This window comes from Mchenga conophoros, linkage group LG20 (assembly GCF_057382185.1).
Source record: "Mchenga conophoros isolate Kocher_MC1m ecotype Shallow Benthic linkage group LG20, M_conophoros_male_GT1.1, whole genome shotgun sequence".
Classification (NCBI taxonomy): Eukaryota; Metazoa; Chordata; class Actinopteri; order Cichliformes; family Cichlidae; genus Mchenga; species Mchenga conophoros.
This window is the reverse complement of record NC_140545.1, coordinates 9982672-10271029: the sequence shown is the minus strand read 5'-3', so window position 1 is coordinate 10271029 and position 288358 is coordinate 9982672. Positions and strand designations below refer to the sequence as shown.

The window sequence follows — 288358 nt, the reverse complement described above, 5'->3', positions numbered from 1 at the left end:
CGATTATCGTTGCACCCCTAATATATATATATATATATATATATATATATATATATATATGTATATGTGTGTGTGTGTGTGTGTGTGCCAGAAAATGCCAGAAATTACTACTAGTGCACAAACAACAACAACAGTTAATATATGACTTTTGTTAACACTGCTTTAAATAAAAGACCTAATATCCAAAGACATGGTTCTGTCTAAACTGAAGGGAACTGCAAAATTACCAAGGTTAAACATTGCCTTTTCAAAACTATGCATAATTTATCTCCACATTTCAGATTAAATATTGTATATACAGATTTTCATTCTGGAAAAAAGAGCATATGATGCATTGTGAACGTGTCCTTCCACTGTTTAAAAAAATGCAATGGCTCCCAAATGATGAGAAAAAACACGCCCCTCTCCTCCCAGTTTCACATTTAGATGCTGCATCGAGTTATGAGTACAAAAACATTTGTACATGAGTCGCAAAATTCATGGCTGCCTCATCCACCTTTTATTTCAAATGATTCCCATGTCTGTCTCAGCTTTCTAGGCCCTCTGCTGTTTGTTTCCTTCTCACTTTCTCCTCCTGTGCTCAGACACTCCCGGAAGAGCTGCTGACGGAGCCTGGCCTGTGGGAGTGGGCAGGCAGCCAGCATTGGCCAGAAATTTCCAGTTCCAACTGGATCTCACGGAGGGGGGGAGCCATTACCCATACACAGAGGTAGGCAGTGAGAAAAATATAGCAGCCGTCTCCTGAAATTTCCCCATAGCACTTCCTCATCAAACCACATGTGTCGCTACATGTCGTTAAAAGCTGTGGACTCTGCTGTGTCCAAAGGTGATGCCGTTAACCCCTCTCCAGTATGTTTATTTATGCGGTGGAGTAAATCCTCTTGGGCAGACATGCTTAAAACGGCAGGATTCTTCTCCATTTGATTTACTTGTAAATTTATAGAAACTTGGATGAAAATACAGTTACCACAAATAAAGCCACATACGGCAATGCACAAAAATGAAACTGACATCACAATCACAAAAATGCACACACAGCATACCATGAAACATCGAAAGTCCACATATCCTGTGCCATTATGGTATGAGTCTAAGCTTTTGTATGCAAATAATTCGACCTGTGGTTAGGTTGTGTGAGAGGGTGTGTGAGATCAAACTACCTAAACCTTACTTTATTTTTAAACTTGTGTTTTGGTTTTATTTTGGACAAAATGAGTACTATATTTTACCAAATGTATCTTTAAAAAAAGACTTAGGATAAGTTTAGCATGTAAAGTATAAAGGACCTGAATAACACATGGATCCATACTGAAACCAGACTCTATCGAAGGCAAGCTAGCTGTAAACGTAAAGCCTTCCTAGCAGAAATAAAATGCGTCTCAACTTAATCCAGTTTATGTAAAGCAGTTCAGGTCAAATCTTAACTACGTAACAATTGTGTCACTAAAGGTATCAAAGGTCATTCTCCAAGTTTCTTTGGCTCCTATCAGCAAATAAAACACGGGCAAAGTTTTAAAAACCAATGAGGGAGGGGGACAATCAAGTGTGGAGTAATATTCCCCGTCATGCCGTGTTTGTGAAATGTATTTTTTTTCTATCGTGCAGACACTTCTCTGCAATTGTCACCTTCCACCCATTGTATCTCCTGCTGGGCGGAGCCTCTAGATATGACACAGTCTCTAAAACAGAAACAACGAGCCTAACTTTACAGGTTTGGCCACAACACTGTGTCTGTCTGTCCACACATACACATGCTAGAGAAGAAAGCGACATAAAGGCAAAGTAAACACAGCTTCCACATAAATAGGTGCCACCTGTTCTATAAAGAGCCTATGCTAACGAATGACAGAAGTTAAATGCACACATCTTGCACAAGTCCGAGTTTGTTTGGTGTGGGTGTGAAAAATATTGCGCAATCCATAGTTACAGATGATAAAAACATAAGCTGAAGAAACCGCTTTTTTATTGAACACAGATAATGACGGAAATATGAGTTCATTTCCAAGTGCAGAGGCCAGTTTGGATCCAGAAGGCCACAGACTGGGATGCACAAAGGTAAACAACAGCACATAAGTAGAAATATTGACAGAAAGATTAAGCTTCACTCACCTGCCACTCGTACTGCTGCTGGTACTGCTGACTGAGTCTGAACTGGAGGAACGGCTGTGAGAGCCTGACCCACTGTGGGAGCGTGGAGGACGAGTGGCCTGACTCGCCAGTCTCTGAGGAGAGGGATTTCGTGAATGAGTCGAATGTGGAGACCGGCTACGACTGTGGCGGTAGGAACGTTCCCCACGCCGACCCCTGTCCTCCCGATACAGGTCCCTGTGAACCACACTGGCCAAAGTAAAGGGTTCCCGGGCTCGAGACTCGTAGCGAGGCTCGGGTGTCTCAAATCGACAAGGGCTCCTGCTGTGGGAGCGGTAGAAGCCAACCCCGCTGGAAGTAGACCCTCCGCTTCCTCCCGTTGTGGCCCCTGAAGATCCACTTGTTCCGGTGTTCCCAGAAACGGCACTAACTATAGTTCCACCGACTCCTGACGGCACAGTTGTACCACTTCCGCTGGAGGTACCAGACCCGCTCCCAGCTGTGCTTAGAGTTCTCTCCCTCGCGTCACGGTAATAGTCTGTTTCATAATGCCGCTGACGGTCAAAACTGCTACCAGTACGCTCGTGAAGTCCATAGGCACTGTGATCGTACCCCCGATCCCGACTTTCAGCGGTCCTAACAAACATGAAGAAACAACAAGTTATATTACAGTTACACTTTGGGCATAAAAAGATAGCTGCTAGCATCAGACAGTGGACAAACAAAAATTAACAGGTGTGTCTGGTGCGTTTGTCAATAATTGGACACATGGAAAGATTGGGCAAAGTGTTTTGAGAAGGGCCAAGTTAGTTTTTCCCCCCATCTTAAAGAAAGCACTATACCAAGGGGATTAAAGTAACAGCTTGAGGAAACTGAGCATCAAGTCTGACATGTTTTCATGGCCAAACCATTTATGGCTTTCAGATGGACTGTATCAGATTCTTCTGCGACCAAAGCTACACTAGAAATCCTCTTTCTAGAACAAGAATGCTGCTATCGGACTGTTTTTCGTGCATTTCTGTCAACTCCAAGGTGTTAATATAAGCTTTATGTTCATTCTTTTTTAGATATATCAGTAAATCAACATAGCACACTAACATTTTCAGCAAAAGGCATGCATCTGGTTTATAACAGAACAGAAATCTATATTATATATCAGAGCTACCTTAATAACAGGAATGGCAGATTATGTCATTATAGGCTGTAAAGTCCTACTGGTCTGCACACTATAACAGAAGCCACTTCTAAAGGCGTTTTATTAGTCAAGCCTGGATAAAGGTTTTCGAGGTAACTTTCGAAGAGCCTTTTGTTTATATCGTTACACAATTTGACACCACTTGTTCCTCTGAAAACTGAATCTCCTCAGTAGCATCTTTTGTGAAGACGTACATTAGAAACGACCCTGAAAGGACATTCTGTTCAGACCCGAACACTCGCTTTCTGAATAAAGCAATCAGAAATTAATTTGGTAATACGACCGCTGTGTCATTACAGCAGTCGTATTACCAAACTCGCCATAATGAGCGGGACAGGGCGGCAATTACCACCGTTTGAATTCAGATCAAATTATAATCAGCAAATTAGCCATGATGTTCCGACACAGGGCAGAATATGGTTTAATATGACAACAGTTACAAAACTTCATTATAGTGCTTCTGTAGATAAAAAAAAAAACACGGCGTTTATTCTTCTAGCAAGTTAAAATCAGAGGATGGAAAAATAGTTAGATTATAGAGTCAGACTTTAGAAAGGAAAAAACTGCGAAGTCTTATTTAATTTACTGCAAAAACATTATATTCATATCTGTGTAACAAAGGTATAACTAATCAAATAACTAATCAAATATATGTCTAGTCAAAGCTTCATAAAGCTAGTGTACTAGTAACTAAATAATACTAGTAACTGTATTTGCTGTATGTGTGCACAGTCTGTTCATAAGGCTGAAAAAAAGAGAGAGGAGAAAAAAACAACAAACATCCATATCATAAAACTGAAACATCTTGAGGTTGATTTTGTGCATTGACAAAGGTCCCATAGTTCTGGTGCTTTCCAGAACCTGCACTACCTTCTTCTCTCCTCCCCTAACATTTCCTGCCAATCTCCACACTGCACAACTCACTGTCTGAAAGAAAGAAAGCCTCATGTGCAAACTATACAAATGTTAACAAGACTTGAAAAAAAAACAACATTATCTCATTTTATTCCACAGACTGACTTTTTAAATTTCCTAAATGCAAATCTTTTGAAAGGTTTGGCCCAGCAGAATTTTTTTATGCTTTCATCTATTTGTCTAAAAATGTGTTTATGTAAACATTTCCTTGCTTTTTTATTTGCCCGTAGTTGAACTGCATGGTCAAAAAAAAAAAAAAGCTTCATATTAAAGGTAATTAAGCAGTGTCAGGGTTATGAAACGGTCATGAATGAGTTTTGCTTCGCAACTGGTTCCTTATGTGTCATCACACGTTTAATGGTTTTACATTTACAGTTTTTCAGTGTTCGTGCTCTAGAGCTTTAAAGTGGGGATTCCACTGCAAGTCTTCTATCACTTGATTTGGATCATTTAATTAGTGGAAATTCTTGCACAAATAAAAAATGTCAGTTTAATGAAATCTGGTGATTCAAACCAAACAGCTGACCTAACGATCTGGATTTCTTTATCCACAACTGTAGTGAAATCGGCTGCCTGCATCTCAATCAGATGCTGCCTGCATCTCACTGAGACGGCAAATGGATTAGACCTGGCGTTACAGAAGGCGTCTGCAATTCCTCTTAAAACATATGACACAAGCATCTTTCCTCCTCACTGTCATTTGGTAAATGATGCTGAAGATTAGATTAGGTTTTTCTTTTTTGGCTTTGTTCCCAAATCTGGCCATTACACCTGTGTTCAAAATATTTATGCTCATACTTTATTGCTATATTTAAGGTGACCCCCAAACATCCACTTAAACCTAACCCTTTGTATTAAATTCATAACCCATTTTAACATCTTCTGTGCACCATAAAGTGGCAAACCTGGAAATATTCATCAGTGTTAAACCTTTGACATAACCAGGTAGTAACCAGGAAGTCATCCATGAAGTCTTTTTGCTAAGGGTCGTAAGACTCAAGAAAAGACTGTATGCAGCGTTCACAGTGCTGAAAATTCTTGAGGGTAATTTAAGTTTAGGAGACTGACACCACGTCTGTATTTTGTTGCATATACATAAGAGTAGAGCAGGTTAGGAGAAAATACTCTTTCAGCTTATTTGATTTAATCATCTGTGTGCTGGATTCATGAATAACATCTATGCTATAACGATGTCGGCTGTGAAAATGACGGATTACCTTGACCCCTAGGTGCTCTCGAAAATGCTAATTTGCTGGCGCAAGGCTCACTGCTCAACAGATACCTTTCAATTTATCTTCAATTTCACTCTACACAAATCGGCTTTTACATTATTCATCGAGCTTAAAAATAATTCTGTTAGACTTTCTTGACAGAATTTCCATCAGTGTTTGATTATTATCTACTGCAGAGCATGCTAAGCACCTGTTTTGGGACACGTGAATAGCATAATTATGAGGAGACATGCCAGCAGCATGACAAAACGCTGCCTTGTATGGAGGCTCCGTCATATGGGAGCAACGCATGCACATCCATTTAAAATCAGTATAAGAGGTTAATTGTTAAATATCCACTTTGCAGTACAAACAACAAATTGAATCTAATTGTTGAGAATCTCTTTGTCTTGCAAGCTAGAACACAAACTACAGAGCTAGGGTTTAGCGATATCTAAATGTTTAATTTAATTAAAAAGAAAATTTTGAAAACAACAAAATAGGAATATTTCTTCTGTTAATCTAATAACTGGAGGTCACTTCACCACTCAGTGAGTTGCACGATTACATAGAAACATTACATACATCTCTTTTGTTAAATTGTAAAGCTTCTATAGTATAAGTGGCAGAGAAAAGCCAGAAAATCTAACAAACATTACAAAAGGAATATCCTACATAAAAATAATATTCAATGTGCAGCGTGTGTTTCAGGAAGGATTGTAGGTCATTTTTGTAAAACAGTTACTTAAAATATTGTTGCCACTGTACTGTTTCTAGAGTTTAAAATGATATTTAGGATTTCGATTCTTGTTTTAAAGCTGACAAAAATTCAGATATTCATTTAAAATGATCCAGAGCTGACAAATGACTACAATTTTCTTTCGCTTGTCACTCTACCAACATTTCAATAAGAACCAAAATTAAATCAGCAGAATTGTAATATGTAAATATGTTGTTTTGGTTTTTTTTAAGTAAAATTGATTTTATATTAACTAATATTTACTAGCAACTGGTCAGAAATGAAAACTAAAAAGATTTCTGACAAACAAGGTAATATAAGCATCATGGTTCATGGACCGAACATGCTTACGTGCACATTCAGGGCCCAGGCAAATAATTAAATCAAATTAATCAAAGCAAAATTAATTAAGCAATAAATATATAAACAAACTAAAATCTTAAAGTGTGACTGTAACAAAACTTGAATTAGTGAAAAACACAAAAAATTTATTTGATCTGCATCACTTTTTATTTCTTTTCCTTCTATTTTACTGCATTTAGCCATTAGGAGAATCCCACCCCCACACTTCACTGCATATTTCTTTAATCATAGGTATGTGACAAATACTTGAATTTTGAGCATTTTAAAAGATTCTGTAGTTTTTCTTATGTTAAAATATTAATAGTTTATATTAAAAAACATCTTTACAATGATCATTCGTTATAAATATCAGCTGCGTTGTGAATTCTAAAGAGGAGAGAGGGCTGGGGGAAGGAGTTGAAGGTGGGGTCAGATCAGGTGAGAGGCAGAGCAAAGAAAGCAATACAGGTAAGGTTCAAACTCACAGGCAGTAATAATGCACCAGCTATTTTGGTTAGTGTGGAAAATGGAGAGAGACAGGGGTTCAAACTAGGGGGTTAGAGAGGACAGCTAAAATGCACAGGGCAGGACATACCAACCTTTTGAGAGAGTGGTAACTTGACCTATTATTCCAAATACAATTTTGGGAGATAGAACTTTGTGAGCAAAAACTGGGCAAAAATGTTGAGTGGAGAAGGGAAAAAAATGAAGAAAACTAGTTCACAACAGAATACGTAATCCTCGTCTTCAGCACACGGGACCTCATGAGCACAAATGAGTGGTAGTGTCTGTTTAGTTAAAACAATGAGGACAACTTTGGCCTTGTAGAGATCCATGTTAGGATGCTTTGTGTGCTGGAAAATGTCCGAGTCTAAATATCCATCCAAACAGGAGTGAAAAAAACAAAACCTGTGTTGTATTTCAGTCCGATGCAATAAATACATGATATCCAGGAATCCACCTTTAGTTGACCAGTGATTCCCCAACAGCAATGGTTGATGTGAAAAATTAAGTCTTGCGTCTTTTGCATTAAGTCCTGCACATTCCACTTTGGCCAACACCGTTCACAGCAACAAAGTAGTCAAATTCCTTTTGTAGAGGGAAGGAAATATGGCCACAAAAAAGTTAGGAATGAGGAAGATGTCACATGAGTAATCCAAGTTCTTGTTCATAGTAGCACCATACTCATCCCAACGGTGAACAACATGCATAACAGTTCAAAACACTGTTGGATGTTTATGTCTGCCTTTTCGCTTTCAAGCAGAAGAGAGTGCATGCTGTCCCAGCCTGGACAGAGTCAATATCAAACACTGTTCATAGGTGCAACGCGCTGCTGACACGGTGTAATTGTATCCAAAGTTTAATTATAGTTCCACATTTAGGAAAGAAGGAGGTAATCCAGAAATTTGACGTAGGTTATCTCCAATAGCATGGATGGTAGCAATTTTCCAGTCACAATTTCCAGCAGTCCTCTTTGCATTGTATGATCCAAATGTTCGCTTTGCTCATCGAGTCTGCAAGTCTCAGTTGTTGGAAAGTTTAAAAAGAAAAAAAAATCATCTCCACAAAAATAAGGCGGGAATAAAAGTCTTTTGCTCACTTGTTTCTGTTGATTCTACTGAGTCGGATCACCAGTAGAGGTCTCCCAGCACTCAATTTGTAATGCCCTGATTTTAGACATAATCCCAAACAAAATGAAAAAAAAGAACCAAGAAAGCAACCCATACCTTTAGAATGACCGCATATCCTTTAAGTACTGGGCCAGAGTTAATCCAACAGTGGGGAATAAATATCCTCTGTAGATCCTCCACATGACTCCAGCCCGCGACAGAAGTGCACACCTCAGTGAGGTGGGCATTATAACTTAAAGCCAAATTAGACTAATCCAAACAATGGTGTTCTATACATGTAATGTGTGCTCTTGGTTGTTTGGTTACATGATGAAAAAGGGGTGATATTAATCCTCCGACAAGGGCACGTAACTCCAGATTAGGGGAATCCCGGGGATGGCTGCTGGACCACTCTCTCTTTTTCTCTCTTTCCCCCACTCTGTATTCTCTATCTTTCTCTCTCTCTCTCTCTCTCTCTCTTTCCAGAAATCGCCAATAATCCTGGGAAATTTTACGATATCCAATCTTTGCCCCGTATTTTCCTCAAATGATATTTCCACCTCACAGAGATGCTTAAAGGTCACAAAGATAATCCCCAACAGCCATTTAAACTACTGACTATCATTCAACTATCAGATACACTTGCAAACGTGCCCTCGTTTTAACAAAAATATCTTAAGTGTCTACCTGTAAGTAGGAATCCAGGAGCGCTGGCTGCGCTCTGAGGAACTTAGAAGGGATTCCTATTAGATTTCATTGTCGAACACAAGCTCATTTTCTCCTCTTTAACCCCCAAACAGGTAAATGAACAGATGGTGAAAGATGGTTGGAGGTAAGGTGTTTACCAGAAACTACGGTTCCCCCTGCCTTCAGAGAAACTTTGTCCACTTACCCGTCTAGTCTGCGTTCATAGCGTCCATCTCTGCTGTGAAGCGACGTGGGGGGCCCATACACGGCCCCCCCTGCCGCCCTTGTGAATCCTGATACATCCCGGCCGCGAGAGCTTAAGGACAGACTATCGTCCAGCCCCCTCGCCGCACTAGGAATTGTTCCTGGTTCATTGTAATCAGTGCGCAGGTCTCTGTCCCCCATCTTGTTGACAGCATTGTGAGCCTTCTGAGCACTTTTAATGTCCACAAAATCCACAAAGGCCGCGACTCCACCTTCTGATCCCCGCTTGGGCAGGACCTTGACACTCTCCACTCGTCCATATCTAAAGTCAGAATAGATTAAAAGCATGGTTACCACCAGGTTTGCAGCTGCAAATGTGTTGCATAACTTTTTAGGAATGTTGAAAAACACACAGGGTTCTGCACAGTCCTGAAATTGACTGTGCGTACATGTGCACAAATGTCTGTGGCAGCGAGGGAGATGAGGCAATTTTGCTACTCTTACTTTCCCTACTGTGATACTTTCTAACACGGCAACAGTAACCCAGCAACTGGACTTGAAACCCTGCCACATTGCGTGTTAATAAATGCATAGATTTTCTAAAATTAGCATGTTTTCCGAGCAAAAGGTGCTGCCACGAAGACACAGCTACTGAAAAACACACAGATGAGGTTTGAGCAGTTTATACAGCGATGGGGTTTCTTTAAGAAATTCCTCATTAATTTACTGATTTATTTATATATATATATATATGTGTGTGTGTGTGTGTGTGTGTGTGTGTGTGTGTGTGTGTGTGTGTGTATACAAGACACACATGCAGAGTATATTTATATTATATATTATAGCCTATATTTATTTTTAAGGTGTAAAGGGAGTTATAATTGCTGAATACACCCTTTTCAGTCTTGAAAATGACAAAACACCTGATGAACTGAGGATTCAATTTTGGGATGAGGAGGCTGTTACAGAAAATTTCTCCCACTTGAGAGTTAATAAGCTGTTATCATCTTCTATAGCCCCCCCGCACCACCACCAAAAAAATGGGTCTTTTAGCAGTGTGATTTTTTTTGCTGTCCAAGACAGACAGTAGGGTGATCACAAAATTTATTGGCATGCCAGTTCCCAACACCGAACAGCCCCCGACGCCATTTTAGAAAAGCTGTTCACACTGCTTACTCATTCTGTCGTCCCCCATCTTCAATGACTTCTATCACACATTGGGCTGTCATGCACCTGCATACCCTCGCTACCTCTGGGTTAACGCTGGAGCTGAGGTAGCGAGCTGAAAAAAAGGGGGGAAAGGGCTCGCCAGCACCGTTCCCCCTACTGCACAAAAAAGAAAGAGATGCTGCCAGTCGCCATCCCCCCCAAACATAACGTTACGTTGTACTTCAAACAGGGGGTTATGTAAATAAAACGGTGTATATAGGTAGCTCATTTTTACTGCTGCTCTCGGAGGCTGCACGTATTAGATACGAGCCATATTTGTAGCTGAGTCTCTGCATCAACCCACTGCAAATAATAAGACCGCGAGAGGGCAAAGCACCAAATGCACATCATCTGTTTTTATATTTCATCCAGCTGTAGGTTTGGATGAGGGTGGGGGAGGTGGGGGGTGCTGTGGGACGAGTATGGCTTTCGGTTACACTGTGGTTATTAAGGATTAATGTTGCCATTTAGCAGCTTTCATCCGATATGGCGACGCCCACACAGTGATAATAATTAAAAATCCAAAACAACAACAATAAAAAAAAAGGTCTCATATGGGCAAACTGGTGTTTTTGGGGCTGTCTGGTTTCCAGCATATGAACGGAGACGCGGGCTGCTATTTCCTTGACAGCCGAGAGAGGAGAGAGGCGAGAGCGCGCAGACAACCGTGAAAGCCACACGCAGGGAAAAAAAATAGAAAGAAAACGTATTTAAATCATTGTTCAGCCCGAGGAAGATAACAAAGAGCTAAAGGCACACAGTCTCCAGCGGCTCGCTCTTAACCAAAAGTAGCAATGGAGCTCAGTGCGATTATGGCAGGCTGCATTACAAATATACATGTGTGTGCGTGTGTATACATGGATATGCTGTCTGATCTTCCCTGAAATCAGATCACGCTGCAGGCTGTGCGAGTCAGCGCCGTTTTAACAACCATTTTCTGTAAACACTACAGCGTTACAGCACTGCACATCTGCTCCGCGGCACAGCCGAGCCCGGTCAATCACAGCCAGTTTGCCGCGGCGATGTTGCAGCGTGGACGGCGGCGTGACGGCGTCACCTTTCGGCTTCTACAGACTTGTGTTAAGATGTAGGAACGGAGCAAACGGCACGCTCTCATAGATGGGTGCACAGCGTGCTAATACACCGCGGTGTGTGTGTGTGTGTGTCTGTGTGTGCAGGTCTGACTGGAAGCAGTGACCTGACAAACTCACAGAGTCGAGTCAGACAGCAGAAGCAAACACAGAGACTTTATGGTGTCTGCCGGAGATGCGGGCACGTATAAAAGCACGGGGCTCTCCGGGTAGACTGAACTTTGTTTACACTGACTGTGCACCACAAAAACAATAAACAATAAACAAGAAAAAGCCCCTTCTTTACGGTCACCCGGTGGAAAGGTACGCTGCTTAAAAGTCAGCCTGCTTAAAAATCAGCCTGCTGGCAATGCGCACCAGGAAGACGTAAGAGGGGTGAGTAAAGTTATCACCTAGCTCGACAAGTTAATAAGCGTGTCAAAATGGCAAAACCATATGTCCGCTGGCTGCTTGGCTTGGGCTGGCTGAGGCGTGCTAGCAGATTTTGCTTTTTCGTCTCAGCTCAAACGCAGGAGCACCGTGTGTTGTTGTTGCTGCTCGGATTGTGTGTATGGAGAGAGAGAGGGGGGACTGACAGCACAGTTGCCAAATGGGACTTTGCTACAGGGAAACCTCCTGCTTCATCCCGACTTCTCTAAAATGTGACACAACAGAGAGAGAGATGCTGGACGTGCACCGCTCTTAACATTACAAAACGCGCACAAACACACACACACATACACACACGCCGCTCATTTGTGTTTCTACTCACCGCTTGAAGTGCTCAATAATTTTCTCCTCTCGTACATTTTCGGGTAAATTTCCCACCCATAAATGTCTGGTTTCCCGGACCATACTGTGTGCTCCTGCTCCCCGATCATACAGATGAGTTTGCTATGTCCGTTTCTCCCCGTGCAAAATACAAAAGCTCTGCAAAATAAACGGCGGACAAGAAAAAAGATGCTTGGCGCAAATCATTGACTGCTCGTTGTGGCCCAATGTAAACCATTAGGCTGTATCCCCGCACGCTGTTTGATACTCTTCAGTGTTAAAGCGCGATCTTGCACCTCATGAACGCGCTCCGGTCTGTTCCCGTGACTAGGCGCGTCCCTGACACCATGCGACCTTTGGGTGTCGAAAGAAAGCATGTAGCTTCCTAAAAAGATGCAGCAACTTCGCTTGTAATGAGAGGCACACCGCGCAGGCGTGGCTTTGTGTGTGAACTTCTTTTTTCCCCCCCGATGAGACGGTCTTTCACCCCTGCGCATGCGTGAGAAAACCCCTGGTTGAATGGTGGTGCTTTGACATCTGCAGCTTCACAAGAGGATCCCATCAGTGGCAGTTAAGTGTGGCAAGGTGAATCATCCTGCGCACAGCACACAGTGAGCCCAAGTTTGGTATTTTTATGTTTCAACGTTGTAATAGTTCAGTTGTTATCAAAGCACAGGCAAAAAAATGTCACCCCATAATTGTAAAGTGAGCCATCAGCTCACATGTTAAAAAGTTACAAAAGCCTTCAGTGTTGTTCCCTGTCACTTAGCTGGTTGGCACTCATTTACCATATCCAACTGCTGGGACTTCAGATCACTGCTCTGTTTGTCTGCACAACAAATCAGCAGAAACAGCAGTAGCTGCAGTCCAGTCATTCATAAGAATCAGGAGACTAGATGCACTCTCATTCTAATCACAGGTTGTGTTGAAGTTTTTGACACTTGAAGCGGAAACTTGCACACAGGAAACAGGAAACTGAAGGACAGCTGTGGGCTACTCTGCATGCTAATAATGTAACATGAATGTGCTGCAAGTTAATCTGTGACCAACTTATTATAATAAGTTATAATAAGTTTAAGAGATTTTTTTTTCTCCTTAACTTGAATTAGTGTGAATAATATGCTATGTCTTCCCAACACTGGTGGGATGTTTTAGAGTAGACTGCTATCTGGAACAGAACAAAACACCACAGGAGGGCCTTTTTGTCTCGTTCAGTTGGGTTCAATACACTTTCTGTTTATCCCTTTAGTTTTGCACTTAAGTGTGTGAAAACTGAAACAAAAATGTTTCCACATAAGCTGATATAAGGCACTGTTGCAGGGAAATAGGGGAAACCACATAATTCATAACTTATGTATGACAGAAAATAGTTTGCTTGTCAGTGTGTCAAGTGAAATTACAGGAAGTTTAGGTGGATTTTCATGAGTTTCATATTTTGACAGATATGAAACTTATGTGGGAAACTGTTCTTTTGTATGGAAAAGATCAACGTACTGCTAGATCAGTTTAAAAAAAAAAGAAAGAAAAGCTGAGGCAGTGACACAATAAATAAAATCCCCAAAATTCAGAATCCCCAAGCCGGATCGTCCAGAAAAGCAATCCAGCAAACTCGAGACAACACGGCTAAGTTTACAGTAAGAAACTTTACCACACTGAGGTAGTTTGAATGTGTTTGAAACCTTTAAACTTTGAATTGATACATATGCCTTCTGCATGTTGCACCTGCAGTCTGTCAGAGCAACAAAAAAAAAAGATGCTTTGACATATTTAACAGCTTCTACTACTGGGTTACAAAAGGCACCGGGAGCTGTTAAGTCAAGTACTTTGACCTGGTCTGAGCTCTACTTTAAGCTAATAAGTAACACAAAACAATCAGGCCCCTGTCCAAAAGTCCAAGAGTACAGTGGCGATAAGCCCTCTTGTAAGGGAAAATACAAACTGTATGTGTGTGTGTATTTTTCTTTGACCGACTATCCCCATTATAAAACATGCACACTTTCTCTGAATGACCACCATGACTGATAAATAACGAACCAAAGAATGATGTCCACATAATCAAGAGGGGCGTCAACATTTAAGTAAAATGGTAGATGAACAACTATTTTCTCCACATTGTGTTGTGCCCAAATCCTCCTTGGAGCTGAATTGTTTTATTTTATTTTTTTTTATTTGTAATTTTTTTTGCCTGTGGAAAATGATCACTGGCTTGTTTGGTTTGAAAATAAAGCTGCAACTACAGCGGGGCATTATTCTGCTTTTGTTACTATATTAAGAATACTTAAAGGGAGAAGTGCGCCTGCGTTAAAATGCAGTAACAGGGGACACGCGAAACTGCTTTGCGCATGCGTCCACTGTGCCTATCAGATGAAGACAGAACAATCTGGAAATCTCCAGAGGAGGTTACAACGGCGCTCAGTCAGTTCTATGGGCATTTTCACCGTACTCGGGTGCTCAGAGCGTCCTCCCTATGTCTACTGAAAGCGTCCTGATGTGGAACTTTACTCCATTAAAAGTCTAATAAACCTCTGGGAGTACAATTTCTCATTTTGGTGGATCGACTAGACACCAAAAACTAAATTTCATCTTCAGTGATTTTCAGACGTGGATTATCGTGGAAACTGGACCGTCAGGCTAATGTTTCCCCCTGTAATTTTTTTTGACACGGGATGACGGGACTGACATAACAAAAACCCTCTCATGGAATATGTTTCTGTCTGTCCACAGCTCTCAATAAAGACAGATCTAATGGGCATAACACCGGCGACACATTGTGGATTTAATTCGATATGGGTGTTAAATTGTCACACGAAGTCAGGCTTTAACCTTGGCTACTGTTATTGAGACAATGTAGCACAGGCTGGAAGGGCGGTATCTCAAACTTCCTCATAAAAAGCCCCTTTGAGTGTAGCCTAATAAAGCGAATTTGCTGCCATTACAACAACAGTGTGAATTAATACGGCTTGCTAGCTGTTTAACAGCGTGTTTGTCCAACAAAATGGAGCTAAGGTCGACGCATAATCAAGTAAACTAGCCTTTTCTTTGTCTAACGCCATTTTGTGTGTCTTTGGAGCACTAACGTTGTCGTCAGCCATTTTGCCTTTTCTTTTCAAGCACACAGCCTTTGAACACTAGCAGAGCACAATGGTGTTTGCGGGCCTGTCGCGGGGAAATAAGTGAACAAACAACAAAACAATAAACGAATAAGCTTACCCACTGCCCAGGCTGTGTGGTATGCAGTTATTGGATGTTTGCAGTCATGTCAGTACTACACTTAGTAATGTTAGCTCCTCTGTAGAGTGCATTTACCTGCTGTAACAGCGACTGCTTTAATGGTTAAAAACGACGACGTGATATGGGAGTCTAAATTTACATTTTCTGTCGGTTTTTTTTTTTTCCAATAAATGGAATAATTTCCTATTTTGTGCAGCTTTATTATTCTGTTTCTGTTGAATGCCTACCTTATACTGCAAGAATAAAAGAAAGGGGTTCAGCGTTGGTGAAATATAAAAAATGGGTTTTGTATTGCTTCTCAACTGAAAATGCTGGGAAATGCGAAATCTACTGAATAAAAAAAAAAAATACTTTGACCTTAATCTGCTCTACTGGAAATGATCTCAAACGGTAAATCTTCCCAAGAGGTCACACAGACCCAGATAACCATTATTGTTGAAACAGTATGACTAACCAGCAGGAAGAAAACAAGCTTAAAAACACATCCTTAGCATCCTAAGAAGTAAAATGAACTCCAGGACTTGTTGAAAGGCTGCCTATTGAATAGTTGTTGATAACCATGAAATTGTTCTTTTAGAAAATGTGAAAAGACTGTAAACATTCCTTACATGATGAGTTGTGTCAAATATTTAATACAAAATGTATACTACATTGTAGGTAGAAAGCAACGTTGCCTTGATATGATTTCCACTAAATAGTGCCATTAAAGAGACGTGCAGGCTTTAAAATCCCAGAGTGCCTATCTCTGATGCTCCTTCTTGAAGGCTCGTGGTGTTTGCTGACGCTCCCTCCTTCTGTACTCTGTATAATCCTCTTCATCCTGTGTGAACACAGCAAAATATGATGCTAGAAACATGGGTGACTGAAGACATGCCTGCTGTTAAGCTACAGCCAGACATATAGCTTAGTGAATGTAGCCATGATTTCTTGATATGCATGATTCTCAATCACCACATGAGCTACATTTTAATAGCAAAACAGACCCGACTCACCTTAAAAGTCTATTCAGATGCAAGGTTTTTTATATTTGTTTTATTTTGCATTATACTTTGTTTAAACCCCGCAACTTTAAATAGGTCAGCTCAGTGAAAGGAAAAGTAGACTCAGTATTCTGAGTCAGAGATCACGTTGACCTGAATCTGTCTTGGGGGTCTTAAACCTTCTCCACCCGGGATACAAGTTGGAAAAATCGAGTGTCATCTTGAGACTCATCTAATGAACATATTGATATTCTACTCCAGTTTTGGGAGGCCTCGGTGGGAACGAAGTGCTTTTGGCCCCGTGTGCCGCTCCCAGGGAGACTCACTGACCTGTGAGGATGCTGCATCCAGCAGATCCTTGGTGGGGAGTAGACAGCTAGCCTCTCCGAGGAAACATATTAGGATGTGGAACACGTCTGCCCAGCGTCCAACAGTCAGCATCAGGACCATCAAACCCCCGAGACGCACCACCACTGCGTTGAGGACGGCCTGGCTGCTAGGCAGACGGTGTTGCTCTTCTACAGAACCATGACATTAGAGGACTATTAGGGAGAAGTATTTCATTTGCATTTAAACAAACTAAAAAAAATGTCTTAGATCAGCCACAGATGCTGTAGTGATTAGTCAGGGGAATTGAGAAGCAAGTGATGCTACTGGCATATTGCTTTGTAAGGGCTTATGTCTTTAAATGTTTCTCACCCTGCATGTACACCACCAACAGCGTATAGCAGATAGTAAGTGGTGTCCAAAACCTAAGGGCTTCTGTTGCAGAGAGGAAATGTTGGTTGATGGTTGAAACAGCAGCCAGCACAGCCACAGAGAAGGTAATGATGATGGTCCTGCACAGCATGGGCAGCAGGGAGCTGCCCGATGTGAGGAGGCTGATGCAAATGCCGCAGTAGCCCTGTGAGCTGTGGAGTTTATACAGAGCTATGACATGGTGCAGCAGGTTTGTGGCCTGCCTAGCCAGAAACCAGCTGAGTGCTGCTGCCAGGAGTAAGCATAGCCAGCGCTGCGCCGCCCCCTCGTGTAGAAAGTGCAAACTGCAGGTTAGGGCGCAACCCAGAGAGAACTGGCTTTGAACTAACAGCTGCTGCAGAAATTTCCCCGACTCCTGGGAAAAAAGAGGAGCACGAGTGATGAATGAATCAAAGCAGACGACGATGGCTGTCGCGACTCATCCTGACACCAACTCAGCAGAGTAAGCCACAGAAAAATCACCTTATACAGCTGAGGCATATTCATATATATTTTTATCACATAATTGGTTTCTTACTGGTCCAGCTGTAACCAATCCAGAGACAGCTCGAAGACAGAATTCTAGTACCACCAGTGAGGCCACACGGGAGCCCACTACACACAGTATCCCAGTTACAAAGAGAAACTGAAGCAGCCCAGTAAGTCCAGGTTTTGTCCTTATCGGATGACCGGATGTCTTCCGAGTTGATGTGTCTTCACCATTTTTTTTACTCCAGCTCCAAGTTGTAGGGAGGAGGGAAAAAAAAAGTCACATCAAAGACATAAAAATAAACTGTGTGGATGATGAAATCCCTCTAAAATCAATTATTTTTAAAAGTGAAAATGGGAAATTCTTCAGCAAAACACCACATAAGTCTGTACACAAGAGGAGACCTCTCTCACCTCTCCTCCAAGAATAAATGCACTCTCAACAGGGAGCACAGCACAGAGATCCCACATGCAGCTACCAGCCCTGCAGGTCAGATAGCCGTGAATTTCGAGCACAAGTAATAACAAACCTCAGACATTTACTCTTTTAATAAATGGCCCGCAGCCGTGCTGAAGGATGAGGAACTCACCTTGGAGTAAACTTTCCAGTGGATTTATATCTAGAGTCAGCCACCCTGGTAAGAAGTAGGAAGTTGGAAGAAGCCATGTGATGAAAGAGAACATAGTACTACCTCAAGGGAGGAAAAATCACCTTGAATGTCTATAAAAGTAAGCTACTTTAAGCATCTGCACTCTCAAGATTCATCTTTTATGGTTCATAGATCGCGTTACAGTGTTGTGAAGTATCAGCTCAGCGCTTCCGTTTTCTTTCTGTTGCCCCAGCGTTGTGCTTTGCTCACCCAGAAGCCTGTTCTGTGTCCTGTACCAAAGTTCAACTGAGTGTCAGTGGAGCAGAGGCACCCTCAGGCCTGAGTCATGGCAAGATAGTGGAGGTTATTGCACCATGGGAAAGACTTTACACTCTCGCTGAAATATAGTCGCAAGCATTCGCTGAGTTCTGTGGTGATCTGCACGTAACAGCGTGGGATTATTCTGATGGCATTAAACACAAGAAACAGTTGTAGACTTGCAATATTATTAAACAGCAATATTGTAATAATAATACGTGAAAAGAAATTAGAGTGTGCACAGTAATTACCTAAAGAGTTATGGGTAGGCAACTCCAGGCCTCGAGTGCCGGTATCCTGGAGGTTTTAGATGTGTCCATGATCCATCACAGCTGATTTAAAGGGCTAAATGACTCCTCAGCATTTCTTGAAGTTCTCCAGAGGCCTGGTAATGAACTAATCATTTGATTCAGGTGTGTTAACCCAGGGTGCGATCTAAAACCTGCAGGATACCAGCACTCGAGGCCTGGAGTTGCCTACCCCTGAGTTATACCAAGTGTGTGGGATGAGGTGTGTAATGGTAGATTTAAAGTTGGGAGAAGATGGAGCTCAAATATAGCTGCAAGCACAAGTTCAAGTGTCATGTTTCTACAAATATTTTATTATCTCATCAAGAAACAGTTGTTTGAAGCAAAATATACAGCAGTGTGCAAAAGTCACCTCATGTGTTATTGGAAAAATGCAACGGTACAAAGAAATCGTCAGGTGTCAGCTGTGTGCAGGCAGGAGTTGGACCCAAAATGCAGGCTCTCAGACACGAGGGATGAACAAAATCACAGCTTTATTGGCTGGAAAGGAAAATGCATGCAACACAAAAACGAAACTGGGAAAGAATAAGGTAAACTCACGGGGAAACCACACAGAGAAACACAGCCATGAGGGACGACGGGACACCGACACAGAGAAACACAAGGCTGAATGAGACACAGAAGGAGAGCACAGCTGGGAGAAATCAGAACTGACGAGACAAGGAAGCAAAGCAGGATACACTCACATGAGACGCAGACCTTCAAAGTAAAACAGGAAGTATAACACTGAGACACAGTGGAGACAGAGCAACTAAGAAACACAGAGACATAAACCATAAGGCAGAGAACTCTAAGAACCAAAAGGCTAGAGATGAAAAATAATACACAGAGGGAAACACAAAGCACGGAACACAAGAAACTACACTCAAGGGAGTAACTAAAGACCAACAATGAGAATACAAAGTGACAAAAAACACAGGAAACTCAAAACACTCAGTCAAAAACCCAGGACCCTAACAGAAATACAGTATAACAGTTTGTACAGTACAGACTTGACAGCCAGTGTTTGGTATGAACACCGTTATTTTTGAACACACTCTGATCTCTCTTCGGCAGCTTTCTTGTCATGTCTTTAAGTAGTTTTCAGGAATAGTTTTCCAGGCTTCTTTAAGGACATCCAGCTCTTCTTTGGATGTTGGCTGGCTTTTGTTCTGTTCTCTGTCAACATGATCCCACTCTGCTCGATTAATGCTGGGGGCCAACCCATGACTGTCAGTGTTCCACTGTTTGTGTGTTATTCAGTGTGTTTATTCAGTTATGCTTTTACTGCATTGGCAGTGTGTTTGGCAATGACTTTATGGCAATGATCCAAATCACACTCTTTCCAAATGGTCGTGTATGGTGGCTCAAAATCAAAATCTGTGTTTCTGTGTTCATAATTTCATCAGTTTTGACAAGACTGGCTAAAAGGTGTCCCTAAACCAGCCTCCACAGTGTTATACATATGGCTGTTGACATTCACTTGTTGCACCTCTTTTCTGACCTCCTCCTTCTATAATGAGAGTGATTCCTTAAGAATGGCTTCCTGACAGCCACCCTTCCACTGACACCATTTCCTTTGAAGCTTCAGTGAACAGTGGATAGATCAGCTGAAGGACCAGATCCGTCCCTCAGGTCTTATGTCAGGTCTTTTTTAAGGACACACTACTAACCATGAATCACCTTGTTGTTGCAAAAATTACTTTGTATCCCTGCTAAACTGTGTCATCTTTGATATTTAGACTCAGTGAAAGAAACTGGAACAAATTGCGTGTTTTCGTCACATTCTTGTAGTAACCAAGTGCCATAAGATACAATGTCTTGATCAGTGTTGGGACTAACTCGTTATTAAGTAACGCGTTACAGTAACTACGTTATTATTGTGGTAACGAGCACGGTAACTAGTTATTATGCCAAAACCGGGAACGCGTTACTCGTTACTGGGATTTAGATAGGCTCGTTATTCGTTACTTCGTGTGGTGGCTATCGCAGAGCTAGCTCTCACAGATTCAATAACATTAGCAAGTGGTGGAAACCAGCAGGTGGATGAAGGAAAAGGGAGGCAAGAGGAGAGACCCGAAGCGGCCGCTGGTCCGAGAGTGTCAGGTGAACTGAACTTCAGGTAAGAAGTTACGACCTGCAGTCCATCTGGGTCAGATATGAACCAAGTTTAGTTGGAGTTTATTTTTGTTGTGCTGACTTTTTCGTACTGCGTGCTAGCTAGCATGACGGAGTTTCTATACAGCTGGGTGGTGCTATGTTACTGATGTTGAACTTTATTTTGTTCATAAGGTTAATTATTAGAGTTGCCAACCGTCTAGTAAAAAACGGAATCGTCTCGTATTCAGAGAAATTATTACGCGTTTCGTATTGAGGTGAAAAGGAACACAGTTTATGTTTCAGCTACAATGAAAAAGACACAAAACTGGAGTTACTCTGTGTCTTTGCTGCACAGTTGCCTCTTCTTCTCTCATCCTCTCACCATCTCTCTCCTGTTTCTACTTCAATCATGAAACTGATCAATGATCAGCTGATCGGCTTTTCTCTCTTGTTTGTTTATCGCCCACTTTGCGCCAGAAAGAGGAAACCAGCGGATGTCGCAGTAAACAACAGCAGCACGTTTAAGCTTGATCAGCTGTTGTTAGAATTTATTTAATATTAATTTCTAGTATCAGCTGATGTTGGCTGGAGCCACAGCTGTAAAGCTGCTGGTCATGATATCGGTTTGGATATGTGGTGAGAGGGAAACATGAAGATGAAACCAGGAGATGTCCTTACTGAATCATCAGAGCTGTGATGGAGAAACAGGTTTACCTTTTAGGTGACATGAATGAGTTGAAGAGAAGTTATGAACTGTTTCTGAGAGACAAATAACACCAGGATCCTTTTCTAAGTAGCTGACAGCTGGTAACTGTGCAGGGGCGGGTCTAGCAAAGTGTTGCCAGAGGTCCATGTAGGGAATTAAAAGGGAAAGGGGGGCACAAGGAAATACTTTCTTATTCTCATTTAAAATGTCTCACTTTTAAAAAAAATAATTATCTGAGTCTTACAACAAACAATTGATAGATTGATACATATATACCATCAGAACAGTGAACATCACTGTCACAACAGTGCTTATTTTCATTCAAAGGCTTTATGATTTTTCCTATAATGGTGGCCGGTCTCTAGTCAAAATGCCTGGGACGATTTTTTTGTCCCAGTCCAGCTCTGTATGCAGCTCATCTGCAGTCTGGTGTTACCTACATCTTCCTATTCAGAAGGCAGAATTTCCGAGTTCTGAGTACAATCAAAAGCACCACGACTGCAGTTTTTGTGTTGGATGTAAAAAGCGAGGATAGAATGGCTAGGATAGAATCAGGCGTGGGATTTCTCTCGTGGAAATGTGCACATTATTTTTTCCTTTCTATTGGTAGGTGGCACAGTGCACTTGTGGCAAGTAAGCAAGCTAGAAGACTGGCAATCTTGCTGGGTATCCAGTTACTGAGGCAACACATTAACAAGAGAATTCTGAGTTAAACCAAAGTTACTTTCCCTAGTAACTAGTTACTCTGAAAGTAACGAGTAACTTGAAGTAACTGGGTTACTTTTAATAGAAGTAACTAGTAATGTAACTAAGTTACTAATTTAAAGTAACTTACCCAACACTGGTCTTGATGCATGCTCAATCATCCAGGTAAGGAAATCGCAAAAAGTTGATTCTGTTCATCTGGACGTAGCATTTTGTGGGAGAAACGTTTCGTCGCTCATCCAAGTGACTTCTTCAGTCTCAGCTGACTGCAGGTTTCCCCAAATCTTATCAACAGTACATTTGCACAATAACTAAAACTAGCCCACTGAATCAACAGTGGACTGTGAGGTCAATTCCTTGATCATTAATATGCAAATTCTCATGACCATTGACCAACAACCACTGATCAATGGCCATGAGCACCATTCACAGAGAGTTGGGGAATGGCTGCAATCACAGCATTGTAAGATGGTGAAAGATGTACACTTAGGCCCCCTCCTCGATTCAGAGATGGTCTTTCCCTTTTCACATAAAGAGCCTACCTGACTCCCCCCTCATACCACTTAGCCGCTAAGCGGATGGCACAAGACAGAAGAGCTAACTCGTCGGGCCAGGACTGCAGTCTGTTCATACCTACAAGCCAGGTGACACTCTTTCAGTGATGAGGATGGACACATCCTGGACAGGGAGGATCACTGGTTTGAGTGGTTGTTGGTGGTCATGACAATTTTCATATTAATGATCAAGGAACTGACCTCACAGCCCACTGTTCATTCAGTAGGCTGGTTTCAGTCATTATGCAAATGTACTGTTTATAAGGCTGGGGAAACCTGCAGTCAGCTGAGACTGAAGAAGACACTTGGATGAGCGACGAAACGTTTCTCCCACTGAAAACGCCACGTCCAGATGAACAGAATCAACCTTTTGGGGGCCTAAGATACAATGTAACATTGTTCCTTGCTAAGTTGTCTGTTATGTCCCTTGAGTTAGGTGTCTTTTTGGTGCCTTTTTTTAAAATTTCAATGTCAGTGTTAACAAAAACAAATATTTCTCTTAAAATGTTGAGCTACAAGGACTGGACTGAAAAACGAGTGAAAACACAGTCAATATTTAAAGAAAGACTTTGAAAGACCGTCAGAAACCCTGGAGAACTGTTGCTCAAGACCAGTTAAAATATCTGAAAGTCTGGCTCCTTAGAAAGAAAATCTAAAGAAGTACAATATTGCTTATTATTTTTAGGTTTGTGGGAGATGTATCACATAGGGAAAGGAGAAATAGGCTGCAGGCAAGCTCAGTGCGTGTCCATAAGTGGGCAGCAGTGTACAGCATTCAAGTTAATGATGAATGAGTCTCTACCTCTACCTGCAGAATGTCTAAAGCAGAGTGAAACAACACTGGTGCAAGCTGTAGTCTTATTAGGATCCACTATATCCTTGCAGATTGTCAATCCAAAGTGCTGAAGTCTTCTACCGCGATTCTTCTTCCTTCCGATTTCAAGGATCAAATGATTTGAATGTTTGTTAACCAGACTGGTTAAATCAACTTAACGACTTCGTTCACACGCAGGATTCTCATTAACTCAACTTCTCAGCTTAAAATATGACACTTCAAGGTAAGTAAAAACAAAATCCCTTTGCTTCTTTTGAGGTATTACCTTGTATGCACTGTAATTAAAGTAAGTCGCAGGGATCATTGAATTATGTGTCTGAAACAGTACACGGACTGTACTACAGTACTGCATTTTGCCTTTTCAGTAAACCTGCATGCTGTTGTGTTTAGCCCAAACCATTAAACTCTACAAAATCAACTATCTTTGCTAAGCAGTGCACTATCTGCACAGGCTCTGCTGAAACAGGAGACTAACAAACCACATCGAGCTGGCCTTTATCACTGAGAAAGAGTCATTTAACAGGGTCAAAAACAACAGATGGATTAGGAGCAAAGGACTTATGACAGGCTGAGGCACAGCCCTTCGTCTCAGTCGCTGATTTACAAGTGCCGGAGAGCAGAGATTCCTAAGCAGGCTGGTGAGTGTTTGTGACTCCTACAGGTGAGCAAGACTTTTGTAAGACTGTGAGGATATAAAGGGAATTTGTAATCCTTCAGTCACTGCTTTTTGAACTGGTTTATTTCAGTCATGAGCTATGGTTTAGCCCCAAGATATTTGATTGACTTTAAGATACCCTAAAAGTGTTAGTATTTTGTTACGAAGACACAACTGTCCAAACTCGCTGTTTCAGAGCGCAGTGAAGCTCAACACTGAAGCAGTGAGTGAGCGGTGATTCCAGCAGATCAGCCCCTGAGACGAAGGAAAACTGTCCTCATGGACTCCAACGGTTCCGGCAGCGTGCAGTACGACCGCTGGAATGAGGACAACATCAACATGAATGTAGAGGCTTCACAGTCCTCACTGAGGAGGTGAGACTTAGAGGATAGCAGCTGGGCTTGACACCACATGAGGACTAAGTTAAACTGACAAAGGTTAAATGTGTTTAATAAAAAGAATCCAGGTTTTATGAGTTTGACATTGACCATACAGTTTAAATCAAGTGTAGGAGAAAGGTTGTAATAGGTTTTATCCATGTATCCATCTCACTTAAACTTCCTGCAACCTATTTTTTATAGTTTAAATGATATGTAGTTACTTCCTCCAGGGAACTTGTGTTTTTGACAGTGTTTGTGTGTCTGTGAATGGGATCGCTCAAAGTTCTGAATGAACTGTGGTATAACTTTGTTTTAAAGGTGTAGAGTGGGGTCATGTTATTAATCCATTAAAATTAAGCTTACATCCACCATAGGTACCAAACCACAGGTACCAAATAAACCCGCCCCCTTTCTTTCCCATTCACAGGATCTGCAACAGCATGTGTGTCGGCAGGACTGGAATAGTAGTAAAAGCAGCAGGAGCCGTAGCTGCACTGGTGGCAGTTTACATCATAGGATATGTGATGGGGTACTACATCCATCGATGCCCGTAGGGGAACCAGGAGGTCAGGAGAGAAAAGAGATTTAAAACACACCAAAAAAGCACAAGCTTCATATGCAGAATGAGCTGTGACTGAATCGGATTTATTGTGATCAGAAAATATACAAATTCATGGTTCATACTGATACTACGGCACATGAAAATGGAGTTATATCATTATATGATGTTCTATGAAGTGTAAAATATTAATTCATATCCTTCTCCAAAAATATCAGGCTGTTTTTTTGTCCAAACTGATAACTAGAGATAAACTCCTTTGGGCAGGAGATACCTTTGGATCTACTGACTGTGGTATTTCTGTGGACTGCAGGAGTCTTAGATCACCTTGGTTTAGACTGAGGGTGAGCAATAGTTTAGACAAACATTTGTGAGTCATTTGAAGATCAGCCACTGTGGAAGTTGACTGAGTAAGTTTAATGTTTGCTACTGCTGGTCTTTTAGTGACACTCAAACTCATCCAGACCTTCTGCTTTTGTTCGATTTCTTCCCAATTGTTCTGAACAACTGCAGCTTCAACAGTTTTGGATCTCAGCTTCCTTTAATACATTTGTATTTAACACATCTACTCCACACACATACTCCAGTACATCACTACGCAGTAAAGACAAAATGGATGTTTAAAAACCTACTTTTTTACTTTTATGCTAAAAAGTGATCTATTTTTAAACCTCAACTCAATCTAAGTTATCTCTGTTTTTCATAAAAGAACACAACCTCTGTGTTTTCTTAATGAACTGAACTTTAGAGAGCCTGTCGTGTTCGTGTGGTATCAGATCATTTTAATATTTTAAATCTATGAAGTGTCTTTTGGTTTCATATGACACAATCCTGCAAACAATACAAATTAAATTTAAGCTTTAAGTTTATTAAGGGCTAAACTGACGTGAAAGTTAATGCCTATGAATCATTGTGCAAACAATACCAACCATTTACATTTAAAAGCACTGTAAACAGTTCAGTTGCATGCAAGGCTGAAGATCTTGTGTTAATGTGGTATTCTAGCTATTGTTATGCAGACCATAAATGATCTGCTGTCAGACAGGAAAACTCATATTCTTGTGCCAGAACTACTTTGTGAGACACTTCATGTAGCTAATCAGTCTCCGTGGTATTTAGACCTCCTGTGCATCATTTCCCAAACGGCAGATTGAAAGCCGACAGCTCGGTTGTACAAAGACAAACTGTTTTCCCCATTTTCCCTGTGTTAGTTTATTTCTCGCACATTATTGGTTTTTGTTAGATTTCCTCCTGTAGCACTTGGTTTGTTTTTTGCCCCTTGGTGGAATTAACCACCTGTTTGTATGACTTCAACTTGTTAAAAGATTCAGATTTCAGATGTTACTCTTCCTCCTGTCATGTGTTTGGGTCCTTGAATTCTTATACCAAGACCTTTATTTACATTACAGTTCGTTTTTTGGTTTGTTTGTTTTTTTTTTGAGTTTAATAAACTTTCACATATTAAAACAAACTTCTGTGAACGGAAAAAAAAATCAAATGCTCCATTAGAACTTTCTATTTGCCATCCAACAATAGAAGAGAATGCTACCCCTGGTTGCAAATGCACACAACGAAATCCTTTAACTTCACAGAAACTCCAGGAAGGCTTTCCTGATAGATGCTGCTGTGGACACCATGCAAGAAACTGCTCGGCAGGACATTACAGAGAGTTAAGACACCGTACAATAAACAGAGTGAGACAGACTGACAGACGACCTCCATGTGGAGTTATAAGGACAGGCTGTCTGTGGGAGTTTCAGCAAATAAATCTGCCTACAAAGAAACAGAGTAATATTATTGCACTAACAATACAACTGTCATCTCAGTTTACAGACTGGTGTTAATGGTACATACTACACTGTTTTCCTGATTTCCATATGCTTTGAATTTCATAGAGTTACAAGGACATTTCCATCCGGTTACCCTAAAAATCTCCATTCAAAAAACAACAAAATACATTACGTATCAGCACGGATGCACAGCTACACTGACCACATTCATGACAATATCAGACTTGACTGCTATCAGCAAAAAGGATGATATTTAGCAGTGGAGTGTGATGAAGAGCTGAAAGACTTTCCTGGCACATAACGGGAAATAAATAAAAAATATATACATTTTAACCAACGGCCCAGAATTTCACAAACAGAACCATAATCACGCATTTATGTGGAATGAGAAAATGGCCCACGCTGATGATAAAGGACTTCTATCAACCCAGTGTGCGAGTCCAACCTTTAACGCCGCCAGAAGCAAAGTTAATGGACCTCATAAAAATACATTTCACAGGGAACATCACTCTCTCCCCATGTGTTCCTCAACAACTCATCAATTCAGCACTGATAGGCTGTGTTGAAGATTCTGCCTGGGATTCCCTGGTGTCACAGATTATCTCCTGCAGCATGGTTTCTGCTAAGAAAGCATCTATGTTTTCTGGGCTCTCTCTTCCACATACAGCTGCATCTGTTAAAGGCAAACAACCAAACAATGTGGACATGCAGATGACAATAATTCACCATTAAATGAATCAGTGAATGGGATGCTTCTGCTTACCTTTACTATATCAGAAGTCATAGTCTTTAGTGGAATGAGTCTAGGCTCCTGCATGTGGACTTCTTGCTCATCAGCGACTATCCATGGAAAATCCTGCAGAGGCAAACACATTAATGTGACCAACACATGTAAATAACAATTCTGTGTTTCTGAGTAAGTGCATTTAAACACCTCACCTTAATTACTTGAACCTTCTCCATATTGCGAGTAGCAGCATCTCTGGTATGTACTAGTACTGTAAACGAACACCCTGTGACAAAAAAAGAAAAGTAAAACAGTTCAATCAGTCAAATCTATGAGCCCATACCACCTTATGTGCACTATAATGTCACCTTTCTCTGGACTTCAGTTTAATTGGCATAGATTTCTGACAAAGGCTTGATTATTCCATCAATTAATCTGATAAGAAATACTTTTGTCTTATTAATTAGCAATAATAAATATAGAAAACTCTACAGGTATTTCAAAATGAAACCCCAATTGGTTTCCATTTTAGAAATTGTAATGTTTTAAATTTTAACTGCATACAACACCTGTCAAAAAACAAACAAAAAAACTAAACCTTTGACTGTATTTCCGTGTCACGTTTTAATGGAATTTTTTTTAAAGAAAATGTTATCTAAAATCCAAAAATATATAAATAATCTCAAGTACAGTCAAAGGGCAAAGTCAAATAAAATAAGGTATATATATACACAATCAAAATTGACCTTTACTCTGTCTTCTTGGAAGGCTTTCTGACATTAAGAGTTCTGACAGTTTTCTGAGGTAGATTTGGTGTGTTCTCATGTTTATGTGTGCCAAGTGAATGAGTTAGTTTGTGTCTGTAAGCCTTTAAAGGAGTATGTGGTGTTTGCAATGAAGAAAAGTGAGCACAGACTTAAATGAATGTAAATCATTTGCTAATGGGTAAATCAATTTATGCACCTCCTATCTTCCAAAGGTGAACACAAATATTTACCCCAGTAATGAAGAGAATCCTCTTAAGCTGCTTAGGCAAGACTTTGTGCTGAATCATGTGACTTAAAGGATATCATTTAAAAATCTTTCCAAAACTTTTGCAGAGTATATGAGTATATAAGCATGTATGTAATTGTCTTCTCTTCCGGTGAGCCACGATGACATTACCTGGTGGATTACTATTTAAAACAGCATCACACACGCTGATCTTCAGGATGAATGCCCTCAGCAGCTGCTCCACGTGTGACAGCAACGTGTCTGAGCTGTGAAAACACAAATAGCAGTCAGTGACCAGTGTCACAGTAAAAATGTATTTCAACGGAAAGATGCTTCTTTTTAGTAAACATTAAAATGTGGAGGGCAACCTGATGGAGAGCAGTGGTGGCTGGGAAATCTCGAAAACAAATCTCTCTACTGGATGATGCTCTTTGTCCATGATGACCACAACCACCTTCTCTGCATCGTTCTAAGAGGCGAATGGAGGATATCAGAGCAGTAAGAGGAGAAATGAGAGTACACTTTGTGTGACATTGACCCGTCACTTTCAGGACATAGCTTACCTTTTCAATGAGTGGCTTTATACAGTGTAGTGTATCTTGGATATACTGATTCAGCTCTGGGTGACATGACATCTGGAATAAAACACACCAACAGAAGTCCTGTATTAGAGAAGCTAATATGCACACACCTAACAGCTGCAAACAAATAGTAATAACACATAAAACAGTACCTGCACAGGTACGTTGTACTTCTTTCGCTTCTGAAATATCCCAGAGGGATAAACCTCACGGACATACAGGATGAGATGAATAGCGACCTCCAGGAATTCACACAGAATGTCAGCAACCACTGGAAAACATGCGAACAATAAAACCTCTCGTGTTCTTGCTAATGTGACAAAGTCCCGCCAAACCCAATGCAAACATTCAGCAATATAGCGTCGCCTACTTAGCTCACTTTAATTCATAGTAAAACCCAGGCAGACAGTGACAGCATGGTTTATGTAGGTTCCATATGCCCATGACTTTGCAAGGGGGACAACTACCTATTGGAAAATTAACAGTAGTCTCGCCGAGCTGACCAGACCTGGTATATATATATTCCTTTAATGGCCTTACCTTGCCCAAAATTGAGATCTTGCCTCGTTAGAGTTGTCATGTTTTACTCCCCTGGTTCAGCAAAATTAAATTTAAATGCTTAATTTTCTGTACGACTTGCTAACTTGTGTAAAGCAGCAGTCTTACCGGTCCTCGTATTGATTTTAATGGTTCAATATCTCGTTTTTTGTTGCTGCTGTACCTGACAACCGAAGCGATAAGAAGTTCAGTTTTTACAGAATTTTACACGTGTTTAAAAAAAACCCGCAACGGTCCACATGAAGACACCCGGAGACATTAGCAACCTGCCGACCCGAACCGCGGCATTTCTTTTTTTTTGTACGCGAAGCTTCGTCGCCCGCCGAGGTGACGTCACTCGTTGTTTACAATTGCGTACTCTGCCGTCCACTTGTGATGACGTGATATGGACCGTTTGTTTTATTTTTAGTTTCCACCTTTTTTTTCCGCAACAGTTATTACATAATAATAATAATAATAATAATAATAATACCGCGAGGTGATTGGCAAAAAGCACTGAAACATTTATTTTTGTCTTATATTATATTATATTTTATTATATTATAATTGATAATAGGCTTTATTTCACTAATTAATTGAGTTCACAATTTTGTTTTGATAATTACCAATTATTAGATAATTATCAGATTTTTTAAAAGTTGGTTTTAATTTTTTAGTTATGGTTTTATACTTGCTATGACAGCTTCATGAATGAAAATATCCTTAATTATCAGTCTTGCCGAATGCAGGTATTCTGTCTCCTCGGCAAGGTTATGCCATCCCGAGGTGTCCCATTGCTCATAAATATGAAAACATACCAATTACGCATGAAACATATTGAATTAAAACAGTAAATCATATGCAGCCTAACTAAGGGTGACTAATGTTATACCTGGTTATTTAGACAATCACAACAATCTGTTTATTACGCTTATTCTTTTTCTTTTTACATTTTTTGGTTGTTTGAATTCAAATGCTAACTTACATCAAAAGTCCTCTTCACTCTCTCTTTTTTTTTTTTTGCCTGTCCCGTTTGGCTCTTTTGCCATCAGAATTATTGTCTAAAGGCGAAGAAAGATGCCCAACGGATTTACTTTACCAAATGGACGATCCCAGCCTTGCCGTAATGGTCTATTTGATTCACCTTTTATTGTTTATTTTATTTTTTATTTTCACTTGCTAGATACGGGACAGACTTGAATGAGGAAAAGAAAAGGGAGAAAGAAAGAGGAAAAAACAGCGGAGAAGAGGGACGGGGATAAAGGGCAAAAAACAAAAACCAACAAAATAAGCAGACAAAAATACATATATCAATCACCTGGATCACCTGTTGAGAAAGAAAAAAGAAAACAAGCATTTAACAAGGGATAAACAACATCATGATGATCTATGGGAACATAACAGTAAATACTAAGTGTTAAACATTATTGCGCAACACGTAAGATGGACAGTGCAGTTTGCTTTGAGGCAGGGCCGTGCAGAGAGGTTTAAAGGGGCGGGTGCTCAAAGTTAAAAAGGGGCACATTGAACCAGGTTGAATAACAACAACACACATTCATCAAGAATCTAATATGGGAAGGTCAGGGCTGTGTTGATCTGAGACTGTAGACATTAAAAAGTCCATAGGAGAGATGGTAGCTGATTAAACAAGTGTCATGAGATAATAACAAAATACAAAGATTGGTGACAGCGCTTGGAACCATAAGGCAACAAAAAACTGTGAGAAATAATTTAGGCTCTGCCTGTGAATCACTCTTTGCTTCTCTTCTTCCTTCCATCCCATTATTTCATATATCACTCTCCACTTGCTGTCTATCTGAGAACAAGGCACAACTTGTTATTGCAATAAACTATAATCTAATTATCCACACCTAACAACTCTTGCACTTAATCTATAATAAAATGATGACAGAAAAATGTTATAGCACTGCCTTTAGCAGCCTCACACAGCTCCTACTGTTTCCTCCTCATGTCCTTACCAGCCATGTCTGGACAATGTTATATCATGAGTAATAATTTAAAAAAATCCATATACATAAAACACACACATGCACACACACACAGTGACATTTTAGACCTTCTTCAGAATACTGTATATACTATGAGCTACAATAATAAAGCAATGAGGAGGGGGAAGTAATAAATATGAAATAATGGCAAGGCAAGGCAAGGCAAGTTTATTTGTATAGCACAATTCAACAACAAGGTGATTCAAAGTGCTTTACAGAGACATTAGAAACAAGAACAAATAAAAAGCATGATTTAAAATTGAATAAAACAAGCAAATAAACTAACTAACTAATTAACAAACAAACAAACAAACAACAGTATATAAAATCAAAACAGATAAAATCAGAACAGTAGATAAAATCAGTAGTTAAATGTAAGTTTTGAAATTTAAGCTTAAAGTGTGGATTTGGTGCTTTATTCAAATGCAGCTGAGAACAGGTGAGTCTTCAACCTGGATTTAAATAAACTGAGTGTTTCAGCTGATCTGAGGCTTTCTGGGAGTTTGTTCCAGATATAAGGAGCATAAAAGCTGAATGCAGCTTCTCCGTGTCTGGTTCTGACTCTGGGAACTGATAAAAGACCGGATCCAGATGACCTGAGGGATCTGGATGGTTCATACTGGGTCAGGAGGTCACTGATGTATTTTGGTCCTAAACCATTCAGAGCTTTATAGACCAGCATCAGAACTTTAAAGTCTATCCTCTGACGGACAGGCAGCCAGTGTAAGGACCTCAGAGCTGGACTGATGTGGTCCACTTTTTTGGTCTTAGTGAGGACTCGAGCAGCAGAGTTCTGAATGAGCTGTAGTTGTCTGACTGATTTTTTAGGTAGACCTGTAAAGATGCTGTTACAGTAATCAAGCCTACTAAAGATGAATGCATGGACTAGTTTTTCCAGGTCCTGTTGAGACATCAGATCTTTTATCCTTGATATATTCGTAAGGTGATAGTAAGCTGATTTTGTTATTGTCTTAATGTGTTTTTCTAAGTTTAGGGCCCTGTTTCAGGAAGCCGGTTTAGTGGAAAAACTGAGTAAGTATACCCTGAGTTAACGAAAACTCTGGGTTTTCGGTTTCACAAAGCGAGTTCAGCTGAAGCCTGAGTGAGTCACTATGACGACACACTCCGTGAAGCTAACCTGCCCCCTAGCAGGTTTACTACAACTAACCCTGACTGTCTCCGCCCCTTTGTCGGAAACCTGACAGTAGGAAGTGTCGGACATGGCGTGCCACTTCCTTGAAGAGCCAGTAGATCGTGAAGCCCAAATTCTCCGCAGAGCTCTCCGCTGGGAGAGAGTGATTAGAGCGCGTTTGGACATTTTATCATTTCCTGATGATTTTCTGTGCGAACGTTACCGTTTCTCAGCACAATCTATAATTTATTTGGATAACATCCTCAGGCCATATATTACGCATGTGACACATCGCGGACATGCTCTCAGTTCATTGCATATTATTTGTATTGCACTTCGGTTTCTTGCAAACGGGAGCTTTCTGTATAATATTGGTGACGCTGAGCACGTTTCCAAGGCTACCGTCTGTCGGGCAGTCAGGAATGTTACAGTTGCACTGAAACGTCTCCTGTACTCGTTTGTGGTGTTCCCCGGTCACAGACCCACAAGATTTATCAAAGAGGGATGCCACAAAATTGCAGGTATCAGGATGACCAAAACTTAATGTATGATGTGGTGATACTTGAACTACTACTTAAATTGCACATTTATTCTCACGGTTCCCAGGCGTGATTGGCTGTATAGATGGCACTCACATTCCAATCATTGCTCCTTCAGTAAATGAAGGAGACTATGTGAACAGGAAGTCTTTCCACAGCATTAATGTACAGGTACATAGTTCCCTGTAGCATGTCAAACTAACAAATTATTTCATTATAGTAATGGATGCTAATTTGTGTTCTCTGCACTGTGAAGATCATATGTGATGCTGCCAACATTATCACAAATGTGGAAGCCAAGTGGCCAGGCTCTGTCCATGACTCACAAATATTCCGTGAATGTACACTGAGCACAAAATTTGGACATGGTGAGTTGAGAATACTTTAAAATATATAAAGACCAATTGCTTCAGGGACATTTGAACTGAAGTGTACCCTTCTGTCTTAGGAGAGTTCACTGGCTACTTGCTTGGTGATAGGGGGTATCCATGTTTACCCTATTTGCTTACCCCTTACCCTGACCCTGAACCGGGCCCACAGCAGCGATATAATCTGGCTAATTGCAGGACAAGAGCCAGAATTGAAATGACTATCGGAATGCTTAAGGCCCGGTTCCAGTGCCTGCAAAGACTCAGGGTCACCCCAGAAAGGGCATGTGACATTATTGTGGCATGTGTGATTCTTCACAACATTGCCACAATTAGAGGAGAACACTGTCCTTCTGAACCAAACATCAGCAGTGATCCAAACCATGAACATCCTGACCCTCCCACGGACATACAAGATGGAAGAGCAGTCAGAGACACCATATGTCACAATCATTTCTTTTGACCCATCACCTCAACATGTTGAAAGAAGAATAAACAGATTTTTTGTTCAACTGGCTTTATTGGTCGCCTGTATTTCCTGTACACAAAGTATTAAAAGATGTAAACCTCATAAAGTGTCTCTGTTGCTTCCTCCTCTGTAACAGCTGTCAATGTTTCTTCATTATTTTCCTGTAGTAAAGAAATAGACAACATTGCTGTTCTACTGTAAACTCATATAATCTGTGGAGTATTACTCACAACTGCATGTTGGTCTGGCTCAACAGGAGGCTGCACCAGATGCAGTACACCATCACCATCAACTGATAGAATATGAGGTTTATACAGGTCACTTATAACTTACAAGGGACCAAATGGCAATTAACAAACATACCAATCACCTTACACTTCATTGTCATTATGCTCTCAAAGACAACCAAGACTGAGGGAAGGCAAAATCAGTCGGAAAATAACTTCACTACAAAATAATTCATTATGGTAAAGAGTTTATCAAATGAATGTGTCGCACTGCAAAGGTGACTGTGAAGAAAGGATGTATGCACATCATGTATTATTTTGAATTTACCCCTTATGTAGGCACTTGTGTCTTGCGGGGTTATTGCCTCAGAGGATGTCCCCGCAGAGATGCCTTCGGCCACAGGGCGCCCACTGTTTTGGCTGAGGGCCAACTGCTCAGCCTCTGTGAGTGGTGGTGGTGGAGGACCCCCACCTGTTTTTCGGGCCTCCGCTTTTTTTCTGTTGGCTATAACGGGCCACATTTGAGCATACAGAGTAAGCAAATATGTACTTGTAATGTGCTCAGATAATTTCAATAAGTGCTTACAGAAAGAAAATTAATGTAGCCTCTAACTGCAATTGATTTACATGGGACAAACAGACCAAGCACTATGGCTCATAATACAATTACACCTCACCTGTTTGGACTATATTTTTATATTTCATTTTTACTTGCTGCCAGGCACGTTTGGGGCCTGTTGGGTTGCACCTGCGCTCACATCACATCACAAAATAAAATGTATAAAATAACAAATAAAATAACTTATGATAAAATAACGTGTTAAATGGGTGGAAATCCCTCGATCAATGTTTAAATTAACACTCACGCATTGACTCTGTCGGCTATGTTTTGCCATGCATGCTTTTGCAGCTGTGGCTGTGTTACTTTTTTCCGCGGAATTTGCATGTTATCGGCATATGCTGCCATCAGAATTTCGGCCTCAAGCGCTGTGAAATACATTGACCGCGCCTTCTTTCCCTCCGTCTCCATGGTGACTCGCTTAATCTGTGCTCCGCTTATCAGGGCTTTATGTATCCTCGTCCGCGCGCTTCACTTGGGGTTAAAGCAACTCCGCGTTGACTGAACTAATTGTTATCAGCCTTTCTGAAACGGAATATTCCGAGTTGGACAGTTCGGGGTTACTCAACCGTGAGTGTCGTTTTTCACTCTGAGTTTTCCAAACCGGCTTCCTGAAACAGGGCCCTGGTCTGCATCCATCACTACACCCAAATTTCTCGCCTGGTTTGTGGTTTTTAGGTGTATAGATTGAAGTTCTCTGGTGACCTGTAATCGTTTTTCTTTGGCACCAAAGACTATTACCTCAGTTTTGTTTTTGTTTAGCTGGAGAAAATTGTGGCACAACCAGTCATTGATTTCCTCAATGCATTTACCAAGAGCCTGTACAGGGCCTCGGTCTCCTGGTGACATTGTGATATATATTTGTGTGTCATCTGCATAGCTGTGATAGTTTATTTTGTTGTTGTTTATAATCTGTGCCAGTGGGAGCATGTAGATGTTAAACAGAAGGGGTCCCAAGATGGAACCTTGGGGAACTCCACATGTGATACTTGTCTGCTCAGATGTGAAGTTACCTATTGATACAAAGTATTTCCTGTTTTCTACGTATGTTTTGAACCAGTTTAGTACAGTTCCTGAAAGACCTGTCCAGTTCTCCAGTCGTTTGAGTAATATGTTGTGGTCAACTGTATCAAATGCTGCACTGAGATCCAGTAAAACTAGGACTGACATTTTTCCACTGTCTGTATTCAGACATATGTCATTAAACACTTTGGTCAGAGCGGTTTCAGTGCTGTGGTTCTGTCTAAAACCTGACTGGAAGGCATCGTAGCAATTATTCTGTTTTAAGAAGTAACTGAGCTGTTGAGAAACTGCTTTTTCAATGATCTTACTTAAAAACGGGAGATTTGAGATCGGCCTGTAGTTGTTCATTTGTGTCTTGTCAAGATTGTCCTTTTTCAGTATAGGTTTGATTACAGCAGTTTTTAGTGATTCTGGAAACACACCTGATAATAAAGAAAAGTTGACGATCTGTAACAGGTCTGACTCTAAAGTGTATTTATGATGATTCCATTTGTTTCAATATCCACTCTGTGCAGGGCAAAGCTTATTACATTTTTAAACTGTAGAGATACAATAATTTTACTGCTGTAAAATCCAAATTTTGTCTTATGTCTTACTTCTGTCGGTGCTGTGCTTTTTGGAAATCGAATTTCCCAGAGGAACCCACCCGAGGGATTAATAAAGTTCTATCTTATCTTATCTTATCTTATCTTATTTAAAATATAAATCTAATATAATCTGCTTCTTAATGTATGTTCTTTAAAATACAGCGTGTGTTTTTTAATATATTATAATTATAATAATGCATAATTATGTGGACATGCATATTAGATCGTTTTTAGTGAAAAATAATCCCTCCAGAAAGGCAGGAAAAGCCCGGAAACTTACTTTAAAACTAAATATGTTTCTAAATACTTTAAAACTAAATATGTTCCCTAAAACGGTGACAGAGCTACAGACCCATGACAGCCTTACACAGGTAGCCAGCAGCTATGACCAGCACTACTTGTGCAGTTAATAAAAGGACAGGTAATGTTTGTCGCGCTGTTGCACACACAGCACGCTCGTTTGTTTCAATTCATCAGTTGCAACAAGACAGCTTACCAACGTGTACGTAATAAGCTAATACTCCTGGGTGCTATACACTACAGTTTACGCTGTACACCTACTTACTGGTTTTGTCGCATCAGTCTGTCTCTGAGTTAACTTGTGTTTCTCCTACAGCTCCGGACCGCTAAAAATGCGCGTGCTCTTTGTGAGCTCGTTCCCGTCTCGTAACTAGCGCGTTCTGCCGTCAAGGGCGATCATTGGTTAAATGTGATCATGTGACTGATGCAAGCCAGATCCTTTTATTTAGCAAAACTGTGATTAATAGTTAAATATTATTGTTGAGGGGCACAGACAGGACTCCGCACGCACACACACATAAAAAAAATAATAATTTTTTTTAAAAAGTTGCCCTATCAAAAGGGCACCTTGGGCACCCATCAGGAAAGGGGCGGGTGCTCAAGCCTCTCTAGCCCCCCCCCCCTTCCCTGCACGTGCCTGCTTTGAGGTAGGAGCCAAAAAGGGTGTAGTTTGTGTGTGTGAGCACCCGTATCCATGGGATACTCTGACCGCAGAGCGAAGAATGACATGAGTTGTGAACAAATTTATTCGTAGGATGTTACAGCTCTAAAGGTAGGCAAGGTGCTGTTATTTTTTTTTTCTAGAACTGGATATTAAAAAACACCATGCAAAAGAAGAAGAAGAAAGAACTGGAAAGCGAACTGTCCTCCTGAACACGCTATTGTATTTTAACCATTCCACAAAGATTAAACCTGGCTAAATTATAAGGTTTGGTTACCATTTACTGTTTTGGCAACCCTAAAAACCATCTTTTATGTTCATTTACTGAAGCATAATAAATGTTTTTGTTTGTCAGATGATCGTAAATAATAATAGATTGTGAGGAATGTGTGTGAAATGCCATACTGCCTTAACTCAGGCCAGAATCCATATGTTTGTGTTCTCAATCACTCCTGAAAATTCCATTTTCTGAGCCATGAAAAAAAATTGTTGTGGGATTTTCACCTTGGACTTTGATTTTGATGCAACCCCCATAGAGTACCATTTCTAAAATAAGTCACACATTAACCTCCTTGACTGCCAGACCAATCAGCTTCAGTTATGACAGCTGTAAAGCTGCATCTTTAGGTTTTATCTTTATGAGTTTTGAAACACTGTGGCTTTCTTGCAGATTTGAAACTGTAAAAGTCATGCCTCTCTTGGAATTTTTAGCTGGGAGCATTTCAGGTAGGAAAATCCTGTTTTTAAGAGAACAACAGAAAATGTAACACAGAGCAGTAATTGTCTGATTGTGGAGAAATAAAATGTTGTTGTTGGTTGTTGTAGGTGCACTGGGAATTGCAGTAGGACATCCGTTAGACACTGTGAAGGTTGCATGACACTTTGAAACCAATAAATATGACTTAATGCACAAATTGTTTCTTATTTTTTATTTTACATCTCTTCTTACATTTGTAGGTACGTCTCCAAGCCCAGTCAGTGTATAAAGGGATATTTCACTGTGTGATTAAAACATACTCTCATGAAGGGGTGGGTACCACATTTTTCCTACATTGTTTTGCAAGAAATACTGACGTGAAGTAGTGTAATGCTCCACTGGGATAAGACAGCACTGATCCTTTATGCTTTAATCACATCAGCTCCATGGATTCTTTAAGGGCATGGCATTTCCTGTGCTGACCACTGGCATCACCAACTCCGTTGTCTTTGGCTGTTACAGTAATGCTTTAGGTTACCTCACTAAGTCTCAGCGCAGTCGAGGCAAACCGGCCTCTGCTGCACAGGTCTTCACTGCTGGCTGCTTCTCAGGCCTGGTGCAGGTAAGATCACCTGATGTTCTGTGGTTGCACATGTCACTGCCATGCAACTGTGTATGCACAAAGCTTCATCTGTTAGAGCTGCAGGAGACCACACACGTTGCAAAAATCACTGCTCACACCAACATTCTAGCTGCAAGCCACGAGATACAAACATACCTACAGAAGAATCTCAACCAAGTCCGTTTGAAGTACTTTATCAGCCATTACTGCATCAGTGTGACTGCATTAGGACAGACTTTGGCGCTCACAAGCACCTACCACCAGCTTGGGAGTATTTTCCTTTGCTGAGGCATGCGCTGTGCAGCAATTTGAAACAGTTGCAGTTGCGGTATTTGTCCACCAGGTGGCTCCAACTATTCACAAAGCACATCAATTTTGTGGAAATTCATTAAGCTATTTTCTAACTCTGTTACACAGAGAACAAAAGAAAAAACAAACAAATAGACAAAAACTGTATTAAACAATTAAAGCTGGTGCTCTTGCCAAAGTAAATGCTGAAACAACAGGATTATCACTGCTTTCACAGAAATTCAGGTTTTCTTCATGCAATGTTACATCTGACCACAAGGGGGCCTCCGAGTGTTCACTGACTGCAGCTCAGAACCAGATAAGAGATTTAAGGAAATTAAAAACCAGCTCATGTTTCATAACTGAGATTTATTTACACTGCAGATCATGACTCGGCTTTACGCTACTTTAATCTTTGGGGCAATCTGTTTTCAGGTGTCGGTTTCTGCACCCATTGACCTGGTCAAGGTGCGTCTTCAGGGTCAATCGACGTCAACACGATATCGCGGACCCGTGCACTGCGTCGCTGTCATCGTGAGGGAGGAGGGGCTCAGGGGTCTGTACAGAGGAGGCCTGGCCCTCACTCTGAGGGACGTCCCCTGCTATGGGCTCTACTTCTTACCTTACGAGGTCACTCGTAAGGTTCTCACTCAAGATGGCAAAGAGCCAGGTCACAATCATAACATAATACTGGATATCATAGTGGGATAGTTTCTTGTATTCTGACAGATTTTAAAAGGACTTCATCTCACAAAAGCTGCTCAACTGGAATTAGTCATTTAAATCTTTAAGGCTTTCAGTTTGTAGCGCATGAATCCAGTAATGAGGTGAACACACATGATGAAGCTGAATATAAATATCTAGTTACTCATGAAAATTCATCTTTATTTCTTAAGTTACTTTTATGTTCAGGGATCCTGATTTTAAGGTCTCATTAAAATCTTCCCTGCACACATTAACCCACATGGATATTTTACTATATCAACCTCATATTTGGCTCTACGAGAGAGTCTGCTTTGAAAACCGTTGGCACATTTTTTGGCAAATAGTTTAATGAAAACTATTCGTTTAGAAAACTCCTCAGTATTGTCTTAGTTCTGCCTCTCTGTCCTCAGGCACCTTTGTGATATTGGTGGCAGGTGGATTCGCAGGTGTGGTGACCTGGTCCTTCGCCACGCCCATGGACGTCGTGAAAGCTCGGCTCCAGATGTCGGGGGCCGGCGGGCGGGAGTACGGCGGCGTCCTGCACTGCATGAGAGTGAGCGTGAGGGAAGAAGGAGTGAGGGTGTTTTTCAAAGGCCTCCTGCTGAACAGCCTGAGAGCATTTCCGGTCAACGCTGTCACATTCCTCAGCTACGAGAGCCTGATGAAGATTTTTTATCCACCACGAGCCAGTCACTCTTCACAGTAAAGGGATGGAGACACTGACTTCAAGGATAAAATATCTTTGAGACGATTTCAGTATAAAGAGTGTTCTCAGTTACTAAATGCTGTTTTTAAACTGCCTGTAGAATAAGTCAAAGCATCAGAAACCTGGGAACACTTTAAATTCAACCTACTGGTGAGGAAAGATTAGCTGCTGCCAGTGAGCCTCCTGCTACACGAGTATACACACTTTAGATCAAAACTGCTACAGTCAACATTTCTGCATTAACAGCATATCACAATAAAAGTGATGACTTGAAATGACTCCATAAAAAAGACCTTTTGAGTTTGTTTTTTGGGTGAGTGACAGATGTTGTATAAAACGTTGAGTCCACAAGTACAGTGCTTCAAGGATTGGCCCGAGAGCAGAAAAGGCTATGGCAAGAAAAGTAAATATTGGCGAGGAAAGATTTAATTATTACTTTAGGAGACGATGCTTTAGTGCTCTGTCAACATATTTCTCAGTGTTAAAATAACTATCAAGAAGAAATCTTGTGCACACGTGCAAAAAGTGGATACACTTTACATACCGGAAACATATCGATTGGGCAACGACCTGGAAACTCTAAGGGATTTTGTTCCAGATTGATGTGATAGCATCACGCACCTGCACATCCCTGATTTCAATCTCCCGTTTCCCCACATCTCAAAGGTGCTCTGTTGGATTGAGATCTGGTAACTATGGAGACCATTTAAGTGCAGTGAACTCATCATTGTGTTTAAGAAACCAGTTTGAGACTGTGATATTGCTTTATCCTGCTGGAAGCAACCATCAAAAGAAGGGTACGCTGTGGTCATAAAGGGATGGACATGGTCAGCAATACTCAAGCTTCTGTGTTCATGCCTAATTCTGGATCTGTCATCCGAATGTTGCAGTAATCTCAGCAATGTTTTTCCAGTTTTCTAACGTCCAGATTTGGTGAGCAAGTGCAAATTGTAGCCAGGAGTGGCCCCAACTATGGTCTTCTGCTTCTGTAGCCCATCTACTTCAACGTTAGACCTCTTGTGCATTCAAAGATGCTCTTCTGCATACATTGGTTTTAAATTATTAGAGTTACTGCAGCCTGCCTATCCACTCAAAGTAGTTGGGCGTTCCTAATAAAGTGGCTGGTGAGTGCATTACCATAATCAGGATACGTGTACACTGTGTGTAAATTAACAGCACATGATACTATTAAACAGGCGGCATAGTGAAAGAAAATACTTTAATCTTCTGCACAGTGTCCATCAAACATTTTTACATCCTCTGCAAAATATTTTACACCTTTGATTTGCACAGTTCCAAACACAGCTCATCATTACCTCAACACTTTGAACCTGGTCAACAGCCTGAAAAAAAAGCATCTGCATGTTGAAAATTGCCTCCTGAAGCAGCATTTCAAAGACTCAAAGTGGAAGGTTAGTATAAAAAGATCAATTCTTAACGTCTGAATGTTCAATCAGAGCCCACACGGGAGAAAAAAAAAATGTTTTCAATGTAAAGACAAAAAGTTCAAGTCAGTTAGCTCTTGTGGTTAAACTGTGGCCACAAACATGTAAGAGAAGAAGAAAAGCTGCTTCTCGAGGCACAGCAAGAACGGTCAAACTGGAACTGAATAAGACAGACATGTCCTGGGTACGGTCAGAACGACTTTCTACATACGGGTGGAGGAACTTCCACTTTCAGGTCGGATGCTGAAATTAGAAGTAGCGAGGACAGAAGGAGGAACTGAGATTGTGTAAATTTGTAGTGACAAGCACAGGATGACTTTTGTTTTTACTGCAACTTGGGTTTTATTTTTGTTGTTTGTGGGGTTTTTAAATGCTAGAAATGCAAAATGTGGAGTAAGTTCTACAGGAAAAGATCCACAAAGAAAAACAGAACGCCTGGAAAGCATCAGCTGTTTTCCACATATGGTAAATAATTCCTTTAGTTTGAGGAACAATCAAAAGTGAGCATTTACAAGTTTCTGTCACCACATAAGAGAACCGAGTGTTTACAACTGCAGCAAGCAGAGCCGAACCAGGAAGTTTGCCATGTTTACGGCAGATGATTAGCAGGCACACAAAATATGGTGCCCACCGAAGAGGTTCCGGAAAACTACCGCAGCTGTGGTTCTTTTATTAAGTAGTGTTTCATTTATTTCAGTTTAAAATTCATTTCTGTTTAACAACTCACCAAAAATAACAAGATGCATAAACATCTGTTAACCAAGTGATCAAAGGAACATAGTTACACTCACAGTAACGCCTCAAGTGCTGATTTTACAGTTTATTTAAAAAAAAATTAAATAAAAATACAGCTGGCGCACTGCTAGACACAAAGCTTGATAGCCACTGGCAAGAACTACAGAAATAAAACTCAAGTTGTAATAAACTGTTTTTTAAAAAGGTTATAAATGTATAAAAACAGCAGCTTGTCCATTTATTCCTTCTTTCAGTCCTCTTTTCCTGATTAGATTAACAGGGCTGCCGTCCCAGCGTGGATCAGTGGTCATGTCAGCTTTATGTGTACACAAAACAAAAAAAGTGAAAAAAGCTATAACGTTATAGAGGATGAGCATTCTCAGAATGCAATAATGTGGCATCCAAGTGTTTACACATGGATTACTAACGTGTAAAGCAGTCTTAAGCTTTGGCTGGACAAGCCTCAAAAAAGGCCTCCTACCTCGGGCACTGGAGCCCTACACTCAGACGCTATTAAGATACATTTTACACTGGATTATACAATGAAGATTAACATTACTACAAAATTTTTAATCTTACAGTGTCCGAGCTTTGCAGTTCCCATGCGTTTAGTAGCTGCTATACCACAGATGAGAGATAAACTAGCCTGTAATGGAATGCAAATGTAGGAAAAACACCCTGAGCTTCCTTTTACTGACCAATAAAAGACAAAGAAAGGATCAAAAAGGCTTAAAGTGGTAATCCGGTCAGGTACAAAGAAATACTGGTGAGAATGTTCCACAGGATGACTGATGGCTGACTGCTCGGTCACACACCCACAGCTCATCAAGCCATCAAATGGTTTACTTTAACAGTGACACTGAAGGAACCCTGAAAGACAGAAGCTCTTGAACGGGAGTGAACTATTGATGCTTCCAGTTCATTTCAGGCAGCACTACAGCTTTAAGAGCGGGCTACTCAGTGAGACTGAGAGGCTTTGAAGTCCTGGTCGTGGAGAAGGGGTTTGTGGTTCTGCTCAGCAGCCATGGCCTGTAAGGTTGCTCTTTGGAACTGCCTGGCTTTGTTGTACAAGAAGACCCCGATGAACACGAGGACGGTCCCGGTGGCGCTGAGGATGGTTACCTGGTTGCTGAACACAATGATGCTCAGCCACACAGACAGGGCGTGCTTAACAGTACTGGCAACACTGAGGAAGAATGAGGATGATTATTACTGGGGCTAACAACAAATTCATCCAGTTTAAACTTCTTAATATGACTTTTATATGTTCATCCTTATGATCTGCATATAAATGTTAGAACGGTGAATTCTCAGATTAAACAGTCTCCAATCTTAATTTCAGCGTACATATAAGTTATCTTCATGACATATCAGACTGCTTTAAAAGCTCCTTCTCTCATTTTTTTTTCTTCTTTCGGCTCTGTGTGATGTCAAAGAAAGGAGCGATCCCTAACATGTTCTCCAAGCCTCACCAAGCTGCTGTTAGTGGGGCACAACCAATCAAAAGAAAAGGGCTAAATCAGGGGACGCCTTAGAGAGATGGAACTAAAATACCTGCACAAAGACCCGCTATAAACAGTGAAGCATATACAAAATAATCAACTCAAGCCCAAGGAAAAATATATGGAGCTGGAAATGGGCATAGTAGGCCCCCTTTAATAACTTCCACCTATAGAATCTAAAAGGTCTATATTGGGAAATATACAGTGATATGTGCACGAGCTCATTAAGAGCATTCCCATACTGGGCACGCTCCGCCTCAGCATCTCTGCTGCTGTCTCTAGTGTTCTTGTGCAGAGCACGGTAAAGTTTAAGCATTTTGTGGTTTCACTGAAGCTATTTTGGAATCTGCAGCACACATCCCATCTGTCAGGTGGGATAGGGAGCCAAACACGCTGGACTTTGTGGATTCAGATACGCTCACTAATGGATTGGTTTGTCTATTGTAAATAGACAGCACTGAGGTGCAAATCGATGCTGTGCTGTACTGTACTAGTACAGCAGAGAACAGACTTTAGTCAGTGCCGGTGAGATGATAAGATAAGATGATACTGGTGTAACTTGGTTATCTACTAAGCTAAGCGTGGGCGGTTCAAATACATCAATTAATTAACTGTAGCAGGAACTATGGCCTCCAAGAAACTCATGGCATGCAGGATAAAGTGCTTCTGACTTTGTGTCCTACCTGAAAGTAACAGGAGAAATCCTTCCCATGAGCGCATAGGCAGTGACGCTCTGCAGGTGGAACAGGCAACCATCGAAAAGCAGCAACAGGATGATGTCCTGACTAAAGATCAAGCTCTGTCCGCTCTTCCCAACCGTGGGGATATCCTGGAAATTAAACAGAACCATCAAGAAAGTTACCCGCTTGTTTTCTTAAGCATTGTAGGGCCTAACAAGTCTGGAAATTAAGAACTTCTGTTTTGCCTCACCAAAAGGAACAGCCAGGCAGGTATGAGCATGATGACTGCTGCCGCACTGGTGTAGAACTGCAGCTCGGGAGGGCTGAAATAACACAACCAAGTTTAAAAAAAAAAAAAAAAAAAAAAAAAAAAGAGCTGTGTGTTTACCCCATCAGCCTTTTACAGCTTAGAGTCAAAAAGCTGCATTAAATGCTTTCACTGAAGTCTTTTAAAGGGTTTAATTATCCATTTTGCACTTGTTTTTCTTCAGTTATGATCATGTACAATGTGCCGTTTGTCTCTATTTGTATGTATGTGCTTTTTGTACACAGGTCTCTCTTGAAAGGCAGACCTCGCTCTCAGTGAGACTACCCGTTTAAATTAAAGCATGATTTTACCTGAATTTGTATGTGTCTCCACTTAGCAGTTTTTTGGAGAATACATTCTGTAAGCTGAGATCAGAGAGACAAGAGTTAGGGCAAAGTAGGGAATACACCGCTGGTGGAAAAGCTGTGCTGTGTGCTCCAGTACCAGTCCATGATGTTGGTGGAGAGAGCAGCGGAGAAGCCGAGCATGTTGAAGCTGATCTCGGTGGCTGTGCAGAGGCCCAGGCCGGCCATGACTGGGAACAGGGACAGATTCACCCACAGCCCTGCACACAAAAGGGATAGGTGAAATGAATCCCCGTGTTTATCTAAACTAAACCAGCAACCAGAGCTGCGGCTGCCTAACTGGTCTGACTACACCCAGGCACGCCAACACCAATAAGGCGTTCACTGTTCCTTCGCATATGAAAGACACGCCCTGAAGCCAGCACAGCAACGTGAACTTTACCCGTGTACTCCCCGAGGATCAGTCTTGACATGATGACTGTGAAAATGGGCGCCGAGCTCTTCACTGTTTCAGCGAATGACACGGCAACATTCTTCAGGCTCACCAAGCCCAGAACCACTGTGGTGAACCTGCAAGTGGAGACAATGATGGCGTCTGTGCTGAACTTGCAACAACAGTCAAGAGTAATTTCTTATCAAGCTGCACTTATAAAAAAAACAAAACACAAAATTCTCAATGAGGTCTATTTTCCTTTCAAATGCATGCATTCAATCTGTTATTAATCTGCATATTTACAGGATAGCAAACAATCTCACCTCATAAGTCCAACAAACAGCATAATCATGATGAAGTTGGAGGGGTACTCGTTTCTGGACTTGTGCTGGTACAGACAGCAGGGAACAAACATCTTTAAGCAGCCTATGACTGTGGTGGAGAGCATCTGAACAGCACCTAGCAAGAAAATGGCAGTTAAAAAACACAAAAAAATACAAAGGCAGACATTAATTTTCATGAGGGAGAAAACACTTCAAAATACTGCTGTAATGAATGTTTCCTGTCTGACTATGAGGGTCCATTCATGCCAAAAATGCTGACATCAGACTGATGTGGGATAAACAGTTGTCTATTTAAACTGAACTTCAGATCACCTGATCATTTGTGTCACTGCAATTTCACTTCTGTCATCTTGTCACACTACCTTTCACTTGGCTGTGCTGTTCTGCACGTTGCTTTGGCATGTTGTAACGGCCTGTATAACAGCTCAGGCGCGGTTCATAGTTGAACAAACAAAAATGGTATGCACATGAACATACAGTTAGCACACACAGGCAGTAGCGGCTTTTGATACGGGCGACACGGGCGGTTGCCCGGGGCGGCATCGTGGTGGGGGTGGCATCACGGGCATCGGCAAAAAAAATAAATAAATTGACATCAGCCAGCGCATAGTGGGAATGGCATAGGCACCGATCGGTTTTCTACCGCCCATTTGCTGGGAGTAAGGGCGCCCTCCGTTTGCGAGGTGCGCCTGCTGCTTGCGGCACAGGGAGGAGAGGGCGGGGCGGCGGGGGATTCTCTGGCTGGCTGGAGCAGCATCTAATAACCAACTCGCAAAGTAAAACAAAATAAAAACAAACCAACAAACACGAAAACACCAGACATCATGATACAGACTTGTAATTTGCACCGATGTTTTTTCAAAATTCTATACGCGAAAAGTGAGCGCGAGAGCCCTCGGTGCGCCTGCTCGCTGCTGAAGTCAAAGTAAACTTTGTCATCTCCGCTACATACAGTCCAGTATATAGAGAGACGATACGACGAGGCTCCTGTTACAGCAGTGCAAGTAAACAAACAATATATATATATAAGAAGAGTAAAAAAATAAATATACACTTTAGGACCAGGGGTAAAGGGATCAATAACAATTTAACATTTAGAATTTAGAGTTTGATGATTTAAAGTCTCACACACAACCCCTCGAAAGGGGAGGGGCCCGGCTGCTTCCAAATAGAGCACATTTCATTCATAACGTTGTAAATCCAAGTCCATCATGTATTCATGATTTGAATCCTGGGTTGTGTGAAATGCCAGAAATAAACCCTAGACAAAGCGAATCTGTGAACTAAGGTGTAGGTTAGGTTATTAGGTTATGTTGTGGTGATTCTCGGGTTGGGGGATGGGTGTTCATACTGGAGTGCAAAATTAGGGAGTGCTCGCCCAGGGCGCCAAACAGGCTAGGACCGCCACTGCACACAGGTCCTCATTACTGGTAAATTAAAATCTCCTTGAATGCACCAAACCACCTACCCACAGCTGCACTGGTAGTTTTACAATCTAAAACAATAAGTATTGTCTCAGCAAGCCGTTCTTGAGTTTTATGTGAAAGTTGCCCTTCATCAATCTGAATCACAATGGCTTTTCATTAATCTTAAGATTCATGACTGAGGTGCACTTTTCTTATCTTGTGATTATTGCAGTTAATCAGTGTTAGAAGCAGCAGAATGATTTTACTACTTCTTACCGAGCATGCTGGGCTCTCCTTCCAGCAGCGACAGTATATATTTGTTCAGAAACAGGGTGCAGAAGCTGAAGAAGTACCAGAGACCCAGATAGGTCATGGAGCGCCAGTTGGACACCCCGGACTCTGCCTCGATCACCGTAGTCTCCGTTACCGTGATCTTCAGCACCTGCTCCCCCGGGAGGCTCTCACTGCGGGTCAGCACCACTCGCTCCTGGCGGCTACGTAACTGCGACAAGAGGCACCAGAGTGGCTGCTTGCTGCCCGGCATTATTCCTGCTGCCTGAGGGCCCCCCGCGGGCCCCACCAAAAGGGGGACTCTTAATGTGGCTCAGTTTTTTAGGGTTTGTTTGCTTGTTTGTTTTTTGGTTCTTAGTCCATCCTCTGAAATGTCCAGCAAGCTACCTCTCAGTCTTGCTGTGACTATTGGAAATCACTTCCTGTTTTGGTGTTTCCTTACTAGTCCTCTGCTGCAGATACTGGGGGGGAAAAAAAGGAAAGATCACAGGGAAGGGAAAAAATCTTTAAATAAATCACCCTGCTCTGTAATGCTGTGCCCTACTTTAAAAACCAAACAAAGCACATTTATCCCACACTGCTCCAATAGTTTACATAGAAACACAAGTGCACAGTGAAATTACTTCATAAACTGTTCAACACGGTAAGCTGTGTTATGTTATATAAAGGCAATTCACTGCATATAACGCGTATCTACTGTATCCTCCGTTGATGAAAACATGAATATAATCAGCTTGTTATGTTATTAATTTTTGCACGACTAACCTTCAGCGTTAAAGTCCTGCAAGTGAAAGGAGCAGCTGTACATGTGGCTAGGACTAGGACGGAGGACAGACGGTGAATGAAACCAGATCAAAGTTCACTTAAACCGATGATAACACTGACTTACAGCGAGGCTTCAAGGACCGCCAACGACACACAAACAAGGTTGACACGTACAAGGTTGGGGGTGGCTACTAGCTTCTTCCCGCAGAAACTCGCAGTGACGAGATAAAACTACTCAAAAATATCACGTCACGAGGAAGACCCAGCTCTTACCTCTCTCTGTAACCTGACTGCCTAGGCTTGTACAGACAAATACTGAGAAGACTGGTTCAGCGAGGCAACGGACTTATCACAGGAGGAAGTTTAGGTTAGCTAGCAGCCGTTGCTGGTTGTTGTTGCTGCTGCACTGAATATAACAAGGCGGGCGTCACCCACAGAGCACGCTGCGCTCTCATCCACACCGGACAACACCCACATCGCAACACCCTTCCCGCTGTTAAAGAGAATTTACCTTTGTTTCTAGGTTACATACAGTTGTGCACCTGGCTTCGAAACATGGTTGCTAACAATGCGCATGCGTCAAGTAACATCGAAAGAGCCACAGATCAGAAGTTTCAAAATAAAATCTCCAGCGGCGAATGCAGCGGTCTTCCAGAGGGTCAGGAGTTCAAGTTTGTCTCATTATAAATATCTCTCTAAACGTCTTTTTCAAACTTATTTATAGTCTTTAAAAAATCCTGGCTTTTTCTGGAGAAAAAATTAATTAATTAATTAAATTGTGCTTTTAATTTCATACTGCCATCAGCGTGTTTCCGGTGGGGCTCACGTCACACTTGACACTTGTCAAAACATTATACATTCTCTCAGCTTTCCGTCGGCACAAGAGGAATGACTTCTGCAACAGCACACGTGGTGAAGTTTGTAAAATGTTGAGAACAACATATTTTTTAATCTAATTTCATTGGTGACTATTAATACAGACGTATTAATAACCAAATAAACAATAAGCAAATAACGCCTAGCACTGTTACCAAGATGGCTCGGGATGGACAATAAAGACAGAGAAATCGGCATATTTAGAAATAAACAGTGTGTAGGAAACAAATGTGTGGTGTCAACATAAAGAAATTTCCATATAAAGAGGTAAAATATCAAGTCACATTTGACCCTGACCTCTCATTCAAGCTCAAATAAGGTCAAACATTCATAAAATGCCTTTTATCTTTAAAACTGTACTTGAAATTCTGCTGCCTTTGATTTTAATGACAACATTATATTTGACATCCAAATATCATGTTACATTTGACCGCTCACCTTTATATTACACATCTGCCTTTCTTTCAAGTTCAAACCAAAATGTGTTTTACCTTTGAAGGAATTATTCCCAAGAAAAATAATGAGCTGCCCAGTTAGTTAAAAATATACTGTAGTATAACATTACACAATAAGATATTTATTTCCATTTATTTACAAATCAATATCTATTGCCCATTACCTACTCCTCCATAATGTCTGTAATCAAAGTAAACATCTGTCATGCTACTGTAAAGTAAATACTGCACAGAGAGTGAGCTCCATTAGCGGATGTTTGTGCTCTCAAAGTGCTTTTTGTCATGAATGGATTCTTATATATGGTGTTTACAGCTTTAATATCAGACCTGGAGATGACTTCAACTACTTACCGTAATTAATGGATATCAGCATATCACATAAGTAGATTTATATTTTAACACACGTGGCTGTGGTAAGATCAGTAGTACTCTAGCCCAGTGGCATGTGTAGTTTTCATAGTTTTTGTGGTTTTGGTGGTTTTTAGCTTAGAACTGAATGAGCTGATGGGTTGGAGCTGACAAACAGGATATGGTAACCAACATGAAACCATGAACCCCACCTTGTTCATTCAAACAGTCCAGGTTGTTGGTGATGTAAAAGTGAGGGAAACCTTTTCTTGCACACACTAGGCCACTCCAGTGAATCATGAGTTAGAGGTCGTAGTATCTTGCTGGATGTGCTTACCAGTTCATCATTACTTTAAGAACTGACGATCAGTCAGTCCAGAAAATTACTAAAACTTTGAATGTGTCCCCAAGTGCAGTCAACCATCAAGCCCTACAATGAAACTGGCTCACATGAGGACTGCCCCAGGAAAGGAAGACCAAGAGTCACCTCCGCTGCTGAGGATAAATTCATCTGAGTCACCAGCCTTAGAAAAATCGCATGTTAACAGCACCTCAGATTTAGAGCCCAGATAAATGCCACACATAGTCAGAGTAGAGACACATCTCTACATCCACTGTTCAGAGGAGACTGCACGAATCAGGCCTTTATGGTCAAATAGCTGCTAAGAAACCACTACTAATTCCCTTTCATGCTCCTGCACTAATTGAAGGGTGTTTCTCACAAAGTGCAAGGCAATATGTCTGTGAAGGTCCTCAGTCATTCAGGTCACTGTAGTCTAAGGAGCTTGGAAAGAAAAGTGTCTGGACTTCTTTGAGTTTCCTTGAAGACGTTTCACCTCTCATACGAGAAACGTCTTCAGTTCTAAGAGCAATTGATGGAGAGTCCAAGATTTTTAAATCCTATTGGGAGTGTCCCTAAGAAGGTCATGGACCCCTGATTAATCCTATGCCTAATCACATGAGCGAAGGTGTGAAAATGGGTGTGGGTCACAATCAGCCAAGGTTTTGGGTGAAACCTAGCCCCACCCTATCATATTATTTACTTAGGTCAAATGGCCCAGGATGTGAGTGGGTGTTAAAGCGTCTGGCGAGGGATCTCAAATCTGGATTATAGATGGCAGACAGTTGGTGCCGTAAGCCACCCCCTCTGTTCAAAGATGGTCGCTCACAATGGCCATTCACACCTGTGTTCTCTGTCCAAAATGTGAACATTGGCATCTTGACAGGGCAAGACTTAGACTAAGTCTTAGAAAACCACTTCTAATTAAAAGCAACAAGCAGAATAGATTTGTGTGGGCTGAAAAACACAAGGAATAGACATTAGACCAGTGGAAATCTGTGCTTTGGTCTGATGAGTCCAAATTTGATATCTCTGGTTCCACCTGCCATGTCAAAAAAGGTGAACAGTTGGTCTCTACATGCATGGTTCCCTCCGTGAAGCATGGAGGAGGAGGTGTGGGGGTGCTTTGTTGGTGGCACTGTTGTGGATTTATTCAAAATCGAAGGCACACTGCAGCGGTATGCCACCCCATCACATTTTGTGTTTAGTTGGACCATCATTTATTTTTCAACAGGACAATGACCCCAAACACACCTCCAGGTTCTGTAAGGGCTATTTGACCAAGAATGAGAGTGATGGAGTGCTGTGCCAGATCTCCTGGCCTCCTCAGTCACCTGATCTAAACCCTGTCGAGATGGTTTGGGATGAGAAGAACCGCAGAGTGAAGGCAAAAGGGCCAACAGGTGCCCAGCATCTCTGGGAACTCCTCCAAGACTGTTGGAAAACCATTTCAGGTGACAACCTCATGAGGCTCATCGAGAGAATGGCAAAGCAGTAATCAAAGCAAAGGGTGGCTATTTTGAAGAATCTAAAATATAAAACATGTTTTGAGTTATTTTGCACTTTTTTGTTTACTACATAATTCTAAATATGTTCATTCATAGTTTTGATGCCTTCAATAAGAATCTGCAATGTAAAAATAAAGAAAAAGCATTTAATGAGAAGATGTGTCCAAGCTTTTGACAAGCAGAGTATATAAATTATTAAAATATATATTTAATTCATAAAATATGAAAATGTGAATATCAATCTGTGCAAGCCTCTTTGTGGTCCACGAGGGGGCAGCAGCACCTTCGCGCTGCAACAAATGAAGCAGTAGAAGAAGAATTTAGCCAGGCTACTGTTCCCGTTGTTTACATTGCAAAATGTGAAACTGAAGTTGTGTGGGCTGGAGGTGGAGACGAACTGAAAAGGTTTCGGGAATGTAAGCTGCTGCGCTGTAGTCCGCCAGGAAATGGACGAGATAAGGTGAGCAGCTTAATTCGTGCATTTAACTGTAAAAGTTACTTTTTATTTCTCTCTCTGTTAGTCACCGAGCTTTTGTGTCGTGATAAAATGTAATCAGACAGCTGGTACATGTACACCTTATTATCTCGTTATAACCGGACACACCCATTAACATCAATAAACGGGTTATTTATTGTTATTTATAACTGTGAGTCTTCATCTGACAAGCTTTATATGGAGTCTGAGCTAATGTAGAGGCTTTATGGTTCAACAAGTCTTCTGTATGTGGAGGACTGAACCTGGCACGGACGACTGTAACCTCTGTAGAAATATGAATAAAGTCATATTTATGCAAGCCAAATAAAACAAAGACAAACGACCAGAGGAACAAAACAGGAAAGACACATTAATGCTTAAAACGTATTTTGCATTCAGTCTTTTTAGTTGCCCCAACTAAGGGGCACGATTCATTCAACTGTAGAAATTCTTGGTAAGTCACGTGGTTATGATCAACTGTCTACAAGATGGTGTTTCTAGACAGTTTCCCAACCAATGGAGTAATTTCACCTGGCTGGGAAATATCTGTCTTTGTATTAACTGTTTAAGAACCTATATAAGCAGTAATAATAAGGACTTCTGCATTTTTATCTGTATATTTTTAATTGGGACAATGTAAGTACTTAAATATAAAATATTTCTTCAGCACCTTTCAAGATAAAACCAAATGCAAATCTAAAAATTTTTTCGCTGCATTTTGTAAGCGACCCTTGAGTTTACAGATCTGAAGCTCAGAGGGAGAGACTTCCAGAGTCTGGGGGCCACTGCTGCAAAAGCTCTGCCTCGTATAGTTTTCAGCCTGGTATGATGCACAACCAGTTGGCCCTGATGACATGACCTCAAGGCCCTGCTGGGGATGCATGAATGTAAACTGAAATGTAAAAGGAGAAAAGTTAGACAGATGTATTAAAGAGAAACAAGATAAAACCACCTCAGTGCTGGCAATTCTGGTTATCGATTGGCCATCTTTTTAACTGATATTTAAAAATATTGTATGTATTCTGTGTAGTTTGGTTTTCTATTTACCCTAATAGTATGGTAATGACTAAAAGGTGGAGGATCCAAATTATGTGAAAATTTATAACACATGTTTAACACATGAATATTTGTCTTATTTATAAATTTTCACATAATTTGGATACTTGGATTTTCAAAGCCACGTAAGCTGTGCTTCTGTAAAATTAAACAGTAGTGATAACAATAATGCTATTCTATTAAATATTTCCAATCTTCTGTTATATAAAGACTGTAATAGTTTTAAAGTATTAAAGCCAGACTGTGACCGTGTAGTAATACAATAATTAATATCAATTAAGAAATCACGGATGTTTGGTAGAACATTTCAGTTTCATTATTACTGTATGCATATATAACAACATCATCAGCAAAGAGTATTAGCTCCAGAACAAGCCAATCAATATCACGACAAAGCATGTTATAGACACGCCGGTCCACTGTGTCCATTTCAAATTTTCTTCTTCAAAATGTGAAAAGCACATGCATGCACAAGTTGCAGTGGGAGATAATACATTTAAATCCAAGGGGTGTGTTTGTCGTCTCCTGGGGTCCCTTTTTATAGACCTCAGCATTTGCTGAAGTAAGGTGCTGCAAACATATTTATTTTATGATCCGGTCCTCTGATAAGAAAACCTTTGATATTTTGTAGGAGGAAATGCACAAGTAGACACAGCTTTCACTGTGACACCGAGCAATCATTAATGTTGTTATCGAAACCAGTGACACATTCAAATGTTTGCTGTGATAAATATCTGTTATGTTTGTCCTCCTCTGTGGGATGTTTTCTGTATTTGAATGTGCAGCATGTAACAGGAAGAAGGATCCCGGCTTATTTAGAGTTTCTCTTTTTATCAGTGAGCAGTGCTTTTTTTAAGTTTAGTGACCTGAATGAATATCATCTTCTGCAGTTATGTAAAATTTGTTTACTTTCTCAGTCCTCTGTTGGGCAACCAGCCACATGGCTCGGACCTTCCGTCTCCGAACCTGAGGCCGAGACACCAGGAACTGATCCTGACACCATGTGGCCCGGTGAGATACTGGTGCTGCCGTGCCGGGAAGCGAAGCACATGTTTTCATTCCTGTCGTGCTTTGATTGTGATTTTTTTTGTTGTTGTTGTGGCTATCACAGGTTGTCTCACATTCTTTGTCCTTTCCATGCTGTTGCAGATAAAGCGCTGGTCGGAGCTGCCGCGCCTGCTGCAGGTCTATTTCTGCTTCGCCATACTGTCTCTGCTGGCGCTGCTCGGCCTCACCGTGTCCAGCCTCTACAAGCAGCACACGGACACGGACGTGTCCGATGAGGACAACTTCACTGTGTCGCTGATCCAGCTAGTTGGAATAGGTGAGTTTGTTGAGGGCAAGAAAAAAAAAGACATTTGCAGCATTCATCATCACCCCCACTGCCTCCTTTTAAAAAGCAGAAGTTCTTCTGTTGCAATCATATGATGAAAACTTCAGTGGAAGGAGCCAGTTCCAGTGGCTTATGTGTTCAGTGAGGATTTATGTCAACTGAGCTAGCTTTATTTCCTCATAGCTCAGGTTTACAGCTCGCTGAAGCATTTCCCATAAAAATGACTTGAGCTGCACTCTCTACCTGCCCTGTAGAGATTTGAGGAAATGGTGACTTTTGCTTAACCTCCTATGACCTTTCATCCACATATGTGGACATCACATTTTGGGTTATTTAGACCACAATACTCAATTTTGCTCTACAAGGGCCTGATATCCACTTACAAGGACATTATACTGCTACTGGTCTATCAAAATTTTAAACGAATATCCTCATATGTGGCTCTCATTTTTCTTAGAAACAAAAATCAGGTTAAAAAACATCAGGTAATTCTTTGTTTTTACTTTCATCAGGTCCGAATCAGCACAAATATCAAAGAGAAATTAAAAATACATGCTGTGGAAGAGTTTGGGTCTTAGGAGGTTAAAGTCGCTTTCGAAGCGTCATTTCCAACAAACACTGGGATGCTGTGAAAAACCGAAATAAAAGCAAAATGCAATGATTAGCAAATAAATTGTGGAGCTTAGTGCAGAGTAAACGTTACCTCTGAGGAGATGTTTGATGAACAGAGTAGCAAAGTAACTGATTTTGTTCATGATCATTAACATTTTTTACACAGAGCTTCATTAAAAGCTTTGTATCGTATACTTATATCCTTAAGCTATATGATTGAGAAACGGTGTGCACACACAGTACAAATACTTCATCTTTATTCAAAGTGCTTGTCCTGCATGTGAGCTCTGCCTGTTGTCTGGCCCCTGCAGTGTTCTGCATCTACTACATCATCCGCGGCGTGCTGCAGGAAAACCGACAGGAGCTGGTGGCGTTCGTGCTCAGCGTGCTGGTAGTGATGATTCGGTCGGTGGTCAACTTCTCCGTGCTGGGTACGAAAGGCCAACAGGAGCTGCTGGTGAGGAGTTTGGAGGGAATCGTGAATATTTCTCGTGCAAAAAGCAAATAGAACTTTGACTGATTTGGATTTGCAGAACAAAACCAGAAAAGATACTAATGTTAATATGAGCAATGTGAGAAAATGTAAAAAAAAACAACACGGTAAAACATCTTTAGCACGACAGAAGTATATTAAACTTCAAGATATTCCATAAGTCCTGCGTGACTGACCGATGGCTGCAAAAATGAGACAGTTGTTGTAGTTTTCGCTCTGTACACCACCACAGTGGATTTTAAATCAAACAGTTAACATGCCTGTGATTGAAGTGCAGACTTCATTCAGCTTTCTTTTCACAAAATATTTAATTAACTGTAAGAAATTACAGCCAGTTTTATACAGTTTTCTATTTTAAGAGGCCCAGCAGTGATTGGACAAACAAACATAATTTGAGATATATATGTTTTATGTCTTTTGACTTCCTGAAGTCTGAACCCACGAGCATCACCAAATGCAGATGTTCTTCCCAGTCTTCACTGCAGCTCCCTCCCATTGCTAGTTGCTGTGAGTCTCTTTGCCTTCAGTTTTGTTTTCAGTAACCGAAAACGTGCTCGGAGAGAGCTGTTCCAGCCAAGCACGCTGGGTTGAGATCAGGTGACTGACTTGTTCATTCAATAATGTCTCGTTTCTTTTCCTTGAGAAACTCTTGGGTTGATTTAGCAGTTTTGCAGCATTTGGTTGAATCTCAGCAGAGAGCACAGCCCTGTACACTTTTCCATTAATCGTACTCCTTGTGTCAGTAGTCATCAATAAACAGAAATACATGCCCACACTATGTTTGACAGGTAATTTGGTACGCTTCAGATCATAAGTGGTTTCTCTCCTTCTCCACACTTTTCTCTTCCCATCATATTTTCATCTGTCCAAAGTGTCTTTTAGATGTTTTCTTGCAACGTCTAATCTCACTTTCTTATTCTAGAGTGTAACCAGTGGTTTGCACTCTCTTATATTTCTCTTATATTTTATATAACCGCACTAAGGATGGACGGACAAGCACCTGTTTTTATGCGTTGTGGTTAGCAACAACGTAAAACTATCGCGTGTCCGCTTGTTTATGTTCCATATAAACCTTTTACAATAAAGCTCAAGATCCTGTTGAGACTTTTCAAAATAAACTGAATCACGTGAAAGAGCAGGTTATTTACGGATGAGAAGTAAAAAAAGAGCCGCCAGGTGCTAAAATATAAACCTTAGACTCAAACGTTAGAACAGGCTTTTCCCCGCAGCACGCCGTGTAATAAATACTCACAAAGAAAACAGCGGCCGTTACAACTCATGTCTAAAAATGTATCGTTTCATGCATCGGTTAAAACACTCGACTCCAGCTACATGACTCGCAGCTGTAAACACTGCCCACAAGACGAGCTGCCCGAGATTCACAGAATTTACAGAACATGTTACATTTTTGTGATTTATATCGTTATCGGGACGATAGAATTCTTATATCGGGATATGAGATTTTGGTCATATCGCACAGCCCTAGTATAGCCAGTAAAAATGAGGCAGAATACGTTAGCTCCAAACAGAAGGACTGTTCAAAACAAATCGAGGACCTTATTCCTAAATGAGGGGCTACCCCTGTAGCACGGACATGGTTTGGTTATGAAACTGTACTATGCAAATTCTGCCGCAAACCAGTCCCCAGCACAGACTCAACCACGACAAACCTCGACTACTACGCAAGAATCACGAGAAAGAGTGTGAAGAGAGCTTATGGATGAGAAGCAAAAAATAGCCGTCAGCTGCTCTAAATAAACCTTAGACTCAAACGTTAGAACAGGCTTTTCCTCGCAGCAGTTTCATGCATCGGTCAAAACACTCGACTCCAGGTACACCACTCCCAGCTGAAAACACTTGACACAAGTGGGGTTGCCAGAGATTCACAGAATATACAGAAAAAGCCCTATTTTGTGATATATATGTATATATGTTCTAAGGATGAGAAATGTCTTTTATCGGGATATGAGATTTTGGTCATATCAACATGCTTTCAGGCCTCATATTGAGAGATTTCCACAGGGAAATTCACCAAACACAAGTTAAACACTTGGAATGAACTCCTGGGCCCTATTTCAGGAAGCCGGTTTAGTGCAAACTCTGAGTAAGTATACCCTGAGTTAACGAAAACTCTGGGTTTTCGGTTTCACAAAGCGAGTTTAGATTAATTCTGAGTGAGTTACTATGACAACACACTCCGTGAAGCTAACCTGCCCCCTAGCAGGTTAGCTTCAACTAACCTTGACTTTCTCCGCCTCTTTGTCAGAAACCTGACTGTAGGAAGTGTCAGACATGGCGTGCTCCTTCCTTGAAGAGCCAGTAGATGTTGAAGCCCAAATTCTCCGCAGAGCTCTCCGCCGGGAGAGAGTGATTAGAGCGCGTTTGGACATTTTATCATTTCCTGATGATTTCCTGTGTGAACGTTACCGTTTTTCAGCACAATCTATAATTCATTTGAATAACATCCTCAGGCCTAATATTGCTCATGTGACACATCGCGGACATCCTCTCAGTTCTGTACATATTACTTGTATTGCACTTCGGTTTTTTGCAAACGGGAGCTTTCTGTATAATATTGGTGACGCTGAGCACGTTTCCAAGGCTACCGTCTGTCGGGCAGTCAGGAATGTTACAGTTGCACTGAAACGTCTCCTGTACTCGTCTGTGGTGTTCCCCGGTCATAGACCCACAAGATTTATCAAAGAGGGATTCCACAAAATTGCAGGTATCAGGATGAACGAAACTTAATTCATGATGTGGTGATACTTGAACTACTACTTAAATTTTACATTTATTCTCACGGTTCCCAGGCGTGATTGGCTGTACAGATGGCACTCACATTCCAATCATTGCTCCTTCAGTAAATGAAGGAGACTATGTGAACAGGAAGTCTTTCCACAGCATTAATGTACAGGTACATAGCTCCCTGTAGCATTTCAAACTAACAAATCATTTCATTATCGTAATGGATGCTAATTTGTGTTCTCTGCACTGTGAAGATCATATGTGATGCTGCCAACATTATCACAAATGTGGAAGCCAACTGCTCAGCCTCTGTGAGTGGTGGTGGTGGAGGACCCCCACCTGTTTTTCGGGCCTCCGCTTTTTTTCTGTTGGCTATAACGGGTCACATTTGAGCATACAGAGTAAGCAAATATGTACTTGTAATGTGCTCAGATAATTTCAATAAGTGCTTACAGAAAGAAAATTAATGTAGCCTCTAACTGCAATTGATTTACATCGGACAAACAGACCAAGCACTATGGCTCATAATACAATTACACCTTACCTGTTTAGACTATATTTTTATATTTCATTTTTACTTGCTGCCAGGCACGTTTGGGGCCTGTTGGGTTGCACCTGCGCTCACATCACGTCACAAAATAAAATGTATAAAATAACAAATAAAATAACATATGATAAAATAACGTGTTAAATGGGTGGAAATCCCTAGATCAATGTTTAAATTAACACTCACGCATTGACTCTGTCGGCTATGTTTTGCCATGCATGCTCCCTTTCTTTTGCAGCTGAGGCTGTGTTACTTTTTTTCCGCAAAATTTGCATGTTATCGGCATATGCTGCCATCAGAATTTCGGCCTCAAGCGCTGTAAGATACATTGACCGCGCCTTCTTTCCCTCCGTCTCCATGGTGACTCGCTTAATCTGTGCTCCACTAATCAGGGCTTTATGTATCCTCGTGCGCGCCCTTAACTCGGGGTTAAAGCAACTCCGCGTTGATTGAACTACTTGTTATCAGCCTTTCTGAAACCGAATATTCCGAGTTGGACAGTTCGGGGTTACTCAACCCTGAGTATCGTTTTTCACTCTGAGTTTTCTAAACCGGCTTCCTGAAATAGGGCCCAGAGCTTTTATCTGCTCAGTTTAATTTTCCAGGTAGTTTTGACTCCTTCAATTAAAGCTGAAAGTCTGCTCTTCAAACATGCTTGATTGGACGATTTAAAATCCACTGCCATGGTGTACAAAAGAAAAAGGAAATCAAATTTGTGCCGTCATCCAAAATCCTTCTGGACCCGACTGTGTATACGTCAGCTCTGAATAGTGTCATCGTTGCTTCCTGCTGCTGCTGTTAAGACACGAAAGGAAACAAAATAAACAAAACAGGTGTCAGCAGGCATCGTGAACGATTACTTCCCGTTTAGATGATTCTCAGTTCCACCACTTGATGTCACTGTGACTGTATGTGTGAATGAGTGATCCAACGAGTGAATGTTGAGACTACATGTTGATGGTTATTGCTGTGTGTTGGTGTTTGCTGAACATACATAAAAGCTAAGGTGGTAAACCTGTTACAGCTCCACCAGTGTTCTGTTTAAAAGCATGCAAAGCCCCAGGAAGAGCAGTTCATATCACAGACAGTCTACATGCAGCTGAGTGTTGAGTTACTGAATAATGCCACATTTCTGCAAACTGAACCATCTTTTTTACTGGCGGGTGACTGATATGAATGATAGAGAATAATTTGATGTAATAACTGCCTTTAATTTTTCACCGTGCACAAACCTGAAGCACAAACTGAGTGAACAGCGGCGATCTGTTTGTGTGGCAGGTGCGTTTCGTGTGCATCGTCACCCTGGGCGTCGTGCACATCTTTTGCACCACGCTGCTCATCCGGAGACCGAACATGATGGCGTTCCGTGTGGGCGGAGCCTTGGAGTGCCTTCAAGAGCAGTATTTCCTGCTAAACCTGTGTTTCTCCATGGTGACCTTTGACCTGCAGGCTCAGGTACACGCACGTTCTCCTTTTGTTTTTTACAGTGGAAATTTTTGGCATTTCACGCGCGCAGCATGTCGCCCTGCACGTCGCCCTGCACGTCGCCCTGCACGTCGCCCTGCACGTGCTCCTCGTCATATGCTTTTTTTCCTTGGTGTTCAGCGTCCAACAGTGAGGTGAGTTTGTTTTTAACAGAGCTGATGAGCGGCTTCGTGACGTTGTGCTGTTGGTGTGACCTTTTCAGTTGTGCCTGTGTGCCCTGATCTTAACAACGAGCCTGGCGGCGACTGGTGCCAACAACATAATCGTGGGTGTCGGAGTGTTCTGGGCCATCCTGACTACAGTTGTGGGCGCTGTTGCGGTGAGACCTTTTTATACATCCTCTGGTCACACCAGAGAGTCACAAGCGACAATAAACCAAAAAGGACAAGAAACATAGATGCACTTTAAACAGTCACAAGCTGAAGAGCAGCCAATTGTAACCACTTGTTTTTGTTTTTTAGGTTTTAAAGGAAAAGAAAGTTTTGGTTTGGATCTTTATGGCGCAGAACGTTCCTCAGGTGGCATTCTTTGTGTATCTGATGTACACGGTAGGCTGAGATTTCCCTCATTTATTCAGATATTTTATTTAACTACACATTTTGTTGTTCCGTTTGTGTGAGTGTGCTTTATGAAGTGAGTCTTCCTAATAATAATCCTGCTTAGGAATGACTGTCCCAAAGTACGTCACACAACTCGCACTTCAAATATGACCGACCGGTGCCTTTGTTGGGGGCTATCTTTCTATTGAGGATCAATACACATTTTATCATATCTGTGAGAATTTATAATTTGAAAATTGTGCCAGTGTGACTCAGTGATGAGTTTTTTGGGACAATGTGGAAAATGTAAATAAAAACCAAATCCAATGACTTGCAAATCTCATGAACTTTATTTACAATAAAACAGGAAAGTTTGGACCTGGACAGCAAAAGTCTGTAAAAGTAAGTGGCACTAAAAAGAAACAGCTGGAGGAACATTTTGAAACTAATTAGGTTAATTTTCAACAGGTCAGTAACTTGATTGGGTATAAAAAGATATTCTTAGCGAGGCAGCGTTTCTCAGGAGTAAAGATGTGCAAAGAAATTGTATCTACAAGTTATTAAACAATTTCAGAATAATTTTCTGCTATGTAAAATTGTAAAGATTTGGAACATCTCACATCTACGGAACATAAAATCATCAAAATATTCAAAGAATTTGGAGAAATCTCTGTGCGCAAGGGACAAGGACTAAATCTTCGTCCGTCAGGCAGCACTGCATTAGAAACAGGTGCGATGCTAGCATGGAAATCACTGCAGGGGCTCAGGAGCAATTACAGAAAACTGTGAACACGTCCACAAATGTGAACTTGATCCAGAAGGGCCACTATCTTCTCCTCGCCAAAGCTCATTTAAAATGGACTTATGCTCCCATCAAGGCAAGAGATTTTTCAGGGAAGGCCTTGGATATTTCAGCATAGTAGAAGAGTCTGGGTGCGGTAGTGACTTTCCTGCAGTCCAGGTTGTTCCCCAGTTTGGTACACGATGAAATAAAAAAATACAACTAAAAAGACCCACAACTGTGGAGGTGTTGTTAAAAGAAGAGGGGATGCTGGGCTCTGTCCCAGCGATTTTAAGACGTGTCGCTGCTGTCAAATTCAAAATGATTTCATTTTCTCAGTTCATACATCAAATATGATTTTTCTATTATGGGATTACGAGATTTGCAAATCACTGGATGTTTTTTAATTTACATTTTACACACTATCCAAAATTTGTTGGTGCTGGGCTGTAAAAGTCCTTGTAGTTTCATAGACTGTATATATCAGATGGCAGAGCCACTGATGTCACCTGTTAGTTTGCTGGCTACCTTTTTGAAGCCTCAAGGTTCAAATCTGGACATGACAATCAATGGATGATAGTAGATGTAAAGCTTGGGTAGCGGAGTGCACTGTATTATTAAATGGGATGCTAACATGGCTAGCATAACAGGTGACATCTTATACAGTCTTTCTGTCACTACGAAAGTCACTCAAAGCAGAGATTTCCTTTCACAGTGAGTCCTGCACAGCAACACAGTGGAAACAGCTATAAACCTTTTTTATTCCAAGACTTCAAATCCGTTTATTTGTGCTGTGAAGTTGGGCATTTGCTCATCAGGGAGTGATGTAGGTGCAGTAATAAATGCAGTTAGCGTAGCACTTGAATAGTTACTTTCCAGTGTTTTTCAGTATTTCCAGTAGACCCCCCAAAAAGCACTTTCTGACACGATTGCTGCTCACATCACAGAGGACAGCGCCTCTGTGATGTGAGGATGACGCCGCATGTTGTCGTTCCCTTCTTTGGCTGAGCCGTGCGCTCAGATACAGGCGCCTGCGGGGAAACAATGATTTTGCTTTAATCGCAGGTGGCAGAGAAATGGTTCCAGGACACTACGTACACAGTGGAGGCAGCTGCTATAACCGGGGCTTTGATTTCACTGGTGATCAAAGTGGTTTTATTCTGGGGCCTCATCAGACTGGTACACAGCTTTGGACAAGGCCTGAGAGAGAGAAGTGAGTTTACTGCTTCAGTCCCTTAAGAGTTACTTTGAGCACAACACTAAACACACACTGCATCTGCAGAACACCGAGTTAGCAGTTTCTGTTTCTTCCTAAATACCCTGAATTTGTTTGTTCGAGATGTTGATTGTAAGAAAACCAGAGTTTTCCTGAATCTGCCAAACTTGAGCATCAGAATACTGAAACCCTTGTTTTTTATTGCTCTTCACAGTGTTTGCACATAACAGGTGATAAAACATCAGGACCAAGGAAACAGCTGCACGCTGTGGGCTTAAAGCACCGTGCTGCTGACCGCGAAGCTCACATTTGTATTCAGCATCAAGTGTGCCAAAATCATCACTCAGCATTGTTTTATTTTTCCATGTTCTGTATACTGTAAGAATGTTAATGTGTTTCTGGCTTCAGCGGCGTCCCTGTTTACAGAATTTAAATGAATTCTCAGGGGTTTTTTTTTTTAATTTTTTATTTCAGTCAACAACAACAACACCAACAGATTATAATTTTACATAAAAGTACTCAAACAGTAACCGAAAAAGGAATCTGATCATATCAGATGTTTGCATCTGATATGATCAGTCTGTACCTGAATACGTGCATGCATCATGACGTGCGATGCAGCTCTCTGTATTTAAGTCCTCACTATCCAGGTTGTGCCAACACTTTTATATTAGTGCATTACGTGTATTAGCTAAGCATGGCTCACTGAGTCTATGAGCTCCATTGTTTTTACCCCTGCTGAGCGTACGCTCTGTCGCTCTCTGTGGCACGACTAAAATATTTCCTTTGAATGTCGCCACGCAGGTAGATTGTTCTGGTATCCTGTCAACATGCGTTTGTAAACCAGCTTCATATAATCGTTTTTACACCAATATGCATTTTAACACCTAAATCGAGTTTTGTAGCGTTGCCAACATCCTCCACTTTTTAAAAAATGTGATTTCTTCCTGTAAATTGTATTCACAGTTATGACTGATTTAAGTTTGCTTTTTAAAATTAGAAATGTGTAAATTAACTCGTGCAGTCGACCACCACGACTAGCCGTGTTTTTATTGACATATTTTTTAAACTGTCTGCTGCACTTTCATGCGCTCCTGTTTTTTTCATCCAAAGTTCTTAATAAAGTATTTTAACAAAAACTTTGACATTTTGATTTACTGATCTTTTTGGGACATGCAGCTCTGTGCAAGTCTCGATCCACTCCTCATATTTTGCTTTCAGTGAGCCAGACGTTGTTGTACTTCTCCAAAGGGAGGGAGTGTGTAATCCTTCTGTTTGTCCGTCTGTTCGTTAGCAGTGTATCGCCCAGTTTTCAATATATCATTTTCAAATTTTGTGTGATGGTACATACCAATAACAGCTCGAGCTGATTTAATTTAGGGTCAAGTTCAAGGTCAGACCAAAAGTGAAAATCACTAATAACTTTATATTACCCACAATTCTTAGTGGATTGTTTTCAAACTTCACAACAATATACCAGGCCTTGTATTTGACCTTGACCATAATTGTCACTGCCCAAGAAACCATGTATCATATGAAAGGGCATGGAGAGAAGTACAACAACATTTGACGTCACAATAACAGGCTGACGTCAACGTAACTTTTTAAAGTGGTCTTTTCAGTCACCTTTTACACGAGGATTTTCAGAGGAATGTTTTTGTGTATGTTAAGCCACTTAAAACTGAATCATGATGAATCATTCAAGCATAAAAAACACCTTATCAAAGGATGAACCGGTGTTGTGTCTCTATAACAGGCAACTGGGCAAAGTAGCTATTTTAAATGGTTTCTTTAGGCTCCTTGTTGCTGGAAACGTCACAAAACAGAGCTATCGGGTGAAAACTTATAACTTGGCGTGATGTACTTGTGTACGTGTGTACTTAAACATTTTGGGGAAACTGGACAGGACGAAGGACAAAAAAGTGGCAGGACTTTAAAAATAAAATACTGATCTACAGCAGGTGAACATTATCTGAAAGTTACGTCCTTAAGAAAGAGGGGGGGGAAAGTCAGCAAAGACCTGACACGGGACCAGCTGATCCATCTACTTCTCACTGAAGCCTGCACTTCACTCCATGGCGTTGGGGGATCTCGAGTACCATGCGACTCAGGACTGTACTTAAAGTAACTCTGTGCAAATGCCCGTGATTTTATCATATAACTGGTTTCATTTGTCGAAGCACATGATCAGACGGTTGTTGGTTAACCCTGTTTATTAAATGTTTTGGGAAAAATATCAGACTCCATATTAGAAACATTAACAAGTGTACTCATACAAAATTCCCATTTACAAAAGTGAAAAGCACTTTGAGAGTTGACAATGCTTCACAGAAGGGTCGTCAAAGCCTGGTTATCTTACTGAACTTCGCGTGTGTGTTTTTAAACTGAGATTAAACAGTTCAGACCAACATTTGAAATAATTCTGCCACCGTCCACGTCAGAAATGACATTTTTCACTTTGTCCTGGAATGCATTTCAAGAGATATTTAACTCAGTTTGTACTTCTGTCCAATGACACCGTGCTAGAAATTCAGTTGGATGAGCAGAACTACTAAAAGCAGATTGGTCTTCATCAGTGAAACAGAATTTACAACCAAAGAATGTAAAAGAAAAAGTACTAAATAGATTTATTATCCATTAGTAATACATTAGAAACTGTTAATAAACACATGAACTTTACAAAATACATCTTATTCAAACATTACATTTATATACATACTCAAAGGTTTAAGGAATAATTAGCTGTTAGTGCTCGGGTGGTTTTTGTTTAGCGTTACAGATGAAAGCTATTCATCTTTTCACCCTGACACAGTTTGTTGAGCCAATTCACAACACATATATATTAACTTCCGGGCACTAAGCCCGAACAGACATGTAAGGCAGGCCACCTCAAAGTAATCACGAAAGGCAGCACAGGGGTAAACTGATAAGAACAGATCCAAAGTCTCACACACAGACCATTAAACCACCCACAGCCCACAGACATTGGTCTATAAAATATACTATGGCTTAAAGCACATTTTAAAAAGCAGACTTTAAAAATACAAAGTATGAAATACGAAGACTTCCAATCTGTGTTCTCTTAGCCTGGAATGGATACCGCCTCCTAGTGTTCACCCCGTGGTTGATAGTAGAGATATTACACAATGTAATAAATGACACAAACGAGTGACAATCAAGTGCTGTGAACAGCGCAGACAAACAGTCACAATGTGGTAACAATGAGAATGCACAAAAACACAAATCTGTGATTTTTGTTTTTGTTTTTAAAGTGTGGTGTAAACCTTGAAAAATATTACTTCTTTACATGAATGATACCAGTGTTTAAGGCACAGTCTGTAATGTTGTGTTGCTAGGTAGATGTACTTTAAATCTGCTCCTCCATGAGACGCAGCTAAAAAAAAAAAAAAACCTCTAAAAACAACATTTGCCTTTCATTGATAGCATTACATCCATATTTTTTTTTTTTACCAGAGTTGGATCTTTCCTGGAAGGTGCAACTCTGCCGTCACCCCCACAGAGAGCTAGTTTTTACCCTGCCATCTGATTAAAAAGTGCTACGACACATCTGATAACCACCATCTGATAACCACAACTGACCTTTAAGTTTCAGTACAAGATCACTTCAAGTGTTGCATTTCCTTTTCATTTTTAGTCAAAACACTTTGTTAACAAGCTGAAGTTTCAACTTCAAGAAAGGAGAGGTTTTCACAGCATTCAGATCCTGGAGTAATAGTGGAACCAAACTCCATTCAAAAATCCATCGTTTTAAAAGTCTTACACACCGAACGTCCAGTGGGAACATTTGGGAAATTGTATTAATGCTTCAAAGTTCACAAAGAAAAAAAAAATTTGGTTTAATTTTCTTTAACTAATGCTTTTAAAAATGCTCATTTGTTTTTATTTATTAAAGTCATATTTTGAATTTTAAGGGCATGTCGCAGCGTCCACATTTCAGCCAATTGCAGTCGTTACAGGAGCTTAGCTTTTTACTGTCGTGAAAGAAATGTTTACCAAAAAACAAGAATGATGAAACAGTATTTTAGAAAGTAGGACTTAGTATTAGTTGTTTGTTTGTTTTTTTAATTAAAAGGACCTTGAATGCTTGTCCTTATTTTCTATCATATATGCACAGTGGTACACTGGTAGAGCTTCAAACTGCTCAGTCATTTTTTTCCTTCTAGTTTTGGGTATTTATGATGTCAGTGAGAACAGACAATCCCTAACCTTCTGTTTACAAAGCTCAGCCAATCAAAAGAAAGCTGTCTTCATGAGGGGGTGGGGGAACTAAAACTGTTGCCATGAAGGTGGATGAAATGAGGGGCTGTAGCAACCTCGTTTTACTGAAAACTATCATAACAGATTTTTTTATTTTTTTGAAGAGAGTTTGGTGAGACCTATCCGTAAAAGATGGAAAAAAAAGAAAAAAAAAATGGCACAGAGAACGGTCAAGCTAAAACCAAGACTTTAAGGAGACCCCGAAGAAGGCCTCAGAATTCCTCATCCTCTGAGCTGAGGTAGTTCTGCTTCTTCCTCACGTTCCAGTGTAAGCACTGGGCCAGGCTCTCGAACCAGTCATTAACCGGGTCCCGGAAGCAGATCGATGGAACGGGGAAGCAGGAAGTGGTGATGGTAATACTGGAGCAAGAATTGAAATGGGAAAAAAATAAATAAATAAATGAAAGGAGTTGTACTTTTTAAGGACTGAACAAGGAAAGAAAATGTTCATTGTTTGCAGTCTCAACAAAAGAGGTGTTGTCTTCAAACTTCCTTATAAAAATAAAAAAAAGAAGAAGAAAACAGCAGGCATTTACTGAGGAATCCTGGCAGCTCTCTTCCAATAACCAGAAAGCTGATTATGTTTTTGCTGAGTTACATAAAGGAAGAAGCTGGATCGGACTCAGGAGACACTCATGGACTCAAGCCCATTAAGGCAGGTTGATAAGGTTACATAACAAAGCCTTTAAGTGTTGAGGCAGCTGCAGGGGCGTTAAACTTATCAAGTGTGTGTCTATGTCTATATCATGGCCTCGGCATCCAGACTAACCTGTCCCCGTGGCAGATCTCTTGTCTCTTTCGTCCATCAAACGACACCCATGCTGTGTTTCTGGCGTCACATGAGAGCATTATCTGAGAGGCAACGCAGAAAAAAAATGCAGAAGTCACAGAAAGAACATGCTTCATCTTTTGTGTGTGTGGCGTTACCGCTCAGATTCAAACGAGATCTACTTGTAAGACTTGCCTGTTTCTTGTTAAAACAAATAAATAATAGCAAATGCACGTGATGAATGAGCTTTTTTGGCAAGTTCGCCAGTACCTTGAGCTCCACCCCGGCCGGCACCACGATTGGTCTGAAGGAGAGAGAGTGCGGGCAGATGGGGGTGATCATGATGGCTGGGACGTTGGGATGGATCATGGAAGCTCCTGCTGCCACTGCGTACGCTGTGCTGCCTGTGGGTGTGGAGACTATCACACCTGAGTGGACAGAGATGCAAAAGCACATTTTCACTGAAGCCCAGGTACTTAATGCACTGAGCCATCAAAAGAGTGTAACGAAGGGCAAAGTTCAGCCTGCATCTCTGACTGACCGTCACCCCTTAGTAATTCTTGTGCAGAAGAAGAACTTTGTGCAGAAGCTTCTAGACATTTTTCTTCCTAAAATAAAAAAGCCAAACCTTTGCAGTGACTCATGGATATCCTGAACACTTAAGAGTCCCAGAGAGCAGCCATTTGGCTTTTCTACCTTTAAAACCCACCATTTCTAATTCCATTGTTTTCATTCAAATTCCATTGTTTTCATTCAAATTCCATTGTTTTCATTCAAATTCCGTTGTTTTCATTCAAATTCTGTTGTTTTCATTCAAATTCTGTTGTTTTCATTCAAATTCTGTTGTTTTCATTCAAATTCCATTGTTTTCATTCAAATTCTGTTGTTTTGATTCAAATTCTGTTGTTTTGATTCAAATTCTGTTGTTTTCATTCAAATTCTGTTGTTTTGATTCAAATTCCATTGTTTTCATTCAAATTCCATTGTTTTCATTCAAATTCTGTTGTTTTCATTCAAATTCTGTTGTTTTCATTCAAATTCTGTTGTTTTCATTCAAATTCTGTTGTTTTCATTCAAATTCTGTTGTTTTCATTCAAATTCCATTGTTTTCATTCAAATTCTGTTGTTTTCATTCAAATTCTGTTGTTTTCATTCAAATTCCATTGTTTTCATTCAAATTCCATTGTTTTCATTCAAATTCCATTGTTTTCATTCAAATTCCGTTGTTTTCATTCAAATTCCATTGTTTTCATTCAAATTCCATTGTTTTCATTCAAATTCCGTTGTTTTCATTCTAATAAGCACATAGTGAAGCAAAACTGTTGTTAGCCTTATCAGCACGCAGCACTGATCTGATTTCACTGTCAGCACGCCCTGATTCTGGACAGCCTCGAAGTCTCCGCGCTCTCATGCCACTCACCATCTCCCTGCACCGTAGTAATGAGGTGTCCATCCAAGAACAGGTCTACGTTAGAGAGATAGGAGGAGGGTCCTCGGTCCACCACCACCTCATTCAGTACCTGCAGATTTGTGGGAGGGAGGAGAAAAAAAAAAACAAAACAAAAAAAAAAAAAAACAAACAAAAAAAAAAAAAACACAATTCACACATCAAACAATTTTCAATTTGCCACAACCCCCATGTCTGCTGATATGATGTCACCCACTCGCACCACATTGTTGGATTTGTGCCAGTACAAATATTTGTCAGAAGCCATTAACCTCATACGTGCGGTCAGAGCTACATTTCGCTAATGACTCAGTTTGCTCCTGCCGCTCTTTAAACAGCAGGTTAACAGCCTGCAGGCGCCTTCTTTGAAGACGGCCGAGTCAGGACGAGCAAACTGCATTAGCGAGCCGTTTTGACCTATTTTTAGCGCGGGCTGAGGCTGCGAGGGGAGCTGGACCCTGCAGTTATGTGACAAAAACTTTTATCGGAGAACCAGAAGCTCTAACCTACAGGGGACAATCGTCTGTGAATCTGCATTCTGCAGCAGGAACAGTTTGAATGTCTATGTCCCAATGCGAGGTGGACACATTACCTGATACTGCATGGCTTTGCGGCTACTTTCAATGTCCCCGTTGGTCAAAATGATCCCCTTTTCGTCCACCCTGGACTTCTTTTCCCAGTTCTCTTTGAGCACCCGCACTTTCAAGCGACTTCTTAAGACAATGGCAGCGTTACCTGCAATCAGTACAAATGCTTTAAGCTTCCTTTACGGAAAATAACACACAAAAACTTTCAGCTACGCAAAAAGAATGGAAAGATTTGTACAAGTAGGTCATACAAACATGGAGGCTGAAAGACCAGTTAGAAAACATTCATTACCTTCAATAATTTGGTTGACCTGAGACTGGTAGTTTTCAAATTTGAATGGGGTCAGAAAGCCCAGGGAACCCAGGTGGAAGGACATGACTGGTGGAACGCTCTCCTACGATGGGAGGAGACGGTTATGTTTACAGCAGCAAAAGCAAAAACGCACAGAGTGCGGCGTGGGCAACCGGCTGAATACCTGGAAGAGCGAAGATGCGTACAGCAAAGTTCCATCTCCACCGAGACAGATTATAAAGTCTACACGGTTGGAGATGTCGTCGAGATCTAAGAGATATGTAGACAACAGCTCATTTAAATCTCTTATTTTAAAAAAAGAAAAGTTATAAACACTTCATGTAACTGGATCAGAGATGACTGGTGTCCCTACCTTCTCTGAAAGTGCAGAATTTCTTTGTAACGGCCGCAAAGTTTTCATCGCCTGAAATGGCTGGGTCCTCCAGGACTTTCTTTTCCACGTAAACAATCATGCTTTTCACCTAAATGACACACGACAATCGAGAGCCTGTTATTTTTACTGGACATGCGGTATAACATTAACACTCAGCAGCTTCCCACCAACAAACGCTGCCCCCCGCCCTTCGGTTTGTGGTTACCTCGGTGAGGAACCTGCAGAGCTCTTTGAAAGGCTGTAGCAGACTGGCATCTCGGATCTTCTTGATGACAAGGACACTTTTTGGTGGTTTGTTCCACGTCAGCCTCTGGCTGGCGGGATCCTGAATGTGCCTGAACAAAGAAACAGGTCCGAACAAAGACATCGTCACTTGGTGCAAAACGGCACCGAGCTGCATCACCGGCTTACGTAAAGGGCCTGGGACGTGAGCACCGAGATCTTAGTCAACACATCTTGTATCAGCTAACTGAAAATTCCTCTTGTTCATCGCCACCAAGGCTGCTCAGAACCTATCCAATTAGACATGTCGGCTTACTGTCTAGCTCTGCTGCCACACACTTGTGAATCTGTCTGCAGGGTTCTGACTCAACCCCATGATCATCTCGGTTATTAAAATCCTTACAAAACTTCAAAATATGCAAGAAAAAACAAACAAACATCTGATTAAAACGTTGAAGTAGAAACTAACAGGACGGATGAAACTCTCACAGGTTAAAAAGAGATAAGTCTGCTGACCTGAGTTAGTTACAGCTCTGCCATACATATTAGGAACTTAATGACTCTAGAATCAGCTGATTCTAGTTTCTGTACAAGCAGTTCCTATGCAAGAAGCTGGTTTTACAGCCCTGGAAATATATGCAATTAAAGTTACAGGAGTGAAAAGTCAGAAATTATTCAGGCTCCGTCACCAGTAGCATAACTGCACAGTCAAACATACTCATTATTTTTTATTTATTTATTTATTTTAAAAACACACTTTCATATAAGAGCTTTTTAAAATCCTTCCTTATTGATTTTAATCAAACCGCATCTACACATTTCAGTAAATCCTTTAATAAACGTTTGGATCAAACCACTAAAGCCACTTAAAATGCATGATACAATAGGAGTATTATGCACCGACCCAGCATTAGCTTTGAAACAAAATGAACATTAATTAGCTTAGCATCAGCATGACTTTTTGTGGGGTGTTGAGCCTCGTTACAGTCAGGTGGCTAAATTACCGAGAGGAATAGATTTTCACAGAACAACTTCTCCCTTATCTGTTATCAATAAAACTTCAACATTTCAATTTCAGCTGTAGAACGAGCATAGACCTCAGGAATGAAATAAAATCATGTGGCTATCCTGGTGCAAAAACTTCCAAAACTACTCATGACAAGACTTCAGCGCATTCATGGATACAGTTGGACATGCAAACACATACAAAAATGAATAATTATTAAGTAATGCATTAACCTACATGAGTATTTCTGTGAAATCAGCACTGAATGTGTGGGTGACCACAGGAATCAGACAAAGTACCAAATCATATCTGTGGTGCTGAAGTTGTTCCATCAGCCTGTAACGGTTCTTCCGTCCGTGAGTGTGTTGAGACCTTACATCTCTACATATAGTTTACAGCTTTCTGTCAACAGCAAATGCACATGACCTGCTATTTTTTTTTTAATGCTAAAAATTTGGAAGTTGCAGCAACAACCACACTGACCCGCTTTTTCACTTCTTCTGAATCAATGTCACAGGAATCAACGCAATAGATTGACTCAACATCCTTAAAGCTTTAATCCTCACCCGAGGACATATTACATGCTTCTAAAACAGCTGCCACACTGTTAAAGCAACACACTCCTACTAACCCCATATGATAAAACAGTGACCAGTGTTTAAAACCCCCCCCCAAAAAACCCCCCACAGCAAACACACCTACGAAACTCCCACCATAACAGATGAAAAAGCAATGACACATTCAGTTCCCCTTTCTTTAAAAAACAAAAAAACCCTAAAATGACGTAAAGACAAAATACCCCCAAACTCAAAATTAGAACAATCACAGATTACTTACAAAGGCTGTGAGGGCTGGTACATTCTTTAAAACAAGAGGACTAGTTACATGTAGTAAAACATTTCGAATGATTTGGCTCTGACTGACCTGAACACACACACACACGTGTCCAAACATCTAAAACTGAGCAGTGCAGGCCTGCTTTCAAACACAATCACATGAGACAAAAGCAAAACTTCATTAGCATTTGAAGCAGCGACAAGCTGTGATCCATTCATGGACAGTTTCTCCTCTGACCACCTCAAAGCATGCTCAGCCTGACCTTCCCCTTTCAATCAGTAAGCCCGGCACACATAAACAACAACTTTTAAATGTTTATTTTTGTTACCGAGCCGCAAAAATAAAGTGGAATTCTCTGTCTAAACTTAAGAAGCAGTTTAATATTACCTACACTGCAGGTCACTGGAGTGCAACTCTCTGAACATCTGTCTGGCAGCGGTGGCATGCCAGTTAATATTTCACCTATTGAACATGTTCTCTCTGTTGAGAAAGACAGAAGATGCTAGAAAGCCTTCTCACCATTTCCAGACCCTGTTCTCGCTGTGGCTCGCAGGAGCGTCCTGCAGTACACACTGGTTGAACTTCATAACTGTACACATGTAACGGAGATGCTGCTTCAGGATGACTCAGCTGGAGAACGGGGCTCTGTCGTCGTGGCCCTTTCTGACAAAACAGTTCATTCCGCTTCTAACTACTTCCTTGAAAGCTGCACATTATAGCAGCTGAATCAGTTTGCTTCCTGAAGTCCAGTCGCGAGTCAGCCACCGGCAGTCTGAGAGGCTGGAAGTGTCTCCATGCGCTGAAAACAACTAACAACAACAAGCAGCAACGCCACCCCTGCTGATGGATCGTCCGTGGCTATATTTGGCCCAGCGAGGACTTAACACTAAACCTTCCTGTTGCATTCTGCTGCTGAATCAGACCTCTCACTCAATCTTAAAGTTGACTTCATCGCAGACTCCGCCCACTCTGCTGTACTGAACCCGCCCATTTCTGGGAAGGACCTTCCTTGTCAGACAGGTGTGATTATCTCAAACACTGAAACCACGCCGGTACAACTCGGAGCTCATAGACCTGGTACAATGCAATGAAAGGCCTCTTAGACCAATGGGCATGACAGATGACTAATGTGATCTGTCAGCTTAAGAAAGGAAACAATCAAACACATCAACAGAGCTTTTGTTAGGAAATTATGCAATTCTGGGTTATGGTATTACACCAGGATCTATTTGAACTTCCTCATGCTCTACGGTAAGCAGAGAGAGACTTAAACAATATGGACTTTATTGAGAGGATAAACATTATAGCATAAAAATCACATTTCACACATGATATAATGGGAACCTACAGTGTGACTGTAACAGGAAACACAAATAAGTCACAAACCAAATAAGAAGTTGCCTTCAGACATTAGCTGTCCTTAGTCTCCCCGCTGACATTTTCACATCAGTGTACATTTATATAATTAGAAAAAACTGAGCTGAGTCAAAGTTTATGAATAGTACCTGCTGTAAAATATTTTTGGGGCATTTCTGGGAGTCCTTTAGAAAGTGATCATCCTCAATCTTCCACTAAAACCTAACATTACAGTAAATTTCTATGAAGCAAACAAACAAAAAACCCAACTAATTTGAACTCTTCTTATTCTCTGCACGCTTAATTTAGCCTGTTTTTGCACCAGATGCCCTTCCTGACAATCCTAAATGGATTTGTGTCTCCTCCCAAAATCACAAATGTGTAAATCACTACACCTGTTCACTGGTATGCTAGTAATGCACACTCTGTTTCTTATCTCTGCTTGTGTGAACTGCTCACGCTTGGTGCATCTCATTGGGCTTTACCTCAAAATAATATATTAAACATATTGTCACTACCATTGGGCCACTCTGGATAATTAAGTCGTTTTGATCACAAGGAATTAAACGTACTTGTAGATTTAATAAAAGGCCAGGTTTAATTTGGTTCAATTAAATCTCTACTTAGTGGGAAAAAAATTAACATAAGTTCTGATTATGTTTTAGCACATGTAGGCATGACATAAGCACTCTGTGTGCATTCAGCGGTACTTCGGATTTGACTACAGTTGCCTCAGCTCTCGTCTTTCAAGTGGAAGTCAGCAAAGCAATGAGGCACAACACAGAACAAAGGGAGTAGCATGGCTGGTCTTCAGAACAATGCACTGTGAAGTTTTCAGGGTGTATTTAGGGTGTCGGGTATCAATGTGGCCACATGTGTCTGCAGTTCCCCGAAACAAGCCGACAATGAGTGAAACAAGGCTGCATCCATCTGCTTTGAGCACTCACAGCCTCACCCTTCCACAGAGTGTGATGTAAGAGGCGAGTTTCCAGTTAGGAAGGTCTAAACTGGTGCTGCTTTACCTTTAATCACATTTCCTTCTTCCTACTGCCCTAAAGCATAGCACCTACTGGTCACAGCAGCTGAGGGTCCACAGTAGGTGCAAACATTACACTTGTAAACACTGAATATGTGAAACCAGGTTATCCTGAAAAGAACTACAGTGCAGCCTTTGGAATAAAGATAGTCTGGTTTTGCTACTTTTAACCTGTCGAGCAGCTTTAAGGGAGCTAATCTGCCTGAACAAACGCAGACACTTATGTGATTGATCGAGTCAAGAGATCAACAGTTTGAATGTCAAGACTTTCCTAACTGCAGCACGATGAGTGATCTAGGGCACAATCAAATAAGGTGACTCGTGTATATGACAGTGATGCCACAGTGACTGTAAGAAACAAGTAGTGCTGACGCCTTGAACAACATTATCAAAATATGTTGGATTGCATGCAATCTTTTATGCAGAGAAACTACTGGATTCCTGTACATGAAAGTTGAAAAGGTGATTCCTTTGCAAATTGGTGAGCATCCAAGATTTGAGGAAACTTTGGCTTTTTAAAAAAAATGTATCAACAAAAAAAATGACCAAGAGACTGACAGCAGAAAAGATGGACGTAACCACGGCGACATCACCCAATCTGAAGCCGTGACATGATCGGTCCTGCCGCCTTCATCTTTGGTTGCAAACAACAGGATGTGACAAAAAGGGGCAGGAATGACCACAAAGCTCCTACGCTTATTCGCTAATGGTTTGTGAGTGATCACCTTTTGGCCAGTGAGTGTGTAGATAACACTATTTTGAAACATAATGACAAGGATTTACAACAAACAGACTTCCTCTCTTTTTTTTTTTCTTTTTTTTTTGTAAATTGAGTGGGACGTTAAACAAGTGACCGAGCCCATAAACTCGCTAGGAAAGCGTTATGTTTTCCCACAGACGTCTATAGGACCACAAAGGTTTTTGCAGCCACAGCTATGACCATTTTTTGACCTTCAGGTAGAATGCAGGTTTAAGACATTTACACTCTGGCTGCTTTTTTTTTTTTTTTTTAAATTACGGTTTATGCTTGTGTCCATGAAACCAGCCATTACCACAGGAACATAAGAAGGAAAAAAAGAAAAGCATGCTGTTGCAAGTTGTGTTACTAAATAGTCAATTAAAATAATTTTTAATGTTTATGGAGGCTCAGAAAGACACAACGGTCAAACGGTAACAGCTTAAACATAGTGAAAGTGTCACATAGCCAAGTAATTATAAAGTTCAGCAATGTGAAAGGGACCCATAACGCTTCTCTTATTCTGGGTATTTTGCTCAACACACAGGACACAAAGAACAGTGAGGCTGTTTTCAGCCACACGAGAAGAACTGAACAGAAATCGTTGTTGATATGCTCAATCTAAACAGTTGTAAAAGTCATTATTCGAACCTTCACGTTCCCTTCTTTCTATTTGACAACGCAACACAGCGTTCTTCGATGCTACACGTTATGTTTAAAGGTAGATGCGCAGCAGGACACTCACTTATCATCCAGACACGGCAACCAAGAAATTTATGAGGCCAAACAATCAAACACTCTTAAGTAGTCAAGGCACATGACCTTAAACCTCAAATAAAGCATGGAGTGATCTGAGGTTAAAATTAAGATAAAATAAAAGAATTTAAAAAAAAGAATTTCTCAAACCTGCAGCTAGTCTGCACTTTTTGCTTTTCTAAATTTGCATTTCACAGCACACTAAACCCAGCGTGCCTCTGACAGATTTGTCAGACAGATTCAAAAAAAGGAAAGCAGATGCGCTGATGTGATCCAATGTGTGATTATCACGAAGCACCCAACAGACTCATAAACACTAATAACCAAGCTCTGTTTAGAATGAAATCACTGATGACAAATTAATAAATGCCAACACAACAATGAAGAATGATGTTAGTGTAATGCTAAAGCTCATTTTGGATTCAAGGTTCCACTTTAAGCACTGAAACCGGCTGATAAAGACTAGACGTGAAGTACCAAACGATGTGCAACATGCTGCGTTTACACTTGGAAGTTACAAAAGAGGAAATTGGCACATTTACATGGAAGACTTGTTCTCATAAACTGATTATTTTAAAGAAGTGAATGATAATGATTTTTAAGCTGTGTTAACTAGTTTTACAGCAAAATTGCACTGGAGTTCAGAAACAATGGAGCATGTCAGTCATGACACCGACACATGCTTAACAGTATTTTTTCTACACTTGTTTCCTCATACTGGCGTGTCCTGCACAATGTGGACGGCTGATCAAGTTACTGATTAGTTAGTGTGCACATGGTCTTCAATCTTGTGCAGAACATTTAGCTAATCATTGTTAAAGGCGTTGGCTAAAAAATAAATATATATATATATATATATATATATATATATATATATATATATATATATATATTCGGCACGTTGGAGTATGTGCTGCATGTGCACGCGTTCAACGACCTGAGCTCTGAGGAATTTACCTGCTTTTGAAGATCAGCATGAAAACAGCCTCAGAGCATCAAACTCAGCTCAGGCTTTATTCTAGATTTAAAGTAAAACCTGACTCGAAACATGGAAACCTAAAGTGACTGTGTATTAGCAGTCAGCTGTATTAGCCCTGCTTTGCTTGTGTTAAATCTGTCTTAAAGGATTAAAAACAGTTCTACTCTTTCATTTATTTTATTTTTTTTATTTTTTTAACTGAACAGAAATGCATTTCTGTTTTTTGTTTAAAAAACAAAAACAGAAAAAAAAATTGCTTTTTTAAGTGTAGAGTAGATCTATATGGGTCATTTAAAAAAAAGAAAAGAGATCCAACAATAACTGAAATGAATGTGTACTTTATGACACTATTGTGTTGCTTTTATTATCAATACTGAGCCCACAGCACTTCCTTAGTGACAATCACTTATTTCAGATTATTTTTCTTTGTGCCTCTCCAAAAAAGGCCAGAAAAACAGACTCTGCTGCTAGCTTTAACTAGGCCTTAAAATCATCCAGATCTGAAAGGACTTGCAAAAGTTCAGATGGCACAAGTCTCACCGTGATGCTAAAAAGCTCCTTTATAGCCTTTAACGCTAATTTGACTGCAGCATTTAGACCCATTGTGCTACGAAAACTACACAAGACTGACATGCTAGATTAGCGTCAAAGTTAACTACAGGATTGCATAACTGAAGGTAAAAGAACTGGTCCAAAAGTTGACCACTCATGTCCTTATTGGCTATTGCAAATAAGGACATTAGCAACACTGCTCTTTTCTCTGCTCCAAAACCCTTTACAGGCCCAACCGGATTTCAAAGCAATGACACGATGCTTTGTTGTACAGGTGGGTTTTAGTGATGCAAAGACACACTAAACTCACTACTGTTCACTGTACAATGACTCACACTGAAACTAAAGCTTAGGAATGACTTCCAAAGGTGGACAACAATAAAAAAAATAAATAAAAAAAACCTCTCCCTGTTTGACTTACATTACTGCATGTGGGTTCTGGAGCATGCATGCCTTGGGGCCGAATGTCGTCACAGGGCTCGGTCCATGAAGTGATTGAGTCCTCCTAAAAGACAGGATAAAAAAAAAAAAAAAAAAAACATTCACATGTAAACACAGCAAGTAGTTGGGCAAGAACGCAAATGAAGACTCCAAGGCATTTTAAAATGATCTCATCTTACTCGAACTGCGCATAAGTTGACCCCACAACCTCTTCTACTGTCATCTGTTCGTTTACAGGAAACTGGAAGCTGAGCTCAAGACCAGACGATGTCACTCACCCTTTGATGCCGATGCTAGTCTCTAGAAATTCCCAAGTTACCAACTCTTTTTGTCAAAGTTTTCACCAAACAAATTACACTTTTAATTTCAGTTTTCAAGACAAAAAAAGAAGAAAAAAAAAAGGGGAAGCGAAACAAAGGCTGTTGGAGACGTCTACAAAACAGAAGCGGAAGTTCAGAATTTACAGAATTCACAAATCAGCCGATATTTGCTTATTTTGTGTCTACTTAGCTTCGACACACCACTAGAGTCTCTATTTGTGTCACTGCGTCGATCTGGAAACCTTTCATTTGATAGGTGAAAGTGTAAACTGTGGCGCTACAGCCCAGTGCTTGAAATGTTCTTTGTTCAGATTTAGACTTTTTTGGGGCGTCTGTTTGTCGTAGGTGCAGCGTTAACAGTGCATCGGTGAAATTAAGCCCGACAAGCTGTTTTATAAGCCTTACTTATCCACTTACTTACTCTGGAGCTCACAGAAATCTGCTTTCTGCGCAGTGGAAAAAATGAAAATCTTAAGCACCTGTCTGTATTAGGCTTTGTTAACGCATTGTGACTGGAGTGTGGGGTCAAAAGGTCAGCGGTGGCATTCACTGACGGCGCAAACGCAGCCTTCATGCTGAATCACTCAATCAAATCCTCTTAGCCGTCTCACTCTGCGAATGCACCATCTGCCGTTTACGCGCTCTTAAAGCTGCACTGAACGATATTTTCATACAAACATGTAAAGAAACTAACGCGCAACGCCAGAGCCGCTGCTCACACTCACAAAAGCACTGACAGTTATCACCAAGTCTGCAACTCTACAGAGTCTGTTGCTGCTCTTGTTTCGCTCACTGCTTTGGTATTTGTCAGAACGCCAAAAAACTGGAGTCCAATGGGATGATGTGGAGAAAAGGCAAATGTTTTAAAGTGACAGCAGTTCGATCAACGATAAGCAGTCGTGAGCTTGTTTTAGGGTCATTTTTCCCCTCCAGTGGAGAAAAAACAAAAAGTAATGCAACTTTAAGACTTTTACATTCACCAAATGGGCAAAGGAAAAAAGAGAAGAGAAATAAAAAGATGAAGCTCTGACACTAAAGTACAAAAACAGAGTAAAGCTGTGTGTACTTTGGATTTGTGGTGGTAGCAACCAGAGAGCATAAAAGTAAATGGCATTTAGTGACTTCAAGCAACTATGGGCAAAAAGACTGCTCAGGTCAGTCTCAGGTGAGAGACTGACGAGACTACCAATGAGACTTAAGTATATCGTTGATTGACATGTGACCAAACATAAGGCCAGGGGGACAGAATTGGCCTGGAAGGCTTTGGAAGATGCTTTACAGCTTTTCCTACTGACAAAGACCTCCACATGACCACTCATACCACACCAAACTAGTTAAGTGTTAGATAAACAATTAAATAATAGAAAGGTTCTCTATTATAGAAATCTATTTTTTTTTATAGTGGGTCCAAAAAAAATTCTGTGAATTAACCAAACCCGAGACTTGCTGCTAAAACTGTACTTGACCTCTGACTAAATGTTTAGTTAAAGGGCAGTTTCACTGGTCCGGCCCACTTGAGATCTAAATGAGCTGTATCTGACCCACGATGTAAAATGAGTTTGACATCCTTGCATTAGACGGTCACCTAGGTTACCAGAGCCTACAACGTCCCCAAGCAACCAGCTGTGTACGTAAGCTTTACTTCTGCGTAACTTCTCGAGCAATCTGAGAATGTATCAATATTTCAGTCCAGCACTGGATCACAGTGCAGGTGGAGTCACAACATTTTTTTAAAACTACTCCAACAGAAGATATTGTATTGCGTTGTATTAGTAAAATAATACACAGATATCAAACTGTGATCCGCTTATCGTAAGCTCTGGTCTTATTGTAAGCTTTTAACTAAACTCACGTTAGTTACTTTTCAGCCAAGGAGGTCCACTTCACTTTTTGCTTTGCTACAATGAAAAGGGTCCTTTCCCAATTAGGATAAATTCCTCCTAAATCTTAATGCTTCTGAAAAAACAAACAAACCTTGCAACATGAACAGTTAGCAAACCAAAGAGGTGAAGTCAGATACCCACACAAATCCATTTCACAAAAGTCTCAGCTGCTGCAACTGTGATTGTGTCTCAACATTTTCCAATCTGCTTACAAGGTGGTAGCGCAGTAATGCAATCAGGTTAACCGATTGCATTACTGGACTATAGTCATGGCAACATGGACCATTTTAAAAAAAAGAAAAAAACATCTGGATGTTTCAGGCTGAACACTTGGCATCGTTACATGTAGCGGGCCTCTTCGTGGCTGTTTGTATCTGTGTATGTGTGTGACAGAGTTACTGCAAATTTAGTGAGAAGTAATGAATTAATATCTTGACCTTTATAGCAACGCTCTGTATGAAAGTGAGCTGACCAACTGGACAACAACTTAAAGCATATTGTAAATCCAGCAAGCCCTGGTTTGTTTGCTTAAAGGTTAGTCTGCACCAGGGTCACGTCTCTGATAAGCAGGAGGTTTTGACCAGTGAATCAGCAATTTTTCACTCACACTCACACGACCATAACCCTAAGGAAAGATAAAAACGAGGGGTTGAAGTTATAAGTAATACTGTTCTTCTGACTTTGCACTTTAAACATGGCTCATTACCACCTTAAAAAAAAAAGATAAAATCAAGTTTCATGTGTGGACAACTGCTTTACCTGTATTCAAAGGAGGTGCTGGCTGAGGAAGTGCTCAAGCTGCGGACTTTTCTGTTTCTTCGAGTCAGGTTGCGGGCAGGCACCTCCCCTCCATCACAGGTGGAGCAGGAGTATGGGGCAGATTCCACTCGCACGTCCTTTCCGCCCTCCATCTCACACAGCCAGGCTGGAGGTAAACTGACATGACACAGCAATCTTTCATGAGTAGAGCGATCAGGTGTCACGCAAAGTGTGACACCTGATCTGTATCTGTATAATATACAGGATATAAACTGCGACAAAGGAATGAAAACTAAGTGACAATAAATGCTGGGCGATGACGCACAACTGTGTGAGGCTGGTCGAAGATGATTTTCAAAGCCTTTTGTTCAAGTTATTTTGAATGTGGGAAAAATACAACAGTATGTATGTTTCTCACAATCGGCTCAGAATCAAAAGAAATGTGCCAATTTATGTATTCATCCCCACTGACACCCAAAGAAAATGATCACACAAAAGAGCTGCTGAAATAACATTTAATCGCAGCCTTAACAGATACAGGGACTATAGCATAAGAACTTAAAAATAGACTATAGCTAGTAATATTTACCTAGTGAAAGAGCTGGCAAAGTTGCACACATAAAATATATTTGTTCTTCAATTGCTAAATGCCAATTTTTTTAATTTGCGCCCTCTCCCCTCAATCACACTCCTCCCATGAGGTGCATCAACAGCAATGAGTTTGTCCTGATCTGCTCACTCTGTTCATTAACACCCTAGCAACCATTAATCAGCTCAGCTGACAGAAACAACCCCGGCTCAGTGTATTGGCTGCATGCGCCAAACTTCATGTAATAAAACCAGCTTTTGTACTGATGGTCCAAAAGAGGCAAAAACTTACAGAACATCATTCCAACTATTATATACATAAAGAAAACACGAGCGAGTCTACAGCTCGGGTCACATAAAATCTACTGACGCGCTCAAATATTTCTATTCATTTTATTTTATTTTACTTCTATCGATCTTACAGATTACATCTCCCAGTAACCGGCGTTCACCAAATTACATAAGGGTTAATATGCACTCTTTTCTAAGTCGATATTAAATTGAAATAAAAGTTTTTGTCCAAACAGTAAAAACTTCAAGTTAAGCCAAAATTAAGCTTCAACTAAATTATATTGGCTAAAGTTTTTTCCTTACCGTCAGCCAGCTAGAGAAAAAGATGCAACCTAGCTTACACAGGTTAATGTTTATTTTGCGCTTAACAGCCTCGTCTTTGCGATTTATCACTTTTCTAATGGTCGAACTGTCCCGTGTGGTCTACAACAGGACCTCCACCGACTTGCCTGACTATATAAACGGATGAATGGTGGCGACCACAGATATATCACCGGTTAGGCAACTGAGCTAGTTCCCAAGCTAAGCTAGCAGTTAGCCGTCCTGATCACAGAGCGTCACATCATCCAGCTGCACGGCTACCTATTTACTCACAACGTCACGGGAGACGACGCAAATCTGGCGCGCGGCAAAATCCCGCAGGATCAGAACTTCACCATTATTATTCGCTTTGATAATAATATAGTTACACCATCTCACTACTCAGGAATCAACAATCGCCTCGCAACTTCCTCATACTGACCAGCCAATCACGGGCTCCCTCTGCGCCGACGTCATATTGGACTACCACTCCAGGCTACAGCACCACAGGTTATATATACAGCATTCAGATTATATCACAGGACCAAACTACATTGTAGGTAAAAAAATTATACGGCAAAGACATAAAGTTATAGCTGCTGCATGAATTAAGGGATTATTTTGGATTAATGATTCCACTATAGCCTCCAGGTTTAAATTTCTATCACCCCTCTTAATGATTAAACCGCAAAATAACCTTTATTCCGCTTTATTCTGTTTCTTTCCATTAAACAGTACTGTGCGGGAAAAAACATCCCTCATTTCTTTTATATTTTCCTTACAAGGGACTAGACTCTCCTTGTCATTTTTGAAAATGATCTTTAGCAATGGTTCTGGTCTTTCATGGTTTTTCTTTGGGCATTGCTTTTTTACTCATTTTCCAGTCCGAGTACCTCACCATTTTGACAGATGCTGATTTTTTGTTTTGTTTTTTAGCCATTTAACATTCATATAGTCATTCAGCAATAAAAAAAAGCTACCTTACTTGAGGGATGTACCAGGTGATTCTCAATTAGCTATTATATGAAAAGTTAACATGCAGCATGGTGTGCATGGTGTCTTTAAAAGAACATAGGAAAGTGGACAAGTGGGAGAGAAATGATAATCCTTCAGCAAATGAACAGTGTCTAAAAGTTGTCTTTAACAAATAGAAAAATCCAATCTGGCAAAGGAGAAATGGTCTCGGTGGAAGGGTGGCTGTTATGAATCCATTATTAAGGAAGTGAAACTGGGAGAAAAGACTTGATACAGAACAGAACAAAAGCCAGCCAACATCCAAACCAAAGCTTTGAATGTGCGTCAAGAATCCCATAGAATTCAGCCTATTCCTGAAGATTACTTAAAGAAATTACAAAAACGTATAAGCTCATTAGAATTGTACAAACTCCGGTTTTGCCTTATTTCCGTGTATGTTTGAAACATGTTTCAAAAATCGCTGCACCCATTTCCCATTTTCTTAGAAAAATATGAAGAAATGAGGTGTGGCTCAAGACTTTTGCACAAAAACAAAAAATAAAGAATACTGTGGCAATTGTTACACACTTCAGTGTGCTTCAGTCAATCAGTACAACTTTACAGAGGTGGGAAATAACGGAGTACAAATACTAGAATTCACATTACTTTACCTAACTTTATGTTACTTAGGTTTAACATGTTTGAGGGAAGTTTTTATTTCCATCAAACATCATTGAGCCTAAATGGAGGGAACAATAACACAGAAAAGACAATGCTGTTGGTGTAGCCATCACCGGAGCTTATCACATATGCAGAGATAAAATACAAAAAACAACAACATATTATTTATGCATCATTCACAGCACTATACTTACCAGTGGCTAAAGTGGAGCCTGTGTTGTACTTCAGGATCTAGTTCGCACTACAGAGACACATGCTGCAGCAGGTCATTTCAAATGCAACATTTCTAACAGCTGGACAGATATCAGCACACACACAAGCCGTTTGTATGCAGTTTGACTCACGGTGTGTTGCCAGCTAAAGGTTCAGCTGCTGCATTTACCAGGGAGCGAAAAGAAAGAAGCAAAGAAACCTCAGAGATGGAGAAAGATAAGAAAGACAGGATGGGAGGCAGAAGAAACGTTCGATTTAAAGGTAAGAACTGCTCAGTGACACCAGATTTAAAGATCATCATTTTAATCACATATTGGGTCCGTATATGATGGTAAGTTATGGTGTATAGCCTACTGTGTGTTATTCGAAGACTGAGCAGCTTAGTGCATATAAAGAGGTTGGCTCGCTGTACTGTGGTGAATTTAAAGTAAAGCACTGCTTTGGACTTAACACCACAGTGACTGTAGTGTTCATGGTCAGAGATTACATCAAGGGTACATCAAGTGTAGCAGAGATGAATTTAGATGTAAGCGATTAAGCTTCGATTCATTTACTGAATCTTTATACCAACTGTGTGCTGTGTAGTAAAAAGACAGTATAAACAGTATACCATGGAAATCAGCCAAGACAGCTTGTGAAACATTTGCTTTAATTCAGCTGTGTAAATCCACAAAGAGCAGTAAACCTCAGCAGCAACACACTTCAGCTGATCACAGCCTGTACACAAAGAAAATGCTGGAGATTCCAACAGAAATTATTGTGGGGTGTGATTTTTTCCCCCCACCCTGAGCCACTACTTCCGATTTTAGATCCCCCCCTCCTCCCACGACTCTAGTAACAGGAAATACAGCGAATTTGAAAAAACAAAGCTCTTAAAAAAAAGTGATTTTACCCAAGAGGCTGAATCAGTACATTTTGATGTAGTGGTTTTTTTATCTTTATTTTTGCCACTTGTTTATCAAGTTCTACATGTCATCAGAAAGACCAGACTTGGTAATTTCTTTGGAGTTGTTACAGATGTGCTGACCATCTAGAAGGAAAGCTACTTGCTCATGGTCATGCATTCTCTGCCACATCCACACAAAATAATCTGTATTTGTATTTCAGATGTCTGCCCAGTAGAGGGCAGTAAACATCAAGGATTATTACCAAAGCATGTACATCATTAGAAAGGACTCTGATCATCCATCGGTGAAGCAGGGATCAGCAAGTGTGAGAATATACCGAGTAAGCAATATGCAAACTGCTAACACTGAGGGAAATGCTCTTTAGCAAGGCACGCCAGTTAAGATCGGCGTGTATAATTACGCTGATGTTTTCAGCAAGCGTGGACACGTATGCTGCTGTTACTCAAGCTGGGAAGTCAGTCTGCAATTTCATTTTTAGTCTTCACACTCAGAGTGGCACTACAAGAAGGTGCCTTTACACTCATTGTAAGTGCTGATGAACAAAAAGAGTTAAGTGAGTGCGTTAATGACTGTACAGAAGAGGCAGGCTGATTCAACAGTGGATAAGAAATTGTTTATTGACTTGAACATAATTACAAGGAAACCAAACAGTCTGCAACATTCTAGCTTCAGTGGGAAATGCTCTAAGTGAATCACACTCAACACAGTAGGTCATCTCAAACTGCTTTTTATTACATCTTAAATAACAGTACATTTTAATATAGTTTCTATCTTGCATCCAGCTTTCGGTTGTACACTGACTGACTTTAAAATTAAATACAAAAGGTGAAAAGGGAACAGTGGGGGTGCAGAGCTCTACAGTTATTTGATAGAGAAAGAGAGAAAAAGGAAAGGGAATTTAATTAATTTGTAATATTTTTTTTATTTTGTTTTATTTTTTGCCAACTCCAGGCCTAACGCACAATTACAGCACATTTTTTTTGTACAGAATGTCGCAGAGAAAAAAAACAGAATGGAAAAAATGTCACTACTGCTAAAGAAAGAGCGTTTGTTTACAAGAAGGGAACAACAGAAACTTCTGCCATTCAGATGCTGCAAGATTTTTTTTTCCCGTTTTTTTTTTTATTAAAGGACAGAAAAAACCTGTTATAAAATGTTTTCCTTTGTAAATGGAATTTCGTTTGCTACAGAAGGAATGAAAATTTTATTTTGTTCCATTGGAGATTGTGTATGTTTACGTGAATGAATGTACGTATGCATGTGTGTACAATTTAAACACTTACATTACTTTAATTTTTGTGGAATCCCTCCCAAGTATGGACCAAGTAACCGTTAATGTCGCAGGGTTTGCTTCTCGAGTGCATAGCTTTGACATTTTAGTTGAATCGTGTATGCACGGAGTAGCCAAAAACAAAGAGGAAAAAAAAAAAAAAAAGGAAAAAAGGAAAAAGAAAAATATAAATACCATCGTATTGATATATTCAACAGGTTATTTTCTCAAAGAAAAACATCAAAAGGACTTAATTTCATATGCACCTTTTAAGCAATTCTACAGCATGCGATTCTAAGAGATAACCCACCCATGGCAGACAACCAAAAAAATTTTTTTTTCGTTTTTAACTTAAAAAGTTTCAATATCATTATTTTCAAACATTGATTTATACAACATGTCATTCACAGAGTAGTAACTGCATTTCCAAGCACGGAATGGGCACCTCTGTTAAAAGAGAAAACGTCCGGATTGCAACCGGGCTAAAGTGGAGGTACTCTCTACCTGACCAAATCACATCACCGGTCCCAACCACGGGCAACAGAAACCAGGGGAAAAACAAAGGATAAGGAGGGGAGGGCATGAACAGAAAACAAACCAAAACAAAACGAGGGGCAGGGTGGATTATGATCTGATGGGTTAATCTTTATTCTACATTGTTGCCAGACAAAAAGGTGTAAGAATGGTTAAAATGTTTGGGTTTCTTTTTTTGTTGTTGTTGTTGTTTTCCGTTTTAAAAACGAGCATTCGTCATCATAAACAGCATGTGCTTGGTTAATTAACTTTTTTTCCTTTAGACAGTATATATGCAAAGTTTAATTTTTGTGCAAACAGATTTGTGGACTACACTGGGGTGTGGTGTGGGACAAACAAACAAACAAACAAAAAAAAAACCCAAACAAAAGACAGTAAAAGTATTACGGGGCTAAATATACAGAAGGGCCAGAAGTGGCTTTGAGGACTCCCTGTTGAAGCTGAATTCTCTCGCTTTGTTCTCCGGTGGGATAAAGCTGGATTTAAAATGACGCGATCTGGAGATTCTTTTATTTTTCCCAACTTAAAAACATTCTCTAAAAATGTGTAAAGACTAGGAAATAAAAGCTTTGATCCTCATTTTAAACATTAACTGACAGTTCACTGATCTACCTCTTCAACTAAACAGAAAAACAAAACAAAGAAACAAAAATAAACATGGTCAAAAAGCTATCAAAAGTTAGATCACTGCCATGTAATAACCTTCACTCAGACCTGTGCATAATGAGGACGCAGGACACATTTCGCTTGGTGATGGTGGTGGTGGCAGCGGTGGTAGGGTTTTTGTATTTTCAGTTATAACAATACCAGACCATGGTCGTAGGAGGAATGCACAATTTTCCCCTCAGTTCCACTCTGAAAGCACTAAATTCCCCAAGCTTTTTTTTTTTTCCTTTCTTTTTTTGTAGCTTAATGAGTGACAGACAATTGTGCTCTTTTAAATGAGAAGGAGACAGAGAGAGAGAGAGAGAGAATTTTTGCCCTTGATAGTTTTTTGGAGGGGGTGTTTGGAGTCAGTATCATGGTGTGTTTTCGAAAAGATTGGATATGCAATAAAATTGAACATCGTGATGTTGGAATGGTCTTCCACTCAACTTTGGAGTCCGGATGCCATCTGGAAAAAACAAACATTTTATCGTTATTATTCTGCAAAGTTACTGACTGTGCACAAAACTAAAATCATTTAAGCCGGTGCCTGCAGTTTCAATCTAAACCCCCAGATGGCAGTAAAGATGAACTCTGAGGCGCTGGTGCTAACACCTACCTTCAGACTCTAGTTCCAGATCTTGAGGAAGCTGTCCCAGGACCCTGTTGCCACTGCCATGCCATCGTCAGTCACACCCAAGCAGCTCACCCGGTTATCATGACCGGCCAGGACACCTGCCAAGACAGCAGAGGATGAGACAAGGCACCAAACCTGCTCTGTCTGACGGGTACTGCAGGCTAACATAGACTCGAGAATAAAGATGCAGGTTTGGAAACTGATTACATGATGAAAAGGTGAAAGAGGGCAAGATGAAACTTGTTTTAAACCATAAAGTGCAGAGTAGGCTATAAACCAGTTAGTAAAGGCTGATGCTGACCCAATATACTGATAATCAATACTCCATACACCAGTGGATCGATATATTTAAAAAAAGAAAAATTGTCTGCTAAGATGTTGGCTCACTCAATAGATCCCACTATGCAGTCAATAGATCAAGTATGCAGTCAATAGATCAAGTATTCATGCCTCCATGGGGGCTCTTCACTACTCGAACAGGGGATGATTCTCCTCTCTCAGCTGCTTACTATTGGCCTTGGGCTACAGTTTGGCTTCAGATCTTTAATGGGGAAATATTACTCCACAAAGTATTCACATAAAGCCAAACATGCTTAACCAAGACTGCAGATACACATCGATACAGACATATGATACACTAATAACAAACATGTTACACGTTGCACATTTGGCTACAAAATATTTATTCCCACTCTGCTTAAACTCGTCAGGTTTCACAGGGACAATGTGCAAGTGCAATTAGACCAGATTAGCATCTACCTTCACAAGTAAAGCATTGCGCAGGAGTAGTGCATTTATGCTGGTTTGCACCAATAGTGTTAGGTTTAATAGTCAAAGTAATTTCTAATAGGCATTTTAATACACTCTCTTCCTAGTTTCCCCAGAACGGCCTTAAGATAGTGTCTCCCTTTATAGCAGCTCCTCAACAGTGTCTGCAGGCTATAAGGTTATTTGGTAGCTTGAACATATCCATCATTCCCTGACAACTACCACACAGTGAACGCTTCACCGCCATGTTGACAGAACTAAAACCCTCAGAATAGATGCAGCTGTATAAGCTGTAAGACAAATGCTACTTTTAATGCAACACAACAAAAGAACAAACATACTCCTATCAGTGTTTTCACTAACAGTTGCAGTAACTTCAACAAACTACAAAAATTTATGACGCCAAGACAAATCTGTTTGCCACACAGCCTGATCTAGTGATAATAACAACTTAAAACTATTTAAATCACTTTATTGCTACACACGGTGAATATGTCAATACAATGGTGATTACTGACTCTTCAACAAGAACTAACTGTAAAAGACCAACTGACAAGTTTGTGCAGGTACTGGCCACACCAGCAAAGTTGCAAAAGTGCTGTTAGCATGCCGGCTACTTTCATAGAATAATGCTCGACATCAGAAAATTTTAATTGCAAATATTTCTGAAACTGAAGCAATGCCACAACAGGTACCTCCATATTGTGAATGAGGAGTCCTGACCTTACCCTTTTAAGTGCTGCCACTCTAATGCAGCACATGTGGAAATATTGACTTCATGGCATATTGGCAACTCGGCATCAGCAGTGAATCAAATCATCAGCAATAATAATTTTAGGTTTTGTTTTTTCCTTAAAGGCTTCATAATGTGAATATTTCAAATTATAGTGAAGTATAATCACATTCACACAGCTCCAGTCTTTTGCTCCGTATGGTGCCTACCTGCACGGTCGGCCTTCAAAGTGTCCCAGACGTTGCAGTTGAAATCGTCATAGCCAGCCAGCAGTAGGCGGCCACTCTTAGAGAATGCGACAGAGGTGATGCCGCAGATGATATTATCATGTGAGTAAACCATCAGCTCCTGGTCAGCACGCAGGTCAAACAGCCGGCAGGTAGCATCATCTGAGCCCGTGGCAAATGCGTTGCCATTAGGGAAGAACTGTAACAAAGGGCAGGGGAATCTAAAGTATTCTTACTTTTGTGCGATTTTTCAGAGTGAAGCTAATTATTTACACTTAAGGGCAGATATCACATACCAAATCTGTTTTTAGTCCGTCTAGTCATCACTTTTAGAGCAAAGCATACTGAATACTACTTGCAGTACTACTATGTACTATGAAATCAAGATCGTTCATTTAAAACAAAGTCTCAACAGTTAGCGTTAATTGTTTTTTCAAATTGCTCTGTCTCAGCCTTTTTAGAAAGAGCTTTAAAGTTAAACGTAGCAAAAAGGTCAACACAAACAGAGCCAAGTCATCCAGTCATTTTAATCGACTTGCTCAAGAACCCCAGACTTGCTGACAGATCTGACTGTAATCTGCTGAGTGGCTTTAAGACTTGACACCCTGACATGACTAGTATATAAGGTTTCTGTTTGTATCCTTACGCAGATGGCATTGATGTCCGACTCGTGGCCAGTGAAGGTCTGTCGGCACATTCCTTCTCTGATATCCCAGAGCTTGGCCGAGGCATCACAGGCTCCAGACACAAACAGCCTGGTGTCGGGCGCCAGCGAGAGACTCATGACATCGCCGGTGTGACCAGCAAAAGTAGTTGTCTGCTGGCCAGTCTCAATGTCCCACAGAGCACTGCAAGAAAACGCAAAGATGATTTACTGTCATTTACTCTGCAGAGTGACTGTTGACCTATGAGCAGAATCTAGCCCAGAAAGATGTATTAATTAGCCACCTTGTATTTAAACAGTAGCTCTCTAGCAGAAAGCACTACACGAGTGTATGAAATTAGGAACACTTGTATTTCCATAAATATTGTAGACAACCTAAAGAACTTACAGGCCAATGTGATGGCCCTGAAACCAGTAAAATATTGAAGCTCTTGACAGGTTGAAATTCTGACCCAACTGTTTAAAAGAAAAAAGAAAAAAAAAAAGTGTACTTGATTGAACTGATTGCAGTGGGTGCAATATCCCAACTCACCAGGAGGTGTCTCCAGAGCTGGTGACAATCTGGTTGTCATCCAGGAAGCGACAGCAAGACAGGTAACCTGAGAGGAGTGAAAGAAACTGAATCAAAAACTATAATATGATATATTATTTTGCAGAGCTATAAGACAAGTTTCCTCCCCTTATACTATGCACAGAGAAAGAAATCTCATCCCAAATCATCATCCCACCCTCAGAGAATGTTATGTGAGCTGGATGTGGGGGAGATGAATTGACTAATTCACAACCAGATAAAAAAAGAAAAGAAAAAGCTGTAGGGCATCTCCTGGTTCATGACTTGCTTCCATAATTCTTCCTTTACTAGTTGGCAGAGTTTATAAACCCCTCCCAATAGCGAAGGAACTGGAACTAAAATGCTGACACACTTCCTGCATCATGTGACACTGATCAGATGAATGCTCCGCGCCCAAGAGCTCAACACTTTCATTAGCTTGAGCTGGTATATGACACAATGAAGACAGATGCACAATATGACTAGTATCTTTTGGATCTGAAAAAAATAACTGGGCTTCCACAATTATATAAGGGCTACCGTAGCAACATAATGGCTTATAACCGACTGATTGTTTATAGAAGGACTTGTATGTATGTATAAATATATGCATACATACACACACTTGTATGGCTACATCCTATATGGCTGCAAAGTCTTGCTTTGACAAAAGACTTGCCAAATATTCAAAAGCATGTTACCATGACCACACACCGACAGAATCAGACTCACAAGATGAAACTACCAGTCTCACAACCATATTTAAGCCCAAGCAACAAAAAGTAAAAAAAAAGAAAAAAAAAGAAAAAAAAAGTGAGAAATATGAACTTCCATCTACTCAAACGGAGGGCCAAATTGAAACCTAAATGAGGAATGCAGTCTTAAAAATCAAGTGACTTGAGTCCTGCCATGACCTATACTGCCCTTGTCAGAGATTGCAGAACGCTGACAAATCAAAGCTACTTTGGGCTGCACTCTTTCACAAGGGGTTGCTGCAGCAGGTACGGCCACATGTTTCACTTGTCAGATTTTTACGCCAGATGCCCTTTCTGACATAACCCTTGAGGGATTTGTGTCTCTGAACGGGAGACTTTTCCCAACATCCTGGGACTGACGGGTAAATGGGTACAAGCTAATGGAAGCATCCTGCCTACCTGTGTGTCCGGCCAGCTCGCGGCTTACGCGCACATTTCCTTCACGGGTCTTCAGGTTGTAGATTGAGCAGATGTTGTCCAGGCCACCACAGGCAACATAGTTCCCAGAAGGGGCATAGGCGCACGTCATCACCCAGGAGGAGCGCAACGGGATGGCATGGACCTGAAGGAGAGGAGCAAGATTTAATATTAGATAGTATGCAGTGACAGATGGAAGAGAGGGAGAAGGGGCAGGCATGTGACAAAGTCTGTCTGCAGTATTAACTTAACATTTCAAGGGCACAGTATTCACTATAAATAGCATTACTTGACACAAAACACTTGTGAATTGTATTACAATGAACTTAACCTTTTGCAAATGGAAGTCTGGGAATTATCATTATTTCTATTCTGACTTGATCTTGGATGAAAGGGAAAAGACAACAGTTCATTTGGAAATTTGGTGAAGGATGACTGTACACATCTTATGTTTAGACTACCCCGACCTCATCAGATCTCCTGGCCCCACTTTATTGTGTTTTTCTGGGTTTTATATGTCCTGGTGACATCTAAAATCTTCTGCCCGTCTGTGTTTACAGCTCAAGATTAAAGGATGGTTAGCTCTGGGTCAACAGAAGTTTTGTTTTAGCTTTCTGGTTTTTGAACAAGCTAACCAACTACGTGACATTTTATGACATCATGTCATCATTTCACAGTGTTTTGGTGTTATCAGTTTTAAAATATTATTAGAATGTATTGCTCACTGATCAAACCACAAGGAAAAAAAAAACCTCCCATACCAACGTAAGAGAGGATGTGTGTCTTTCTTTGTACATTTCACTGGTTAAACACCAGGAACTTAAAAAAGCACCCCAAATTACTGACCATTTAAATTGTTTCAGTTACCTTGTTTGTGGTGTAGCTGTCCCAAATAATGAGTTTGCCATCCTGGGAAGCACTGACCAAAAGCCTGGTGAAAAGAAAGAAGAGATTAATAAAGGGAAAGACTGTCATCAATTTGAACTAGCAGAGTGTGATGCATATGTGTATATATAGTACAGTTTTACCCAGAAAATGTTTATCCGTGACCTTCACAATACAAAAACACTGCTTAACACACAGTACGCGAGGATGTGGCTTGTCTTACTTGAACATTTTTATTCTATTTTAAGGGGTTTGAAGTGATAGAACGGAACATTTCAGATGGTATTTAGACAGTTTAGATTTACTTTTTGAAGGCGTTTCCAATTTATTGCATCCATATTTTTGTTGCGCTTTAGGAATTAGGGGTAACAATGAGCCATCATTTCAGAGCCAACACAATAGGAAAGATATCACTTAACCATGTTTAGTAGTGTTGCCAGTGCTGTCACTTTCCTGTGAGCAAACAGGACAAAAGATAGGAACCAATGCAGGTCACATGATTCAATTTACTGTGTAAATTATGTGGGTGGTGAGATTCGGGGGGGCTTGTTCAAGAACCATCATGGAAGCTAAGTGTTGCACTGTTGAGCAAGTGAATAGACATTTTCTAGACAGATAAAAATAGATCCATAAGCAACCAAACAAATGAAAAAGCTTGTGATACCCGTCTTAAATACATTTACATAATTTTACATGCAGAATGGATGGTGCTAATCCCAACTGGACTGATCTAGCAGCTGAATTACACCAATACTTTCAAGTATGTTTAGAAGAGCATCTTTAAAACAAACAAAAACCCCACTGAGATATATTCCAGTTTTTGCTTTCAAGAGAAAGCTCCTCAGTACCTCTGTGACTGCTCTGCTATCTGGGTGAACCCAACAGGAGTAACCACAGTGATGGTCCCAATGCACACAGGACCAGGAAAAAGAGTGAACACACCAATGACTGCTGGGAATATGGAAATCTTAACTACTGTGCTGGCAGGAATATGCTCACATACGCACACCAGCAGATAATAAGTCGGGGACCGAAAGGTTTGTGCTGGGAATTCTAGTCTAGGAAAAAAATAATTACCAGCTTCTTGGTCTTAAAAATGACCACATTTGATCTGGGAAAAAAATGTTAGCTTCAGATCAGGCTGTGACACTGAGTGTGTTAGCAGACTGCAACACAAGACTTTGCCCTAACTTGAAAGGAGCTCAGAGTTCTGAGGGTTGAGAAGAAGCCACCAATATTTTCAAAGGCAAAAACGTGGTTTTTAAAGAAAACACTGAAACTATTTAAAAGTTACCAATTGTGAAACTCGTAGTTCTTCGGGTCAGAGTACATGTCAACTGGCAGACAAGCGCATGCAGCAAAGTGCACGTGTTTGGCAATTTTTTAGTACTCTTTATGAACAACTTCGTTTTCATGGCTTCCCAGTCATGTACCCACACCTCATTCTCATAAGATACACTTTTGTGGTTGTCTGATATGATACAATAGGAGGTCTGAAAATGCAATGAGCAGCAATAAGAAAGAGCCTAATATAGATGGGTAATACAGATGTTTTACATAAAACAACAAAATGATCCAACATGTGTTTAGGTAATGTGTTTGAGGATCGTCTTGTGGGACGAGTTAGTCACATTTGAGTACTCAGGATATTTCATAAAAAAAACGCAAATTGCTTTGTTGAAGTCAGTACAAACTTCTACTTTAAAGTTGTTTAACAAATTACTTTATTTTCAACATGAAACCAGTGCTTTGTGTTCTCACATGCACTGACAAAAAGAAAGAAAATATACGGGGATGAATTAGCTCTAAATTAATAACTGAGGTGTTATTCTAAGAACGTCTAATGCCTTAATATTTTGAAGAAAAAAAAAACTTACATTTTTGAGATGCATTTAGGCTTTTGAAAAAAAATATTCATGCTATTTCTGGGATTTAGCATCATATTCCTTATATTAAACTTTGTCTTACAGACTGTTGGTGTTTTATAACAGATTCATAATATACTGAGGACTGCATGCTGAAAAATTACACATTATTGGCTGGTAAATGAAAGTAAGGGAAGGCTTTCTTTCTCAAAGTGTAGAAAATTCACCCTAGTCTGGCACGTGAAGAACCAACTCTAGCCTAGACTGCAGCTCAAAACATCTTTTTGATTGGGTAAAATCCCACAAACACCTCTTGAGGATAAAACATTGAGATTCAACAAATAGTAAGCTCTTACAGTGAAAACACTGTGTTAGATTTTTTTTTTTCTTACTTATACGACGACCAGCAGGGTGATGAGATGAATGAGCACTTTGCAGTGGTCTCTCTGTGGACTGACGCACGGCAGCGCCACAGTGATTAACTTGTTGATTGCTGAGGTGAGAGGTGTGTACAGCTCTGGGGAATACACTTTCTGAAGTGAGGACTATTGCTTCATCTGCCATGGCTATGAGGCTCAACACTTGTTTTTAACAAAGACTGACTCCATTTTGAGTATTTTCCCTACCCACATACCACACCCCCAGTGCACACAAACACAGGCACAGCACAGTAGAAGCACTCCAAGATACAGTGATGCACCTGAAATAACCATTCATGGCAATGAGTGTGTTAATATTGTGCATGTGCACCAGTACAGTACACCACTGTTAAAATTTTACAACCGTGAGTACATGGTAATATAACAGACTGCAAAAGACTTGCTTTGGGATTCAGAGTGGGGTGAGTTACTGTGGAATGCCACGGTTTGAAGAGGACCCTCAGGAGGAAGTAAGCAGCACAAAGACAGCCAAGCAAGCTTTTATATCCATTTCCTGCATTTAGGCAGTGGGGGTTGGGGCTGATGGGATAAAATATTTAGTTAATGGACAGAATGGAGTTGAATGAGATTACCTCGAGTCAGAGCCCCAGTGCATGGCATAGATTTTAGCCAGATGCCCCCTCAGTGTCCGTCTAGTGCGCATCTGAATTCGGCCAACAGGGTCAATGTTAGCTGTGATCTAAAAAAGGATCAAGATGAGAGAGAAAGTCACCTTGAGACCATCATGTATTAGTCAAAGTATTAAAACCTTCCAACCAAACATCAAGCCGATTGTCTTCATTTAAGTTTCAAAATAATAAATTATGTCAAGTCAACATCATAACAACTATAGCGCTTACCTGAGACAGGGTAGCATCTGCACACGCTTTCCTGGCATCCTGAAAAAAGCAGCCAGTAAAATTAGAACGTCATATTTTATGTGCAAATGGCATGCTTTCATGTTTGGGGGTTCCTTACTTTTAAAGCACTCTGTAAAAAAAATTAACTACACTATAAATGTCTGACATCTTAAATGCACTGGAATGACGACATCCATTTAATAATAGTAAATAATAAGAAACTATGGTGCAATACAAGTGAGATTAATGTAAATCAAGTTTGATTCCTGCTCAGTGGCATCCCACTGCAATGATGCTACTGAGGAACCTGAGCAAGCGTTGGCAGGCAGCTTTAACTTCTTGCCCACAGCAGTCATGTAAAATGTAGTAGAGGCTCAATGCAGAAATACTGTCATCCCACAGCTATTTTTGTTTGCTAGTGTTAGTGGTGCTTACGGTACATTGATTTTGATCATGTGACAATATGCATTACAGTACTGCTACAGGTGATAAAGCCTGTAAAAATGTATTGAAGCACTTTAATAGGACAAACCAAGAAGTACATAACCCCTATTATCACTACTAGTGTAAAACCTGGAGGTCACTGACAAATGTTATTTGGATTTATAAATCTACTTAAAGAAAACAAATGCAGGTTACTTCGGGGACTGAAGGACTTACTCTGATCTGGTTCTTGAGCTGCTCAGCCTCCTGGCGTAACTGATCCAGTTCACTCATTTTCCTCAGCTAATGGTGCGCTTCGCTCCGCCGCCTAGACTCTTGCTGATCTGAAGGAGACAAGCAACGAGATGCTCAACATACATTTCGCATGCTGCTTTTAAAAAAAAAACAAAAAAAAAAAAAACATTATTAACGCAGTCAGTTGTAATACAGTACATGTGAATTAAACATATGGTGCTGACAAATTACTTTGGCTAGTACACAAAATTTACATGTGATTCTGGCCAAAATGGAATTACGTTTTGTCTTCTCTAATGTATTTATGGACATGTTATCATTTTGTTAGTTACAGAAAAGCCGGGGATCACACAGTATCTTTTAAATCCAATCTGTGAGGCCCAGACAAAGTCTCAGGGAATCGCTTTCTAGACAGCTCAAGACTTGTCCTCGCCAGCTTGAAACTGTTACCTAGCAACAAGCACTAGGCAGCTACTTTAGGCTTAAGATAACAATTTTGAGGATGATGCTGAATTTGTTCTCTCTCCCCTCCCAAACGACAGCAAACCCTTGGGCAAACATCTGGCCACAATGAGCAGCTGATAACCATTTCTTCAGAATCAAGGCAAAAATACATTAAAACAAACAAAACAAAAAACAAAAAAAAAAAAAACACTAGGCCATGCAGGCCAAACACATACCCCCTACTGACTGACAAAACGGAGCAAGGATCAAAAGTCCAGATATCAAGAAAGGAACAAGACAGACCAAGAAAGCAGCAGTTTCACTGCACTACTGAAACCCCAAGGTGCTGAGATGATGGGCTGGGACTGACAAAGCTGTCAACGTTCTGGCCTCGGGACTCTAAACTCTCCTCCAATGTCATCCCTGTAATCCTGGGACACAGTTGATTCAGCTCCTCAGCCAAATCCGGTTAAGACAAAACCTGCTGATGATCCTAAAAGCAGTGGCTATCTTGCTGACCCCAATCCTCTGGTTAACACAGACACTTTCACTATCCACAGAAAGATGACAAATTCGACTTCAAAGAAAAATACTATAACAACAATGAACCCTAGCTCAGAAATTCTACACTGACAGAAGATTAACTGAAGTGATACAATCATTGCTACTTTCAGCACCAATAAAAATTTAGGTGCCAACACAAATCAGCAGACCAATTCACCTGCTTAGTGGGGAGGAAAACAAACAAAAAAAAGACCCCATTTCATTGAAATGTGTTATATTTCAATATGAAGTGATTGTCTTCATTAGGGTTTCTCCTATCTTCACTTCAAAAATACAAACTCAAGATTTTATAAAAATTAAATATTTAAAGACAACAACGTAAGCATCATTACTCCCTGGTGTGTCAAACAAGCTAACGAACACTACCATCTGCACTGCAAACACATCTTACCTTCCTGTTTATCTGGGTTTCAGTCCTTTGTCCTAAAGAGTGTCGAGACCTGAATGAACACTTTACCCTTCAGGCGCCTGACATCTTAGTAGCTACCTGTCACCTGATTGGCTAGTGCTGTAAATGGGTCTGCATCTAAGCAAGTCCTCTTAGCCCCCTAATCTTGATAAAAAGGTCTCATGGTAATATCACAGGCTAATTCTTGTCTTCTCTGCACTAACTCTTTAAGTAATCACAGGTAAAGAAACTAAAACTACCAGTGGACTTTTTGCAAAGATATTGCAAGTTCAGATTTTGCAACCTGAGCATAACTAAACTGTAAGACAAGCATTTGAAAAGCGTGAGGGAGACAAAGGATGCATCCCACTGGTTGATAAAGTCTAGGTTATGGTTAGTGGATGCACAACTGGCAACACAGCTGAAGAAAAATCAGTCCAGCTGCGATTAACCTTCCTATAAAGCCTATGAATTATTTAAAAAAAAATTCCCTCCATTTACTTATTCTCATTTTAGTCATTTCTATAAAACCTCATGAAAGATCCAATTCCCTTTAACAGCTATTGCAGTAAAACATGGTGGGCACTGAGTTTAAAAGAAAGGTTTTTAGATTCAATCACTGCTGTTGGATCGTCCTTTTCTGACCCTTAATGTTCTATTTTTTTTGTGTGTGCGTACAAAAGTGTTCTTCCTTTGTTCCTTTACAACAGTCAAACACCATTGTTGTAAATCAATACAATGAGGCACAGATCCTGCCCCCCCCCCAAAGAACAACAAACAAAAAAAACCAAAAAACCCCCCCAAAAAACATACTAGCTCCACTGCTTTCCCATGGCCTAGGAACTTTTGGGGTGAGTCTGCTGTGTGAAACATTGTTGGCTGTTCACACGAGCCTTCTTGCTTCCAAATCATTCACAACATCTATTCTAGCTACAATAATTGTCCAGATTTTAAATGAGCGTAAGACAGAGGACAATCCAGGGGGGAACTCTGGAGCTCTTTGTCAATCTTTAACACATATTCTTAAGCAGTTTCTGAATTAACTTAACTTTGTTCCTGCACATTTTTAGATGGGAACACAGACGATGTAAACATATTAGCCTTTTTTCATAATCATTACAGTGATATTAAATTTCTGCAATCTAAAAAAGGAACCTACAGGTTCAGATTTAAATACATCCATGTAATCTACACAGTATACCGTTTTAGACTACAGATAACATATTACATAAATAATATGCCTGTATGTGTAAAATATAGAGCTGTACAAATATGCTAGAACCATTCAAATGTGCAAAAGCTTGAGTTTAGTCCTGATGTTGCTCTCATGTGAGGCCTACAGCTATTGTCATTTCTTTCTTTGTTTTTAGGGGCTTTCTGTCTTTAGCAAGTGAAACACGTGGAGTTGCCAGAGGTCAGGGGATCAATGTAGCGTGTCATGAACATTTCACGGTTTGATCCTTGAAAATTTTGTGCATGAATGAATTAAAATTTTGGTGTCTGAGCTCCAAAATAACAGCCTCTGAAATGCTAAATTTATTCAAATGGTAGAAATTTATAGAAGTCTATTGGCAAAAACGTAATATCAAGCACTAGTTGAGATTAGAATTAGCATAAAAAAGGTGTGATTCAGAGGACTCTTTTCCCTTTTGCTGGTGGTGGGAGTGTTGAAACCACTGGCAGCCCAACAGATAGAGCCTCGACTTCACTGCCTTCTCTTTCTGCCAGCTATTTTTAGAGAGGTGGTGGGGGAGGAGGAGTAGAAAGAGGAGGAGAGAAGCAGACTTCACATTTTCCAGCCACTCCTATCAGCTCCGACATCTCGAGCACAACACATTGACAAGGAGAGAGGAAGTGTAATTTGACTCCATACACAGAGACTTCATTGGTATTTCTTCTTCCCATACACAATGATCACAAATACAGCATCCATTTTCACAGCATACACATTTATAGGTCTGTATCAGATGTCATCTCTGCTGGCGTTTCATTAAACAGTATAATATCCGATTCCCCCCCCTTTTTAGTTGGTAAGCCTATATCTCAAAACATTTCAAAAATATTTCTTGAGAAGGAACGAATTTGTGGATTTCAGAGAGCAAATTTGAGTTTGCTCAAATTTTGAGTCCGAGTTAAATTTTAAATACAAGAGTTACCTCATTAAAAAGGCCATCATCTTTTTACTCTTGAACATTTTTCCCTTTGTGATTTTTTTGGAAGTGACTATGGCAATATTAAGGAAAAAAAATTTAAAAAAGTTGCTAGTATAATTTATGCCAATGACACTTAACACTAAATACAGAGAAAACTAATCAAAACATCTGATAAATTATCAAGTGTATATCTTAATTAAGACATAACAAAAAAAGTAAGGCATCACAGGTGAAGGGACATGCACAAAATGGTCTAGTGTGAGGTGAGGCAGCAGATTTTGGGGTAGACAAGATAACTCCGTGTGATGACAGTGTCCTCGTGCACAAGGGGATATAGACAAGAGAGGCAAACAGGAGGACAGAGCCAGATTAAACTAATGAGAGTGAACAAGCAGAGGACAATTGGGAGGGTAGCTGCTAATTAACCGCTTGGTAAAGGGGAGCAAGGCCCAATATGCTTCATGGCATCCAGGACTAACAAAGAAAGATTATACCTATCCAGCACTAGGGCTGCACGATTAATCGTTAGAAAATCGCGATCTCGATTCATACTTATGTGCGATCTCATTTCCAAATGACAACGATTTTAAAAAAAACAAACAAAAAACAAAAACACAACAACAACAAAAAAAAACAAACAAAAAACAAAACGACGACTATACCGCATTTTGATCCGGGACGTACTCTGCATGAAAACAAGCGCTCACTCTTCCTGCTCAACAAATGACAAGGGCGGAGCCTTATACCACGTGATACAGAAGCTGTGCCGTGTGATGCTAAAATTAGCAGGGAAAAAACAACGGAGAGCACGTCAGGGATGACGAGAAAGTGACAGGAGAAAATCCGTTCCGGTCAACCACCCAAACATCAATAACGGGAACCTTATACACCGCTTCCCTATACCCGTCGAACTCAAAGAAATTACGGAGGCTATCACTTATCACCTGACCAAAGATTATGGCTCCCATCAACACTGTGCAAAACGAGGGATTTAGGAAAATGATCAACACCCTAGACAAACGCTACACAGTGCCGTCCCGCAACTATTTTTCTATTGTTGCACTACCTGTTCTATACACGCAGTGTCGAGCAACGGTGGAGACGGAATTTCAAGCAGTACATTTTGCGGCAACAACAAAACGTGAGACATTTGTTGTTTTTATGTTTATTTATTGTTTTTATGTTCAGTCTCAACTGTTACGAAGTTGATGTGCAGTTAATAAGTGCAATAAATATTTATACTGGAAAAGAAAATCGTGAGAGAATCGTGATCTCAATTCTAAGCCAAAAAAATCGTGATTCTCATTTTATGCAAAATCGTGCAGCCCTATCCAGCACTGGGTTGGTTTTTTTTAATCTTTCCAAAAGCCAGATATATTCCTATAGACCTCATATTTTCATTCACAAATAAAATGCCAAAAAAGACAAGTGAATCTTATAAATAAAAGACTAATGCACATATAAACAAATAAATAGAAACAATGTGGAAAGCCTGTACACTGGTGCAACAACAAAATACCTCTTCTAATTTCTTAAAAATGAATAAACAGGTATTCCAAATATTTTAAAAAAAAAAAAAAAAAATTATTTTTTACATTTCTAACTCTTGCCCAGCTCGGAGACCAAGACAAAAAGCCATGTATTAGGCACAAAGGCAGGGTGGTGGGCTAAATAATTTACACCCTCCTGCCTCGATACCAGCTGCCCCACCCTTTTATTCCTTCGGGGCTGCTCCCATCTCACTTGTCTGATTGTTCCTGCCAACTTGTCTCAAGGTTTTTTGTTTTTAAATTCTTGACCTTTAATGTGCCTCTTAGGTTGAGGCAGATTTGCTGCTAGTAGAAACAAACCGTATGAGCTGCAGCACGGTATGGATGGGGGCTGCTCTTGCTCGCAAGCCAGTTGGTAGCTGTCTAGCTGTTGCAGTGCCTTAGCTACTGATCATCTGTGTCAGCATGCAGCCTCCACCTTGATACAAATGCATAGATTCTCTAAGCAGGCGTTTCCTTTTTAAGGGTGTTTCCCTAGCTGTGCTCGTCTCTCTCTTCCCTTTGTCAAAACATTTAGCGGATGTGGCGACAGCACACACACACACTTACAAATACACTTGCTCGGTGGTTTCTTCTATTACAATCGTGTTTGCCATTGTCCATTTATGTTTTTGAACCAGGCTATGGAAACAGGTTACTCTGGAAATAATAACTGGCAGCATTATGCTAAAGGTGAATATAAAATCGAAGAAGAAAAAGAAGCAGATCAAAGAGACCGAGGGGAGGGTGGAGATCCAGCAGGAGGCAGTGTGTTGAGAGTTACAACACCAGAGGATAGGCTAGCACTTCACACAGAATTAGGTCAGTCTGACTTAGATTAGACCTGGCCCATGCTCGTAAACAAATAATCAAGACCGAGGATGCAGTGGGACAGGTCACTTGTAACCATCATGTCAGTTTCTGTATTTACTCTTAGCTTGGCAGCCCATGGACCCTTCCATGTGATGTCACAGAGTTATTATTGTAACAGCCATTACATTTAATGTTATGTTAACTGGCACTATAAGACCTACTAGTTTAGAATAGTGTAACCTGGATATGTTTTGTAACTATAATTTACAAATGGCCATTAAACATCCCACATGCAGGACTAAACAAACAGATACAAATTAATATGTGTTATAAAGACTTCTAAAAAAGAAAGAAAAGACCTAAGATTGGGCTAGATTATTTTAGCATCCGCTGAGTCTAATGCTTAAAATCGCAAAGGAAATGTGCCAACCAAGGACTGAATTGTGTGTGGTCCATTTATTTTTCCCTTTTTAAATAATTATGTCTGAATTTTAGTACGTTTCCTACAAAAAGAGAATTTAGTAATGGTGGTGCATGCTGCAGCTATAATTCACACATTTTGCAAACACTTCCCATGCAGGTATGGTAGTTGTGAATAAGGAGGTCACCATTCAATACAAAAATTCTCTAAACGTGTTGTACTCATTTCCTTTGGTACTGTAGGTAGCATATAGGCAACAAGTCTACCAGAACTGAAGACATTTGGCTACAAGTGTTCTAAGTCTGTCCTTAGCTGTTGGAGGAGAAACCACACAGGCAAAAACTATACATGGAAGAATGCAGCTGCCAAGATAGCTCTACTCATTGATAAGTCAGAGTCTATGGAGGGACTTTGCTTTGGAGGGGGGTGGTGGGGTGATGAAAGTATGACAACCGATTCAAAAAGGCAATATACAAACGATATTATCCAGTACTTCAGATGAGGAAAGGAAATATTTTTAGCAAGCATTTAAAAGACTGGCTCCCAAACCTGTTCAAAGAATTTAAGCCGAGTGAACTTCAATTCACAGTAACAACGCCCAAATCCTCAAATCCAACGCCCCAAATCCAACGCCAGGTCCTCAGCACAATATCCAACATGTTTAGTGTGAACTGGACAGAAAGATTAATTAGTCCGATACTCAATATATGTAAGTGGTATTTGACAAATACTAATGAACGTTGTAATTTTACAACATTTGTGTTCACAGTAGAATGTGTAGCTGAGAGCATTAAGACATTTCTTTGCTGCAGTTTTATTCTTACTGGGTGACAATGTTACACTACAGTCAAACAGACTGAAGTGTTTGCATGAAAACACATGCAACATTACGCCAACAACCCATTTCCAGTTATGTGCTTTGCATCATTGTGTTTGCGGATAGTTTTACATTGCTAAAAAAATCACACCTGGTTTAAAAACGCAGGCTGTGTAAAAGAATGTCACCGTTGCTTCTGCACAAGTGTGTGAAACTAAAAATCTGAAAGTTAAAAAAAAAAGGAATATTTTTCCCCCTGAAAATACACACTAAATATGCATATCATACCAAACCTACTCCCCCCGAAAATGTGATTAGATCCCTCTCTGATTTCGACATTTATATCTGGAAGAAAGAAAAAAAAGGTTGTGGTATTTTATCTGGGTTCAAGTCAGAAAACGAAAATGGCAGATGGTTTCCCTAAAACCTGGGGAATGCACTTCTAGGAACAGCAACGGCTTTTAGAAAACTATGTGGAGAGGAGCTACCTTATTTCTTCCTGTCTATTCTTTAAACTTTACAGCATTTAAAACATCCTAAACCTTTGCTGTTTGACATCAAGTTAAGCCATGACAACTGGTTACACTGTAGGAGATGAGCATAATAATTGAGACATGCTTCAAGACTAATGTTAAAGGCTTTGGGCCATATCAGAATGAAAGTAAAAGCAAAACTGAGAATTTTAACGTTCCACAACAGTCAAACATTTGTGTGACTGGTATGTCTACTGAAAAATATTTGAGGATTGTCGCAACTGACTACCATCACAGTACATCTTGATTATTTCTAGAACATTTGTTTCATTTGGATAACCAAAAAACAAAACTTTATGAATACCAATTCAAATACGTATATAACTGTAAAACTTTCTATATTTAAATATGTTATAGTTCAATTTGTTCGAGTATAAAAACAGGCAAAAGATACAGTAAGTGCATGATTTCTAAGTCTTACTGGTGGGCGAGTGCTGTGAGGTAGTGATCCATTGTAAATGTAACTGAAACACAACCAGGTCACAAAGGAAGAAAGGACAAAGGGGGTGATGATGCAGTAACACAAGACATAAGGGAATCGCTCCTGGACATTTTTTAAAAGCTCCACCAATCTCATCCACTTTGTCATTTTCCAACACACCATTCAGCTCTGAGCGGCTTGTTTACAAGGCAGCTACAGCACTGTGGAGCAGGAAGTGATTCCTTCCCCTTCCCTGACTAGCTAGCATCAGTATGAATGAATGCACTATGAAATGGTTTTCACACCGTTGACACGAAATACCAGAGTTTCAATACCATATTATTATTTTTAAGACCATTTCTGTTATTACTGCACTGTTGTAATTTATATGCCACATTCAACTTTCAAGGATTTAATAAAATATATATAACTGTACTGACATCACATTTGATAATTTGACTTGGGAAAAACTAAAGTGAGATTTTTGCATTTTTATGACCATTCATTTTACTTTTACCAATATAGCCCACTGTTTTGTAACAGTAAAGGGACACTCCTTGGTTAACACAAACTGTTAAGCACCTTAAGTGCCTTAGTTTTTAAGTTGTTAATGTTTTCTTTGCCATTACCATTTTTTGAACATACTAGAAAATAAGTCAGAAGGTCATGTAGCATGTTTGAAGTTGAATACAAACATAAACCGCTGAAACATCAGCAGAGTCACTAGGGGAAAGAGGAGAAAACCCCAAAATAAAGTCAAGTGAATAAAATGCTTAAGCAGTTATAGTGAAACCCACGACCAACACAGGACTTGGTACTAGAAAAAAGAAGGGGGAGCATAACCACTTTTTATGTTTACGCAACTAAAATTAACATGAAAGATTAACTGTGGATATTTCTGCACTTTCACTTTATACTGTGCCACTAATGATATAAATTAGATGACGGGGAAAGGTTGACAAGATGGGGATTAGTACTTAAATCACTGTTTGAGAAGGTGGGTTGCAAATCTTTCTGAGTCTCAAGAATGGCTGAACTAAATATGAATAGCCTTGGGCCTCATAACCCATTTTGCTCCAATGAATGTAGAGTAAAGTCCTGAGGCTACAAATGAGTATGCATAAGATGGCACAGTTCTGATTAAGTGAGCAAGTGGAGGTGCAAAAATCAACTGTAAGATTTATTGAAAAGAAAAGAAGTACAGTACACAGACTTCAGTTACCCCAACAGTTTTGGAAATGTACCACAAATTCAACTATTCACTATTATCCATACTTTTTCGCCTCTGAAACACTCATACTGGACGTTAGGGCTGCCACGATTTGTCGACTAGTCACGATTACGTCGACTATCAAAATCGTCGACGACTGATTTAATAGTCGACGCGTCGTTTGAAGCTTTGTAAGATCCCAAAAGACGCAGGAATAAGTAGCAGGATTTAAGAGTGTAATAACGGACTGAAACAGAAGATGGCAGCACTGCATGTACAAGGATGCCAGCTGCCGTTAAACCCTGAAGAAGAAGAAGAAGAAGCAGCTGTGTCCCAGAATTCATAGCGCGGCCCAGCTCAGTTTCCAACAATGGCGGCAGCTAGTTAGTTTTAATATTACTCTTATTATTCTTTCTGGGTCACAAAATAAACGTTTAACATATTTTCAGGCGAGAATGTAGCTATGTAAACCTCAAATGTCGGCTCAGTTTATCAGGACACCACATATTTTCAAAAGCGCTCCGACGTTTTCGGAGACGTCTGTTACCCACTAGCTCGATAGCTAGCCGGGGGCTAGGTCACTAGCGCGGTGAGAACACCGGACTCCCGGCAAATTGTTTTCAAACCCACCGCCGTCTTTCGCTACTCAGGTTAAATATATATGAGTCAGTTAGATAAATTAAAAATGTTGTTGTTTGGCTTTTTTTTTTTTTTTAGTATTTTATTTGTTCCTGAGTAAATCGGTTTGTCTGAGATTAAAGTTATAGTTTTTACACAGCTGAATAAACGTCAAGCAGACAGCTGATTATCAGAAGTGTGAGATGCTGGAGAATATACTCCGTTGTCCTGTTGTATTTTAGATAGCAAGGAGTTTATTAAACTTCACCGAAACAATCTGTAAATTTCATTAAAATTGAATAAACTATCATCTTGTCTTTATTTTTAGTTAGCACCTTAAAAGCTTAAAGCTGTAAGCTAATGATAGTTATATAAGAGCAGATGCTGCTGGTGCAATAAGCTGTAGTTTTACGTCCAGTGGATGATGATCTGATTAGTCGACTAATCGCATAAATAATCGGTGACTAGTCGACTATCAAAATAATCGTTTGTGGCAGCCCTACTGGACGTACACAGACTGATATCCCCACAAACAAGATATTTCTCTATGTATGCTTTAGAATTATAATATGTACCAAGTCCACTAAAGCCAATTTTAGATATCAATTATTTTAAGAAACCCTCCCCCACCAATACTGTCAATGGCACAATGCACCATTTCCTTGCTTCTGTTACTCAAAGTATACTAATCAATGCAATCAAAAAACCAACACTTTATGGAATTTATGTTCTGCATGAGCATTACACTGTGACCAATCTGGAGAAGTGAAGGCTCTGGTAGTGTGAACAAACATCTTACAGACAAATTTTCTATCCAGCTTAATCTCTATAAGATAAAAATGACCACTGCACTACCAACCCATTTTGGGTGGAACTCAAGTTTCTATATCCTGGATTTCTGGCATGTAGACATAAGAATACCATCAATCACAGGGGGATGAACATGTGTGACTCTGCACAGCTGCCAAAAACAGATGGCTTTATGATACATTTCTATGACATGAGATGGAAATCCATAAGCACTCCATGTCTCAGGATGCTATGTCCAACAACATAATTAATTACTAGGTAAGCTATGTTATTTTAAAGCACCCCCCCCCCAACAACAACAAAACACAGTTAAGTTAGTTGAAACTAAATACTAGCCCCATCTACTGCTTTCTTTCAGCCTGAATGCAGCAGTCAAAGTGTTAATCCTCAAGAGCACTTGGAGATTTTTTAAGCTAATTTGGATATGAATGAAATTTTATAAACACACCTTTTTGCATTGTAATAGTTTAGACTAATGTTCGATTATTGGCTCCAACTCCAGCATGATCAGCAATGTCTGAACTGGAAGAAAAAGCTCATCACCACATAACAACCCCACAGCAAACAAACGCTGTGGAGGTGTAATTACAGAGTGATGTTGAATAAAATGCCTAACCTTATTTCATTTGTAGAAAAAAGGTTTGTCTAATATCCTACACTTTGTTTTTTTTAGATCTTGGACAAAATCTAATTGAAATTTCACAAAATAAAAGTCTGAAAACCCCCCCCAAAAAACCCAACAACAGCAACTATGACGTCTGTAATAATTTGTAAAAAATTGTAAAGGAACTATTTTTATTATTATTTTTAATTTGAATCAGCTGAGAAAACTTTAGCATAATTGGCTAGCTGCCAATGTCTGTTGGTAAAGTTACTATTGCAAAAAAAGAAAAAACATCAGTGGGGTAACCCTAACCTTACTGAGTGAACAATCCACTGTTTACTGGAGGTTTGTGGTTTTAGGGTGCAGTGCTGAAAAGGGAAGGGGAAGCCTAAATTTAAAAAAGAAAAGAAAAATCGCAAGGCATAAGAAAACATATTTCCTTTTACAATGATTCATCTTATTTGCACAATCATTACAATGAAAAATTTACAACAATACAACTCAACCAATTACCCAGCCCTACATTTGAGTGTTCTTTATATATGCTGTGTGAACCATCCCTTTTACTGGACACGATTTTGTATGCATGCACCGTCAGTGTGGTTGGCCTGTGCTGGTAATGTCTGATGATAGGGGACATAACATCAATGCGACTGACAGTAGTGTTTAATTGATTGATTAGTGAAACATTCCATGATGCTGTGTGCTCTTTTGCTAGACAGAAAACATTGTTGGTAGAAATAGCAGGCATTTTTCAGACCACATTTCAGAACAAGATGCTCTCAAAAGGCAAACCTAGCCAAAAACAAAACAAAAACTTAATGCACATAAGCTGCTCTGCAATATAACTGATCATTACTAACAAGAAAACAGAATTCTAACATGAGGCTCAACCTTTAAAAAAAAGAAAAAAAAAAAAAAGAAGAAAAAAAAAAGCTATTCCTAATGCTCAGAATTTTTTCTGACAATAGCATCGAGAGGAAAAAAAAATATGCCTGTTAAAAAGATAAGATTGTATATGTCAAGAAAGTTCATGCATTTTAACATTTACTTGCTACAAAGCTGCACAACCATCTTTTCATACTTGGATATAAATGAGTTAATAGTTAATTAAAACTGTAAGGGGGGGGGGAAGGAAAGGGAGGGAAGGTCAGGCTAGCCCAAAGCCAAAAGCATGACTTTATTTAAAGCATAAAATACACTCCTTTGATTGCATTAATAATCACACCCCTCCCCCTGTGTTTTCTCCCCAAGCTTCCAAGAGAGGAACAAGTGTGTGAAGAGTCACATGACAGCTACCCCACTCTTGCTCAAGTGACTGTGGCCTTTCTTGCTTTGAAGAGGAAGAACACTCACTAATAGTAGCTGTCTTTCCCAGTCATCTCGGGATTCAGGTTTAGTCACATTTTCCCTTTGCAGTCAAATATAAGGGCGAGAATGTAAATAGACACAGAGATGGTCTCTATTCAAACCAGATCAGGCGGTGAAATCCACATGCAAAAGACGGCCAGAGTTTGTTATGGGCTTGTGGGAGGGTTACGGTGTAAGTGATGACAGTGATGGCCAGTGTGTGGGTCACCAAGCGGCTCTGGTGCCACTTACTTTGAATATTCAAAACAGTGGCTAAGACCTTTGGGCCAGCGGTGACAAGTTATGTAAGCATAACAGCACCTACAGTCAAACTATACACAAATCTAAACAGTGGGAAAGGCTTAGGAAGAATTTTCGCTGTAATATTGACACTTGGGAGTGCCTGGAGCTATAAAAAAAGACTAAGAATGTTTGCCAAGACACAGATTGAGAAACAAATCTTTATTTGTTACTGCACACCTTTCATAAGTAATCTGTTCTTGCCACTACTTAAAACAATCTTTACTGATAAATCAATTACAGTACCAAATAAACTTTAAATGTTCTTTTATCCAATTGGTGAATGTTATATAACGGATCATGTTCAATATAACTTAAATAATAATAAATTTGTTATGTTTAAAATTTTACAGTTCTGTTAGTGAGGTTAGCAGATGGCAACCTATGTCAATGATTCTGTTAACAAAAATGTATGAGACTTCTGAGAGGAAGATCTGAACTGAATAGAATACTTTGAATTGTATAACCTATAACAATGTAAGGCATTAAAACCAACTCCAATATGCCTTTGATTTATTTATTTATTTTTAAACCATGACTCAAGAAAAGCAAATCATTTTGCGTTTAAGTTGTGATTGTGTTCAGGAAATGTAACATCCTGGTGTAAACCACTGTAGCTGCCACTTTAGGGTAGTGACACTTTTGAGAGAGCTGGCCTGCATTGCCACTAAAGGTAGCAGAACACACACACAAACAAACACAAAAATGTTCAGTTTGCAGTCTTAAAATTCATTTTTTAAATTGCCTTTTAAATTATAACTGAGTGTCCAGTAGTGTGTTTCCAATGATGGGCAAAAAAAAACAAACAAGAAAAAACAAAAAAACAAAACAGATGTTTGATATAAGTTACAAGTGCTACATTAGATAAGGCACTGGATTACCTGTGACCTGTTTCTGTACATAAAACAGGAAACTGGACTCTGGATGACATGGAATTTGCTTCATGTTGCCATCGCAGTTCTTAACGCAAACATTTTCTACATGTTGACAGTTTTCTCTGCTATGCATCAGTCACATTAATTATGGCAATACATTTAGATGCATAGCTCACTGAAAATACCTGGCAAGCAGCTGTACTAGCAGGGCGAGTAGCACAGAACAGATCTGGGTTTTGTGTATAAACAATCAACGACTACCGTACTTACTTCCTGGGCCATTACCAAGTACTACAACTTGAGCAGGGACTTTTTAGACAGGAAAATTGGCTCAGAAACTGAATATAAACCTAGGTTCCTCCAGATGACATGCGGGTAAAAGGCCCAAGTTTCAAAAAGGCTTTAATGGCTGATGAAAAATTCCTGCAACTAGAAAAGGCTAAAATTTTCCTCTTTGAACTATTCGAGGAACTTTTAATGCAGATGTTTTTGATTCTACTGTTGGGCTCCCTCACTATAAACCTTGCTGTGGTAAAGAGGGAAAGCCCTGCTGTTGTTGTGGGTGTGCTGGCATTTGCACTCAGTGCCAAGTTTCATAATCTTTGTGAATAGCTCTAAAATTTGAATTTGGAAGTTGTACATTGTAGCCTTGAGACTTCTATTAACACTTAGTGTTAATGTATGCCTGCATCTGTGCTCATATGTATATGGCTGAAACACATGTGTGGTGTGCATGCAATTAATAGTTAGATAACTTGCACCAGTGGATGCTAAGAAACTTATTATCTTCTGAAAGATATTGTTAGAACAAAGCTGTACTAGCACAGCGATCCCATCACAGTCTTTAGCTGCACATTTGCTTATGGATGATCAACACACCCTGATGAAACTGCGCTTGTGCTGCTTTCAGGAGCTGTATTACACAAAGAAGAAGAAAGGATTTAGATTGCTCAACCAACAAGACCTATGAGTATAGTAATGAAGGCATACTGCAGAGGCTGCGACTAATGGTCTTTTAAAATTAATATTCACAAATAATGTCGCTGATAAAGTCACTATTGTGGATGAAGAGAAATACTTATTCAAGAGCTTGGCATAGTACAATGGATAACTCAAGTTCCACGCCCATACTGTTGAGTATTTTTCCATCAACTCTTACATGAAACTGTCTGTGTTAGAAACCAGAACCCCAAAATGCTTCGCAGAAAACTGATTTGTTGTGGCTTGTAACCAACAGTTAAATGGCATGCTACCAATTTTCCTTAAAGGAAACATTTTACACAGACCCCGTTAAATGTGTCATGATTCCTTTTTATTTTGAAGAAACTGAGATGAATATACAGGCACAGTGAAGTTTTAAGTCAGATATAGGTAGATAGAAATGTAGGGTTGTTATGCAACAGGAAATAATTATTTACCCAAAAATTGCATCTTCAATTAAGTGCAAATAATGCATTATTTCGTTCTTATCTTGAATCTGAAACTCAAACTTTACATAATGTATCCTACGCTTTCTATCAAGCATTGTAGTATACCTGAATTTGCATTTGCACAACTAAGCCTTTTTGTAGTAATACTTGTGTGGCTGTTGGAAAACATCTGAAGTTGGATCAGGCTACAGTAGTTGTATACTTATAACTCCATAACTATATAAAAAAAAAAAAAAAGGGGGGGCAGTTTTTCTCACTTTTTTTATTTTAAAAAACTATCATAAATTTGTACAGAATTTAGGAAACAAAATTTCAGTTTTGCAGCAGTACTGTGACTACTTGAATAACACTTGCAATGGCCATGCTAAACAGGACCAGTCCACTGGAAAACAGTGAAAAAGCCATTACAAAGTCGGAAGAGTTCCCCACTCAATAAAACCAAAACTCCTGAACATTCAGCCATTACCCATCAGCTACAACAATCAGGGAATTGCTCAAAAGCATTATATATCCTATATTAACAGGATATAAAATTATCTTGTTTATTAACATGCAAAAAACTTGGGGCTGATATGCATAACTCTAACTACTGAACCAAGGCAATTTCATTTCAATGCAGGCCTTTTATTTCAGTCTAGATGTGATAGGGCTTTACTGACTAAATGTATTGATTACCAACCATAAATGTTATTAAAGAACCATTATTAAACATGTTCTGTGGCACTGAATTGGGACTGGTATATATTCATACTACAGATCTATTAGGAACCTCAATAGAAAAGTTATGTTGTCATGGTGTTCACACTCACTGCTACAATTCTGGATTGAACCAGCTTGTCTGAAGCAGGTTTAAGTTTGCATGTTCTCCCTGGTCTTGTGTGGGTTTACTCCAGGGGCTCTGGGTTCTTCCCACAGTCCAGCACCATTAATGCTATACTAATCTGTGAGTGCATGCGTCTTTTCATTGAGTAAAAGAAAACAAAAACTAACAACAACAAAAAAAACAAAAACAAAACCTGAACCTACCAGATGCAAACCAAAGATGTGGAGACTGTCACTAACTAAGAAATCATAATATACCATAATGGTCAATGAGACAAAACCACCACCACGTTGGATCCAACCACTCTTGCTTTTTGGTCTCTTGGAGCCACAAGTATATAAAATTTGCATCATTTTGGTCTGGTCAGAAGTTACGTTACAGCCAAGGCTGTCACAAACATACAACACATCTTGCGAGTTCAGGTATCCAACACTTGAATGAAAAAGGTATTTTATCAAAGAGAGGGTAGAGGGGTAATCCTGTGAAGGTATCAATCACTTGTATGTACTTATATGTACGCCCATATTTATTTGGCCCCTCAGCACATCTGCTTTTTACAGTGGACAGTGAAAAGCAGGATCATGCCTGATGTGAAAAAAATAAAAATAAATAAGCACTATCACTAACCAAAGCCACATAATCCCAAAGACTGAAATCCACATATCTAAGAATTTAATCCCATTCATATACAGTACTCCCAGATTAAATGAGGGAAAAAATAAACTGGATGACAATCCCCCCCCACCCACCCACCCAAATCCCAGGCCAACAGGATAATTATTCAGGTTTTAAACACATGGTCATTATCTTGTGGTGCTACTCACTCACAGCTAAGCTACTGACAAGCTACACTGTGCACAAACTCAGTCTCAAACAGACAATTCTGCAATTAATGCTTTTAGGCAGACCTGTCGTATATGACTTGTTTCAAGGCAAAGTCATCAATAAAATGCTGGAGAAATTCATGCAGCTTTTTCTATTGCTTTCCAACAGGGCCAAAGAAAAACAGTGTTGGATATATTCAGGGTGCCAATATAGAGTGGGTCACATCCAGGTCATGTGAGCTGATTAACAATAAATAGAACAATGTTTTATGCTTGGTTTGATAACTGGATGCTTTTGGGCGTGCATACAGGTTGCGCTTAACCCAAAAGTGCTACAGATAAAACCTTAACTATTCACAGTATACTGTTCTGCATAAACTTCCTCTTTTATTTGTAGTTTATTACAGGTCTGGCCACAAGCCTAGAAAACCAGACCACTTCATACAAAAACAAATGCCATAGATTTCTCCCAAACTTAACTTCCATCAAATCAGTTGTGAGGTATGATGTGATTAGTATGAAGAGATTAGAACTGGAAGTTTTGGATCAGTGTTAAAATAAATCTAATTGTGACTAAGAAATGAATAGGCATGATTAAAAACAAATAGACAAAATGTGTCTGATATACAGGCACACAGAAACAGAATAAGTTTTGGAAATAAGCAGAATACCTGTTACTGCAACAATAACAAAATGTGAAAGAAATAACTTAAAAATCTAAAGAAGCCATTACATCTTTCTCTCTTTAAATTATGTAATCTGTTCTATCACATCCCTAAGCAGCTGTGAGGATTGAGAAGAAACATCCCATTCCCTAAGGTGTGGTTAAAAAATTCTAAAAAGGAAAATAAGTATAATATTAAAATCTAAATAAAAAATACATTTCATATACAGTATTTAAAGATATAATGTAATTTTCAGATCCCCTGATGTTCAGGTTCACAGTCAAGATGTACAACACCCCTTCCCCACCATGTTGTCCTGTAAGTGAGGTGCACATACTGGATTAATCTGACCAGGAATGCTATGAGAATGAAAACGTTTTTAATGAAAATACATTCTGCACATTTTTAGAATGAGGATAATCAATGAGATCTAGCTTGCCAAGCCTAAACCCATCCGATGCTCGGCAGCTGCCTCTCTCTGTCTGAGAAAAAGCGGTGATGAAAAAGGCTTTGAACGCCATCTTGTTCATTGCAGCTGCTTGGGCCCTGAATACAGGAACCCATTCATTCGAGGAGGCGGAGGGAGGGGGCACACTGGCAAAATGAATTCATCTTTGTGAGCCATTAAAAACGGCTAGCTCTCTTAAGAAACACCACCAATTTTCCTAAAACGGTTGAAAATAGTCTACGTGCGGTCACGGATTTTTCTAATGCAGTATCTCAATACTGCTGGCCTCAAAAGTCCGTATAAGCGCCAGGCTTCATATAGCTCGTCTCGGTGCTGTCGGAGGCGCACAGCACAGCTTCCTGCGACAGCACGTCCAACCTCGCCGCTGAACCCACTTACGAAACATTTCCCGCCGCTAAATACAACTGTTCCAATTCATTTATATCTTAACCCTCTACGACAGTGTGCCGACTGGGATATGCTGCTTCACCTTTGAGGAAGCATGCCCGTTTTCCGGGCTAGAGCTTGAGATACTATGGAGCGGCGCGGCCCGGCTGGGCACGGTTACTGTAGCTGCTAACAACTTGCACTGCAACGGAGCCGTGATTGAGATAAACAGATTGTCTAATTGGATCTCGTCAATCTTGTTTCCACGCCGTTAAAAGAAGAAGTCTAAAATCAACCTAACTGTGTTCAACCTAACTGACGCTGGGTTAACTCTCATGAAACTAAAATGGCTATGGCCACAATCAGATCCACAGCCGTGCCTGCCCTTTTCCTCGCGATCATACAGCGGCCCTACGGCTTGGTAATCGATGCAAATTCATATTACTTTAACGCGCTGAGCATTATAACGAAAGGCCAAGCTGAAGAACTGGGTGGCTGACTGTTGATTAAACGTGGAATTTGTTAACATATCTGTGCCATACAGTTGCCATCATCTCCGGCGGTTTAGTTTCGATTCACTCACATAAATGCTTTTAGTTCAACTACCCCGTTTTAACATAGCTTTGCAAGTAACTGTGTTTAATTTTTGTTACATTATGTAAATAACAGTAAATGTTGCCTCTAAAATACAACCAACGTGCTTAAAAATCATAAATCAGCAACAGCACCAGTGTTCAAATTCATTATGGATACAGGCATGTTGTCGTCGCTGCCATATTCGTAATTCACACACCCAGATGATCCATACCAGGCTGCAAACGTAGGCTGTGGCCACTGCTGGCTTACTTGTATGGACTGGCTAGGGAATAGTGGGGGTGGTAGTGATTCTGTTGGTGAAGTAGCCATTTTTAGACTCCCTTCGTTGTCAGTTTCATGATGCTACGAATTTGCAGTATGTGTAGTGGTAAATCCAAAATCTGCTCACGCCCGTTTCAGTTGTGTAAGTTTGAGAAGTAGCATTGTGTTTCTTCTTAAACAGCTGGCCAAGGGTTCATCAACAATAAACTGATAGTAGCAAGTGTGCCACCAATTAGCCTATCAGGTAATCCCAGGCTACCCTATAGAGGAAATATGTGGGGGGAAAGGGCCCTTTAAGAGCTTAAAAATGCTGGTAACAACTGATAAATTTTACATCCCGATTGCTGAGGGAAAAATTGCTACTTAAGTAAAGTTGAAGCAGGTTAACGCAGGTAGCTAATTTCTTCAACGAGAGCGAAAGATACCCGGACGTTGGAGAGGGGGTGCGGGCTAACTTAACGAGCTGTCACAATTCACCCTGCTAATTAAGGTTAGCATTGGCCATTAACTCCAACATTGCCGGACAAAGCCATTAGATATATATTATTTGGTTAAACGACACTTTGTTTGAGAAACTTAACCAGTGACCCCCACTCACCGTCTTGGCAGAAACGTCTAGCTAGCTGCAGCTAACTCTAACGAAGGAGCCACTCAACCCAGTTTAACCCTTTTCGTTCCCCGTCCCTGCTTGGCAGCTAGTGAACTGCAGACTTACTGTATTTCCTGAAGCGCATTTTCAAATATCAATACATTTCCTTACCCGCTTTCAATCAAGGGTATCCGTTGTTTATATCACATTGACTGGAAACAGCAAACTCTTGCCTCTCCTCTCTCCGCCCAGGCGCTCAGATTTAGCTTGTTTAGCCACCGAGGAGCGGCACTCCCCGAACCCAGTTTTTGACCCGCCGAGGGGGGAGACACACCGGCACAGAGGCGCAGAGACAAGACTGTGTTCACCCAGACAAGGCGTGTCAGAGTCCCGGTTTAACGTTCCTCCGTCTCAACACAAATTCCAACTCAAAGCAAAAAAAATCCCTTCTCGTCTTTCCCACCGTCGTCGTCCCTCTTTTTCTTCCTTCACGCCAGGATCTCAGTCGCTTCTTCCTCCGGCCATCAAACAGCAGAGATGGGCGCGGTAACCCTGCATTCAGGTCTGGGAAACCCCACGTTACGGCAGCGTCACAACGCACGGCGGAGGGGTCGGCGACCACTTCAGATCAGGAAATGCTGCCATCTTTGGTATCTCCAACGTACCTAGAGGGAAGTTTACCTGCTAAAACACTGCTTTTAATTCTAAAACTCGATTAATGTGAAAACTTAAGATAAAATTGGAAAAGCGAATGAGAGTTTTCGAAACCAAGGCAAGGCTGAATAGTGATTTTCACCCTAAGAGAATGCAGCTGCTGAAAGGTACATGGAAAGTTGTGGGGCAACTAAAGAGTGTACATAAAGAGAAACGAAAGTACTTTGGAAAAAAGTAACATTTGAAAATGTCATAAAACAACAACAACATACATTTCGAGTGAATTTAAAACACTACAGTTGGAAGCAAAAGAGAAAGTTAACTAAAAGAAATGACTGAAAGATTAACCAGGCTTCAGATGATGTCTAAAGGGATTATTTTCTAAAAGCTATAAACAATACAAATAATCTTAGATTTATTGGCGAAAAAATGATGATTGAAAATTTATGTAATTACATATACCTTTCATAATAACTGATGTGTTGTTGAAGTAGAAAACAAAATATAGCATGATGGATATATAATGGCTAAAAGACCAGTTACACTTATAATAATAATGGATTGCATTTATACTTACTGGTCTTACTGGTAATAACGTAAATGCTAACTTAAGGCGATTAGGCATTAACAGCAATACAGCAGTGTTTATCTGGCAGGGCGAACAACCAACTACACGCCAGGCCATGCTTGTACCAGAGGATCTGTCACTTTGGAATACAAACTTGTACAGATTATTAGTTGCTTTATACTGAAAACTGACCACAAATTAATGGATACATTTTAGCAATAACATAAGTGACTATTGTATTCACTGCTATGTTGTTATACACAATGAGCAATGTAAAAAGTTCAAATAAATGTGCCCCTGGCATTTTATTAGACCGGATGCATATCCAAAAGTGTCATGTATTTGCAATATGAAAATGTTATCAAATTCCATTGAAATCTGACCTTCATGCCAGTAAAGCAGCTAGTGTTTCGAATGAACAACACGCTTTCATTTGCAATCCAAAACAGGCAAATGTTATGTTTACTTTCCTGCTAGCGTGCGTGACTAAGTACATATCACGATTTTGCTACACCAACATCTGATGTTTATATATGTTTAACATGTACATTTGACCCTGTATTTTTTTGTGTGTTTAACAAAAACTAAGTATCAAGTAATATGTTCTCTTCTGCTGATCTATCAGTAATGTCTTATGGTTAGTATAAGCTGGTCCTGGAAAAAATCTTGTTGACAAATTATATTCTCTGGGTATTAACTTCACCACAATTATATAAACTGAAATCATTGGGGGTTTGCTTTCTGCTCAGTGCTTATGGGTGGGCCATCACTGCAGCACAGAGATGACTTGATCGTTATCACCAGTAGTCTAGGTAGAGTGCTCAGAAGAGGGGGTTAATGCTCAGCGGGTTAAGGCGTTACTTGGAGACGTGGAACACTTTGTCGTCCTCTGAGACAACAAAGTGTGCACGGGCTCGGTCCGACAGGGGAAGACAACAGCTACTGTTACTTGGCTTGTAAGAGAAATGTTCCCTAGAGAGAGCTACTCTCTCTGTTTGTGCCAGATCTGTTTAGTGCTGTCTTTTCAAATGCACATTAAGTTCAGTTTAAATTCAGTTTAATTAAAATGTGAGCTGGACAAATGTGTGCATGTGTCACATTCATTCTGAAACACTGATGTATACTTTTACATAAAAACAGACTCTTTTGTATGAATGAGCTGATGGAGTTAGAAATGTTATAAGAGTAGTTGTGTCTATTAAAAAAATCAGTAAATATGCTCTTTAAAAATGTGAATTTCCACTAGTGTGTGTATTTGATTCCATCTCACTTTTGTAAACCCTAAAACCTGTGGTGGCGGGACAGGCCTGCTGTTCTGTGTGTACACTTTCTGCTCTCTGAGCACACATTAATTTCACAATTTCACCAAAGTAACCATGCAGTATTGTATAGAGATGTGATTTAAAACCCACCAAAAGCTTTCCTTCAAGTTCATAGGTGTACAAAAGGGCGATATTGGTATTAATTGTTATCTTAAGGTTATGGATTTGATATCTTCATTTAGATTTCTTTTTATGTAATAAAACGCATTGGCAAAGAGGACTGTCTGTCAGGTAGTGTTCAGGGTGTGGGATTCCACTGGGACTCATCTACCCAAGTTAATGCTGCTGAGATTTAGTTGCCCCTGGATACACCCCTGCCTGTCTCTGCATATATGTGTTGTGAAGCTTCTTTAGTAGTGCTTCAGAGCACCCAGGGGAGAAAGCTTATTGTCTGCATTCAGCCTTTTGATGAGGCGAACAGTCCAAAGCTGGATGTGCTTTCTGTTTCAAAACTAATTCTAATTTAATTGGGATAAATTGGACATGGTAAACAGTGCTGATAAGTGCAAGGATTGACAAATAATAGACATTTTAGTGTATTATGAAGGCATGAATTTGCCTTTAAAGCCCATTAGAAACACCTGTTAAAGTGGTTACAAATAACTTCTGTGGTGTTTTAATGTAGTCTAAATTGTAATTAAGGACAGAGTGATCTGTCCTGCTTCTGATTTGATTAAAAACAAAAAGTCACATTCATTAACAGACAAAGAGGGACACATGAACTCCACCCGTTAGCAGAGCAGGGACTGTAAGTAGCACTATCCCACAGTATTAACAAGAGATCATAGGAGAAATCAGATTAGAAAAAGAGGCAAAATAACAACACAAATATTGCCTAATATGATCTCATGCATTTCATAAAACGGGTGACATTACATGAGGCTAAGCTCATAATGACCTTGCTTTTTATAGGCAGGTTGGGGTACAGTAATCTGATTTAGCATAATCTCTTACAATCTCTGATAAATGCTTACAGCATGTATCTCTCAGAGAGGGCAAATCCTATTGGTCCACTGTGAGGCATTACTGACATCTGCTGTTCACATACAAAGGGCCTGCACTTCACACTGTACAACATCCTGTGTAGTTTATCAAGAGAGAGCTTGACTTGACTGTAACAGAGCAACTGACCGATGTGAGTGTTGATTATTCATACTGCACTGAGCCCGTTTACCTGCGTCTCAACTAGCACTGATTTTGAAATCCCGTGGATGCATATAGTAAGTGTTCGTGTATATTTCACAAATGAAGTCTGTGAAGTCTAAAGTGGAGAAAATGTTTGCAGGGTTTGTGCGATCTACTAGCCTAGCCGCAGGACAAACCAGGCACCTGCTATGGATTAGGTCTGAAATATACACAGCATTTAATAATTAAAGAATCAGTGAGCAAATCATAGCTAGTGCACTAATATCAACACTGATATTATTACTTGTGTGCTCAGGCACGGCATTCACCCGCACAAAGACACATATTACTATTAAGATGGATAATTACTTGGACAATTTCCAAAAAATAATGAATGAACGGTTAAAATATCTGGCTACAAGTATTTGATACACTGTTGGTGGATAAATGTTTAAAACACATTGCCAAAGAGCCGACTTAAACATTGACAATTTAACTGCATGAAGATGTTATTGTATTAGAAGAGCTGGTGGGAGTTGGTGCTCTGCAGTAAATCAAACCTGTAATCTGATCGTCTTTGACTGACCAGCCATCCTGATGCAAAATGAGTTTACTTGCTCTTCCTCTTCCAGAAAATAGAACCGCCTGTCATTAAGTTTAAAGTTGGTCGAAGATTCAGGTTTTCTTCGGTCTACATTCTTTTTTATCATGACATGTTTTAATTTTGTGCCTCAAAATTGACAAAACCCACCATCTAATATATTTATATTTGATATTCTGTTGCATATATAAATATCTGCGCCCTTTGCAGCTATTACAGCTTCAATTTTTTGGGAAGGCTTTCCACAAGGTTTAATTGATCCTAAAGGTGATCTGTGGGGTTGGGTGAAGGCCAGTCAAGTACTTCCACACCAAACTCGCTCATCCATGTCTTCATGGACCATGCTTTTGTGCACTGGTGCACAGCCATGTTGGAACAGGAAGGGCCATCCCCAAACTGTTACCGCAAAGTTGTGCGGTAACAGTAGCAACAAATGTCTTGGTGTGGTGATATAAGGCAGGAGCTGATCAGTCATGAAATCACATTCTGTGTGTACTGCTTTTGAGCTACTCTGAAGGCCACATTAAGTTTGGAGGTCTGTACTGACTGACTGCAGAAAGCTGACGATCTTTGCACACTATGAGCCTCAGTATCCACTGACCCCACTACCAATTCATGGCTGAGATGGTGTTCTCAATCACTTCCACGTTGTTATGATACCACTAAAAGTTGATTGTGGAATATTTAATATCGAGGAAATTTCATGACTGGATAGGATGCAGCACAGGCAGCATCCTATCAGTGTCATCATGCTGGAGTTCACTGAGCTCCTGAGAGTGACTGATTCTTTCACCAATGTTTGTAGAAGCAGTCTGCATGTCTGGGTGCTTGATTTTATACACCTGTGACCATAGAGCACCTGAACTCAATGATTTGGATGATTGAGAGAACACTTTTCATCATATCGTGTATTTTTGGATTGATGCCTCTATATACACTTGGCAAATAATAGCAATGCTACATTCACTTTTATTGTTACAACCACTGTTAATCAGTTAACTCTTCAAGTACTGTTCACATGCCCAGTTCTTAGTATCATTTTCATCCTATTTTATCATTCATATGTATTAATGTGTGCCCATTTAGATCCACTTTCCCTAATATGCTCCTTGTGTGACCTCGGTGTGAACTTGGCCTCCTTTCACTTCATGGGTGTAATACCAGCAGTGTTACTGAACATCTGCTGGCTTACATCTGCTGACACACCCTTTACCATGTTGGTTTTAACACAGCTGCTTACTTCGTGTTACATACACCCCCTAGTGGTGAAAACAGGTGTACACTCAGGTGTAAAGCAATCGTTTAGATACAGTATATCTCTGCAACATTTTATGCTCTATTGCACTTTGTTTTTGATAGGTTTGCTTCCATGTTATATTAAGGAGAATTTCAGTTGTAGCTGTCCAGGACAAAGATACACGGGGCTGTAACTTGTAATGTTGTTGCTGTGGTACTCTACACAGGAAAATATACACATAACAGAAAAAGCAAAAGCAAGTGGACAAAAAAACTTTCCCTCATACAGATATTATTCTCTCAAATATATACTGTACATCTGGAATGTCCATATTTACATTGATGTAGTATAATCAGACGAAAAAGTTAAAGTTTTCAAAACAACTCCTGTTCCTTTTTTGATTGTTAGCTTGTCTGTCAAAATTAGTCATGAAATGTGAGTAAAAAATACAACCTTAAATATTATATTAGATATTCTGTAATTTTCTGTATAGACAGGAGTTTACGACTGAAAGGTGCCAAGGGTCACAAGTCTTGTGGTTGTTCAGATGTAGTTTTGCAAAGCTAAGCTGTGCTAATAAATAATGAATATGTGTGAAGTACAATGTGTCATCTGCTGTTTGTATTTACCCCATTTTAAGACCTACTAAGAAACAGATGATTATTAATATGCTCTAATATGTAAAACCTTGGAAGAGGGCGGTGTACCTTCTTTTTTATGTCTATATTTTATTAGACGTTCTATTTTTGGAAGTTATATGAGATTCTTAACACAAAAACTTAACAAAAAACTGAGAACTGTGTTTTTATTTTCTAATATGACAACATTTGAAAGTGGAAATTGCAATAATCTAGTCAATACTGGTTCAGTCCTCTACATCCATTTCAACGCAAAATGAAATCGCTCAAGTTAATGTTCAAACAAAACCTTTAATGATCTCATTATTTGTTAATGCTGGCTCTGCACACACACAGAATATGTGTATTTGTGGTTAGTCAGAGTATGTGTGAGCAGAATTCCTGCTGGCCATCATCCAAGTCCTTTAGAGGTCAATCGGCGGTCGTGGAGACCAAAGCCATCAGGGTGACTCTGTAAACATTCATCCTGTCGGCCTTTAAAGTGAGAGGCACGCACATCTGCACCACCTCATAAGGCTGAAACACACAGACGTAAACATGTTGTCAGACAGTATATACATACAAGTATATACACGTGTTTCACACAGGAAGACATTTTAAACCTAATTCTGCTGAAAGTCTTAAATAACACTTTTTTCTCGTGCTGAAATCAACAATATTCCCTCCACATTTTGGAACCCATTTTTCACAACCATGCTTTAACTTTGCTGTACTATTCAACTACATATTGAGTTCCTTGGAAGTGAACTTTTATGACTTTTTTTTGTGATCAACAGCAACACAGATCACCAAAGACAACCAAAGACCAAAATCAGCACTTCCTTACATTGTATCCAGTGTGGGGTGTCCATGTGATCCTGATGGCGCGTCGCTGGCCTGTGTCCACATTGCCTTTGCTCGGCTCCACATTAAAGCCCTGCTGCTGCAGGGATGCCACATTATCCCAGTAAAACTCACCACCCTGGTAAAAACAGAAATGTCTCTTTAAACCATGATAGTGAATGCTGTGCTAATGTAAATTCAATCCCCGTGTTAAACAATGAAACCTGTGGCAGCAGTCGGTTTTGTTTCTGAAAGCTTCAGGATGCTTGAACATCAGCACGTTACCTTCTTACTGGTTTGTGTGGAGCGGATACAGCCCACTTGCAGCTCCCTGACTGCAGGCGTGATGGCACCCGAGCTACACCTGGCCTTCAGGGTCACCAACACAGGAATGGTGGGGCTCTCCGTCACCTCTGACTCTGCTAAAGAGAGGCATTTTGGAGGCTTTAGTTCTTTAACTACAAGTCATGGATTTTCTTACATCTCTTTAATGATCATACAACCATCAGGGAGAATTAACTCATAAACTTTTCTGTCTTGAATCACCTCTGTGTGGTTAAAAAAAACTAAACAAAATTAAAGTTTTGCATATCTGGACTTAAATCAGGTTGAGGTTGAGATCCTTTGGTATGAACTTAAACAAGCCGCTCATGCTGAAAAACCCTCCAATAAAAGTTCCTCCACAGCGATGTATAAGATACACTATCAGTTGTCACAAACACTTGATTGGAGTTCTTGCTGCTAAAGGTGGCACAACCAATTATAAGGTTTAGGGGGCAATTACTTTTTTTTTTTTACACAAGGCCAGGTATGATTGGATAAAATGTTTCCCTAAATCATTGTTTAAAAACTGCATTTTGTATTTACTCAGGTTATCTTTGACTGATGCTGAAATCAATCTGTGACATTTAAGTGTGACAAATATGCAAAAAGCGAAGAAACCACACTGCAAGTTCACACACTTTTGGCACATACTGTATTTCTGCTGCACAGAAAGATGACAAAATGTAAAATATAAAACCTCTTGCACTCTTTAAAAAGTAAAAACATGCTGTGTGAGCGTGCTCGCATTATTCCCATTTTATATTCTTTACATTGGCTCCCAATAGATTTTAGAATTCGCTTTAAAATTCTTGTTTCAACATATAGAGCACTAAATGGCCAGGCCCCAGATTATTTATCCAAGCTTCTTATAAAATACACAGCTGCTCGTTGTCTTCGCTCACAGGCTCAGAGTTTGTTCGTTGTTCCCCGTACAGGACTGAAGACGAGAGGGGACAGAGCCTTTCAGTCTGTGGCACCACGGCTGTGGAACAGTTTACCTCCACAACTACATTTGGTTGACTCTGTGGAATCCTTTAAAAAGCAGTTAAAAACTTTATTGTTTAAACTGGCCTTCTGTTAATCAACACTTTTGAATTGCTTTGAATTTGCATTGTTTATATTGTCTATTTTATTACTTAATGTTTTCTTTATTTTAATCTTTGTGTACAGCACTTTGTGACTGCCTGTCTACGAAAAGTGCTTAACAAATAAACCTTACTTACTTACTTGAAAAGAAGAAAAAAAAGAAAGAAAACAAATAGCATATGTGTGAAAATTATTTAAACACATAGCTGGAAACGATGAAACTGTATAAATTACACCATGGCAAATTGCTACTTCCTTATTCAAGACATTTAGAATATGCACATTTCATCAAGTCAATTTTTGCTCAGTGTCAGTGAGAGGCGTTCAGAATGCACCAACACCTCTTGGACTCAGTACAGTTTACTACTACCTCACTGAGGAGGTGCAACTATTTCACACGTGGATTCGGTGGTAAAATATGATCTGACTGCTGGTGACAAGCGCACGGGCTGTCAGCAAGCTATGATTAGCATAAATTACTTCATCACATACGCTGGCCTTGCTCGCGTAAATCATAAAAAGTGTATGCAAGATATTAGTCATCTTTACAGTGTCAGTGTAAGATTTTCCCAGTATTTAAGAGCATATTGGAGAGAAAACAGTGAAATTGAATCATGCCACCTGTGAGCTGAGGTTCACTGGTTATGACTGGAGGGAGCAGGGATTCAACAGGCACTGTCAGCGGATCTCCGCCACACAGATACATGCTATGTGAAGAGGCTGCACCCTTCAGCTCCATCACACACACTTTACTCTGAGAGACAGAAAATGGCACAGGGTTAAGGTTGTTATATCATCAAGACCAGAGAGGACGTCCAGGCTGCAGTAAGGACATCTAAATAACATGAATGCATTAGGAACAGTGTTTTAACCTTGGCCATGCGATCAGTTTTTATAAGCAGTGATTGAGGACAAGGACAGGGTGAGAGCACGCATGCATTCACAGCTGAAAGAGCGTGTAAATCTGTACACGTGTGCGCCCCTCTGACCTTATTCATGAGCTCTATGGTGAGTTTGTCAGAGTAGTTGACAGACGGGTGGTCAGGCTGAAAGGTGACCGTGAATTCTTGGCTCTGCCCTGGAGGAATGCTGCCCTCTACTGGCACCACACTGAACACACTCAACCCACTGTAGTTCTGAGTCCCTGCACAAGCCAGAAAACACGTTGCTAGGTCAGTATGAAAGAATTGAACTGTTGGAGCACATTACCCTCCTGTTTTTTTTAAGCAAATATTCTGACATTTACAGCATTATTACAGTTTCAGATGTGTTTGTCTGTCAGTGGGATTATGCAAAAACTGCTAGTTTTAATTTATGAAACTGTGGAAATTTAAACTATTGGGCTATTTGGTGCACATTTGTGCTCTCTTATACAATATTTCTAGTAGGTAATACTGTATTAAAGTCAAGTTAAGGTCAAGTTTAGTAGTATGTGTAGTCAAATACTACAAAAACGTCTACATGAGCAGTGAAATACGGACAAAGTGTTAAAAATACAAGCTGCAATCTGTTTTCCCTTCTGGAGCTCCAAACAAATCTTACCCACAGCAGGGTGGACATGGGAGTTTGCATATTCTTCTAGCAGAAAGGCCACCCGGTCAGCTCCACCCTGAGGTCTGAAGGGAGAGAGACTAGCAAGCATCACCCTGAAGCTCACTGCCACCGCTGAGCTGTTCTGCAACTGCAGGGAGAACGAGATTTAATGCCAGTGACCGAGGCTGTTTTTCCCTCATTACTCTGTAGTCTAAAAATATCTTGCATGGTGCTGCCTTTGTTTTTCTTAATGGTGACGTGATGATGAAAATGAAATAGTCCAACAAATACGGGAACAATCTGAGAGGAAGTGAAGTGCAAAGAAGGGATGGGAGACCAGGAGAAAAAGGAGGTAGAGGAGGGTTAAGGAGAGATCTATATGGAACGACCCATTTGAAAGAGAAATAGAAAACACCCAACACGTTTTTAGCATCAGCTTTAGCTGTGAGTGTTTTCATATGGCTCAGAGTTATACTAACGCATCCATGACTATAACCATAAAACCTGTGAGTCTCCTCACTATGATTAACACATGAAAATGGCCCCTTTTACCATTTTTACTCGTTCCACTTAGTGTTTACATGAATCATAAAATATGTTTAAGTTAATGTACTTAAATAAAATTACATCAAAGTTAACCAAGTGAGTTTTTTTCAGTCCACTAAGAAATTAGTTTTCAAAAGTAACTAGCGACAGTTTTTTTGTTTTTTTTTTGTTCGTATTAACTTTCACACACCTTCACGACTTGTGAGGCAGTCTCCTTCTCCAGCACATAGCCAAAGTCAAGAACATCTCCATTGTGGGAGGAGGTGACAGCAGGGACTATTCCCTCCCCGAGAAGAGTCATTTCCAGGGTCATTTTCTGGCACCGCACCTCCAGCATGTCACAGCACTGGAACAGTACAGGTTAGATGAGTGTGTTCATCATTATACTTGATTAATTTTACATAAACAGGTACAAAGAAGACTCAGTGTATTAACACAGATGGTCGGCTTGTCACTCAAAGCTAAATTATAATATTTACATAGTTAACCCACCTTTTTTTCCAAAGTTGGACTGAAGGCGAGAATCAGAGTGTGTTTTTCTCCAGGTCTTATGGATCTAAGAGCATTGAGCAGGGAAAAGGGACTGTACATGTCCAACACCGACGAGCTCAGCTTATAAAGGGTTAAAGAAAAGCTACGGTGAATATTATAGTAGTAGAAGCAGTGCATTGATTTTGTTTTTTGTAATCTTTGATTTGTGGACATGAAAGTAAAACATGTAAAGAGCTGCCATTCATAAGGTGAAGTGGATTAAATGTCCAGGTACATCTGAAATGATGGAATAATCTCAGGTTTCACTGTAGAGTGTTGGTGGTGAAGTATTTACATACAGTGGGGCAAAAAAGTATTTAGTCAGCCACCGATTGTGCAAGTTCCCCCACCTAAAATGATGACAGAGGTCAGTAATTTGCACCAGAGGTACACTTCAACTGTGAGAGACAGAATGTGAAAAAAAAAAATCCATGAATCCACATGGTAGGATTTGTAAAGAATTTATTCGTAAATCAGGGTGGAAAATAAGTATTTGGTCAATAACAAAAATACAACTCAATACTTTGTAACATAACCTTTGTTGGCAATAACAGAGGTCAAACGTTTACTATAGGTCTTTACCAGGTTTGCACACACAGTAGCTGGTATTTTGGCCCATTCCTCCATGCAGATCTTCTCGAGAGCAGTGATGTTTTGGGGCTGTCGCCGAGCAACACGGACTTTCAACTCCCGCCACAGATTTTCTATGGGGTTGAGGTCTGGAGACTGGCTAGGCCACTCCAGGACTTTCAAATGCTTCTTACGGAGCCACTCCTTTGTTGCCCGGGCGGTGTGTTTTGGATCATTGTCATGTTGGAAGACCCAGCCTCGTTTCATCTTCAAAGTTCTCACTGATGGAAGGAGGTTTTGGCTCAAAATCTCACGATACATGGCCCCATTCATTCTGTCCTTAACACGGATCAGTCGTCCTGTCCCCTTGGCAGAAAAACAGCCCCATAGCATGATGTTTCCACCCCCATGCTTCACAGTAGGTATGGTGTTCTTGGGATGCAACTCAGTATTCTTCTTCCTCCAAACACGACGAGTTGAGTTTATACCAAAAAGTTCTACTTTGGTTTCATCTGACCACATGACATTCTCCCAATCCTCTGCTGTATCATCCATGTGCTCTCTGGCAAACTTCAGACGGGCCTGGACATGCACTGGCTTCAGCAGCGGAACACGTCTGGCACTTCGGGATTTGATTCCCTGCCGTTGTAGTGTGTTACTGATGGTGACCTTTGTTACTTTGGTCCCAGCTCTCTGCAGGTCATTCACCAGGTCCCCCCGTGTGGTTCTGGGATCTTTGCTCACCGTTCTCATGATCATTTTGACCCCACGGGATGAGATCTTGCGTGGAGCCCCAGATTGAGGGAGATTATCAGTGGTCTTGTATGTCTTCCATTTTCTGATGATTGCTCCCACAGTTGATTTTTTCACACCAAGCTGCTTGCCTATTGTAGATTCACTCTTCCCAGTCTGGTGCAGGTCTACAATACTTTTCCTGGTGTCCTTCAAAAGCTCTTTGGTCTTGGCCATGGCGGCGTTTGGAGTCTGACTGTTTGAGGCTGTGGACAGGTGTCTTTTATACAGATGATGAGTTCAAACAGGTGCCATTCATACAGGTAACGAGTGGGGGACAGAAAAGCTTCTTACAGAAGACGTTACAGGTCTGTGAGAGCCAGAGATTTTCCTTGTTTGAGGTGACCAAATACTCATTTTCCACCCTGATTTACGAATAAATTCTTTACAAATCCTACCATGTGAATTCATGGATTTTTTTTTCACATTCTGTCTCTCACAGTTGAAGTGTACCTCTGGTGCAAATTACTGACCTCTGTCATCATTTTAAGTGGGGGAACTTGCACAATCGGTGGCTGACTAAATACTTTTTTGCCCCACTGTAATCTGTGCTATCGGTGGTGATCCATTTGAACACATAACATCTTTTTCTTCAACTTGTTGTTGTTCACATGTCATCCCTGATAGGACTTTTCCAGATTTTTGCAATTTCTTTTTTATTTAGCATGAGCTAAATAAGATCTGTTTGTCTCTGGCAGAAAGTAGAGACAAACAGAAATTATGGTGAAACTAAGACAGGAAATGAAGTGAAACAAAAGCCCCAAAGCCAGACTAGAAATGTGGATGTTGAGATTAATAGTTAGCATCTTCAACCCCAGAGACACACCAACAGCCTGCTTCCATCCTAATGCAATGATGGTGAACAGAATTTCATTTATGATGCTGCTGGCAAATGTCACAGTGCGCACTATAAATAGTTTTCTCCAAACCACAGTCTATAAACCTTGTAATCAGTGCGATACCATGGTGTCTGAGAGTTTGAGAGATGGGCCATGAAATGCACCTTTCTCCAGATTTTGATATCCTCAAATCACCACCTGTCTGTGATGATAAATTCTTCTGGAGATAACAAAGAAAATGTGCTTTATTTGTCTAATTTGGGTGACCTGACTCTTTCATGCACAATTATTTAGTTCTGAAAGTCAAAATGGAACTTTAACACCAAATATCTGAATTCTGCTGTGTATAAAGCAACACAGTGTGCACATAATACACATTACTGAAAAATCCTTCACACAGATAAATTCAGAAAAGGGAAAAAAACCACATACATATGTATTATGAATATCATGAGTATCACAAATGTTTAAAGCTGTCAGCAAGGTAATTAATAGTTTTGTAAAAAACAAAAAGAAAAAGAAAGGATACATCCAAAGATTCCTGTGAAATGTTCTGAACTGTAAACCTTTTAATCACTCTTTCTCCTACAAATGGAAGACACAAATACAACAAGGTAGATAAGAATAAAAATCCAGCATTATTTAAGCGTTTTTAATGTAACTATACATTTTTTTTATAAACGACTCACCCACTGTCACCTGATGGAAGTTTATGATATTGCAGCCATTGTTGGATATCACCACTAGAGGGGGTTGTACAGCAGGACACTGAAGCTTCAAGTAGAGCGTATTGAAGGGACTGAGGAGGTAAAGGACATCTGATGAATGCAGATCCATATATGTTGTTGTTTTTTTTTTTTTTTTATTAAAATGAAGCTTAAATGACATAAGAGATGTAGAAGTGTAATATGATCTTCACCATAGAAGCTGAATACCTTCTTGTAATATAATTATTCTAGCACAAAACCAACCTAGAAAACTGAGATGGGGCCATTAACAAACTTTTTTTTAGTGGAGTATTAACTTTTTTGAAATGCACCTTTTTTGAACTATTTCTGAGATTTATACCAGCTAAAGAAATCTTCTATTTCTTGGACATACATGCTCCCTTAATAGACTATTAAAACTCTAGAGGCATTTAGTTACGCACACTTATTTGTATAAAAAGAAAAGTGGTAAATGCTCCACAGGTCAACAACCACATTTTGTCAGGTCTTGTGCTTGAAGTCAGATGTCAAATAATTTTGGTTATTCAACTTATCAAAAACTCCACATGGAAACACAGTTATCTCAAGGTAATGTCACCGTCACAGAAATAGGAAGAAACAGAGGTAAACTGGGAGCCTAACTGTTGTTATGGTTGTCATTTTAAGCAGTCAGGTGGGGGGAGCAGAATCAAACCCCTCACAACACAAAAAATAAGTGACAACAAACTTGACAAATATTAAATCAGAGACACTACGAAACGAGGGCTGGTGTTGACGTTTAATATTGTGGGTAGCTTAAAAAGTGTTCCTTATATGCAATAGCCAGTTGTATATAGAAGGTTTGTTGATAATACAAAATAAGGTATGAATCTAATACCAAGTAAAATACCGGGGTCAGGATTGCTGATACCAACACAGATACTGATACTTTTAACCTATAAAGGCAAATTATATAGTGGAGACCAGTGTGTGATGATGTATGAGACCAATCATCATCAATCTGCAAATTTTTTAATGACCACTAAATAATTTTTTCTTTCCACAATAAATGGTTAATACAAATAAACACAACTTTAAACATTTTCATGCATTTTGAAACTAAGTTTTTGAAGAGGTGGTATGTCATTTAATTAGAAAAAAACAACACATAAGACATTTCAGTGGGCTACATACTGAACTTACAGGATAAAAACAAAGAATCGATCCTATTGCACTAGTATTAATCTGATATCTATATTTGGATGGATCTGCCCACCTCTACATGACAAAAACCTAACATGACGGGGCCTACAGTGTGCTGTACACGTGTATATGGAAGCTGATTATTGACCTCCATGCTGGCTGGACTAGTTTGTCGTCCTCTGGAGGGTCTCCATCTGACACAAAGCAGGGAATGGTGTACTCTCTATAACGTTTCCTGAAGGAGTATAGTAGAGAGGCCTTGGCCTCCTCGTACCAACTTGACCTTAAAAGGAAAAGAGTAACAATTAAACATATAAAAAGACTCCTTGTTGCGAGCACTTTTTTTGTACAATTCCAACAAACCTTAAAGTCAATAGTTGGTATGCCCTCGTTTATTCTTGAACACAGCCTGAACTCTCTTAGAAAACCTTGTAGTTTATTTAAGTATCTTCAGGAATAGTTCTCCAGGCTTGAAGGAGATTCAACATCAGTGACACTAACTCAATATTTTCCATCTGGTCAAAAACTCGTCGTCCTCCCTGCAAGACTGACCGGGCTGTTGACCACAGTGTGCTGGCCCACCTGGCTAGATCAACTAAGCCTACTGTCAGGCATGGTAACTCCAGCATCAAGTTTGGTCTATTAAACATCCGCTCTCTCCCTGGTAAGGGACATCTGGTCCATGATCTCCTCTGTGATCGTAAGTTGGACTTTCTTTGCTTGACTGAAACATGGCAACAGCCCAATGACTTTGTTTCTCTCAATGACTCCACTCCGTCTGAGTTTGTTTACACCTGTCAACCTCGCATCTCGGGGAGGGGCGGAGGTCTCGCGATAATTCACCGGAAGCACTGGGAATTACTCCCTGTCTCTGCCCCTCCCTCCCATTCATTTGAATACATTGCACTACAGCTCCCTGGATCTACCCCCACCATCATATGTACTGTTTATCGGCCACCTAAGCCAAATAAGGAGTTTTTAAATGAATTTTCTGCTCTTCTCACTCATTTCTCTGTACTTTCTCCAAATCTGATCATTGCTGGTGACTTCAATATTCATGTGGACAATGATAAAATCCCTCTTTTCAGAGATTTTACCTCCTGCCTGGAAAGTTTTGGGCTTCTACAGTACATAGAATTTCCTACCCATTCTAAAGGTCATATCCTGGATTTGGTCTGTTGTTCTGGCATTACCCCCACCCATTGTAAAGCCACATTGTTTCCCCAGTCTGATCATATGTTTATTTCTTTTGATGCAAACATAACCGCTTCCAAAACCTGTATCTCTCGTAATATCACTTTTAGGAAAATTAGTAATATCAACCCAGCTGTTTTTTCATCTGCCGTCCATGACCACCTTCCATCTATCCACAGCTCCTCAACCCCTCTGAAAGGTGCCCTCAAATAAATTGCATTATTATTATTATTATTATTATTATTATTATTATTATTATTATTATTCAAAGCTCTTCTTTGGATGTTGGCTGCTTTTTGTTCTGTTCTCTGTCAAGATCATTTCACACTGCTTGAGGTCTGGGCTCTGGGGAGACCAATCCATGACTGATAATGTTATATTGTGTGTTTTTCTATCTGTGTATCCTTTTACTCCATTGGCAGCGTGTTTTTGACAAGAGCTCAAACATCACAGACTAAAATGCAGCCCCAAACCATGACGGAGCCTCCACCATGTTTTACAGATGGCTGTAGACACTTACTGTTGTACTGCTCTCCTGTTGTCCTTCATATATACTGATGAATATTTGGACTAAAAATTTAAAATTTGGATTTATCACTCCATATGATCTGTTGCCCCTGATTCTCAGTGCAGTTCTTGTGCAACCTATTCCCCCTGTTTCCCTCCCTTAAGAATGACATCTTGACAGCGGACCTTCCACTGAGACCATTTTTGATGAGGTTTGGGTGAACAATAGATGAATCAGCTGAAGGGCCAGATGCATCTCTCAAAGTGCCTAAAGATAGAATTTAAAACTAATCCTTTGTGTAGACACAACAATGGTTCAGTGGCTTTTTTATCCTTGAATGATTCATAAGTCAGTGTTAAGTGGCTTAACAAACACAAGTGCATTCCTTTGGACTGGACAGAAAATGAGTGAATAACCAACCAAAGTCTGTAGACAACCTTTGAAAGACCTTCATAAAGCCTGGAGAACTACTGCTCAAGTCCACTTTAAAAAATTACAAGAAATTCTGACTCCTTGTAAGGAAATGATGGGTGGTTCATGAATTTTGTAAATGAATATATTTTGTGATCACCGTGAATGAAAAGAAATGGGAATGCTGCTGAAATCAATTAGTCACTGGAATAAGAAGAAAAAACCAACAACAACAAAAAGAAAAAGAAAAAGAAAAGCTTTGTTAGTAGTTGATATTCTAGTGTTGTTGGGTCTCAGAAGGTATTAATTAGATTTAGCCTTTTGAAAGGAAGTGCAATTAGAGAAACATTTTTTATTTGCAGTCCAGCAAACTGGATCTGTTTGATTAGATTGAGTAAATAATCTGTAGAAACCTACCCTGGTACTATGTTGCCAGGATCTGGTGATTCACTTTGCTTTCCTTTCTCTGCTTCATTGGACACCTTGCTGTTTTTTGGATTCACTGACGCCTTTTTCCCCTTACTAGGTTCCAGTGGGATCTCCAGTTTTGCCTTACAATGCACATGAACATGAGTGATGGGTTCATACTAAGGTAGATGACTGAAGGGACTACATCTTGCAAAAAAAATGTTCTGTGTGATTATGAAAGTAAAAAAAAAAACATTTAGTCACTTAAGATGTGTTCACATTTAAAAACCCTGGCACAAGCGGACAGTGGCTGGAGTGGGAAGGTGGGTGTGAAGCTGTACCTCCTGTTCAGCGAGTCTGTTTCCCTCGAGCTCACTCTCATAGAGCAACTTGGCTCGATGAAGACGACGGAGCGCCTCTTCTTTGATCTCCTGGTCCAACAGTCTGGGTTTGAACGTTACCTGGACAAGACATCTCTGGGGTAGAGGAGAGACGGTAATATGTCTCAAATTGCTCAGATTTAGAGGATAACACGGGATATTTCTGTGTGTTTCTTTCACGCTACAGTGTTCCTACACCATATCACTTTGTAACTTCAAACCTCTGCTTCATATTAAGGTTGAAATTAGCTTTCAGCAGTGTCCTGTTTTGGGGTTACTGGTTTGTAACAATTCAAGCGGACTGATATATTACCCTGGATCTCTGTGCCTTCTAGCACTTGTGAAGTTGTCACTGTAAATATATTATTCTTAATATCTTGCTTGGAAAATAAAGTTTAAATAAAAAAAATACTGGAGTCTGGAGGTAAGTGGTCATCTGGAAAATAAGACTTAAAATTAGACTGTCAGAACCAATAGAAGTGATTTTCATTGAGCTTTTTTCCCCCATTTATATCTATAAATAGTGCTTGTTCACTTCCATCAGGTGTCCAGCAGAGAGCATCATTACACTTATAATTCCCTCTGAGCACAGATGGTTTGGTTCCTTAGCTCTGTGCTTATTAAGATCATTTTTAACCAAGATGTAGTAAATAAAAACTAACCGCTTTCTCTAATGTTTAATTTCTTTATAGAAACAAAAGGTCACACTATCTTGTCCATTCAGGTTTATAAATGCATTCAGAAGGAGATTAATCTGTTTTTGGGGCTGATGTGAGATTTTGGATGGATGGAGCTGGATGATGTGTACTCTTAAGTGGTAAGGACAAAAAAAACAGATGGCCCACATTGTATTATTTTACAGATATTATAACATGAAATTATTCAGTTAATAATTACTTTCAGCTAACTCTAGAATAAGCTACTAAGTAGATTTAAATAGACTGTCTAACTGTTATAAATCTGAAGTCTTCTTCACACTAGCAACCTTCTATGTATAAAACCGGTGGTGTGTTCCTTTAACATAAGTGTAAGCTTAATAAGACGTGTTATACCGCACCTCTCCAGGAAGAAGGCGTCCTGCAGACGGACTGATGTCGATGTCTGAGTCCTCTGGCAGGGCGAAGGAGAACAAACGGGGCATTACAGGCGCCTTGACCCCTGGAGAGACTGGTTGTCTATTTTGGTCACGGCCCGTTTGACGGTTGCTCAGGAACAGCATGGCAGTGGACTGGTCACCTACTGCTGTGGCTCCAAACTGAACCAGAAAATGGGAGAGCTCCAGTGGTGGGTGGACACCCACTGCTCGGCAAGACAGCAGAAAATCTCTGATGACAAAATGAATGTTTTTGCTATGGATCAGTAGGTATTGGATTTAATTGAATAAACGGGATCACAACATTCAGTAAAGGCAGTGATTGTCCTATCAACAGATAAGTACAAAAGACTGAATGTTTAAGCAGACACAATGATGCCATAAAGAGTAAATGTCCTTCATTTACACACAGTGTAGGATTTAAAACTAACCTGTTAATTCCAGACTTGCAGCTGAGCTGAAAGACGTACTCTTTGGCAGTTTGGGCACTAAAAATCAGATCAACCTCCAGGGTTTCTTGTGGGAGCAGAGTACCAAATCCATCATTGGGCTGAACCTCAATAAACTTGATTTAGAGAAAAAACAAAAGCTTTAAAGTTATAACTCAGGATGTTTTCATGAAATCTAACTTAGACTCTGATGCTGGTTGCTGTAGCCATTTAAAGCATTTACATTAAGTAATTATCCCTCCGTCTGTTGTTGCTTTTATTGGTGGCAGCAGAATCTGCCAATCCAAACACAGGATGCACATTGTCTTCTTAAGCACGGGGGATTACGAGGAAACAATGTAGGATAACAGCCTCTCTGTTTACTGTTCACTCTCTTTACACTATAAGAGCTATATAAAGTTACTGTTTATGCAAACCTAACAAATTTTAATAATAGGAGGAACCCTGTGGAATGGAACAAACAGTGAAAGTGGGATGTGGACTAAATATGATTCTTCCATAAACATAACATTATCTGCAAAGATAGCAATGCTTGTATCTGGATCCACGCAACTCTACCTCACTAACACATTAACACTTAATAGAAGAAAAGGTTTTCACATCATTCATGCAGTACCTCAGGCACACCCAAGAAGCCAAAGTCTTGGGGTAGGAGGGACAGATTGGTGAGGCGAATGCTGCTCTTGACTGACTGGTAAATGGAACAGTAGCCAAAGTCCACCTCGCTGTGGTCAAACTGCAGGTCTGAGGAGGTCACAATGGCGTGGACGGTGAAATGGGCAGGCTGCACCTGCACAAACATGAAGCATCTTTACATCTTTGTTCTCCAGACAAACATCTTTATATCAGTGAAGGTAAATCTGTCTGTCTTTTTTAAGTACAACATGGAATTTCTTTTAATTTCACTTTATCATAATATTGCTAACCTGCCCCAGAAAAAGTTTGGCTTATATAATACAACTCCACGGGCTGTCCTGAAAACTGTTCTGGTATCACTTTTTAAATCTTAATTATACATTATCATATTCTGAGTCAAAAACATGGGCATATTACAGACTGATGTTGCTTTAATTTACAGAGACTTCTCAAGTCTGTGAATTAACAGACAGATGCAGTTGAATTATCGAAAGAATCAAATTGATGTTTAACATCAGTCATGGCTAAAATCGAGCAATTTTTGTGCATTCGGTCATTTTTCATTACCCTGCACTGATAGAAATGCGTCTATGTTTGTGTGTGTGCGCGCGTGTGTGTGTGTGCAAGCCAAAACAGGGCTGTGGCTCAGAGTCGGCTTTACAAAGCACCGACCTAAGTACATTTTTTACAATTAGTTAGTCCTAGTCTATAATTTTTGAGGTCTGGTCATGTCTTTATTTCTCTTTCATGAACAGCTGAGCTCTCTAGCTTTTACAGGAAATGTTTCTCAGGCAGGAGTAAAACAGAACATTTGTTCGAGACTATTTTAAGCAGTGGATTAATACACATTTCATGCTCCAATGAGTATTCATGGAGGCAGGGTGATGTGTTTGAGATCCACTCAAAATAAAATTTGGTGTCACGTTTTTGTGAACAAATCAATGTGTATGAATTTGGAGCTCCTCGATGCAGAAAACTAAGTTTTGGAGCTCATTAGCCTCGTTAGCCTTATTCTCTGACAGCATTTAATTCATGTGAATTGTACTAGACAAGAGGCAATTTTGTTAAATTTTGTCAGGTTTTGTGAATTTTTCCCCCCAGCAGTATAAAGCAGATGAGCTTGTTTACTGCACCATTGATTTCCAGGCTGCTGTGATGTCTGGTGACCAGTTGGTGTATGTATGAATGTGTGTGTGTTTTCATGGTGTAATGCCAGGAGCTCATGACTAGGGGCTGGGGGCAACAGCTTTGGTGCATCACAGGAACATCCTGGCCCGCTCTTTGGCTTCTCGTCAGAGCTACACCCCTTCCATGCCCCAGCCCTCTCCTCTCCACGTCCCAGTAAAGTCAGTGAATAGTCGCTGGCTGGGGAGGTAGAGGAAGGTGACAATTTGGCAAGTAGACTGTCCAGATTTAGATTTACTGAAAAAAAGCTGGCAAAAGCACAGCACGAATGTCTAAGCAGCTGCTCTGTGTTTTTAATAAACACTGTCTGATGATATGAAGGAATTCAGCTGCAGTTTCATTTCCTCTTGAGAGGAATGGTCCAGAATTTCCACTTATATCCTTGTAAACAGTAGCTGCATTAATGTGAATATATAATGATACATTTATGAACTAATGTCTTAGTACAATCCCCCAAAAGAGTGACAAAACAGGCCAAGAGATCCAGTCAAATACTGCCAGATAAGTGATTTTAAAATCAAAATCACAGACACCTGAGTCTCATTTATGCATCACACTAAGTTACAAAAAACAAGCAATAGATAAGATGCTGGCATCTTGTCTGTAGCGAGCATCACTGAGGCTCATGAATATCTTAGTACGTCACCCCTACTTGCGGCCCATATATTGATGTAAAAAAATCGAATTCAATTTGGCCCATGAAGTTACTTTTTTTTTTTAGGGTGGATTTGTTTGTTGTTGAAGTTCTTACAAATAAGTTCTTTAAAAAGCAAAAACTTATTTAACATGAAGGAAATATGAGCAGAGAGTACAAACATGTTGAGGGATTGGCTGTGTTAGCGTTTTTATTTTGTTAAATACGAACAAAGTTATAGCAGAAGTGCTGCCACGTGTCTGGCCAGAAAGAGAGTACCAATGTGTTTATTTGGTAGTTCAATGAAAGGCTTCAGTTGATTAAGAGTGAGAAAAAAAATGTGTTCACATTTGCAGTTTTGTCTTATTATACAATATTTGAAATGAAAAAACAAACAAAACACTATATGTTCGGAAATATTTGTGGGTATTTTCTTGTTTGTTTTGTACTACTTGGACACTAAAGTGGCCCTTCAGTGAGATGACAGGGCCAGCAGTGGCCCACAGCTCATTTAAGTTTGAGATCCCCGTCTTAGTATGTAGAATCATTTACTAAACCAACTATATTTCCCAGCAAACAACATTCATTTATTCAAACACGCTGCCAGAGCAGAACCTGAAGCAGAAATGTTAAACTCATTTTACACTGAGGGCCACATACAGCTTGCTTTGGTCTTAAGTGGGTTGGACCAACTTTTTTTCTGTAAGTTGAAAGATGTTTAACTACGTGTTTAATCGGTGAGATATTTAATATAAGAAAAAGAAGTGTAATTTCAATGGTATGTCTTAGTTTTTGTAGATGATGTAGTCAGTAAAAGAAATCTGTCAGCATGACTTAAACTGCAAGAAATAAATGTTTAAAATGACAGAAAAAGCACTGGCATGTTTTTGCCTAAGTTAATTAACAAAAAGCTTTCTTTTTAATTTACTCTGAAATCACTGTAAATATATACAGAAATTTCTCTTTTAGATAATGAAAAAGTTTTCTGTCATTTGCTTATTTGCTTTTACTTAATTACAATGTTTTTGTATCAATTACCATATGGGAGGTCTCCCCTCCTTCACATTTCCCAAAGCACTGCAATGGGCTGGATTGGATTCTTTGCTGGGCCAGTTCTAGCTGCCGGGCCTTATGTTTGACACCCCTGACCTAAAGCATCAGAGTACTACATCAACATGTGTACTGCTCTATATGTATGTGATGAAATCAAGAAAGATGACAACTGCCTTGGCTGCTGGGCAAGAGGTTTTAAGGTAGTCAAATTTTGCGCACAACAGGTACTCCATAATAAAAGAAGGGGATAACAAATACATCTGAAACCTACTTTACCATTTTTGTGCTACTGCAGACAGTTTCAGCAAAACTATATGGGATAACCTTTATGCTTGGCTTATTAGTGTCCATGGAATAACTGGGCCTTGGGGGTGGGAGATAATTTTAGCTTGTTACAAGCAAAATAGGTTACAACCTTCGCTAGCTGCGCTTCTGTTTAGGACAAAGTAGGACACTAGCACTGCACTACACGTTCAAGCCCACTGCTTTCAGGATCACATTGCTCTTATCTGCAGTATACGTGTATAGTACGTAACATGACACAAACCTGGCCTGCTACTTGCACTGTCATTGGAACCTCCAGGACTCCTGTGTCACTGTCAAAAAACTTTGCATCTTTGGACAGGGAGCGTCTGTGAGAAAGCAAAAAGGAAGGCGTGAGGAAGTCGCCATTTGTCATAAAAACAGCTTTATCTTCATGTTCACAAGCAGAAAAGAGCAAAGACATCAAGTAGAGGCTGAAAACAAACACGTAATCGCAACAGTGATTTTGATGCGTTTTTATTTGTTTTGTTAAAATACAAAAAATGCCATCTGTCAAAAGCCACAAGCCAGTGAAGAAAGAAAGAGAAAGATTCAGACCCTGAAGACCCATTACTTTACTTTAACCCACGACTGTAGGATCGGCACGCCGGGGAAAGCAGGAGAGAGATGCAGAGCGCGCCTCCACACTACTGTAGGTTGTAGCCATGGTGATGGGAGACGTAAGTATGATTCAAAGAGGACCAGTAGTCATGCACAGGCTTATGTAAAACTCCAGTCCCTCAATATCCCTCAGTGTCAAGAGCTGCTCTCGTGCTAGCACCAGTAAAAAACTGCATATATGCACGTATGCAGAATTCATTAGCATGTAAAAAAAAGAAAAGTGGTCAAATGTCAAATGCTGTTTGTGTCTTAGATCCACCCACCACCTCCTCTCTCCTTCTCCTAACATCCTTCAATTTTCTTCTCTGCTATTCCTCGCTTTCCCTCGCTTTCTCTCCTTTCAACTGCCTCCCTCTGTCTTTTCCTCTTTACACTCTTAATGCCGGTTGAAGGCTTGAGAGCTAATGCTGTAAATGTCATTGGTTTTAAGGCTCCCCAGATGCTAGTGTGTCTTTTCAAAGCGCTACAACCACCCTCGCCTTCAGCAAATCTGTCAGCTTCAAGTTCGAGGAAAGGTTTGTATTTCGTACGTCCCAGAAACTGCTCTACGACAACCCCATTCATGACTCAAAACCCACAAAGGTCACCTCCTCACCCATCAAAATTAAATCTCTGCAATTACAAAGTCCTTTTTTTCCCCCTGTATAGGTTGACCAATGAGTGCAGAGGGAGTATTTAAGGAAGCACTCTTGTTCTGCCTGCTAATAGAATCGCTGCTGGAGAGTCACTCTTGAATTAGCTTGGCAGGGCAGAGTGGAAAAGCCTGGTGGGGCGTCGCCAGGCCCATATGCTCGGGAGAATTTTGTCGATGGATAGGCTTTCAGATTTGTCAGTGTCCTAAACAGATTTGCTTGTGTGCTCTTCCTCTCTGCAGCCAGATTATCCACAGTCCAAAAGCAATTCTCCTCTATAGCCTTTATGGTACTTCAGAGATTAGTAGATGCAGTAAAACTCAAATGGTTGTTCTAACTTCCGAGCCGCAATGCAAATAACCAGAGTATTTCAAGTGAAACTACTGATATAACCTGTTCAATCCAGCAGGTGGTTTTTCTAATGACCAGCTTTAATCTATAACAGTGAGGAGGAAAAAACCAGAAGGAAGCCTGTTTTTCAGGGGACTTTATGAGCTTACAACACAGCGCTTCCTTTCGCTTGAGTAAGATAGAAAATATATACATTCCTCTTCAGTCTGCACTCGTATTTAGACTTCTCTTCACCATTAAAAAAAGTGATTATGAAAGGGATTACAGATTAAGAGGCTTAAGGATTTTTCACTGTGCAAAAACGGGCGGACGAGAATTACAGTAAATGACCATTAAGTAAAAAAACATAATGATGGGAAAGAAATAAGTTACGGAAGTTATTATGTTTGCTTGTTATCTTGAAACCCACTGCAGTGTGAACGTTTCTGATGAGAGTCGTGCGTTAGCAGTTAAAGTGCTGGCAGAACCATTCAGTCTAATCTGCAGTAATCTATCCTTGTAATCTCCCTTTTATCAGCTGGAACTGCCAGGGTTGGAGACATTGCCTGCTTTTCAGAGATTACACCTAAAACCACTAATTCGAGTAGTCCTGTTCAAATGATCCTGTCATCAGCAAAAACAGGGAAACAAATTTCCATGAGTTAGATTGAAATTCTCCACAGGCACAACCTAAGAATGTGCTTTCCTTTTCTGTGGGACAGATTTTAGAAGAAGCCAAAATTTAGGACCAAAAGAGCCAGCTCACATGGCATGGTAATGCATCTATAACGGTGCGGCGTGTAACGTTTCAAGACATATTTAGTATGTTACAATAAAGTACAATATGTAAAAGAAAGGGAAACTCTCAAATTCAAAGCAATTTTGATTGTAGCTTTTGTGCTGGCAGTAAATGACAAAGTAAAAAGACTAAACAACCCTCCGCCGAACAGAAATGAGCTAACACGAACCGAATATCGGGCGGCACAAATGTCACGAAACAAAATGGCAATCACTCTGATTCCGTCAGCGTCCATCTGAATTCAAACGAGCAGCATTCCTCTTCATCGAGCGGGATCACAAACATGTGAACCATTAGATTTAGTACAGTACAGAGGGGATTATGCTGCACATGGAAGAATGTGAGGCAAAAGAGTGAGTGGGCTAGATGTGACAAATAAAGGTGGAGGAAGACAGGCAGCGAGGGCTGAAGCAAGAAGAGATGCTGAATGATGTGGGCAGGCTAAGCACAATCCCTCGGAGCAGGAAGCAAGAATGTGCTCACCCTCTCCCAAAAGCCTGAGGAGGGGAGGCAAGAAGGAAACACCTGTATAAAGAATGAAAGCTATGAGTCATTTGTGAATCCAGATTTAACAGTGTGTGAGTGTGTGCGCGGATTAGACAGTGAGTGAAAGCAGTGCTTCTAATGAGGATTTGGAAATCCAATGATAATCCCTGGCTGAAGGAATTGGCAATGCCATCTTAAATGACACACCGCCACTGCATAACACAAAAGCAAACCTACCAAAAATCAACAGATTGGGAGGCGAGATCCAACCATGACAGAGATGACACATACAGGGACACAGCTTGATGACATGCTGGAAACATACTTGTTTTCCAATCCCAGTGAGAATCATGTGAGTTTCTGCTGTGGATGAAGGACACTGTTTGGGTCCTTGGGGTATCTTAAAGGAGAATTAAAATCTTATTTTGTAAAGCTTTAGCCACCTTTTGAGACCATACTTACCTACAGAACGGGTTTATGTCTTTGAGAGACATAAACCCCTGATAATCTTTTAAAAACCCAGATCATCGTTTAATAAAACTCACTGGTGTTTTGAAGATACATACAAAACCCTTAAACACTCAGTTTAAAATTGTATTTCATGCATTTAGCTCACAAGTGGAAGTGAGACATATCTCTGTTTCCACCTGTGTCTATCACGTGTGTCCAAGGTGTCCAACTGACTACTCGTGTTCAGTCTGTCTACGTCACTTCCAGTGAAAGGGCCTCCACGCACAGCCCTTTGTCCATCTGTCACTGGTCAAGCTCCAGATTTGTTTAGTAAGGGCTAAGCACTAATAAACATATATTCCAACTGCTGAGATTGTCAGGACTTTTTGTGACACATACCAAAACAAAAAAACAAGATATTTTCCTGATATGTCCTTGTTGGCAACACATCATAGCACAGTACAGTTCACACTACAAAAAGAGATGTGTCCAAATATGTCTCACAACACCTCATTAAGTTTTTTGATTGATCTGATCATAAGTAGGGTTCCTACATATTAGATTTAAGACTTTTTAAGGCACTTTTTTTGCCACTTCGAATGAAACTTACTGTCACGGACCCGGCTCTGGAGGACTCGGGGGTCCGTGAGCAGTTTGTTGTTATTATTATTATTATTTGGGGATGTGTGTTTTTCTGCACTATGCTGTGTTATTCTGTGTTCCACTCATTATATGTATAGGCAGGGTGTGGGTGTGTACATGTATTACTGGGGGTGTGGCCACATGCAGGCCTGATGGGTGTGGCCCTGCAGGAGGACTGGCCACACCTGAAGTTCCTGCCACACACCTGTTGTTGATCAGGGCTCGTCAGGGGGGAGCTACTTAGGAGAGTGTTGGAGCTCCCACTGGTGTGGGGTTGTCTTCTCAAGTTTGTGTGTGTGTGTGTGTGTGTGTGTGTGTGTGTGTGTGTGTGTGTGTGTGTGTGTGTGTGTGTGTGTGTGTGTGTGTGTGTGTGTGTGTGTGTGTGTGTGTGTGTGTGTCAGTGTATGACGGTGCAGTTCGTGTATGCCTGCCAGGGTTGGTGTTAATGGCTGTTTCTGTGGTTTTTCCGCAGGTGGAAGAGTGGATCAGAACGGCGGCACGCACGGGGTGTGCGAGAACACAACAGCAGGGAGCACGAGCACAGACGGGAGTCAAGGGAGCAACTGGGATTTAATGTCTTAGGTTATATAAGCAGATTCAGGACCATCATATAAGCAGTGGTGAATCGTGAATGCATTGAGGGATGAGAGGAGCTTGATACTAACAAAAAGAGGCAGAATAAATGCAGAGTTAGAGCTGGAGAAGTGAAAGAGCACAGAAACACAGAGGACTGCAGAGAGAGAGAAAAACCCAAAGAGAAAGAAGTATAATCTGCCAGCCAGACCGTGACACTTAGGGTTAGAGCCACAAATTGTTTTTGTACTTCACTCAACTTGCAATCTACTTGCACATTATACCAAACATGTCCTTGTTAGATCTGTAAAAAAACAACTAATTGAGGCCACTTGGTTGAAACTGCCGCTTCCAATTGCACCACACTCTTGCTACAAAAAACAATACAACATGCCTTGTATACAGCTGGCAGTCAGGTTTTGGCTATGCAGCAAAATCTTAAAAAATGCACATACCATCTGCTACCTATCAATGACATAATACAAGTGTACATTCAGTAAAAGGTGTATTCATTTTGTCTTGATCTGTGATCATATACCTTTTTCCTTGACAAAAATAATAAATAAACACATTTAGAACTGATTCTAAACAGGATATTATCTTGTTAATATACAGTCTGTGTATCAGACTGTGACATAATTACCTGAGAGAAAATAAGGATAATAAACACAGGATGTTAGACTGAAAAATGAAGCAACACAGCAAAACAATTTAATGCCAGACTTACACTTAGTGATATTCTGTTCTCAGAATTTACCGTGCTGAGCTTAATGTTCTAATATTGGATGTACAATCTACAAATAAACAAGATTTACCACTATGAGAACAGTGAAAACAGTGTTGGCCACTCAGAGCACACGGATCTATGTCTGGTGTCTTAGGTTATATAAGCAGATTCAGGACCATCATATAAGCAGTGGTGAATCGTGAATGCATTGAGGGATGAGAGGAGCTTGATACTAACAAAAAGAGGCAGAATAAATGCAGAGTTAGAGCTGGAGAAGTGAAAGAGCACAGAAACACAGAGGACTGCAGAGAGAGAGAAAAACCCAAAGAGAAAGAAGTATAATTAAGCACAGAGGTGATAGGCCAGGAAAAAGAGAAGTATGTGTGAGCGAGTGGGAGAAGACGCCACAGAAGCAGGAGAGAGAGACAGAGAGAGAGATGGAGTGATGAAGTGTGATACAGAGCGAGTAGGGAGGGGGTGAAGCTGTAGTTGTGTTAGTGCTCATGAAGGATGCACCATCTCAGCAGCAGCACAAGTAAAGCTGGACTCTAATCCTCGCATTAAAAACCTTTGCTGATTCGCTAAGCCAGATTACTGACATTTTCCCACTTTCCTCTACTGCCACCCTACTGTACGATGACCACTGCATGCCCTTAACTTTTGTCATTTGCAACGAAAATGACCTCCTGTTATTTATTTATTTATTTATGCATACACAAATGTCTTTTCAGTTATCAATACGCAAGGCTGTTGAACTGTGAAACGAGAAAAAAAAGGAGTGTGGGCAGAAGAATACTGACACCCACACAGAGTTTTTACCGCACGCCTCTCATATTTGCCCTGGGGGTCCCCTTGTCCGCTCTCCTGGCATTCAAACCACAGTTCAGCTCCTGGCTCTCCATCTAAATTTAGAGCCTGTATTGTTCTTGAAAGAATTACCACATCCTTCAAAGTCATTAGAAACCATTATCACAAGCCTTCATGCCCCTGCGATTAGAGGGCAGGTGTGTTGTACAAACTCTTTTATACCTGCTGGCTGCTGACAGGCTTCAGATTGTTGCCTTTTGTAACTCTGTAAGACTCCTCCGTTTACTTGCTTTGGAAAAGGGAATTGTGTCAAAAAAGCGTTGTAGTAAACTAGTAACAATATCACAACAGATTTCTGTAGCCAGCCACAACACAGGGAAACATGATTTATAGACAAAAAGTAAGCTAGCATAAATTGTTGTGTAAAATCGACGCAGTGAGTGCTCATTTAACTATTTTGCTCATTGTTTTCCGCCACAAAAGCTATTAAACCAGGCGGCTTAAACTGGCAAATGAGGGTTGAGATGGTGGGCTGTGTTATACTTAATAATTGTAGTGCACATTAATCCACTATAGCACTGACTGTGAGGCACAGATGGAAGCTAAGTTGCCCAGGGTACATGGATAGTAGTTGATAAAACAGAGTGAGAGAAAACCGGTAGTTTATTTCCCACTTTGCAGCCTGGAGAGCAAGAGAGCACTGTTAACATTGTTCACTTCAACAACCTGTGATCTAGCTTTCTATAATCCCTAGTCAGTGGGCATAAGTGGAAGGATATCAGCTAAACAGGTAAAGCAGTATTAAGTAATAAGATTTATCTGGTTCACAGAAATTGATATGCATGTTGACTTTTGTTGAACTGTTTTCGTATGTGCAAAATGGCTAACACCAACAGTAGGCTAATATGATAAGTTAGCTAAGTTAACAGTTGTAGTTTTTGTTCTTAGAAGCTTTTAAAATGAACATGAACTGTCCCGTCATAACAGTGTATCGATTTCTTCTTTACTATAATCACCTGCTTTTTTAAAACATTAAGTGTGCAGCGTACATAATCTACAGCAGCTTTTCCACAGAAAAACTGTTTACCCTTTTTAAGAAGCAGATTACACAAAACTGTAAGCCAGGATCAAAATATATTACAACTTCTCTTTGGGGTGAAACAGTTTGCACTTTCATAGAAGGCTGAGTGTCAGGGTCCTGGGTCTGAGCAACCCAGGATCCCTGAGCAGTTATGAATTATATGATTATTATTATATGTATTTTGGTGTTGCTGCTGCTCTTCTCCATGCTTGTAGATGTGAGTGTGTGTGTGTGTGTGTGTGTGTCTGCGGGTATGCTTGGAGGATGGAGCTCAGCCACCTGCAGGCCTGAGGGGTGTGGCCCTGCGGAAGGACTGGCCACACCCGAAGTCACACACCTGCTGCTGATCAGGCCTCGTCGGGGGAGCTACTTAGGAGAGAGTTGGAGCTCCCACCGACGCGGGATCATTTCCTTGAGACTCCACGTTAGTCGTCCCATTGAATTGAGTTAATGTGTGTAAGTGTATGCCCGCGGTTATTTGTGTCCTGACGGCTGCGTCTATTGTTTCCACGCAGGAGGAGCGTCTATTGTTTCCACGCAGGAGGAGCGTGGAAGGCACGAAGAGCAGCGAGCACCGGGGGGTGCTGACACGGGAGCGGAGAGCACAGAGACACGAACTATTCACGCAGAGACACGACACGGGAGTCTGGGAGAACACGGGGATTTATTGTTGTTTTTGTTCCACTCTGTAAATAAACACACTGTTTATACATAGAGCACCGCGCCTGGGTCCTCCTTTCCCCACATCCCCACGGTGTGCCATGCCGCACCGTGACAGAATGATCCCGCCACTTATGGACCCAGTGGTCTCCGAGGAGAGGCTCAGGAGGGAAATTATGGACAAAGTGTACCGCATGTGTGAATTATGGTGGGAGAAGCCTGCGGAAGGTTTGCGTCACGCCGTGGAGAGGCGGCTGCAGGAGACGCTTCTTAGATTTCCCTGGCTGGTTGACGACCTTAATCCTGTCGTCTTGGACTTCTTACTTTCCACCCTCCACCTCCACTCTCCTCCTCAGGCTGCTCACCGGCCCGGACAGCTGGTGGATTCACAGCCTGAGACGCCGGCCCCGACGTCTACACGGAAACGACGTTCGCGCCGCCAGCGTTCCTCACCGCAGCCACATCCACGGTCATCTCAAGAGCCGGCTGTGGTGAGTAGTACGGACAATTTTCCATTTCCCTCACCATCTGTGTTTGTGTCTGCAGTGGACGAGCTGACAGCGCAGGTAACATCACCTCGGTCAGAGGTCTTCACACCACTCGCTGCTTCACCATCTGCGGTTGTGGCGCTGTCGTCATCTCATCCGCATGCGGTCATCCCTCAGCCATCTTCTCCACCAGCAGCAGCCTCCATTCCACTGCCCACTCCAGCGGCCTTGTCCGGAGAGAGCGACCTCACCCGCGTCCAATGCCTGATGGACTGGGTAACTCACACCACCAACACAAGGGCAAGAGTGGTGGGGTTAAACGCCATCGAGGCAATCCTGGAGGGAGACCCCTACCTCGGCCAGCTCAAGGGAGTTTCCGCCTGCCTTTGCACCCTGCGTAAAGCCCGGGGGGTAGTGCAAGCTCGGGAAACCTCAGACTTCGTCCAGCTGCAGCAGGAGCTCAGCATGCCCAAGCAGGAGCTCAGCGAGCCGGAGGAGCCCGCACCGCCAGCTGAGGAGCTCAGCGAGCCGGAGGAGCTCCGCATGCCCGAGCAGGAGCTCAGTGAGCCGGAGGAGCCCGCACCGCCAGCTGAGGAGCTCAGCGAGCCGGAGGAGCTCAGCATGCCCGAGCAGGAGCTCAGCGAGCCGGAGGAGCCCGCACCGCCAGCTGAGGAGCTCAGCGAGCCGGAGGAGCTCGGCATGCCCAAGCAGGAGCTCAGTGAGCCGGAGGAGCCCGCATCGCCAGCTGTGGAGCTCAGCATGCCCGAGCAGGAGCTCAGCGAGCCGGAGGAGCCCGCACCGCCAGCTGAGGAGCTCAGCGAGCCGGAGGAGCTCGGCATGCCCGAGCAGGAGCTCAGTGAGCCGGAGGAGCCCGCATCGCCAGCTGTGGAGCTCAGCATGCCCGAGCAGGAGCTCAGCGAGCCGGAGGAGCCCGCACCGCCAGCTGAGGAGCTCAGCGAGCCGGAGGAGCTCGGCATGCCCGAGCAGGAGCTCAGTGAGTCGGAGGAGCCCGCATCGCCAGCTGTGGAGCTCAGCATGCCCGAGCAGGAGCTCAGCGAGCCGGAGGAGCCCGCACCGCCAGCTGTGGAGCTCAGCATGCCCGAGCAGGAGCTCGGCGAGCCGGAGGAGCCCGCTCTGCCAGCCGAGGAGCTCAGCGAGCCGGAGGAGGAGCTCTCGCTGCCGGCCGAGGAGGAGCTCTCGCTGCCGGCCGAGGAGGTCAGCGGACCGGAGGGACCTCCACGTCTAGCGCGGCCTCCTCGCCGTCCACGTCCGGTGCGTCCACGTCAGCGATCGGCGCGTCATGGACCTGTTGCCACGCCTCGCTGTTGCTCACCGGAGCAGCGACGTTGCCATCGGACCCGTGGCAGGCCGCCGGAGGAGCAGCGCCGCCGCCACCGGACCCGTGGCAGGCCGCCGGAGGAGCAGCGCCGCCGCCACCGGACCCGTGGCAGGCCACCAGAACCGTTCTGCCGCCACCGGACCCGTGGCAGGCCACCAGAACCGTTCTGCCGCCACCGGACCCGTGGCTGGCCGCCGGAGGAGCAGCGCCGCCGCCACCGGACCCGTGGCAGGCCCCCTGAACTGTTTTGCTGCTGCCGCCGGACCCGGGGCCATCCGCCGGAGCTGCTACGTCGCCGCCGTTGGGCTCGAGGTAGGCCCCCTGAACTCTCTTGTTGTGTTGATGGGCCGCCTGTGACTGTTTGTGGCGTCTTTTCGTTTTCTTTTTGCACCGCTGCGGGATGCGCGGTCTGACTCTGAGACTGTGGACTGGGTCGGTTTGTTGTTTTGTTGTTTTTGCTTGTTTTGGTTCTGGCCCTCCATCCTGGTTCCCCCAGCCGCCCGCCCTGGGTTGGTTGTGCTGTTTTTTGTTTTGGTTTTGGGGTCGTCGGGAGCCGACCCTTAGAGGGGGGGTACTGTCAGGGTCCTGGGTCTGAGCAACCCAGGATCCCTGAGCAGTTATGAATTATATGATTATTATTATATGTATTTTGGTGTTGCTGCTGCTCTTCTCCATGCTTGTAGATGTGAGTGTGTGTGTGTGTGTGTGTGTGTGTGTGTCTGCGGGTATGCTTGGAGGATGGAGCTCAGCCACCTGCAGGCCTGAGGGGTGTGGCCCTGCGGAAGGACTGGCCACACCCGAAGTCACACACCTGCTGCTGATCAGGACTCGTCGGGGGAGCTACTTAGGAGAGAGTTGGAGCTCCCACCGACGTGGGATCATTTCCTTGAGACTCCACGTTAGTCGTCCCATTGAATTGAGTTAATGTGTGTAAGTGTATGCCCGCGGTTATTTGTGTCCTGACGGCTGCGTCTATTGTTTCCCGCAGGAGGAGCGTGGAAGGCACGAAGAGCAGCGAGCACCGGGGGGTGCTGACACGGGAGCGGAGAGCACAGAGACACGAACTATTCACGCAGAGACACGACACGGGAGTCTGGGAGAACACGGGGATTTATTGTTGTTTTTGTTCCACTCTGTAAATAAACACACTGTTTATACATAGAGCACCGCGCCTGGGTCCTCCTTTCCCCACACCTTCCACGGTGTGCCATGCCGCACCGTGACACTGAGAGAATCTTAACAAGGTTATTCTAAAATAAGATTATCACTGCTCCAGTGGTTCCATTATCATTGCATCCTCTGTGTGTCCTTCCTTACCTCGGGATGAACTTCAGTTGGGCACTAAAGCTTGATTGAGCCTGGATGAAGCCGGTCTTTGGTAGGATCTCCATGTGCTTCCTCATGTCCTTACATACCTCAAAGGTCAGTTTCAAAGCTGTGCTGGCTCTGCCATGCAAAAAATATACATATAAATACATAATCCATGATATATAAAACACAGGCAACAATATACAAGAATACTTTATTTTACTGACATAAAGGTAAAGATGGCAGTTCCACATTATCTGAAGCGGATCTCAGATGTTAAATACTCAGAATGGACAATTAACTGTTTGAGCATCCACATAAGAAGCAGGGGCTGTTGTGGAGGACCACATTAAAAAGCTTATAATGAGGTAAAATTAATAATGAGCAGAAGTGAGTTGAGCTTATTGGTTCAGTCCTCCCCAACACTCCCTGTTTCTCATTAACTTTCTCAAGTTAATTGTTAAATGAAGGGTAGCTTACTTATTGTATGGCAAAGAAATGTACATATATTTTACATTTCGCCCTAAAACTTCTTCTGTTTGAGGTTAATTGAGTTTTTAGTTAAAAGCTAGATTCTTTTTGTTTTCACACTGTCACCAAGTGGTTGCTCAAAGGGGAATTGTTGGGTTTCTCTCTAAAAAATGGAGTGAATTGCACTGAGATATCCTGTATGATTTGGTGTCAGATGAACTAAAACTGAAGTTAAAGACTAGGCTGGGCTGATCATAGTAAGGAATCCAGATTGTATTGTATAGTCTGTTAATGTAAAGTTTGTCAGGTAATTTTATAACTTCTAGTTTTTGGATTCCTCAGACAAACATGCCTCCGAATGAGTCCCTTTTTTTAGCTCTTTCAAGTGTAATAACCAAAAGTATGATGAAACCCTGTTTAAACCTGCTATCCTTCGAGGACTCAGCAGGTACTGAAAGAATTTGGTCTCAGTGACACCCACAGAAAATGTCTTTTATGGAGAAATCTACCCCAAATCAGTATAATTTAAGTGACCTAATTTCCACAAGCTTCAACAGATGGTTGTGCCCGTGGCTGCAAGCCTCAGTTATAGCTGAGGCTTGTGATATAAATGGCTCGTCACCTTGGGAATTTCTCCAACACATCCAATACAGCCCACACCTTCAAAAAACAATGACAGTACAGACAAGCTGAAAACACAGTTTGCTGGAGGTGACACGTGTATACATAATATTTTGTTGTGCTTGCTTTCATCTTCAAAAGACACAAAGGTGAGCCTTTAGCGAGCTGTGGCCAAATAGACTGAGGGACCCGTCATTATTTGATTCTCCTCTCAAAAGAACTGGCCCACTTTGAACAGGGAGGTCAGCCAGATGGTTGTTTCCCCGAGGCAAGGACTCACAGGGACACTTGGGGGATATTAAGTTGCTATCTTTATGCCAGCTAAATGACAGCCTTCAAATTGCTGGCAGAGGCATAATCATGGCTACATAACAATTTAGGGTAATTAGGGATTTTAATTAACATGGGCATTTAACTCAACCTGTCTTGATTTTACTGGCAGGCAGTGACCAGTTTATTTTTGAAGCAATGCTTAGTGGAAATCCACAGAAGTATTAATACTGTGTAATGCAGTGATATTTTAGGCAAAAAAGAAGTAAAGGTTTGCATGTTATTGCATAACAGCAACTTTAAGATGCACATGATCAATTTTAAATATGTACAACAGTTTGAAGAAGTGAAGGAAGGTCCATAACAAAACGGCATTCCCATTTTGCGTGAAAGAACTTGACGCACAGACCTAACCTCCACACTATCAAACAACATCAAACAACAGAGTGAAGACAAAGTGAAAATAGTGTTGAATATATGACTATAGATATGATATTTCCTCTGGGTTTGGTTTAGTTTATGCAGGTGGTCTCATGCATGTGCTGTGGGTTTAACAATAATGCATTCTTTATAACAAGTTAAATAAAAATCACTGGAACTACTTGCAGTTGGATGCCTGCCTGGGCTAGTTTTAGGCAGTTACTATATAAATTAATCTAGCTAGTAACTTTTTTCACGTTCTTTCACTATATTTAACATCAGTTTCTACTCTTCAGTGCCAAAAACTTTAAGCAAATGCTAGGTTAGGCGAATGGACAAAAGAGCTCATGTCTCTTATCAAGAATAATGCAGCAAAGAGAGGCAACATAAAAACACAACCTTTTACTGCCTTAGTGATTCACAGAAGCTCCAGCAGGCTATGAAACGTCTGTAAAAAACTCCCACTGTGACCCTTTGGGGGCTCCGTAAAAATAGTCCGTAAAAGTTAAACTTTCTTTTATTAGAGCCACATAATAATGCTACTCATTACAATCATCAAGGTTTAGTGGGAATGATATCAGGTCATGTTGCAGAGAGGTTACTCATGCTGAGTCTACATAGAGTGCTGAATAACCAAGTGCCTGGACTCCGAGTGCCCACGGCTGCAGCAGTGGCTCTGCCTTTTCTTAAAAGAGACAGGTGGCTGTGCTTGCATACTCCACATGTACTCCAAAGCCCCATGGGAGACCAAGCCTTCATGGCAAGCGCTCTAGGCAACTGTCCCCATAATGCAGCACTGTCTCCTTTTATCCCACATATTATATATAAATAAAACTAACCTGCCAGAAGAACTGTTTTCTTTATAAGTATTTACTGTATGTTGCTATTTTCACATAAAAAGTAAAGAAAAAAGGTTAACTTGATCTCATTCCTCAGGCCAAACTAAACAGGTCTCAGACTGAGACTAAGATAAGGTACAGTTGGCGCATTAGAAATATAGAAAAGGGAGAAAAATCAAGGACAGAAGGCTTTGTGAAATAAAGAAGCAGGGTGGTTGTGTTTTTGTGGCTGGGTTTGGGCAGGAGCGCTCAACTCCCCATCTGGTGCCAGCAAAGGAGTATTTGAAAGTCGGGGCTGAGTGTTTGAAATATTAAAAAAGAAAACACCCTGCCAACTGTGTTCAGAGTATTCCAATCACCGGCTCACAAGCCAAAGTCAAACACTGCACATTTTAAAGCTTCCTAAAAAAATACTTTCAATTAGTAGGAGTGATATTCCAATCACTGGCTCACAGACAAGATGGACATATTCAATTATGCTTTGTGCTTTTCTCTTAAAAAATCTGTCACAAACTTGGGAGGACTTGTGGGATATCTACTAACTACTTAAAGAAAAAAAAAAGTGACAAATTCCATGATGAAAGCAGCAGCTCTCCTATTGTTTTCCCCCCAAAAGCCTGCCAAGCTATTTTGTGTTCAAATTATTGTCTTGGAGGCAGAGTGACATATTGCACGGTTTGCTGGTGCAAGCATTAGCATTTTTTTTTTAACTTTAAAAGCTGCACTTCACACTGACACTGTCATCGTCATGTTGTCACATGTGCTGGTGTGCCAGCGGACCAGATGGCATTTGTCACAAATCCCCTACCCCCACACATGCACTACCTCCCCCACATGATGTGACACAATGACTGGCTAGGTGATGGACCTCACTGCTGCAAATGCTACTGCCCCTGGTGTATTCCTAACCTCATGTGCTCATCATAATGCATCACATCCATAATCAAAGAGGATTTACTTCTGTTCTGTGCTACAGTATCGGTCAAAGAGGACTGTGGCGATGCCATGCTTTGTTTAGGAACATTTATCCGTTAATTCATCTCTATTATATTTCATCCACGCGTTGAATTGTTAAATGTCTCAAAGCGCTACTTGGCTGTAAGCGTAGTTAGGCGGAGAGTTTGATGTTGGACTGAAAAGTAAGCGGGCCCTGTCAATTTTAAGGGATTTCCTTGAGCCGTTTTGCTGTGAAAATGTCTGTTTTGGCAGAGACTGAGTATATGAGGGAGTTTTAGTAGTGCATTCAGCAGATAAGCCAGCATGCTACATCAGCAGTCCACGCCACTTTCCAAACTCTATTTCAAGGATGTTTCTGAGCATAGCAACAAATAAAATGGGAATATGACATGCACCACTCATTTCTAGGTTGAGGGTTTCGTATATCTTGTTAAAAATATAAACTTTAAGATGCATTTCATTCCTTCAGTTAAAATAATATTCTAACAATATAGGCAACAGTTAAGAGACTTATATGGGCTGGGTGGATGAAAGGGCTATTTAGTAAAAATCATTACCCTGCTGGCCTCACTCTTGTATGTATTTTGTAAAACACTGAGGGGACAACCACTTTTTAGGATTTGGTGTTCATGAATTTACTGAAGTTATGTTGTTTTTGTAAACCCGGGCAGTGTACTTCTTTTTGCATGACTTGTTTCCTAGAAACACATGTCTACTGGCTGTGCATTAGGCAATTTTCACAGTAATACGCTGCAGTACAGAGAAAAGCATTGGTTCACATCACACTGACTTTGCACAGCTCTTACAAAGACAGCTATGTGCTTATATGTTCTCATATGCTTTTAGTGCATCCACTGACTTTCAAAAAGATAAATTCCACGTGCTTTTTTTTTTTATCAGTCTGGGCATATATTTGAAAAACGTCTAAAGAAAGAAACACAGATCTTTCCCTCTATGTATTAAATGCCACCATAATGTTAAACAAGCCTTAAGCAGTATTCTTGCATCACATACTGGAACAGAGCATAATCTGTTTCTCTGCCATATGCTGTCATGGCTATCTATATAGTCTTTCTACCAAATTAGACATTTTATTGTGATGAAGACGCTTTAACAGGCCACCTGTTGCATAATGTTGCGTTGGTTAAATGTCTACAAAAGTGGCTATTATAATAACACTCTTAACTGACATGCATATAAACATGGTACTAAATTGTTTCATATTGCACTTTACCCAGAGACAGGTACCTTATATTGTCATATTACTATTGTATGTCTAAATCTGTCATATTATTGTTATACACTGTTCACACAGTGTTTAGGCTTTAGTCTCATGTAATTAAAATGACTTAAACTAGTATTACACACACACACACACACACACACACACACACACACACCAGCCTTTTATGACTGAAGGGTAAAAGCCATTGTTTATCCCACGCTGAGGTCAGCTTCACAACTCTTACACTTAACTTTTCTTGAGACTCTAGTTGTCATTGGTCATGCAGAATAGCATGCCTTGTTAGCAATACAACACATAACGCTGATGATTATTACAAAGATATGGATACAAGTAGAGCTGGGCGATAGAACGATAACGATATGTATCGTGATATAACTTTTTCTCGATAGAAAAATTAAACTATCGCGATAGACATCGCCGCTCTTGTCCTCTTAAAAAAAAAGAGCAGCCAATCCAAATTACGTACCGCAGAGCCGAACCAATCACAGCCGCAGCGTCACGTCACGTGACTTGTTACGTACAGCACAAGTGCCAAGCTGCACATGTGTATTTGTTTGGGAAGCAGCCAGCCACCATACCGCCCGGGTAATGGAGGGAATGAGTGTGCCGACTAGAAAAATCAACCGAGCGTGACCGAAGGTTACCGAAGAGAAAACAGATGATGGTTCCAATGCCGGAGAGATTGTCGAACGGAAGAGCCATAGAAGTTCCGTAGTGTGAAGGTATTTCGGCTATTTCAAGTCTGACAAAAAACAGAGTAGCGTGCACTGTAAATTGTGCCGAAAGCAAGTCTGGAAATACAATAAACTGGTGCATGCGCTACGTCCACACGTACCCGGGTATTTTTGAAAACGCAGATTTTTCTATGCGTTTGCACCTTTCGTCCACACGTAAACGGCGTTTTTGGTCACTGAAAACGAAGATTTTTGAAAACTCAGTTTTTGCATTTACGTGTGGACTAGAAAAACGGAGAAAACGCAGCGTCAAAGGTGTGCGCATTTTTTGACGTCACACTGTGCGCCACGTTATTGTTTCGGTGAAATGAATTTCTACAATACTGTTACTGTTAATTCTACTCTCTGCAGTGTTTAAATGCTTACATATACACACAGTTACTGTCCCTCCACACATACGACTCAGTTCTGCTTCTATGCCCCAGCTTTGTTTACTTTTTCCCACCGAGGCTTCTAGACTTCTGATTGGCCAACATTTCTGCACGGTTAGGAATCTAGCTCCACCTGCTGCTTTGGCATGTTCATAGCAGCGTTTTCCTTCATTTCTGCCTTTATGTGTGGACGGGATTATTTTTTAAAACGAAAACGGAAAATCTCCGTTTTCAAAAATACCCGTGTACGTGTGGACGTAGCCTCAGTCTCTGACTGGAAGCGCTAATTCGTCATTCGGCTTTTGTCAGACTAAAATAACTGTTAAAACTGTTTGAAAAGCTCAGCTATACAACAAGGAGAGATTGAGAATTTCCTTTTAGTTCTCAGTTTATTTGATATTGACAAAAGTTAGTCAATTTTGTCTGTTCTTCTGTAAAACAAACTAAGATTTATTTTTAGAATTAATATTTTGTTTCTAAGTGGAATTGACAATTTAGTAGTCTGTTTCGTTTGTTCTATTTTGAAACTTAAACGCTTTAGCGGCTGCCTTTTGTGTAGTTTGCAATATTTGCCTTTATTTATCTGAAAAAGTCTCATGTTCCTTAAGTACATCTACCCTGTTGAACTTATTATGGGAAATAAATATTTAAATAAAAACAAGCTGCTGATTATTTCACATTTTACTTGTGAGCAACGGCACATTTAAATCTTACAAATATAGTTATTTGGCTTATATCGTGATAGATATCGTTATCGCCTGAAATGAAAAAAACATATCGTGATATGAAAAAATCTTATATCGCCCAGCTCTAGATACAAGGGTGCTTTAGTTTTCTATAAACATTAAATGTCTCAGATACAAAACTATTTGAGATGTCCTGTACTTAACTGAACATTATTATCCTTTAAAAAAATGTATTCAGTTATGAAACTACTCTATAACATTTCCTTGTTAATTCTTACAAACTCTAAAGAGAGTGGGGAAAGTTGTAGCTAAGTTATTTTTTTTGCAAACAAAAAACAAAAAATGTGTTGTTTTTTTTGTGCTTTTTTTTAAATACACGTAGAACTAAGATATAATGTAAATCTAATGAATTCTGAATTGGTCACTGTTTTAACTTCAGATGCAAATCACCTTGGAAACTAGTGATAACGAATGGTTTTATACATTTTGTTCCAATACTTAGCATTAAAGACCACTACATTGTGTAAGCATTCAACAAATTGTAATAAACTGTCACTTGTGCATAAGAGGTTGATGTGTAGACCTTCTGAATCAAAGTAATGAGCTCCTTCTAAATGTGAAACAGCTGGACATCAGCTTGACCAGATGAGAAGGTTTACAACCATCTCAGGCTCTGGGACTTACCTGCTTTGGACAATGATGGTGTCTTGATAAAGGCGGTCAAACATGCAGATCTTTAGGTCAATGTTGGGCTGAAGTACCCATACAGGCATGCTGACTGCCACACCTCTCACATGGATGGGTATCTGTTTGAATGAGTCCTCAGTCACATGCACTAAACATATCATTTGATTCATTTACTCTATGGCTTTGTAAACTATAAATGTGTCTGCTTCCTAAGTAATTCACAAGACTAAAAAACAAGCTGTTTCTTACTGGTTTGCTGGTTTTATCAGAGAATTTAAAGGAGAAGTCCAGTCTGGTCTCTCCTGGAATGGTTGGAGTGAAAATAATTTCCAGTTTGACACTTTCAAATGACCCGATCTCTCCCCCGCGTACCTGAACATGGACAGACATACTGTTGATACTGCACTTCTCTTACATTAAATGTGTAGTTACACATCTTTATACTGACAAAAGTTTAGTTTTACCTGATGACACAAAGGTATTCCTATACATGAAGGAGAAAGTGAAAGCTGTGGTGCAGTTATGTAACATTAAAAGGTATGCAGGCATACACTCGTGTACATACAGTGAAGGCAAACTGTCAAGGTGGTGAGAGCGTAATAAACGAAAATGAGTAATAAACCAATGATGCAGCAAGTGCCTCAGTACTGTGGCATCATGATAGTTTGATGGATAATCTGCCATTTAAGACACCAGCCTTCAACCACACAATGTGAAAATATCAGTCAAAATGACAACGATCGAGCCGAGGGCATGCAGGCGCACGCAACACACACAGTCGCAATAATAGCAGAGGGAGAGGTGATGCACCATTAGCCCCCCACCAGAGAGACGTAATGAACCCTGAAAAGTCTAGAATTTCACATGGGCCACAAGGCACACACAGCATCATTGCTAAAAACAAAACAGAGAAGCAGAGTCTTTCAACGACACACAATAGTGACAAAATGTCGACTTTCCACTCAAAATTTTTCAGAATCTGGGCAGATTTCTGGCACCTCAGCTATAAAAATGCAGTCCCTTTATGATTTGACAAGAAGAAGATTCATGCTCCAAAGAAGATGGACCATTTTTGACTGACTCACAGCCCTCACCCTTGACTCAATACTTTAATTTAATTCAGCCTGTCGCTATTAGAACAGACATGCTGACTTTCTTCCTACAAGACTATCCTCAAGTCTTGTTCTATCTTCCTAAGAGCAGTCAAATATACAATATGTTGTTTACTGAATCTCAAAAAACAACATATTGAAAAACTACCAGTATATCATAGTCATGAGGGTTTTTTCTATGAAACCACAGAAACACCAAAGCTAGATTACATAACAGTACTACTACTAGCAACAATTGTATACCAGACTATAAATATTAATGTATAGCTGTAACTAGCCCAGGCAAAATGTGTTTCAGCACATTTTGCCTGGGCTTCTTGCGACCTCGTAATGAGCTTTTGGGGTATGACTTTGCAAAACTCTGTATAGTTACCTTACTTAACAGAAGTCTATGCATTTTCCAGTCTATGCTATTTCTGGATATTTAATAGATAAAAGAATACTTTAGAACAGCGGTCCCCAATCCCAGTCCATGAGGGCCGGTGTCCTTTTTGAAGTAGGACTGAAAACTTACATCTCTTAGTTTTATGTCACTGGAGTCTGAGGGGGTCTGGTCTGTCTGAGTGTCCAAATCAGATGAAAGACAAGCTCCAGGAACAGTTTTCACACCCTCTGACACTGCCATACACACAGATAAAAGTCACAAATGCAAGTCATCTCAAAGTTTTATTGTTGAGCAGTTACTCTAAGTGGGCACCTTGTACGGACTAACACTAAAACAATAATGGTGAACCTGTAATTGGTTGATGGAAGAGCAGAGTAATAAGTGATAAGTAAGAAGAAGTAATACTTGGCCTCATTGTAGCAGTATTTTTAGTGTACGCTGGAGGAAAATTAGAAATATCATTTAAATCCAGACAAATAGGCCCTCTGACAAATAACACTGTTTTTCCTCTTGGACACGTGTGGAACATTTTTATGCCAATCTGCAATCTGACCTTTATTTACTAATCTGTGACACAGAAAACATATTGGACAAAATGTACTACAGTCAGCTTCAGAAAGGAACATCAACAGCCTCAAAATTGGTCCAACATCCAAGAGCCTTTCTCGACAATAGAGATAAAATAAAGAAACAGAGTCGGAGCCACTTCAACACAGAATTTCCAAAGCCAGCAGAGCAGAGGCAAAAGACTGAGCAGCTTATCAAAGCATCAGCAGCAGGAAGTGCTGAGTGCAGTGATGTAGACTTCAGATCCGCGAGAACACGAAAGAGAAGATGCCTTGTTGCCACCAGCTGTAAGAGCAAGGTGAACCCTCCGCTTTGTGTGTGTGTGTTCTTTTATTTTCGTTCTTACAAGGACTCAATGTCCTAACAGGAATAGAGAGACAGAGGAAAAAAGAAATCATCTACCACGAGGAGATGTTGTCAGTCCTCATTTTCCTTCCAGAGACTGTTTCAGGGTAACACTGTCTCTCTGTCTCCCACATATTATAATCACTCACCAAGGTGGTGCTGTGTTTGCACAGCATGCTAATGACAGAATACAATATACTGATTTAACCTTGTTCACCATCTTAGTTTAGCGCGTTAGCATGCTAATACCTGGCGAAAACAGTACTAAATACAAATTAGCCTAACTCTGTGGCTAATAATCAGAGTCAGAATACTTTGCATGTAAGGACATAATAATAATAATAAGATCATAAACAAATGCATTAGACAAAAAAAATGAGCTGATTATAACACTAGGGGAAGTTTTATCACCAAAAAGCAGGACTAGAGCACAAATTAACCAAATTAACTAAAATCATTACAGTCTCTCCAGTCAACATTGGGGCACTTTTTACTCAAAGAATCAAAAACTGCTATTCTGGTATTTTAGCATGTCCTGTGCTTATCATGAGTAAAACACACTGACAATCATTTGGGAAAAGAAAGACAGAGTGCCCAGTTTTGAATTCATGCTATTATGTATTGTAGTTTAGATTTCAGTTTTTCTAGTTCAGGACACAAACTGTGATGGATAATCATGTCATGTGTGTGTCCATATTTTACCTGATTGTTCTTGCTGTTCTCCTGCAGAGAGCTCCCGACTCTGTAGCTTTGATTGGACATCTTCAGCATCAATGGATTCAGGGCTGTTCTGGTTGTTAGTTGCTGTGTTTTGACTGGATGCCTTATTCAGATAAACAAACAGGCAAATATATTCATTTATTTTTACCCATAATATCTGGTATGGGCATCCTGAGACAGAAGCTTTGGAATTCTCTCATGTGAAAATAATGAATGCCAATTTTTTTCAGTGGTTTCAAAATCTTTTGCTTGTTCAATCTACAGACAAAATAGCAGTATAATGTATATGGAAAAAAAGCAGGAACAATTGACTTTTTTATTAGCTATATTGGAGTTTCTCCTTTAATGTATCCAAGAAACATTAACTCTTACAGTCCACATAAACAGCTGACCTCATATGTGTTGGTAGAGACCTGTGGTGGCATCTGGACGTAGCTCGTTTCTGGACTGAGACATGTGGAGCTGTCCAGGCTGAAATGCGTGGCCAGTGCACCCTTGTTGGTCAGTGTGATGGTCCGTGAAATAGTCTGGCCCACAACGTGCGAACCAAAGTCAATAAACTGGCTGTCAACCTTCAGCTAGAGAAAGAGTATAGTCACATCCTGTAATTAGCAATGTCAGTGAACAGCTGCCAGGCAAAGTACATAGTTTTACATACATTAATTCACAGAAAGCTGATTAAATAAGACAGTGAGCAAAAATAAAAAGGCAGTCAGTGTTTTTTTCTGTGGTGTGACCATGCAGTGTGATTGGTTTAGCCACAAATTCATTTCCCTAAATAATTATTAGAGCTAAATTTATAAGGGTAAAAAGCTACAGCAAGACTGGACAAGAAATTCACATCACAAAATACACACAAGACGCAAGCTTATGAAATCAGAATTAGCAGTTATCTGTAATTACCAAAAACTTTGGCTATAGCTCACTACTCACAATACATTTCTTTACAGTGCATCTGATGGGCACAAAGAAGGGACCCAGAGCTGATGCAAACTGGAGCTCTCCTTCCAAGTCCTCGTTGATCTGCAGAGATTAGATAATGATTTTGTGGTAAGCAAAAACAAAGGCTTCATGTTTGATCAAGCGGCAGAAAATTTGATGCTAAAACAAAGAGTGGGGCAGTGGAGGAGTTGTATGAGTTGTTTGCTGCAAAGGATGTGGAACCAAATCTTAAATAAGATGACTCATCTTGAAGGAAGAACACAACATTTTAAGAAAGACACTTACAGAGAACACTTTTGCAGGAAAGATGATAGGATAATTAACAACCTCACGCCATTACGTGTATGGCAAATCGGGAAGAAGCTACTTTGGCCAGCAAAAAATATCCACCTGCTGTAAAAGACTCATTATTTAGCATGTTGTGTTTAAGTTATTCCATGTGATAAAACAGGGAAGATACCACACAATTAATCTTCAGAGAAATACTTAATTTCATCCCTATTATTGAGTATTTGTACAGTAAGTATGATTTCAAAAGTTAAAAACAAACAACAGGTGATAACCACTGAAATAGTTTTTGATGAAAATAAAGATTAAAGAAAAAAATAAGTATAGATGTTTATAGGCAGTGGTGATGCTACAAACCATTGGCTGGAAAATAGCCTGCATGTCAAATGACATCCCGGTGGATAACAAAGTAGGAGGCTGGAAGCTGAAACACAAATGCCAGAAAGTTGAAGATTATTTTCATTTCTTGATCACAGCTTAAAAAGTGAGTCACATTACAACATGATATTGGATATTACTGTTTAATGCAAAGCTCTGGTAGAGGTATAAAGAAGTGTATGATTAGCAACAAAATTTAAAGTATAACAGCATTTGCCTTGAAGGTAAAAACCCTACAATGATACAGAGGATACCCCAACAATCAAATGACTCCCTTTGAGCAAGGACTTGGCAACAGTGAGAGAGAAAAACTCTCTTTTAACAGGAAGAAACCTCCAGCAGAACAAGGCTCAGGTAGGGGCAGCCATCTGTTGTGACTGGCTGAGTATGACAGCAATAATATAGTACAGCAAATTTGCTGTTTTCAACAAACAATTAGCAGCTCTAAATAAAATACTAAACTATAATGAATAAGCTAATGTCAAAAGTAAACCTGATGCTCACTTGACAAGCCAAAGAAAACAAAGTGAAACAAAAATCTACTATTCTATATGAAAGCCATGTAAAGTGGAATCCATAGTTAGACAAAATATAGCAGTTAATCCTTATTATATTGCAGGGGAAATCATACAAGTAAGTAAAAATTCTATTTCCAAATAAGAAAACAAACATGAGGACTGTGAGCTATTTCAAACCAACATGTGTATCTCACAGCACATGTTCGCACAAACCCTAATGCTGCCCCGAGGAGCTTGATAACTTGCTGCCCTTTGAGAGACACGAGAAGAGGCCCGATCAATATAAATATAGCAGGCAGGCGGCCAGGGAAGCAAGGCGAATTCTCAAAATTCAATAAATAAACAAGAAGTTGGAACCGCGCAACTATGAGCATAATTAGGAGTCAGCTACAGTTACAGAATATATACCAGATCCTAAACGAACTGTTGTTGGGCTTGAAAAATACTATGATCCTGTTGCTGTGATAGTAAACTTTAATCTACATTTAAAGACGTAACTGGATTTTTGTTTGTAGATGAGAGCACCTTGGTGCCAAGTTAACGTCTTTGTCTGAAAAGAGAAGAGCTGATTCTCTGAAGAGATTCATACAAGTTTTTCTCGCTCTGCCTCACATCCATTTTTTTAAGCTCTGTTAAAAAGCAGAATGAACATTACAGCTTTATTTCTGTTGACACGAGGAATACAGACCCAAAACAATAAGAAAAGAATATGGAAATAAGCTTATGTTGAGCTTCTAGTTTTTATAGCAAGTTTCATGTGCCGTTACTGTTTTGTTTTTGTAGAATATGTTCATGTTGTTTTGGTTGTTGCATTGCTTCGTGAATAAGAAACATAAGCATTCAAGCCCTTCAGCTTCTATTTGATGAACTAAAAAGAGAACATCTGTGTTTTTTGTTTGTAGGATTGACTGTCTCACACGCACACACGTCAAAAATACTACACACAAAAAAACACAGTTAAACGGCAAACAACCTATAACCACAGTATAATAATGTGCACTATCATCAACTCCAGTGAGCAAAGGGACATTCAGTTTAGCTTAAGGCAGTTGTTTGAAGTTGTTGGTCCAGTTGCCAGGTAAAAAACTTGGAGCAGCCTGGCTGAAGCTGCCATCCAGCTCACCACTGTGATCTGGAAATCTATGAAAGAACTCCACCTGAGTAAATCTGGTAGTAAATGTCACATTGCACATTCATCTTTTTTTCCCTGGTCAGATTTCCTACTTTATTGGTGCTATTCTTCCTAGCTTCAAGACAGCTGGTATGAAGGGATATGAAGGAAAATAGAACAGTTCACTTGGGATTAAATTCTGAATGAGGCAGTCTTTGAAAAAGCCTGCTACAGCCCTATATAAATCGCTTCAAATGAGGCCATACTGTACAGTTTTTATCCTTTAATGTCTACTGAAGAGGACTGAGGTGGTGAAGCTTTGTTATACAGTAGTACTGACTATACTCTCGGTTAAATTATACATTCTTGTCCTCATTGGCTTCTACTATAGTAAATCAATAAGGAGTCTCTGTCCATAATTCAGTTCAGCATAGCTAAAACACCCTCATAGTCACACTCAACCACTTCTGAAAGCAATTTACTGAGAAGCATGAAAACTCTGTCTCATGTGTGTCAATAGTACTTGAATAATCTTTCTCTCGTGCTAATTGTTCTGAAGTGAGATCTGGTTCTCTTTATATCAGGTGGCTACAAAGTACAATAATGCACAAATCTTTTCACAGTTTTAGACAACATATAAAAGCTGCAACTTTTTAAGGCTGACTAAATCTTTAGATTAGATTAGATTAGATAGAACTTTATTAATCCCTCGGGTGGGTTCCTCTGGGAAATTCGAGGCAGGTTATACTTTTTTAATCTATCAAAAACCAAAGTGAAGCTGCTTGAAAAGACACTCAGGCAGATGGCTGAAATAAATATGGGCCTGTCACAGAACTTAAGTCTAACTGCAGCGCTGACTGGTGCTCATATTTGGATGTTTTTAAATGGACAGACACAGACAGACTACCAAGAGGGCGATTAATAAAACAACAGACTCAGTTAAGTGCAGTGTGGTTTTCTCATGTCAGTCACTGAAATGAACTTTGACAGTTTTCAGGCAGTTGAGAAGACGAAACTAACTTTGTCAACTTGATGGTTTCAATTGGATACAAGCATAATACATAAGGCTGTCTAAGGATCTTCAATTATACAGTGTGAAAAAATCTTTTACAGAAATCAAACGCGTGATAGAGCCCTTTAGAAGAGCAGGTGAAACTCGAAGTTTGAGTTTAAATATAAGAAAGACTCCACGTTAATGTTCGACTGACACTGACGGCATTCTATAAACGTTGTTCTGGCATACAAACGTTTAAGCGTCCTTGGAAGATAAAACCTACTGACTTTTGTGACTTTTCACACCCATTGTCACCATACATTTGGCATTCATGGGTGACAGTGGGTGTAGGACTAGTTTTTGCTTCCGAGTCTGGATAAACTGTCCCCAGAACCATTGGATGATTTTCCATTAAGTCCACAGACATTTTTTGTCACAGCAGGATGTCTCTAATGAGTTGGCTCTCCGATTCAGTAACTTTTCCAGTGCCATCCCCAGGCCACAATTAAATACTATGACCAAAAAAAACCTTAACTTCTGCAAATTAGACATTTCTACTACTTGCTTGCTTACCATCAGCAGGTTAGTTTAGACCTTATTAGTATTTGCTCAAAGATAAGTACTGCTGACTATGCACAGGTCTTAGAACCGCAGCTGCTCCTATACATGCATATACTGTGTGTGTAAAAGACAGAAAACTAGGCTAAAGTAAAAATATGCTTTCGGTAGCCTGCGTTGACAGCAGGACTGATTAAATCAAATCAAATCAAATCACTTTTTATTGTCACATCACATGTGCAGGCACACTGGCACAGCACATGCGAGTGAAATTCTTGTGTGCGAGCCCCACAAGCAACAGAGATGTGCAAACACAACAACACAAACGAGCAAAATACAAGAATGGCCAACCTGAAACTAATAAATATATGTACAATATATAATAGTGTATGCATTTCTGGATGTGTATACTAAATACTTTCCTACGTGTGTGTGTGTGTGTGTGTGTGTGTGTGTGTGTGTGTGTGTGTGTGTGTGTGTATATGTATACACATTTTTACAAATTAAATAGTAAAAAAATAAAATAAAATAATAATAATAATAATAATAAAGTATATAAAATATACAGAGTTGAATATGTGCAAAACAAGTGGCATTTATATACAGTGTGGAGTGCATAATGTTGAAGTTCCAGTAGTGAAGCTGAGGTGTCTATGACGTGTTCAGCAGTCTGATGGCCTGATGGAAAAAGCTGTCTCTCAGTCTGCTGGTACGGGACCGGATGCTGCAGATGCTTAATTACTTGTTAACAGGATTCTATGTTAGTCTTGCTGTGTTGTGTCTCAGGCTGCAGCCTGTTAGCGAGTGTTACCCATATGGAAAAGATATATATAAATCTTATAAAGTTTGCATCTGTCTTGTGTGAAACTTGTATGAAAAGCATACAAGAGTGAAAACAGATATAAGATCCCTTGAAAAATTATATAAATGAAATTCTTATGTTTTGGATACTTACTAAAACAATATATGAAAGTAATGAGAAAGTGGCCACTTTCATGAGAAAATCATATAAGCCTTACATGATTCACTATATGAAGTAGGCCACATCTTATGCAAGTCTTTTATAAGTTTCTTTTCCATATGGGTAATGTCAGTCATATGCGTTATGTTGAGAGCTACTGTTAAATGCAAATATAGTAACAAAAAACAAATGAAATCAAACCGAAGCCACAAAGGACCATATTTTATAGAAACAAAATGCAAGAGAATAACACTGAATACACCAAAGTGAACATATCACATCTATTAGGTAAAGTTCATTTATTAAGGTCTTTTCTCAGACAGCCAGGATTTTATTTTCTTGGATCATCTTTTTTTTGTTTCTTAGAAAATGTGAATAAAATTTAAGCCTGGATGGACCAGGACTGCGCTGAATTTGATCTTACTGCGGTAGGATCCTATTTTTCCTGTGTAATAACTTTCCCTCTCACTCTGAATGATAGCTCTGATTGTATGCTGCTGTATGATAATAGGCACAAGAGAAAAATTAAGGCTAATGTTTCAATGCATGGGAAAGCCCAATTTGGCTCATCTGGACTTTCTCATATTTTGGGTTTTTTTTTTTGGTTTTTCCACAGAAGATAGAAGACAAAGATGCACATGTGCCTCCTAAACAGCATGAAAGCAAACTTTGCTTCAGAAAAAAGGAGAGAACAAGACAACAAGCAAACAAGACAAAAGCATAATATACAGTTAAACAACAGTACAGTTAAATCCATTACAATGCAGTGTAAATGAGACTTCAGGTTTTTAAAAACAAGGTCAAATGACATATAAAGCAGTACTTTTTGATCTGGTTATTAATTAGCAGTGCAAGTGATAATGTTGTCTCTGTATTTATGGCAGTTCTTGATTTAAATAGACCAAATTTCAGTTTAGGTTTGATATGGTTTTCAGTGTTTTCATCAGATTGGGTTTATCAGGATTGAGGAAATCTCGACATTAAATGTAATTGCAGTTGGGCTTAAAGGGTCCTCTTTTACTTTGTCACCACTGTGAATAGTTTTGTCAGTAACAAACTTCCAAACGACTGAACCAAATGAAACAAACCGTCCGTGTGATCACACCCTCAGTATCTGCCGAGTACCACCATTTCTACGACAGTCCACGGCTTTCTCTCACAACTGATCTCAGGAACATACACGCCACAGAGGGGTGTCTTCCTCTAAGCCAGTCATTTGCAGTAACATGCTAGGATGTGGCACTAACTGCAAAAACACAACTTCTATGCACTGGCTTTTCACCAAATGTGGCAAGCCCAGGCTGTTGTGGTTTTTGCACCAGTAGTGAAAAGATACAGCAGAGCCCATTGTGGCACAAATGCACCTACGCTGGGCAGGGGGTGTCGGGGGAAACGAAGCCAATTTTAGAAATTCAGGGGGCGTACAGGGAACCATGGGCTGGTGTGAAAAAGTCTAGTGTGTTCCTGGTTCCTGGTTCTCTCTCTAGCTGTGCTAATGTTTTTAGCTGGGTGAGCCATGATGATTTTTCAGTTGTCACGACTGATCTCAATACTGTGTGGTTTCATGTGTGAATAATTACACACAACAGGCACTGAAAAATACAGGGAAGGTGTATAACAGGTGCATTCATTCGTCAGGATGTATGAGCGTGACTCAGTTTGTAAAACCGAGGATTTCTGACACCACTTAGCATTTTTTTTCTAGGCTGTTTTGCTTATGATCCTGGTGCAGTTTGTGATTCTGATAAATACAGTGACAGGGTGCTTACAATTTACAGTAGTACCATGTAAACTTGATATTAAATTTAACGATCATTCCAACCATTTGATATCACTACTGTGACTGCAGTATGATGTAACCAACAGTGCTGTAGTAAAATTTTTATTATAATGTCATAAAAACTAAGACAAGAACATTTTTTTGTTGGTGCCGCTTTAAGCAGTAGACGGGGGTCAGCACGGACACCTTGACTGCTCCGTAGCTATACAGCCCATAGACAACAAATTGTGATGCACTGTCTATTCTGACACTTCTCTATCAGAACCACCGTGAACTTCAGTAGCTTGTCTGTTAGATCGGACCACACGAGCCCACTCCCCTCTCATGACCCTGTCACTGACTCACCACTGTTTCTTCCTTGGACCACTTTTGTTAGATACTGAGCACTGCAGTGCAGAAACACCCCACAAGAGTAGTTTTAGAGATGCTCTGACCCAGTCATTTATCCAGTACAATTCCTGCTTCTAACACATCAACTTTGAGGACAAAGTGTTCATTTGCTGGACAAAATATATTTCACCAAATAATAGGTGCCATGATGAAGAGATGATCAGTGTTACTTACGTTACCTGTCAGTGGTGATAATGTTACGGATGATCAGTGTATGATAACATTTATGTCTTCACAGGTAAGGTACCTTTTGAGCATGTATCATTAAATTGCCAGAGAGAAAGTAATCTAATAATAATAATAATGCATTTTATTCCTGAATTGTAGGTTTAGGGTTAACATTTGAATGAATGAATTCGTACAGAGCCTCACTCCAAGTATTTTTATTGTTTTGCTGAAACTCTGGCCATGATATACTTTTACTCACCTTCTACAAATCCCAAATATAATGTAAACTTATTTTATTTAGTTGAATTTTTTAAATATACACTCAACAAAAATATAAACGCAACACCTTTGTTACTGCTCCCATTCCCCATGGGATGGACGTAGAGACCTATAATTCATTCCAGATACACAATATAACCATCCCTCCCAAACAGTGGTCACAAATCAGTCCAAATGTGTGGTAGTGGGCACATCTGCCATATTGAGATAATCCATCCCACCTCACAGGTGTGCCACATCAGGATGCTGATCTGACATCATGAGTAGTGCACAGGTGTACCTCAGACTGCCCACAACAAAAGGCCACCCTGGAATGTGCAGTTTTGTCTCACAGGAAAATGCCACAGATGCCACAAGCAATGAGGGAGCGTGCAATTGGCATGCTGACAGCAGGAATGTCAACCAGATCTGTCGCCCGTGCATTGAATGTTCATTTCTCAACCATAAGCCATCTCCACAGGCGTTTCAGAGAATATGGCAGCACATCCAACCGGCCTCACAACCGCAGACCTCGTGTAACCACACCAGCCCAGGACCTCCACATCCAGCAGGTTCACCTCCAAGATCGTCTGAGACCAGCCACCCAGACAGCTGCTGGAACAATTGGTTTGCACAACCAAACAATTTCTGCACAAACTGTCAGAAACCGTCTCAGGGACGCTCAACTGCATGCCCGTCGTCCTCATCGGGGTCTTGACCTGACTCCAGCTCGTCGCCGTAACAGACTTGTGTGGGCAAATGCTCACATTCGATGGCATCTGGCACGTTGGAGAGGTGTGCGCTTCACAGATGAATCATGGTTCACATTGTTCAGGGCAGATGGCAGCTGAGAATGTCCCAGTTCTTGCATGGCCAGCATACTCACCGGACATGTCACCCATTGAGCATGTTCGGGATGTGCTTGACCGGCGTATACGACAGCGTGTACCAGTTCCCACGAATATCCAACAACCTTGCACAGCCATTGAAGTGGAGTGGACCAACATTCCACAGGCCACAATTGACAATCTGATAGACTCCATGCGACGATGTGTTGCACTGCATGAGGCAAATGGTGGTCACACCAGATACTGACCGGTTCTGGGTCCCCAGACCCCCAATAGCGCAAAAAACTGCACATTCCAGGGTGGCCTTTTGTTGTGGGCAGTCTGAGGTACACCTGTGCACTACTCATGATGTCAGATCAGCATCCTGATGTGGCACACCTGTGAGGTGGGATGGATTATCTCAATATAGCAGATGTGCCCACTACCACACATTTGGACTGATTTGTGACCACTGTTTGGGAGGGATGGTTATATTGTGTATCTGGAATGAATTTTAGGTCTCTACGTCCATCCCATGGGGAATGGGAGCAGTAACAAAGGTGTTGCGTTTATATTTTTGTTGAGTGTAGTTTTGTAAAGAGCATTTACATTTTTCTAATTCAAAGATTCAAAGATTATTTTGCAAACACCAACCAGCAACTCCTGATCCAGGGCTTTCCGAGTATGTAACACAGGTTTGGACCTTATAACCACATAGCATTCTTCTATTTGTAAAACCACAAAAACAACACCAAACAGCTGTGAAGTAACTGCTATTTTTTAAACCTTGAGAGCTCATATTATTATTGCTCTGCATATGCCTGAATACATTTTCCTCACTTTATACAATAGGTTGCTATGCGGATTGCCTACCATCTGGTTATTTCAGATTTTCAGCTGTCTTCCTGTAACAAATTTAATGAGGCATCAAGTGATTAAAATGTCCAGGATTTGGGGGATGGTCATCCAACAGCATGACATGTAGTATCATGATGGTTAATGGGAGGTTAGCCACAATGAGTAATAGAGCATATCAGACCTTGTAAGGCTGTATTAACAGAAAGCCTGAATGTACTGAATTGACTAGAGCTTTGTGTTACAATTTATGAATTCAAAATTTTCACACATTCTTATTTTTATTTTGTTGTGATTAAAATGAACGAAAAGCAGGTGCAGCATTTATTATTTTAGTGCTGTAGAACTAATCTGATGTCTGCAAATGTGAAGCTAATGTGAAACTATAATATGTGCACCTACAAGTAAAATCAATAAAATCAAAGAGACGACCAACTTTACTTCTCTCAAATAAAAGGAAGATACTAGAAAAACAGTGAGTGTTATGCTTTGTATACAGTATGCGTGCATTTACCCATTTGGTATTTAAGTGCATTTTGTACATGTGAGTTTGCAATTGAGAACTCGCATGTAGAAGGTGATACGTTCAGACAAGTGGTCCTGCACTAAAGCTCAAGAACGGCATCAGTAGTGTTCAAGCTGACCCTGCTGTAGCCTGCGAGATTCTTCAACTCAGTCAGGCAGAAAGAAAAGAGATGAAGAAACCACATCAAGCCATGGGAGAGCTGATGGGAAAGTGATACACAGTGAGTGACCTGGACAACAATGCATCTCTGCTCGGCCTGTGGGCTGCTGGCATGCTGATAGAGAGGAGATAGAAGAGACATGGACTGACTCATGTAGCTGAGCCTCGTAAGAGGAGCTGTGAGCGTGGTGATCCAAGCTGGCATCCATATGTGGGAGGATAGGCTTTTCTTTCACGACCACTCCACATCATATTTTAAAAAATGACAAGAAGTGGTTGCTAAATGGTGATGCACGACCAGATGTTTCAATGTGACAACTGAAGCGGTTTAATACATATGGGAGTTTATCACAACAGACCTTTAATGTTTGATTTCTGGAATTTTATCCGTTTCTGGTGCCACACTATCAGATGTCTGAAACCAGATTTCCCGACCACTTCAATACTTTAACCCGCAAACGAGCACAACCATGAAGCAACACCGCTGCGTTAATGCAGTCCCCCCCCCCGGTGTCTCTCTCATCTCTATGAGATAAATATATCTATTTTGTCCTCAGCTGGGATTCAGTAGGGGTTCTAGTGGGCTGCGTGATGCTATGCTATGTTGGTTTTCCCTTCAGAGATATTTACTTTGTCTGTCATGATTCGTAGAACTGGAGTAATTGGCTCTTCCTGAATCAACTTCAATATGGTAATATTGCCTATTGAGAATTTTAGAAAGATTTTCCTAAAATTGTTGCCTAAAACAAATACTTTAGGTCTTTGTTTACTGTTATAGCTGTTATAATTAATAAAACACAAAACTTACTTGATGGTGAAAAAGTTCTTCAAGTGAGGGGAGACCCCGAGAAACTTGCAGTTAATAACTGCGTAGCTGATATTAGTCAGGACAATTTTCTTCTTGTACATTTTTCCCACATCAAAGTCCTAAAATAGACCAAAACATTTAATATAATAATTCAGTTCAGTTCAGTTTTACTTATATAGTGCCAAATCACAACAGCAGTTACCTTATAGCACTTTATATTTTAAGGTAAAGATTCTACAATAAAATAAAGACATACATTTTTGTGTTTTGGGACTGAAAAAAACCCTCATACCTTGAAGAGGATGACCTCTGGTTTACTAATGAATGGAGGCCCTTTTAACTCTTTTCCACGATTTCTTTTAGCAGTCATATTGAGCTTTCCACTCGCTATTGGAGGTTTTTCTTGCCTCAGTTGTGTTTGCACCAGTGTAGTATTCTCATTGGGCATTTTCTGTAACCACACAAGCAAAGCAACAACTGCTAATTAGTAATAATCTACTATAAGATACTCAAAGATTGCAGCCAAATGGATCCACAGTACAAAAAAAAAAGAAAAAAAAAGAAAAGGGAGATCATTTTTCTGGATCATAATTTCTTATAATTTAAACCCAGAGTCGTCCTTCATTTCTCTGCCATGTAGAAAAACTGGGAAACTACTGTTGAAATTGCTCTTCTTTTTCTTATTTTAAATTATCTGAAGGATTAAATGTGGAGTTAAACTCATTTACACCAACAGATAGAGGAGTTTCATGGTCCCGTCCACTTGTAATATGTAAAATGAGTTTGACATTCCTGGAATAGAACATGTAGGAGTTTGTATGGTGATAAAACAACAGGTAACTTCATCATCCAAAAAGTTTTCTTAAGGTGCTTTTCTTATTCAATAGTTGGAAGTTTAAATCATTTTTAGGCTTGGTCTAACACATCCAACATACTGTATAGCGAACAGGTTTTTCTAGTGTCAGAAATTAACTTGGGCACAAGGTTATTTTAAAATACCTTCACCTTAGGGCACAGGCATGTACACAGCACTCTGGCTCCAGTTTCTCTCGCCATCAAAAACATGCTAAGTTAATTCTCCTGTCACTGTGCCCTTGACCATATGCTTACAGCTGGAGCACTGGCTGCAGAGGCACTGCCCACTGCTCCTAGTAAGGATGGATTAAATGGAGGGAATGAGTTGCTCTGTCAGGATTAATAAAGGATATCTAACCAAAACTTGATTTTCAAGAGTCATACTTACTACATGTTATCACAGTTGTCTAAAAATAGTGTGTGAGCTTTATGTCATAAATAATACCCTTCTCCCCCAACCCCCTGACACTGAATTAGATAATTGGTAGAAAACGGATAGATACTGTATCATTATGGATCAAGATAGTGGATTTGATACTAGTGGTATTGGTGTGGTTTACAAGGCTGCCTTATTCAGCGTTTTGTATTTTTATTCCGTCCATGCTTTATTCTGCACTGTAGAGCGCTTTTATAACTTTGTTACAAAGTGACGTGTTGACATTTAATCACTGTTCTCCCCCTCATGAATCATCTCATTAGCTTTATTGTATCGCTCTGCTCTGCTGTTGTGCTGGCTGTGTTGAAAAGTACCCTTTGATGACAGAGCTCTACCTTGTTCCCTCAGCACTGAGGCCTGACTGCTGACTTTTTGTACAGAGTTTATGTGTATGTGTATGGCGTCTCTTTTCACCTGCCTGAAACAAGCTTCACTGTGACCATGCTGAGTTATTCCCATTCCAGTCTAATGCATATGCTCCAACCAGCAGGAGTCTCGAGTGCAATCTTTAGGATATTAATGTGCCTGCTGAATGGTACGTGATTTATGGCCATTTAAATTTAGCAGGTTGCATAGGTTTGCTTTCGGTCGGCTGTTGTTTTAGTCAACCTTGATGTGTTGGTCCCACAGTCCGGAGAATTCAGGCTCAGCCAGGCTGTCAGTAGGGATCTGGTGATTCACTTTCTCCTCGTTATCCTCAGTCCCCTCCAGGTCCTCAACATCAGAGCAAGCTGACGATGACGAGGAGCTGCTGGTGTCACTGAAATCTCTGAACTGTTGGACAAATACAAACACACACGAACGATTCATTATAAATTGCTCAAAATGCCCTCCAAGCAATCATTTCATAGTAGGCATCTCAGATCTTAGATTCCCCCTCACGATTGTGGCTTTCTCCTCAGCAGCTGATGGGGGAACAGAATCCAGGTAGTACGGGAGCTTCTCACTTGCCCTCCTCAGAGATAGGAACTTCTCAGTGGCTGAGGGTTTGGGCAGTAGCAGTGCCGGCTTCCTCTGCCTCCTATTCGTCAGCTGTTCTTCCTGAAGGATTTTTGAAACAATCTCCACTCTTTTTGACTTCTGGCTCTCCTGAAATTCCCTGAGAAGGGTAAATCGACAACACTGCATTATCCTGAAATGGGGTCATGCATTCCTCAGCACACAGTGAGAGAAAACACCCACACGTTGCTGCATGGAGTGGGAGTGGAGGACATGCGTGTGGGAGAGGAGAGGATAGGAGAGGAGAGTAGAGGAGAGGACATACCCTTCTTTACGTTTTGTTTCCTGCTGTTGTTTCTGCTGGTACATATGTTTCATACTGTTGATTCCTTGGGCCTGCAGGGATTCTCTCAGTTGTCTTTGTAGCTGCTCCTTCTTCTGGGCATTAGCTCTGGCTCTGCTTTGCTGGACCTGTAAATTCTCCTAAGGAAACAACGGCAGATTAATAAAGCTATACTCGACCACATGCAGCTTTAAGACTGAACTGACTGTTTGAAGGCAGAGACATCAGACAAAGAGACATTTTCTCTTTAGACACACAATTTGCCTTGAATCATATGTTTAATCAGAAAATACAGCAATAAACAGAAACAAAGCATTGTCAACAGTACATATCCACACACAACTCAAAGTGAGCCTAGTTGGATCACTATGACTTCATAGCTTCATTGCTAAATAATTCATAATGCAAATGTTAATTTAGGCACTTAAAATGATGTTATAGTAACCAAAAAGCACAGTAGTGATATAAAAAAATAATAACATATAGGCTTTTTTTTTTATCTCATCATTAATGAAACAACCACAATGTTATGCTGTTCTTTTGCTTACTTGGGTTGCTTCTATGTTAGTTTTCAATGACTTTACAGCCTGTAACCTCTTTTCCAGTAACTCTTGGTTCTGCCGCTCCCTCTCAGCCTCCTGCTGATTCATCCTGAATGAAATGGGGACACCAACTAAGCACGCAAAATGTCAAATACAGCACAGAGAGAAAACAGCAAATGTGCTATTATTGCCTGGCATTAAAAACCCAAGGTTGAGCCAAATTTACACTGGTGACATCGTAAGTAGTACAAAAGGACAGAATTCAAGTCAACTTATAGGTGGAATAAACTTGGAAGTAACAGCAAATATTTTCAGATTATCTTCAGCCACAGACAAATACATATTTGGTAAGCATACATACAATTGTATGTGTAGTTTTTACAACCTTTAATAAAATTGTGTGTTCATAATGTATAAATGGGATTTCCACAAGGTCAACTATTGGCTTATTGGAGTTTTTATAGTTTTTGGCTTTCTAGGCACCAGCTATTTCTGTGTAGAATTTGTTTCCATTAACAAATAAAAAAATATATACAATAGGACCTATGATGGTCTCACTACATTTCCACAATGGGTTCAATTGAAGTGTAGATTGTGCTAAAATTTACATTTGTGAAATATCATGCAAAATTATTATACACCAGAACAGACTCTAATGGCTTGAGTAATTAGTGATTTTTAGAAAAATCAAGATTTGAATAGATTTTTTGTCTTCTCAGATCACTTTCAGCTAGATCAATGATGTATAAATCTGAGCTCTTTCAAGTGTCATGTCTACTCTGCTTGTAATGCAATTTGCCAGGATGTGCGAATGATCAATAGGACGTGCCAGCTCTCCAATGAGTCCTCTGAGATAATTCACATCTTTGTTTTACCCCTCTGACACTGTTTATTGGTTTGAAAGCTGATTACCTTTTTACAGTCTGTTTCAAGTACTTGGCAGCTATTTTGCGGCTCTCTCGGCCCTCTTCGATTTTCCTCTGACATTCAGTCTTCTCTTTCTTTAGCATGGCTGCCTGTTTACTATCAGAAGAGAATCACAGACACTTACACACAGAGTGTTATCATCACATGGCTATTTTTGGCTTGTGATAGAGGCTTCTCACGAAAATAATCACATGCTTTAAATATAATGGATACACAGGAACAAAATGTGCCTACAAGAGTCATTTCACTCAGGTTATGTGCAACACATCACTCTTAGTTATTCACATAATGACAAATCGCTTTGAATTGTCTATGCATAATAAGGACAACAAATCAGGGGAAAAAGCAAAGCTTTTAGGAGGGTAAATATGGCTGTTTTCCATACTCCCTCAGATTCTTCATCTTGAGTTGCAGGTTTTGGCTGGCTTCCCTCTCCTGCTGCAGCCTCGTTGCTGCCTTCTGGGCTTTAAGAACCTGGAAGAGCTGCTCCTCTTCCTGCACCTCCTGCCGGAGCAAGGAGCATCTGCCAAGCTCAACTTCCACCTCACTCAGCTCCAGTCTGAGGAGCAAGGACAAATGCATGCAGATGGAATAAAATGAATGGGAGAACTCTAAAAACACTAAGTATCTGTAGAGTCAATACGATGAATATTACCACCTCAATATCAGCCAGCTGTCAGCCCTGAAAACACATGCAATTAAAAATCCCCGATCCCTCTACTTTAAACTATAAACACGCCCTTTTCTTTCAATGGCAGTTTCACCAAGAGGTGACACTTTTCATACAAAGTTTTGACTTTAACAGTTTCACACTGTTCTGAGACATTTCATACTGACATTTTTTAACTGACTGAAATACTCTCATTACAAGCTGTAAGCTTATAGTCAGCTTGACCACGCAGAGATTTGCACTGCACTGTGAAACACCCAAAGTATTCCTATTCTATCCTATTTCTAAACTGTTATTTTTTTTTATCTTATAAATGTTGTTCAAATAAGAGGCCAGCTTAAACCTGGCTGTATGATTGTTTAAAAAGCTTCTAAACCTGCACTGAAACCATTACAGTATTTTATTTCCCTCTAGAAAAACCCACACTTCCTAACAGCAGAATGAGAAAGGATTCCTTACAGATTTTTTACACAGCAAAATTGTTTACAGCCTTTATTACTGTATTGAGTAACCAGGCTTTATGACTAAAAAGTGCACAAAAAAACCCACAAGGGGCTGCAGAGCTGTGGGTGTGTTTTCTAGGATACCACTGAAGTGCTGAAATACAATCCATGAAGACCAGTTAGAAAAATACATTTTTGAGTTTGAAGCTTTATCAGACACCCAAACACAGCAAATCCGTTTGGTTACATGCTGACAACTGCAAAAAAACCAAAACACAAATACACTGTTCTTGCAACAAAATTATCTGCCACCCTCTGTGTTTGCTCTCAGTGTCAAAGCAGTGGTATAATTGCGGCAAATAAGGGTGCTGGCCTTTTCTAGCAGTACTAATGCCTCTTAGATCAAGACCTGTTTTCTTCTTGGACTCACTCTAGTTGCTTCAGCTCAATGTTGATGTGGCCCTCGAGCTCCTCCTCACTCTGCAGCTTTTGACATAGGTGCTTATGCTGGGCTCGCAGTCGAAACAAAGCCACGCTGACAATTTTAAACAGAAAGACAAAAAAAATTAGTCAAAATAAAAGTACCAAAGACCAGTTGGTTTATTTTAAACTCACCTGTTGTCTGTTACTTTCTGTTGTTCTATCTCTCTCTCCAAGTTATCCCTCTGCTCCAACAAACTTTGAATATTCTGTTGACAGAGTTTTAGCTTTTCTCTGAAGAAAAAAAAAACACAGGATAAAGAAGACAAGCTGCAGTGCTGACATAGAGAAACACCAAAAACGTGAACATTTTCAAGGCACTTAAAATAGGATGCGTACAGAGCACTGGCTAATGGATTTCCTTGAGGCCACTGCAACAACAGGGAGGTAATTCTGTGTCCTAACAAGGTAATCAAATGAAGATATTAGAAAGCTGAGAGTGGACACACACTGTAACAGCTTTGAATTGCCCAATGTTCCTTTTGCAGTCTAATGGTGTGCAACACAACAATCTGCGGCTGTGGCAAAAGACCGTCATAAAAAGAAAATTGTGGCACGTGGTATGACAAGGCCTGCAGACAGGTTGAAAGATAGGTGCATTTAGGTTCCCATTAAACACACGTTTAATGTGGCTGAAGTATAACTCCACGCTGACCGCTGATGCGCTGTGCTAAAGGAAGATGACAGACATTTTCCATGGAACTGCATCACAGTTCATCAGGTGCTCAATGGCTCATGGTCCAGACAAATAAAAAGACGGAAGGAAAGTGGGGAGAAAGGACATTATAAGAAATGTTCTGTCCTCGGCTGAAATCATTTTCTACAAATTGCCGAATCAGTTGGAACAGATATGATTGGCCTTGTGTGAAAAGGGCAGGAGCAGAAAAAAATGGAATAAAACAGGGGAACATTTTTGAAAAGACTGGGCAAAAGCCTGTGTATTTTTAAAAAAAATTCTCATAAAAAAGCTTTTCTACTGGTACTGGTTTGTGTGGAGTCTAGAAAGGTTCACAAAATGTAGGTAAGGAGCTTCTGTAGCTCTAGAGGTCTGTCAGTGCCAGGTTCAGACCTGGCTTTCAGCACGTCATGCTCCTTCTGTCCGTGAAAGCAGTCCAGCTGGTCGAGGTTTCGTCTCAGCTTGAACATCCGTGCTGTCTCGGCATAACTCCTCTTCTTACAACCGTCAGCCATAGCCGCAAGGTCACCATCGTCAACACCATCATCCTCTCTTGGGGCAGATGCAGAATTACATTTAGAAAAGGCTCCTTATGTGATGCAAACTCTTAGATACACACACTATTATTCACAGACTGTCTTTCATGTATGGAAGTATATGATGTAACAGACTTTCAACAGATGCTGAAATAAAAAACAGAAATTGAACTTTATTGCTTTGTATAACAATATCTGACCGAAACATGCACCGTGGTTTTGAATACAAGACACACTGCCATTTGGATTTAACTGCCCAATAGTTCTCAAAAAAAAAAAAAAAAAAAATAGCAAACACCCACTCAGACAATTCTTCTAACCAGTCCAAATCAGCAGGCACATCTGACTCTTCGGCTTTAAAGGTTTCATCACTTGGATCATCTGAAATAAATCAGCATATCTCAGTCTCAAGCTAAAAAAGGGCTGTTTTATATAGGTGTAGTTATGGATAAAGTAATGTATATCTGTGAGACTTAAAGGTTTTTTTTCTGAAAGCTACATGAAGCAGCAGGATCTGGTATTTACCATTTACTCTCCTCACCTGGACTGAGGTGGACATCCAGCTGTCCACACCTGTCAGGCTCCACCTCTGCGGGGCTTCTCCTGTCTTCTACCTCCATGTCACCTTACTTATGAAGGGCACAGGACTACATTACCGAGCAAGCCTTAATGATAACGGCATACAGAAATAGACATAGCAAATCTGTTAAATCCAGGTGAAGTCATTCAATGACTGAGAGCCAGTTCTTTCACGCAACAGGAAAATAAATTAATATTAAAAACTGGCCACTATTGCTGAAATTTAAATGTAGTTTTAAGCGGCTCTTTTTGGCGGTTTAGTAGGGTTAGGTTATATTTCCGTAGTGCCAGTGTGACATTTGTCCCAAGCACCATAACATTCAATCAGAATAATCCTAAAAGAAAACTGATCTGTCTTTTATTCGAGCTGAGCTAGCTTGAAGAGCAAGAAAGTGGGGCCAGCTAAAGCAAATGATAATAATAATACAGTGTTTGCTCTGTGTCACTCTTACGACAAAAACAAAACATTAAAAAAAACGGTTACCTTTTGTAGCTCGTCTTTCCTCTTATAAAAACGGCTTCTCAACATCACTTTTTCTCAAAGCAGCCATGTTTGCTGGTGTTTCCAAGGAAACGTGACGCGAGGGGCGGAGTCGTACTGCCCGCTGAAACCTTCCAGGTGCGACAGAAATTAACCGTTGGTGGCAAAATAGTACCGACAGCATCAAAAATCGATTTACCTGTCGAAATGATCCAAAAGAAAAGTCTGTCGTTGTACGGTAATGACATGGCAGACTGTTACAGACATTATAAGACTTTAATTCAACACGAAATATAAAAATGTAAAGGTTTTAATATCTAAAATGACTTTCTTTCGTTCTTACAACATTGCACATTGCCATTCACCGTCTTTTTTTCTCTGGCCTGACAACAGTCAAGAAGCCAGAGAGCACAAAACATCTCAGCTGATTTAGAGAGAATGATATGTCTGTGTTATGCAAAGTCTTTTGTCAAGCATGCACAACCCCACGGGAAACAGGCGCGCATTTTCTAGTAGATTGGTGGGTTATTGCACCATCACAAGGCTTCTTTTTCTTTTTGCCATTATTAAGCTTTCATCGAGCTCATCATAATTTTGAAGTGGAATTCACAAGAGGAAGGAGAAATGTGTGTTCTTACTGTATATCACACTGAAGTCATGTGACAGGCCTAGAGGAATAAGTTGTATTACCATAGGAGGCCTGGTAAATAAATAGTGTGAGGATGCGTGACTGTGATGAATGGGAGGGAGACTTTTTTTGTTTTGTTTTTTGAGATAAAGGGAAGAAAAGTGACTTGAGTAGAAAAAGGAGCTCGGCCGATATTAAGGAGGGATCAGCTGGAGAAAAACAGAAAGATAAGAGAGAGAATACATGATGGTGAAAAAAGGAGCCTAACAGGAAAAAGGAGGAGTTTATGGATGAGGAATCCAACAAATGCAGTCCTGTTAAATGCACTGTAGTGTGTACGACAACCTAACATTTTCCACATCAAAAGCCCTTACAGTCCAACTCCAAGAGAAGGGGTGGCCAGGAGGGTGGAGTGAATCTACAGCCCCTGGCCATGCTGACCTTTATGGTGCGGTTGACAATAAATATAAGCACCCACCTAATGAAGAGAGCTTGAAAAATAATTGAGTTACAAAACTTTGGAAAAGTGGACTCACAGAACAAAAACAACCACACTTCAGGAAAAATGTATCAACCAGATTCAGAAAGAGACTAATGACTAGTTCAACTTCATTAACTTGTATTTGATGTATATATTATCCTCTTAAACAGCATTGTTTCTGTTTTGTCTGCATGGCAAGGATTACTGCATCACATTCGAATCTGCTTTGCCTGACCATATTCGCAGTTGCTGCTTTGCTTAATGAGACATAATGAGTGTTTTTCCAGGAATTTTTAGAAATCCGTTACTCGAAAGTAGGTATGACAGGAAAGTAGAGGAGGAGCAAGACATGAGGAGTGCCAGTGTAGGAATCAACAACCTTTATTTATAGAGCACATTAAAAGCCTAGGCATACCAAAGTGCTAGGCTTTTAATGTGCTCTATAAATAAAGGTTCCTCATCCCTCCCATCCCTGTATTCTCTAATATGACTTTTCTGTCAACTTACTGTACTGATGTCTTATCTAATCTCTATTCAGTTCCTTTAGAGGCTAAATCTCGTGAAACTGTGGCCTTTGATCTCATACACCAGAAAATGTTTGATCCCTGAGAAACAGTCTGATCTGCATGTGCTTTAGAAAAGAATTATATAACAGTCTGGGGTGGAGGCGTGGATGTAAAAGTGTACATACTGTAGGCTTATTTCACAAAAACCTAGCAACACATGCAACCAGGTTTTGGAGGGCATATTCCAGATCCACTCTATAAGGCTTTTAACAGCTGGGTTTGCAACACAACAAACACAGTCTGTGATTACGTTTACACTGCGAAGGAGGACATTACAAGATTAAACTAAACAGTTGTTCTTTTATGCATTAGTACATGCATTTTGTTTTTGTCACTCCTATACATACAATATGTCTTTTATTTTTAAATTTCACAGTTAGAGAGGCAATACTCACCATAAATTCAATATGCTGAGCGAATTGATGGAAGGCCCCAAATTTTGGTGTTGGTCCGATACCAAGTAAGTACAGAGTCTATTGCATATACCAATATATTTAAGCTATAAAGGCAGCTTGTGTAGAGGAGAGCATGGGTCATGATTTGTGAGCTCATTTTTTAAAACTGTTTTTGTTTTTGGAGACCTGGAATGTTAAAGTTTCTGTCTCTAAAGCATGTTAGTTCAGCTTATGTGCTACAGGCTAAAATAGACATGACAGTCAACACAAAAAGTTTCAGACATTTTTCATAGTGCATGTTTGAGGTTCATTTCCAAGAAAAAACATTAATTACATTTAAAAAAGAATAAATAATTTATTTAAGACAGTTGAGTGGGCTTCATGCTGAATTTAGAAAAGAAAAAACAAAAACAAAGTATCGGTCCTATCGCGCTAGTATCGACTCGGTAACAATACACTATTGTCCACCTCCAAAGAAAGGACCTCTGCGCACACTTTGGGCAGCCCCCCTCCCAGTTTGATCTTATTCCAACAGAAAGAATCACAACTTTATGTGAGCCACTAATTACCTAATGGAGATGAGTCAAATGTGTCAAACATTACATAATATATTGAAGTCCTTTGCTTATGATGCCATTCCTGCCACCCCCCACCCACCCCCGCCTTCTGTGTCCAGATTCAATCTGACGTTTAGAGGCCAAGCGACGGAGGGATCGACAGATTAGCGAGTCTCCCTCCCTCTCTCCCACCCTCCCTCTCTTTCTCTCCCTCTGCCTCTCTCCATCCTTTTCTCTCTCACTCGCTTTCTGCGCTGTTGGTGGATGTCAGGCGGTGGATCGGCTCCTTGTTTCGGTCGGACCCGGAGTTTTGTCTTCATCTTTTTCATAAGCGCGCTCTTCTCTTGTGCGCTCCTGGACGCGGAGGAATCGGGGAGCTCACGACCATGGGGTCACCATCACCTTCACCACCACACTTTACTTTGTTCTCCGCGGCGCTGGATCTGGAGGAGAGCGCACTAAAATAATAATAACTAAAAAACAAACAAAAAAAGCTAACAAAAAAATCCTCTTGTGGGCTTTGTCGTCGAATTACATTGCGGGGGAACTTTTCTCTTAGCATTACGCATATATTAATCTGACAGCGTGTGGAATGGAGATCCCAACTTTCCTGTTTTCGAGTCTCGCTCTGCTCTTCGTCGGAGGAGATATTTTCACCAGGTGAGATCAGCTGTGCTTTTGTTTGTTTTTTTTTAACTTCTTGCAGGTGTCTTATGTGCTTCCCACTGCGGAGCGCTATGAATATTCCGGAAGAAGTTAGCCGTCAAATTATAAACGGTGTTAATAATAATAAGAAAGCAACAAACTAGAACGATAAAACAAAGAAAGGCACTGTGATATCATCTATTTAGGAGCAATAAACTGCTCTTCTTATTGATTTAAAGTCTCGCGTCAGTTGAAGTCCTGCTTGTTGTGCAACCGCCTCCCACGACTCAGTGCTAGCAAAACTCACGTTCACGTTCACTCGTGGATAAACGGACTTCTACAGGCTTACATAAAACTACTTATAGACACCCACAATCTGAAGTCTGCTTTCTTCCCCGCTTGCATGAACCTGATGACACCATTTGCATAATGCATATGCATAGTAAGAGGTGATTGTTTTCTATCCCCCCTCCCCTGGTGATGAATACCAGCTGAGTGGAAGCGTTTGCGTGCGTGCGTGCGTGTCAGATAATGTCACGAACCTCCAGGGGGTGACATTATCTGCCACGTAAGGGATCAAATACATCAGATGATCCCATGATGCAGGCCTCATACTGCAGTAAACACAGTACATTTAAATAGAATATCACTAAGGTGCTCAATTTGGGAGGTTAAATAAAAAAAAAAGGTGTAGGTGCTGCTGGGAGCTTCAGTCGTGAATGCGTCTCTGAAGTAGGATTATTCCAGGTTGTGTATTATAAGGTAAAAAAAAAATCTTAAGAGTGATCCAGTCCTATTCAGCAGCGGTTCAGATTTCAGCCATTTGAAAAGATTTATCAGGACCATTGTGCTGACTCTGAGGATAAATTACCTTCTCACCAAGGAGCAGGTCAGGTCTGTCTAAACTAGTTTACAGTGCTTCGTTTTTGACAGAGGCCTGCATTCATCGGCATTCAGTTCGCAGGATAATCAGCATCTACTACAGAGCTTCAGTTTCAGTACTTGCTTTCACACTGAAAAGGGCAAAGGGTGAAACTCTGAGGAAAATTGGGGAAATCACCTCTATTGTCCCTCTTGGCTGTTCACCAGTAGAGGGAGTAATAGCTATTGTAATTGGATTTTCCTGCCTCCAGTCACTGCTGTTATTATTATTTTGTTCTCAGTACAATGCAGAGTGTAGGCTTTTTCTTGCACCTCATTATGTGTCATCTCTCTCTCTTTCTCTCTCTCTCTCTCTCACACACACACACACACACACACACACACACACACACACACACACACACACACACACTTTGCAGAGGAAACCTGCACGCCGCTTTCTTTCCTCGCTCCTGCTCTGCACAGAATCACCCTGATTCTCTTTTTTTAGCTCCTCGTTTATCCATTTCACAAAAGTTGCTTAGCTAAGTTGCGCCTCACCACCTTTGGTGTTGCATGAATTTCACAGTTTTTTCTTTACAGCTGAAGTGTCACTTACCCTTCACTTTACAGAGTACAATCTGCATCTAAATGGACTGTATAATGTCTGTAACAGAGGAGTGGGCTAGAAAACATGCTATTGCGTAGTAGAGAAAAGCATCATCCTTTGGTCATCAGTAGCCCGAGATAAAAATTGTCTTGAAATGGTAACTGTTAAATAGAGTGCCAGATATGTGTTAATCCATCCCTGAAAGTACTGCCCAGTAAATGCTTTTAAAAATCTATCATGCTTAATCTTTTCAGGGATGATCTTAGTCGTTTTAGAAAAGTAAAACTATAATGTACAACTTGTTTTTAAAGATTTAGGTCTTCGGGTATTTCACAAAAAGTGCCTGGTAGTATTTAAACCATTGCAAATAAGTTGTTGGCCTGTACTCTCTCACACATATCTCTCATTAATAATATCAAGTCACTTTAAGCCAGGGAGAACATTGCTGTCACAATGTAGAAGCTGCACTTTACTAAAGTGACATGTCTTTTTTACACATTTTTTATTTCTGCAGGTGAAAGTGTCACTGATATTAAAAGTGTTGTTTTCAAGAGAGATTTGACAAAGAGGGCAGCAGAAATAGGAAGAAACACAACACTTCAGTTCTATAAACGTACTTTAAGGCACCAAAAAGCGCTGGAATAACACACAGTCACAAAGATACCTGCGAAACAGCTCATTTTTTTCTTTCCTTCTTTATTTTATATTTAACTCATTTTGTCAGTCATGTTGTATACAGATATGTACCAATACAAGCAAATATATTAGACATAAAAACCACACCGAAACATCAGGAGTCACTTTTTGGCACGACACCTGGAATACAGAGTGAGTTAAGAAAGCGACTAACGCTAATCCCCACCTCATTCACCTCTGCCTCAGTGCACGAATATTGCAAATGATCGACTGTATAATTTTCTGCAAGTGTTGCATGACAGTTTAAATTTTCATGTCTACAAATTGCAGATTTTTGATTTTTTGTTGGATTGGGCTTGTTAGCAAAATGCAGTGAACCTGTCATAATGGGCGATGCATTGCTTTCTTCCAGTGTGGGAAACATTAAGGGAACTGTACAGAACTGACATTCATACAAGATGGCAGGGAGTTAATTTACCGCACTACACTGGTTGAGTTGATTCAAACACAGGCTAAGCCTTTTCATTAGCTTTTGTCACTATGAAAAAGGATTAATGTGTTTTAGTCTTTTTTGTACCAGCAAAGGTGTGACTAATATAATAATGGTGGCTCTGTTATATGTATGTCTAGTCATTAATTCCACCCGTGTTCTTGCTGCTGTCACAGTCCACAGTGGATTTCTATCACAAGGGCCAAAGATCATGTTTTTAAAAAGAAACGAAACCTTGAAAGGTCAGCTAGGTCATTATTTCAGAACTGACACTGACAAAAAAAAAAATCCATATACATGATTAACCTGACTTCCAGTGGTTTACCAGTTGTAAGACTTTATTGTGACGCAGCAGCTATATAAAGTGTCGAGTCTGCAGTGTTATTATAATTAGACTTCATTCAGCTCTGATTGCAGGAGATAAGTCAACAGCGAGGCTGCTATCTGGTCACAAAGACAGGAACATAAATCAAAACTCTAACCAGACCCGACTCCCGTGACACGCAGGTGCTACTAAAGATAGCTGAACATACCGACACAGGTGGCTGCACAGCCAGATTACACATAATACTTTCATGCATGTCGGTGTGTGGTTATCACCAGCTGACTGGAGGTTGAAAGGAGATTCACAGATTGTGCGCTACAACAGCGATATCTCAAAGACCAAGAAATGTGACAATAAGAGTGCGGGGGAGAAAAAAAATACTGATTAAGTCCAGCAAAGCTAATCTTTGAAAGAAATAAGGACCAAAAGAGATTTAAGCAGTCCTATTATGCATTACATTTTCTCCTCTCTTATTTATACTGGTAATTGTGGTGGATTCTCATATTAAATAATGAAGTAATGCACACATAATCCCTGTGAACTCAAAGTTTAGGCTTGATACTTCTCAGATTTTCTACTTCTCAGAGTTTAATGTCCTCATAGAGGGATATCCTTAATACAGTGTGGCTGGCTGTGAGCGCAGAAGACCCGCTGACATGCTGTTCAAACCTAGCCAATTGTATAAAAGTTAGCTTAAAGAGAGTGGGAAGTGAGTTAAAATGGATGATAAGGATCTGATGTAAGGATTAGTTTGAGTTGTAAATACAAAGCCATTTTAGTAAACTCCAAGTTATGAGCAAATGGTAAATGGATTGGTTTTCATGCAGTGCTTTTCTACTATACTTAAGCACTTAAAGTGATTTACACAACACACATTGTTCACTCATTCATACCCATGCACTTTTTTCTATATCTGAATGCTTTTCTGTCTAACATTCACACTCTGAACGCATCAGAGAGAAACTTGGGTTTTGGTATCTTGCCTGAGGGTACTTTGGCATCCAGACTGGAGCAGCCAGGGATCAAACCAACAACTTTGTGATTAGCAGATGACCTGTTCTACCTCCTGAGCTCCAGTCTATTAAGTATATAAGGCCTCCTTTAAATAGGGCCTTTGTTGTAAACGAAATGCATTAAAAATGAACACAAATAGAACAAGAGACTCACCTGCAGGCTGACTAACCCCCCGGGGAAAAGTGTTGGATTACTGACAGAGCAAAGCTGAGTCTAAAGCACTCTTTAAGAGCCCAATTGTGGCATTTATGGACTAAAATGCACAGATTGTAAGGAGTGTGGGTCCATCCTATTCTCGGGGCCTTGCTGCAGGTCAACCTGGCCCCACGATGCAGCTAATCATATTTTATTTTAACTGCTAGTCGAGCAGTTTAGCTTAGAGCACACCCGGGAAGAGAATTTTAGTGTCATTATTTACCTTTTCAGAAGGACATGCACAGGAGGTCACTCCCCACCTTTGTTTTCATGCGGACGTGTAGTTTAGGAGCAGGTGGCTGCCCCTGCTTCATGCAGGAGGATTTAAACTCCACATTTTATCATCTTTTCTGGCTTGTCACACTTGTCCTTAAACCTGCACTCAGGTGAAGCCCTTGTCCTGACTAATCCGCATGAGAGACTGACTCAGCGGATAAATCCCCCCACCGTCCGGAGACTACATTTTCCAGTAACGCTGTGTTTTGATCATGTTCCCCCGGCTGCATGAGCTGGCTCCGAAGCCTGACTGTGAGCTGGCTACAGGGTGATGCAGGCACACCTCAGCGCCTCAGCTAGAAGCCGCCTACTCAATTTATGTTGACATATCACACGTAAATGGGAAAAGGAAACAGTTTAGGAGAGTTTTGCTGATTTCATTAATTTCTAGATAATTATACATGAATTTATTTAGCAGTTTGCATGTCACTTTGATAAGTATGTTAAACGCAATGAAATTAACCTAATGATAAATACCAGCAGTATCTAATCCCCATGAGAATGGACAAGGCTGTGATACAGCAGTTCTGCGTTGGGTATTTTGCACTGGTTACACTCAAACTGTAATGTGAGTGCTTTGGAAACCAGTGCGTAACAGAATTTCCTGTGCATTTCCTGCAGTTCCTTCTATGATCATTATATTCAAAGCAAATGTCAAAATGATTTGCTTTATTTTATCCAGCGGAGGTGTGATGTGTCGGCAACGTGATGTGTGACGAAAGCTAGTCCGTGACAAACTATCCGAGTTTGGAGATGTTCTGGGTCTTCGGGCTCTTTAAAATAGCGCAGGATATTCACTGACCTGAACGCGAGTCCTGCAGCATTTTCCGTTCAGATAAGGACCTCTCTAACAGCAGCACTGTACAGCATGATCATCCCACAGACTCCATCACAGTTTTTTTATTTTATTTTTATGAGAGGCAGAGACTGAAGCCCTGTGTTTAGAGACACCATTATGTAACTAGAGTATCAGGATTCATACATATGAAGTGCCCTTGAGCAAGACATCGAATCCCTCCCAGCTGTCTTGCAGCTGACCTTTGAGCTTCCTGCAGAGGGAGGAGAGCAACACATGTCTTGGTATCAATGAGAAGAAATGGAAAGGGTGCAAGGCTCACAGATTTAGAAACAGCAACTTATCTTTTTTTTGTTTCAGACATAAATTTAGTCTACCATAAATGATCTTTTTCTTCTTTTTCTATTCCTTTCGCTTTTTTTTTTTAGCTTGGATAAACTTCAGTTCTAGACCATCATACAGGAAAGAGATAAAGTGAAAGATAAAGCAGTAATTTGTCCATGCATTACCTAATCGTTGAGGGTTAAAGGAACGATCTATACACGACGTGTTGCTGAATTATGTTTTTTGTCAAGTATACTAATTTTATTTTGTTTTATTCAAAGGTTGCATGAACATAGCAGGCACTTTAGCACATATAGCTCACGAAACAACTGTTTACATCTTGTAAGCTTCAGTTGGCTAATTCCACAAAAAGCAGTGACACTGGTGCACAGGTCAGCCAATCACAGCCTTGCAGAAAGACGGCTTTGTGACTTATAATTAATTCTTTTCCCCGTGATGCATGACTACACCTGATCTCAGTGTTTCCTCCACCTGCCAAACCCTAATTTAACCCCCAGTTATCACAACAATCCGCCCCACCAAGCCCAACTCTGTCTAATGGGGATAAATGTTGCTTTTTACCATCATAATGAAGAAATAGTTTTAATGATAGAATAATTTTTAAGCTTTCAAAATGCTCACAGTGATAAGCAAATAAATAAACAATGCCACACTCGCTAACACAAATTATTATTAGTATAAAAATATATATTCTTAGACATTAGAAACTTTAATGTTTAAAAACACAAATGTTGGGAGAAACTTGAATACTTTTAACAAGAAAAAAAAGAGAAGTTTGTTTTTAAATTTGGGACTCTTTCTTTTGAATGTACTCTACATTATCTATTGATACTTGTATTAAAAAAAATGGATGTGCAGAAGGAAATGGAGCACTCTGGAATGCGATTAAGACTGACAAACATTATTTGAGTGCAAATCTGGTCAATAAAACATCTGTTTGCCGCATGGCAGCGCAGCACAGACCCTTAATTATGACTGCTAATGCAATGCGAACACCGTTAGAAACCCACACCTATAAATGTGAAGCAGCTGTTCAGTGATTTAACTATCTATTTATTCATGTTTTATTTAATATTTATCCCAGTTTGATTCATTTCACCACAGAACTAATAGAAACAGTTAGATCAGGGCGCTGATAGGTAGTCCAGGTATCGATTTGAGCGATTATACGATACTGATTAGGGTTGTTGGTGTGTGCTGTGCTTTGCATTCACAAAAAGACACCATAAATTTGAGTGAAGCCGCTTCTCTTTGTTTTTCTCCCCAACTGTTTAATGTTAGCTCACAAACAGACGGCAGAGACGTTTAATGAAAGCGAAATATAGAAGGATTAGGAGCGTCTGCAAATGCACACCCTCTCAACTGCTTGTCATGGATGGAGGGGTGGGAAAATGAAGAGGCGCAAATGTTTCGTAAATCCAAGAAAGCAATCAAATGTTCAGACCGGTGCGTCTTTCAACAGAATACATTAGATTTTTCTTTGGAGAAGAAGTGAAGTTGTTTTTTCCTCCTTAAGCAAACTGATATGTTTGTAGAGAAGGAGAACATTTGGTGTTAAGAGAACAGCTTGCAATAAAAGCAATAATCTGTGGCAAATGTGAAAAATTATATATGTATATGTGAAAGTCAGTAAAGCCAGATTAATTGAGTCGATAAAAGCTTTTAGTCGGGATTTTGGACCCTTGGATTAACATTTCTTCGCATGTGTTTTAGAGTAAATCGAAGCAGCGCTGCACACGAGCAGCCCCCATCATATAAAGAGGGAGAAAAATTAAAAAAAGATGCTGTGCAACAACCACACCATGACAGAAAAGAGTCTTAGTTATTACATACAACTCCTTCACACTAAATATTCACAGCTGTGTGGGAACTGCAGAGAATAAAGGCACCAGGGCCTTAAATCTTTAAATCCTAAAACAGTTAACAACTGTAAAATGAGTGTTAAATTGCAATAAATAGAGTTCTACTATAGGATTTGTGTGATATACATTTCCACCCGCTTTCTCCTCCTCTCCAGACAGAGGTCTGTTTGACCTTGGTGTGTTAACAAATGACTTGAAAGAAACGCTCTTTATTTCCAGATTTAGAAACTCCCAATTAGCGCAGAAATCCAGGAGTCACTTAGTGATTAATTAATTCACTCAGTGCTCCCATTTTTTTAGTCATGACAGTGATTGCCAGACTAAAAATACATCTGCCTCTGCAAAACAGATCCACCGAGAAAATGTTAATGGCATGGCAGAAATGTTTATTTATTTTATTTCATATTCAGTTAACCAGCCGTTACATTTTGGTGAATAGTTTCCGTATGGCATAATGCTGTGCTCTCGGGCACGTCGACTTTCTTCAAATGTCAGCCCGATTTCAAAGGTCAGCTCGCGGCTTTTCATTGTCGAACGATCTGAACACCTTCCACGAACCCCCCATGCGGTCCATTTCCCTGTCGATACCCCCACCGCCGGCCTTTGGATGTCAGAAAAATCGTATTTGTTTGTAGCAAAAACAGTCAGCACCTTCAATTTTGCACGATAGCTTTGCTTCTAACATTTGATTCATCTCCATGTGTCTTTTTCATGGTGATGTCTAACAAGCCATGCCTCTTTTCAACATGGACTTCTCATTTTTAAACTCCCCTCTAAATCTATGTGTATGGATCTGTGTATGAGTGTTTCAGAATACAAAACTGCCACCTGGTGGTATCTCAGCTGTGCTACGTTTGTGAAATCCTTCACAGAGGCTCCTGCTGTTGCTGCTCACAGTGTTACCTTTCTGCCCTCAGGCAGCACTAAGTGATTTCCGGATCCTTAAAACAGACAATAGCTTTAAATGTTGCTGTTATTCCGCTCCTGGCACATACACAGAGGTGGCAGTGCATGGGGGCAGTTTGAATTGAATGCAAAACAATGCATGCACAAAGGTATGTTGTTCAGAATAAAAGTCCACAGTGTAATGAGAGCCTATTTTCAGTGAAATACAGCGATTTGGAGGTTTGTGGAGTGAGGCGCAGCATTTTGTTTATTATGCGCTGTGTGGAATCTGAGGCTACGCTGTTAGATTTGGATCTGCTGTCAGACTCCTTGTGGACAAAAGCACGCTGTGGAAACACGACTGAGGAAAAATATGTCAGCCAGGCTTTAATCAGCGTGGCTTTTGAATGCTGAAACAAGCACAGACTTTTTTAAAAAAAAACTTTTTGAAAGGACACCCCTGAGAGATGTAATTTTGCGCTGACATTCAGCATCTTTGACATTCAGGATTTAATCATTTTCATGCAAAGAGGAAACAAAACAAACAAAGGACGAGTTGCTTTGGGTGAAAATAAATGACCAAATAATTGCACGCACACGTTTTTTTCTTAATGTTTGAATCTTGAGAAAATGTGATTTCCTAAATCAGCGATGAATAATTCAAGGATGCAAGAGAGTTTTGGAAAACATGTTATTAATAAAAGTCGTGTTTTTGCGCTCCATCTTTTTCAAAAGCACATGCTGACAAGTTATAGGACTAAAAATGATAATTAAAGTGAAGGTTCCTTCATTTTCATAAATAAACACTGTATTTAAAGCAGCATCAGTCTTTTATAAAAGCACTAAATTAAAAGTAGAAGGTGTAGCCGGTATGGATGACTTCATTTTCAACTCCCTTAGCCTTTTCCTTCTCTCTTTTTCCTCTTTGTTTCCCTATTGTTTGCTTTAGTCAGCTAAAAAGAGAACTATTTCTGTTTTTAGCTGGTGGTAGCTGCTGGGGCTTGACTATTACCCTGTTACTCTATGTCATGTAAATGTGTAAACATCTGCAAACGATTAACAATTTGAGCTCACGTTGCTCTTTTTTTGGGGACCTTTTGTTACATCAAATATTTTCCCTCCAATTTTATACAGTTGAAAAGTAGAGATGGATATCACCGATATCACATATCGGTATCGGTGCGATGCTGACCTAAATTACTGGATTAGATATCGGAGAGAAATAAAAAATGTAATAATATCCATTAAATATCACAAAAGCACCTCACAAAACGTGCGACATGGCATAACTCAGCTCATAACCTTAGCACGTCGGAGGAGTATGCATCACGTGATAGAGCGGATGTGACGTGCGAGACCAGTCGGCGGTCTGGTTGAGCATTTAGAGCCTCGCTACCAAACCAGCATTTCATCTCCGAGAAAGTTATCCCAGAGAAGTAAAGCAAGTTTGTAAGTTCATCTCTGAATGTTTCTAAAGCATTCCCACGTTAAGCTTACCAACCGATACTGTATATGGAGCGACTGCCTCTCTCTCTCCCTCTCCTGCTGCTACTTCAATCATGAAACTGATCAATGATCAGCTGATCGGCTTTTCTGTCGTGACTCCCGTCTCTCTTGTTTGTTTTTGGCCCACTTTGCACCAGAAAGAGGAAACCAGTGGATACACAACAGCAGCACCTTTAAGCTTGATAAGCTGTTGTTAGAATGGTAACTGTGCAGGGGCGGGCCTAGCAAGGTTTAGCCAGGGGGGCAGGTAGGGCATTAACAGGGAAAGGGGGTCACAAAGAAATACTTTTCTTTCTTATTCTCATGTCTAGCTTGTAATAAATAATTATCTGAATCTTACAACCAAAGTATTCATCTGATGTAAAATGTATAGAAATACGTTATTGTATATAGTAACTATTAAGTCTAATATATACCCTAGTAAGCTATAGTACTTTTTCCTTTGGGAAGATACCATCTGTGCAGTCTGCAGTTCTGTTGAAGAAAGATGTTGAATCTAATTATTGTAGAAAAATAATTGATTTCTGTGCATTTAAAAAAAAATTTTAACACGTGCATTAAATTAAAGTCGATTACGTTAATTAAGCATTATTAGGTGGAGGGTGGGGTGTGGTTCCCCTTTTGTTTTGGCTGGGAGTTGGCAACCCTATTAGTTAGGTTGTACTCTTTAAAATACCAGAATAGGGAGGATGTTCAGGATTTAAGTTTATTAGATTGATCAGTATTGCTCATCTATGAAATATTTTGGGTGCAGTGTATTTTTTGCATACAGGTATAACAGAATAGCTTTAGTTTTGCTTGTTTTTTTAAAACTTGAGTATCAACTTATACAAAATGCAGCAAGATATTAAAAAACACACACGTTTTATTCGTTATAAAATACAAATAACTGAGTAAAAAATACAACGTCAGAAAAAGAGCATTTGTGGTTTGTGTGTCTGAAAGAATAAAAAATATTGGGCTATATATTGGAATATTGGCTTATAAATCACCCCATATAGGTACTGGTACTACAAATTGTATACTGGCCGGCCTCGATTACAGGATAGTCAACGGCTAACATGAATTCCTTCCATTAATCTGACAGATTCTGAACATTTCAGCTTCATGTCTGGATGCACGACCTGGTCACTTCTGCTGTGATGGACCTGGTGACATTTACAAAGACAAAACTGAACTGCTGATTATGACTGGACATAAATCTCGTGCTCTGTATGAGTTGCTCAGCATAATTGTTTATGAGAGTGACATTTGATCTATGTTTTGCCATAACAGGGGGGCTTTCATCATTTTATATTGTCGTCAATTCAGAAGAGAGGGCTCCTCCTCAAGGAGCCTTTGTATGAATGTCAAGGGAAAGTCTCTCACATATTACAGGCACACACAGAGTTGCACAAAGAAACACAAAGATCACAGTGGCAATAGATCACAGATACAATTAGACATTTACAATACTGTGCAGAATTCTTGAATCATGCCTCACTTCTTTATAATTTGCTGTCAAAGAGCCAGACTTTCTAGTCATTTTTAAACTGGTCTTGAGCAACAATTCTTCAGGCTTCTTCTTCAGTCTGAAGGTCTTCTGATCCTTTTTTTTTCTTTTGCACTGTCTGCTTTCTGACTCATTTTCAGTCCAGTTCTTGACCTGAGCATTTTCAGAGGAACTTTCTTATTTTTTGTTAAGCCACTTAAAACTCACCTATGAATCATTTGAGCATAAAATTTAGCAAAGAGGCAATTTTCTTGCTAGTAGCGTGTCAGGATTATACAAAATATATAATTTGCTCCCAGTTTTTTGATAAACTAACACAGTTCAAAAGGCACGAAGTTGCATTTTTGCACTAAAAAGCTGATTCCCAAAGAGCTATTACATGAAAACCTGGCATATTTCAGCATAGAGTGCAGTGTGTTGTTAAAAATTTACTAGACAACTAGACAAGTGAAGGATAAAAGAAGAAGTTGCACGTCTAAAATCTATATACAGTAGAATACCACTATCTGATCCCAACTAAACCGCCACAAGATTGGTTCAGATCTCTAGATTCATGTATGTCCAAATTCCTTTGGAAAAATAAACCCCCACGTATAAGCTTAAAAACACTACAAAAGACCAAGGATAAAGGAGGACTAGAACTGCCTAACTTTCAGCACTACTTCTTAGCCAACAGGCTTCAGTTTATCTCAGGATGGCTAAAACACACCCTCTTAGATGAACCTTGGCTAGATGTAGAACAAGCACTCTGCAATAATCTAGAGATCTCAGACCTACATCAGCTCTTCTCTGACAGCATGGTGGGAGTTTCTAAAATTGACAGCGTCTTCATTAATCCCATGCAAACGTACACCTATCTGGAACAACCCTGACATATTACAAAACAATAATATGATAAACTTTTCAGATTGGAGTGATAAAGGAATCAAATATTTAGAACATATACTAGAAGGAACAGAATTTATTTCATTTGACGGACTAGTTACACAATATGGGATCAACAAGAAAAGATTTTTAGAATATCAACAAATTAAATCCATAGTAAAAAAGAAATTTAAACCGGGTCAAGTTGAACTACAAACACCACCAAGTGTGGTTCAATTTCTTACTCTTAAACCCCCCAAATTACTATCCAAAATATACAGAATGCTTTCTAAAACAGATGAATCAATATCACTTCCTATTGCAAAATGGGAAGCGGATTTATCAGTTAACTTAGACCTAAACTTCTGGTCTCAGATTTGCTTAAAAACCTTTCATCTAATTAGAAATCCCAGTCTTCAATTAATTCAATACAAAATATTACATAGAGTGCACTATACAGGTCATCGGATGTTCAAGATGGGCTTTACGTCTACCAACAACTGCTCACACTGTCAAACCAATTCACCGGACAATTATATCCACGCTCTTTGGTCCTGTCCACCAGTTCAGAAGTTTTGGCGCGAGATATGTGAAGACTTATCGAAGTGTCTGAAATGTAACATTCCAACTTCCCCCTTAGTGTGTTTGTTGGGCAGCTTAGATAATGTCACTTCAGAAAAGAATATCGCCCATATGGTTTTCACTGCCCTATGCATAGCCAAGAAAACAGTCCTCATGAACTGGAAAAATAAAAATAATCTTAATTCTAACCAATATAGAAATTATCTATTAGATTACATTAGTCTTGATACAGCCTCTGCCACCACATCAGATCAATTGCTCTGGGCTCCTTTGATCAGCTCCATCACCTAGTGGGGGTGGGGGGTCATAGTTTGGTCCCGCCTTCACTGTTGTGATTGGTGTGGGGGTAGGGACAGGCTTAGGGCGTCGGGGGGTTCCCCGGAGGCATCTTCCTTGGGGGGCTCAACCCGGGGTAGCGGTCATGTCCGGTTAGGGGCTCTGTTGGCTCTCAGGTGACTGTTTCCTCGCGGCTGCGTGCAGCGGGGCTAGGGGAGGGTCTGTGCTGACGGACGTGGGTTACTGACCTGGTAGCCTGGGTGGGTCCGGGATGGGCGTGAGGTTCTGGGGGCGCTCCGTCTCTGGGCTGGGACCCGGACCGGGCCTCGGGGGCTTGGGTCCTGGTTGGTGTGTTGCCGGGGTTGTGGGCGGGTGGGTGCATGGGGGCCCAGCCCTGGAGCAGGGTGCCGCCGGTGCGTCGAGCCACCTGGGGGGCTCTTCAACTGGTGGGGGAGATTGTCACATCTTGCAGGAGCTTTCCTCTCCTCAGGAGCTCCCTCTGCAGGAGGGGGAGATACAGGAGAGGTGGAGGAAGATCTCAGCCTGGGTGTTTATTGTCTTATGTAGTCTGGAAGATGAGTGGATGGTGGGGTGGGTGCAGTTTTCTCTGTGGTGGGGTTGGGTGGACTGTCCCGGGCTCTGTGGGGCCGGGCGGCGCTGCTGCACTGGGCCCGGTCTGGATGGGCCTGGGCCCCCTTTCCCTGGCGGGTCGCGGAGTATGGGGGTGCCTACTGGGGTCAGCGGGGGAGCTGGCCCCAGGGAGGGGTCACTTGCCCCTCCCTTCCTTCCCTCCCCATCTCCAGCTGCCTCCCTCTTCCCGCTCCACCACAACCACCCACACATGCAGGGCCTTGGAGTAGGGGTATGTCACCAGGGTGCAGAGGAGGCTACCCCCCCCCCTCTGTCCCCTTCTGGCTGCCTCTGCCTCAATTTTATCCCACAACTTAGACATTCACATTACTCACACTCTCATTACACATACATATAGGATCTTGGGGGTGGGCACGATACACGGAGTCCAAAGTACCATCAGGGTGTACACCCCACCCCTGGCATCGTTGCCCACCTCTCAATTTTAAATACACGTAGACATTGAGGGCTAGCAGGAGGGACCATGCGCTTACCTGCTGCTCTCTGGCAGGTAGCTCCATGCCCTCCTGGGTTTTAAATGCACCTTAGAACACACATGCATCAACATTACAATGAGCGGGTGGAGGGAGGTTTGGAGTCTTCTCTCACCCCCATTCTCTGCGACCTGCTGGAGCAGGGGGGCTAGGAGGAGGAGTTGGCCATCCGACTGCGGTCTGGAGTGTGGAGCCTTCCTGCTGCTGCGGAGTCGGGGCGGTCTGCCTCCCCCCACCGCAGGGAAAAGGGAAACACCACCTGGGTCTGGGTGCAGTTCCCCCCTCCAGGGGCGGGGGCACCTAGACCCGGTTTGTAGAGTACGCTTGGGGAGTGTGATCGTGTGTACAACGTCTCTTTATGTCTGTCTCCACGTTGGTTGAGTGTGGAGTAAGTGCATATGAGAGCATGAGGGTGGGAATGGATGTTTGTATCTGTGTGTGCCTGTATGTCTGTGTCTATATGTCAGGTTGGGTGTCAGGCGCCACCTCTCTGGGGACATCTCAGGCCCTCCAAGGTTTGGAGGCCTAGCTCCCCCTACCACCACTTCCCCTGCCAGTGGCGGACCCCCTCAGACATCGGTGCGTTGGTGGTTCTTTGTGTCCGGGGATGGGCGTCCAGGTACACACCGGCTCACTCCTTGGCGGCCGCTTATCGGGGCCTGGAGCCTGGGGCTCGCTCGGGCCACTTCGGAGGTGGGGTGCCCCCGGCCTCTCGGCCTGGGGCTCGGTCACTCAGGCGCAGCTGGCTGCCGGCGGAGCTCACGGGCGCGTCACTGCAACTCCCCCTGGCTTCTGCTCCGCGGCTGCTGAGTGAGCCCTCATCTGGGACTCTCCTCAGCTCTTTCCGGGACAGTGGCGCAGCTGCCCCTCTGTTGGTCTTCCTTGGTCTCTTGTGTTCTGGGGGCCTCTGGATGTCTGGAGTTTTGATCTCCTCCACACCTGCTTCAAGCCCTGGAGGACGGGGCTGTGGCCCCCCCACACCCTCTAGCAGATTATTACATGAAGGAACCTTTTAAAAAAACAAGCGCGTCCATGCTCACAGGTGTACACACGGGTGATCACACCCACAAACTACACCCTTTTTGGCTCCTACCTCAAAGCACACTGTGTTCTGTTGATCTTATGTGCTGCACAATAATGTTTAACATTTAGTATTTACTGTCATATTCCCATATATCATTGTGATGTTGTTTATTCTATTACTCTTGTTCTCTTCTGCTTGCTTTCTTTTTTCTTTCTCAGCAGGTGATCCAGGTGATTGATATATGCATTTTTTTTTCTCTGCCCGTTCTGTTGGTTTTTGTCTTTTGCCCTTCTCCCCTGTCCCTCTTCTCAGCTGTTTCTCTTTCCCTCTTTCTTTCTCCCCTTCTTTCCCCCATTCAAGTCTGTCCCGTATTCAGTAAGTGAAAATAAAATAAACAATAAAAGGTGAATCAAATGGACCATTACGGCAAGGCTGGGATGGTCAGTTTGGTAAAGTAAATCCGTTTGGCATCTTTCTTTGCCTTTAGACAACAATTCTGATGGCAAAAGAGCCAAACAGGACAGGCCAAAAAAAAAAAAAAAAAAAAAAAGAATACCACTATCTGAAATTCAAACAGGAAAAAATCTAGCAAAAACCTAACATGGTGGAAACTGTATTGTGGGCTAAGGTTCCATTTCAACCAGTGGTGTTAGGGATCCACCACCAGTACCATCTGGAAGGATCTGATTGACAAAGACTTCCACGATAATGGCAGCCAACATATAAAGAAGAGCTCAGAACGCCCTTCAGGAAGCCTGGAGAACTATTCCTGAATACTAGCTAAAGAAATTATGAGAAAGCCTGTCCAAGCCTGTGTTGAAGAATAAAAGTGGTCATACCAAGTATTAATTTTCAAGCATTAGAATCGCACAAATTCAATTTTTACCTTATATACTATATTTCCGTGTACATTTTAAGTGCACCTATGTTACGTTTTTCTGACAAACTTTAAAGAGATGAAAGGTTGCTCGAGATTTTTCCACAGCATAGTCAAGTGTGGGTACACTTCACTAGACACAAAGATCCCTAAGGTTCTCTGTTGCCAACACTGATATAAGTGTGACCTGAGTCTAAATTACTTTAATCAAATGAAATTCACTTCAATTAATTTTATAACAACAGTCACCTCAAGGCGTTTGATATTCTAAGGTAAATACCCAAAATAACAGAGAGCCAACCCCAACAATCAGATGACGCCTTAGTGACAGTGGGAAGGAAAAACTCCCTCTTAACAGGAAGAACCAGGCTTAGCGAGGATCAGCGATCTGCCATGACCAAACAACACGCTTTGGAAGATGGTCAGAGATTAATAATAAATAATGATTATTTGCAAGGTGGTGTATAAATACATAGCGAAAGAAAAAAGGTGAGTAAGGAAGAAATATTCTGTGCCTCGTGGGAAACCCTCAGCAGTATAGGCCTATTGCAGCGTAACTAAGGGTTGGTCAGGGTCTTCTGATCCAGCTCTAACTATATGCTTTTTTAAGATGGAAAGTATTAAGCCTAATCTTAAAAGTAGAGATGGTGTGTCTCTCCTGAATCCAACCTGGGAGCTGGCTCTACAGAAGAGGGGCCTGAAAGCCTCCCATTCTACTTTGAAATATCCAAGTACGTCTGCAGTCTGAGAGTGAAGTGCTCTTTTGGGATGATATGGTATCATGAGGTCTTTAAGAAAAGATGGAGATTGATTATTTAAGACCTGGTAAGTGAGAAGAAGGGTTTTAAATTTAATTATGGATTTAACAGGCAGCCAATGAAGAGAAGCTTAGCTAATTGGTGTGTGCCATCTAGCTTCATGGATCGACAAACCTGGGTATCATCTGCATAGCAATGAAAATGTATACTATGCCTTCTTATAATACTGCCTAAGGGAATCAAGTGTAATCCAAATAGACTTGGTCCTAGCACAGAATCCTGTGGAACTCCGTAATAGGAAAAATTAACGATTTAAATAATGAATCTTATTTATGTTTGAAAAAGTGGTTATTGTGTCAAATTTTGAGATACTTTTACGTATGCTACTAACTCTATCTGAAGTTCTGCCAGGCTTTTCCTGTGGACGTGTGACAGGACAACCACTGAAGGCTGCTGTGTTTGTTTTCTTTAGGGCCATGCTGAGTGACGTCGGGGACTATGTAGGTACAGACATTGAAATATCCTGGTTACCTAATCTGGATGATTTAATGAAGGGCTATGCCAGAAATTTTCGCCCTGGGATAGGAGGTGAGTATGAGATCTACTGCTTGTGGCGTTGGGTTACATTTCACCGCCTCACATTTACAGCCATCCTTAGCATCACCCAACCGAAGTCCTAAGTACAGGAGCATGGATTGCACTTCATCTTCCAATTCCATTATCCCGAGAGGCGCCTTTGGTTTGGCTTTTCCTGTACGACATTAAAACAAGGCTCTGTTTACCTCATACAAATACTAGGGGTGCAACGATATTCGTATCGATATTGAACCGTTCGATACAGTGCTTTCGGTTCGGTACGTGTATGTATCGAACAATACAACATTTGTAATTTATTTTATCAACTTTCCTTCTGACGATGCTGTCTGTGTGGAGCGCTCAGTGAATCTGCGTTCGACTACTCCGCCTAGGCTGCACTGTCGAGCGCAGATCCACTGAGCGCTCCACACAGACAGCATAGTCAGAAGGAAGAGAGCAGGGCAAGCTAGCGAGACAGAAGTTAAGCTCTCCTTTTAACATGGACCTCCCCCACCCTCATTCAGATCTGGCGTTTGGAATTATTTTGGTTTTCATGTGACGTATGACCCTGAAGGTAAGCGAGTCATGGACTAAAGTAAAACAGTATGTTGGATGTGCCATGCAATGCTCAATTACATGGGTGTGAACTAGTGTGTTAGCGCAGTTAGCTCGTTAACGTGTTGGCCGTCTAGCCCCATGCACAGGGCGATCGGCGGTAGCTCGTTAACGGAGATTTGCCATGTTGTGGTGTTAAGGTCATTTCAACGAGATTAACCTGAAAGCACTAGTGGGAACACAACGAATATGACTGCACATTTACGCCGACATCATCCTAGTGCAAAGACAAAAACAACAAGCATGCTACTAACTTTAGCCGAGTCATTTAGACAGCTGTTAGCACATGATTCTCCTTATGCTGCTGAGAATATAGCCCAGAAGAAGCGGATAGTATAGCTTTTATTTTGGAAAGAGACATTTCTCTGTAATAAACTCTCTTTTCCAAAGATGCATGATTCCTCAATCAGATACAGGGCTTGCAATATCGCTAGCCTGACGTCCTGGGGCTAGCGATTTTTTCAGTCGGGGTACCAAAATCTATCTCTGCCCTGCCCGTCGGGCTATTGTAAGAAGGAAAAATATATGTCAATGCTTTTGCATTCTTTCAGAAATGTAGCTGGGTAATTATGTCATTGGCATCGGTGAGCCACTGTCAATATGTGACATATTGAAATCGCGTTTGAATTTGCGCTTGTTTTTTTGCTTTCACTTTGCAATCGTGCGAACTGTGTATAGAGAGCGACAGCACTGATCTGTGAGTGATGATAATTTGTGCACCAATTCCTCTGACATCGTCTTATTAATTGTTAGCTTACTATGCAAACATGACAAGTGAAATCTCCCGCAGCTTAAACATGTGAGAGGTTGATCGCGCAGAGAATCGCTGAGCTTATGTGAGTCCGTGTGTAAAAGCAGCAGGATTTATATTTGACTACGATGACCTGGATGATTGAGAACCTTCACAGACAGATATATATTTTAGTTCTGCTGAGCCAAATAAGACAGGTCAGGGTGAAGAAGTGACAGCCAAAGAAAAGCTTACCACAAAACGGAGAAGTTATGACAAATCAGACTATAAGGCAAAAAGAAAGTGCAGCTTTATGGTTTCATGGACAAAATAATTTCTGTGGCTGCAATATGACAAGCTAAATAACCAGGGCTGCACATAAGTGGTCCGCAGGTGCGCATTCGCTGTCAAAATAAAAAACACGCACAAGGGTTAGGGTTAAATTTAAAAACTGTACTTTTGAGTTAAAATATATATTTATAATTTTAATAAATGACAAATTAAAAAGGCATGAACATTTTTTTTGTATCGAAAAAATATCGAACCGTGACACCAAAGTATCGAACCGAACCGAACCGTGAATTTTGTGTATCGTTGCACCCCTAACAAATACATATGCTGACAGGTGAACAGTTTGTTAAGGACACACACAAAAAACATTTATTAAAGACAGGCTTTGCAGGAGGACACGCCGGAGTGGAGCGGTGGCACAAACATTGTGTGCTGCTCTGGAGAATTTGCTAAGAATGGCTGCCAAATGTGAAACATTCAATGACCACAGCAATAGATTTCTCAATCTCACAGCTTAACTCAGCTGAGGAAAGGTGAAAATGTGGGGCAAGAGTGCCGCTATCGCCACACACATACCACCCTGTGCATGATGCAGAGAATCATAATGCAACATCATGTGGTCACTGCATTTCTATTTATGTCACATTTTAATGTGTTGAAAAAGGAAGCTAAATGGAAGGCTGTTGTGACCACTGGGGAATCATGTCTGTTATTTCGGAGCAGTTTCTTTCACTCAAATCCCACCCCATGCTATTAATATGGAGCAATAACAGGGCCTTAAATATATGATAATTATGAAAAATGTTTTTGCAAGATAAATATAATTTGTAAGGATAGTGATGCACAAGATGTAAAGAAAAGACGTGACAGACAGATTGTTTCATAAAAAAAGCACAATGTATTTTTTTCTTTACATAAAATTTATGGATCTTGTTATCGCCTCACTTGAACACTGAATATTAGAAGAATTGATAACTACACAAAACCTGATTTGAAAGTTGAAAACCATATTATGAACCAAAGTGTCTGAATGTTTCCAATCTCACATCATTTTAACAGTAAGGGAGGATTAGTTCTGCAGTGGAAGTGGAGTCTCTTTTTATATAATGCAAGAAATTAATATACAGTAACAACTTTTCCCACTGTAAACATCAATATGTGCTGCCAAGGTTTCCAGAGTGCAAAGCCTATTTGCAAATGCAAAGTTTCTGAACTGATAATGCTGTAAAACATTTTTCTGGAATTTTAATCTATTTGCATAATTAGAGTGGTAGCAAACAAAATCAATGCCACGTTTCTATGGTAATGCTACACATTGTGCTTCATTCTAATATACAGCGAAATATTTTCTATTATATTTACTAACCAGAGTTGGTAAAATAGCTGTTTAACAAATGTTATAGTCATCTTTGTACCTGCGCTGGAGAATAGAATCACATCGCCCTCTAAACTCTCCCATTTACATCAACATTCAATAAGCATACAACTGAAAACCTTTTCCCATTCACTTGCATTTGGTGTTGAAAATATAAATTACCCAAAATGGCATGGGGAGGTGTTGAATGATGGGAAATGATTCCTTAATGTTTAATATATTTTAAATAGCCTTTCTGTTCTGCATCACTGAGCCCCCCCCCCCTGTAGTTTCTGCCCTCTAGCATTCGATGACTGCTGCACGCTCCATGCTAATCATATGGCAAACTGTTGAGTGAACGCTACAGCGTATGTGTGCGTGCGTGTGAATGTTGGCAGAAGCTCTCTCTGTGCAAGTCCATGAAAGCCCAGTGTTGTTTATGAATGCCCATTGTGTGATGTGCCACTTCGCATGGCTAAACTGGATAATGCTTAATCTCTATGCACCGTAGGAGTGTTTGGACGTGGGAGGAAGGTGGATGGGAGAAAAACAGATGGGTTATGGAGTTAGGATGGGAGGGACCAGAATGGGAATCAGAGAAGTGGCGTGGGTGGGTGTTTGAGATGGGGAGGGCAAAGGTTTGCCCTTTTTTTTTCTCACCATTTCCTCTGCAGGTCCGCCCGTGAACGTGGCCATGGCTATAGAAGTAGCCAGCATTGACCACATCTCTGAAGCCAACATGGTAAAGAACAGACACTCGCTCCTTCTTTCTGCACCGAGATTCTCTATCATCACTTCACAACTGTCGCAACGATCAAAGATTTACTATTTGCATAATCCTGACATATCCCACTCGAAGGTTTAAACGCATTCAGTGTGAACATTTGTGACACATCGGGCGAGTTGTTGGATAATTTCAGACTTTCATGGATTTTGTAAAGTGAAATATCAAATCCAATGGGGCAATTCATGTTTTGCACAAATATCATTTTGCGTAACCTTGTAATCGTGAGCGGCGCCATGTCTATCATGAAAGAAGGAGTTTAATCTTAAAACGCTTCAATTCAATATGTTTTTTTTTTGCTTAACATCTGAAATAAAGTCCAAAGTGTGGTAGCCAAAAGAGCAATGAAACTAAAACACAAACACAAAGTGCACAGTATTCAGGGAAAGGCTGCAAAGTAAGACAATAAAGCCAAGTGCTTTATTGCTTTTATGCTGTGAGGACACATAAAACACAACCGGACACTGAACTGCTGCAGTAATATCTGAATTATGCAAGCAGAATAGTAAAAAAGCACCACAGTAGTTACTCACGTCACCAGCCAGTGCGGCATGTGTGCTCCAGCATTGTTTGCTTCTTTTTCAGCCTCCTCTCTGGTGGTTTATGCTGTTTGATGCTAATTGCGGTATTTCATTCTTTGGTTGTGTTTTTCTGCATTTGCAGCCAGATCTGCATTTGTGTGACTCACCAGGCGTTTGAAGATGGCTTTTTGTGTTTTCTTTTCTTTCTATATTTCTGTTTGGTAGGAAGTTCAGTGTCACATTTTGCTGAAATCTCTTGCAATAGGAAGAAAATATTTAATTCAAATCTACAATATAGTGACAAAAGAGTTATTATTCTTTTTCAATTTTGCGATTATAACAATAATTAACAGCATTTTAACGGTGATATCAGTTTTAGGGTTATGTCTGAAAAGAAATGTGTTTGGACCCTTTAATTAAATGTTGCATTCATCATTAATTGAAGGGCCAAAATCTCTTCTTACTAAAAATTCTTATTGAGTAATTACTTTTCTTTTCTAAATAATTTCATATTTTGACACAATCTCACCAACGATTTTTCCTATATAAATAAGTTATTCCCAAAACCGTCCAGAATAATGAAATAAATTAAATATATTTTTAAAAATACAAAGTAAATATAATTGAACCTAATATTCCTAACAGTCTGTCTCCCGTTTTACATTCCGTGGTGTTCCTGACAGGAATACACCATGACTGTGTTCCTGCGGCAGAGCTGGCACGATGACCGCCTGTCCTACAATCACACTAACAAGACTCTTGGACTGGACAGTCGGTTTGTGGACAAGCTGTGGCTGCCCGACACCTTCATCGTTAACGCCAAATCTGCTTGGTTTCACGATGTGACCGTAGAGAACAAGCTGATCCGCCTGCAGCCTAACGGAGTGATTCTATATAGTAGCCGGTATAAACAAACAGATCATTGTCTTCTCTTTCTTTTGCCTACAGAAAATTATAAGACAATTCTGCAGTTTCATCTTAGCACACCAGAAATTTTCACTGTCTTTCGTCATTGTTTTGATCAGACTGCACTGTTTTGGTTAAATATAACAGTTCTCATTAGCGCTGTGTTTGGATGCAGGCTGTTTTGAGCAAAAAAATAAAAATAAGAATGCATGAATAGTAACTAAATGGACTTTTCGTAAAAGAGTCAGATTTTTATACCAGGAGTTAAATAATGAAGGATGTATTGATGAACATGCAAAAAGAAGATAAAAGAAAATTTAGTTTTTATTTGAAAAATGACAAATTGAAGAAACTGTAATAGCATCTATGTCAGGGTTTGATTAAGCGAGCCGTTTTGTTCCTAGAATCACTTCGACAGTGGCGTGTGACATGGACCTTACCAAGTATCCCATGGACGAACAGGAATGCATGCTGGATTTGGAAAGCTGTGAGTTGGGATTTATCTTAAATGTTCATTTCTTCTTTCCTACATTCATCTTTATGGGTTAAAAATGTTATTTCAGTTTATTGCTGAAACATTTCATTGTGCGAGCACGGTGACATTTGTGAAAGGTTACAGTGTCTGTGACAGGATGAAAATGCCAAATGTTGAGCGAACCTCGCACATCTGTGTCGGCTGGACGGGTAAATGTCTTTGTTGTTGTTGTTGTTTTTCTAGATGGTTACTCCTCAGAGGACATTGTGTATCACTGGTCGGAGAGTCAGAGACACATTCACGGTTTGGACAAATTAGAGCTTTCCCAGTTCACCATCACAGACTATCGCTTTGACACTGAGATGATGAATTTCAAATCAGGTGAGCATCCCTCTTTTGTGTTGTTTTGTGCCTGTATTATGTTTTACACGTATGTGGTGGTTTTGGACTTTGGTCCCTCTTGTATTGGAGAACTCTACACATACTTCTTGAAGCATGACTTCTTTTTTTCAACCAGAGGCACTTCTGTGGTTGTATTCTATTCGTAGACGAAATGCATCAAGGCAGACTTGCTGCTGAGCCAGGCAGGAGATTTAGGAGATGAGAGCAGTAGCTGCTGGGAAGATGCAGCTGCAACACCATTTTATGCGTTAAATCTTGAAGTTGTGCCACTAGGGGCAAAAGCGAGGCAAAAGATGTTGCCTAGCGTCAGAGCCTGTGAAGAACAATGGCCTCTTTATGATAAATAATTAGCATGTTTGGTTTGAAACAAAGTGACTTGTTGTCTGCTTCACAGCGGGGCGCTTTCCGAGGCTCAGTCTTCGCTTCCAGCTGAGACGTAATCGAGGTGTCTACATCATCCAGTCGTACATGCCTTCGATATTACTGGTTGCAATGTCCTGGGTGTCCTTCTGGATCAGCCAATCAGCAGTTCCTGCTCGTGTATCCTTAGGTTAGTATTAATTGGATGAAGTATATTTGAACATTTCGAAAGGGGTTATTTCAGTGAAGGTTGGTGCTCGTTCGTCCTCTGAAAGGTTAAACCACATAAATGACAGTTTTCTTTTCTTAGAGTCTTACTGCGTGTGGGGTTACATTCAAACTAATGCATTGTGGTTACAAGGAACTCATAGCAGCCTATTGATGACCATCACAGGATACAACATAGCTCAATACATGCTGATGTTAAAGCAAAAATAATAAATCTTTAATTCAGTTCCTGCACATATTTCTTCAGGTCTCACACAGATGTCCTCACAGGCCTGAATATGTTATCTCTACCCCCCAGATATAAGAAACATTGGTTCTCTCCCCCAGTTTAAATCTCAACTCAAAACCATCTGTTCAAATCTGCATATTCACTGTGAACCCACTGTTTGTTCATTTTATCTTGTGCTTTTGTTTTATTGTCCTTCATTGTGTCATTGTTCTATTATGTATTTTATCCTATTGTACAGCGTCCTTGGGTGTCTTGAAAGGCGCTTTATAAATAAAATGTATTTATTATTATTATTATTTTTGTTAATTAAAAAGGATTTATGATTAAGTATTTTACATATGCCATGCAGCCTTACCTTCTGCTATGAAATCAGACGCACGTAAGCCTTAATTTCGCAATTGAACTTTGCAGTTTCCTGTCTGAAAATTGCCCACCTGCCTCAACCATCCCCTCTGCTTGCTCATGTTGAGATTTTACTCAAAGAAGAAGAAGATATATATTTCTTGATGTAGTATGGATACAGCTAAAGAGCTTCTCAGTTCCCACCTCTCTCGATGGTCCTGTCTGTTTCAGTCAGTGTTAAGCAGCTTATTAACTTGCAGGTGCAATGAAGTTGTGCCCCTCTGTTTGGCTGCACACACTGGGGGACATGTTATGCAGACAACAGCTAGACAACTTGGTGGGCCAAAATATATCAAAATGCTAAATTTGCATGCAGGCTAAATTAAAATTTTGGGGGATCGGGCCCTCCGGCCTTGAATTTGACGCATGAGGACGTTCATGTCCTCTCAAGACTAAAATTCTGCAGAATGTGCCAACAGAATCACTGATGAGCTGCAAACATTCTAGTTAAAGCAAGAAAAGACAGCCTCATCAGACAGCCCGATGAGGCTGTCTTTTTAAGTTTAAATGGAAGATTTGGACCAGATGATGGGACATGAGCAACATTCACTCTGAGAGAAAGATGAATATGTACACCAAATATTTTTGAAAATCCTGTTCCTCATTTTGTTTAAAGCTACCAACAGAAAGGGAATAGTGTTCCCTTAGGAAACCTTAGATTAACCACCTAACTGACAGTTTATACTGTTGTCTAGACTACAGTAGGGGACCAACCAACCTACAGTCTGAGAACACTAATCAAGAGCCCCACATCCACAGAAGTCAAATTTTTGCTTTGTTTTCAGGGATTACAACTGTTCTAACCATGACCACGCTGATGGTAAGCGCTCGCTCGTCCTTGCCCCGAGCGTCAGCCATCAAGGCGTTAGATGTCTACTTCTGGATCTGTTACGTGTTTGTGTTCGCGGCCCTCATCGAGTACGCCTTTGCTCACTACAACGCTGACTACCGACTCAAAGAGAAAGCCAAGGTCAAGGCCAGCAAGCTCAGCTCCGAGGTGAGGATCACTCATTCGATCATTTCCGTCATGTACACCTGTCAGCAGACCTTTCAATCTGGAGCTTCGGGGCGGTAGGGTGGGGGTGTTGCTACTAAATTGTGCGCACCTCTTAAACATAAACCTAGGCCAGACATCAGGCCTTGGTGCTGACAAGCATCCATCCCACTGACCTTCAGCAGGACATGAATCTCTATAGACCATAATGGGAAAATAGATGATCGCCCCACAGGAAGCAATAGTGATTCTCATCATACTGTCAGCTTCTTAAGTTGCTGGTGTCCATCATAACTGAGGTAAACCTTCAGAATAACAGTGGCCGCACCTGCTATAAAACTATGAGTTCAGAAATATTAAACGTACCAGATTACCTGTCAGAGCAGTGAAGCGATTAAAATTAAATGTTGCAGTGGAGTGATTGTGAAAAAAAGGAGCCAAACTGATATAGGGTATTTTACATTGATACTGATATCAAAGTATTTTAAAATATAATATTACAATAAAATGGCCGATGTAATTTTCTTTCAAACATATGAAACATAAACAGATTTCTCAAGCCTTTGTTTTATTTAGTTATTTATTTACTTGTTTACCTTCCGCTCAACTCAGCTCAGCGCCCTCTGGTGGACAAACTATGCAACATCAACACTCAAAAAATGGTTGAAGTGCCTCTTCTTTACTTACATTTATATTAATTGTCTATTACAAATGCAGAAACAATAGTTTTGCAAATGAGCTGACAACATTGGTCTGATCGCTTATGCTCTAGTGAGTACGGTGTAATCAAAACTGCCAAAAGAGATGATAATCATTAATACCACACAATTAACCCTTACCTTAAGTCGTGTGTTTATTTAAAAAAAATGAAGCATTATAAAATATAAAGTACCAGGATGGACCAAATACTTAAGAGCTTTTGCTTATAAAGTAGTTATAAGTTATAGTAGTAGACCTCATGAATGCAAAGGGGTTGAATTGTCACTTTTGCCAAATTTGCCAGAATAGAGCTCTGTCAGGTAAATGCTTAGATGCTTCTCTGTCTCCTCCTCTCCACAGTCTATTGTAAAGAACGGCAAACAGGCAATGGTTCTATTTTCCCTGTCAGTCACCGGCATGAATCAGGGCGTGGTCATTTCCAGCCGCCACGGTCGAGCCCAGCGTTCCAGCAGCGAAATTCCCGGGGAGGGTGGAACGGAGGAGACGGAGCCGAGGCGGAGAAGATCCAGGCAACCGGAGGAGCGCGAGGAAGAGAAGAAGAAGTGCTGTTCCAAGTGTGTCTGCAAGCCCATTGATGCAGATACCATCGACATCTATGCCAGGGCCGTGTTTCCTTTCACTTTCGCCGTGGTGAATGTGATCTACTGGGTGGCGTACACCATGTGAAGAGGAGGCAGCGGGTCTGAGCGAATGGCTGCCATCCAGAGCTGTATATAAGAAACTGCTGGAGCTGTGCCACTTTAATGCTGGCAGACTGGTGCAGCAGAAATATACTGCAGCCTTCAGTAAAGGCGAGAACTCGTCAGACAAAAGACAAAATAAAGTATAATGGCCTGTGAATATGGAAATATGGTAATTACTGGAAGTACGTAGAAGTTTAAGAAGTTTTAAGAGGATTAAAATATATTTAAACACAAACAATGTCCTGCAAAGGCGAAGGACTATGTTGCCTGTGGAAGACATACAGCACACATTTAATACAGTTTAACTAACAACAAACACTTCCACATCGACCTGTTATATAAGCCGACTTAACACGAGACACCAGACCTCACGTCCACCAAAACAGCCGCACTGACCACAAGCTCTCCTCTAAACAAATACAAATAAGCATACTTAGCCTGTCTAACTCCACAATCAGTGAACCACTTGTTATCTCACAAAGCAAAAACACCACCCAGACAAGAGGATAACGAGATGAGGTGTACTGCTATTCTGCATGGCTGAGAACTCATTACCCCCTCTCCCCTCCCGCCACTGCTATCCCCTCTCTCTCTCCCTCTCCTTTGGTCCCCCACCCTTTTTTTCCCTGTTTATTTTCACGTTTAGGACACCGACTGGAGGGTCTTATCTCCCTCTGCCAGTTCTGCCTGTTTCCTTGCCATTAAAGGACTTCCTCCACTACCTGTGTGCGTGTGTTTGTGTTTCTCTCTCCTAGCGCCAAATGATCTCTTGAAAGCTAAATCCATGTTGGTTAGGTATATTCAAAAGAAGACGAAGCTGCTTGAAATCCCATCTGGCAGGTCCGAACATGCAAAATTTTAAGGGGTTATGAATAATTAACTTATCAATTATACTTTGCTCTATTAATAATTTCCTACTCGTGCCCGTCCTTTGTCTGAACTGGGAAATTGATTTCAGGAGACTCGTGGATTAGAAGGCACCACAGCTCTTTAGTTTTCTTATTCAGTCACTACATTAAATACAGTGTATTATGTGACCTCCAGTTTGAGCATTTCAGCTTCTTGAATCAGAATGAAACTGCATCTTTGATTAAATCATCAGTTTTCTTTGCTTCTTTGATGAAAGGTTCAAGGTGGACACATCAGCCAGTAACTCTGAATGTTGTAATCAGTTGTAACAAAGTGTGGTGTCCACAGATTTACAATACTGTACAAAAGTCTCAAGCCACACTTCATTTCTTTATATTTTCCTTCCCAGGAGCCAGACTTTCCAGTAATTTTTTTTAATTAACAGCAACAGTTCTTCAGTTTTCTGAAGGTCTTTCAAAGTTTTTCTTTGGATATTGGCTGCTTTTTCAAGCACCTGTACCTGACCATGTCAGAGGAAAGTTTTTTGATTTCTTAAGCCACTTAACACTAACCTAGGAATCATTCAAGCACAAAAATGGCACCTGACTCAAGGGATGAACCAATGTTGTGTATACAGATAAGAGACAACCAAGCAAAATAGCAGTTTTAAATTGTATCTTTTGGGACTTTATTACTAGCAGCCTGTGGCAAAAACAAAAAAAAATACCAACAGTAACACAGTTTGACAGACACAAAACCAACAAAGCGATTCCCAGAGAGCTAATAGCTGAGATCGTGGCAGAAGGAATTCAGCATGTGGGGCTGTATTTCAGCCGGTAGTGTTGGCAATCAAAACTGATGGAAATATGACCACAGAAAAGTACAGTCAGTGATCTGCCATGCCATTTAGAAAGCTTCTGATTGACAACAACTTCATTTTTCAGCATGACAATGATCCCTAACACACTGCCTGCCAGTCATGGATCGGCCTCCCCACAGCCTGGACATCAACATTATTGAAGCATTGACTGAGAACAGACCAAAAGGCAGCCAACATACAAAGAAGAGCTTTGAATATCCTTCAAGAAGCCTGGAGAACTATTCCCGAAGAAACTTTAGGAAATGACAAGAGTTCAGACTAAGTTGGAGAATAAAGGCTCGTTAGGATTGTACAAACTCTATTTTTGCCATATATACTGTATTTCCATGTATGTTTGTACATGTTTCAATAACACTGCACATATTTCCCATTTTCCTTGCAGAGGAAATGAGGGTTGGCTCAACACTGTTACACATTACTGTAGCTTCCTAGTCCGAAGAGTGGTGTAAACACCAACCCGATATCACTGCAAAGTGTGTGATAGACACGATGGTCCACAATATCCATTTCACATGTTGCCTTTCTAAAGTGTGAAAACGACACTCACATGCAGTAAGTGGCAGTACAAATATTTTATTTCAAGCCAACATGAAAATAATCACAGCAAAGCATTTAAACAGACATTATTAACACATTTACACGTAAAGCCACCAGCTTAATCGCTTCTGATGATTAAGGACTTTGAACGTACTTCACGCGTTTAGCTTGCTATCGACTTCTTGCCTTTACATTTATCATCTCCCCCTGCTGGTAATGCAACGTCTGCATGTGTCCCTTTGACGTTTTGGAGAGGCAAAGCGGGAAATTGACACGATGGACCGGCGTGTCTGTTACACGTTTTGCCGTGATTCTGGGTTATATTTATATATTTCTGCAAAATTTTGATTGACACGTGTTAAATGTTAGCCCTGCAACAGACCGGCAACCTGTCCAGGGTGTGTGGCCCTATGGCAGCTAGGATAGGCTCCAGCCTAGGGAAGAGAATTAGGTCGTGCCCATCATTGTGCTCATCTGACTTTCTTCTCCATGACGATCTCAGGTGAGGCTCTCGGATATAACTGATAAAAATAAATAAATAAAGATAAAAATAAATGCTTGAAATAAATAAATAAATGAAAATAAAAGATTTGAGCAGCCACCTCCAATGTATACTCCATCAGTCTGCTTACCACCAGCACTATAGATGTTCATACAATGCAATAAGCAAAGCCTCAGGAGAAGTGTGAATATCACTCATCTCGTCTCAGTTTTGGAACAAGAGCACGCGGTCTAGTTGTGTTTTTGTGCGTAGTAATCAGTAGGGACACACCTCGTAGCATCAGTAGTCAGTATTTTTACATTAATAAATATCAAATAAGATGATTAAATTCACTCCAATGACTCAATCAATCTGTCTTTTTTTCTTTTCAGCTCATTATTTTGGTCATACAGTCACTAACTTTGCATTTTTCATTTTTTCCACCCGAGATGCCGCAGGAAAACAAGTTCAGTCAAAAGTGATAGCCTCATATAAAGGCACCTACTCAGACCACCCAACCAATAAAGCTGATGAGCTGTTGCTGAATGCAGCAGCAGCAGCTTCAGAGGCAAATATTTTGGATAGAGATGGTAGAGCTTGAACAGAGAACAAATGTGAGATTTAATGATGATGATGATGAAACTCCAAGTGGTGCTAATGTTAAAACAATAGCTTTCTCAGTCCCCAAATAGTCAAACAAAACCAACCAAATGCTGCAGGTTTAAAAATGCCTCATTTGCAGGGAAGAGCAATCTCCTCTCTGTTATGATTGTCAGTCATCTGTCTTCGCTTCGCTTCGCTGGTTTAGTAGATTGACATTCCTGGACAGCTTCCACCCACGCAGCATCCTCATTCTGATGCAACCGCAGTAACATACCCACACACTCCTGCAGTTGCTTGTTCAGAGGCCCATCAGCATCTCCCTTTCCTCTTGTTGCTCCATGTTTTTGTGTGCACAGAGGCCACGGAGTGGGGCAGTTATCAGGACCAGCGCTGCAGTTACAGAGCAGGCATGGGTGGGAGCAGGGCAGGGCTGCGTGCACTCCGAACAGGGAGTGCGACAGGCTGGCTTCTCCCAAGGAGATAACTTTGTTCTGGGCCAGGGGAGATGACATCATGACGGATGGCAATGAAGATGTGGGCGCAAGGAGCAGGAAGCTTTATCTCACATGATGGCACCGAGAGGATGGAGACACACACATGCACATAAACACTTGTGGATCACACTGCTCCTCGCTGATACTCCAGTGAACTCGAACAGTAGTCACTCCCCACTGAACACACATACGTACGTGCGGGAATACACACCTCTGACATGTTCACTCTTCCGCAGGGTCTAGGAGGTGGCTGTCAGTTAAAAGGCATAAATCAGACACAGAGGGCAGGTCACTGTGGGTGACTGTTGGGTTACTGTCACTTTCCACTGCACAGCATCTAAAACTTTTGGAAAAATACACTGAAGAGACTGATCTCAAGAAGGACTCCCGGCTTATCCTGTAGGTTTGTACTGCATGCAGCTGCACAATACATAGTGCATGAATTCTTTTTCAAACTCTAAAACACTAACACACACGGCTCGGTTTTTGACACACACAACAACAGTAACACACTGACTGAGGCGAATGCATTTAATAGTTAAAAGCAGTCATACAAGTGTTGCTTGTATCCACAAGATAAAGACTAAAGTTTGTGAGAGACTCTGTACATTGTTTAAGAAGTCACATAATATACAGGCATATACACATAATATATATATTATATATATATATATATATATATATATATATATACACACATAATATATATATATATATATATATATATATATATATATATTCCTGTGGAAGGGAGGTACTGGGTGTGAGAGAGGGTCGGAGTTAAACCTGCAGGTATGGCATGATGCATCTTTATAACTACAAAACCAGGGTGCTCCCATTTTGGTACCACTTTCAAGTCATCACGATAATCCATGGCGATTCAGGGATCAAATTCCAGCAAGCCTGTGCAAAGCCTCTGGGAGTGCTTTAATATTGACTGCAGATCAGTTTGTCTAACTCTTCCTTACTAATCACTGCTTGCTTTGATTTCCCCCAAAGCTCAGAGGCTTTCATCCTCCTGGCTAACTAACTGACAGCGAGGGCTGTTTGCGCACATCGTGCAATAGTTACTGATAATGAAGCCTGAACTGGGTGATGATGAGCAGCGGTTAATGATGAGTGTGGTTAAGTGGCTTTTATTTCGCAAATTTTTCATTGCAAAAATCAAATTGTTTTAAAGTAGTCCATTCTTTACTCTGCAGGAACCATGTGGGACTATGATTGCATTCAAAAATGCAATAATAATGCAAACACAACACTGTAGAAGGTTTGAAACAACATTAAAGACTCGCTGTTGTAAACTTGTAAGCTTTTAGTTTTTTGTAAATAGACAAATGTAAATTTTCTTTTGGTCAAAGTGATTTGATTTTTCACTTGCAGCTGTTTTGTATATTTTGTGATTCATTTTATTTTATTTCATTTTATGTCTCAATTTAATAACATAATTTTTACAGTATTTTTTCCCCCAGGTTACTAAATCTAAGCTAATAATTTAAACCCTTAATTATCATAATAACAAAGAGCGATCTTCAGAAAACCTAATGATGTATAATAAATGTAATAAATAACAACGTGTGAAGGGAGTGCGGAAAAAATACGATATTCATTGTCTAGTAATATTCAAATGTACATATGATAATAAAGTCACTTCTGTGCTTCTAAAGTGATCTTCTCTGCAGGTTTTCTCTGGTGCACCATGTGTCGCCTCCTGAATGTCTTGCTGGCCTTGCTGAGCCGCTTCCTATTTGCTGTCCACGGGGTGGTGACGGTGTGGCGAGTTGTAGCTGTTAAAGAGGAGCCGCTCTATTGGCTGCTGCTGACAGGCGTGGCTCTGTTGGGTGTGGAAATGGCCATCACTCTGAAATGCACCCGTAATGCAGAGTGGAAATGGTAAAACACATTTGACATGATTTTCCTTTCTGCATAACACACTGAGGCTCAGTCAATTTTAAGCCAGATGTTAGCCCTCTGCTTCTTCCTAAATAATAACAATAATAATACATTTTAATTTGTGGGCACCTTTCTAAAACCCAAGGTCACTGTACAAAGCACAGAACAGATTTGGGAGGATGGGGAGTGAGATGCAGGCAGACTTTATAAACCTGTTTGGTCTTAGGGAGTAATTAACTCCTAAACTTGTAGCTGCAAACTCTTTACAACCCATCTGCCCGAGGCGGCTTTTGTAAAGGCCTGCGATATTCTGTGCCACTAAATTCTCTCTTATCATCCGCAGCTCTTTCTCTCTTTCACTGTCCATCAAAGACAAACATATTCCTCTGCTGTATTACTGCTGTCTTTCACTGAACTGTATTATGAGCCTACCATCACATCAATGTCACAGCCTCTCCTATCCACTCACGGAGTAAATGTCTCCTTCTGGCTCGACTCATTTTTGACCAACAAGCTTTTTTTTTTTTTTTAAAGAAAGAAAGAAAGAAAGGAAAAAAAAACATCAACCGACTTCAAATGGATATGAGCATTTAGTGTCACACCTCATTCAACACCAAGCTATGTCTTATTCAAAAGCTCACGAACTGAACATCGTCAGATGCGAGCTTTCTTCGGGCCTCTCTCTTTCTCACTGAGTCTTACTTTGAAGTTCTGTCCTCATGGAGAAGGCTTTGCACTGTCAAGTGGGATTTGCATATATGATGAGAATAATTGCCTGTCTGAAATTTGATGCTTCCTATGGGGAAAAAGGGACTCTTTCTTCTTTAGTGGGTGGCAAAAAAAGAAGAAGCAAATTTCTATAAATAACCTAACCCCCTCTTTCCCTCTCCTTTGGTGATCCTCTTTTAGGTTCTCCCCCATGGTTTTCCTGTACCTCAGTACTGTCATCCCGTCCATTTGGTTTCTGGAGCTGAGCCTGCTACAGTCCAAGCTGCCTTTCAACAATTCCTCGGGCCATGAGCTTCATTTGCTGGCTCACATCCCGATCTCAGCGGTAGGCGTCCCACCAACAAAACTGCCCTGCCTGCCTCAACCCACCACGCAGCCACATTAAAGCAACACCTGATATCAGATAAGATTTAAATCTAGCAAGGGGGTGGATAAACTATTAGTTGCAGGAAATGTGTAATAGACACACAGAGATGAAGTCCAGATAGGCTCCTGCTTGAAAAATTCTTAGATCTCTTCCCTTGTGAGATGGTCTTAGTGAAATTTCTTTCATGTAGGATTTGGGAGCTTTTTGCCCCATGGCTGTACTCAAGGCTGGGTGGCAGCTTTTGAAACGTGAAGATCTTCCCGTTTTGGGAATATTGTAGAATATCAAGGGGGAGGGTGGGTGCTTTCAGGATAAACGTAATGAACCTTGACACAAAACAGTCGACTTATATTAAAAACAGAGAGGAGATGGCTGGTTTATTTGATTATTCATTAACACTGAACCCTTGCAAACACTTTCAACATGACTAGACTTCCACTGTTTTATTTATCCAGGGGATTAAGGATCTGGACCCAGAGAACTGGGTAGCTGGCCTGGAGCAAACCATGCTGATAGTCTTGGTTCTGGGTCGCTGGCTCATGCCCAAGGGGGACATGTCACGTGACCAGCTCTCACAGCTTCTCATGGTGAATGTGGGACTGGGTGCTGACATCCTGGACATCTTCGACACCTTCAAGGAGCCCGAAGTCAAAACCAACCAGGCAGTTGTCATCATCGGCTTGGCCCTGTTCTCTTGGGCACTCATGCAGTTTCCTCTGGTTCTCACTCAGACACGACCCCCAAAGGCGGGGCCTTCTCAAGACAGCAAGGGTGGTCCCTTCTGCTGCTCCAGGGCTCCACCCTCATTCACCTCCTGCTGCTCCAGCGAAGTCTGGAGCTTGCTGCTCACAGTGGGACTCCAAGATGGCCCGTTCCTGCTCTACCGGTTCTACCTCATGGTGCAAGAGCAGGTGCTCAACCAGCTGATGATTTTCTTCACCTGCAAGAATATCCTCATTGTTCTTTTGGAGCTCTACAGAATATTTGTGGTGCAGTGTGAGCAGCAGGTATCTGGGCTGGAGAGATGCACTGCTCTGGTGCTCCAGTGTCAAGCACATGGGGGCAGCAGGGAGGAGGAGGAGGTGGAAGAAGAAGTGGGTAAAGACGAATGTTGGGAAGAGCAGAGCTGTCATATAGACATGAAGAAGGGGACCGAGAGGGAGGAAGATCAGAAAGGTGTCCAGGTATAGAAAGGCTCAAAATGCCGTGAGGCATGACTCCGGCCCCCAGGAGGGAGGGAATAGCTTTCACCAAGAATGAAGTCTAAACCCATCTGCCATCTCTTACATCTCAGCCTCGTTTAGAGACAGTCTCAGCTCTCTGGAGGTTCAGCGACTAGAAACAGAGCACAAGAAAAGAGAGTAAGTCCCCATTGAAAAGATCAGAGATGAATTTATGCAACTCCCTTTGATAAAAGTGGTGTTTCCATCACGGGAGCTTTCTCTGCTCGAGAAAATCAGTTCCAAAGAACTGTCAATCTCTTTAATAGTATGAAGCAAATAACAAGGTAGCTGAAACAAAATAAATACATCGGGGAACTTTACACTTCAACAAACTGGTCTCAATAAACAAGAGCTTAGTATATGGAATAGTATGACTGCATCATGATATGTCCTTGTGTTTTTAACCAAATAAGGTTGGTAATCATGGCATTCGATGTTCTATGTAATAATTTTTTTTTTAAAATTTGATGATGTGTCTTTTCTTGCTGGTGGATGAGCATTTTCTAATAAAGATATATGAGGAAAGCACAGTGCTGTTTGTTTTGTTCTGCTCGCCATGAGATGGCAGTGTTGCCAAGTCAACCAAGGCACAGCAAGCATCTGCTTTGTTTACTTGACTGTAACATACATGCTATAGTTACACAGAGGGAAAAAAAAACCAAAACAGTGAGACAGCAATACCACAGCAGCATCAGCAGCAGCGGCAGGAGGCATTTGTCTGGTTTTGGTATAATATCGTCTTCTTTGAGTCTCTCTGTAGGGCTCGATGGTGGCAGGACTGCACGTGATGAATGAATTAGAAAGATGTAGGCACCTTCGGGCAGCGGGCTTGTACTTAATAGTCAAATGCAGTCGATGTGGAGACGTTTCATAAAGAGTGAAGAGGCTTGCTTCACTTTTCAAGGTTTCATTTTCCTCTTGAGCACAATCAGACCATGGAAGTCTGTTTGAGAGCTCGGCGCATTTTTATTATGTCTGAAAAAGCACACTCGTGATTATGTGGGAGTTGTTTGAGTTCAACATGATTTGCTCTCGCCTTCTCTCTATACAGAGAGATGGAAGGTGCTTTTGAGATATTGCTCCACAGCCCACAAAAGAGAGACTGCTCTTTGAGAGCCTAAAAGGACAATGAAATGTTTGAGCTGAAGCCCAGAGTCTCAAGGTTTTCGAGCCACTTCAAGCTGGGGGGTTGACGGTGGTGGTAGGGGGGGATAAACAGCTGCACCCCTCCCCTCCTCACCCCCCCAAACCTCCCATTCAGACATTGCCTCTCCTGTGGAACGAGGTCCGTGATGACCCTCTCACTCCGCGCCTGCAACGCTGTGTTGCGCAGGTTGAGAATGAAGAGCGGCTGTGGCATAGAGTGGCAATTCAATCAGAGGCCTTTCCAGCACATGCCCCGTATCTGTTTTTCATCAAATTGCTGCACTTCACCTGGCCTCCAAGGTGATGATAGGAGCTGTTGGGGCTCTGGACGAGTTGGGACTCTTTGTTTTCAACGAGCTCTCGATGAAAGAGCGACAGAACCGTGAAGTGCTGGAGGAGAGTGGAAGAGAGCATTTGAGTGTTTTCCTCCCTCTGTTGTCCAATGCATAGATTATGAGGAAAGATTCCCTAAAACGATGACTGTGGGCCACCTCTGGAGGACTTCCTGTAGAGCGCTGCCGTATTTCCTCTGTGGCAGCGCTTCGGTTCAAAATATCAAAGGCAGAGTCGACTTTTAAGAGAAAAGAAGAGAAAATAATAATAGAAAGTTCCCACTGGGATGTTAATTCTGCCATTTATGCTTTCTAGTACTAGATAATGCCCGGTTTACGAAGTCACTCCCAGGCAAATGACATCACACAGAGCCAATGGGAGGGTGCCGCTCGTCCTAAGCACCTGAGTTTGGGGAGAATCCGATATTCCTGTGACAGCTTGATGTGGGCAATACAATAGGGTGATGAAAGCTTGGTTGTGATGAGAGTCCTTTTCCTCTTCAGATTAACTGCATGCTTTAACAAGATTGTGTGGGTGTGTGGGAGGATGGGGATGTCAGCTGATCCACGGGCTGCCCTACATAGATAGAGAGCGAGGAAGCGAGCGTGGCAACTCAAAGCCTGCGACTCCACTGCACATGGATGTATTTTTTTTTTCAATTCAGCCCTTGCAAGCATTTAACTGTGTCCTGTTCACATGGGAAAAATGGGTGATGCACGTGGAATTCTTTGATTACATTCTTTCATCAGGTCTTTGCATGCTTTATATTTTCCCTTTAAGTCCTTTAAACTTACTTATATGATCATATTTCTGAGGACAAAGCGAAATGACTGATCGCTGACAACATATCATTTGGTGGAGTGATGGGCGTATTACTCACACCGAAGGTACTCAACCAGCGTTCGAGCACTAAAGCATTGTTGCTCTTATAAGCTCAGACTCACGTAATCAATGCAACTACCTGCTTTTACTTATTTATTCTGCAGAGGCAGGGACAAGGTTAAAATGAGCAAAGAGTTCAATGCGCACAATGTGGTAAGTTGTTACACCTTTTACCCCATTTTATCAGGATTTCTCTATTTTTCCTTAAAAAATGGTATTGATAGGTCTACCACAACATGAAGGCTGCACAAGTTCCACTGAAAAGGGAGAAACAGAGCGAGGAACAAGCGAGGCAGAGGCAAAGCCAGAGAGAAATTCACTCAACTTGAACAGGTGCATTTCCCATGACAGCGCCGAGCTTTCTCACCACATGCCACAATCTCCCTGTTTTGTGTCAACTAATCAGGAAGTCCAAACACGCCAAGGTTTGCCTCATCAGCCTCCAATACAGATAAACCCGTCAAAATGCCACTGAAATGTTACAGCGAGACAAGGAAGAGTGAAAACAAAAGGCAAACTTCAAATGAACTCCCCCCAACTTTTTGACAGGTGGCTGAGGAGTCGGCTGACACTACCTCGTGCACCACCGCCGATGGAAACTAATGAGCTTTACTTTGCTGTTTGTGGATCGGGGATGTTTGTCTTGTTTCCACATGGTGTAGGATTTTAAGATTGAATCATCAGTGTGGCACAGAGGTAACATGCAGGTCTAATTTATGACAAATCGGTAACTTCACCATTTCTGCCTTATCATCCCTTCCCGATCCAGTGGAGATTAACATATTAATGCTGTTAATTATTAAGAACAGATGGTCTAGTAATAATAAAGCAATTAAACTTCTCCAGCGCAAAGAAACAGACACTAGATTCAATGAAATTGGTCATCGAGCTGTGGTAAACAACGTAATTGACAGCACGGTGGCTTTCTGTGGAGAGTGCACACCATAGATCAGCAGTCTGTGGGGCCCACATTGACTGGACACCAATAAGATTACATTTACCCTGAAACACAAATAACAATTAAAACGCTAACAAGGCACTAAACACGGCAATTAACACCTGCTGGATGAAGAACAATGACAGCCAGAAATGGAAAACTTTGTGATTTGCTGCATCAGTGGTTTAAGTCTGGTGATTTTTCCATATCTAACCTTATTTTTTTTAACATTAGAATGAGACCAACAACACTATGCAAACAGTAATTACTTCTTGAATCACACACCATCCCTGATCTCCTTCTTAAGAGGCTTTGCAGTACTATAACTTCATTATAACAGCTCCTGACTACAGCTAGGTCAAAAAACCCTATTAAAGCTTCATAAGTGTTGTTTACTGATTAGCTAGTCTGACATCACACTGAAATGGCATTGCATCACACTCCTTTTCTACCTTGTGACACAACTGATTTCCTACTAGAGCCCAAGGTTTCCATCTAATTCTAACGTGATAGTAAGTAATGGAAGGCCCCTGTCTTTGCAAACGGCTTTGCAAGTCTTTTGAACAGCTAATTGTTAGTCTACTGCAGTGCACATCAATGTGAACCAATCGGAAGTTGCCCTTTCATGCCACGATATCAGACTGGTCAGTCAGCTTGTCTCTGTGGATGGTAAGGATGTGTGCAGCTAATATAAGCTTGTTCACAATATTTCAGGAGAATCAGATCGAGACATTATTTGAAAGTTTTCATTGTCAAATGTTGCAACTTTGGTAGTTTTTAGTTAAGTTTAGGCAGTGCACAGGAGGCAGGATTCAGTTGCTGTGAACAGATCTGACTGTTATCAGACGGCTCTCATATCATCGCAGATTGGCACAATCAGACATAACACAGAACTGGCAATAGTGAGCTGGCAGGCTCTGTACTGGATGTTTATGGTCTCACACGCATCTCTGCATGTGAGGGTAATGTGGTACCCATGTAGAAATGTTGGGCTGCAGTGCATGTACAAAAATGGCTTTAGGCTATGGCGTGACAATAATTTAACATCTCTTTGCTTAAAGCTTGAATATGTACTCAACTCAGTCATTCATTATTAACCTTACAATATTCTAACCAGTATAAAAGCAGGTAGTGATTAAGCCCATGTGGAATTAAATTGGTCCATTTTGTATTACAGGAAGTTGATTATTTTCAAAGGCTGACGGAAATTGGATAGGTAGAAAAGCCACCTGATTTTACAAGGAAAACTGGGGATTCGCTGCAGGGCTGGTGATCTCTTATCATGATTCATCTAAAGGTTGACAGATGTATAATAAAATCTAACCTTATTCTAAGGTTGGTTTTCGTCTCATAGTGTTTATTTGTACCATTGCTGGTAAAATCCGATAAAATCCATCCATCCATCCATCCATCCATCCATCCATCCATCCATCCATCCACCCTCTTCCACTTATCCAAGGGAACTGGAGTCCATTCCAGTCCTCCGCAAAATTGAATTGCTAGTTTAAAATAAACAACAGAAAACATCTGGTTCAGCTGAACTATTAAAAGTTGGACTCTGAGATTTCTATAATCACTGTGCAATCATGTCTAAAACCTCTTGAGATGACCATGGTTTAACTTTGCAGATCGCACTGGTTTATAATCTACTTTAATGTACTCAAAAACCGCCTTTGAAGGTGAGAACTTCAAATACAGAAATCAACTCTTGCCAGGTTGGCAAAAACAATTTTGAAACGTACTCATTACTCCTTGTTAAACAAGTAAAGCACACTTTTATGCTCAGTTTTTTTTTTTTTTTTTTTTTTTTTTTTTTGAACTTTTAATTGCAGAGCAGGAAAACAGCAGTCACCAGCATATACATACACAGGACAAAGATGCATCTACATGTATAGCAGGACGTGGGAGGCAGAAAGAGAAAGCCAACAGCAATATTAATAAACAATGAAAAAGGTTAACAATCGTCCCTTTGTTGCCAGGCTAAATCCCGTAAGCCCGATTTCAACCTCTGAGCAGAAGGAGTGTTCAGGTGGGCCAAAAAAGGGTCCCATATGCGATAGAAAAGGAAAGGTTTGTCCTTAAGTGCTGTAGAGAAGGCTTCCATTGGCATGATACATATCACAGACTGTAGCCACTGGTTGACAGATGGGGCCTTATCAGAAATCCACAGTACCATAATGCACTTTCGAGCGTAGTGCAGCAGTATGTGAAGGAGATCTTTGCTGCGAAAGCCGGCAGGTAGCTCATCGTTCAGTCCTAACAGGCAAGTCCTTGGACCCAGATGCAGTCGGCAATTAAATATAGTACATAGCTTGTCTATAAGTGATCTCCAAAACTGTAGAATAACAGGGCAGCTCCACAGACAATGAAAAAAGGAACCAACAGCAGACTGACATTTGTTACAGAGATTAGGCAAAGCTGGATACATTATGTGTCTCTTCTCGGGTGTAATATAAAGCCTATTTATAAGTTTAAACTGCCTTTCCCAAATAGAATTAGATGCCAAGGCTTTAAAAGGACGACAACACAACTCATCCCAAGCTTCAGCATCTATAGCGCCTACGTCTGATTCCCATTGGCCCTTGATTTTGTTAGAGTTATCCATTCTAAGATCAGAGAGAATGTTATAAATCTTTTTAGTGATACATTTTAGTTGGGTAGTTTTTACCATGAGTGATTCTATAGGAGAAAGACCAAACCCTCCATTCAAATCCTTCAATTTAGAAGTAATATAGTGCTTTACCTGAAAGTACTTCAAAAAATCCTTATTGGTCAGACCAAACTTGCTTTTCAGTTGATTAAAAGTAAGAAGAGAGTTCTCATGAACAAGATCACCCACTGTATTAATCCCTTTTTGAGACCAGTCCGCAAAACCAGCCTGAAGACCAGGTAAGAAGTCAGGGTTTTCATGAATAGGAGTAAGAAGGGAGAAACAATTATAATATCCTTCCAGGCGCCTGACTTTGCGCCAAATAACGAGCATATTCTTTAGCACCATATTATCTTGTGTTAGAACTGTGGCTTTACCTGAGGAAATATATAGCAGGTTCCGCAACGGAATGCCCTTTAAAGACGCGGACTCAGCGCTGAGGTAAATGGAATCCGGATCGTCCATAAACCATTCTGTAAGAAATTTAAACTGTGCAGCCAAGAGGTATTGTGGGAAGGAGGGAGCGGCAAGACCGCCTTTCTGAACAGGCAAACACAGAAAACTGTATCTCAGCCTAGGTCTTTTCTTACGCCATATAAAAGAAATAATTGAACCATTTAATTTTGACAAAACCTTTTTGGACAGAGCAAGCGGTAACATCTGGAATAAATACAAGAGGCGAGGGAGGATATTCATCTTGACCAGATGAATACGACCTAAGAGAGACAGAGGGAGGCTGCACCACCTACCCAAATCGCGATTGATGGTCTGAATTAAAGGGGTGTAGTTCAGACTATACATTTCTTTTAGATTCGGTGAAATCTTTACCCCTAAATAAGTGAAACCGGAGGGAGACCAACGAAAAGGCTGAGAAATGTTTGGATCAACCTCATTTAGAACAGAGAGGGGCATAGCCTCACTTTTAGAAAAATTGATCTTGTAGCCTGAGAAGGAGCCGTATTGGGAAATTAACGCAACTAATCTAGGAATTGAGTGAGCAGGAGAATTTAGAAAAATTAAGACGTCATCTGCATAAAGTGAAATCTTATGTTGAGAATTGTTCAAACAGAGTCCTTCAATAGCAGCATCCTTCCTAATGGCTGTGGCAAGGGGTTCCATAGCCAGGGCGAATAACAAAGGGCTCAGCGGACAGCCCTGTCGACTGCCACGTTCAATACTGAAATTGTCTGACCTATAACCATTGGTAATCACTGCCGAAAGAGGGGAAGTATAAAGGATCTGGATCCATTTAACGAAGTTGTCACCTAAACCAAATTCTTGAAGTGTGAAAAGAAGAAACGGCCATTCCAGACGGTCAAAGGCCTTTTCAGCGTCAAGTGAGATGACTAGAGCCTCAGGGTTAAACAAAGATGAGTGCTGAATAATGTTAAGTAGGCGCCTCACGCTATGTGTGGAATACCGCCCTCGTATAAAACCAGTTTGATCATTCTCAACGATCGAAGGTAGTATTGGCTCAAGACGTACAGCCAGGACCTTAGCAAGTATCTTCAAATCAAGATTTAAAACAGATATAGGCCTATAGGAGGCGCATTCTTCTGGAGGTTTCCCCTTCTTCAGAATTAGCGAAATATTAGCCTCCATTAAGGAGGGGGGGAGAGTGCCTGCCTCAAAAGAGGACAGAAGCATCTTATACAGTGGGGAAGTCAGAATCTTACTAAATTTCTTAAAGAATTCCCCCGTGAACCCGTCTGGACCCGGGGCTTTGTTATTTGGAAGCATCTGAATAACTTTCAAAATTTCACTTTGCGTTATAGGTTTACATAAATCATCCCTTTGGATTTCAGTAACTTTAGGTAAATTTAGTCCTAAGAAGAAGTGATGCATACCTTGTTCCAATGTTGGTTTAAACTGGGAGGTATATAACTGCTTATAAAAAGTTTTAAAAGTATCATTAATAATTAAATTGTCATATTTAGGTAAACCAGATGAGTCTCTAACACATGGGATATTACAACCAGCACCCTTATTATGAAGAAGATTGGCCAGATAGCGGTTAGGTTTATTAGCAAACTCATATAACCTCTGCCTCATGAAGAAAAGAGATTTCTCAGCCTTTCTTGTCAATAGTGCCTCCAAAGCTGTTTTAACCACCTGAATTTCATTCCTTAATTGCTCTGAAGGTGATTCATTATGTTTAGCTTGCAGTTCGTGCAATTCCAGTTCCAATTTCCGTTGTTCCATCTGATTTTTCCGCTTCAGGCCTGCTGAATATGATATAATCAGTCCACGGGTGTAAGCCTTCAGGGTGTCCCAAAGCAGGCCTGGAGAAACTTCAGGGGTTGCATTGACCTTTAAAAAATGTTCAAGCTGATCATTTAAAAATATTTCGAATTTTGGGTCGTGAATCAAAAAATTGTTAAATCTCCAGGTATGAGACCGAGGGACAGGATTTAGATCACTTAGCTGAACAAAAACCGGCGCATGATCTGATATAATAATATCGCCTATTGTACATCTCAAAATGTTTCCCAGTGATCGCTTGGGGGTGAAAACGAGATCGATCCTACTACTTGTTCTATGAACACCGGAAAAAAAAGTAAATTCTTTATCGTTAGGATGAAGAGTCCGCCAGGTATCAACCAGATCAAGTTCGTTACAAGTATCTAAAAGTGCTTTGGCCCTTGTAGACATTTGAATTTGTTTAGGAGGGGATCTGTCCTTAGTTGTAGAAAAATAACAGTTAAAATCACCGGCTATCACAGAATTATCACAAACCCAATCAGAAAAGGAAGAGAAAGTATGAGCAATAAAGTCGTTAGACTGTACTGGCGGAAAGTAAATATTCAGAAATGACACCGCCTGACCACCTAGGGTGCCTTTTAAGGAAACATATCTACCAGACTTATCACAAATTGTTTGGTCAACTGTCAGCGGTAGGTGTTTATGTATTAAAACGGCTACACCGTGGCTCTTACTCGTAAAGGAGGAACTAAAAACTTGACCGACCCAATCACGTTTCAGTTTTAGATGCTCCTGAGGAGACAGGTGAGTTTCTTGCAACAAGGCAACATGTACATTCTCCCTCTTAAGAAAGCTCAATATTTTTTTCCGTTTAACAGGGTTATGTATACCTCCTACATTCCAGGAACAAACATTCAACATTGAATTATCACTTATCATACAACATTTTAAATAAGCATGGAACCACGCTCAGGTGACCAAAGCATAGCTGATATGTAAGGCTCCCAAACACTGCTCTACAACACCAGTGGCAAGTAAAATACACATAGAAAAACAAACGTCCTGCTCTGCTAACAATTAACAGAAAACTATTTATAAGAAACAGAACCGTCAAGAAACCAGTGAGTATGGAGGTCAGACAAAGGTCTTCAACGCCCAGCAGGGGGCGCAAGCAAACTTTCCAACTTGGACATAGAAAGATGCTGGACCAGAGTACGAGTCTTTTCTTAATCAGTAACGTGAAACAGTTGCCCGCCCGCAGCTAAAACAAGAATTCGGATTATAAATGGCTAAATAAAATAGTCTATGTGTATGGGGTTATTATCTCCGCACAGACCCGAAAAGAAAAAAAAAGGAACCAAACAGAAAAAATAACAATAATAATAAACAGGGAAGGAAAAAAAAAAAAAAAAAAAAAGGAGGAGGAGGAGACGAGGGATTGGCGAATGCCTCAGGTATGGGACAGGAGCACAGATCAACAGTCCACTGGAGCCACCGAGGATGAGCGCGGCCCCGCCCCTTGAGGTACGTTATCCAGGTAAGCTGAGACTGCTTCTGGAGATCTAAAAGATTTCTCCTGGCCATCGATCTTGATCCTAAGGACAGCCGGGTACATCATAGCGAAGGGGACACCCATCTCCCTAAGGCGTTGTTTGACGTGGTAGAATCCCTGGCGTTTCTTCAGAACAGCGGCGGAGAAGTCCTCGAATATCATAATAGGAATGCCATTATGAAATAAGGACTGCTTCCTCCTAGCCGCTTGCATGATCCGTGCTTTATCCTGGAAGTTGTGGAGCTTTATGATGACCGCGCGGGGCCGCTGGGCACTGGAAGGGAGGCGTGCAAGCACCCGGTGGCAGCGATCGATTTTAACAGCGCCGCCCTTGAAACTCACAGCCACCAACTCCGGTAACCACGTTTTGAAAAAAGACACAGGGTTGGTACCTTCACTGCCTTCGGGTAGCCCAATAACACGTATGTTACACCGTCGGCTCCTGTTCTCCAAGTCATCAATCTTATCCAAAGCGGCCTCCAGCTTAAGCTCCACTTCAGAAATCTTGGCGCCATATCCCGCTGTAACATCTTCCTGCGTTGATATACGTGCCTCTGCCTCCTTCATTTTAACATCCAATGCAGAGATGTTAGCTGCGCATGTTTCCAGTCTTTTCAGAACTGGATCAATCTTCTTCTCAAAGGAGGCCTCCACCGCCCTCAGCACCTCCGCCGATATCCTCTCCACCAATTTGTCGACGTCCATTCGGTCGAGAAGTGGGGGCGACTGGGCCTCCGCCATAACCGCTACAGCATGATCGCTGAGCGGAGGGTGATTTTCTCCGGATTTGCCCGGTTTCGACCCAAGGTTGAGCTTCTTCTGGGTGCTTGGCATCGTACGAAGTTTAAAAGTCGAAATAAACAGAGACTTTAACCAAACAAGACATATAAAGGCCTAAACAAATGCCAAGCTGCGGGAGCGGGCGAGAAACACAGCTACTCCGCCATTGACGTCACGTGACCCCCTATGCTCAGTTTTGAGCATCATTTCAGACAGTAACATTTTGGCAATGGTTATTACAGCAACACTTTCAATTGAAAGTTAGGGCATTGCGTTCCTAATGACTTTGCTCCCTTTGGCACCTTTCGGATCCAAAGACAAATAAAAGTTAGAAAAGAGCATTTGCTCCTCGGGTGTGCGATAACTTTGACGTGTTGTCCCTCAGCCTTATTTATATTCATTTCATTTTTATCCCCAGTGTTAATTGTGTCTGTACCCATTTTTGTACAGAATGCAAAAATGAGCAACGGATGTGAAATCCCTTTCTAAACAGGGCATTGTGAATTCCAAGCCACATGGCTGTATTGGAGATAACTGCTCTGACAGCTAGCAGTTTAGTCAGTCAATCTCCGGCCACAGAGGGTGAATTGTTGAAATATTAATTGGCTTCCTCCTTTGCCATTCCCCAGTTCCTCTGAGTTGGGAGAGCTGCCATTTTACCCAGTTCCAATCTACAACATGGCCTCTGGTCATAGAGGCCAGGGCCTCGTCGGGACACCAGCTCTAATAAGGAAATACAGTCGACTGTCTGACTGGACGACATAATTAGGACAGTTGAGAGCACTCGATGAACAAACACATTTTTTGAATTCAGCTCAAGTTTTGTGTGAGCCATATGCCTCGTGCTGTCTCCACAGTGTGAAGCTGATGTCCTAATTCTGTCCCCCACGAAAGGGGGACTAGCTACTCCTGACTCATTTGGACTATATTTTACCAACACAGCCTACAACTTCTTCTCGGTTAAAGACTGCAGAGAGCAGAATATAAAGAAGTGATTGTAGGCTGAAAAGAAATTTCTGCAAATACTAAACAGAAAGATCTCATTCTGCCATTTGGACCAAGTACAAATACAATGCAAATCTCTTCATATGTGGGGTGAGCATTGCAGATTCACACAAAAACATAAAAAAATGAAATTGACAGACCCTAAGTGGGTCAAAAGTTATCTCTTTCTTCCTCAACTAGCAAACATTTGGCTTGGTTTTTGGATTTCTTCCTTTTTTTTTTAGTTTACATGAAGCAAACTGTGCTGGGAAAAGAAAATAACAGTCTGCTGCCTGTTTGAAAATCTCCTGTTGTAGATAAAAGTGCTATACAATCCCACAGGCATTATTTGGGTGCGATAAGAAATTTATCTGGAGCTGGGTGAGACAATGCTGTGAACATCACAAGGTCACTGGCTTTCTTGAAGTAATTAGGTGCAGCTGAGCATTAGTTTCAACAGACACAGGGCAATGCCTGCGAAATGCTTTGTGACCTGGTGACAGGTTCAATCTGCAAGTGAAATCACACGAGAGAAGCAGGCCTTTAGCCGTGAGCTGTGTTTTATATTTTATTTAAGTTTGCTAAAACATGCATGGTTTTCCACACTGAGGTAAGAGACTGAAAACTGTGACCGATTGGGTGGCTGAGGCGGTAGCGGGGGAACCTACCAGTTGGCGGGTTGGTTATTTAGGGAATTTCACCCCAGACGGAGGTCTAGAGTGCTCTGGAGCAGATTATCATGGGGGACGTCTCTGTACATTGCTGCATTCATCTTTCCCTCACTCTTACTAGTTTCCCATTTCCTGCTGCCACCACCATGCTTCAAAGTAGGCATGATATTAACCAGGTGATGAGGACTGTCTAATTTCCTTCAGATTCTTCTTCTGATTCCTTCTGATTCTTGGCATTCAGGCCAAAGAGGTGCCCTTTGGCAAACTCCAGGTGGGATGTCATGTGCCTTTTAGTGAGGAGTGGCTTCTGTCTGGTCAGTCTGAGATACAGATCTGATGGCTCCCCTTCTGTCAAGTTCTCCTCTCTACAGACCAGAATGCTGGAGCTCTTTCACAGTGACCATCAGGTTCTTCCTGATGGTCACTCTGAAGGATGCTTTGATGGATGCTTTTCTACCTAGCCTTCCTGAAGTTTCTGAGGATTTCATGGCTTGGTTTGTAGTCTGACATGCACTGGGACCTCATATAGACATGTGCATGCCTTTCCAAATTATGTCCAATTAACTGAATTTACCACAGGTGGACTCCACTACAGTTGTAGAAACATTTGATAGATGATCAGTGGAAACAGGACCTGAGCTTAATTTTGATTGTCATGGCAAAGGCTGTGAATACCAATGTACATGTTACAGTTTAATTTTCTTCATTTGTAATACATTTTCCCACTTTGTCATTATGGCGTATTGTGCGTAGATGTTTGAGGCGAAAAATGATTTAATCCATTTTGGAATAAGGGTGAAACATGAGAAAAGGTGGAACAAGTGAAGCGTGGTGAATACTTTCCAGACGCACTGTAGAATAAAGTGCTGAAATAATGTGTGTGTGTGTGTGTGTGTGTGTGTGTGTGTGTGTGTGTGTGTGTGTGTGAGAGAGAGAGAGAGAATGCCATTTCATTTCCTACCTTTGTGCTCATGTTTATTGATTTCTGCTTGGGAGCTTTCATTACTAATGAGCAGTGCGTTCCTGTCCTGCCATTGTCAGATGATGCGGTAGTTGAGTTCTTATTTCTGTAAACCAGTTAACAACACTCTCACAGTTTCCTCAACTCAGCCACAGCTGTCAACAGTTTTCTGTCACCATTTCTCATGAATACCACCAGACATCTTGCAAGGTGAGAAGATGATGTCTCAAATTTTTGTTGCAACTAAAATCCTCCGATTACCAGAGTGCGAAACAACCACAAAATGCTGCACGCCGGACTTATTAGACTTGAACAAATTGTATCAGCCAGTATGTTTTAAATTATTTAAATTCATACCACTTCCCATTTTCCCATTCTTTCATACTGCATCAATAAGCCAGAGCTAAATAGCTTATAAATGAAACTGAAGTCATAAAACTGACAAAACACATCAGAAGAAATGACATTTAGCTATGGAAAAAGGCAAAAATTAGATATTTCCAGCATTAGCAGGAATTAGAGAAACTGCAGTGAATCATCATGCAATACAGAATTATCAATTTGATACCCTCCTCACATATACGTCATCTAAAAAAAGGAAACAAATAAAACTAAAATGAGTGCGTGTAAAGGAGGTGAGGCTCTGGCACGATCTGTTATGTGAACATGTAATGTGTCAAAAAGAGGGCTCAACAGTGAGAAAATGCTTTCACTTCACTTCATGTGCGCCTTGATCGACCTGACAGGCTTAGCTGAGGAAAAAATGCCCCTGGCTTTAAGGGCACCAATAGGTTATGATGCTGGAGTTTTGTATGCACGTGTATCCAATCTAACACCCTTTTAAAAATGCAACAATGGAAAACAGGGGGAAACGAGTACTATACCCACTTACAAATGAAACCACACTGCAGTGGCACAACTGTCGTCCCCAAGTGAGTCAATATAATCAATGGAGGCATCACAGCTGTGTGCGAGAGGAGCCTGCTCTTTTTAATGGCTCAGCCAATGAGCTGTGTTACAGACATGCTGGAATACAGATAAGACATGCAAAGCTGTTCATCCACCCAAAACCACTATTATGTTTCTCTTTTCCCTAAGAAAGCTGTGCTCCTCTCAGCCCCTTTCATTCTCCGCCCACATTTAGATCTTAACTGGATTTTAATATGAGTAACGCACTCTGAAACATGCATGTAGAAACTGTAGTGCCTGGCCTGCAATATACAGAGCATTAGTGGGATGTCTGTGTGTGTGAGATTGAGATATTATGGCAACAGTCCACTGCCTACAACAGAATGATGAGCAAGGCTTTCAAGGGGCATTTCACGAAGAGTGAAGCACCGGTCTCGTTAAACGGACAGAAAATTGCTGTTTTGGTCTGAAGAAGGCAATCGTCTGTGAAACGAATACTTTTATCCATATAGAAACCGTTTTGATCGGTATTAAGAGCACACTCACACGGGCGCATGACGCGTACTGTGGTATTCATTTATAGCCCTCCCAGTGATTATGTAGCGTTGATTGCATGGTAGATTGCGTAGCGTGCAGGTTCTTTCTCTTCGTTTGGTTTACATAATTACATTATGTAGGACATGAGCAGCCAGAAGCGCTTTTTCTCTTTGGAACACTTCAGAGAGTGAATGGAGCCGATCTATTTCAGGAAGTGGGTTAGTGGTGAGGGGAAGAGGTTTGATTCAGAGAATAAACACATATTTTACTCATTAAGATATTTGTTATTGTAGCATGCAGCCCCTGGTGTCCCTGCGACTGTAGATGGTGAGATAAACTGTATCAGGCAAATCGCAACTTGGATAAAAAAGTTTGGCATTGCCTAAACTCTATGTTTACTGATGTAATCTACATGCGATACACTGTAGGCTTTACGCGATTACTTAACTATACTTAAAGACCTCTAAACGAAGACGTAAAGCATTTAATATCCTACCAGAATAAATGCGAAAAATTGTCAAAAGCAAAACTACTCATGATTGAAGTTGCAAGTCATATAAATCTGAAAAGATCAGAGGGAAAATGTCTGAAATGATCCATGAAAAATTGGATTTATGAATTTTAAAAAAAATTAAATACAGTTAAAAAAAAAAAAATCAAACATGAAGTAAAATAACTTAATTAAACAATTAAAAATGTGATCAAGTTCAAAGTACAATACATGGAAAGAAATATTTAATTCATGCAATAGCGTCTCACAGTTATATTTGTTGGGAAGGCATATGTAACACACTCAGTTCCTCAAATTAGAAACAAACTAATAATTACACTTATTGTGCACATGCTCATTAAAAAGTCTCTCAGCAGAGTTACTTCACTTCCACAGAAACTCAAGGAGCAAAAAAAATCTGAGACAAGGAAATTACATTTTAGACTGACAGCTAACACTTTTTTTTAATGTCACCCTTGACCATTAGAAAATGGACACTAAATTTACATTTGTAAATACAATCAATGAATAAATACAACATTGCATCATGCATTATATCACACAAAAAGTACACAACTTCCTTCTGTTGCTCTCAAATAAACATGAATATGTTCTTTTATTTCATTGTACCCTCAAGGAATTGAAAGAACATTTGCCAAGTCTTCTTGAAAATCAGAAACAGACTTTTGCCTGTTGGCAAGTCTACAACGCCAGACATTGAAATAAATTTGAATAGGTAAATTTGAATAGGTAAAAAAATAGCACAATAAAATATTATTTGTAATCTTTACTAGCTTAAACAAGCTATGTTTAAGCTAGTAAACTTAAACTGGTGTGTTAGATGCGATATTATAGTGAGTTGAACTTAATATACTGCAACAAGGCAAGTGATTACTACTTAAAATCGAATTCAGTTATACATATATAGTTGAGCTGATTTGAAAATATAAAGCAACACAATGGTGCTGTGGTTAGCATTGTTGCCTCACAGCCTGCCACATGTTAAGAGTTTCAGTTTAAAAGTGTCTCCACAAAGCCTTACACTGGCACTAATTCTTTTCCTACAGATACTCTCTGTGTACAACACAGATTCTCATCTGAGGGATTACACTTTATTTGCAAACCTGTTAAGCCGTATGGGAATAGCTAACAGCTAACGTGCAGTTATAGTATCACAAACTGCACAAGTTGCACCGTCACAGCAGGATTTGCATGGTGATGAAGAACATGCAAAAACATGGTCCAGATACTGCTGCTAAGTCTGTTTAATACTGCTGGAGTTTCATCAAAATTTAAAAAAAAAGTGTTTATCAGTGACTATTAACATTTTACATCAAAATTTTTTTTCTAGCTTTACTTCATTGTGTGAATGTGTCAGATCTAAGTGCACTTCCTGTGTTCATGTTTAAATCAGGTTTAATGTTTAAGTGTTCAGTGGTGCACTGAGCAGTAAAGTAAACATATGAACTTAAATCAGTTATGTTGTTTCATGTCAGCAGCACTTGCTGCATTTTGCATATTTCTGCATATTTTTAAATCCTTCGTAACTCTCAGTGACCTGTTCCTCTTGTATGAAGTTGGAGGCGTTTGATTAGTCTATTTTGTGCGGAAGAAGAGTTAAATGACGTGTCAAACTCCTACTTTTTATGTGTGAGTGTAAAGCCTGGAGCAGAAAACCTGGGGAAACAAAGCTATCAGTGATTATACAGGATAAGATGTACCAGCGCCTCTTCTTCTTAAGGACTCTGAGGAAGAACCACCTGTCCTCAGACATCCTGGTGAACTTGTATCGCTGCACCATCGAGAGCATCCTGACCAAGTGTATAACAGTCTGGTACGGGAACTGCTCTGCCTCGGACCGGAAGGCGTTGCAGAGGGTTGTGAAAACTGCTCAACGCATCGCCGGAGCACCACCTCCTGTCATAAAGGACATCTACAGGAAGCGGTGTCTGAAAAGGGCTGGGAAAATCATCAAAGACCCCAGTCACCCATCACATGGACTCTTCACCCTCCTGCCCCTGTGGCGCTACAGGAGCCTCCGGACTAAGACCACCAGGTACCGGAACAGCTTCTTCCCCACAGCTGTCAGACTCCTGAACTCTGCCTCCTGACATCTGACTCACATTAGACACATGGACTGGAGATACAACCACCTACACACACACACACACACACACACACAATGGACAACTGTACCCTCATACACACAATAATAACATGGACTGAACCACCACTCACAACCACCAGCACTTTATATAGCCTCTGTAGAAATTATCCAAATATCTCACTTATCTTAACTGCACTACTGTATAATTCTGTGTAAATAATCATTCTGTACAATACTATAATTTTAACTCTACAACTGTTTATAACCTGCATAGTTCACATTTCTGTATAGCTGTATATCTCATATTTCTGTATAGTTTTTTTATTTCATATTCTGTATAGTTTTTCATATTTATATCCTGTTCATAGCCGGTACATAGCTTGTACTCACTATAGCCTGTACATACTTATAGTTATAGCATATTCATAACATATCGTGTACATTATAACATACCATGATAGACCCATTTCTGTAATATACTTACATATCTATATTATTGCTAATATATATTTGTAATATATCTATATCATGGCTAAAGCACTTCTGGATGGATGCAAACTGCATTTCGCTGCCTTGTACCTGTAACATGTGCAATGAATTCTATTCTATTCTATTCTATTCTATTCTATAAGATACTTTTTGTGTGCCTAAAGTTGGGAAATTTCTGTTCCTTTTACACAACAATAATATCCACTAGTGGAAATCAAGACATGCGAATAAGTCTTGAGCTACTCTTTCAAAGTTTTAATATTGCTCACAGCTAATAATGTAGTTTCTAAATCTGAGTTGTACACCATTTGACATAGATGGGCAATATTTTGTTGATGAAAAAAGCAGGATAGCACAGGCTCTTGACCTGCTTCTTTGATTGAACCAATGATGATAAAGAACAAAGATTATTAATCACAGCCGGAACAAAGCTGTCAGATGTTACAATGTTAAACCAAACCAACTCAATAAAAACATGGAATAATGTTAAGGTTTGACCTAAGGGACTCCATGGCAGGACACAGCTAAAAAGGTTTTAATGAACCTTTCAAGAATGTTTAACAATAAGTAGTGCCAAAGTTCAAAGACCAAGAGTTCACTAAGGGAAGTGCTCTTTAAATTAGGGTTCAGGTAAGTACTTCCATTTTTTCTTGTAGGGACAGGCATCCAGTTTCCCATAGCATCCAGGACACATATGTCTCTGACTGGGACAGAGCGGGAGTGGGTCAGTCAAGTTCCAGACAGGCACACCAATGGGATTTTAGTGAGGAGCGAGAAGAAAAACAGGTAAGTGCACCTGCATGAGTCCTCCCTGAACCACGCACACACCTGAGCAAGATCAGCATCGCACACAACACACATCCAGACAAATGAAGAAGAGACTGAAAAAAAGAGCACGAGAAAGATAGAAATTGTGCAAGTGGAAGAAAACAGTTGGAAGGAAAATAAAGGAGCTCAACAAATATGATTATAGAGTGTTATGTGAAAAGTGGATTATAATACAATAAGGATGTCAACTTTAAACAAAACAAATACAGGTAGTGTGGTATTTGGTAGGAACGATGTTCTGTGTCTGTCCTTGTTGCCAGTCCAGTAAGAGGTGCAGAGGCCTGGAGATGCTGCACAGGGGTGCTGCTCTCCTTGTAGAAAAAGACACGAGACTAGTCCCTCAAGGTTTCTCTCTATATTGCTGTTGAACCTCAAGACTGAAACAAACATGGTACATATTTCACAAAATGTGGAACTATTTTTATAGATCCTGCATAAGTCAAAGTAAAAAAAACCCAAACAAATAAAAATAACTTGGGATTGGGATTAAAGTCCTTGTCATGTAACACCCAAATAATCTGGCTGCATTAATTCCGTCATACTACTCTTAATATGCCGCCAAAGTATTATTGGATTTGTCCTTGAAACCCACTTACTGTGAATTGATAAGGCCTATTCTTTTTATGTCCCACTCAAACATCCTCCCATGCAATTGCAGAGTGGCATAAGACCTGATTTCCATTTCCATTGCATGATAACAGCCTCGCCTCATTCTTAACAAGCGACCGACAAGGATAAAAGCAAAATCAAAGCCTATCTCAAACAATCTGACAAGACTCATGTTCTGTGTGCAGATTTCTTTAACATGACATCTCGTGTTGCTGCAGAAAAATCCACCGGTAATCATCTGGGCGTTGCCGTAGTGTGCACTGGTTAATGCTTATTAATATATGTTACTCCAATTATAATTGATGGGCTGACTTTGATGCACCGGGATGCAGGTACACACTATGCAGAATCCTTTGAAGGCAGATCCTCCAACATTCCCAGTGTGCTTGCCAACAACGGAGAGCAGAGGCACAGAGGAAAAGGAATGGAAGCCACATTATAGACTCAGTAATGTGGCTCGTCTCGCATCTACTCCTGCTGCGGCTCTAGCTTATAAAAAGGAAGGGTTGGGGAAGGCGACCAGGCCTCATATGTCACTGTCAGTATACTGGCCTACTTGAATCCAATATGTACAGCAATAAGAGACTTTGTTCAAAGAGATTATTTGGTATTGGATAACAAGCAAAGAAACCCAAAGTGCATTGGTATACGAGTGAGCCACTGCTCTTCTACACAGGGAATAAACCAGCACGGTACAATCTATTTACAAGAATATACAACCTGAGCGAACAAGAGACAGCAAACCAAAATCTAAGCTTTATTTTCAAAGTGAATCGTTTCCTTACAGGACATGCCATGACATATGCCTCACAGCAAGTTAAAAGATTGCTCCTTTATTTATTTATTTTTCCTGATCTTTTGTTTTTGAGCAAATAATGGAATTTGTATACTTAACGCCTCGGGGACAAGAAGGAAGAAAGGAAGGTGGTGAAGTTTAGGAACCATGTCATTATAACTTGATGCTAGCAAAATCATCAGCATTGCTATAGTTTTGCCAGATTTATAATCAGCAGCACGCTCAATTGGCAGACAAAAGCAATGAGGGGGGGATTAGCATGAACATTTTCATTAATTGAATCTCAGGCTAATCAGTAACCCCACTGAACCCAAAGTAACATGAAGCGCAACTCACAAACTACTTCCAAATCTACAACACAAGCAGAAAACTTTAGGACAGTGATGCAGTGTGTTTCTCATTGTTTTGGCACAAGCACACTGGATTTGAAATGAATCAGTGAATATGAGGTTAAAGTAGTGACCTTCAGCTTTAAGCAAACTCATATCCGGGAGAGGTTTAGGGCTCGTACAGAAGAAAAGGTCTGCAGCTTCGACACAGTTCATTAGACGTGGATGCAAAAACCCTTAAATCAAAGCTGAAAGTTAGAACTTTAAACTCATAGTCTTGTTTTCTTTGACCAGAATGGAGCCAAGACAAAAGAGTCACAGTGTGTAAGGACTAAATAGACATTGAAAAAACACAACCCCCAGGCCTTTGAAAATATTTTCATAGTTGTTTTTTTTTTAAGGAATTAAAACATACTTTTCCAGAGCAGCTGAGTTTTATTATTGTTACAGTGCAGTATGACCCAGTACCGTGGGTCACTATCCCTAATTCTAATGATAGCCCTGGTAATAATTGTCTCAGATTTAATTATGCTTGTCCAGGCTGCACATAACCAAATATGCAAAGTGACTATACAAGACTGTTCCTGTTACACTTGCAGATACAACATGTGCGACATTTTTATCTGCATTTCAAACCCAGCTCCCAGGGGAGTAGTATCATGTTTCCAGCGTTCTTAATGTGCCCATCTGCATCAAGAAAGATATCCTCATCAGCTCTTCTGCAGCCCAAGACTTACTTTAAGGTGTGTGGTGGAGGTGTGGTCCCTGGCTCAGCTGCAGGGGAGGGGTGGTGCAGTGAGCTCAAGAGGGCGATGCGGGGGAGGCAGGTGAGGCCACAGGTGGTGACGATCTGGTTAATGAGATGTCTCTTTCCTTATAGTGAAGCTGGAGACTGGAGCGCGAGGTGTGTGCTGGAACTGGCTGCGAACAGAGACCTTACCTGTGAAAGTGCTGATAAAAACCCATAGTTGTGACAGTGTGTTGGGTCTGTCATTGCATGGTGTTTCCATACTTCTCTCAAGGCACAAACATGTCATTATAAACTGATGTGGTCATGAGGCTTCCTGAATTTTGGTACTGAGAAAAACCCAAAGGCTGATAGGAACCCTGAAGTAGATCTGACTATAACCTTGTGCAATGTGATTGCCTTATAAAGCACGTTTTTGCACAGTGTGCTAAGTAGAGCCCAGTGCAATAAGTGCCTGAAAATTATTTTTCTGCCACGTCTGATTTTTTTTTTGCTTACTCTCGTGTCATTTCTCCTAATTGGAATCTGTGCACCTGCTCCTAATTGCATGACCAGATGCAACAGTTCCCTGTTGTTTCGGCTTCATTGTTTGCCAACTGTTGTTACAGCGAAGCAGAAATGATCATTTTTTAAACATTTGTGTGAATAACAAACAATTTATACCACAATTAAATCAACAGGATATACCCTTTATTTAACTTAAATATGCATGTGTGTGACAAATCCAGCCTTTGAGAGGCTTCATGTGTTCGTGACTTGTAGAGTAAAAGCAATCTGAACCTGCCTCGGATAACTATCTCCTGAGTCTTACACAAGTATAGAGTGGACAGACATATAGATCTTACTGACCACTCAAGGGTTTTATCAGTGCAAACCACATCCACCCAATATTTTTTAAATTCCTTGCACTTTGTCTCATATCTGCACCAATTTAAAATCTCCACCACAGTGGGAGGAAGACAGAGTACACGGAAAAGACCCGCACAGGTGCATAGAAAGGCCCCAGCCATCCAGCGGGACTTAAGCAGTAGCCTTCTTGCTGGAAGGCATCAGTGCTAAGCATTGCACCACTCTGCTCCCATGTGTGCAACCTTGCCTCAGGTTGGGCCCCAATATGAAACTGCCTACACTTTTTAGATGTCAGTTTAGACCTTTGCTCTTATGGAATATGCCTGGTTTTAGCAATATGTGCATGTACACAAATGGCTTCAGGAGGTAATTTACTGCGGGTTATTGTACTGGGAATAGTGGACAGACTCTATGGGTTTTTAATGCTTTCTATCATATCGCAGCTGTTGAATTTACTTCCCTGCCTCATTTGTTCTTCACCCCCACAAGCCTAAAGACAGTCAGTTCAAATGAGCTGAATTCAACCAAGGCTTCAGTCACACAGCCTTTAAGACTGGTAAGCCTCTGGCGACATCCAGTTGCTAGAGAAAAATGCATATTCCCTGATGGATTAGCGAATGGTTGCTTGAGTTTTCTGACTGACACTAGGTGGCACTAGAAAACTCCCGTGATTGCTTAGGTTGTCAGAAAATGCCTGCTGACGGGTGGTGCCACCATCTGCAAACAAGCTGTAGTTAATTCACTTTACTGACAAGCCAGCATCTTCCATGCAAACTACCTGTGACTGTGGCAACCACCTAAAGCAATAGCAAGGAAGCTTTCAGTGCAGCACTGTATACTTCTTTGCAACCAGTTGCATACTAGCAGCCTCCAGCAACCATTCACCAACCAGTTGCAGAACAAACTTTTCCCTGGAGAGTGGTGATTATCAGGGGGGCACTGACTGAGTCTGTAGGCTTGTGTGAATGGGGCTTTAGCAACTGGTTTCACAGTGACTGTCAGCAACCACTCTCAGCCAATCAGGGAGTATACAGTTTTTGTGGTTGCCAGATGGTTGTAGTTGCCAGGTGCAGTCTCTAGGCCCATGCGACTGTTGCCTATGTAATCACTTGAAACCACTTTCACTCCTGCATAGAGAAGTCAAGTGTTTCATTTCAGTCCACTGAATTTGCTTTGTTTGGGGTTTTGTTTGCTAATTAGCTGCCATGCATTAAAGATTGTGAAGTTGCTGCTACATTGATTCTTACTCTACTATCTGGCAAGAAGTAGGTTTTAAAGTGATGTCTCTTTCCTAGTGATTGCCAAGCTATGAGACTGAGTCATCACAAATACATCACTGCCACTTTGGGTCATGGGAATATAAGCCTTACTTATTGCTTCTTTAAAATGAAAAGACTAGCTGAACCTCTGATGTAAAATGAGCAGGCGTACAGTTTCAGCGTATGACGGACAGCAAATATATCTCAATAACACAACACTTTGGAAGCAGTAAGGATTTTCGGAGCTGGGTCAGACGACAGAGGCGCTTCATTTTGCTAAGCGGGGGTACATCAAAGTTTGACAAGAGCCTTGTTTTTGATGCACTTCTCATAGCTCCCAGATTTGTGTCGCTCCAGTGCACATGGTGGAGCTCCCTCAGTGGATGATCTAATGTAACACTTAAAAGTCAGCCGACTGGTTTTATAACCACATTAATCACTGCTGCTCCCGCATGCTCTGCGGCCAACCTCAGCCACTTGTGGAAGGGAAGGAACTCTGTGAGGCTTTTCATGAATTAAGACTCAAGCAGACCAGAAGGCAGCCAATGGCACATCCCTGTACCTCAAATGATTTCTCTCTGTCACCTTGCTGTAAAGTTCTGTGTTGCACGCCGAGGTTGTCTTGTCATTTCTATTTCATTTATTACTTGGCTCGCACTTGATATCTTTGGTGTCTTTCTTCTTCTTTACTTTCAAATAACAGAACAAGGACATAATATGGATGCAAAAGCACATTTTTATTTGCTCTGCATAGAGACTTCATATTTCATATTACCTGAGGAAAGTGTAGAGATAAGAGAAGCTTGCGTGAGATATTGTTGTCTCCATGTGACAGACAGATGTGAGTCCGATCTGGAACAGTGTCATGTGATTAGATAAGATGAATTTATTGTCTCCCATAGGAGACAATAAATTCATAGAAAACTATTCTGAATGGGGCAACTGCTGCACCCACAGATGGACCCACAGACCTTGAAATAAATATGAATAAATAAATAATAATGAAAAAATGTTGGTAGTCATTTTTCTTCCTTTTCATAGTACATTCTTTCCGGAAATTTGTTTACACCAAAACCTTGCTATATTTAAATGGCCAGCATATGTACAAAATTATCTCTGTGAGACCAAATCTCAGGTTTCAGACTGCTTTAAGTCATGACTGACATCATGATATCAACCACTGGTTTTAAACCTTGTAAATTTAAGCCAAAAAGTTAATGGACTGCATCCATCTATCTTAACTTTCTTGGTCAATATACTCTGATACTTTGTTCTTGGAGCTGTGTGATACATTACTAAAACGCTGCAATTTAACCAAAACTGGAATGCTAAATTTTCAGACTGGCTGGACCTTACAGCAAACTGTGTTATTTGTTAGATAGTTTCATTAAAACAGCTTAAAACCACAGCTTAAATGTCTAGCTTAGGGTCTTGAATTAGGCCGAGGTTTTAGTTTTGGCACACCAGTCAACTGAAATGACCACGCCCTTAAAATTAAGCCTGAGCAGAATCCAGGTGAAAAAAGTCAAGCATTTACGGTTGTTATGAAGGAGAAAATTAGCTGTAAAGAATAAAACAGAAATGCTCTAAGCCTGTTAGTTTCATGGGTAAATTCGTGCATCCAATAATGCAATGATTGCAATAATTAAAATAGTGATTTAAGCGGAGAAGCCCCACCCACCTTCTCTCAAATCTTCTGTTTGAAAGGGGCAGCCAATCAGAAGAAACGGAAGGAAGAGGGGAGGAAGCTAAAATGTCTTGTTTCTGTCATAGCAAGCACAGCAGTTAAATGGGAGGTGGCATGTTAGGATTCCACAGGTAGCTGGAGTTGGAGGCAGGTGAGTATCAAGCAATTCCTTCTCAGAGATTGCACGGTACCGGAGAGTAGATGGTAGTGTAAGGCAGCAACAAACAACTTGCTTTGTTGTGAATCTTGGTGATTTTGTGTTTATGATGATCACATGATACATGGGGGGAAAAAAGCTGCCATTTGATCACATTCGCTTTCTAGGACATTTCATCATAGGTGTCTGGCTTGTGTTAAGATCATCATCAGCTGCCACTAATCAAAGGACATGAAACAGTATGCTGTTATTGGTGTGTGTTTTATAGCAGGCTTGATTACTTCCAGTACCTCTGACTGCTCTGAAAAGCCATTCGAGGGGGACAAATCTGAAGCTTTTTTAAGTGTGCACTTATGGGCATTGCATGCTTCCAGAGGGATCTGTGCTTATTGCAAGGCTTTTTCGAACATTCTTCCTCCCAATCCTCGTAACTTTTTGCGTGTCTCTCTCAGTTTTGTGGCCCTTTCACCCTGAAAATAACCAGAGACACCCAACTCCCTGATCGCAACAACTGTGAGTGCCTCTTTGTTGTCTCAACAATGCATTAAGTGTGAAGTGAATCCCCTTGGCTGCTTCCAACAACATTTCACCATAACCAGCTGGCAGACAGAGGCACTTATTGTGCTCTGTGTGGAGTCAAAACCTGAACTGTCTGATTGGCACCTCATTTATTCAGCCTAATGGAAGGAGGTGGGCCCTTGGGTGAAGGGGAACCACACAGGTTCACAGAGTGAGTGACAGGCCTGTTACATTGTTAAAGACAGTCCCCTGGCCTTGACTTTGTTGCACACACACACCAAACGGCTGCTCAAACAAGGAGGAATTAAAAAGAATTAGAAGTAGTGGCTTCTTAGTTGGGTGGAGTAACTTTATATGAAGTGTCATGTTGCCCTTCTTTTGTTGTCAGCACTAAGCTCTTTGAAAGTGGGTCAAAGACTAGGTTAAATGAAACAAATCCACTGGGAGATGTTAAATACGTGCGCTACAGTGTTAAAAAGTGTTTAGTGCCCATTCTGGAATCAATTTTTGGAAGTGAAGACATTTCTGAGGTGTGATTCTTTAAATAACACAGCTCCACGTGTGGCTCATGCTTCTCCTTTATCTCGTTTGATTTACGTGCGATCGGAAATTAAAAAAGGGAAATCATCACGATGCAGTTTGTTCCCTTTGTGAAGGTGGAATAAAAGCTTCACTTTGAGTTTGCGATTGTATAGGAAACTCTGACCTGCAGACAGGATGAAAAGACAGCTTCCTACAACCAAGTTGACCAATTAGAGAGAGCAAGTTGCCATGACGGAGAAGCAAGCACGGAGCTACCGGCTGTAGAACTAAATGACTACAACAAATAGCAGTGATGCGAGACAGACATCGCTGTGCATTTACACACACACACACACACACACACACACACACACACACACACACACACACACACACACACACACACACACACACGGCATAAAAGGCAGCTTCTTGGCTGCAAGTATGAACGAGAGCGACTCCGCACCTTGATCTTTGTCGATGTTTGCATGTGTGAGCAAATGTGTTATTAAACTCAGCTCAAACTCACTGCTGAATAAGGCTGCATTAAAAGTCTGAGGTGCAAATCCTTTACACTACTGACACTGAACACAATCCGTTACAGCTCAATGGTGAAAAGCCCTAAAAGCCATAAAATGAAACTGTATTTAACAGCTCACATTGCCATGAACCGCTAACACTTTCACGCCGCTGTATCGGTGCATCATCATGAGCGCTACCTTTAGCACCCTATCTAAAGCAATCTGTGAAGTCATTAAAGAAACCCAGCGAAGTGGAAGACTTTGTTTGTGCTGCTCTCTCTGTTAGGTAGGCTGGATCTATCTTTTTTTTTTCTGTTTTGCAAATGCTCTGCCTAAACAGGCCGTCCTATTGAAGATTTAAAAAGCTTTTCTGACAGTTCATGCTTTATGTTAAAATTACCTCTGGCTTTCATCCCCCTGTGTAATTCCAATTCTGTGGCTTCCTTGCCTGCGTGCTACGCAAACAAAAACACACACACACACACACACACACACACACACACACACACACACACACACACACACAAAGGCACAATTTATGTATTTATTCATTTTCTTTGCAGCATGTTCAAAGCGATGTACACATCACCCCCTCTTGACGTGTGAAGCTCAGGTTTTTAATTATTCATTCGCCAATATTTAAAGCAGATATATTTCAGCACTTTTCTGCTGACAACCTGGGCTTAAAACAGAGTAAAACGGAGGATAGTTTGAGTGTGCAAACAGCTCCTACGGGGTAGTAATATCATTTCAGCTCCCTTGTCTCTTCAGTCTTCATCATGATTTTGAGCTCACTTTGACACGATGGAATAAATCACTTTACCCCCTAGATAACGCTCGCTTTGGCTTACAGAACATCACGAGCTACCTCTTCGTGCATTTTGACACCGCGAACACAAGCAGCGTGCTGCAGATTGGCTAAATTGTGGAAAGGAGGTCAAAATCTCCTTGAACCACGTCACATACAGACAATTGTGGGGTAACATTTCAATGCCTCCTTGGACGTCAATGGTCTGGCGCCCTAATTCGCAGACTTTACTTCGCGTTTTGCCTGCAGTTCTTCAGCATTAGCTGATTACGAAGAAACGCATTTAGCAACAGAGATGTGAGTGACACACAAGCAAACTTGAGGACAACTGCCTGAGGCTAACACAGGAATACGTGTTCATAAAAGAAGGAAGAAAAAACAAAGAATAAACCCAAAACATAATTTTGTGCTCCCCCAGGTTGTAATCAACAAGTTGACTATGTTAAAGAATTATATCAGGAAAAAACAAAAAGCTCTAAAGAGTAGAACAACGGCTTCTAAGAGAATGGGTTTTTAAAGCTGCTTTGTCATTTGAGTCAAGTTAGGGGCAGTAGAACAAGCTGTAAATGCAAAACTCACATAGTATTACACTACAGAGCTGACAGCAGAAAGAAAACATTTGCATTTGTTTGTTCTGTCCATGGCCAAATGATGGATGTACTTGCATTACATACACTCTTCTCTTAGCTTCATCTTCCTCTCCACCTACTTATTAGAAGCATATATGTCCAACCGGTCGCTAAAATGTTCCCATCGCAGTTAGCTCAGCATTATTTAAGGCAGAAGAGATTTGTGAGTCCATCTGCAGTGCTATAGTAGGCATAGCTCTGTTCTTGGTACTCCACATCCTTCCATCTACACACACACACACACGCAACACATGTTGCTGGCAAACAACAAAATAAAAAAATCTATCTGATCGAGAAATCACTCATCTTTGGAAAAGAGAGTTTATTACAGAGAAATGGCTCTTTCCAAAATAAAAGCTATACTATCCGCTTCTTCTGGGGTATACTCTCAGCAGCATATTAAACATATCAGGTCCCCATAAGGAGAATCATGTGCTAACGGCTGTCTAAATGACTCGGGTAAAGTTTGTAGCATGCATGCTTGTTGTTTTTGTCTGCTTCCACTTGTCTTTGCACTAGGATGTCGGCGTAAATGTGCAGTCATATTCATTGTGTTCCCACTAGTGCTGTCAGCGTTAATCTGAAATGACGTTAACGCCACAACACGGCAAATCTCCGTTAACGAGCTACCGCGGATCGCCCCGTGCGTGGGGCTGGACGGCCAACACCTTAACGAGCTAACTGCACTGCCGACATACTGTTTTACTTTTGTCCATGACGCGCTTACCTTCAGGGTCATACTTCACAGGAAGACCAAAATAGTTCCAAAGGCCAGATCTGAATGACGGTGGGGGAGGTTCAATTTGCCATGCTGCAATGGAGCTTAGCTTCTCTGTCTTGCTAGTTTGTGCTGTGCTCGACAGTGCAGCCTAGGTGTAGTCGTCGAATGCAGATCCACTGAGCGCTCAACACAGACAGCATCGTCAGAAGAAAAGTTGATAAAATAAATTTAAAAATTTGTATTGTTCGATACATATGCGTACCGAACCGAAAGCACTGTATTGAACGGTTCAATATCGATACGAGTATCGTTGCACCCCTAATAAATATATAAGTGGAAGGCTTAGAGTAAAGACACCACCAAGGCACCCAGCACAAAGCAGGCATCACTGAAAGAAGACATTCAAAAGGAAGGACCTGAGGTTTGCAAAAGGGTTTGCAGACATGGCAAAACTGTCTTGAATGAAGCTTAGATGGCACACCCCACATGAGATTTTGCCTTATCATTTTTGCTGTCCATTGCTATTGGAATTGGTCAGTAAATGCTGTGGTTTGTGATAGTGCAGGGGTGCAGTATGTTTAGTGGAGAATATGCACTTTCTGAGAGATGGTGATATATTGTTGAACTCACAGGTGTAAACCTGCAATCAAAGAAGGTGTGAAGTAGCAGGAAGTGGTGGTGATAGAGGCCGTTCACTTCACCTAGTGGCTCGTGTTTTGGCCTTGGGCCTTGTAAACACTATGCTTGCTCTTGGCTGTGCTGCATCTTGCCGTTCTTTGCTTTAGGCAGCTTGCATTATTTGGAAGAGAGCCTTGAGTGCCCTGAGTTGAAACAAATTCAACTCATTGTTTTTGTTTTGTCATTCCTTTTCTCTGTGCACCAGTTGTATTAATGCTGAAACGGGCCTTGAGGGGGATCTACAGCAGCTTGGACGTAAAAGAGAGCTGTTTTGTAACTGTTCTCCTGTTTTATATAATACTCGCTTAGCCAAATCACACCAACCCAACACAATAAATAACAGCTGGCCATGTGACTGACAGCAGATCGTCAGTAATTCTGCGGTCGCCTGGCAACAGTGAAAGAAAAACACACTATGAGGCTTGATTTTTCTGTGTGTAGGTTGCTTCCCGAGATTTAAAATAGTAATCTGTTTTATTTCTGTGGATTTCCAAAAAGTCAGTGCAGCTCACTGCTGGTGTTCAACCTTCAGTTTGTCCCGTGTGTGTTTTGTGTCTTCCAACACCTTATCTGTGAGCTCCTGCTCTGTTTACACTGCAACTGTCACCACGAGTAGTGGCTACATCACGGACAATTAATTACAAAGGAATCCATCAGACCTTTAGTGATTACTTTTTATGGTAATAAGGTTTAATCACCGTAATGCTATCTTAACTAAATTATGATGAGATGCCCTATTAGTGAATACATGAATACATTACATGTGATTATTAATTTTGTCTGCTGTACAATACGCCATTGTTATTTGTTTAATTCATTAATGTGTTCTTAAGCCAGCTTAGAGCCATAAATGTCTCATGATTGAATTAATTGTGTCATTTGAGCAGTCAATCAAATCGTTATTATTCTTTCATAGGTGCTAGACTGGCGTGCCCCATCTCACCCTATCCCTAACATCCCCCTTTTTCACACCAACCCTCTGCATTCCCTCCTTCGCCACATCCATCAGTTCTTTTTGTGGTCTTCCTCTTTTCCTGGTGAGAGCCAAATACATATTCACAACCATGTATATGTCAAAACCATCTCAACCTTGCCTCTCCAACTTTGTCTCCACATTGCTCAACCTGAGCTGCCCCTTTGATGCACTCATGTCTAATTCTGTCCATTCTGGTCACTCCCAGTGACATTTTCAGCTTTGCCACCTCCAGCTTGGCCTAATGTCTTTTTTTTTAGTGCCACTGTCAACAAACCATACACCCTAAAAGGTCTGGCTACAGGTTGTGAATCTTCTCTTTCACCCTAGCTAGTATCCTTCCATCAAAAATAACCTGTAACACCCACTCCTCTCTGCCTGCACTCTCTTCTTCAACTCTCTTGTGCACTTATTTGCTCTGGAAAAATGACGCGAGGTGTTTAAACTCATCAATCTTCATTATTTTTAATCTTCACATGTTCACCTTTCCACCTGTCTCCCTCTCATTCACACACATGGATTCTGTCTTGCTTCTACTGACTTTCTTTCCTCTTCTCTCCAGTACATACCTCCACATCTCCTGGCTCTCATCCACCTGCACCCTACTTTTACTACAGATAAGTGTCTGCACAGCCCACAGAGACTCCTGCCTGACCTCGTCTGTCAGCCTGTCCATTACCAATGCAAAAACGAAGTAGCTCAGAGCTGGTTCCTTATGTAATCCCACCTTCACTTGAACACATCTGTCATTCCTATGGGACATCCCACAGCTTTCTTGCTGTCATACATTTTTGTACCACTCTCACATACTTCTCTGGCACTCCTGACTTCCTCATGCAGCACCACACTTCCCCTCTTCATTTGTTTTCTGTAGATTAACATCAAAGTGCAACTCCTCCTCACCTTCTCTACACTTCTCCATCAGCACTCTCAAATCCAACATTGCATCTGTAGTGCTCTTCTTTTCCTGCCATACCGATGCTCACTGATCATCACCTCTGTTCTCAACGTAACTTCAACAACCCTTTAACACAGTTTCATGGTGTGGCTCATCAGCTTTATTCCTCTGTTGTTACTACAGCTCTGTACATCACCCTTGTTCTTGAACACCAGCACCAGTACACTTCTCTTCCCCTCACCCTCCAAGTTTGTGATAAACAGTCTGGTCAAAAAGTCCACTGCTCCCAGACATCGCCACGCCTCTGCCTGTATGTCATCTGGATCAACCAACTTTCCAGTCATCCCTCTGCACTAACTTCCCTCCTACTAATCCCCTGTATTTCCCAATTCTGTCTTTCTCTCTCATTTTCTTCTTTCTCCCTTCACTCATTAGTATATTTCCATCCCCAATTACCCTGACCTGATATATATTGTTTCCAGCTAGATATCTCTGCTTACCCAATCAATACAAATCCTTTTCTCCTGGACACTGAGGAAGCAAGTAAGGATTTGAATTGACTGGCTAGGCAGTGAGATTGAGCAAACCCAATTCCAAAAAATTGGAATGGTCTCTAAAATGTGAATGAAAACAGTCTGCAATGATTTGGCAAGTGGATAAACACACTGACAATATAACATTGGAAACAAAAATACTGTTTAAACTGCAAAAGTGTAAAATTGTAAGAAAAATATTAGCTGTTTTTACATTTGATTCCAGCAACAAAAGGTTGGAAAGTCAGTGGTACTAAAAAGCAGGGCCGTGCAGAGAGGTTTAAAGGGGCGGGTGCTCAAAGTTAAAAAGGGGCACATTGAACCAGGCTGAATAACAACAACACACATTCATCAAGAATCTAATATGGGAAGGTCAGGGCTGTGTTGATCTGAGACTGTAGACATTAAAAAGTCCATAGGAGAGATGGTAGCTGATTAAACAAGTGTCATGAGATAATAACAAAATACAAAGATTGGTGACAGCGCTTGGAACCATAAGGCAACAAAAAACTGTGAGAAATAATTTAGGCTCTGCCTGTGAATCACTCTTTGCTTCTCTTCTTCCTTCCATCCCATCATTTCATATATCACTCTCCACTTGCTATGTGAGAACAAGGCACAACTTGCTATTGCAATAAACTATAATCTAATTATCCACACCTAACAACTCCTGCACTTAATCTATAATAAAATGATGACAGAAAAATGTTATAGCACTGCCTTTAGTAGCCTCACACAGCTCCTACTGTTTCCTCCTCATGTCCTTACCAGCCATGTCTGGACAATGTTATATCATGAGTAATATTTTTTTTTTAAACTCCATCTAAATAAAACACACACATGCACGCACACACAGTGACATTTTAGACCTTGTTCAGAATACTGTATATACTATGGGCATCACGGTGCTGATCCAGAATCCTTACATTATTATTTATTACTAGAGCTACAATAATAAAGCAATGAGGAGGGGGAAGTAATAAATATGAAATAATGTATTGATGATGATTCCATTTGTTTCACTATCCACTCTGTGCAGGGGCAAAGCTTATTACATTTTTAAACTGTAGAGATACAATCATTTTACTGCTGTAAAATCCAAATTTTGTCTTATTTAAAATATAAATCTAATATAATCTGCTTCTTAATGTATGTTCTTTAAAATACAGCTTGTGTTTTTTAATATATTATAATTATAATAATGCATAATTATGTGGACATGCATATTAGATCGTTTTTTAGTGAAATATAATCCCTCCAGAAAGGCAGGAAAAGCCCGGAAACTTACTTTAAAACTAAATATGTTTCTAAATACTTTAAAACTAAATATGTTCCCTAAAACGGTGACAGAGCTACAGACCCATGACAGCCATACACAGGTAGCCAGCAGCTATGACCAGCACTACTTGTGCAGTTAATAAAAGGACAGGTAATGTTTGTCGCGCTGTTGCACACACAGCACGCTCGTTTGTTTCAGTTCGTCAGTTGCCACAAGACAGCTTACCAACGTGTACATAATAAGCTAATACTCCTGGGTGCTATACACTACAGTTTACGCTGTACACCTACTTACTGGTTTTGTCGCATCAGTCTGTCTCTGAGTTAACTTGTGTTTCTCCTACAGCTCCGGACCGCTAAAAATGCGCGTGCTCTTTGTGAGCTCGTTCCCGGCTCGTAACCAGCGCGTTCTGCATTGGTTAAATGTGATAATGTGACTGATGCAAGCCAGATCCTTTTATTTAGCAAAACTGTGATTAATAGTTAAATATTATTGTTGAGGGGCACAGACAGGACTCCGCACGCACACACACATAAAAATTAAAAAAAAAAAAAAAAAAAAAAAAGTTGCCTCAACAAAAGGGCACTTTGGGCACCCATCAGGAAAGGGGCGGGTGCTCAAGCCCCTCTAGCCCCCCCCCCTGCACGTGCCTGCTAAAAAGAACTTTTTGTCCCTAAGCAAGTTAATTGGCAGCAGGTCAGTAATATGTGTGGGTATAAAAGAGCGTCCTACAGAGGCAGTGTTTCCCAGAAGTAAATATAGGCAGTTTTTTTTTTTTGGCAAGCAACTAATTGCATTGTCATTCCACATGAACCGGAAGTTTTGTCATAGTCCTGGTAAACATAAACTGTGACAGTACACCCATAGATTTACCTTAGATATCAAATATTGGTATTTTAAAAACAAATCTAATTTTTGCTTCACATTTCCAAAGTTCAGTGTTCTTGAGAGAAACCTTGCTTGCACATATTTAGAAAATAAACTAAAATATATATTAGGAAACTGACATTTTTAAAGTTATAGCTTTACTTATCTACATATATGTCACAGTACTGAGTCTGCGACCCAGTATTTGTGTTTCAGATCTTGAGTTAATATTCTTTGATGATTGTTATTCCTGGCTTTGGTTATCTTTCATTTGTGTTTAGTGATCTTAGTTCTTCCTTCCTTTATATTTTTCTTAGCCTGTGTTTAGTCTCTGTCCCCAAGTTTTCTCTGTGCCTGTCCTGGTCCCACGTCTCATGTCTGGCCACCCTTGTCTCGGTGTTCCCTCTGTTCCAGAGTCAGTCATATCTCAGTGTGAAACTCTTGTCTCTGAGTCTGTCCTTGCGTATGTGTCGTGTTTCCTGTTTTACTTTGATAGTCCGTGCCCTATGTCAGTGTATCTTGTTTTGCTTCCGGTGTCTCATTATATCACATTAGCCCCAGCTTTGCTTTGTGTTTGGATGTGACGTTTTCCAGCATTAAAGCTGCTGTTTTGAGTGCCACACAGCACACCATGACAATATATCGGTCTGTTGTGAGCAAATGGGTTTTTGTTACTTTCTCTGTTGTATTGTAATACTCAATAATAAAAATAGTAATTTTCCTGTATTCTGTAGAACTCCTGCTTTGTTTCTCCAGGTAATCCTGGATGCTTAGCCCTGGGGACCTGACCCTGACCCATTTGTTATACTGAAATAATGAATGTGCTCTTTGTTTTTTATGACTCATCATAAAATGAATTCTCAAGCATTTATACACAAATGTACAAGGTCAAAACAGCTACAGCAAGATTAAAGCTGATTTACATACCTTTAGCCTTCTGTACTGTCTTGTTCTTCTTTAACCTTTTGTCTCTGCTCTGGCGAGCTGTTGCCATATTTCTATTGTTGGTGTGGTGCATGATCAGAGGCCTTTAGTACAAAGAAGGATCTTTTTTCTTATCCAGGTAACTTCAGGGTCAACCCTGGGTGCTAGGAAGGTGAATCATGTCTTACTAAGGTATACTGACATGGGAGCTATTGCTTCAGAACTAGCCTGCTCCGAAGGTTATGTCCTATATCAGACATCAACAGTTATGAAATCACCACCTACTGACCAAGCAGTTCTCTGGAAAACAGCATCACCATTCCTGGAAGATGATGAATGAATAATTACAAATTATTCATTCATCAGATTCTCTTTTGTGTTAACTTCATGTTGTATTTTAGTTTTAAAATAGACATGACACTGAAGAAAGTCTTAACTCTTCTTTTATTGAGTCAGAAATAAGTCATATACATCCTGAATGTCCCTTTTAGGACAGCGGTTTGTATCCGTGTGTGAGACGATTAGTGTAGCAAATTACTTACTTCACAGACTAATTAAACAAAGTAACAGTTTGTTTTTTGGGTGTGTTTTTTTAAAAATAACAACAGCAACACCCCAAACTGAACCAACCTGTCAAGCTGTGATGTCAGATTACTCATGCCACCCTATATGAGCTTCTGCATCTGTATGAAATGAGGGTCTTTTCAGGGACACAAATCATCATTTTGGACATTTCTTTTTTGTTCAACATGCTTTCATCAGAGCAAATGTTTCTTTTTCCTTAAAATGATCACAAATAGATTTGGATGGGCAATTCAGATTGCTCGATTCTGATTTACAATGGCATTGTCGTGTATTTGGGGTATGCTGTGCTGGGGTATTGCCTGCAAAACAAATTACCCGACATGACTTGAGTTTACTCTACTCCGCAGAGCTTTTGTTTGTTGTTGTTGTTGTTTGTTTTTATTTTTTTTTGTTGAAGCTGAAATGGGGACATTTGTTGTACAGCTTGTTACATGCATGCAACACTCCAGATTTCCCCCCATTTGCTTCCAGACATGCAAGCTAAGGTCTCCAAGTGTTTGGGTTTATGGAAATGAAATGCAGAAGCACGGTCCTTTTGTTTTCACTCATGTTTTTCCCAAGTTGAAGTAAAAGATGAAACAATTGAAACAATGAAACAAAATTTGAAAGAAATATGCCATTTCTTTCAAATTTTGAGGACAAAAAGTATTTTTTAAGGAAGATGATTAAACAGCATGACTGTCGCACAAGTGGCCACTCTGAAAAGCAGTTATTAGACATATGCCACAAATGTTGTGAGTTTTGGGTGTGTGTGCAGTTGTCCACCAGATCTGCTGCTTGTGAACTGAATGTTTCATTTCCCTATCGTCAGCCTTATGCAGCGCTGTCTGAGTATTTGGCAGTACTTTCAACTGCCCTCGCGACCACATACCACATATAACTATGCCAGCCTGGGACTTTACCACATCCAGCTTCATCATCTGCAAGGCTGTGTGAGGCAAGCCACCTGGACAGCTGAGTCAATATTTTGCTGGCTTTTTCCCCTCCTGCCTTCAAATAGCCTATTATATATCAGGCCTTCTCCAGTTTTGCAGCAAAACAATCGCTCACACATTCATGCAGTTCTTTTAATACTAAACTACTGCACAGCACTTTTCCTCTCACTCTCACTTATACTCACATCGGTATTTTGTCTGCAGCAGCTGTGTTGATTTCTAACTGTACTGTATGTGTACTTTACTATGGTGAAACCACATAGTGAGGTGATAACCAGCTTCAACCAGCTTATCCTGATTGTTAGCATTAGGGTAAGAGAATCCAGATAACGGAAAGCGACGTTAGAATTGATTAATAGTGCAGGGCCCAGTTTTTATTGCTCTGCTACCATTCATTGCTTTATTGCCTGTAAATATAACTGTTGGCGCTGTTATCAACAGATTTTGTAAAGCTCATTTTCGCCAGTAAATAATGACATAATGTTTGTGTACTTTGTGTGTAATGGTGCAACAACATGCTAAAAAGTAAGACCCTGCGAGTGTGGTGTTAGCTTTGCCTACTGGCCTTGATAGTCAGTTACAGTGTTGCTGTTTTTTCACAATCGTTATTTTTTTGGAAAATGTAGATTTAACTGATTTTTAAGGGCAAATAGCTTTTAATATACTGAAAATATAAATCTCTTTGACTTGAGAGTCCTATGCTCATTTACATTATGATTCAAAGCAAATGATTAATTTACATTTATATGCTGTCATCAGCACAGTATGCTCTAAATGAAACATGATCCCAGTGTGGCCCACAGTCTATAAGGGGGAAAACATAATCTAAATCCACAATGACAGCAAACAAGTATTGCTTTCAAAATAAACCACGAAAGACAAAGAATATCGAATGAACTGACACCAATACAAAATTACACAGAAAGGTAAATAAATGCACAAACACATTAAAAAGAAACTATTGTTTAATGTTTGTTATTTTAACATAAATGTATACATGTTTTTCACGTTTTTGCTGAATTAAATGGCACATTTACTATTCTATCTAATTAAATAAGCTTGCATTTCTTTTACATCGCGCTTCCAAAACATACCAAAAGTGTGCAAGTGGTGGCCAAATATTGACTTTTAAGCTTGTTTGAATTTTACAAACTCTGTCTTTTCCTGATATTCTGTATTTCCATGTGTGCTTGCACATTGCAATAAATTACTAGACACATTTTGCATTTTCGTAGTAGTATATGAAGAACAAAAAAGGTGACTCAATACTTTTGCACAGTATTGTGCATTCAGTCTTATTGTAATGAAGCTAAAATAAACAAACATGGTGTCAGGAGGTATTGTACAGCAGGGATTATTATGACAAGAAAAATCTCAAAAAACTGACTTAAAAACTGACAGCTTAGTAATATTTCCATTTTACTGTCTATTGTGTTTGTGAATCAGTCATTTACGCCTTTGTCTCATTGTGGACTATTGTAATGACTCTGTTCAAGCTGCTCAACAAACTGTCATTGAAGAAAGTGGGGCGGGTAGTGGCAGCAAGAATCATCGTCCCACATCTGTCAAGAAACGAGGGCCATATTCAAGAGTCTGCTGGTAAGTTAAAAGGCTTGCTGTAAAGCTGTTGCCAGATTTTGAAATGTAAACTGCTGAAGCAGAAAATTCATGTGACCTGTGCTTTAAGGATGCACTCATGGGGTTTAACACTTTTACATTGCTAAAGATCCAGATAGAAAGTTTAATTTTATACCTAGACAGAAACCTATCATTAAACGAATGATGGTGTTATTTATTTCTGCTGTATGATAATGTAATAAAAAAGCAACATTATTCACAAAGCACTTTGTCTTAATTCACCAAATTTACAGATATATATTTGTGTGTTATGCTAATAGCAGGCTATTGTAGCTTGAGCCTAGCCCCAGCCTGATGTTGGGTGTGTTTGCTTTTTACTGAAGCCACGCCCCAAGATTATTACAAGTTATGACTTTAGTGTAAAATGTAGACGCCCCCCCTCTCAGGGATTATTCACAAAGCAATTTGAGTATCTCATGCTAATAGCAGGCTAATGTAGCCTGAGCATAGCCCTAAGCAAGATATTGGGTATCCTCGGTTCTTTTGGAATTTAAGCTTCAAATTCAAGATCAATTCGAGTTATGCCTTAAGTGTAAAATGTAAAAAACTAACAAGAAATTCCCCACTTACATTATTCATAAAGCAATTTGTGTTAATTTACACGTATAGATTTGTGTATCTTGTGCTACTAGCAGGCTATTGTAGCGTGAGCCTAGCCCCAAGCAGACATCGGGCATGCTTGCTTCGTTCTAAATCCACACCCCAATATTACAAGTTAGCACTTACATGACACCTCTTCAAGCAATTGTAGTGCCTCTTGATGTGATTTGACATGTTTTCTGTAGCTCTCTCTAGAACCGCATGAGGCTTTATACTACAACATGCATATATGCAGTGTGTTGTAAATAAACTTTGATGTGTAAAATCTGTGGAGTTCCCCTTTAAGCTGCGGAGGTTTTGATCATTTTGTCCCAGCATATCTCACAAACCTTATGCCTTTGGGGCAAGATGTGCCCCCAAAGGGGCCAAAAAACCTTTTTTCATTCCTCTGGACAAACACAAAGTCTAAATCCTAATGTGACTCTGACTGCACTCTCATGGTCATATCTCATTGTATTGCAAAAGACTTCTCCCATCCTTTATCTGTTATAATATAACGGCACACTCCAGTGATCAACCTCCCTTGTGCTTTCATATTGTTTTGAAACGCGAGGAACAGATGTGGAAAAATGATGGAACTGCTGTGTTTGCTCTGAAGATGAACAAAACAAAAAACTGCGCTGGAAGAAGTCAGCATTTCTCCGGCATATAGTGCCCTAGAGCGAAAGAAACCGAACACCACGGAAGACTGTGCATTTGATCTATTATTTTTTATGACGCAAACGCATTTAGAAGTACGTACTGAGTCATTCAACAGTGAGAGGATTATGTTGTCCCTCGCCACCATGGTGCTGAGCAAAAGTGAGCCCTGCAGCAATCAGTTCAGGAAGCTTTAGCATCAGCCTTCTCTAAACTCAAGATGTCCTGGACTTTTTCTGCTGGTGCCACACAGTGTACACACATCAGACCTGCCTGAACTGTGATGGTAATCCTTCAAGGATTTATAGTGGGAGAGCCACAACAGCCCTGCCACAGACTTCCTGTGGCCTTCAGCTTTATTCAGTGTCTGCGACTGGCACAACTCGTTTGCTATACAGGAAGAAGATAGAATTGGTCGTTTTGTAACACACTTAAAACAACCTGATGTGACAGCGTGTATAACAACTGTGGTGCATAAAACGCCAAGGAGGCATGTTTCATTTGATCTGTTTTTCTTTTTGGAAAATAGACAAACGCTGCCACTTAAAAGCAGCAAGTTAAAGCCCCAAAACTTGAAATTTGATACATTTAGGTCAGACTGTTCAATGATAAAGGAGACATGAAGTGAACCATTAAAGTGAAACTAATTTTCTTAATTGAATTTCATCAGCAATAAATACCGAAGACTAATCAGTTTTCTAATCTATGTTCTATTATCTGTAACACCACCAGTGTGAAATGTACTTGGCAGCAAATTAGGACCAAGCATAGAAACTTTCTTCTTCTTCTAATTCTTCTTCTCTTTTTAAATCCTGGTTGCCCAGCGTGGGTGGCTTTGTTTTAATCTAATAAAATAAAGCAACTGTTTTATTTGAAAGAGATAATACTAGAATATGTTCAGTGAATTCAAACATGTCCTTAAAATGCATGAAGGAAAGATTTAAAATTGTAATTCTGAATTGAAGCCCAGTGACAACTGAAATTGGCATGAATGAAACAAGCAGTTAGAAACCTTTCTCAATGATCAACTCATGAAGAAGTGTGGTAACAGAGCAGCATTTGATCCCAAACCTATAAACTGCTTTTCACAGTGATTCAAAAAATTTGGTTATTATTGTTTTGTTTTTTTACTGTGTTCCCACTTAAATCTTCTTTAAGTGACAAGTCAGTGTCTTACACCATGCTCAACAAATTCAAACTATGGTACCTTCAAGATCGCATTTAGGCCACTGCATTCCTCTATTGCTCTTAACCTGAAATCTTACTTTCAAGCAGCCATAGCCTGCTCACATGTAATAGGCCTGTTAAACCTGGACTACAAAGCTAAACCAGAAAGCTTCAAGTACAAAAACAAAACAAGTCCCCTGCCTTCAGATTTTGCATATTCATATATTCTGTTCAATAGATTCACCAGTTCATGCAGCAGGCACACATACCTACCTTTCTGTTGTCTGAAAAACAATGATAGAATCTCCCACTGCTGTTTGGTTAGGGCACACATTGACTAAAATATGGATGTGACCAAATAATCAAGGAAAAATATTATGTTTGACTTTAATATTAACTACACATGATTTGACCCTTTACTGCACTCAAATAGCACTTATGAAGCTTTCACAAAGAACACCACAACTTGAACAGTTTGACAGGGCAGGTGTATCAATGTGCATCACTTATGAGGCTTAAATTCGATAAAGTATATTTCCCTGCCTTAAATCACATGGTGTCAATCATAATGTAAGACATTAAGATAACATTTTTTAAAAATACACTCATTCAACACTTTATTAGTTACAGTTTGCTAGTATTGGGTTGAACCCCCTTAATTCTTCATGGCACAGACTCAGCAAGGTGCTGGAAACATTCGAACTAAATTCTGGTCCATGTTGATGAGACAGCATCACACAGCTGCTGCAGATCTGTGGGCTTCACATTCATGATGTGAATGTCCTGCTCTATTAGACTGAAACCCAGTGACAAAATAGTGAACTCCTTGTTGTTTTTAAGAAACCAGTTTGAGATAATCTGAGTTTTTTTACTTGGCACATTATTCTGCTAGAAGCAACATTGTGGGCTTACGGGGATACAGTGGATGCAGTCGGCAACAATACTCAGGTGGGCTTTGGTATTTAAATAATGCTCAGTTGGTACTGTAAGTTCCAAATTGTGCCAAGAAAACATCACCCACACCATTACACCACCAGCACCAAGAAGGCAGCATGGATCCATCCCTTTGTGTTATTGCTGTGAGGTGATGTGTTTGAGGTTGTGATTTGATGCTATATAAATACAACTGAATTGTTTCCACCAAATTCAGACCCTCCCATCCAAATGTTGCCACAGAAATTGGGACTCATCAGACCAGACATGCGTTTCCAATGTTTTCTTATGCAGTTTTGTTGACCCTGTTCAAATTGTAGCCTTAGTTTCCTGTTCTTAGCTTAGAGAAGTGGCACACAGTGTGGTCTTCTGATACTACTACTACTCTTCTGCATACCTTGGTTGTAATGTTTAAGTTATTGTTGCCTTCCTATGAGCTTGAAGCAGTCAGCTCCTTCTCCTCTGGACTCTGACATCAAAAAGGCATTTTTTTACCTGGAGAACTGCTGCTCATTTTCTCCCAAGAGGTGGTTTTGAGAGAAAATCCTAGGAGATGAGTAGTTTCTGAAATATTTAAAGAGCGTTCATTGTGGCGTTCAAAGTCACTTAAATTTTTCTTCTCCATTCTGATGCTCGTTTTGAACTTCTACCGTACATTGACCTACATTCCTAAATGCACCCAGTTGCTGCCATGTGATTGGCTGATTAGATACTTGTATTAACTGGTGGCTGGTGAATGCATATACCTACCTATTGGAGGCTACGGCATATGAATGTATACAGGTGATTTCTTAACCCATCAGTCAACGGAAGTAGAATGGATTTTTCTCTTGGTGTGTAATGTAGTTTACGTGACAACAGCTGTTCATGTAATTTGGTGTAAATTCAGCAAATTAACTGTCCTGTAAGTGAAGCAGGTTATTACGGTCATCATTTTACTTTTTAACAAGGCTGTTCTTACAGCCAGGCACGCCGACTGGAGTTTCATCAGTTTCCTTAGCCCGATCAATCTTGATCAATTGATGCCTATAACGGACAAATTCATCTCAAGGTAATGAAGACACTTAACAATGTTTTTTTTTTTGGCATTGAAGCGCCCCAAGAAGCACTCTTGAAAACAAAAATACTGCTTGTCTGGTAACTTATCTAATTGCCACGGGGCATCACCTCCGCGTTAGAGTTCCTTTATTAGTTTTCCGAGCCCAAATGAGGCTCATTAGCTGGCTTGCTCTAATTAGAGGACATATATCAGAAAACTCTAGGGTTTCTCACACTGCATGCTGGGAAAAATGAAATGCCATTAATCAATCTAGCTTCCTGTTCAACATTTTGGACAGTGGAAACAAACAAAATGCTGATCGAGTCAGTGATGCAGAAATGAAGGAAGTTTGATGAACAGAAAAAAAAGAAGAAAGCAGTGAGGTATTACAGACATGCTTTGGTGTAAAGGTTCTCCAAGGTCCATTGAAGTCAGGAGTACTTTGTAGTTTGTTGCAAGAACGTTGGTATAAATGAGTTGGTTTTTTTTTTTAAATTGAAGTTAATTAGCCAGCTGGTTGTTAATATTTAAATATTTCCTGATATTTAGAACATTAGCTTAAAAAGTGTTTCAGGCAATTTAAAGGGACATACTTTAAGTGTATCTATGTTTTAATTGCTTGGCTTGTGAAGAGCTGTGAGAAGCCTCAACTTACATGGAGGGAAGGCAAATGCAGCCAGCTGCTGGGAACCTGGAGAGATTCCAGTTCCGTAAAGAGAGCAGAAGTCTTAGTCAAGATCATTGTATGCTTTCAATTTTGCACAGCCCTATGCGTTCATTTCCCCATGCCATTTCTGTTTTCGAAATGACACTCCTTTTGTGCAGCTTTTGAGACCCTCATGCATTTTAACAGCTCTCATGTCATTTTCTAAAACGATTTTGTTACCCTGCGGGATATTTGTGATTCTTTTAGTCAGTTGCCAAATTGAAAAAAAAAAGAAAATTTCTTTTTAATCCACTGGACTAAAAAGAACTCATCCTATGTTTTAATGATAAGCCCGTTTTCTTTGTAGATTTGCAGATAAATATTTGTCACTTTCAAATTATTCATTTTGATTTTTTTTTTACATTCAGCGTTGGCTTGCTTTTGCCACAGGGACTGGATGTTGTCATTTGTGGCCACCATGTGCGGTACTCTGAAAGCATCAAAGAAGGTTTAAAAAAAGTTCTTTTCTGTTCATTTCTCACAACACTGCAAAGTAAATACACCAACAGTGTCTGCATCTATTCTGGAAGCACAATATTGCTCTAAACAGTTTGGTGGACAAGCATCATTTCCCTTCAACAGAATTGAATGATTTTGTTTCATCTTATTCTCATTTTGTGCATAAATATTTTCACACTTCAACCATAATTCATTATTCTCTCATTTAAAAAAAAAAACAGAGAAACGGAGGTAAAATTCCACTGGAGAGAGACATCCTGAACTCACAGTCTATCTTTGGTTTTGTTATTTAAAATTAACTCTTCATTTACCTGCTTGCTTAATTTGCTCTAAGTAGTGGCTAACATTAGTTAACCATCCGGTCATTCTACGTTGGGACATGGTTGAAGCTGATGTGTACAAAATATGTCCATCTGCAACCTCTCCATTACGTAGGAGGAGCCCTTATCTCATTGTCACTGGTCACTGGTATGGCTTTGAGAGAGAACACTTCTAAGCCTTCTGGCAACCTCTAATGCACTGAAGCCATTGAACAGGCAAGGCAAGAGGGGCTGTATTGACTTTGATCTGAAATGAGCGACTTTCATGGTCAATTTTACACGGGCTGCTAACTCTGCGCATCAGTTCATCCCGAGCCTTTCAGCCACGAGGAAATGAGATTCTTTCTTCACTTGAGGATCTACTGCAGTGTGAAGACCAGACGCGCTCTTGTCTTGACACACACACACACACACACACACACACACACACACACACACACACACACACAACATGCAGCTGACCTTGCATTGCGATACTTGTGAAGGCCTCAGTCCCAATTTAGTCAGTCCATTACGGTACCCACTTACTCTACCAAACCTCCTCAACTTATTCTAATATTAAGTTTCATACCATTTTGTGAAATGGGCATGGATTTTGAACATTCATTTTATTCAGCAGAAATGGTATTACGTAACGAGAACTGTACTGTAGAGGACACTGGAGCTGCTCTCCTTGTGACAAGGTTTGATTTAGGGCAACCAGACTAACTTAGTCATAAATCAAGGATCAGGGAAGCACAAATGAAAAGTAATCCTCTAAACATATCTTAGCTGATCCTTAAAAATCCTGACTCTTTTTACCCTAAAGCCTAAAAATGCCACCTTCCACCACTATAGAGTGATATTTTTTCCCATTTTAAATCAAAGTATTTTAAAACTACTTCAGCCTGAAATCTAAATATCAAATATTAAAAAATTTATAAATCTACTAAATATTATAGTTTTTGGATTTTAACCCTTTAAAAAAGAGGGACTCCAGCAGCGGTGGAGCAGAAGTTGCAAATGAACACACTGTGGTCTTTGCATATAAAATTCCACATGGTGCTCCCAACTCTTTTTATCAATTCAAATATTTATCAGATTTGAATTGATTGATTTTTTTTTGAACTGTAAACTGTCCAAAATGAGCACCCCAGTGTTTCCCATACAGGTTTGTCATGGCCACAATTTGCTGCAGGATTTCATCCATCAGCAGCAGTGCATAGCGGGTGGCATGGTGTGTAGGTCCCGGGCTCAAACCTCTGGCTGCTGGGACATAGCAGAGCGTTGCAGTCTTTGTCAGAGGCCAAAATATGGAGATGGAGAAGTCCATCCTGTCACTGCTTCAACCATCTTCCCTCCACTCTCACCTTCAAATGAGTCATAGTTATGCTCTAGCTGGTCTGTTTCTTCGTCGGAGGCCTTCTTCATGTCCTTAGAGGAGGATGAGGCGGCATCTTCACACTCGGAGTGCACGATCATTTCCAGAGCCTCCTGTGTGCTGTGAAGTCTTGCTATCTCCAAAATGACTGCTCCAGCACTGCTCATACTTCTTACCATGGCTGCAGGGCAGCAGCATAAACTACCTGAGCGAGAGCCAAAATAAAGTCCAATTTTGTTTTTTATGATGCAGAGACGTGGCCTTCTAAGAGAAAAGACTTGAAAGTGGACATCACACACACACACACACACACACACACACACACACACACACACACACTCAGATGCCTGTGCACACACTCACACACCATTGACCAATCTCAACAGTGGCACACACTTATCCTTTCAGTAGCATTCTTGGAGAAATCAAAAAAAAAGTGTGATATTTAATGATTCACGGGACAGTATTTAGTGGTTTAACAAAAATAAAAGCAACATTCCTCTGAAAATGGTCACGTACACAGGATGACTGAAAAATAGTGAAAAAAAGAGCAAAAACCTTTTAAAGACTGAAGAACTTTTGTTCAAGACCACTTTAAATATTCTGTCTCCTTTGAAGGAAAATATAAAGAAATGAGTGGTGACTCAAGACTTTTGCGCAGAACTCTATGTTTTAAATTGAGAGGAAACCATTTGTTACCTGGGAGGTCGGTGGGATCCTGGGAATATGGCTACTAAATTGCATAGTGTTGCTCTTGTCACACATCGTAAATTAATATTCATCTATTTTCTTCCAAGTTTTCTCTCACCATTGTCTCCACCTAAAGAGATAAAATGTTCGAGGTAGCTGAAACCTAAGCCAGCGCATTGGTATGATGATAACACCTTCTAGATATACTGGCGGCAAACTTGGCTCAAAATGTGAAAATACTGAATTTAAAAATTTGATCCGTTTCCGTAAACATCACCTTCTTTTTCAGCTAGACTGCAAGGACATACCTTTGAAGATGAAATCCTCACTGCTGGTTAAAAAAGCAAAAATAACCCCTTTGATTCCTCCCCTTAAGGTTGCCATTGGTAATTCTATGTGACTAAATCACAGAGTAACATACATACACACTGCTGAAGTTTCAAACGAGGCCAACTGGAAGGAAGGAAATCAATTGAAAAACTTTACAGTACACTTTGGAAGATTATCCAAAAAGTCTGTGCTCAAAGAGACAGAGATATGCTGCCAACAAAAATAGACCATAAGGAGGAGAAAAGGAGGCACAATATCTGCTCTGAAACATGTCTCAATCTCTTAACTAGTAAACAGAAGAGACATATTTTTCTTGAGGGAATAATGTGCCTCTTGACGCTTGAAAAAATAGTCTGCAAAAATGGAACGCATTCAGATTTGGTAGCTAAGCTAATGAACTAAAGCATACAAAAGCCAATGATTGTCCAAAGACGAGGTCATGTATATACAGAGATAATTATATTTTAAAAGATTTCTATTAAAAGTAGGACCTGAACATTATCCTGTTATTTTCTGGTCAAAAAGTACAAGTCTCTCTCTCTCTCACACTCACACACACACACACACACACACTTCTGATTATATATGGTTCCAGTTGAAAGGGGCTGTGTCATCTTCCAGCTTTTTTAGGAGCCATGCTATGTGGAGCATCTCTCCCAGTGGTTCGCTTGCTAAAGAGCTTTGGCAAGTGGGAGATGCAGTGGGGGTGAAGTTTAAGGATGAAATTAATTAAAAATGCAGGAGAACATCAGCAGACTCTTTTCTCAAAGCAGGCACTCTCACGCTCTCTTCTGGTACGTGTCACATAAAGTGCATTTTCAAATCATCTGCTGTACAGTACTGCTCTAGTCATTTGGCGTTGCAAGCTCACCGTTCCGTCAGAGGCTGGATAGGCTGGGATGAGATAAAGAAGAGAAGCATCTCCGATACTTCAGCGTGCTTTTGTTTTGTTACTGCAAAGGAACTTAGCGGTACGATAGTCTTTTAGTGAGCATTAAGCTCTAATTTCGCTTACTTAATCATCAGCAAGAAGAAGGGAAAACTCAAAAGATATGATTGATGCTACACTGAAAAAAGTGATATTGGCTCCTTTTAGATATAGCATATTTTATTTTGGTATATCTTTATAATTTAAATGAGTAATTCCTGTCCACATATATAATTCGAGTAACTCCAGAATACATTCCCTGCGTTTTAATCCAATTAATTTTAGTTACAGTTTTTGCCCACTGCTTGAACACATTTTGCAAAACTCCGCTCTCTGTGCCAAAACTGTACACACAAGTACACATGACACAACACTGGGAAATATACCATTCACATCTGTGCCAAATTGAAACTCTACTCCCAAAACCTAAACTTGTCATGCGGCGGCTGTGTGAAGGCAAGAGAGGACCCAAATGCACGGCTCTAGACACACGGGAATGAACTCAAAGGCCGGTCTTTATTAACAGGAACATAAGAAGTCATATAAAACTATACTGGGAGCAACTAAAAGCTGAGGCGCTGGGAAGACACGGAAAATGCACACAACCTAGAGGGACGACGCAACACAGAACAAAGGGACACTCTGACATAAATACACAGAAGGTAACGAGGGAAGTGGGAACACACGGGGAACACAGCTGAAGACAATTACTCATGGCCGAGCAGGGAGGACACGAAACTGACGATACTGACACCAAGATGTGGACCTTAAACACAACACAGTACACAGAGATGAGCACGGAGAGAGAGAGGCAGAGAGAGAGGCAGAGAAGAAGGATGAATACGAGGGGATGAGGAGAACACAGAACACATAGGATGGGAACACGGTACCAGAGCAAACACCACAATAAAAACATGGACACAGAGGGAATCCAAATACCAAACCAAACAATCCAATGGACATAAGAAACAAAATACAAAACTACAGAAAAACTAAGAACACTGGGTCAAAATGACCCAGGACCATGACAAAACTCTGCTGTCAAAACCTAACATTCCTTTGTCAAAATGTAACTCTGTTGACAAAATGACACATACTTGCATCATATGCAAACACTGACAGATCAGGGGGAACACACTAGTCTTCTTTATATAAAACACTGCAGTCCTTGTTTATTCAGAAGGCACATTTACAGGAGACACATTTTCAAACAACCAAAAACGCAAATAGACCTACTCAATATTGTACATTGCAGTACCATGAATTCAGATAAAGCAAAAAACAACAACAACAACAAAATAATACTGCAATAGAAAAAACACTATACTGTAAACACAAAAAACCATGACAATTGTGCATAAGTGGGCTCATGGATCCCGCCGTCTGTTGGGGTCTGGCCACAGGACCTCATCGACATCGCAAGCAATGTCCTCTCCCGCTAGGCACCGGGGAAAATATCCTCTTGCATGTCGAAACCATCCATGGATTGCTGTCACCTGAATGTCGCCGCAGGCCTGTTCCATTGCCTGCAGAAGAGGCATGCGGGCATGTGGTTGGCGGTCATATACTCGCCATCTCCAAGCCGAAAAAAATTCCTCTATAGGGTTCAAAAATGGTGAGTAAGGGGGCAAGTATACCACTTCAAATTGATTGTGGTTGGAGAACCAGGCCTGGACCAGAGCAGCCCGATGGAAACTGACATTATCCCATATCACCACAAACCTGGGCTGATCTGGTCTGTTCTGTACAACTATCATGGAGAGCATCTAGAAATGTGAGTATGTGTTGGCTATTGTATGGACCTAGTATTGCATGATGGTGCAGAAGCCCTCGAAGGCATATGGCGGCACATAATGTGATGTTTCCCCCGCGCTGCCCTGGGATGTGCACAATTGCCCTTTGGCCAATTACATTACGACCCCGTCGTCTTGTTTTGCTCAGGTCGAATCCAGCTTCATCAATGAAAATGTATTCATGAGGCTGTGCAGCTCCATCCATGGTCAAGATTCTCTGAAAAAAAGGGGAACATATCCCTGTACTACAGTGCTACACATACAGCACCCTCACCCCATCACACAGGTACCTGTGTAGCTCTCAGAATAGATCCATGTGGTACTGATATGGTACATATTCAGCTGCTACTGGACTTCACCAATACTCTATTGTAAATGTAAGGGACAGTTACACGTACCCGTACATATTCAGCTCGAAGTCCTTTGACCCTGTCACTGTTCCTCTCGAATGGGACTCTGTAGAGCTGCTTCATGGTGATGCTGTGTTTACCCAAGATGCGTCTGATGGTGGTGATGCTCACATGGTCTATGTTGCTGAACACTCGCCTGTCTGCAAGTATTTTCCGTCGTAGCTGGTGGAGACGGATGGCATTGTCTGCCCTCACTAGGTCCACAACGGCAAGTTCCTGCTGTTGTGTGAACAGGCGTTGCCGTCCTCCCCCAGAAGGTCTTCGAGTCATTCTGGAGAAATACAACCACATATTGTCATCGGTTTGCTTATTTTTCTTACAGTACTTTACTGTATGTACTGTGTCATCCACTGTACAACACTGTACTTCAATATAAGGAATCAGCCACTTTGGCTGCAAAAGGAGCATTAGCACCCCATACACTTGATATGGTAATGTGATATACTGTAGAACAGTGCTATAAAACCATCTGAGTAGAGCAGAAGGTATGGAGGTGAAGACAGACCTGTTTTCTAGTCGGAATGTTCGTATTACAGATGCCACTGTGAAGCGGCTCGGATGTGGGTGGACTCTCTGCCCAGCTTCCCTCATAGTCAGGCCATGGTTGATGACATGGTCCACCAAAGTTGCTCTTATTTCATCAGAAATATGGGTCCGTGCATGGCCTCTTCGGCCTCCTCCTCCTCTACCTCTTCCTCTTCCTCTTGCTCTCCCTCCATCCATGCTTGCAAAGTTCTTGAAATGGCTACGCTGAGGGCTTTTTGTAGTTGGCTAATTGGTGTTCGGTTTTGCAAGTAAGTGCCTTCAGGCGTGTATTTGAGTGGTTGCAATTACCCGATGTGTTTTGTATTTTGGATACATGTGTTTTCCAAATGGCACCCTGAAATTTCATTTTGTGAGCGAAGTGTCTTATGTATGAAATGGAGTGTAGCATGCAGGACCATGTGTGTTGCATAAAGGAGTAGGTGTGTTGCATAATTGGAACTGGGGTGCAAAGCAGCGCTTTTGTTTAAGGTAGGGGTACATGTGTTTGAGGTATGGTAACAAAAGCTTCAACTTGTGTTACTTTAGTCTAGGCATGGGTTCATGGTGTTCAAGCAACGGGCAAAAACTGTAATTAAATGTAGCTCAAAATGCTTAAGTATGTTTTTCATAGCCTCCTCCTGGGCCATTTTGCGCATGCGTTAGGACAGGCCACCATTTTGCGCGCGGACTGAAAGCGGACGTTTTGTGTGCTGCAAGCGGGCTCAAGTTAATCACACAACTTCGTGTAAAGGTGGACTAGCTTTGGTAAGTAAACCTTTTCCGGTCGTTTTTGTTTTATTTTTTTTACCTCAGTCAAAGCATGTTGACTCTTTAAGACGTGTGCACATGGAGAAAGAAGTCTAAGTAGTTGTACACCTCTGAACTTTGTCGTGATTTGACTCAAGCTAGCTATGTGCTCTATTAGCTACTGCTCTATTAAAAGAGTAATTTAAAACTGCTACGTTAAATTGTCATGTTTTTAGCTTAGTTCTGGTGGCACATTTTGTACTAACAAATTATGTAACGAGGCAATTTCTCTGTTGTAGTTAGCTGCAAAGTTCACTGTACAGACAGCCTGCAGTTTTAAATTGAGAAATCGTCCCTCCCGCCACAACATTGGCATTAAGGAATAGTCGGGCGGGGGAGGGGGCTTCTGAACGCACCTGCACAGTCAGGGGTGCAGTAGGAAATAAATAAGTAGGATTGGCATTGCACAACGTCTTTTGTGCAGAAACAAATAATGGTTGAAAACTGTGGAGGAGAATAACTCCGTGGTTGCCGATAATGTGAGCTCAAAAGGCACTGAGAGTGAGGTTTGTCAGGACTGAAATTAACTCAGAAAAGAAGTTGCTTCACTTGATAGCGCTGTTGAGTGCAAGACCTGTCAGCGGTCTGGTTTAGCATTTGAAACATCGCTACGTGTTTCCAAACCGCTGCATTTAATCTCAGAGAAAACTAACACAGAGAAGTAAAGCAAGTGTGTAAGTTCATCTCTTTATGTTTGCATAGTATTTCCATGCTGAGCTTAACAACCGATGTATGGAGCCACAGCTGGACTGGCTGTCGGAGTTTTGTATTGAGGGGGAAAGGAAGCGATTTGTTTTGTACTTCAGCTAGAATGAAAAAAGACACAAAGCTGGAGTTATTCGGTGTCTTCATGCTGAACAGCTAAAACTTCTTCCCTCATTCTCCCCCCTCCCTCTCCTGTTGCTACTTCAATCATGAAACTGATCGATTATCAGCTGATGGCTTTTCTGTCGCTAGTCCTGCCTCTCTTGTTTGTTAATCGCCCAGTTTGCGCTAGAAAGTGGAAAACGGCAGATAAACAACAGCAGCACGTTTAAGCTTGATAAGCTGTTGCTAGAATTTTTTAATATTACTTTCTAGTATCCGCTTGTGTTTTCTGAAGGCACAGCCGTAATAGCTGCTGGTCATGATATCAGTTTGTATATGTGGTGAGAAGGAAACATGAAGGTGAAACCAGGAGATGTTTTTACTGAATCATTAGAGCTGAACAGGTAATGAAGAAACAGGTTTACCTTTTAGGTGACATGGATGAGTTGAAGTTATGAACTGTTTCTGAGAGACAAATAACACCAGGATCCTTTTCTAAGTAGCTGACAGCTGGTAACTGTGCAGGGGCGGATCTAGCAAAGTGTTGTCAGGGGGCCAGGTAGGGCATTAACAAGGAAAGGGGGGCATAAATAATTTTCTTTCTTATTCTCATTTAAAATGTCTAGCTTTTAATAAATAATTATCTAAATCTTACAAGCAAAGTGGTGATCTGGTTAAATGTATAGAAATCCATTATTGTATGTAGTAAATATTAAGTCTAATATATACCCTAGTAATAGTAGTACATATAGCACTTTTTCCTTTGGGAAGGTACCATCTGTGCTGTCTGCAACTGTATTGAAGAAAAATGTTGAATCTAATTATTGTAGGAAAATAATTGTTTCTGTGCATTAAAGTCGATTACGTCAGTTAAGCATTATGAGGCAGAGGGTGGGGGGTGGTTTCCTAATATTTTTGCTGGGAGTTGGCAGCCCTATTAGTTAGGTTGTTTAATATTTCTATGTGCTGTTTAGAATACCTGAGTAAGGAGGATGGTGTAAGTTTTTTAGGTTGATCAGTATTGCTGAAGTATAAAATATTTTGGGTGCAGTGTATTTTTTGCATACAGGTATAACAGAATAGTTTTAATGTTTTTTTTAAACTGAGTATGAACTTATACAAAATGCAGCAAAATATTTATTTAAAAACCCAGTTTTATTATAAAATACACTATATCGGATTCACATCAGCATCGGCAGATAATCAAAGTTATGATATCGGTATCGGACATAAAAAAAAGTGGTATCGTGCCATCTGTAGTTTTTACAGAGGCACAAGTAAGATTTGTTTTGTTACAAGGGAGTATCATGAAGTGGCTTGGAAATGGTAATTGTTTGTCTTTCTAAAGTCCTCATTTTAATTTTTTGTATTTGTGTTCCTTTTCTGGCAGATTTTCTTCCCCTTGTGTGTTATTGTTTATTCAAGGAAACTGTGTTATTTTGGTAAGTACATGCAAATTCCTTACATATTTATCACGACAGTATTGCATTGACAAGTTTATCTATCTCATCTTAAGGGTTCTTGTGATTATTAATATTGATATTAATTAATATCAATTATTACATATGATTAATATAGTTTAAGAAAAGATGCCTCTATATTTTGTACAGTTTTTTTTTTTTTTTTTTTTTTTTTTTTTTTTTAAAGACTAGGGCGTAGAACACTGATTCCATGTGTTGCCAACAGTTCCCATCCTTTAGAGAAAATTATTTAAAGTTGAACATGAAAGTTGCTGGCTGTAACATATTAGTTTTTATTTTTTCCTTTTATTTGATTGTTCAATTGGCACTGTTATGGTATTGCTTTCTAACCTGATCAGATTTTAGGTGCACTCTAGATCAGTGTTTCCCAACCCTGTTCCTCAAAGACCTCTGTTCTGCATTGTTTTAGATGCCTCCTTGCATCGCCACACTGATTTGAACTAATGTTTAGCCTAATTTCTTCAAGTTGTGCACAAGTCTGTCACTGACACAGTTAATATGCCAGGGTGCACTGAAGCAGAGAAACATCAAAAATATGCAGGATGGGCATCCTCAAGCAACAGAGTTGGGAAAAGAATGCTCTAGATAATACAGCCTACAAGCATACTTCTAAGATGCATCCATTCTTGTAGGTTAACCACAGCTAAAGTTTTCTTTGTGTAAAGTACTAAGTGTGTTTTTTGTTTTTGTTTCAAATTTTCTCTCTTTGTTGTATGTCCAGTTTATGTGGAAGTGTAAAGACTGCAGTGCAGAAGTTTCTAGACGATCAGAACTTCTTAAGCACTATAGACTGAAACATAGTCATTTTGGGCGTGGCCATCACATTAAGTGCCTATATCCTCAGTGTCCATGTCTTTTAAAGACTTGGAATTCACTTCTGACACACTTGTCAAGGAATCATAGCAATACCCCAGAGCACTCTGACAAATTTACAACTTTTTCCTGTCAGTTATGTTGTTGTAGTGAATTAGGAACAGAGCGTGAATATTTTGTGCACATTAGCCGTCATTTAAAAAACAATGAGACAGTAACATGTATGTTTAAAGGTTGTGACTACAAATCAAATATTTACAGTACCTTTAAGTCACACAAAAGTCGCAAGCACAGTTTACACTCGCTGGTAGACTTCAAAGAGGATATTGTCAGAGGATCTTTTGCAACTGAAACTGCAGAGCATGTTGCTTCAAATGCTGAGGAATTGTGGGGTGACGAACAGCCTGTTGATTTAGAGACATCAAATTATCATGAAGACGTAGTTCAGCTAAAGCTTGCGGCAGTGTTATTAAAACTAGAAAATATTTTTCACGTTCCAAGTGCTGCAGTTGATGAACTTTTGGAGGAATTTCAGTATTTGTTGGGCACAGCATCTTTGTGTACGGCAGCAAAAGTTATCCAAGACACATTGAACAGTCACAGCTTGCAAATAGACCAGTCAGTCATTGAAGAACTTGCATCTGCACTGTGTACATCTAATCCTGTGTATAAATCAGTAGGTAAAGGTTGTCCCCTGGCAACATCCTTTAAGCGCAAAAATTTCTACAAGGAAAATTTTAAAGTTGTAGAGCCTGTAGAGTATGTGTTGGATGAAAAAAATAAAAGAACATTTCAGTATGTTCCAGTTTTAAAGGTTTTACAGCAGCTTTTCAGTGATTGCCACCTTCTTGCTAAGGTTTTGGATGGTAGTCGCATAACAGAACAAAGTGGGGAAGAAGTGATTTACAGGTCTTATAGGGAGGGGTTGTTTTTCAAAGAAAACAGTTTTTTATCAGCAGGTGAATTGCGAGTTTTACTGAATTTGTATATTGACGATTTTGAGATTTGCAATCCACTTGGCACTTCCCGTAAAAAGCACAAAATCTGTGCCATATATTGGACTCTTAGCAATTTACCACCTGCTTGCCATTCATCACTGACTTCCATTTATCTGGCTTTACTCTGCAAGTCTGAAGATGTAAAGACATATGGATATGAAAAGATTCTAGAGCCGTTGTTGAGTGATCTTGTTACTTTGGAAAGTCAAGGGATTTTTATTGCACATCTTGGAGAATTTGTCAGGGGCACAATACAGTGTGTCATAGCAGATAATTTAGGAGCACACAGTATTTCTGGATTTATTGAGAGTTTTTCAGGTGAATACTTTTGCAGATGTTGTGAGGCCAAAAGATCTGATATTCAAGAAACAGAGGTTAGTTCAGGTGTGTTTACTCTGAGAAGCAAAGAGACACATGAAATGCATGTAAGTTCTGCACAGAGTAATGCAAAACCATGTCACGGTGTTAAAAGACGGTGTGTTTTCTCTGCACATCTCTCCCATTTCAGTGTTTGCAGTGGATATCCTCCAGATATTGCACATGACATATTTGAGGGCATATTACCAGTTGAGTTGGCATACTGCCTGAATATCTTAATTTTGAAAAAATATTTTACACTTGACAGCCTCAATGAGTCCATTCTGACATTTCCCTACAAATGGGCAGACAAGAGTAATCGCCCTCATGCTATTCCCAGGACTTTCATGCAGAACAAAAGCATTGGAGGAAATGCTCATGAAAATTGGAGTCTCTTACGATTCCTTCCATTGTTGGTAGGACACTTGGTACCTCCAGATGAAACAGCTTGGCAGGTAATTTTGGACCTAAAGGACATTGTTGAACTAGTTGGTGGCTGTAGCTCAGGTGGCAGAGCAGGTCAGCCACTAATCAGAAGGTCGGTGGTTCGATCCTAGGCTGCCTCCTGCCTGCATGCCAAATATCCTTGGGCAAGATACTAACCCCGTGTTTGCCTACTGGTGGTGGTCAGAGGGCCCGGTGGCGCCAGTGTCCGGCAGCCTCACCTCTGTCAGTGCGCCCCAGGGCAGCTGTGGCTACAATGTAGCTTGCCATCGCCAGTGTGTGAATGTGTGTGTGAATGGGTGAATGACTGAATGTAGTGTGAAGCGCTTTGGGGTCCTTAGGGACTAGAAAAGCGCTATACAAATGCAGGCCATTTAGTTGTTGCACCAGTACACACAGAACAATCAATTGCTTTCCTTGAGTCTAGAGTCTCTGACCACAGATGTAGGTTGAAAGAGCTGTTTCCAGGACTGAAGCTGTTACCAAAACATCATTTTGTGGAGCATTATCCACAGATGATTAAATTCTTTGGGCCACTTGTTGGCATGTGGACCATGAGGTTCGAGGCAAAGCACAGTTTTTTCAAACAGGTTGTTCGTCACACACGGTGCTTTAAAAATGTGCTACTGTCACTGGCAGTGAAACATCAGTCCATGATGGCATACCACTTGGAGTCTGTCACAACTGTAAGGCCGAGCCTAACTGTCTCAGCTGTTTCTACTGTCTCTGTTGACATTCTGCATCATGATGTACAGCGAGACTTGAGGATTAAATTCCCTGATATTACCCATATTCAGCTCACAAAGAATGCTTCTGTAAATGGAACAAACTACAGGCCTGGCATGATTGTAGTTTATGGCTGCTCTGCTGGATTGCCTGAATTTGCAGAAGTTGTCCAAATGGTTGTTGTGGAGGAAAACCTGAGCTTCATTGTCAAAGAGATGGGTGCCTGGTATAGGGAGCATTTTAGAGGTTTTGAACTTTTTCCCACATCACACATCTCCCTCGTTGATCTTGGTGCCTTGGTAGACCAGTACCCCTTGGCAGATTACAGGATTGGAGGCCGGCGAATGGTCATACTTAAAAGATTCATTCATATAGAAGGTAGTAAATGTTGTCTTCAATTGCATGTGTTCAGTTGCATGTGTTCAGTTGCAGTTATCTTCATGGCAACAGGAGGGGTACCACAAATGTTTAGCTTATTTTTAATAAAGATTGGATACTTCCCACAAGGGTAATATTTTTTTTTTCCATTACATTTGAGTTCTTTTGGCCAAACATGCCTCATGTTGTCATGTGTCTTAAAAAAAACATCATTGATGATGCTCAAAACATTTTGATAAAGGATGAATTGCAACACATACCACTAAAAGCAAAGTGACACTTTTTGAGGATTCTGGCTGACGTATGCAAAAAAAAAAAAAAAAAAACCCAGTATGAAGCTATAGAATAAAATTAAATAAACTGCTTTTTACCCGTAAAACCTGTGTTGCAGTTCTGCACTCTTGTGCTCCCTAATAAAATTATTCAATGCAAAGTATTTTAACTTTTTTTTTTCTTCTAATGTCTTTAAAAATCAGATTGAAGAATGGCAGAGCAGCTGAAGCTGAGAGTCATCGTGGCAGATGATGATTTTAGGAGACTTGACGTTCCATCTGGGATGCCAAGAACTTTGACTGATCTTCAGAGCACAATTTGCCAAGCATTTGGAATTGAAAGAGACTTTCGTATTCAATTCATGGATCCTGACTTCAATAATGAGTTTATGAACATAACATCAATGCAAGACATTCAAGACCGAAGTACAATCAAACTTGTGTACATGGCAAATCTGGATACAAGTGCAACTTTGTCAAAGCAGTATCCCACATGCAGTCTTGACTCCTCTGCAAGTCCAGAAAGCATTCAAAGAAACTCCAGTCTCTCATCGTCTTCATCCAACTCAGACAGCACCATAATTCTACCACAGTCAGACAGTGAGCTGAGATCATGTGCATGGCCTCGCGAGTTTACTATTCCTCGATTTTCATTCAATGTAGAGGTGCAACTTCAGCGTGGAAATGAGACCTTCAGAGAAACTGGAACTCGGCTCAAGATTACTCCAGGTGTTAAATCTGACATCTTAGAGAAGCTAGCTGAGGCGATTTTTCAGTTTACTGCTTATCCTCAAAATTACCAAATAGATGAAGTTGCAGGGGCACTGATCAAAAAATTCCCTTGTCTGCGAGAGCCATCTGCCACAGGTTACTATGGCTGGATGATTAGCCTGAAATATAAGATGGCTAATTACAGGACAAAGATGCGCAACATTGACTGTCCTGAAGTGACTATAAATGCTTTGAAAAACAAATCCAGTGATGATTGCCTCCCAGCCAAAAATGTTAAGAAACCTAAAAAGGCTGAGGTCAATTTTTGTCCATTACACCCAGCTGGCGAAACGGATGACAGTCTAGAAAACATCAGGGTTGAGCTTTTGACCGACGTCAGACGAAGAAACAGTGCCTCAGATGTAAGACAGAAGATGTCAAGAACATTTTCCTACCGTAGACAAGAGGTGGTGCAGGGAAGTCCAACCGCTGGGGAGTTTAAAGCTAGGTGGCCTGCACTTTTCCAGATTAATGAGGTAAAGGCATGCTTTTTTTTTTTTGCTGAGTTTGCTTTTCAGTAATTCCTTATGTTATACATTAATTAATCTGGGCCACTTGGATTAAGACGATCCCAAATATAGGTATAAAGAGGCTGGCATTTATAGTGATTGACCTGTGTACCGTACAGAGTATTTATTTGAGCAGCACTTAAAATACAAGTTGTGTATGAAAAACATAAGTGACTTAAAGTGTAGAAACATGAATAAAATAAATTTTTGATTTTTCTTATAAATAAAAAATATTTGATTGTTTAAGTAAGTTTGCACTACATATAACCAACTACATATACCCAAACTATTTTATCGTGAGTTTGATTATTGAAATGATTGATTAATCATCTCAATAATTAATAGAGTGAAATCAGATTATCAATTGTGAATTAACCTAAAACCTTTTATTTAGCTATTAGTTTTTAGTTAGCCTCAGATTGTTAAAAGCATGTGCTAAACAAATGTAAATTAAAAATGTGATGAACAAACTTTGTTGCTCATAAGATAAAAAAAATAAATGGGTCAAGTTAAAACCCCTAAGACCTCTCACCACCAAGAGGTGCTGACCTCACAGGCGAGACACTCCCACCAGCGGACAAAGAGCACAGGAAAATGTGTTGCCAACCACCTGAAACAGACAAATATCTGCTTTTTAAAACCCTTTAAACCCGCTAAATGGACTGATGCCATTCATTTCTTCTTTGATTAACAGTAGTAACATCCTTCATGCACTGTATACTAACCCATATGCTAATTATGCTTTATGAAGTGATGGCAATTGCATTGTAGCATTTAATGAAGAAATAACAAAATAATCATACCAATGATTAAGCACCAGTCTTCTTTTTTTCCTCTCTGTGTGTGTGATACAGGTAAATGCTGAATTCCAGCGTATTACAACACTTCAACTGGAGACGACCTTTGCGGCACAGTTAGACAGAATTACACCTCAGCTGATGACAGTTTTCCAGAAGAAGGGCGGTGTTTCTGGGCAGAAACTTGCCCACCACTTGCAGATCATGCAAGAGGTAAATCTGAATATTGCAAATTCTATTTGGATTTAATTTGTCTTAAGTGGCAGGTCACTGGTGAGTCAAATAAGCCATTTTAGGTGACCGGCCAAGCAATCTAAATTTTGAAATTTTCATATATAAATTTTATTTACTATGTTTGAACTGACTTATGATAAAATTTACTTATTGCGAATGTCAGACATTGTTGTTGTTTTTTTCCAAATTGGTTTAATCAGCAACTCTCTTTAAACAGGCTGAAAGTGATGTTAAAGTGAAAAGGCAAGCAGTTCTCAGGGCACTTTGCCTCTACCTTGGTGAAGAGGACGGAAGCCTTATTCGGGAGTACTTGGTAAGTCATTGTTAGCAAGTCATCTATACACACACTTCTTAGATAGATATTTACACACACACACAAACGACTAGATTGGAATTTAATTGTAGAGTTAATTGTTTTTCTTTTACCTTTTTTATTAAATGTTTAGGACATTGAAGGAGATGACATCCAGAGAGGCCTAAAGAAGCACACCATGGGCATTTATGTCATCAACAAGGAGGATGGACAAAATGGACATTATGATGACATTGGAATATTTGTTGAAGGGGAGATAGTCATGGACAACATTGGATCTCCGGCCCAAGCTTGTGCATTGATGCTTGGAGTAATCTATGCACTAAACCTAGCCTACCCCAAGGAATTGAGGCACTATTATGAATTCATTCAGAAAGTGTTGATGGGATTGGATGGGGAAAAGCTCTCCCCCAAAGTCCTTGGGCTGAAGAACAAAATTGCTACTGGATAGGAAGATTTCTAAAACCACACATCCATTTACATTTTGTTATGTAAATTACCAATGACTGGTGCTCTTGTGAATAGGAGTGAAACATTTGTATAACCATCATTCGTTCTCACGTTCTGTGTTATGTTTTGATTGAACATTTTAACTTTCAATAATGAATGTTTCGCGTTTGGTACATTTGAGTAGCTTGAAGAGCAACTTTGTAATTATTCAGTTTACTGAAGCAATTTTTCTTTATTCCGGTCCTTGATAGCTGCTGACCTATAATCAGTGTTAACTCACCAGAACAGCAAGTCTGAAACTTTGGTTATTTTGTGGATGCATCAGTTTCTAATTGTGATACTTTATACCGCTGGCAGTGTTTTATTCTTTGTTAGAGGAAGAGAAACATTGGTTAACATTTCTCTTGTCTGTTGTTCCTGTTTTATTTGAATAGAGCTTTTTAAAGCTATTAGTTCATAGACAAAAGTTTTGTAATTTGCATTATACAAATTACAGCAATTTCCCTTACATGTGGATTCTTATTCTGTTTGCAACAAATTTTGCATTAATAAATGATGTGAAAGAATTTTGTTGTTTTCATTATTGGCGTTATTAAAAACTACAAATCAGGGTAAGCAATATTTTTTTTAAGTAAAATTTACTTAATTGAAATAGAGAGAAATTAACAATTTTATTGATTTGAATATAACTTTGGGACATAAGTTTAAAGGAAACAAATTATTCTGGTACACTTAACACAACCTTAGTTGGAATTACTAATATTATTTGACTAAGTCGTATCCACAACAGTTAAGTTAAAGTAGCTTAAAAATATATGTTGGCTTTACTCGCTTAAATTAAATTCTGAAGTTACTTTTAATTTAACTTTTTCTTGGTGCTTATATACACAGACACATATGCTAGCATAGAAAATGAAGGCTTTTAATAGAATAACAATAGAATTTATTTTATCATAATCTGTTCCCAGTATAAACCAATTAATTACCTTAAACCTGTTTATTTTGAAAAACCGCTAATGCTCTGCCCAGTGTTGGGACTAACTCGTTATTAAGTAACACGTTACAGTAACTACGTTATTATTGTGGTAACGAGCATGGTAACTAGTTATTATGCCAAAACCAGGAACTCGTTATTCGTTACTTCGTGTGGTGGCTATCGCTTCTACAGATTCAATAACATTAGCAAGTGGTGGAGGCCAGCAGGTGGATGAGGGAAAGGGGAGGCAAGAGGAGAGACCCGAAGCGGCCGCCCGTCCGAGTATCAGGTGAACTGAACTTCAGGTAAGAAGACCTGTAGTCTATCTGGGTCAGATACCAAGTTTAGGTGTAGTTTATTTTCGTTATGCTGACTTTTTCCGTACTGCGTGCTAGCTAGCATAACAGAGTTTCTATACAGCTGGGTGGGTGCTATGATGTTACTGATGTTGAACTTTATTTTGTTCATAAGGTTAATTATTAGAGTTGCCAACCATCCCGTAAAAAACGGAATCGTCTCGTATTCAGAGAAAATATTGCGCGTTTTCGTATTGAGGTGAAAAGAAACACAGTTTCATTCTCCCCCCTCCCTCTCCTGTTTCTACTTCAATCATGAAACTGATCAATGATCAGCTGATCGGCTTTTCTCTCTTGTTTGTTTATCGCCCACTTTGCGCCAGAAAGAGGAAACCAGCGGAGGTCACGCTAAACAACAGCAGCACGTTTAAGCTTGATCAGCTGTTGTTAGAATTTACTTTCTAGTATCAGCTGGTGTTTGCTGGAGCCACAGCTGTGAAAGCTGCTGGTCATGATGTCGGTTTGGTTATCTGATGAGAGGGAAACATGAAGATGAAACCAGGAGATGTCCTTACTGAATCATCAGAGCTGATGGAGAAACAGGTTTACCTTTTAGGTGACATGAATGAGTTGAAGGGAAGTTATGAACTGTTTCTGAGAGATAAATAATACCAGGATGTATGCTGTATGCAGCTCATCTGCAGTCTGGTGTTACCTACATCTTCCTATTCAGAAGGCGGAATTTCCGAGTCCTGAGTACAATCGAAACCACCACGACTGCAGTTTTTGTGTTGGATGTAAAAAGCAGGCTAGAATCATGGCGGCGGTCAACGATCCAGGCGTGGGATTTCTCTTGTGGAAATATGCACATTATCTTTTCCTTTCTATTGATAGGTGGCACAGTGCACTTGTGGCAAGTAAGCAAGCTAGAAGACTGGCAATCTTGCTGGGTATCCAGTTACGGAAGCAACACATTAACAAGAGAATTCTGAGTAAAACCAAAGTTACTTTCCCTAGTAACTAGTTACTCTGAAAGTAACGAGTAACTTGAAGTAACTGAGTTACTTTTGATAGAAGTAACTAGAAATGTATCTAAGTTACTAATTTAAAGTAACTTACCCAACACTAGCTCTGACAGAAAACGTTAGAAAATGTAGTTTTTTGGTCACTGTCTGTAATAACAGTGATTGAGTAATATTCCTCTCTATGTCACCATGACTGGTTGCATTGTTTTTTTACAATTTCATTTGGAAGATTATTATGATTACCCAATTGTGGCATCTTTAACAAGCAAGTTAAGACTAAGTTAAAAATCAGCAACTCGTTAGCTGAAAGTTTTAAGCTTGTTTTAAACACACCAGAAGAGGTCATTTAAATATGAGGTCTTTGAGATGGTTGAACTACAAACCAGTGCTTGGCCAGACTCATGAAATCTTCCTGCCAATCCTTTAGCACACTGAAACCAATCAATCAATCAATCAATCAATCAATCAACACCTATTGTCATGGAAATGTTAACATCCACTGAGGTAATCTGGGAAATGATTTGAGCTGGTGTTATTACCCCCATCCTTTTCCTCACCATGAAGCTTTAAATTTGATTACTGCAAATGTAATTAACAACAAACTCTGTGTTGACCTCAGAGATTAACTTTTGTGTAATATTTCATTAACTCTGTCAAAAGGCTGCGAGGGTTCTGTCACCCATGGAGCAGTGTCAATGTACAGCGTGCCACTCACTGAGGATTATGATTTTGGTCATGCAGTATTTTTGTCTGTACTCCTTTTTTTGGTCATTATCTAAAGACCACTGGCCTGATAACGTCCACATAACATTGCAAATCAGAGTGAGAGTCTGGCTGTTACAGTACTCTAAATCTAATCCTTTTTTTTCTGCCATTTTCTTGTGTATGTAAGCCTCAAAGACCATAAAATCAGAGACTTCATTGCTAGGCAACTAGTCTCTGCACAGAGATGGGGAGGGTTTTCTGTGTTTACTGCCAGAGATCTGCTGCTAGTGGGAGTTTCAGCCTCTCCAAAAGAGAATACATAAAGCAGATACCGGTGATTTATGAAGACTTTAAATAGTTCCAAGTAATTGCAGCATCCCACAGGAACATGTATAACTTGACCATATTAGAGGTGTGTCGTAGCCCATATTGTTTGACTCGGGCTCAAAAATGGCAAATGCAAGTCTTGTGGTTAGAGACGGCCTTTTGTATTACCATGCTGTAAATACTGGGCAGAGTATAGAGGGAGTGGAAGCTCTCTGGAGAATGGGAATGATGAGGTAATCATTCACCCTGATCTGAATTAATAAGGCCTCATTAGGCAGTCGGAGACACACTGCGGCGCTGAAAAGAACCACAGTGTGGATTTACCCTATCATCTCCTCCTGTTGGATTTGGCTTCTGCAGCCCGTCGGCGCACATCGTGTTCGTTGGAGAGCGCTGCGTCTCATTCGCACTTGTGCATTAGCCTGATCTAAGATACATGGGAGTTGTATGTCTGCTGCACGGACAGCCATGTGTTACATACTTGTGCTTTGTCACAAGATAAAGCACTTGCACACCGGTCTTTCAAGTGAAATAAAGATGAGAGATCATTAGACTCAATTTTGCTACCGGTGCTGATTACATTACATATTCCATTCTGTTGTCCTGGTATTAGAATAGCCTGTCAGTAAGTCTTTGCTTTGAGTTTGCCAATGCAAGTGGCGGGTCAGTGTGAGAAGGCCCAGAATCTCCAAATTCCCAAAAGGCAACTTCAGCTGTCAGCAGTCTTTCAGGATATGAACCCCTTTGAAGTGAGCCTAAATGTGCAGACAAGCCCACAGACAATCACGCGGGGAGGGGGATAGATTAAATGGCCAAAGACCCCGTCGCAATCTAGATTTCATTACCCGGAATAAACACGTTGCATCAGGGCCTCAGCTTTTGTCTCTCTGCCAGTCTGTTTTGAAATTCAATAGATTGTAGTGGAAGATCTCTGAGGAGTGGCAGCGAGAATTGTTTCATGGAGTGGAAGCCTGTGGTTTTGGTTTTATTCCCAGGGAGTACTTGGTCGAGCAGACTGAAGGGCACTTTGGTTCAGAAAGCACCCCACCTCACCTCTGTCTAAGTGGATGTGACAGGTAGTCATGAAAAGAAAAAAAACAAAAAGATCGCAACAAAGACACAACAATGAAATTACTGACATAAAAACCCCTGACTGTCCTGGCGTTTTAAAGCTGAGCTTTTCTCTCTCCCTCTCTCTGCATTACACGTACATGCCAGGCATTTATAGCACAAGCAACCAGGAGAACCACGTGAGAGTGAAAATATGCAGTCGATTCATATAAAACGTGGCCAATCCATAAAACAAAATATTGGAAAAATGTATATTTCCTAAGAGTATCACAGACACTGCTTTTTTTCAAAGAAGCAGAAAGAAACTTGGGGGTAAATTATTGACGATTTAGTCATTAGCCTACTTCTGCTGTTTAGACAAAATTAGCCACAACTAAGAATAAAGCAAGAAATTAGGGCCAGACAGTTGGAGACATGACTGAAATAAGCACATTGTGTTCAAATTTTATCCGTTACTTATGACAGGTGGCTAACAATAGCATTACAGACAATATGAACTGTGTCACTGATATGACGCCACATCACATAATACTGTTTACAACATAACACAATAATGTGGCCGTACCTGGCAGGTTCTTACTTGTACAACTGCGAAAAGACGACGAAATTCTCAGTAGAGGGGTGATTTATAGGACAGAGCCACGCTGTCTTTCAGGGCAAGATTTACATCGCTGAGCACACTGAGAAGATGAATGCAGAGTCACAGAGAGGCCAAAAATGAATCTCTTTAAGATCGAACATTGAGTCAGCTGACACAAAGATGCCAGAATGGAGGCTAAAGCGAAGGAGGACAGAATGAAGGCACAACGGTGTGTTTTGATAGAATCTGGAATCAATATAAACTACTATAATCATGTTAGGCTTCCTGTACTGAATAATGACAGTAATCACACATTGATCCAGAATATAGCATGTCACAAAGTGCCTAGAGACTCCTTTCACCCGGTTTCCTGGTGCAGTATCTATTGATTGCTTTCATATTGTGTCATCCTTCAGGCCATGTTTAAAAATATCGGAAATGGGAATGTATCGCACTTGACTGAACTCACAAGATAAAAATGATTAGTGTTTCTTACACTCATGCTGACCCCATTTTTCACTTCTTTAAATGAAAACATTGTCGGCACTGTCATATTTATCTCTCTTAAAGCGAGCAGCCAATTAGCTTAGCTTAGCACAAACCTGGGGAAAAAACGGGGCACATCTATCATATGTGCCTAATTTCTGCTCAAGGACCTGTGACTTCCTGGAGTCTTGCCAGAATGGCTGGCCTTTAATGCATCAAAACCTGCACTTCAGTTCTTTAAATTGTGCTAGTAAAATGTGGAATAGCAAGCAACTGAAACATTTTCAAGTGCACATGGAAATACACAGAGTTTGTACAATTTTAACAAGCTTGAAAGTCGATATTAGCTACAAACACCTTTATTCTTTGATACAGCCTGAACTCTCTTCTTCTAACTTCTTTCAGTAGTCTTCAGGAATAGTTCTCCAAGCTTCTTGAAAGACATTCAAAGCTCTTCTTTGGATGTTGGCTGCCTTTTGTTCTGTTCTCTGTCGAGATGACCCCACACTGCTTCATTAATGTTGAGGTCTGGGCTCTGGGCAGGCCAATCCATGACTGATAGTGTCCCATTCAGTATGTTCTTCTATCCAGGTATGCTTTTACTGCACTGGCAGTGTCTGTGAAATCATTGTGATGCTGAAAAGTGAAACTGCTGAAATGCTTTCCAGATGGCAGATCAAAATCTGATGATGGTTATCTGCGCTCATGCTTCCATCAGTTTTGACAATATTCCCAACACCACTGGCTCAAATGCACTCTCAAATCATGGCCTCCACTGTGTTTTACAGATGGCTGTATCTCTTACTGTATTTCTGTCTTAAGGCCATTTCCAATTCTTCTTTCTGAATCTGTTTGGTTAGGCATTCATTTTTGACACTCACCAATTGATGGCAAATCTAATGAGTTAAGAAACATTTTTATATCTTCTGTATTGGCTTGTGCAGGTTTTGTGTATAGCATTTTGTAATAGGTTTGGAATGCCAAGTCAATTCCCTCCAGGTCACTTTGTAATTCCCAGTTTGGGGATCAAGGACTGAGCATAAAGAATGCGTCATTTGCTTTTTACGAAGTTTTCTAGCAAGTAATTTTGTTGCCCTTGGCCCCGTTTCATAATATGATTGTCTCAAAAATTTGTATTTTTTTCTCTTCTTCTTCCTGATATATATCAAGAATTTGTTTTTTAATTTTCTGAATTTGTTTCAAGGTCTGGTCAGATTGAGTCTTTTTGTGTCTGTTTTCTAAATCTTTTAGTGTATTTTCAAGTCCATTTAGCTGATTCTCTTTAGCTTTCTTCAGAGCTGCACTTAGTGATATAAATTCAAATCATAATTTGGTTGTAGGTAGACTGAAAGAAGAGTTACCATTTTGCCCTCTATTTTACCTTGAATTAACACATATCTGTCTTCATTATCCTTTACTTGTCTGGTAAGTTCAAAATGTAGGGAGTTGTGTAACAATACCGCAACTCCTCTTTTGTTACCTGTTTTAAAAGAGCTGTAAAATGTATTTGTGAATCCAAACTTCTTTAACTTCTCATGCTCTGTTTGAGATAAATGATAAATGAATACACAATCTGTATTTTTTCCCGCTTTATCTTAGACATGACTTCACTCCTCTTAACAGGGTTGTTAAGTCCGTTTACATTCCATGAAGCTGCTCTACAGTCACAGTTACTCATACCGGTATTTCCAACCAATTACGTCGACGCTCCGAACATAGAACTATAAGAACAAAATAACCACAAAAACTGAACATATGTTACCTTGACTTCCACTCCTGGGGCTTTATAGTGCCCTGTCATTCTATAGTGTCCATTCTTACAATATTGGAGAAAAAATCCTACCATATGTAGGAGCTCCATCGCTGCATCCAGCAGCTTTCTCTTGTCTCTGAACATTTTAAGTATCTCTCTCGGTCCTGATCAACATAGTCTGTTTTACATGACACAGGTCTAACACAAAAAATGGTATAAAGTAAAATCGTTACGGGAGCAATGCGTACAATGCCAGCATATGGTAGAGGCATTTCTTTATAAATCTTAAATAAGACGCAATAGAAGGGCTAAACACCTCTTCCTCTATTATAATAAACTGAGATTAGGAAACAGTACTTACAGAGCAAAAACATGTATTTTAGCCGCTTAGTCCAGTGAGGCTTAACACAAGATAGTTTATACTTGTTGTCTGAGAAATCCACGAAGCCTTCCAAGGACACGTTCGGAGTGTGAGCTATCCGTTTTCTCCCAGTGTGCG

The 288358-nt window shown here is 40.6% G+C and overlaps 13 protein-coding genes and 1 pseudogene across 29 annotated transcripts in view; 7 read left to right on the top strand and 7 right to left on the bottom strand.

Moving 5' to 3' along the window:
• Positions 1-12437, bottom strand: part of spen (spen family transcriptional repressor) — a 29813-nt gene extending 17376 nt beyond the window's left edge. Inside the window, exons 1-3 of the mRNA XM_085261048.1 lie at positions 12043-12437; positions 8993-9313; positions 2110-2724 (exon numbers count right to left, since the gene is read on the bottom strand). Of these exons, the coding sequence (XP_085117174.1) occupies positions 2110-2724; positions 8993-9313; positions 12043-12125 (1019 nt within the window). The 5' untranslated portion in view covers positions 12126-12437. The remainder of the gene's footprint in view (positions 1-2109; positions 2725-8992; positions 9314-12042) is intronic.
• A 1453-nt stretch (positions 12438-13890) lies between these two features.
• On the bottom strand, positions 13891-18713 carry tmem82 (transmembrane protein 82). Its single transcript, XM_085260423.1, has 7 exons — positions 18639-18713; positions 18070-18532; positions 17894-17963; positions 17529-17727; positions 16952-17366; positions 16583-16770; positions 13891-16092 (listed from the first exon to the last, which is right to left on the bottom strand). Exons 2-7 carry the CDS (start codon positions 18161-18163, stop codon positions 16012-16014), a joined length of 1047 nt encoding a protein of 348 aa, XP_085116549.1. The 5' UTR covers positions 18164-18532; positions 18639-18713; the 3' UTR covers positions 13891-16011.
• Positions 18714-24462: 5749 nt separating this feature from the next.
• smim1 (small integral membrane protein 1) lies at positions 24463-26512 on the top strand. The gene is made up of 2 exons (XM_085261050.1): positions 24463-24603; positions 25037-26512. The coding sequence occupies exons 1-2, from the start codon at positions 24509-24511 to the stop codon at positions 25161-25163; spliced, it is 222 nt and encodes a 73-aa protein (XP_085117176.1). The 5' UTR covers positions 24463-24508; the 3' UTR covers positions 25164-26512.
• Positions 25237-30171, bottom strand: mad2l2 (mitotic arrest deficient 2 like 2). The gene is made up of 8 exons (XM_085261049.1): positions 29800-30171; positions 29412-29530; positions 29242-29313; positions 29047-29147; positions 28850-28944; positions 27898-27971; positions 27722-27814; positions 25237-27631 (listed from the first exon to the last, which is right to left on the bottom strand). The coding sequence occupies exons 1-8, from the start codon at positions 29837-29839 to the stop codon at positions 27593-27595; spliced, it is 633 nt and encodes a 210-aa protein (XP_085117175.1). The 5' UTR covers positions 29840-30171; the 3' UTR covers positions 25237-27592.
• Positions 30172-37716: 7545 nt separating this feature from the next.
• slc25a45 (solute carrier family 25 member 45) lies at positions 37717-41049 on the top strand. Its single transcript, XM_085259378.1, has 7 exons — positions 37717-37841; positions 38401-38456; positions 38556-38599; positions 38688-38759; positions 38870-39049; positions 39773-40007; positions 40453-41049. The coding sequence occupies exons 2-7, from the start codon at positions 38420-38422 to the stop codon at positions 40746-40748; spliced, it is 864 nt and encodes a 287-aa protein (XP_085115504.1). The 5' UTR covers positions 37717-37841; positions 38401-38419; the 3' UTR covers positions 40749-41049.
• An 882-nt stretch (positions 41050-41931) lies between these two features.
• On the bottom strand, positions 41932-49540 carry LOC146550385 (solute carrier family 35 member E2A). Of its 4 annotated transcripts, none has more exons than XM_085260166.1 (9): positions 49473-49540; positions 48182-48657; positions 46479-46614; positions 46165-46292; positions 45862-45982; positions 45729-45782; positions 45361-45433; positions 45114-45259; positions 41932-44114 (listed from the first exon to the last, which is right to left on the bottom strand). In XM_085260166.1, the coding sequence occupies exons 2-9, from the start codon at positions 48447-48449 to the stop codon at positions 43886-43888; spliced, it is 1155 nt and encodes a 384-aa protein (XP_085116292.1). In that variant the 5' UTR covers positions 48450-48657; positions 49473-49540; the 3' UTR covers positions 41932-43885. The 4 variants fall into 4 exon arrangements, with proteins under 4 accessions (XP_085116292.1, XP_085116293.1, XP_085116295.1 ...); XM_085260167.1 differs by lacking the exon at positions 49473-49540 and adding an exon at positions 49235-49462; XM_085260169.1 differs by lacking the exon at positions 49473-49540 and adding an exon at positions 49086-49222.
• Positions 49541-52807: 3267 nt separating this feature from the next.
• Positions 52808-64308, top strand: LOC146550384 (uncharacterized). The gene is made up of 9 exons (XM_085260179.1): positions 52808-52948; positions 54937-55030; positions 55169-55343; positions 56276-56421; positions 61028-61204; positions 61437-61553; positions 61696-61782; positions 63620-63767; positions 63985-64308. The coding sequence occupies exons 1-9, from the start codon at positions 52935-52937 to the stop codon at positions 64002-64004; spliced, it is 978 nt and encodes a 325-aa protein (XP_085116305.1). The 5' UTR covers positions 52808-52934; the 3' UTR covers positions 64005-64308.
• Positions 64309-66371: 2063 nt separating this feature from the next.
• On the bottom strand, positions 66372-84076 carry nadka (NAD kinase a). 6 transcript variants are annotated; one of them, XM_085259316.1, is made up of 12 exons: positions 84042-84076; positions 82421-82597; positions 79439-79522; positions 71743-71872; positions 71517-71625; positions 71328-71413; positions 71144-71246; positions 70857-70999; positions 70238-70337; positions 69088-69245; positions 68818-68900; positions 66372-68408 (listed from the first exon to the last, which is right to left on the bottom strand). In XM_085259316.1, the coding sequence occupies exons 1-12, from the start codon at positions 84074-84076 to the stop codon at positions 68261-68263; spliced, it is 1356 nt and encodes a 451-aa protein (XP_085115442.1). In that variant the 3' UTR covers positions 66372-68260. The 6 variants fall into 6 exon arrangements, with proteins under 6 accessions (XP_085115442.1, XP_085115443.1, XP_085115444.1 ...); XM_085259317.1 differs by lacking the exon at positions 84042-84076 and adding an exon at positions 83894-84031; XM_085259318.1 differs by lacking the exon at positions 84042-84076 and adding an exon at positions 83603-83876.
• Positions 84077-86953: 2877 nt separating this feature from the next.
• gnb1a (guanine nucleotide binding protein (G protein), beta polypeptide 1a) lies at positions 86954-118688 on the bottom strand. 3 transcript variants are annotated; one of them, XM_085261064.1, is made up of 11 exons: positions 118308-118688; positions 98245-98351; positions 97585-97623; positions 97318-97424; positions 94423-94486; positions 93538-93700; positions 92366-92432; positions 91816-92017; positions 91152-91368; positions 89424-89539; positions 86954-89273 (listed from the first exon to the last, which is right to left on the bottom strand). In XM_085261064.1, the coding sequence occupies exons 2-10, from the start codon at positions 98299-98301 to the stop codon at positions 89433-89435; spliced, it is 1023 nt and encodes a 340-aa protein (XP_085117190.1). In that variant the 5' UTR covers positions 98302-98351; positions 118308-118688; the 3' UTR covers positions 86954-89273; positions 89424-89432. The 3 variants fall into 3 exon arrangements, with proteins under 3 accessions (XP_085117190.1, XP_085117189.1, XP_085117191.1); XM_085261063.1 differs by lacking the exon at positions 118308-118688 and adding an exon at positions 99662-99785; XM_085261065.1 differs by lacking the exon at positions 118308-118688 and adding an exon at positions 98943-99098.
• A 5793-nt stretch (positions 118689-124481) lies between these two features.
• On the bottom strand, positions 124482-182392 carry cfap74 (cilia and flagella associated protein 74). 6 transcript variants are annotated; one of them, XM_085260385.1, is made up of 40 exons: positions 182273-182392; positions 181751-181838; positions 181512-181590; positions 181067-181225; positions 180133-180231; positions 179948-180052; positions 178790-178963; positions 178390-178500; positions 177484-177586; positions 176918-177075; positions 176536-176752; positions 176263-176427; positions 174655-174813; positions 174363-174481; positions 164429-164495; positions 163775-163864; positions 163234-163419; positions 162824-162944; positions 161339-161442; positions 159962-160084; positions 159710-159831; positions 152420-152548; positions 141712-141796; positions 141150-141260; positions 138273-138446; positions 137639-137772; positions 137172-137439; positions 136076-136210; positions 135744-135877; positions 133362-133496; positions 132014-132123; positions 131854-131909; positions 129085-129204; positions 128783-128938; positions 128056-128194; positions 127503-127657; positions 127135-127267; positions 125389-125525; positions 125108-125242; positions 124482-124797 (listed from the first exon to the last, which is right to left on the bottom strand). In XM_085260385.1, the coding sequence occupies exons 2-40, from the start codon at positions 181827-181829 to the stop codon at positions 124693-124695; spliced, it is 5091 nt and encodes a 1696-aa protein (XP_085116511.1). In that variant the 5' UTR covers positions 181830-181838; positions 182273-182392; the 3' UTR covers positions 124482-124692. The 6 variants fall into 6 exon arrangements, with proteins under 6 accessions (XP_085116511.1, XP_085116509.1, XP_085116506.1 ...); XM_085260383.1 differs by lacking the exon at positions 141150-141260 and having other exon boundaries at positions 181735-181838; XM_085260380.1 differs by lacking the exon at positions 141150-141260.
• On the top strand, positions 148747-151343 carry LOC146550381 (uncharacterized; annotated as a pseudogene).
• Positions 182393-185007: 2615 nt separating the features above from the next.
• Positions 185008-213330, top strand: gabrd (gamma-aminobutyric acid type A receptor subunit delta). 2 transcript variants are annotated; one of them, XM_085261173.1, is made up of 9 exons: positions 185008-185556; positions 202812-202927; positions 206580-206647; positions 207894-208114; positions 208521-208603; positions 208835-208972; positions 209388-209543; positions 210998-211209; positions 212266-213330. In XM_085261173.1, the coding sequence occupies exons 1-9, from the start codon at positions 185489-185491 to the stop codon at positions 212590-212592; spliced, it is 1389 nt and encodes a 462-aa protein (XP_085117299.1). In that variant the 5' UTR covers positions 185008-185488; the 3' UTR covers positions 212593-213330. The 2 variants fall into 2 exon arrangements, with proteins under 2 accessions (XP_085117299.1, XP_085117297.1); XM_085261171.1 differs by lacking the exon at positions 185008-185556 and having other exon boundaries at positions 200519-202927.
• Positions 213331-218149: 4819 nt separating this feature from the next.
• Positions 218150-220629, top strand: LOC146550378 (transmembrane protein 26). Its single transcript, XM_085259829.1, has 3 exons — positions 218150-218343; positions 219253-219397; positions 219895-220629. Exons 1-3 carry the CDS (start codon positions 218150-218152, stop codon positions 220627-220629), a joined length of 1074 nt encoding a protein of 357 aa, XP_085115955.1.
• Positions 220630-278489: 57860 nt separating this feature from the next.
• LOC146550377 (uncharacterized) lies at positions 278490-280641 on the top strand. Its single transcript, XM_085259543.1, has 4 exons — positions 278490-278813; positions 279701-279856; positions 280095-280190; positions 280324-280641. The coding sequence occupies exons 1-4, from the start codon at positions 278490-278492 to the stop codon at positions 280639-280641; spliced, it is 894 nt and encodes a 297-aa protein (XP_085115669.1).
• Positions 280642-288358: the final 7717 nt, after the last annotated feature.

What these genes read in the sequence shown, in the direction of transcription:
- nadka (XM_085259316.1), bottom strand. Translation starts at nt 84,076, where the DNA reads ATGACGTCGGCGCAGAGGGAGCCCGTGATTGGCTG. An exon ending in AGGGAGCCCGTGATTGGCTG is followed by an intron (nt 82,598 to 84,041) that starts GTCAGTATGAGG and finishes GTGTCATGTCAG; the next exon opens with TTTACCTCCAGCCTGGCTGT. An exon ending in GGTCAACCAAATTATTGAAG is followed by an intron (nt 71,000 to 71,143) that starts GTAATGAATGTT and finishes TACTGATTGCAG; the next exon opens with GTAACGCTGCCATTGTCTTA.
- LOC146550385 (XM_085260166.1), bottom strand. Translation starts at nt 48,449, where the DNA reads ATGCCGGGCAGCAAGCAGCCACTCTGGTGCCTCTTGTCGCAGTTACGT. An exon ending in AGGAGAGCCCAGCATGCTCG is followed by an intron (nt 46,615 to 48,181) that starts GTAAGAAGTAGT and finishes TTTTCTTGCTAG; the next exon opens with GTGCTGTTCAGATGCTCTCC. An exon ending in GGAGACACATACAAATTCAG is followed by an intron (nt 45,434 to 45,728) that starts GTAAAATCATGC and finishes GTGTTATTTCAG; the next exon opens with CCCTCCCGAGCTGCAGTTCT.
- mad2l2 (XM_085261049.1), bottom strand. Translation starts at nt 29,839, where the DNA reads ATGACAACTCTAACGAGGCAAGATCTCAATTTTGGGCAAG. An exon ending in AGATCTCAATTTTGGGCAAG is followed by an intron (nt 29,531 to 29,799) that starts GTAAGGCCATTA and finishes CATGTTTTCCAG; the next exon opens with TGGTTGCTGACATTCTGTGT. An exon ending in TGACTTCTGATATAGTAAAG is followed by an intron (nt 27,632 to 27,721) that starts GTAAGCAGAAGC and finishes TGCCTTTAACAG; the next exon opens with ATGCAGCTGTATGTGGAAGA.
- LOC146550378 (XM_085259829.1), top strand. Translation starts at nt 218,150, where the DNA reads ATGTGTCGCCTCCTGAATGTCTTGCTGGCCTTGCTGAGCCGCTTCCTA. An exon ending in CGTAATGCAGAGTGGAAATG is followed by an intron (nt 218,344 to 219,252) that starts GTAAAACACATT and finishes ATCCTCTTTTAG; the next exon opens with GTTCTCCCCCATGGTTTTCC. An exon ending in CTCACATCCCGATCTCAGCG is followed by an intron (nt 219,398 to 219,894) that starts GTAGGCGTCCCA and finishes TTATTTATCCAG; the next exon opens with GGGATTAAGGATCTGGACCC.
- smim1 (XM_085261050.1), top strand. Translation starts at nt 24,509, where the DNA reads ATGGACTCCAACGGTTCCGGCAGCGTGCAGTACGACCGCTGGAATGAG. An exon ending in TCACAGTCCTCACTGAGGAG is followed by an intron (nt 24,604 to 25,036) that starts GTGAGACTTAGA and finishes TCCCATTCACAG; the next exon opens with GATCTGCAACAGCATGTGTG.
- slc25a45 (XM_085259378.1), top strand. Translation starts at nt 38,420, where the DNA reads ATGCCTCTCTTGGAATTTTTAGCTGGGAGCATTTCAG. An exon ending in TTTAGCTGGGAGCATTTCAG is followed by an intron (nt 38,457 to 38,555) that starts GTAGGAAAATCC and finishes TGGTTGTTGTAG; the next exon opens with GTGCACTGGGAATTGCAGTA. An exon ending in GCTTCTCAGGCCTGGTGCAG is followed by an intron (nt 39,050 to 39,772) that starts GTAAGATCACCT and finishes ATCTGTTTTCAG; the next exon opens with GTGTCGGTTTCTGCACCCAT.
- gabrd (XM_085261171.1), top strand. Translation starts at nt 202,672, where the DNA reads ATGTTTGAAAAAGTGGTTATTGTGTCAAATTTTGAGATACTTTTACGT. An exon ending in TCCTGCTCGTGTATCCTTAG is followed by an intron (nt 209,544 to 210,997) that starts GTTAGTATTAAT and finishes CTTTGTTTTCAG; the next exon opens with GGATTACAACTGTTCTAACC. An exon ending in CCAGCAAGCTCAGCTCCGAG is followed by an intron (nt 211,210 to 212,265) that starts GTGAGGATCACT and finishes TCCTCTCCACAG; the next exon opens with TCTATTGTAAAGAACGGCAA.
- LOC146550384 (XM_085260179.1), top strand. An exon ending in GATCCAGCTAGTTGGAATAG is followed by an intron (nt 55,344 to 56,275) that starts GTGAGTTTGTTG and finishes TGGCCCCTGCAG; the next exon opens with TGTTCTGCATCTACTACATC. An exon ending in AAGGCCAACAGGAGCTGCTG is followed by an intron (nt 56,422 to 61,027) that starts GTGAGGAGTTTG and finishes TTTGTGTGGCAG; the next exon opens with GTGCGTTTCGTGTGCATCGT.
- tmem82 (XM_085260423.1), bottom strand. Translation starts at nt 18,163, where the DNA reads ATGTTCTCTTTCATCACATGGCTTCTTCCAACTTCCTACTTCTTACCA. An exon ending in CATTTATTCTTGGAGGAGAG is followed by an intron (nt 17,728 to 17,893) that starts GTGAGAGAGGTC and finishes TACAACTTGGAG; the next exon opens with CTGGAGTAAAAAAAATGGTG. An exon ending in TGGATGCAGCATCCTCACAG is followed by an intron (nt 16,093 to 16,582) that starts GTCAGTGAGTCT and finishes GTGTTCACACAG; the next exon opens with GATGAAGAGGATTATACAGA.
- gnb1a (XM_085261064.1), bottom strand. Translation starts at nt 98,301, where the DNA reads ATGAGTGAACTGGATCAGTTACGCCAGGAGGCTGAGCAGCTCAAGAAC. An exon ending in CAGATGCTACCCTGTCTCAG is followed by an intron (nt 97,425 to 97,584) that starts GTAAGCGCTATA and finishes ATCCTTTTTTAG; the next exon opens with ATCACAGCTAACATTGACCC. An exon ending in CACTGGGGCTCTGACTCGAG is followed by an intron (nt 94,487 to 97,317) that starts GTAATCTCATTC and finishes TCTTTTCACCAG; the next exon opens with GCTTTTGGTCAGTGCTTCCC.
- cfap74 (XM_085260385.1), bottom strand. Translation starts at nt 181,829, where the DNA reads ATGGAGGTAGAAGACAGGAGAAGCCCCGCAGAGGTGGAGCCTGACAGG. An exon ending in CAGTGAACCTCAGCTCACAG is followed by an intron (nt 125,526 to 127,134) that starts GTGGCATGATTC and finishes GCCTCTCTTTAG; the next exon opens with CAGAGTCAGAGGTGACGGAG. An exon ending in CCACACAAACCAGTAAGAAG is followed by an intron (nt 125,243 to 125,388) that starts GTAACGTGCTGA and finishes TGTTTTTACCAG; the next exon opens with GGTGGTGAGTTTTACTGGGA.
- LOC146550377 (XM_085259543.1), top strand. Translation starts at nt 278,490, where the DNA reads ATGCGCAACATTGACTGTCCTGAAGTGACTATAAATGCTTTGAAAAAC. An exon ending in ACTTGCAGATCATGCAAGAG is followed by an intron (nt 279,857 to 280,094) that starts GTAAATCTGAAT and finishes CTCTTTAAACAG; the next exon opens with GCTGAAAGTGATGTTAAAGT. An exon ending in GCCTTATTCGGGAGTACTTG is followed by an intron (nt 280,191 to 280,323) that starts GTAAGTCATTGT and finishes TTAAATGTTTAG; the next exon opens with GACATTGAAGGAGATGACAT.